The sequence below is a fragment of the Mus caroli genome, unplaced genomic scaffold (assembly GCF_978045245.1).
Source record: "Mus caroli unplaced genomic scaffold, Mus_caroli_1 scaffold_18, whole genome shotgun sequence".
NCBI lineage: Eukaryota > Metazoa > Chordata > Mammalia > Rodentia > Muridae > Mus > Mus caroli.
In genome coordinates this window covers 58,529,519-58,794,387 of record NW_028227273.1, presented here as the reverse complement: position 1 = coordinate 58,794,387, position 264,869 = coordinate 58,529,519, and the positions used below count along the sequence as shown (strand labels likewise).

General features: G+C 51.0%; 28 protein-coding genes, 1 long non-coding RNA gene and 4 other non-coding genes across 71 annotated transcripts; 19 read left to right on the top strand and 14 right to left on the bottom strand.

The window, feature by feature from the left end:
• Positions 1-4,847: 4,847 nt before the first annotated feature.
• Vars1 (valyl-tRNA synthetase 1) lies at positions 4,848-18,945 on the top strand. 2 transcript variants are annotated; one of them, XM_021185839.3, is made up of 30 exons: positions 4,848-4,980; positions 5,160-5,578; positions 7,925-8,059; positions 8,154-8,292; positions 8,488-8,609; positions 8,693-8,777; positions 8,969-9,069; positions 9,194-9,321; positions 13,205-13,369; positions 13,537-13,618; positions 13,910-14,029; positions 14,112-14,220; positions 14,305-14,399; positions 14,520-14,610; positions 14,800-14,924; positions 15,007-15,110; positions 15,200-15,358; positions 15,437-15,527; positions 15,637-15,742; positions 15,828-15,898; positions 15,974-16,099; positions 16,339-16,443; positions 16,523-16,591; positions 16,721-16,799; positions 16,929-17,056; positions 17,317-17,472; positions 17,632-17,838; positions 17,970-18,081; positions 18,198-18,523; positions 18,805-18,945. In XM_021185839.3, exons 2-30 carry the CDS (start codon positions 5,192-5,194, stop codon positions 18,871-18,873), a joined length of 3,792 nt encoding a protein of 1,263 aa, XP_021041498.1. In that variant the 5' UTR covers positions 4,848-4,980; positions 5,160-5,191; the 3' UTR covers positions 18,874-18,945. The 2 variants fall into 2 exon arrangements, with proteins under 2 accessions (XP_021041498.1, XP_021041497.1); XM_021185838.2 differs by lacking the exon at positions 4,848-4,980 and having other exon boundaries at positions 5,051-5,578.
• A 180-nt stretch (positions 18,946-19,125) lies between these two features.
• Positions 19,126-29,374, top strand: Vwa7 (von Willebrand factor A domain containing 7). Its single transcript, XM_021149560.3, has 17 exons — positions 19,126-19,397; positions 19,688-19,936; positions 20,324-20,605; positions 21,016-21,112; positions 21,663-21,773; positions 22,290-22,485; positions 22,599-22,768; positions 23,784-23,896; positions 24,172-24,288; positions 25,322-25,507; positions 26,010-26,142; positions 26,257-26,409; positions 26,496-26,588; positions 26,819-27,120; positions 27,192-27,331; positions 27,504-27,678; positions 27,769-29,374. Exons 2-17 carry the CDS (start codon positions 19,703-19,705, stop codon positions 27,940-27,942), a joined length of 2,676 nt encoding a protein of 891 aa, XP_021005219.1. The 5' UTR covers positions 19,126-19,397; positions 19,688-19,702; the 3' UTR covers positions 27,943-29,374.
• Positions 28,978-30,560, bottom strand: Sapcd1 (suppressor APC domain containing 1). Its single transcript, XM_021149564.2, has 4 exons — positions 30,447-30,560; positions 30,069-30,209; positions 29,312-29,404; positions 28,978-29,070 (listed from the first exon to the last, which is right to left on the bottom strand). Exons 1-4 carry the CDS (start codon positions 30,558-30,560, stop codon positions 28,978-28,980), a joined length of 441 nt encoding a protein of 146 aa, XP_021005223.1.
• A 795-nt stretch (positions 30,561-31,355) lies between these two features.
• On the bottom strand, positions 31,356-49,335 carry Msh5 (mutS homolog 5). The gene is made up of 25 exons (XM_029471594.2): positions 49,305-49,335; positions 48,830-48,998; positions 48,529-48,652; positions 47,894-47,974; positions 47,714-47,776; positions 46,555-46,676; positions 46,263-46,372; positions 45,955-45,990; positions 44,542-44,624; positions 43,918-43,963; positions 41,609-41,747; positions 40,825-40,887; positions 36,477-36,605; positions 36,136-36,208; positions 35,667-35,776; positions 35,248-35,328; positions 34,540-34,627; positions 34,215-34,404; positions 34,009-34,135; positions 33,455-33,604; positions 33,047-33,121; positions 32,724-32,867; positions 32,500-32,637; positions 32,042-32,115; positions 31,356-31,523 (listed from the first exon to the last, which is right to left on the bottom strand). The coding sequence occupies exons 2-25, from the start codon at positions 48,983-48,985 to the stop codon at positions 31,412-31,414; spliced, it is 2,514 nt and encodes an 837-aa protein (XP_029327454.1). The 5' UTR covers positions 48,986-48,998; positions 49,305-49,335; the 3' UTR covers positions 31,356-31,411.
• Positions 49,336-51,846: 2,511 nt separating this feature from the next.
• LOC115029823 (U6 spliceosomal RNA) lies at positions 51,847-51,950 on the top strand. The gene has a single exon (XR_003835380.1). It is a non-coding gene; the product is annotated as a U6 spliceosomal RNA (small nuclear RNA).
• An 875-nt stretch (positions 51,951-52,825) lies between these two features.
• On the top strand, positions 52,826-61,653 carry Clic1 (CLIC family member 1). The gene is made up of 6 exons (XM_021185689.2): positions 52,826-53,096; positions 55,007-55,116; positions 55,362-55,487; positions 55,617-55,723; positions 57,918-58,099; positions 61,247-61,653. Exons 1-6 carry the CDS (start codon positions 53,058-53,060, stop codon positions 61,406-61,408), a joined length of 726 nt encoding a protein of 241 aa, XP_021041348.1. The 5' UTR covers positions 52,826-53,057; the 3' UTR covers positions 61,409-61,653.
• A 104-nt stretch (positions 61,654-61,757) lies between these two features.
• Ddah2 (DDAH family member 2, ADMA-independent) lies at positions 61,758-65,247 on the top strand. 3 transcript variants are annotated; one of them, XM_029470900.2, is made up of 7 exons: positions 61,758-62,198; positions 63,029-63,387; positions 63,529-63,628; positions 63,759-63,832; positions 63,931-64,050; positions 64,459-64,559; positions 64,728-65,247. In XM_029470900.2, the coding sequence occupies exons 2-7, from the start codon at positions 63,091-63,093 to the stop codon at positions 64,888-64,890; spliced, it is 855 nt and encodes a 284-aa protein (XP_029326760.1). In that variant the 5' UTR covers positions 61,758-62,198; positions 63,029-63,090; the 3' UTR covers positions 64,891-65,247. The 3 variants fall into 3 exon arrangements, with proteins under 3 accessions (XP_029326760.1, XP_021005066.1, XP_029326759.1); XM_021149407.2 differs by having other exon boundaries at positions 64,410-64,559; positions 64,728-65,221; XM_029470899.2 differs by lacking the exon at positions 61,758-62,198 and adding an exon at positions 62,272-62,890 and having other exon boundaries at positions 64,410-64,559; positions 64,728-65,223.
• A 1,562-nt stretch (positions 65,248-66,809) lies between these two features.
• On the bottom strand, positions 66,810-68,888 carry Mpig6b (megakaryocyte and platelet inhibitory receptor G6b). Of its 2 annotated transcripts, XM_021149540.2 has the most exons (6): positions 68,828-68,888; positions 68,304-68,648; positions 68,061-68,151; positions 67,636-67,688; positions 67,412-67,494; positions 66,810-67,164 (listed from the first exon to the last, which is right to left on the bottom strand). In XM_021149540.2, exons 1-6 carry the CDS (start codon positions 68,886-68,888, stop codon positions 67,060-67,062), a joined length of 738 nt encoding a protein of 245 aa, XP_021005199.1. In that variant the 3' UTR covers positions 66,810-67,059. The 2 variants fall into 2 exon arrangements, with proteins under 2 accessions (XP_021005199.1, XP_021005202.1); XM_021149543.2 differs by lacking the exons at positions 67,412-67,494; positions 67,636-67,688.
• Positions 68,889-69,663: 775 nt separating this feature from the next.
• Ly6g6c (lymphocyte antigen 6 family member G6C) lies at positions 69,664-72,723 on the top strand. Its single transcript, XM_021149545.2, has 3 exons — positions 69,664-70,182; positions 71,627-71,737; positions 72,079-72,723. The coding sequence occupies exons 1-3, from the start codon at positions 70,128-70,130 to the stop codon at positions 72,291-72,293; spliced, it is 381 nt and encodes a 126-aa protein (XP_021005204.1). The 5' UTR covers positions 69,664-70,127; the 3' UTR covers positions 72,294-72,723.
• A 4,933-nt stretch (positions 72,724-77,656) lies between these two features.
• On the bottom strand, positions 77,657-88,958 carry Ly6g6f (lymphocyte antigen 6 family member G6F). Of its 2 annotated transcripts, XM_021149571.3 has the most exons (7): positions 88,898-88,958; positions 86,641-86,970; positions 86,294-86,557; positions 84,545-84,706; positions 84,332-84,398; positions 83,961-84,190; positions 77,737-77,794 (listed from the first exon to the last, which is right to left on the bottom strand). In XM_021149571.3, exons 1-6 carry the CDS (start codon positions 88,956-88,958, stop codon positions 84,166-84,168), a joined length of 909 nt encoding a protein of 302 aa, XP_021005230.1. In that variant the 3' UTR covers positions 77,737-77,794; positions 83,961-84,165. The 2 variants fall into 2 exon arrangements, 1 of the variants encoding a protein (XP_021005230.1); XR_015045824.1 differs by lacking the exons at positions 83,961-84,190; positions 84,332-84,398; positions 84,545-84,706; ... (1 more) ...; positions 86,641-86,970; positions 88,898-88,958 and adding an exon at positions 81,553-81,610 and having other exon boundaries at positions 77,657-77,794.
• Positions 80,437-82,315, top strand: LOC110284009 (lymphocyte antigen 6G6e). Of its 3 annotated transcripts, XM_085832639.1 has the most exons (4): positions 80,477-80,552; positions 80,678-80,765; positions 81,384-81,509; positions 81,615-82,315. In XM_085832639.1, the coding sequence occupies exons 2-4, from the start codon at positions 80,714-80,716 to the stop codon at positions 81,839-81,841; spliced, it is 405 nt and encodes a 134-aa protein (XP_085688765.1). In that variant the 5' UTR covers positions 80,477-80,552; positions 80,678-80,713; the 3' UTR covers positions 81,842-82,315. The 3 variants fall into 3 exon arrangements, with proteins under 3 accessions (XP_085688766.1, XP_085688765.1, XP_021005232.1); XM_085832640.1 differs by having other exon boundaries at positions 80,437-80,765; positions 81,384-81,481; XM_021149573.3 differs by lacking the exon at positions 80,477-80,552 and having other exon boundaries at positions 80,699-80,765; positions 81,384-82,315.
• A 3,314-nt stretch (positions 88,959-92,272) lies between the features above and the next one.
• Positions 92,273-106,454, top strand: Abhd16a (abhydrolase domain containing 16A, phospholipase). Of its 2 annotated transcripts, none has more exons than XM_021186016.1 (20): positions 92,273-92,474; positions 93,401-93,457; positions 94,054-94,120; positions 94,593-94,679; positions 97,129-97,214; positions 99,604-99,677; positions 99,782-99,904; positions 101,989-102,103; positions 102,194-102,295; positions 103,799-103,862; positions 104,095-104,144; positions 104,418-104,541; positions 104,698-104,802; positions 104,998-105,061; positions 105,284-105,340; positions 105,426-105,488; positions 105,602-105,678; positions 105,754-105,852; positions 105,938-105,984; positions 106,137-106,454. In XM_021186016.1, exons 1-20 carry the CDS (start codon positions 92,343-92,345, stop codon positions 106,218-106,220), a joined length of 1,677 nt encoding a protein of 558 aa, XP_021041675.1. In that variant the 5' UTR covers positions 92,273-92,342; the 3' UTR covers positions 106,221-106,454. The 2 variants fall into 2 exon arrangements, with proteins under 2 accessions (XP_021041675.1, XP_085689485.1); XM_085833359.1 differs by having other exon boundaries at positions 105,938-106,001.
• A 5,608-nt stretch (positions 106,455-112,062) lies between these two features.
• Ly6g5c (lymphocyte antigen 6 family member G5C) lies at positions 112,063-115,758 on the top strand. Its single transcript, XM_021150108.2, has 3 exons — positions 112,063-112,183; positions 114,491-114,655; positions 115,595-115,758. The coding sequence occupies exons 1-3, from the start codon at positions 112,063-112,065 to the stop codon at positions 115,756-115,758; spliced, it is 450 nt and encodes a 149-aa protein (XP_021005767.1).
• A 2,470-nt stretch (positions 115,759-118,228) lies between these two features.
• Positions 118,229-119,294, bottom strand: Ly6g5b (lymphocyte antigen 6 family member G5B). Its single transcript, XM_021150120.3, has 3 exons — positions 119,156-119,294; positions 118,931-119,059; positions 118,229-118,626 (listed from the first exon to the last, which is right to left on the bottom strand). Exons 1-3 carry the CDS (start codon positions 119,211-119,213, stop codon positions 118,229-118,231), a joined length of 585 nt encoding a protein of 194 aa, XP_021005779.1. The 5' UTR covers positions 119,214-119,294.
• Positions 119,295-120,241: 947 nt separating this feature from the next.
• Csnk2b (casein kinase 2 beta) lies at positions 120,242-126,034 on the bottom strand. 3 transcript variants are annotated; one of them, XM_021150116.3, is made up of 7 exons: positions 125,835-126,034; positions 124,490-124,572; positions 123,626-123,728; positions 122,318-122,433; positions 121,854-121,929; positions 121,523-121,712; positions 120,242-120,472 (listed from the first exon to the last, which is right to left on the bottom strand). In XM_021150116.3, exons 1-7 carry the CDS (start codon positions 125,884-125,886, stop codon positions 120,382-120,384), a joined length of 711 nt encoding a protein of 236 aa, XP_021005775.1. In that variant the 5' UTR covers positions 125,887-126,034; the 3' UTR covers positions 120,242-120,381. The 3 variants fall into 3 exon arrangements, with proteins under 3 accessions (XP_021005775.1, XP_021005778.1, XP_021005777.1); XM_021150119.3 differs by lacking the exon at positions 125,835-126,034 and adding an exon at positions 125,354-125,430; XM_021150118.3 differs by lacking the exon at positions 125,835-126,034 and adding an exon at positions 125,165-125,325.
• Gpank1 (G-patch domain and ankyrin repeats 1) lies at positions 125,543-129,000 on the top strand. Of its 2 annotated transcripts, none has more exons than XM_021150113.3 (4): positions 125,543-125,839; positions 126,270-126,491; positions 127,013-127,619; positions 128,395-129,000. In XM_021150113.3, exons 3-4 carry the CDS (start codon positions 127,015-127,017, stop codon positions 128,837-128,839), a joined length of 1,050 nt encoding a protein of 349 aa, XP_021005772.1. In that variant the 5' UTR covers positions 125,543-125,839; positions 126,270-126,491; positions 127,013-127,014; the 3' UTR covers positions 128,840-129,000. The 2 variants fall into 2 exon arrangements, with proteins under 2 accessions (XP_021005772.1, XP_029327374.1); XM_029471514.2 differs by lacking the exon at positions 125,543-125,839 and adding an exon at positions 126,742-126,842 and having other exon boundaries at positions 126,304-126,491.
• Positions 129,001-131,058: 2,058 nt separating this feature from the next.
• CUNH6orf47 (chromosome unknown C6orf47 homolog) lies at positions 131,059-133,258 on the top strand. Its single transcript, XM_029471517.2, has 2 exons — positions 131,059-131,193; positions 131,330-133,258. Exon 2 carries the CDS (start codon positions 131,523-131,525, stop codon positions 132,402-132,404), a length of 882 nt encoding a protein of 293 aa, XP_029327377.1. The 5' UTR covers positions 131,059-131,193; positions 131,330-131,522; the 3' UTR covers positions 132,405-133,258.
• A 136-nt stretch (positions 133,259-133,394) lies between these two features.
• Apom (apolipoprotein M) lies at positions 133,395-136,381 on the bottom strand. Its single transcript, XM_021150121.2, has 6 exons — positions 136,152-136,381; positions 135,738-135,892; positions 135,380-135,459; positions 134,950-135,048; positions 134,622-134,720; positions 133,395-133,537 (listed from the first exon to the last, which is right to left on the bottom strand). Exons 1-6 carry the CDS (start codon positions 136,263-136,265, stop codon positions 133,512-133,514), a joined length of 573 nt encoding a protein of 190 aa, XP_021005780.1. The 5' UTR covers positions 136,266-136,381; the 3' UTR covers positions 133,395-133,511.
• A 3,155-nt stretch (positions 136,382-139,536) lies between these two features.
• Bag6 (BAG cochaperone 6) lies at positions 139,537-152,065 on the top strand. Of its 19 annotated transcripts, none has more exons than XM_021185880.3 (26): positions 139,537-139,804; positions 140,451-140,571; positions 143,053-143,170; positions 143,269-143,465; positions 143,706-143,759; positions 143,918-143,992; positions 144,908-145,164; positions 145,508-145,637; positions 146,154-146,351; positions 146,556-146,808; positions 147,029-147,106; positions 147,220-147,327; positions 147,449-147,561; positions 147,645-147,732; positions 148,071-148,432; positions 148,904-149,195; positions 149,354-149,523; positions 149,701-149,754; positions 149,883-149,985; positions 150,075-150,199; positions 150,348-150,494; positions 150,604-150,663; positions 150,768-150,911; positions 150,988-151,095; positions 151,513-151,659; positions 151,899-152,065. In XM_021185880.3, exons 2-26 carry the CDS (start codon positions 140,464-140,466, stop codon positions 151,992-151,994), a joined length of 3,585 nt encoding a protein of 1,194 aa, XP_021041539.1. In that variant the 5' UTR covers positions 139,537-139,804; positions 140,451-140,463; the 3' UTR covers positions 151,995-152,065. The 19 variants fall into 19 exon arrangements, with proteins under 19 accessions (XP_021041539.1, XP_021041534.1, XP_021041533.1 ...); XM_021185875.2 differs by lacking the exon at positions 139,537-139,804 and adding an exon at positions 139,812-139,961 and having other exon boundaries at positions 147,648-147,732; XM_021185874.2 differs by lacking the exon at positions 139,537-139,804 and adding an exon at positions 139,812-139,961.
• A 1,801-nt stretch (positions 152,066-153,866) lies between these two features.
• Positions 153,867-169,768, bottom strand: Prrc2a (proline rich coiled-coil 2A). Of its 3 annotated transcripts, none has more exons than XM_021186348.3 (31): positions 169,601-169,768; positions 167,782-167,926; positions 167,096-167,273; positions 166,678-166,777; positions 166,519-166,591; positions 166,210-166,353; positions 165,904-166,055; positions 165,628-165,707; positions 165,322-165,464; positions 164,960-165,050; positions 164,643-164,853; positions 163,794-164,271; positions 163,258-163,448; positions 162,747-163,047; positions 162,232-162,442; positions 160,270-162,111; positions 159,696-159,964; positions 159,370-159,500; positions 159,018-159,147; positions 158,850-158,935; positions 158,435-158,668; positions 158,148-158,288; positions 157,975-158,046; positions 157,523-157,690; positions 155,641-155,729; positions 155,300-155,510; positions 155,027-155,125; positions 154,710-154,922; positions 154,500-154,594; positions 154,310-154,400; positions 153,867-154,199 (listed from the first exon to the last, which is right to left on the bottom strand). In XM_021186348.3, the coding sequence occupies exons 2-31, from the start codon at positions 167,861-167,863 to the stop codon at positions 154,059-154,061; spliced, it is 6,447 nt and encodes a 2,148-aa protein (XP_021042007.1). In that variant the 5' UTR covers positions 167,864-167,926; positions 169,601-169,768; the 3' UTR covers positions 153,867-154,058. The 3 variants fall into 3 exon arrangements, with proteins under 3 accessions (XP_021042007.1, XP_021042004.1, XP_021042006.1); XM_021186345.3 differs by having other exon boundaries at positions 153,868-154,199; positions 167,752-167,926; XM_021186347.3 differs by having other exon boundaries at positions 153,868-154,199; positions 155,641-155,726; positions 167,752-167,926.
• Positions 167,443-167,576, bottom strand: LOC115029777 (small nucleolar RNA SNORA38). Its single transcript, XR_003835343.1, has one exon. It is a non-coding gene; the product is annotated as a small nucleolar RNA SNORA38 (small nucleolar RNA).
• A 201-nt stretch (positions 169,769-169,969) lies between the features above and the next one.
• On the top strand, positions 169,970-182,646 carry LOC115029755 (uncharacterized). 3 transcript variants are annotated; one of them, XR_015045815.1, is made up of 5 exons: positions 169,970-170,250; positions 176,319-176,886; positions 177,140-177,241; positions 179,374-179,795; positions 181,230-182,646. It is a non-coding gene; the product is annotated as an uncharacterized LOC115029755 (long non-coding RNA). The 3 variants fall into 3 exon arrangements; XR_015045814.1 differs by lacking the exon at positions 181,230-182,646 and having other exon boundaries at positions 176,319-177,241; positions 179,374-180,243; XR_015045816.1 differs by lacking the exons at positions 177,140-177,241; positions 179,374-179,795 and having other exon boundaries at positions 169,979-170,250.
• On the bottom strand, positions 176,357-181,310 carry Aif1 (allograft inflammatory factor 1). Of its 3 annotated transcripts, XM_085832573.1 has the most exons (8): positions 181,256-181,310; positions 178,454-178,588; positions 177,838-178,012; positions 177,608-177,669; positions 177,454-177,520; positions 177,118-177,159; positions 176,777-176,939; positions 176,357-176,559 (listed from the first exon to the last, which is right to left on the bottom strand). In XM_085832573.1, exons 3-8 carry the CDS (start codon positions 177,860-177,862, stop codon positions 176,475-176,477), a joined length of 444 nt encoding a protein of 147 aa, XP_085688699.1. In that variant the 5' UTR covers positions 177,863-178,012; positions 178,454-178,588; positions 181,256-181,310; the 3' UTR covers positions 176,357-176,474. The 3 variants fall into 3 exon arrangements, with proteins under 3 accessions (XP_085688699.1, XP_021042010.1, XP_085688700.1); XM_021186351.3 differs by lacking the exon at positions 177,838-178,012; XM_085832574.1 differs by lacking the exons at positions 178,454-178,588; positions 181,256-181,310 and having other exon boundaries at positions 177,838-178,126.
• Positions 182,647-186,091: 3,445 nt separating the features above from the next.
• On the top strand, positions 186,092-190,669 carry Ncr3 (natural cytotoxicity triggering receptor 3). The gene is given in 4 exon segments (XM_085832665.1): positions 186,092-186,146; positions 189,852-190,196; positions 190,309-190,539; positions 190,542-190,669. Coding segments are annotated over 4 exon segments (747 nt in total). The 5' UTR covers positions 186,092-186,103.
• A 262-nt stretch (positions 190,670-190,931) lies between these two features.
• Lst1 (leukocyte specific transcript 1) lies at positions 190,932-194,349 on the bottom strand. The gene is made up of 4 exons (XM_021149963.3): positions 194,265-194,349; positions 192,708-192,809; positions 192,344-192,363; positions 190,932-191,150 (listed from the first exon to the last, which is right to left on the bottom strand). The coding sequence occupies exons 1-4, from the start codon at positions 194,296-194,298 to the stop codon at positions 191,019-191,021; spliced, it is 288 nt and encodes a 95-aa protein (XP_021005622.1). The 5' UTR covers positions 194,299-194,349; the 3' UTR covers positions 190,932-191,018.
• A 3,758-nt stretch (positions 194,350-198,107) lies between these two features.
• On the top strand, positions 198,108-199,877 carry Ltb (lymphotoxin beta). The gene is made up of 3 exons (XM_021149885.2): positions 198,108-198,307; positions 198,676-198,991; positions 199,331-199,877. The coding sequence occupies exons 1-3, from the start codon at positions 198,146-198,148 to the stop codon at positions 199,771-199,773; spliced, it is 921 nt and encodes a 306-aa protein (XP_021005544.1). The 5' UTR covers positions 198,108-198,145; the 3' UTR covers positions 199,774-199,877.
• Positions 199,878-202,954: 3,077 nt separating this feature from the next.
• Positions 202,955-205,557, bottom strand: Tnf (tumor necrosis factor). Its single transcript, XM_021149735.2, has 4 exons — positions 205,230-205,557; positions 204,657-204,711; positions 204,424-204,471; positions 202,955-204,132 (listed from the first exon to the last, which is right to left on the bottom strand). Exons 1-4 carry the CDS (start codon positions 205,413-205,415, stop codon positions 203,714-203,716), a joined length of 708 nt encoding a protein of 235 aa, XP_021005394.1. The 5' UTR covers positions 205,416-205,557; the 3' UTR covers positions 202,955-203,713.
• Positions 205,558-207,242: 1,685 nt separating this feature from the next.
• Lta (lymphotoxin alpha) lies at positions 207,243-208,205 on the bottom strand. Its single transcript, XM_021150032.2, has 3 exons — positions 208,095-208,205; positions 207,912-208,011; positions 207,243-207,686 (listed from the first exon to the last, which is right to left on the bottom strand). Exons 1-3 carry the CDS (start codon positions 208,188-208,190, stop codon positions 207,274-207,276), a joined length of 609 nt encoding a protein of 202 aa, XP_021005691.1. The 5' UTR covers positions 208,191-208,205; the 3' UTR covers positions 207,243-207,273.
• Positions 208,206-223,628: 15,423 nt separating this feature from the next.
• Nfkbil1 (NFKB inhibitor like 1) lies at positions 223,629-239,959 on the bottom strand. Its single transcript, XM_021186374.3, has 4 exons — positions 239,789-239,959; positions 239,098-239,377; positions 224,846-225,067; positions 223,629-224,690 (listed from the first exon to the last, which is right to left on the bottom strand). The coding sequence occupies exons 1-4, from the start codon at positions 239,843-239,845 to the stop codon at positions 224,104-224,106; spliced, it is 1,146 nt and encodes a 381-aa protein (XP_021042033.1). The 5' UTR covers positions 239,846-239,959; the 3' UTR covers positions 223,629-224,103.
• Positions 239,270-242,917, top strand: Atp6v1g2 (ATPase H+ transporting V1 subunit G2). 3 transcript variants are annotated; one of them, XM_085833269.1, is made up of 3 exons: positions 239,270-239,404; positions 241,259-241,359; positions 241,777-242,917. In XM_085833269.1, exons 2-3 carry the CDS (start codon positions 241,300-241,302, stop codon positions 241,948-241,950), a joined length of 234 nt encoding a protein of 77 aa, XP_085689395.1. In that variant the 5' UTR covers positions 239,270-239,404; positions 241,259-241,299; the 3' UTR covers positions 241,951-242,917. The 3 variants fall into 3 exon arrangements, with proteins under 3 accessions (XP_085689395.1, XP_021042034.1, XP_085689394.1); XM_021186375.3 differs by lacking the exon at positions 239,270-239,404 and adding an exon at positions 240,718-240,991; XM_085833268.1 differs by lacking the exon at positions 239,270-239,404 and adding an exon at positions 240,719-240,763.
• A 2,758-nt stretch (positions 242,918-245,675) lies between these two features.
• Ddx39b (DExD-box helicase 39B) lies at positions 245,676-257,703 on the top strand. Of its 2 annotated transcripts, none has more exons than XM_085833251.1 (11): positions 245,676-245,990; positions 247,265-247,601; positions 248,292-248,419; positions 248,614-248,706; positions 251,169-251,352; positions 253,178-253,296; positions 255,471-255,602; positions 256,786-256,895; positions 257,012-257,156; positions 257,254-257,401; positions 257,494-257,703. In XM_085833251.1, the coding sequence occupies exons 2-11, from the start codon at positions 247,391-247,393 to the stop codon at positions 257,508-257,510; spliced, it is 1,287 nt and encodes a 428-aa protein (XP_085689377.1). In that variant the 5' UTR covers positions 245,676-245,990; positions 247,265-247,390; the 3' UTR covers positions 257,511-257,703. The 2 variants fall into 2 exon arrangements, with proteins under 2 accessions (XP_085689377.1, XP_085689378.1); XM_085833252.1 differs by having other exon boundaries at positions 245,917-245,990; positions 247,398-247,601.
• On the top strand, positions 246,829-246,905 carry LOC115029839 (small nucleolar RNA SNORD83). Its single transcript, XR_003835395.1, has one exon. It is a non-coding gene; the product is annotated as a small nucleolar RNA SNORD83 (small nucleolar RNA).
• On the top strand, positions 251,407-251,482 carry LOC115029840 (small nucleolar RNA SNORD83). Its single transcript, XR_003835396.1, has one exon. It is a non-coding gene; the product is annotated as a small nucleolar RNA SNORD83 (small nucleolar RNA).
• Positions 257,704-264,869: the final 7,166 nt, after the last annotated feature.

Below are 264,869 nucleotides of genomic sequence, written 5' to 3'. Positions count from 1 at the left end.
TCCCAACAACCACATGGTGGCTCAAAATCATCCTAATGAGATTTGACACCCTCTTTTGGTGTGTCTTTAGACAGCTACAGTGCACTCACATAAAATATATAATTAAAAAAAAAGATTTATGCACCCTTTCCACCATGAATAGTCTAGACAAGCAAAGGCTGTCTCCTTCCTTAAAGATGGTCATGGGGGAAGTCCTTGGTCATACAGAATTGTACCCAAGTCTCCCGTAGAAGGCCTTTCCACGCTTCTAGAGCTAAGCCAGCCTCCCACCACCCTCCAGGGCTCATCTCAGGCCCTCCACTCCAGTTTTCAACTCTTCGCAGTTCCCAGCAGCATCTTTGCACCCAGGGGTCTGAGAGCCACAGGCTAGGGCCCATATCTTAGGCTGTGTGAGTTCTGTGTCAGAGGCATCACATGAACCTGGCATCCCATTGTGGGGAGAGAGATGCAGCCTGGTGCCCCTGCGTTTCACCTCCCCAAGCAGCAGTCCAACCCCCCAGCAGAGAAACCAAATGCAGAGCCACAGGGGTTTCTACCCTACCTTTGACCATTTACTTCCCTGATAAAAGAAACAGACAACCTCTTTATTTATAACAAGCCTTAGTCAGCACAAGAGCTGGGCAGATATCTATCCTCTACACTAGTATGCCTACTCCCCAGCCAGTAAGCCATTATCTAATTCCTCATGTTTCCGTCTGGGTTGCTCTTAACTCCAATTAGCCAACTCACATGGCCATCATTTCACAACTCACCCAATCCACGCCCGCTTCCTCCTCCCTTCACCTTCCCGCCCTCCTGGTGCTTCTCTTACAACCCCAAGCTCAGGAACCCTAAACCCCACCCTGGTCTCTCCTGCCCAGCTATTGACTGCAGGCATCTTTATTCACCAACCAGAAGTAACTTAGGGTCAAGGTCACATAACATCACTTGGGTCTCTGCGGCAACCAGGGCTTGCACTAAGCATAACAAAGCATAACAGAGCAGGGCTTGCACTAAGCATTACAAAGCATAACAGACCAAAGCTCAATAGTTGATCATCTATATAAAATGGCAACCACAAAGAGACTGCAGGCTCTCTTTTCCTTTTAAAGCCAGTTAGATTTCTAACTGTAGTTATTAATTTACACCAGGATTGTTTGTGTTCATAGTGAGGGGTGTCTGTACATTTCGATTTGGTCTATACCTTGAAGGAAAAAGTGCCCTTTCATAAGGGCTTTCTTCAAATTGGCTTTAGCTACTGTGGCCTCCCTTCCCCCAGCCTGGAACCTGCCTGCTCAAGGGTGGAGCTACCGGCTCATTCGTCCTGCCACGCCCACTGCTGGAACCTGCCTTTGCTGCCTGGAGGCACACACGTGTTCGTCCTGCTACTGGACCCTGAGTTACTTGGCGGGAAGTTGGGTTCCCTCCCCCTTCCTTTATAAACTGAGTGTCTGGAATTAGTAAAATTGAGCCTTGATCAGAACGTTTGTTGTCTTGGCTCCATTCTTTTCTTCCGCCCCGTCTAGATTCCTCTCTTTTCAGCCTGAACTGCCATTCTCAGTTGAACCGTTCGTGTTGTGGACTGCGGGCAGGCCGCAACAAGCTACCCCACCCCCAGTTGTCAGGGTGGCTGTGGATGGCAGCCCATTCTTTTGTTTGTTTTTTGAGACAGGGTTTCTCTGTGTAGCCTTGGCTGTCCTGGAACTCGCTTTGTAGACCAGGCTGGCCTCAAACTCAGAAATCCGTCTGCCTCTGCCTCCTGAGTGCTGGGATTAAACGCGTGCGCCACCGCACCTGGCTTGGCTGCCCATTCTTTATGGCTTTTCTGAGACTAAACTGAAACTTAAGGCCTGACATGGCAGCCTGTCTTAAAATGGAGTAAATTAGGATCACTCTCTCTCACCTTAAGAGTCCATCTCAAACCCTTGAGCAGAATCCAAGGGTTAGCATGTTAATACGTGTCGGACGGTGGAGACCCGGTCCTTGATGAATCCATCAGGGGGTTAACAACATAGAGCTTGCATATCACAATGAGTATGACCAGGCCCAAGAATCCAGACAGAGTTGCAATAACTGTAATCCAAACAGGCTGACCCTGTTCCCTTTCCCTTTCCCTGTCTTCTAGACGTTTCCTCACCTTAGCCAATGACTCCCTCACATGCTTTAACTTATCGACAAAGGTGCAGCACCTTTCCCCCAGAGGTTTACACAGTCCATCCTGTTGCAGAGATTGGAAGTCTTGTTCCCGCTGATTTCGAAGGGCGGCCTCCCTTTGAGAAGTTAATGAGGTTTTGGACTTGGATAAGGATTTCCCTAGTTCCATTAAATCTGCATCTATGGCAGAGCTCAACACTTTATAATAATTCTCACCCTGGAAGTCGAAGGCTGAGGCACCCAGGATCTCGGCAAAGGTAGCCCTCTTCGCTCGAGCGGCTGGGAATGGGGATAGTCTGGTTCCTATCTCATCAGAGTAATGAAGAATTCTAGGGGCAAGCTGGACCAGTACACAAAATCCATTTGTGAGGTTAAGAGCCTGGGTGTGGATGCAAGATGTCAGCCCAGTAGTACATGCCCACCATGTATTGATGGGGGGTATAATGTAAGCATCCCTGTCTGGGGCTTCCTGGATGCTATTACATAAATGTCTATGGCTGTGGGGTATTGTCCCAAAGCAGAGTCCTTTTCCCTGAATTAGCTCTAAGGTTAGTCTCCCTTTACCTGGATACTGCCAACGACAGTCCTTGTTGTCAGTAGAGGTGGTATAGTTTCCGGGAACGGCTATTCCTTCATAATAGGGTGGCTGGGCATCCAAGCAGAGCCAACATTTACTTGTAAGCTCTGGCTTAGAATTATTCAATACCAGGTAAGCGGCCTTAAGCAAGTCCCATGGTCCAGACCTGGGTCTAAGTTCCTGAGAAATGGGGACTGTGAGTTGTGATTGAGTCACCGTGAGTCCAACAGGGGGCAGGGCTGGATTAGGGCCTAAAGGCATCCCCTGTCTGGCAGAGAGTTGGATCGTAAACATTACTCCATAGTCATATCCAGACACATACAGTCTTAGTCCCCATGTCTTTCCCATTTCCCATCCCACGCTTTCTTTTCCCTTGGGGGTGAACTGAACTGTAATGGGGTTACAGTTGGAGGAACATGGCCCACCAAGATCATTTGCATCCAGCTTGGACTGCAATCCATACCCCCATCCTTGGGATTCCGATCCAGGGCTCCTTTGGACCTTGATGAGGTCATCTTTTATCGGTGGCGTCCAGGAGATGGAACCAGTCGACTCACAACCCCAATCTGCACAGAAGTATGACTCTGGCCCTCCACAGGTAGCCGCCTGCTGTGGAGACCTCCCCGCTCCAGGGCAGACATAGAAGGGCGCTCTCCGAAGCTCACTGTGTTGAGCTGGATGTTGACACCCCCATACGAGGCCCAGGGGATCCCAGGTCCCATCCGCTAGTGCACACAAATCAAAAACAAGATCAGGAAACCAAGTTCCAATGGGGGCGAGGTGGGAGGTCGAGTTAATTACAGTCCCCGTAGCAGTGTTGGTTATAACCCACGTGAGGTTACGGGGTTCACGGGGCATAGGACTACTTTGGACCACACCTATAGAAATCAGCAGAGTCAAGATCTGCAGTGTCTTAGCTTTAGGGAATCTTATGGATGTCATTGGAGTCTTGATCCCGTCTGGGGCACTTGGCAGCATCTCCCTTCCAGTGATCCAGACTTCATCACCTGGTTGGAAGCAATGGTGGTTAGGTGTTGCATAGATCTGCCATGTCTGGCCCAATCCATTTCTGTACCTTGTAAAGGGCCTGTAAGCACTCTATGAATTGTCTACAGCTGGCATGAAGTTTTTCTGCCTGATTTCTCTCTCCGTGTACTTTTGAATAATATAAAGACAACTTTACACAGTACACAAGAGATTATCCCAACAGCCCCCCCCCCCTTTCTTTTCTTCTTTTTTTTTCCTTGGTTTTTCGAGACAGGGTTTCTCTGTGTAGCTCTGGCTGTCCTAGAACTCATTCTGTAGACCAGGCTGTCCTCGAACTCAAGAAATCCACCTGCCTCTGCCTCACACTCATAAGTGCTGGGATTAAAGGCATGCGCCACCACTGCCAGGCTAGCAGTGGCCTCTCACAAGCACTGCGAACTTAAGTTTTCCCTCTAAGTTTGAGCTTTAGTAGACCAGCTGGAGTGCTTCTGCCTTTGGGTCCCCTGCCCTTCCTTCACGTGGCTCCATCTCAGGCAGTGAGCGCTCAGCACCTAGAGCCCCTTTCCTGTTTTACTTGGGTTAGATCCGAGGATCTCCCGCGAACTGGCGGTGCACTCCGTTACCAAAAGCCTGACATGGCCTTGAGCACACCCCATCAGTACGCTTTCAAAAAGCAGAAGATAAATACAAGCAAGAGACGCGGAACGCACGGTGCATTTACCAACGCCGGGGAATTACCAACCTTTCATTCCCTACAGCAGCAGCTCCCAGCAGCCAGGCACTGCTTGGAGCAGCCCAAGATTCTGCAGCTCGCCCTGCAAAAGGCCGAAACCTGGGACCAAGCACGCACTCCAGACACTAGGGCTTTCGTTTTCCCGCGCTCTAGACACGAAGACCCCGGGCTGCCCGCGGCGGCGCCTGACCCAAGGGTTACAGGCTGCCCGCGGCGGCGCCTGACCCAGACCCAGGCTCGTCCCGACACGCGCGTTCCCGTCCCCCTGCTGCGCGAGCCACTCTGGCCCCTGCTTGACCCGTCCGGCAGCGGTGGGCCGCGCACGGACCCTCGGGATCGCGCACGCACAGGCGGGGCCCGGCAGCCCCGCGAGGACCCGAGTCCGGAAACGTGCGCTGTCACAAAGGGGGGGGGGGGGGGGACACGTGGGTGCCGCTGGCCGGGCCGCGCTCTCCCGCAGCTGGAGAGCTGCCTCCGCTGCCCGCCACCTCCACCCCGGCCGCCCTGTGGGGCGGCGGCCGTAGCCGGCCGAGCGTGATCGCCGCCTTCAGTACGTACACGCGGCGCGGCCTCCCCTCTCCAACCCGAGGGGGCGGGCGATCGGGGTCCCGCCTCCTCCTCTAGGCGCTGCTGGCGGCTGCTCGGCCAGGCCTATGGTCCTGCCGGGCGCCTGCGTACCTTGCAGCACGTGCTCAGGTCCCCTCCTCAATCTGCCTGGTCTCTCCTCAGGTCACTGCACTGCTTTCCGACCCTGCACAGCCATGTCCATCCTCTACGTCTCTCCTCACCCCGACGCCTTCCCCAGCCTCCGAGCCCTCATCGCTGCCCGATACGGGGAAGCTGGTGACGGTCCCGGGTGGGGAGGCCCTCACCCCCGCATCTGCTTGCAGCCTCCCCCGAGCAGCCGGACTCCATTCCCTCCGCCTCGCCTGCCCGCCCTGGAGCAGGGGCCTGGCGGCCTGTGGGTGTGGGGGGCCCCGGCTGTAGCTCAGCTGTTGTGGCCAGCAGGCCTGGGGGGACCCGGGGGCAGCCGGGCAGCTGTCCTGGTCCAGCAGTGGGTCAGTTATGCTGACACGGAGCTCATACCCGCTGCCTGCGGGGCGACCCTGCCTGCCCTGGGACTTCGAGGTCCTGGTCAGGATCCCCAGGTGAGAGGGAAGAAAAAGGGAGCAATTCTGACTACACAAACAGGATTGGGAAGAATCCCACGGAAAAAGTCGGTTGTCAGGCGGTCGCATCTCTGCCTGCCACCTGGTATAGTAACTTTGGGAACACTTTAACTTCTCGAGCCTTGGTCTTCTATGTCTGAGAATGCAAGATGATGAAATCTCTTCCTTCCTCCGGGGGTGTGATACATGATCGCCCGGGAGTGGAGCGTGGTTTTGCTGTTTTCACTACGTTTGGAGTGTGTGTGTGTGTCTTTAAATTAGGTCTCGCTCTAACGAATGGCTCGGAACGAACGCACTGGTGTGCCAAGCATTCCCAAGTCTGTCTTTGGGTTTCTGTTGCCATGTTTAAAACAACATGACCAAAAGCGCCTTGGGAAAGAACGGAATTGTTTCAGGTTACAGCTCTCCATCACTGAAGGAAGTCAGACCAGTGACTGGAAGCAGAAACAAACCGAGGCCATGCAGGACTGATACTTTCTGGCTCGCTTTCCACAGCTTGTTCAGCCTGCTCTTTTATACCGTCCAGGGCTGCTTTGCCAGGGGTGGTATCCCCTACAATGGACTGGCCCTCTACATAATCATTAGTTAAGAAAATGTCCCCACACGCTTACCCACAGGCCAGTTTGGTGGGGACATTTTCCCAATTGAGTTTCCCACTTCTCATGGGCCCACTGGCTCAGGTGAGGTTGACAAGGCCCTGGTTGGCTAGTGTGACAGGGATGCAGGATGTGAGCGGTTTTATGTTGAACTGTAGGGAAGACTGGGGAGAGAAGACAGTTGCTGGGAGGAGTTGGGAGGCTTGAAGTTGAAGGAGAGGCAGGGAGAGGCCAGATGACACACCAGATTGTTTCTGTGAGTCCTTCCAGGGTAGACCTGTGCCTGCCTTAACTGAAAGCTCGCCCCTGCAGGGTAGGGAGTGCATGGTGGCTGCCTAGTGTCACTTCAGAGGGGGAATGAAGGAACAGTGCAGACGGTGACTGGCTTCTTCATATCTGGATGGACTAACAGAGAGCCTCATTCCTGCGGGGTAGTACTTCAGACCTGCGCTCATTTGTGGTTTTTCTGGGTGAAATCTATTTATTGATGCCCAGACCTGGCAGTCTTGTTTCATATAATCCTTTAACTTTAGAGCCTGATATATTTCCTTGGACTCATAAACTTAAGTGTTTAGTGATACCTTGTTGGATAAATCACACACACAAAATACTTGTATGTATTCGATTTTTATTTTATGTGTGTAAGTGTTTTGCTTGTGTTTGTGTATGTGTACACTTGTGTGCCTAGTGGCCAAGGAGTCTGGGGACACGTAACGAGGTGCTGTCATAACTTGGTTTACGGACTGTTGTGCACCACCATGTGGGCTCCTGGAACCAAACTCTCTAAGAGCAGCCAGTGTTACAAAGGCTGATCTGTGTCATTCACCTCTCCAGTCCTATAATGTATATAATCCGGGGGCCTCCTGCGTGCTATGCTAAGTACTCTTCCTTGAACGTTCAGCCAGACTAGAGTTGTGTTGTTGCTTTGAGACAGGGTCTTAACTATGTAGCCTTACCTGAAGTGGGACTGGTTGTGAAGACTAGCAAGCTTTAAAGGCAGAGCCCCCTCCCTGCCTTGCCTTCTGAGACCTCAGGTTAAGGGCATGGTACCACACCCAGGAGAGCTATTTATAGTGACCTTGTGAATGAGGAAGGAAGGAGCCTGAGACCTGGTGGTCAGTGGCTTGAGTCTGGGAAGGTCATGGACAGGTGGAGCTGTGGCTCTTAACCTTGCCCGGGTCAGGACCCTTCTGATGGGGTGGAAATGACCCTTTCACAGGGGTCACCAAGAAAAACATTGAAAGACAGATATTAAGATTCATTACCATAGCAATGCCACAGTTATGAAGTAGCAACAAACGTAATGGGGGTCATGACCCTTTCACAGGGGTCGCCTAAGAAAAACATTAGAAGACAGCTATTGGGCTGGAGATATGGCTCAGCCGGTAAGAGCATTGACTGCTCTTCCAGAGGTCCTGAGTTCAATTCCCAGCAACCACATGGTGGCTCACAACCATCTGTAATGGGATCTGACACCCTCTTCTGGAGTGTCTGAAGACAGCTACAGTGTACTTACATATAATAAATAAATCTTTTAAAAAACCAGACAGATATTATATTACAACTCATTACCACAGCAATGCTACAGTTATGAAGTAGCAACAAAAGTAATTTTATGGTGGTGGTGGGGTCACCACAACATGGGGAGCTGTATTAAAGGGTCTCCGCATTGGGAAGGACCACTGAGATAAGGGTGTAAGCCTGTCATAACCCTTTCCTTTCCTGTTAGGCTGCCCTTGGGGCCCTGGGCAAGGCCTTGAACCCCTTGGAGGACTGGCTGCGGCTGCACACCTACCTGGCTGGAGATACCCCCACTCTGGCTGACTTAGCTGCTGTGACAGCCTTACTGCTGCCCTTCCGATACGTGAGTCACTGAGCTTGGGGAGGGACAAGTGCGTGCCCGTTAGACCTCACACGGTGACTACGATAATTTTTTGGTTCGGTTTGGTTTCTCGCAGGTTCTGGACCCTTCTGCCCGCCGGATCTGGGGCAATGTGACTCGCTGGTTTAACACTTGTGTCCGGCAACCGGAATTCCGGGCTGTGCTGGGAGAAGTGGCCCTGTACTCGGGGGCCAGGTCTGTCACTCAACAGCCAGGTGAGGAGGATGGGAGACAGCAGAGGGCACAAGGGCCCCTTTTATCTTGAAATCCTGGGGCCATCATCAGGTGTGGAGGCTATGTAGGGTGAGGGTCAGAGATGATCATCAATTTGAGGCAAGAGCTTTAGACTCAGCACTCTTCACAGAGGGTCCCCAGCAACCTTGAGTCTGAATTTCTGTGCCTCTTTCCAGGCTCCGAGGTCACGGCACCCCAAAAAACACCGGCGCAACTCAAAAAAGAGGCAAAGAAACGGGAGAAACTAGAGAAATTCCAGCAGAAGCAGAAGACCCAGCAGCAGCCCCCGCACGGAGAGGTAGGGGGGCCAAAGGCTGAGCGGGAGTGGGTGGAGCCTTGTAGGGGAGGCTCATGTTTGGGTCTGTGTCTCCTTCTGAACAGAAGAAACCAAAACCAGAGAAGAAGGAGAAACGGGACCCTGGGGTCATTACCTATGACCTCCCTACCCCACCGGGGGAGAAGAAAGGTACTGGCTGGGGAAGGGCCCAGCTCTGGCCGCTGCTGTCTCTGCTCCTCTCTGCTGTGTGTGTCCTGGCTTCCACCCTGCTTAGTGAGGGATGGCTAGCCTCAGGCTGGCCTGTGGGGAGAATGGCAGACGGCCTGTTCCTTCTGGACTAACTCAGAGTCTTTACTGAGCCCTCTTCTCCTTCCTCCCAGATGTAAGTGGCGCCATGCCCGACTCCTACAGCCCTCAGTATGTGGAGGCTGCCTGGTATCCTTGGTGGGAGCGGCAGGGCTTCTTCAAGCCAGAGTACGGGGTGAGTGGTTACTGCTGCCCGGACCCAGAGGGGGCTGGAGGTGGAGAAGGGCGGGACTTTAGGAGCCGTGCCTGGGGAGGGTTGCCATAGGCTTTAGCATCCTCCCCTCCTTCTCCACCACCAGCGTCCTAGTGTGTCAGCACCCAATCCCCGAGGCATCTTCATGATGTGCATCCCGCCCCCCAACGTGACGGGCTCCCTGCACCTGGGCCACGCGCTCACCAACGCCATCCAGGACTCCCTGACTCGATGGTGAGCTCCTGTTTGCGCCTCCAGCCGGTGCTCTCTGCCCTGTGTGGCTCTGTTCTCTCTGCTGGCTAAGCACCCTCTGCCACCGTGGCCTTGTCTGGCCCTCGGGTGGCTTTCCTTCTTGCTCCCCTCTGAGTTTTCAGCAGTCTTTCCTATTCAGGTAATCTGTCAGCGTGACTGACTTTCACAGGTTCCGTCTGTCTCCTGAGAAGGACGTTATAGCCCCACTGTCGCAGCACTGGGGACAGGGCCTGTGGCCTGTAGACACCAAGCGCGAAGTCTACCTTAGACCCGCATCATTGGTCTGTAGCAACGTTCCTTTGGATTTTAACGGCATGAGCAGACTCTTGTTGAAGCGTACATCTCCTTGACCTTCCTACCCAGACCTCCTGCCTTCCACATAGAAGTATCATTCAGTGTTCTGTCCAGGATACACTGGTCCTTAGATGCTGAGGGGGAAGTAGTAGTTTTTGTTGTTTTCTTTCTTTTTTTAAACGATTTATTTATTTTGTGTATGTGAGCACACTATAGCTGTACAGATGGTTGTGAGTCTTCATGTGGTTGTTGGAAATTGAATTTTTAGGACCTCTGCTCGCTCCGGTCAACTCCGCTCACTCAGTCCCTGCTTGCTTCAGCCCAAAGATTTATTTATTATTATATATAAGTACACTGTAGCTGTCTTCAGACACACCAGAAGAGGGCATCAGATCACATTACAGATGGTTGTGAGCCAACCTGTAGTTACCGGGATTTGAACTCAGGACCTTCAGAAGAGCAGTCAGTGCTCTTACCCACTGAGCCATCTCACCAGCCCTTTTGTTTTTTTCAAGACATGGTCTTACTATGTAGGTTTATCTGTGCTGTCCTGGAAATGACTCTGTAGACCAGGCTGACTTTGAACTCACAGAGATCTGTCTTCCTTGGCTTCCCAGGTACTGGAGGGAAGGTAGTTGTTATTCTAGACCTCCCTTTCTCTTGTACTTTCAAAGTTTGACTTAAGTTATATGTGTTTATGTGGGTCTGTGCACATGAGAGCAGATGCTGGCAGCAGCCAAGGGTGTTGGATGCTCCTGGAGTTAGGGGTGATTGTGAGCCACCGATGTGGCACTGGAAATTGCACTCTGGTCCTTTGGAAGAGCAACACATGTTCTTGATAATCACTGAGCCGTCTCCCCAACCCCTCTTCCTTCCTTCCTTCCTTCCTTCCTTCCTTCCTTCCCTTCCCTTCCCTTTCCTTTCTTTTAGTAGAAAAGATTTAAATCTAACCAGCAAAAGTTGTAAGTCCGAGTTGGAGAAGTGGTTGAGCAGGAGGTTTGGTTCCTAAAACACCAATATGGTGACTTGTCAAGCATCCTTAACCCCATTTCCGGATTTAAATCCTCTGCAGGCACATACATATTTGTGTAGGCAAAACACCCATTTATAAAGTTAAAAAAAGTTGTATAGCCAGGTATAATGGCAATGCTGGCAGGAGTGTGGCCAGGTCAAGGCTAGCCTGGGCTGTGCAGTGCGACCATAGCTCAAAAGCAACCACACAGAGAGTTGTTCCTTAGCTTTTCCAATGTTCAATGGTTTCTCTTGGGTGTGTTCACTTGTTCTTGGATACAGGCTGACTTCATTTTTATTCTTTTTTTAATTTAAAAATCATCTTAAATGAATTAAGGGGCTGGTGAGATGGCTCAGTGGGTAAGAGCACCCGACTGCTCTTCCGAAGGTCTGGAGTTCAAATCCCAGCAACCACATGGTGGCTCACAACCATCCGTAACGAGATCTGACTCCCTCTTCTGGTGTGTCTGAAGACAGCTACGGTGTACTTACATATAATAAATAAATAAATAAATAAATCTTTAAAACAATCTGCATTCCATCAAACTGAAAAAAAATCTAAAAGAATGGATGGATTTCTGTTAAAAAAAAAAAAAAAAAAGAATTAATTTTACGTATATGAGTACACTGTTGCTGTCTTCAGACTCACCAGAAGAGGGCATCTGATCTCATTACAGATGGTTGTGAGCCACCATGTGGATGCTGGGAGTTGAACTCAGAACCTCTGGAAGAGCAGTCAGTGCTCTTACCCACTGAGCCATCTCTCCAGCCCCTAATTTAAATTTTTATTAAAGGTGTGAATAGTATTTTACTATATAGTGTACCACATGAGTGCTTTGTGCCTGCAGAGGCCAGAGAGGAAGTTGGATCTCTTGGAACTACAGTTAGAGACATTTGTGAGTCACTATGTGGGTGCTGGGCTTTGAACCTAGGTCCTCTGGACAGGCAGCCAGTGCTCTCTTTACTGTTCCTTGAGTTGAGGTCTCGTGTGGGCTAGGCTAGCCTGCAGCTCCTGGTGACCTGTTGATCTCAGTAGCTGCGACTACGGGTACATGCTCTGGAGTCCAGCTCCTGATTTATTTATCTGTGCATTCTGTTTTCTGTTCTTTGTGTACTAGTGTTTTGCCTGCGTTTATGTCTGGGTGCCTTTTGTGTACAGTCCCAGCGATCCCTTGGGACTGGAGTTAGGTAGTTGTGAGCAGCTGTGTGAAGCTGGGAGAGAGCCTGAGTTCTTGAGAGCCTCAGCCCATGCTCCTGACCGCTGCACCTGTGCTCCTGTAAATGAGCAAACCTTCCCCAGGCCACCCTACCCCCATTTTGGTTTTTGTTTTGTTTTGTGGCTTTTAAATTTCCTGTCTTAGGGGTTAGTAGCCCAGAATGGCATCAGGCTAAGTGAGTTAGGTAACCAAGGCAGGCCTTGAACTCCCGACAATCCTGCCTCCCCTAACAAATATAGGGAGTGCACGCATGAGCTGTTCTACCCACATTCTTTGGTTTGGTTTGGTTTGGTTTTTGGGTTTTCGAGACAGGGTTTCTCTGTGTAGCCCTGCCTGTCCTGGAACTCACTCTGTAAACCAGGCTGGCCTCGAACTCAGAAATCCGCCTGCCTCTGCCTCCCAAGTGCTGGGATTAAAGGCATGCGCCACCACTGCCCGGCCTCACCTAACACTTTCTTGCCAGCGTCTGACATAATCTATCATTTGCCCTCCCTTACCATCTGTGTGCCTCATCCTCCTGCTGATCTCCTGTTTGTTGTTGTGAACCAGTGAACCGAGTGAAGGCTTGCTCATTTACAGGGGCACAGGCATCATGCCGACTCCACTGAAGAACATTTGTCTTTCCTCCCTCTGCAGTCACTGCCTGGGGATCCACAGAGTCATGTACCCCTCCCTGTTCTGTCTTCTCTGTCGGGCACTTTGATGTGTGACAGCTCTTAGGACATGGGGGTTAGAGCAAGCCCTCTTGTGTAATCTGCCTGGGTCCTTGTGGATAAAGTTTGCATCTTTCTGTGGCTTTGCTCCTAGGACCACCTTCTGCTTGGCTCTCTGGCTGGGTGAGACCTCCTGTTCCTTTTACAGATTGTTCTGCTGGGCTTCCAACTCTTTTCTCACTGCCTGACTTTAGAATGAGAAGGTTTCAACCCATCCCTTTCTTTCTTTTTCTTTTTTTTTTTTTTTGAAGGTTTATTTATTTTATGTATGTGAGTACAGTATAGCTGTACAGATAGATGGGTTGGGAGCCTTCATGTGGTTGTTAGGAATTGAATTTTTGGGACCTCTATTCGCTCTGGTCAACCCCTCCCACTCCAGCCCAAAGATTTATTATAATCTTCAGACACACCAGAAGAGGGCATCAGATCGCATTATGGGTGGTTATAAGCCACCATGTGGTTGCTGGGATTTGAACCCGGGACCTTCGGAAGAGCAGTCAGTGCTCTTACCCACTGAGCCATCTCACCAGCCCCAACCCATCCCTTTCTTAAGCATCCGTGAACCCCTCTGGCAGAAACCTGAGACCGCTGCCAGCCTGGCTTACCCTCTGGTTTTCATGCCTCCCACAGGCACCGCATGCGTGGGGAGACCACCCTATGGAACCCAGGCTGTGACCATGCAGGCATTGCCACCCAGGTGGTGGTGGAAAAGAAGCTCTGGAAAGAGCGGGGTCTGAACCGACACCAGCTGGGCCGTGAGGCCTTTCTTGAGGAGGTCTGGAAGTGGAAAGCCGAGTGAGTACAGTAACCCCATGGATGCTGCAACCCTGGCCGCAGGCTCAGGCGTCCCACGGGGCTGGCCAAAGGGAGAAACTTGTCACCTTCAGAGGGACAAGTAAGTCCCTCACTACCCACCAGCCACCAGTGGCAGAAGGCTTATCCTGGACTCTGTCCACTTCCAGGAAGGGTGACAGGATTTACCACCAATTAAAGAAACTTGGCAGCTCCTTGGACTGGGATCGAGCCTGCTTCACCATGGATCCTGTATGCAGGCAGAACCTTGGGGCAGGGCAGGGGTGCTCTATGGGTGGGCTCCCCTCTACCAGGAGGTCAGAACATAGCCAAGGACTCAGCCACCAGCACCCAGCCCAGATCCTAGCTTCAAGTTCCCTGCTGACCCAGCATCACCAGGCTCATGGCCTGCCCTGGGCGTTCTGTGCTGGGTGCAGGACTCTAGGATAGGCCTGGTAGACTCCCTCGCCTCCTGCTGCCTTGGGTATCTTCCTTGGCCTCCAGGGATCAAGATGTCTCTAACTTCCATTATCTTTACCCTAGAAATTGTCAGCAACTGTGACAGAGGCTTTTGTTAGGCTCCACGAAGAAGGGGTCATCTACCGTAGCACCCGCCTGGTCAACTGGTCCTGCACCCTCAACTCAGCCATTTCTGACATTGAGGTGTGCCTCTGCCCACAGCCCGTCTCCCTCTAGTCTTCCCCAGCCTAGGCCTGGCCCACTTCTCTAAACACCCATCTCACAGGTGGATAAGAAGGAGCTGACAGGCCGCACCCTGCTTCCTGTGCCTGGCTACAAGGAGAAGGTGGAGTTTGGGGTCCTCGTGTCTTTTGCCTACAAGGTTCAAGGCTCAGGTGGGAGCTGAGGATACCAGGATGCGGGCTGGGAGAGGTGGGGAGGAGGAGAGAGCTCAGACACCGAGTCTTCTGTCACCTCAGACAGTGACGAGGAGGTGGTGGTGGCAACAACCCGGATTGAGACCATGCTGGGAGACGTGGCTGTAGCTGTGCACCCCAAGGATCCCAGATACCAGGTAGGACGGGAACATTCGTGCCTGTGTCCTGGGATGGCTGCTGGCTCAGGATAGGCTCTCCCTGGGTGAGGGGTGAGGGCCCAGCCCTGTGTCAACCCCTCTGTTTCCCTCCCTGTTAAGCACTTAAAGGGAAAGTATGTCGTCCACCCATTCTTGTCCCGGAGCCTTCCCATCGTCTTCGATGACTTTGTGGACATGGAGTTTGGCACAGGTGAGCAACGGCCGTGACTTGTTGGGAGAAAAGACTGAAAAATTGTCTTCAGTCCCGTAGGCAGGACTGGGGCTGGATATAAGAACTGTTCGGACAGCAGAGTGGTCTGGGAGCCGGATCCTTCGGCACAAGAGGTGTGAAGGGAACCCCAGCATGCAGTAGAACCCTGGAACGCCCCGTGTCCCCCAGGTGCCGTGAAGATCACCCCGGCACATGACCAGAATGACTATGAGGTTGGGCAGCGACACAGGCTCGAGGCCATTAGCATCATGGACTCGAAAGGGGCCCTCATCAATGTGCCTCCACCTTTCCTGGTGAGGTGTCGGGACTGTGGGGACCTGCGTGTGAGGTGGAGAGTTACGTGGGCATTGCCATGATGAGGCCTTTTCCATCCAGGGCCTGCCCAGGTTTGAGGCCAGGAAGGCTGTGCTGGCGGCACTGAAGGAGCGGGGCCTGTTCCGTGGCGTCAAGGACAACCCCATGGTGGTGCCACTTTGCAAGTGAGACTGGGGCAGGCGCACATGGGGAAGGGTAGGGTTCCTCTGTGTGCTCAGCACATAATCTCTCCATAACCGTCTTCCTACTACAGCCGCTCCAAGGATGTGGTGGAGCCTCTATTAAGGCCACAGTGGTACGTGCGCTGTGGGGAGATGGCTCAGGCTGCCAGTGCTGCTGTGACCCGGGGTGACCTCCGTATACTGCCTGAGGCCCATCAACGGACGTGGCATTCTTGGATGGACAACATCAGGTGTGTATGGCCGCTGGGTGGGGAGGATGGCCAGCTGAGGGGCCCAGACTGAGCACCGACTGACCCTTGCTGTTGTAGAGACTGGTGCATCTCTCGGCAGCTGTGGTGGGGCCACCGAATCCCTGCCTACTTTATCACCGTCCATGACCCGGCAGTACCCCCTGGGGAGGTGAGAAAGGCTATAGCTGGCTGTTTCCTGGCTGTGGTTTGTTGGGCCCTTGTTTGGCAGAGGGGCTGGGCAAAGTAAAGGAAGCCTTTTTGATAACCCTCTCTGTTAGGACCCTGATGGGCGGTACTGGGTAAGCGGACGCACTGAAGCAGAGGCCCGAGAGAAGGCAGCACAGGAGTTTGGAGTGTCCCCTGACAAGATCAGCCTTCAGCAAGGCAGGGATGGGCACGGAGGATGGGGACAGTCGGGATTCTTTTTTTCTGTTCCTGTCCCTCTAATCTCTGACCCTGGCTTCCCCAGATGAGGATGTGTTGGATACCTGGTTCTCCTCCGGTCTCTTCCCCTTCTCCATCTTTGGCTGGCCCAATCAGGTATGCGCCTAGAGTGAGGGGAGGGGCACTGAAGGGGAATGCTTGGCTCATCTGCATGCCCTCATCCTCCCGCAGTCAGAAGACCTCAGTGTGTTCTACCCTGGGACCCTGTTGGAGACAGGCCATGATATCCTCTTCTTCTGGGTGGCCCGGATGGTCATGCTCGGCCTGAAGCTCACTGGGAAGCTACCCTTCAGAGAGGTGTGAAGACGGCTAAGCCCCGCCTCTGCCCCGTGTCTCCTTACCTGTCTTCTTGGGTGGCTGTTGGTTAAGATTAGCTTGGTGGGTCTGGCCCAGGGCTTCCTCTTCCCAGAGGAGGGGGCACTTGTCAGATCCAGTAGGGCCACTAGGAACCCATGATTCCAAGTGGGCAGACTGGGGAGGGCCTTCAAGACCAGGAGGAGCATGGCCTCACAGTTCATCACACCTCATGCCCTCAGGTCTATCTCCATGCAATCGTGCGTGATGCTCATGGCAGGAAGATGAGCAAGTCTCTTGGCAATGTCATCGATCCCCTGGATGTCATCCATGGAGTTTCCTTGCAGGTGGGGTACTCAGTGGGTCAGCTAGAAACAACTTTGCAGCTGTGGCTGGAACGATCTGACACTCCCATCTCCTCCCTAGGGCCTCCATGACCAACTACTGAACAGCAACCTAGATCCCAGTGAGGTGGAGAAAGCCAAAGAAGGACAGGTAAGGGATGTGCCCCGGGAGTGGGCTGCAGCAGGTGGGCAGGAGTGGGTGTGCCCCAGGGGTGGGCTGCAGCAGGGGGGCAACCTGACCACCCTGCTCGACCCCCCTGTTCCTCTGCATCCTCTGTAGAAGGCCGACTTTCCTGCAGGGATTCCCGAGTGTGGCACTGATGCCCTACGCTTTGGACTCTGTGCCTACACATCCCAAGGTATGGTCTCCCGACCTCCCTCAGTTGCCTGTTTTCTTCCCTGCAACCCGTGATCTCCTCTACCTTGGGCCTTCAGAGGACCTCTCTGAGAGGGCAACTGGGGTGGAGTCACAGACATCCCTCCTCTAGGTCGAGACATCAACCTGGATGTGAACAGGATCCTGGGGTACCGTCACTTCTGCAACAAACTCTGGAATGCCACCAAGTTTGCCCTGCGCGGCCTTGGGAAGGGCTTTGTGCCCTCAGCAACCTCCAAGGTGAGGATCTGGTCGGTGGCCATCGGTGACAGTGCCCGTGCCCACACAGTCTGTGCCTCCCTCCACTCAAGTGTCAAGACTAAAGCTGCTGTCCCCTGACATCCTCCTTTTAGTCAGGGACAGACAGGTGGAAGTTGATGATTGATGGGGAAGTCTCTGCAGCTTGGGGCCCATGAGGAATGCAGATTCTCCTGTGTCCCACTCTACTCCCTGCCCTGGTAGTGTGATGGCCTACTGCCTGACATTTCTCTTCCCCCAAGCCTGGAGGGCACGAGAGCCTGGTGGACCGCTGGATCCGCAGCCGCCTGACTGAGGCCGTGAGGCTCAGCAATGAAGGCTTCCAGGCTTACGATTTCCCGGCCATCACCACCGCCCAGTACAGCTTTTGGCTCTATGAGCTCTGTGATGTCTACTTGGTGAGCAGCTGGGGCGGGGCCTGGGCACGTGTAGCTCTGACCTCAGCTTGGCCCTGAAACTTGAGGTCACCTTTTGGTTTTTCCAGTTCTAATGGGGGTGGCAGGGGAGGGGGCTCCAGGTGGGACCTGGCCCTGAGCCTTCTGCCTCCCCATCTCTAGGAGTGTCTAAAACCTGTGCTGAATGGAGTGGACCAGGTGGCGGCAGAGTGTGCTCGGCAGACCCTCTACACCTGCCTGGATGTTGGCCTGCGACTGCTCTCGCCCTTCATGCCCTTTGTCACAGAGGAGCTATTTCAGAGACTGCCCCGGCGGACACCAAAAGCGCCTGCTAGCCTCTGTGTCACCCCGTACCCAGAGCCCTCAGAGGTATGAGGTGTGGCTTGGAGGGCATGCTGCTGCCCTCCCAAGCAGTCCTTTTCCCCCACTCTGCCCCATAGTGCTCCCCTTTTCCACCAGTCTGACTCACAGTGCTCCCCCTTCCCCACTTTGCCCCACAGTGCTCCTGGAAGGACCCTGAAGCCGAAGCTGCTCTTGAACTAGCTCTGAGCATCACTCGAGCTGTGCGCTCCCTGCGTGCTGACTACAACCTGACCCGCACCAGGCCCGACTGTAAGCCTCACGCCCCCGTGTCCACCTATCCCCTGTCCTCCACGGCCCCTTGGGGAGCCCAGGGTCTGGCTGTACCTCAGCATCCCTTTCCTCTTTTCCCCCTTTTCACTCTACAGGTTTCTTGGAAGTAGCCGATGAGGCCACAGGTGCCTTGGCCTCGGCAGTGTCGGGCTACGTGCAGGCTCTGGCCAGTGCGGGCGTGGTGGCTGTCCTCGCCCTGGGTGCCCCTGCACCGCAGGGCTGCGCTGTAGCTGTGGCCTCTGACCGCTGCTCCATCCACCTGCAGCTGCAGGGGCTAGTGGACCCAGCCCGGGAGTTGGGCAAGCTGCAGGCCAAGCGAAGTGAGGCACAGCGGCAGGCTCAACGTCTGCAGGAGCGCCGTGCTGCCTCCAGCTACTCAGCAAAGGTGCCCCTTGAGGTCCAGGAGGCAGATGAAGCGAAGGTGTGTAGAGGGGATGGGGTATGTCAGTGAGTCGTATGTGGCCAGGCAGCCTGTGGGCTCCTGCACAGGTCGGATCCTGGGTGGGGTAGTGTGTGTGCTCTGGGGCCCTTTGTCACTGTACACTCAAGAAAAGAAGCGCTCCAGAGAAAGAGAGACTTGGAAGCCTGCTGCCCTGACTTCCTGGTCATCCTCACCCATCTCATCAACCTGGGCTCCTCTGCTCTCTGGGTGTTTGGGCTCCTTGAGCATGGGGTCACCACATACCTCTTTTGCACCCCCAGTTGCAACAGACAGAGGCGGAGCTCAGGAAGGTGGATGAGGCCATCGCCCTGTTCCAGAAGATGCTGTGACCCCCCAATTCCAACCCTCAGCTCCCAGTGTTCCACCAACAGGGATGGCAGCAATAAAATATTTTCCCAACATTCGCTCTTGTCTGTGTGGTGTGGGCAGGGTGTGGGCAGGGGGCGTGCAGAGGCCTGACCTAGGGCTTCCCAGGAGCAGCAGGAGAACTGCCGGCTTCTGCCCGGCCCTGGTCCTGGTGGGCAGCAGGATGCGTCTGCCTGGGTCTGTCTCTGGCACAGTGCCAGGCCTGAGTCACGGTGCTCTGCTGCCAGCTCCCTGCCTCCCCAGTTCACCTCACTGTACTGCACTGCGTTGTGCCTGCGGAGGCCTGCCCTGGGCCCGCCCCGGCTTTCGCTACATCTTGTGGCCCTGGGTTGGCACGAATGGAAGACGGCCAGGGGCTGCCTGTCCTCAATCCCCTTGCTAAGAGCCTCCCTCTCACTCTACTGAGGCCCAGTTAATTATAACTCTGACCTAAGTGCCCTGTGACGCCACACCCAGGCCAGCGCTGCCCAGGAGACCCAGCTTCCAGGTAGGAGAGGCCTGAGGAGACTTCCTATCCGTGGGGCAGGGCCAGGGCTCAGTCTGGTGTAGGAAGAGAATCTTGAGAGGGTCCTCCCGGGCCTCTGATGGCAGCTGTGGGCTCCACTGGCCTGACAGGCCCTTAGATTGTATGGGTTGCAGGCACAGGGTGGGGAGCCAGGCTGGAGTATATGGGGCACCTGAAGCAAAGCAGGAAGTGGGCAGTAGGTGCCATGGCGACAGCAGGCCTGCCCTGCAATTGGTAGCTTCCTTTTCCCTTGAGGTGCTTCTGTTCCCTAGGTCCATGCTTCAGCCATGCTCCCTGTGGAGGTATCCCTGTCCCACCTGGGCCCCCCAATACTGCTTCTGCTTCAGCTGCTGTTACCCCCAACATCTGCCTTCTTTCCCAACATCTGGAGCCTTCTGGCTGCCCCTGGCTCTGTCACTCACCAAGACCTGACTGAGGAGGCTGCACTCAATGTCACCCTTGTGCTCTTTCTGGAGCAGCCACACCCAGGCCGACCACGCCTCCATGTAGAGGACTACAGGGTGAGCACCTTAGATTCACCTGGGGTTTCTCAGAGGATCCTTGTCACAAGGAGGCTCCACCTTTGACCTGCTCACTTCCACACTTGTCCCTCCTCAATTCTGGTCCTGAAATCCTGAGTCGCCAGTATTGGGAAGGTCTGTACCAAAAGAGATGTGATGGCACACACCTGTAATCCCAGCATTTAAGGAGAATTGAAGTTAAAGGCCAGCATGGGCTGCATAGTGAGCACCAGGCTAGCGGGGTCAGCCAGTCCAAATCTGCTGCTCTCCTGTGGGTCTCTTAGCTCTCCATTCTATTCAGCCTTGAGTGCCAGTTGCTAGGGTACCTCAGGCAGTGGTAGCATCCAAACGACTTCTGGAGTTTCTTTCCCTAACCACTCTTCCTAGGGCCGGACCCTCCTCGCCGATGACATCTTTGCTGCCTACTTTGGACCTGGGTTTTCTTCCCGGCGGTTCAGGGCAGCTTTAGGAGAGGTGTCTCGTGCCAATGCAGCCCAAGACTTCCTGCCAGCTTCCAAGAGCAACCCCGACCTGCACTTCGATGCTGAACGGCTGGTCCAGGGGCGCACTCGCCTGGTGGGGGCCCTTCGGGAAACCCTGGTGGCTGCCAGAGCCCTCGAATATACATTGGCCCGCCAGCGCCTAGGGGCTGCACTTCATGCCCTGCAGGTGACTCTAGGGCTTTTAACCTGCCTCCCCTTGCTTTGGGAGGAGGGTGCACACCCCTCCTGAGCTGGCAGCACTTCCTCTGTCTGGCCAGGAGTAGCTACAAAGAAGGGAAGGGGAGAGGAAGACCTGAAGGTGGGGGTGTTAGTTTATCCTAGAAAGCCTGTGGCTTAGACTCCAAGAAGGGCTGGGGTGTGTCCATTTGGGCAAAGCTCTTTCCTGGGCAATGAGAACAGAAGAAACGGGTACAGAAACAGGAGCAGCAGGGTGGAATACTTTGTTTGGTGGGAACACCAAGTCAGGGCATATGGGCTGCACGACTGGGTGTTGGGCTCTGGGTGGCATATCAAGGTGTTGACCCTGACTAGATCAAATCAGTGCCTGTTGCCCCTTCCTTCTCTCCTGGGGACCAGGATTTCTATAGCCACAGCAACTGGGTGGAGCTGGGGGAGCGGCAGCCACACCCTCACCTCCTCTGGCCAAGGCAGGAGCTCTGGAGCCTGGCACAAGGTATGGCCATGATGCAGTCTGGAGGTAGGAAGGGACTCAGGGAGCTTCCTATCCCCCGTGTCACCTTCTGCAGTCCCAGGATGGGACGGTGCTTTATCCCTGCAGGGACTCTGAGGTCCTTCAGTAGAGCTACAAGAGTTCAGTGGCTTTCTCAGCCTTACACAGGGAAAGCATCCAGGATCAGCTCAGACCTCACGCCAGTCTTGCCCGTGGCTTGTTCTATTCACCTGTAACAACCCTGTGGCCTTCTCTTGAAGCCCCCCTCATGTTCCCAACTCACTGGGAGCTACGTCGTCCCACAGCAACTCACTATGGGATGGTAGCCTGCCTGTGGTTCACAGAGAGGCAGAATCCCCAAAGAATTGGTATCCACACTTGTGGATCGTGCACATCAGACATCCAAATGGTGACCCTGAGGTTTAGTGCAGAAAGCCTGGCCAAGGTGTCTGTGGCCTTTCCTATCTTTCCAGCTGAGAGGAGGATGTTAGGTAACCAGGGATAAACCCAGCAGGCTGAGGCTTTGATTCCAGCCCCTGCCCTCTGTTCCCAGAGGGGGATCCTACGTGCTCTGACTGTGAGGGGCTGAGCTGCCCTGGGAATATGCTGGACTCGACACTGCTCACCTCTGGCTACTTCGGAATGAATCCCCCCAAACCTCCAGGTACCAGATGCGAAGGCTCCCAGAAGGGACAGGAGAAAGTCACTTTCTTTGACTTTTTTTTTTTTAAAGATTTATTTTATTTATATGAGTACACTGTAGATGTCTTCAGACACACCAGAAGAGGGCATCAGATCCCATTACAGATGGTTGTGAACCACCATGTGGTTGCTGGGAATTGAACTCAGGACCTCTGGAAGAGCATCTCTCCAGCCCCACTTTCTTTGACTTTAACACAAGCTCCTGGTTGCATCTCCTTAGGAGAGGGTGGTGGAATAGAACCGGAATGGGTGGATGAAGGCTGAAGAGACATAGTCATTCTCTGTTGCCTGGGCAGTGTTGGGGACTGGATACAGAGGGAGACTCTGATGACTCTAGATGCACACAGAATGTTACTAAGTGCTGATGCTCTCGTGCTGAGGGGTGGAAAAGTCACACCAGGTCAGAAAAGGTCCCCACAGTCTTTAGTAGGCACGAAGCCTTTGACTCTTACGTGCCAGATCTCTTCCCTTAATCTAGGGAAATGTAGCCATGGGGGCCATTTTGACCAGAGCAGCTCCCAGCCACCCCGGGGAGGCATCAACAAGGACAGCACATCCCCAAGTTTCTCCCCGCACCATAAGCTCCACCTCCAGGCTGCAGAAGTGGCACTCCTGGCCTCCATCGAGGCCTTCAGCCTCCTGCGAAGCCGCCTGGGAGACAGGGCTTTCTCCAGGTGGGTGGCCTCATGGAGTCAGGTTCCCTGATGGGTCAGTGCTCCTGCCTGCGGGAACTGAGGCACTGGGGACAAGTGCAGAACCTTCACTGCGTCTCTGACTTGAACCACAGGCTGCTGGACATCACCCCAGCTTCCAGCCTGAGCTTTGTCCTGGACACCACAGGCAGTATGGGCGAGGAAATCAACGCAGCAAAGATCCAGGCTCGCCGCATTGTGGAGCAGCGGCAAGGCAGCCCCATGGAGCCTGTTTTCTATATCCTAGTGCCCTTCCACGACCCAGGTAGCGGTGGTCTACAGGGATGATGGCGGGAAGGAGGGCCCAGGACAGAGGCTGGAGACCTCCCTCTGGTGAGGAGGTGGGCCTCAGGGCCATTCTACCTGTTGTCCTGAGTGAGCCTCTACTGGGTACCTGTGTCCATGTAGGAAATAAGTAGCTGCTTCTACTATCTCTAAAACGGTAGGGGGCGGTTTCACAAGTCCAGTGCCTGCTTAGGCACCTGCCTCTGGCTTCCTTAGACTTCTATGCTAATAGAATATGCCTTTTGGGTTCATTTGGTTTAAAACCATGGGTGGCTTTTTCACTTTCATGTTGGTGTGAGCATGCACACATATGAAGGACAGAAAAGGGTGTCAGATCCCCAGGAACCGGAGTTGGTGGTCCCAAGTTGCCCAATATGGAGTGAAACTCGGGTCCTTGCCCCAGGGCAGCAACACTCTTACCTGCTGAGCCGGCTCCCCAGGCTGCTGCTGAGGTCAGAGATAAGATGAAGGTGGGCCTGTTGTGTGGGGAGGTTAGAGAACCACTCCTACATCTTCAGCTTACCTGGCCTGGCCCTACTGGTCTTACTGCACCCTTGGGCTGGCCATCTAATCCTTCTGTGCTATAGCATCTATAAAATGGCCAGTGTGTGCCTGCCTGGTTTAATCCTCCTGGATGGAGAACTCCTGCAGGTGGTAGTGTCTGATATTAAGTAGGGACTTAGTGCGTGCTTGTGGACACATGCGTCAATAACCTGTTAGCGCCGTGTCCGGGCGTTCTTCTATGGTTTACAAATGCAGGGCTCCCTCATTCAGTTCTCCCAAGGAGCCTCTCAGGTGAGTACTATCCTTTCCTCTCATTACATTTTAAAGGTGAGGACTGGAGAAATGGTTCAGCAGCTAAGAGTACTTGCTACTCATGCAGAGGACCTGGGTTTTGGGATTCCATATTGATATCCACCTTGGGATAGAGGCTCACAGCTCCCTCATGGGCTCTGTCCTCCTCACCCACCTGACCTTCCTTTCCTCCCGCCCAGAGTTTGGCCCCGTCTTTAAAACCAGCGACCCGGACAGCTTCTGGCAGAAACTCAACGAGATCCATGCCTTGGGGGGTGGAGATGAGCCGGAGATGTGCCTGTCTGCCCTGGAGGTCTTGAAGCTCCCTCCCTCTCCACCTCTCCCTTTCCCTCTTATCCTGCCCTTCCAGGCCCAGCCACCAGGGGGAGCCAAGAGCTAGCACAGGCTCCCTTCTCCCCCCCCCCCCCCCCCCAGGCTATACAGAGAAACCCTGTCTCATCACCCCCAGCCCCCAATCCTCAGTTCCATCAGCTTCCTTCCAGGGTCATGCTCCCTTGCGCTCTGCCCTCCCTGGCTCTACCCTGCTGCCCACCATTTTAAACATGAGCCTTTTTTTCTCCTGGCCAGCTAGCCCTGCTGCACACCCCTCCCCTCTCTGACATCTTTGTCTTCACTGATGCCTCACCCAAGGATGCTCTTCTCACCAACCGGGTGGAATCCTTGACTCGGGAGAGGCGCTGCAGGGTGAGCACAGTGCTAGCAACCTGAGTATGGGAAAGAGAGTGGCCTCATAGGAGGTCATCCCCCCCCCCCCCATCTTTAACAGACTCAGGAGTGGGAGGCCGTGCCCTTATTAAACAGATCCAATAAGCCATTCAGAGAACCTGTTGTAAGGGTCTCTGTAGACACCAGGGTGGACAGAAACAAGTGAAGCAAGAAGGTTCAACATCTAGAATCTGACCCTGGGCGGTTTATTTTAGGCATATGTAAATATTCAGTGCAACTCTGGGGAAAGGTTTCCTGGTAACACTTGTCACAGTAAAGCTTTGCAAAGGACATGTGACTTCCTACTTAAGACTGGGAAAGAATGCTCAAGATATAAGGAAGGCCTAGGGAGGAAGAGTCTGAGATAAACCCAGCAGTCTGGGAGACTCGGGTGAGGCCTGGCCCTACAGATAGCACAGAGCACAAGGTCTTAACTCCCACTTCCCCAGAGGATAGACATCTCTTCCGTTGAGGAGACAACCATTCTCGTATCTGCAGAGCTTATCTGTGAGCACAAGGACCTTTTCCCTCTGCATCGGGCAAACAAGGGCGGGCCTAGCTGTGGTGTCTAAATCTGATGCCCTGGGTCTAATCCTTAGTACAATACACAAGAAGTAAATGCCAGTATGTATAAAGACAGAATTAAAACAAAGCCAGGAAATGAATCTCTGGGGAACTCCTTCTGAGACGTGGTTAGAGCTCTCCCAAGGGCTGTTTCACTGGGAGGTCCCACCCACCACATCAGTATCAGCCAGGGGCAGACAGCTCTAGAAAAGGTGGGGCAGAAGGACCTTCATTAACAATGCAGGCTGATTGGGAGGCAGAGGCAGGCAGATTTCTGAGTTCGAGGCCAGCCTGATCTACAGAGTGAGTTCCAGGACAACCAGGGCTATACAGAGAAACCCTGTCTCGAAAAACAAAAACAAAACAAAACAAAACAAACAACAAAAAAAAAACAATGCAGGCTAAGCTTCCTGGATACACCAAGCATTGGGTTGTCATCTGGCCACAGGTGACATTCCTAGTAACTGAAGACCCATCGAGGACTGGGGGTCGACGACGGCGAGAGGCCTTGTCTCCTCTGCGTTTTGAACCCTATGAAGCAATAGCCCGGGCATCAGGGGGAGAGGTGATCTTCACCAAAGACCAGTACATCCAGGATGTGGCTGCCATTGTTGGGGAGAGCATGGCTGGTCTGGTGAGTGAGGGGAAGCTAGAGGGGGCCGTGCCCTTAGCCAGAGCTGAGGTCTGAGGTGCTGTGTGCTTCCTCTCAAAGGAGGCGTTCAAACAGAAGTCAGGAAGGGACTCTTCTCTTCCCAGACATCCCTGGCTTCTTACCTTCCACCCTCCTTTCATGTCAATAACTGCACCCTGGCCTCTAGGGCTGCCATAGGAAATCGGTTGTTTGTTTGGTTGGTTTTTTAGTTTTGTTTTTGAGGCAGGGTCTCACTATGTAGTCCTGGCTAGCTTGGAATTCACTGTGTAGACCAGGCTGGCCTTGAGCTCACAGAGATCTATCCATTCATCATCTTTGGAGGGGGAACAAGAAATGATGACTTCATTCTAAACCCCTCATCTCCAAGCACAGTCCCTGGTCCATCCAGGGCCCGCTGACATCCCTTCTCTCTGTGGGAGACAGTCTTCCCACCTCCCTCCATGCTTTCCCTCTTTCTCTCCTTTGGTCCTCATCGTATCTCCAGGTCACTCTTCCCCTGGAGCCCCCTGTCTTCACCCCTGGGGAGCCGTGTGTGTTTGCTGTGGACAGTCTGCTCTGGCAGGTCACAGTCCGGATGCACGGGGACATCAGTAGCTTCTGGATCAAGAGCCCTGCAGGTATTCTAATGTGGGGCTCAAGGCAGACAGAAGATTCAAGAGTGGAGAACAGGAGAGGGACTGTGCAGAGAGAAAAGAATTACTTCATGTGACAGTGTCTTGTTCCCATCCAAGGGGTGTCCCAGGGCCCAGAGGAGGGCATAGGTCCTCTGGGTCACACTCGTCGCTTTGGGCAATTCTGGACGGTGACCATGACTGACCCTCCTCAGACAGGGACTTGGGAGATCCAGGTAGCAGCTGCGGGAACCCCCCGGGTGAGAGTACAAGGTAAGGAGAAGGGGTTCCTAGGCACAGCAGTGGTGAGCCGTGGTGGCCGTGGTCCTCACAAAGTCTAAGACTGCTTCCCCTCCCAGCGCAGACCTCTCTGGACTTCCTCTTTCATTTTGGTATCTCTGTGGAGGATGGACCCCACCCTGGCCTCTACCCCCTGACTCAGCCAGTTGCAGGTAGTACTATTCCCTGACCTCTGCCCCCTTGGTCTGCTGCAGCGTAACTGTGTGTAAATGAACACATGTGTGCCTTGTTTGATGAGTAAAGCACGCTAGGGAGATTCCAGCTTCATGGGCTTCCCGTGGTGCACTCCTATGACCCTGCCCAGCTGAGACCAGACATTCCTTTTTCCCTGCACCTCATGCAACAGTTTCATGCAGACCAACTCCTTTCCCTCTCACCTCAGGTCTCCAGACCCAGCTGCTGGTAGAAGTGACAGGGCTCACCTCTAGACAGAAGCTTTTGGGTGGCCAGCCACAGTTTTCCCATGTTGTCCTTCGAAGGGTCCCAGAGGGCACTCAGCTGGGCCGGGTGTCCTTGGAGCCCGTGGGACCCCCCGTTCGAGGCCTCCTTGCTGCCTCTCTACCACCTACACTGCTGTCAGTCTCTGCACCCTTCTCCCTGGAGCTGGTTGGCCAGGATGGAGGGGGAGAGAGCCTGCGGAGGACTGCGCCCCAGCCTTGCAGTGTGGCCCCCGTGCTTCTGGAGGTGAGGAGAAGTGTGGCCAGGGCTGGGGAGGTTAGAACCAGCTCTTCTGACCCGCCCTTCCTTCCCTGCAGCTGAGTGGCCCTCCAGATTTCTTGACTCCGGGCAGCAAGGCCCCTCTCAGCCTCCACATCGTCAGCTTCTCTGGCCCCCAGGATCTTGATCTTAGGACATCGGTGAACCCTAGCTTCTCCCTCACCTCCAACCTCTCCAGGTGAGTCTTCTGTGAACCTCTGCTTGGGTTCTGGCTCCACCCAGTCAGTTCTACAGGGGCTGGGGCTCAAGGACTTGACCCTCAGCCCTCAATCCTGCCCTATGATTGGCTTCACCCCTTGGTTGGGACCTACCAGGGACCTCTGTCTGATCTGAGGCTGTCCACTCTTCAGGGCTCGCCTGGGACTGAATGAGTCTGCCTGGGGACGCCTGTTGCTAGAGGTCCCAGATTCAGCAGCCCCTGACAGTGTGGTGACGGTGACTGTGACTGCAGCAGGTCAGGGAGCCAGTCAGGTGCCCCCAACCCATGCCTTCCTCCGGCTGCTGGTGCTGGCCCAGTCCTCGAAGGTAAGGTGCTTCCTCACCCCCTCAGCAGCCAGAGCAGGGGGGCGGGGAGTGGAGGCTTAGCACTCTTCACTTTCTCCCTCCTCTCCGCAGGACCAGCTGGACGCCCCTGCCCACTCTGCTGCCCCTGTGCTGCCCCCGGTCAGCCCTGCCTTGCTCCCTTCCACTTTGGTGACTCAGGGCAGAGCTGGGGGAGGGATGGCAGGCAAAGCCTGGTGGGGAACAGTCGGGGGCGTGCTGTTCCTGCTAGGCTGCACTTCCTGGTAACACAGCAACAGGACATCAGGCCCCATTTTCAGTCTGCTCTATGGGTGGGATGGTCACATGGATTCAGGACCCTGACCTGCCTACCTGGTTTTGGGATTTTTCTTCCATCACATTTGTCCCTTCCTCTCTCTCTCTCTCTCTCTCTCTCTCTCTCTCTCTTTCTAGATTTATTTATTTATTATATATGAGTGGTGCACTGTGGCTGTCTTCAGACACACCAGAAGAGGGCATCAGATCCCATTACAGATGGTTATGAGCAACCATGTGGTTGCTGGACATTGAACTCAGGACCTCTGGAAGAGCAGTTCAGGTTCCCTCATCTTTCTTTAGATCAGGCTGGCCTCACAGAGATCTACTTGCCTCTGTGTGTCTTCCTACTGCTGGGATCAAAGGCATGCACCACCACTGCCCTGCTCCCTTATCTTTCTAAAATGAGTAGATTGGCATAACCAGGTGGTACCTACCTGTCGCCCCTGTAACAGGGAGGACTGCTGCTGTGAGTTCAAGGCCAGCCTGAGCTATGAGACCCTAGCTCAAAATTCACATCAACCAAAAACAGAAGATTGGGGTGGAGGGTGATGGGTTCCCCTTGGGTGCTTTTCCTAACCCCAACAGGAGCCAAACCAAAGGCTTTTTTTTTTTTTTTAAATAAGGAAGCTGCAGTTTATTCCAGAAGCAGAGCAGGACACAGGGTACAGAGCAGCACACAGGGCACCAGATGGTGCAGTTTTCACTCTAAGTTCCAGGGCAGCTGCTTTAGCTTAGTTTTGCTTCAGCTGAAAGCGAGTCTCAATGATCACACCTTCTCACCGGATACACTGGGGAAAGACGGTTGTTGTGCACGATGAAGGGGAGAGCGAGGGCAAGGGGCACGGAGAAGGAGCTGTGGACACTTTATAGCAAGCTGTCTGAATTTCTCAGCCTGGAGCCCCCTGGCTGCTGAGTTAAAATGAAATCGGGGTGGGGAGGGGCAGGAGTATTCTGACTCCAATCCCACCCCTTACTCACCAGTGCAGGGAGGGGAGCGTCTCCGGTCTACACAAGGGTAGGCCCCTTTGGCCCTGGGGGAGCCTGGTTGACCACCTCTCCCGTGGACTGGGTGACTCCCTTTCGCTGCTTTGACAACTCCTAAAAGAGAGAGAATCCACCCTGCCCTGCACCGTCCCCCACCCTGTGGGTTTGTCAGCCAGGGCTCAACCCCTGTCAGTTCACCCATTGCCGCCAGATGTTCTCTTGCCCTGACATTCCCTCCTGGTCCTGGACTGTGTGGGAGTCGGCCTTGCCAGTGCATATGGGCAAGGCTAAATCAGTACGACTCCGAAAGCCCCGTCCGTCCCCGAAGTCTAGAAATTAAAACTAATAAACTCACCTTGTGAATCAGACTGTGCAGACAAGCATTCACCTTTTGAATCTGGGTTAGCTGAGGGGCGTCAGCCTCTGAATGCAAGTCCATCAGAAAGTCCTAGGCGGGGTTGGAGGGTGACCGAGTGCTGGAGACAGGTCCTCCTGCCACTTCCTACCAAGGGCCACTCTTCTCATCAGATTCCCTTCTTCCAGAACCCTTCCAGACAGATGGAAAGGCCAGCCCTCTCTCTCCACCTCCATCTTTTTCTTTTTTCTTTTTTTTTTCCCTTTTTTTTTTTTTTTTGTGGATTTTCGAGACAGGGTTTCTCTGTAGCCCTGGCTGTCCTGGAACTCACTCTGTAGACCAGGCTGGCCTCAAACTCAGAAATCTGCCTGCCTCTGCCTCCCAAGTGCTGGGATCAAAGGCGTGCGCTACCACTCCACCTCCATCTCTTAAAATTGCAGTCAGTTCTTTTCAAACTGCCTGGAACCCTACCCCCACTCCTGTTCCTTATGGGTCCTCTCTGACCTTCCCCTGCCCAGTGAGAGACACCCAAGCCACTCTCCAACTCTCTGTGGGGTGTTCAGATGAAGTCCCTCTGAATGGAATGCAGACCAGCCTCTTCCAGCACAATGAACACTGGTGACCATCCTGTCATTTCCAATGCTATTCCAGTTCATGTGCCCTGCCCGTTAACCCTCCCCTTCCCAGAGCAGCCTTCGAGGTCCATGTGCTCCCTGCTTCTCCCTCCCCAGCCCATGCACAGATGGCTGCCCCCTACCTCGCCAAGGGCTCCCAGCTGCAGCTGCCGTTGCTGGGTCTCCCTCAGCCGGTCTGCGAACCAGGCCTGGCCATGCTCCAGCAGCTCCAGGCCCTGCCACAGAGCATCTTGTTCCCTCTCCAGAGCCTGCATCATCTGCAGCTGGCTTAGACGAGATACAGGCCAAAACGACTCACTCCCAGCAGGATGATATGGTATAGCGATCTCCTTTAAAGGGCTCACTATCTGATCACTAAGTGTGAGCTCCCACTCTCCATTGAGGATTTGAATGGCAAAGGAATACAGAGGGAAAGCCTGTGGGTCCTCAGTTGAGAGGAAATATATGCAGGGTACATTAGGGGAGGGGATGTCCCAAGACTGAGTTGGTCTCACACTCACCCATAGGAAGAAGTTCTGGGCTCCTGGGTCTTGGCGGCTTGTCCCCAGAGGTAGCAGCAGAACAGTGTAGGGCGCTTGCACCAGGGGTGGCCCACCAGGACCTGGGCTCTCCATGGCTCTAAAGTAGGAAGGGCGGAGCCGGGGCTGGTCCCTCCCCAACCCATCTTCTACCCATCCTGCCTTGTCTTTCAGCCTGTGAGGCCAGGATAGTTCTTAAGGCAACAGATAGCTTCCCTTAAACTGTGTGTCAACCTTCATTTTTGTTTTTGTGTTTTTGGTTTTTTTTTTTTTTTTGTTTTTTTTGTACAGTCTGTTGGAAGTAGCTTGTCCTCATTGAGTCCCAAGGACAGAATCTGAATTTATTTAAAGTTTTATTTATTTATTTAGAATCAGGGTCTCCCTGTGTAGCCTAGCTAGCCTGGAACTCACTATATAGACCAGGCTGGCCTCAAACTCATAGCTCCACCTGCCTCTGTCTTCCCAGTGGTAGAATTAAAGGTCTGCACCATCATACCTGCATTTATTTATACCACCATTCCTGACTAAATGTAATTATCTATTTGTTAGTTTATGTGTATGTGTGTGTCCATGAGTTTATGTGTATTCCATGTGTCCCAGAGCCCCTGAGACTAGAAGAGGGTATAAGATCCCTTGGAACTGGAGTGACACACAGATGTGACCCACCATGTGGTTCTTGGAACCAAAGCCACTTTCTCTGCAAGAGCAGTCAGTGCCTCTAATCACTGAGCATCCGCCCATCCCAACTGTCACTGTATTTGAGTGACTGCCCCCTGTCCCAGCTGCTGTCCTGTTGGGTGACCTAAGGAAACACCTTGATCCAAAATAAGCTTTATTCCTAACACAAGATACAATGTGCAAACTGAGAACTCTGCAGTAAGGGGAAAAAAAAAGAAAAGGCATGGTAGGCCCCGGGGCTCAGGCAGCTGGGAGGCGAGGGAGGACTCTCAGAGGATGGTGGGAACAGCAGGCAGCACTTCCTGACTAATGAAAATGTCCAGGTCCAGGGTGGGATCCTCCAAGTCCAGTTTTAGAAACTTATCCACCAGTGCCTGGCAGCTGCAGGAGAAACAGAACAGTGTGACTGCTGGGTCGCCAACTCCCTATGCAGACAGAGGAGAGGGTCTGTGCGGGGAAACTGCAGCCTTGGAGAGCCAAGGGTTTCAAAAGCAGCCATGGATACCGAGTTGGTTTTGTTTGTTGGTTTTTTTTTTTGTTTTTTTTTTTTTTTTTTTTTGGTTTTTGGAGACAGGGTTTCTCTGTGTAGCCCTGGCTGTCCTGGCACTCACTTTGTAGACCAGGCTGGCCTCGAACTCAGAAATCCGCCTGCCTCTGCCTCCCGATTGCTGGGATTAAAGGCGTGCGCCACCACGCCCGGCTTGTTTGTCGTTTTTTGACAAGGTCTTGCTATGTAGCTCAGGCTGGCCTTGAACACCAGGCTTACAGGCATGTGCCACACCTGACTTGGTGAGGAGAAGGACAAGGAGGAGGAGGAGGGCACAGGGCTGCAGGAAGGTGGCTGGGGCCAGGTGAGGGAGGACACAGGAGCTGTGGGGAGCATGGTAGGCCCCACTCACTTTTCCATTTGGTTCCTCCTCAGAAGCTCATTCGTGGCCTTGATGGGTTTCCCACTGTGGATCAAGTCTGAGACCTAGCACAGAAGCACAGGAAGGATGGGGTGAGGACGTTAGGGAAGAGGGGAAATGAGGGTCAGAAGTCCTGTGGGCCTACAAGTCCAGAGTTTCAAGAGGAACAGGAAAGAGGGTACAGAGATGGCTCAGCAGCTAAGAGCACTAACTGCTCTCTCAGAGGACCTGGGTTCAATTCCCAGCACCCACGTGGCAGCTCACAAACCATCTGTAACTCCAGTGTCCTGAGATTGATGTCATTTTCTGACCTCCACAGACACCAGGCACATGTGGTATATTTATATAAATTCAAGGAAAACACTCATATGCATAAGATAAGTCAATCTTAAACTTAGCAAGAGGAGCAGTGTACTTGAGGGGGCCCGAGGTGGGGTGGTGCTCATTACCTCTTTGCCACGAGCAATGAGTGGGTCAGGAAGCCCAGCCTGGGCCGCTGTGTGGGAGGCGTGGCTGGCACTGGCGACACCTTGGCAAAGCTGGTAGAAGAAGACAAGGTCTTCCCCATCCTCACAAGTCTCCATGGTCTGCAAAGAGAACAAACAAGGACCCTGCGCCTTCAGTGCCCTGGGACTGAGAAGAGGGAAAGGCCATGGTCAGAGTGACTCCTCACCAAATACTGCACCAGGGGTCCTTGCGGCAGCAGCTGCAGCTGAACAAGGCTCAGGAAGTTGGTGGCCACAAAGACGTGGGGGCAGCTGGGTCCCAGTGCTAGCCAGTGACGGAGCACAGCAGCTAGAAGTGCCAGGCCATCCACCTGTCAAAGGGCAGAGGTGAGAGGGCAGAGCCAGGATGGCTGTGTCCTTCTGTAGCTGCCCTGGCTTCTCCTCCCCTCTGTGCACGCATCCCCCTTCCTTCCCTGAGGTCAGTCTCCTGCTCCCATCCCTCATCTTCCTCCATCCCCCATCCTTAGCATCTCTTCATTTTCCTCCGCACCGAGTTGGTCCCCTTCCCGAATTCATCGATCAGGACCAGCGAGTGCTCTGTGGCATTGTTCACTGCTTTCGCCACCTGTTGGGCATGAAGGGGACAAGGGAGCTTTCTTGGTGGTTAGGGCTGTGATGTGTCATCATGAATAAACTCCTTACATGTGTCTACCCCTAAACTGCAACCTTTTTAATAGCGATGCTCTTATTTGCCGGGCCTTCCCCTGCCAGCTGAGAGGTCACACAAAGGAGCCTCAGGAACTGTGGATGGTGTTGCGGCCTCCAGACTCCGACCTCGGTGCTCCCTGGCCCCAGTGCAGATGGCATGCATTGGAGGAAATGTGTTCCTGTCCAAGACTTCCAGGGGCACAGTTCCTACCCGGTCACCCTTCCCCCAGCCCCTGCTGCTCCCTTTAACCTGGTTGAGATCAATCATGAAGGTGGAGAGGCCGAGGGAGATGGATTCGCAGCTGTGAATTCGGGTGAAGATGGCGTCGATTACCCCAATCTCAGCCTCCTCTGCAGGCACGAAACTGCCCACCAGGGCCATGAAAGTGATCAAGCCTACCTGGGCCAGGGCAGGGGAGACAGAACATGGGCCTGTTGCCGTAATATGGGCAAAGTAAAAATGGGTCTCAACTAAAGACATGAGCGACAGATTAAAGAGAGGACGCAGTGTAACAGAAGAACAGAGCCCTGGAACACAGTTTCCCGGGTCCTGACTTCACAATTAACTCCAGAGAATCAGGGTTGTGGGTAAAGGCATTCTAGGGAACGGCATGGATCTATCTGGAGGTTGGTCCAGGGACTTGTGGCCACGGAAAGGTCTAGCCTAAAGAAGAGACTGTCCCTCAGAGGACAAGGGCATGTGCTGCGTGGGGGTGGGGGTGGGTGTGGGGGAACAGAGGATCCGGCCTGGCGGCCAGAGGAAATGGAGATGTGGGCCGCCCGCCCGGGTTGGCAGCCCCTCACCTGCTTGAGATAAATGCTTTTCCCTGAGGAGTTGGGTCCAGTGATGACTTTGACCCTGCCCTGGTCCCCACCACAGTCCGTGGAGTTGGGCACGAAGGTTCGTGCGCACAGTTCCATTAGAGGATGCCTGTGGTGGGTAGAGAGACACTGCATGGTTTGTGGACGCAGGGAGGAACCCCACAGCGGGACATGGGGCCCCTTCTCACCTGCCATTCCTGATTCGCACTCCATGGATACAGGGAGAGTAATGCGGTCTCGAATAGCCGTAGTCCCGGGCAGCACTGGCAAGAGCCAACAGGACGTCCAGGCGGGAGGCAAGGTCCAATACCCGAGTTAAGACTGAAGCCCGTGCCAGCACCTGGCACTGCAGCTGGTACATCAACAGGGTCTCCTGGTCTGGAGAAGGAGAGAGAGAGGTGCCTGGAAAGATCTGGAAGCAGGCACACAGATGCTGTGCGACCATGCAGAGGGGCCAGCATGAGAGCAGGGTCTGTTAGAGCAGCCTGCCCCCTCCCCCCACGGGCTCCTCACCCCGGATCTCGCAGTGCAGATCTCCCAGCAGCGTGTCCAGCTCCTTGGTCCGGGCGCTACGATAGTGCAGCTTGTCCTCTGAGAGAAACTGGGTGCAAGGAGTCCAGACTCTGGGCTTGTTGTCTCTTGTTTCGTTTTGTTTTGATTTGATTTGTTTTGTTTTGTTTTGGGACAGGATTTCATTCTATAGCCCTGGCTGGCTTGCAACTCACAGAGACCCACCTGCCTCTGTCTCCAGAGTGCTGGGATTAAAGTTGTGATCACAAGCCAGGCAGCAGTAGTGCATACCTTCAATCCCCAGCACTTGGGAGTCATAGGCAGGTGGACTCTGTGAGTCTGAGGCCAGCCTGGTCTACAGAGTGAGTTCCCGAAAAGCCAGGGATACACCTCCATGCCCCACACCACCATGTCCACATCACCATGCCCCACACCACCATGCCCACACCACCATGTCCACATCACCATGCCCCACACCACCATGCCCACACCACCATGCCCAGTGGCTTTTCATCCCTTAGGTCTTCTCTCCTCTCCACCTGCCTGGACCTCCTCCAGCCCCTCACCCCCAACTCCTCTTCTGACTCAGGACTGGAAAAGCTTCTTAAACTACAAAAATGATCCCACATCATGTTCAGTGCTGATGGGCTGAGACCCTTCTTCCAGCTTCTTATCACACTCCTCCCACCACCGAGAAGTCGAGACACTTACCATGAAGTCCAGCCCCTCAATCTCAAAGTCACTAGCTTCTACCATGAAAGGCAAGCGGGGAATGGAAAGAAGGAAGCCAATCTGGGGAGAGAATGGAGTCAGAGTGGGCAGGAACTTACTGAACACCCTCTGGTCCAAGAGGGAGCCCAGACACCACTGGGATCCTCCATTCCTCTGTCAGAGACTGAAGTCACCAAAGGTATTCATGCCCCTGGGTTTAAGGACAGTGGGTGCCTGTCACCCATTGACTGCCAGGGTTAATTTAGCTCATCTGGCTGGGTGTCACTTCCTCCCGGACCACTCCACATGAGACCTATGGATGCATCCATGAGCCGCTGTCCTGCCCTCCAGTGTTGAAGGGCTTTCATGCATCACCATGAAACTCCTGGGGACTTCACTGCTCTCCTGCACTCGCTCACCAGAGGGATGTAGATGACACTGCATGAGGGGATGCGAGAGTCCAGGTTCTCCAGCTCCTTCTGAGCAACTTCAGTGAGGAAGCTCGGAAGCCCCATCAGCCTTCGCTTCTCTAGGTGTGTAGAAAATTACATGCATATAAAAATGAGGTCTGGGAGGATTAGGGGTTCAAGGCCAACTCTGGCCACATGAAACTAATTTTTTTAAGAATCCCTGATTATCCAGGCATGGTGATCGGTGCATGCCTGCAATCCAAGCCCTCCAGAGTGGGAGCAGGAGGATCAGGAGTTTGAGGCTGTCCTTGGTTATATACTGAGTTTGAGGCTAGCCCATGCTACTGGAGACTCTAAAGGAAGAGCTTTCTTCTGGCTGCAAGCTGATTCCCATGTATGTGTCTAGCCGCGCATGGATCATGGATCGAACGACTGCCCCAGGACCCCCAGGCCTAGGACCCACACGCCCAGCACTCACTGGCATCTATGTCAGGGTCTATGTTAGGGAGGACTGTGAAGCGATTTTCAGCAAAACTTTCCTCAAAGTCCACCTGAGGAGACAGATTAGACGTCCAGTTTCTTAGCACCCAGCACCCTCTCTCTGTTCTGTCCCCCGGTTCTCCTTGGGCCCCAGATCCCCCTTTAATCCTCATCTTCAGACACTTCCTCTCAGCATGTTGTTTTGTCACCAGGTGATGCCACATCTCCTATGTGCCCCCACCTCCCACACCACATTCTCCAGACCCCAGACCCTTTCTACTCCTCCATCCTGCCCCACTCCTCCTCCTCCTCCTCCTCCGGTGTCTGGCTTCTGCTCACCACCTTCCCGATGAGGCTGGCAATGTGATGCAGGTCGTCAGAGAACTCCTGGGCAATGTCCTGAAAAAGCTGGATGGACTGTGGCAGAGAACGGCAGGCATCCCTCAGGCCGAGAGCACTGTACACAGTCTGTGGGAGAGATGACTGAGAAGGTGACCCCACCCAGGTGACATGGACAGAACGAGAAACACAAGGACCAATGGTGAACACTGAGAGGTTACCAAAGGCAAGAACACACCCACAGACACAGATAAAAAACATAGAAAGTGGGGCATGATGGTGCATGCCTACAATTTCAGCACTTGAGTGACAGAGGCAGGTGGATCTCTGTGAGTTTGAGGCCAGCCTGGTCTACAGAGTGAGTTCCAGGACAGCCAGGGCTACACAGGAGATCCTGTCTCAAAAAACAAGCAAAGAGAAAGAAAGAAAGAAAGAAAGAAAGAAAGAAAGAAAGAAAGAAAGAAAGAGAGAAAGAGAGAAAGAAAGAGGGCTGGAGAGATGGCTCAGTGGTTGAGAGCACTGCTCTTCCAAAGGTCCTGAGTTCAAATTCCAGCAACCACATGGTGACGCACAACCATCTGCAATGAGAGCTGATGCCCTCTTCTGGTGTGTCTGAGACAGCTACAGTGTACTCATATAAATAAAAATCTTAAAAAAAAAAAAAAAAAAGGAAGAGAAAGGAAGAAAGGAAAAACCGATGGAGAGAACAGATTATTATTAAATTAAACTTCTGCAAGAGGAGGACAAGAAAACAATCAGGCTGGGCATGGTGGTACACACCTTTAATCCCAGCACTTGGGAGGCAGAGACAGGTGGATCTCTGTGAGTTCAAGGCCAGCCTGGTCTACAGAGTGAGCTCCAGGACAGCCAGAGCTATACAGAGAAACCCTGTCTCGAAAAACCAAAACCAAAACAAAAACAGAAAAAAGGGTTTTAGAAGTCAGGGAGGAAGTGTGCTAGAAGAAGCAGAGAGGGGCCAGCGTCCCTGAGAACTCATTCTCCAGGGCAAGGTCAGTGACCGGGAGGGAGCTGATGTGACCACAGGTTAAGCTATGGACAGAGCATAGCACCAGAGGGAGTGTCCTTCTGCAGAAGAGCTGTATAAACCGCACAAGTCAAGGGCTGGGACGAGCAGCAGATTCAGTAGCCCCGATAAAGCAGACAGAGTTGAACAACTGACAAAGTCCAAGAATTTCAAACAAATCTGGAGAGGCCTGAGGCTATTTGGGAAGCCTTTTCACAGAAAAGGAAAGGAGGTGAGCCTTAAATAAAAACTCCAAAGTCAGCTGAGAACCGAGACAGAGCAAATGAACACAGGAGGGAGATGCAGTGACCCGCACTGATGTGCCAGGCCACGTTTTAGATTTCCTTGTGAGTCAGAGCCCTGTGGGGTGGGCACTACCTCCACCTTCAGCTCACAGATGAGCAGTCTGAAGCACAAGAGGCAATGGCAGCCTCAACTCTCACAGCAAATGAATGGACTGGGGCTTGAACCAAGCGTGTAGCTCCCTTGTTCTCATTGTCACCATGCACCACTGCTAAGCTGCAACCCAACTGTTTACTCTGAGATAAGATCACACTAAGTTACCCACACAGCTCTCTAACTCACTCTGTAGTCCAGGCTAGGCTTGTGCTTCTTTTGCTTTGGGGGCACAAGGTCTCAATTGGGTGTGATGTCGAAAGTCTGTAATCCCAGCACTCTGGAAACTGAGGCAGATGGATCGCAAATTCAAGATCAACTGGGATGACATAGTGCATTTAAGGCTAGCCTGTGCTATATTTTGAGATCCTGTCTCTAAGCAACCAAACAAGCAAATGTCAGTGCTTATAAGGCAGAGACAAAAGGGTTGCTACAAGTTTGAGGCTAGCCTAGTCTACACAGCAAGTTCAGGAAGTACATTGCTACACAGTGAGACCCTGTCTCAAACTAGATAATAAAAAAAAATATTTTTTTTTTGTTTTTGTTTTTTCGAGACAGGGTTTCTCTGTAGCCCTGGCTGTCCTGGAACTCACTTTGTAGACCAGGCTGGCCTCGAACTCAGAAATCCACCTGCCTCTGCCTCCCAAGTGCTGGGATTAAAGACATGTGCCACCACCGCCCAGCGTCTCTATGAATGTTAAGCCATTAGGGTTTACATAAAGAGTTCTATTCCAGACAGGACTACATAATGAAACCCTATCTCAAAACAAACAAACAAATACAAAGTTAGTAAATAAATGTGGTGGTTTGAATGAAAATGGTCTCCATAGGCCCACAGGGAGTCGTCTTGTTGGTAGAAGTGTGTCACTGGGGGTGGGCTTTGAGGTTTCAGATGCTCAAGCCAGGCCCAGTGTCACTCTCTCTCCCTGTTCTGTTGAGAGCTTTTGCTGCCACTTCTAGGAATTTGGCATTTGTCACTGGGCTCAGACAATATTAGAAACAGTGATTGTACTGGCTGGTTTTGTGTGTCAACTTGACACAGGCTGGAGTTATCAGAGAAGGGAGCTTCAGTTGGGGAAGTGCCTCCATGAGATCCAGCTGTGGGGCATTTTCTTAGTGATCAAGGACGGAGGGCCCATGGTGGATGGTGCTATCCCTGGGCTGGTAGCCCCGGGTTCTATAAGACAGCAAGCTAAGCAAGCCAGGGGAGGCAAGCCAGTAAAGAACATCCCTCCATGGCCTCTGCATCAGCTCCTGCTTTCTGACCTGCTTGAGTTCCAGTCCTGACTTCCTTAGGTGATGAACAGCAGTGTGGAAGTGTGAGCTGAATAAACCCTTTCCTCCCCAACTTGATTCTTGGTCATGATGTTTGTGCAGGAATAGAAACCCTGACTAAGACAGTGACCATGGGGCTTTGTTCACTCCTTTGCTTACTGATCTCCTTGTGTGATCTCCTTGTTTACTACTTCTCTCCATTACTTTGAGCTCTAAGAACTGCCCATGTGTTTTGGATGTACCTAGAATGATAGCAAAGCAGGCTGGAGAGACATAAACCCGCTTCAGCCTCAGTGCAGGCTGGAGTCTTGTAATTTTGTCTGTTTTTCATTTTTCTTTTTTCAATCCTCACTCCCTCCCTTTTGAGACCTTGTTGACTGACTGAGCTGGCTTGGTCACTGCTGTCTGAGGACTGGGATGTGGAGTTCTAAGTTACATGTCTGACTGGATGCCGCCATGCTCCTACCCCAATAATGGACAGAACCTCTGAACTGTAAGCCAGGCCCATTTAAATGTTTTTCTTTTAAAAGTTGCTGTGGTCGTGGTGTCTCCTCACAGCAATAGAACAGTGTCTAAAACATAAAATGAAAAATTTAACTTTGCTTTATAATTATGTAAAAAACATTTGCAATCATATCAACCCAGAGAAGTTAAACATGGACACGTTGCACAAACAGAGGCAAACACTCCTATATATCAAATAAAGCTTTACAAATTAAAAAGAAGCCAGGTTGAGCTGGGTGTGGTTGCACATGCCTTTGGTCCCAGCATGTAGGAGGCAGACAGATCTCTGTGAGGTCTGTGAAGTCAAGGACACAGGCTAGCCTACAAATAGAGTCCAGGATAGCCAGAGCTACACAGAGAAACATTTTCTCAAAAAAAAAAAAAAAAAAAAAACTAGATAGGTGGATGGATGGGTGTATGGTAGGTGGATAGATAGGTGGGTGGATGGATGGACAGATAGACAGACTGACTGATGGATAGATAGATAGATAGATAGATAGATAAAGTAAATAAGTAAATAAAAATAAATAAAAAGCTAGCCATGGTGGCTCACTCCTTTAATCCCAGTACTCGGGAGGCAGAGGCAGGCGGATTTCTGAGTTTGAGGCCAGCCTGGTCTACAGAGCGGGTTCCAAGATAGCTAGGACTACACAGAGAAACCTTGTCTCTAAAACCCCTAAAATAAATAAATAAAAAGCAAGCAGGCAAGGAAGACAGGTGAGTGGACCAACATGGGGTGGGGGCGGACCTCATGGTTCTGATATTGAGTCGCAGCATCAGTACCAATTCTGTGATGGTCACAATGAAGTGTTTATGGCTAGAGTAATCTAATGGCTGGAGATGAAGAGACTGTCATGAGCCAAAGGGTTGAAGCTGAATGTGTGACTAAAAGAGGAGTAATTGCACTATTTACCTGCAAATATTTTGGCTATTTCTGCAACACAGAGTTTAAAGGAACCATCAGTGAGTAAAGTGTGGCATGGTGTCCCAAGAGAAGAAGGTCTAGACACGGGCCACGAAGGCTTGACTTGAACTTCTGATCTAAAAAGGGAAGCCTGTAATCCCAGAACTCAGGCGTAGGGGCAGGGAGATACTAAGAGTGAGGCTCTCCTAGGCTATATCTTGATGCCAACAAAACAGCGGCCTTACCTTGTAGAGGACCTGCCAGTCACTGACCTTGGTGTGGGACAACTTCATGCGTTTCAGAATCAGCTATAAGCATACAAGAGACAGCTATGGTTTGTCATTTGACATCTGATGCCCCTCAAGGCATTATCCTCCAGGTGGGAGAGATGGTCTTTCAGAGGACCAAGGTTTGTTTCCCAGCACCCACAACAGGGGGTTCACAACCACCCATAACTCTAGCTTTAGATGATTCACCATCCTGTTCTGGACTCTAGTCACCCACACTCACATGGGTGTACTCCACACAGACACACCTAATTTCTGTTTTGTTTTGTTTGAGAAGGTTCCATTAGGTAGCCCTATATGAACTAGAACTCACTATATAGACAAGGCTGGCTTCAAACTCACAGGCCTGGCTATAGATGCATATAATTGAAAATAAAATAAATATTGGGCTGGGTGTGGTGGTGCATGCCTTTCATCTCAGCACTCCAGAGGCAGGTGGATCTCTGAGTTCAAGGCCAGCCTGGTCTATATAGCAAGTTCTAGAATAGCCAGAGCTACATAGTGAGACCCTGTCTCAAAACCAAACATCCAGGTGTGGTTGTACACAGCTTTACTCCCAGTACTCAGGAGGCAGAGGCAGGTAGAGCTCTGTGAGTTCTAGGCCATACATGGGTACATAGTGAGACCCTAACCCAAATCAAAAACAAAACCCAACCAAACAAAATTTTAATAAAACAAGCTGCCTAAGTTTTTCTATAAGCCATCACTCTTATTCCCGCCCTGATCTCTGCCCTGGGCTCACAGGCACATTCTTGATGTGGCTTAGGAGTCGGTGCAGCATCTGGGCCATGTCCAGGTTCTGAGGCATCAGGAAGAACTGAATGACATCCAGACGGGAATTGAGCTCCCTCAGCTCCCGGGTCGGACGTGTAAACCACAGCCTGGAGGGCAAGGGTTGGGATGGGAAGGTTACAAGTCACGTCTTCTCTCATCTTGACTTTGCTTGGGGAGCGTGGTACTGTATACCTGCAGCACACAATGGGAAAGAACTAACTGGCAAGTGCAGGCCCCGTGTATATGGGCTCGTTTATAAGTGCATTTTGAAAACTGCCGGAGTAGTCACCATGACTGTGTCTATACTGAGATTGTGTGCCGCTCCATGTGGAAATGTGGTGGAGCGTGTCAGTGTTTTAGAGGGGAACAGTGTGTTGTGGTATTTGTGTGCCAACACTGCAGCTCTCTGCAGCTGAGTGGGAGATGGTGAGTCAATATGAGTTTGCTATCTGTGTGTAGCCGCCACAGTATCTCAAGGAAACAGCATAGACAAAGTATCATCTTTCCATACTCTTTCTGCATAAATGCATGTAACTAATTTTCATCCTCACCTCCCCCCCAGACTCCTTCTATGCTTCCTTCTTTTGGCAAAGTTTAGGGCTGTGTCAAGGCTTACTCACTACCTAAGCAACAAACTACTGAGACACACCCCCAGCCTGCAATTTTTTTTTTTTTTTTTGAGACAGGGTTTCACATCGTTCAGACTGTTCTCAAAGTTGCCATATCAAGGCTGACCTAGAACTCCTGCTCCTCTAGCTTCCATTTCCTAGAATCTGCTCGAATTACAGGTGTTTGCCATAGGCCTCTTTCCAGCCTGCTGTTCTCTGTGTGTTGTATGTATTGTGCATATGTGGACACAGATGTCATGGCACTGGTGGAGATAACTCTGTGGAGTTGGTTCTGTCCGGCCTTTATGTGGGCTCAGGTTGCTAGGCCTGTGCAGAAAGCACTTTTACCTGTGGAGTTGGCCCATCAGCCCCTAGCCTACAATTCCTTCTTTTTCTTTTCTTAGTTCCTTAATTCTCTCTTGCTTTTTGTAAAGGTGTGCGTGTGTGTGTGTGTGCGTGTGTGTGTATGCGTGTATGCATGTGCCATATGCAGAAGATGGAGGACAACTTGTATGACTTGGTTTTCTTCTTCTTCCATCATGAGTTCTGGGACTCAAACTCAAGGTCATCAGGTTTAGTGGCATGTGCCTCTATTCACTGAGCTATCTCACTACACGCCAATCTACTCAGCTTACAATTCTATTCTGTTTTGGTTTTGGTTGTTTTGAGACAAGGTCTCACTATGTAGCCTTGGCTGACCTGGAACTCATAGAGATCTGCCTGCCTCTGACTCCGATGGGATTAAACACATGGTGGCCATGCCCAATTCATCTTACAACACTTTTTAAAAAAATAATTATTTATTTTATGTATATAAGTATATCGTAGTTGTATTCAGACACACCAGAGAGGGCAACAGATTCCATTACAGATGGTTGTGAGCCACTATGTGGTTGCTAGGAATTGAACTCAGGACCTCTGGAAGAACAGTCAGTGTTCCTAACCACTGAGCAATCTCTCTTACAACTCTTTTTGTTGTTGTTGTTGTTGTTTTGTTTTGTTTTTCAAGACAGGGTTTCTTTGTGTAGCCCTGGCTGTCCTGGAACTCACTCTGTAGACCAGGCTGGCCTCGAACTCAGAAATCCGCCTGCCTCTGCCTCCCAAGTGCTGGGATTAAAGGCATGCGCCACCAATCCAGGCTTCTCTTACAACTCTTAATAATGGTCATCCCTTAGTAGAGAAAGTTGATTTGACCCTCAAATATGAGACTAAATTTTGACAGGGGTGGTCAGAACACAGGGTCTATCTAGTAGAAAAGGACTTACAAGGAGTTTGAGGATGAGATTCTGAAAATTAAAACGGAGGTAGACAGAGGTGCCATGATCAGTTTAATTGTCAACTAGACAGTCTAGAACTACTCTGAGAATACTCTGAGGGATTATCTTAATCACATTCTTTGATGTGAGAGAACCCACCCACCATAAGCAACATCATTCCCTGAGCTTGAGAACCTAGACTGAATAAAAAGGAGAAAGCTCGTTATCCACAGGGGTGTTTGCAGCTGTGCTGACAACATAAAATGAAGACTATCCTAGCTACTCCACTAGGTTCTAGATGGGCAGTTGGTATTTCTAGCACTGCTAATTGAAAGAGTGTTTTGTAGACTGCTATGATAGGCCTCAATACTCAGTGTGTATTTGTTTATAAACCCATATCTGAGGCCACTCACCTGAGCAGCTTCTGTCCCCACTTACAGCGGCATCTGTTGAGGATTCCTGTGGGGTATGCATAGGGAGTGAACTGGTTACAAAGTAGGCTGGTCTGGAGGCCCAGATACAGAACGCAAAAGCAGCCAAATTAGTGCCTAGCTACAAATTGGATTATCATGTGAGGGTAGGAAAAGGGATGGACACTCAGTCAGGAAAATATATAAACGGGCATAGCCACAACTCACAAAAGCCCATCACAATATCTAAAACTAAAGCATAATCCAGTGAGAAGCTAGACACTTGGAGTCGCATCCCTAATATACTCTAAAGCCAGAAGAACCAGATAAAAACTATATGAAGCAGTTCTAAAACTCCTCAGTGGACACATTCATACAAAGCCAGGGACTGAACACAGTATTGTTAAGGTCACAGCTGACAAGCAAATTACACTATATGGCTAGAAGTCTATGACAAGCTTGAGTCAGGTGGGCACAGAGACTGAGATACCTGGGCTGGTGTGGAAAGGCCATCTGGCAATGTCAGTAAGCCAGAAGAGAGAGCGTGCGCCCCTGCACATGGCTATAGAGTCAATTGCTTTTCTAGCATGTTTTCAGAGTGTGGGGTGAGCAACAGGCCACACCTACCAAAAAGGCTGAGCCCCTCCTTCAGCCCGCTGGCTACTTTGTACACCGAGGGGTGAGACTCACTCTTGAAAATCTGTAGAACGCTGTCACAGAGAAATGGAGGAGCCTGAATTTCTATACATCCCACATGTGGTATATGCATGCATGTACATATTTGTTTTTGAAACAGGATCTCTCTAGGTAGCCCTGGCTATCCTGGAACTCACTATGTAGACGAGGCTGGTCTCAAATGCATAGAAATCCCACTGCCTCTGCCTCTCAGTGCTGGGATTAAAGGTGAGTCACCACACTTGCCCATGTGCACATATTTGTATGCAGGTGAACATGCTCCTGCACATATATGCAGAGGCTTTGTTCTCTCCGTCTTGTTCTCTTTTAAGACAAGGTCTCTCATTGAACCCGGAATTCCCCATTTTCTTTGGCTAAGCTGGCAGCCAGTAAAACCTAGCAGTCCTGTCTCCACCCATGCCAGCACCAAGACTGCAGGCGCACAAACCACAATGAGTGGCTTTTTATGCAAATGCTTAGAATACAAACTCAGATCCTCAAACTTGTGTAGCAAGAGCTTTTACTCACTGAACCATGTTCCCATATATACTGTAATGGATTTTTTTTTTATAATAAAGGGAGTTGAGAACTAAGAATAGAAATGTGATTTAAGTTAATAATAAGCTTTTTATTTCATGCCTAGCAACAATAATCTCGATGTGTGGTTTATTACTCACTTCTGTTTGCCTTAGCTTCTCCCCTTAGGAAAGGAAATAAAAGCCAGGTATGGTGGCTCACACCAGTAACCCAAACACTCAGAAAGCAGAGGCAGGCAGGGAGTTTGAGGCCAGTTGGTCTAGATAGTGGGTTCCAGAACAGCCAGGGTTACATGGAGAGACCCTGTCTCAAAAAAAAAAAAAAAAAAAGAGGAAAAAAGAAAAAGAAAAAGAAAGGAAGGAAGGAAGGAAAGAAAAGGGTGGGTTGAAGTTGTCAAGAGCAGGGTACTTGGGCTGGAGCGATGGCTCAATGGTTAAGAACACTGATTGATCTTTCAGAGGTCCTGAGTTCAATTCCCAGCAACCGCATGGTGGTTCACAACCATCTGTAATGAGATCTGGCGCCCTCTTCTGGTGTGTCTGAAGACAGTGATGGTGTACTCACATACATGAAATAAATAACTCTTTAAAAAAAAAATAGGGGGTGGGGTGCTTGTCTAGCAAGCACCAGTCCCTCAGTTAATTCAAAGTTGCAAAGAGGAAGGACGGTGATTCGTCTGTGCCCCTTCCTTTCCTTTACCCTCATCCACACAATCACCCTTTTCTTTCCTTCAAGCCCCAGGATTAAAGAAGCCAGAGCCTCAGTAGGATTATTAGAGCCTTAAACTTGTCCTTTGTTTCTGCAGGCAGCAGCTTGTCTCCACCTCACCTGTAAGTGTCTTGATCTATGCTCACCAGATGGGTCCTAAGAACAGAAAAAGCCTTAAGAACGGTGTCTGAGGCATGAGGAGTCACTACTAAACTACTCCCCTCTCCCAATACCTCTCCAAGCAATCCAATCTTTCTGGTTCTCCTGTGCCAGAGCACTCTTCAACCATTGCCCTTCATCTGTACACACACAGACACACACACTCACACAGAGAAATACACACACACACACACACACACACACACACCCTTTCTTCTTAGACCTCCCAGTCCTCTTTACTTTGGTTGAGGTTTGCATGAGTCACCTACAATACAAACTTCTTAAATCCCAGGATAGGGACACCAACATTATAATCTTCCAGTTCAACCCCAATTCTTCTTCGACTCAGGAACTTGAGCAGTCCTCCAAGTGCCCGGACCTGGGAGGGGATCAGCAGTGAAGCTGGATGAAGCCTAGTGTTCCAGAAGCTAGACAACACTAATGTCAGGAAAACCGTAATTTTTACAGGGCTGGGCAGTCCAGTCAGAATTCTGCCCTATGGCTGGGAGCTCACGCCTTTCCCCAGCTGCATCCTAGCCCTCACCCCATGACCCAGCTCACCGTGAGGACACAGTCAAAGGGAATAATGGAGGAGAGGAAAAGGATTTTCTCAGTAGCAGTCATGGAGTCTGAGATGAAGGAGTAGTTTCCGGAAAGGAGACGCTGTTTGCTTATCTCTGGACCTATTTGGGGAGTAAAAGGTCTCAGAGGTCCATTCTCTTGCCCCAGTTTAACAATAAGAACAAATCCGACCATATGGCTTGTCCAAGGCCATAAAGGTGGTTAAGGATAGCTAAAGCAAGAATCAAAACATAGCCGGGCGGTGGTGGCGCACGCCTTTAATCCCAGCACTTGGGAGGCAGAGGCAGGCGGATTTCTGAGTTCGAGGCCAGCCTGGTCTACAAAGTGAGTTCCAGGACAGCCAGGGCTATACAGAGAAACCCTGTCTCGAAAAACCAAAAAAAAAAAAAAAAAAAAAAAAAAAAAAAGAATCAAAACATACAGATGTAGTCTCATTCTTTCAGTTCTTTATGTAATGTAGATGTCTGGCTATAAGCACAACCTGAGAGAGACAAAGTGACTCAGGAGGCAAAACATCAAAACATCTGGGATTGTGGATCTTCTAGGTTTAATATATATATGGAACTAATACTAATACTACACATTTCCTGTATTTCCTGTCCTTTTTGCAAACCTGGAAGTTTGCAAAGTAGGGAGTGCCTTATGAACCATGGTTCCCAAAAACAGTGCCTTTTCCTTTTTAATGCAACAAAGGAATTTGGCTCCAACATTTAAAACTGTTTTAAGAGTGTCATCTCGCCGGGCGTGGTGGCTCATGCCTTTAATCCTTGCACTTGGGAGGCAGAGGCAGGCGGATTTCTGAGTTCGAGGCCAGCCTGGTCTACAAAGTGAGTTCCGGGACAGCCAGGGCTACACAGAGAAACCCTGTCTCGAAAAACCATATAAAAAAAAAAAAGTGTGTCATCTCTCCATTTTCTTCCACTCCCCCATTCCTCACATACTAACCCAGTGGTTTCTCAGTAAGTTGTACTAAAGACAGTGAGGTGCAGGAGAGGTCTCGGGGAGACTCGTGATGGGGTGTGGGAAGCAGCTTCCAGATAAGAGTACACGAGGCAAGGTTTCTGATAATAGGAGCTCCTTTCAGAGAAAGGACAGCGGCCCTGGGATGGGGGCTGGTAACATAAAAGGAAGGAGCTACCAAAATCCACGCTTGGCAGAAGTATGATTTCAGGTCCCTTTGGCTCTCTGTGCTCCTCGGAGGCTGTGGAGGCAAGAGTCCACAGTCTTGTACAGTTCAGGCCTGTCATTGTCCCATGCTCCCTCCCAGCCAAAGATTTAGTAGACTGTTTCAATTTCCCCTTCTCTATGCAATCCTTACCAAGCTTCCCTAGAAATCGAGTCATAGCCTCATCCTGTTTGGCACTTGTGACAACAGACTGGGGGTTGATTTCATCCAGAACTTAAAGAGAGAAGGAAGGTGCCAGATGAGTCGAAGGATCTCTCCACTGTGACTAAGAGGAAAGTGATGGCTCTCTTCCTGCCACTGTCTGTTCTCCTCAAGAATTTATCATTAGCCAGGCATGGTGACACATGCCTTTAATCCCAGCCCTTGGGAGGCAGGGGAATTTCCATGAAATCAAAATCTGCCTGGTCTACATAATGGGTTTCAGGATAACCAGAGCCACATAGTACATAGTTGAGACCCTGTCTCAAAAAAACCAAAACCAAACTAAAGTTATTTTATGTCTGTAAGGGACGGTCTGCACACTGGGAGCGCAGTAGAGAAGGAGATTTAGTAAAGGCACGGTGGAAAGGAACAAGAGTGTCCTGGAAACTATCACTAAAATCATGGTTTGCCAGGGACAAAATCTGTAGCATTTCACATACAGTAGGTACCTAATAAAGTTGTGTTGAATAAGTAATTCCTAAATCAGGTGACTATAAACTACATGAGGATGTATGAGTGAGCACACGTCCCACCCCAAAGGAGAGGAATGCTGGGCTCTGTCGCACCTCTCTGGAGAAGCTTTAGGCTCTCGTGGTCTGGGGCATCTGGCATGAAGTGGATAGTGGAGTCACTAGTGTCATAGTAAGCAATGCCCAGGTATCCGGAGCTCCACAGCACGCACAGATGGATCTGTCCCGCGAGGAAGGAAAGGGGATCGAGATCTGAATCCCTCGGAAGGGCATGGATTGGTCATCCCTTATTATTAATCATGTAACCAAATCTCGGAGATAGGCACTCATGGGGCGTTTAGTCAACGTGAAACAGGGTCGGCTCGGCCTCTCCCAGCCCTCCCAACTCCTCGGACACCTCGGCGGGCTCCTCCTCGTCCTCTTCCTCGATACCTCCAGGCCCCGCCATTGGGGGCTGGGGGCTGGGGAAGCTGGCTGAGGGGATCCCGGATCTGGGTCCGGGTCCCGGTCCGGGTTCCGGCGGCGTCCGGCCTGGGGTCGCTCTGAAAGCCATGGGCTCGGCGACTCTGAGGACATGGGAGGGGAAGGAGGTTCAAAAGCAGCATTCAGCAGGCGGCTGGTACGCGGGCTTTCAGGGGACAGGCGGGGGGCACTCGGAGGGCGACCCCTTTAGGTTGGGAGCAGCTCCGAGCTACTGTCCCACCCTCATTCCTGTCACTCGAAGCCTTGCTTTGGAAGCTCTGACGGAGCGCGCTGTCACGTCAAGTCTCTCCCGCCACCCACGCCCCTACAGCCGCAGCGCGCTCTCCTGACCCCCACCCCCACCCCACTGGAGCCGCCAATTCGTAGCACTTTCCCGCCTTTTCCGTCACCTCGGCCGCGACGATCCACCTCCCTGACCAACCGCCGCGAGCCTGTGTCAAGGACCAGCCAGCCTGTGGGCGTGGGCCGCGCGCGCTCGCCCCGCCCTCTTAGTCGCTATTGGCTGAAAGGGTCTGCTTAGCCATCCAACGGGAAGGCAGTGAGGACGCTAGATGGTGATTGGTCCTTTTGCATTGGGGGCGGTGCTAGAGTGTTCAAAATTCCCGCCCTCTGCCGTTGCTAAGCAGCCATGTCGCAGAGCTTTGATTGATGCTGGGCGGAGCCCACCCTAAACTAAGGTCCCCGCCTGGAAAAAGGGTCTGGGCGGTGGAGAAGGCCAGAGCCGGGAGGCCGACCTTAAAGGGCCAGAGGTAGTCTTCCTCCTTCCTGAAGAGTGGAGAGAAGCAACATTAATTCAACCTGTGCCAGCAGCAACAACTCTGTTAATATTTGTACCCACTAAGTTAATATTTATAGAGAACTCAGAACAGTGCCCAGCAAACAAAGTAAGCGCTACATGAGTGTTTTAAATAAATAAGTGGAAGTAAGAACTAACTCCTGTTTCAGACCTACTTTGCCTGTTTCCTGATTGCAGGAGATGACCACCAACCACAGGAGCAACACGGGGCTTTATTATTTTGGAACCCCTGAAGAGGAAGTATAAGTATCTGAAAGACACTAAATTCTGAAAGTAGACCTAATTAGAACACATACAACCATACTACAGCCCTCTCACCCCTAAGGACACAGGGTATCTCTGATTAATGATCCATTTGGATGGGAAAGGAGGAGAAGGAAGGAGTTTCTGAGGGAGAAAAAAAAAACCCATACTTTACAAAACAATAAACAAACAAACAAACAAAAACTTCAGTGCTGGCTCAGCAGGTAAAAGTACCTTCAATTTTGTACCCAGATTGTCCTCTGTCCTCCATACCTGTGCTGCTTGTACACACACACACACACACACATCACATAATTTTAAAAAATCATCCTAGGTACACTAAACTAAGATCCTGCCTGAGGTTCAGAGATGGTGTGAGGTGACCTGGCTCTGCTGATCAGCGACTGGAAAATCATCTCCAAAGGGGAGCAAGACTAAGGGCTGGGTTAATGGTTACCCCTTGGCAAATTATTGAGCAATGGAGTTATGGAAACCTGGAAAAGGTTATTGGTGACAGCTTTGGGGAGTGGCAGGGAGGGACACACCTTCCATTCTCGGGTATGAAGAGATTAGGGACTGGTTTACCAAGAAGAGGAAGGGATCAGACCCAGGAAGAGAAGGCAGCAGAAGAAAAGAAGAGCTGGAGAAAGAGAAGTGGGAGCTCAGAGATAAGATGGCAGTATACATTTTTTTTTTTTTAATGCAGTCCTGGCTTCAAATCCAGGAGCACTGCTGGGTGATCCCAGGACAGAGCAGTCTGGAAAATAAAGGCAAGATAACGCATTTGTGCGTGCGTAGCAATTCAGGCAGCCACAGTCAATAGTGATGATCAGAGCAGCTGCAGCCATAAAGACAGCCAAGAGAGGCAGCCAAACCTGTTTGAGTCTAAAGCTTCTCCCAGCGATCTCACTGTGAGCAGATTGCCCGATGGCCACTTGCTGACCAGAGGGAAAAAAGGAGGTGTCTGGGAAATAAGCCTTCATGGAAGCCATCTCTCTTATCAGTGGGAAGAGGCTCTGGTGCAGATCTCAAGGGTCAGCATAGAGAGAACATTCTTAGGACTCAGCTGGGGCTCACGCATGAGTCAGTCTACTGCTGTCTGCAACGCTGTAGTTCAAAAGCCCAAACACCAAGTGTATTCTGCGTTTCTGGGGAGGAGAGAGATAAGCCTCCCCCCCTGGGAGGAGAAAGCTCTCAGAAGAGGAAGCACAAGAGGAAACCACTAACTAACTGCTGTTCCAGCAAACATGCATCAATTCACCTCAGCCCTCCCTGCCTCTTTCAGTTTCCAGCCCAGTTTTTCCTCTCTGTCTTTCCAAGTCCAGCATATTTTCTTCAAATATGTCTGTGTGTGTGTGTGTGTGTGTGTGTGTGTGTGTGTGTGTGTTAGACCGAGAAAAAAAGAAAGCTAGTCGGCAGTAGAGTGTGGAGGTTAGATATTGACAGACATATTTTAGTTTTTTTGTTTTTGTTTTTTGTTTTTTGTTTGTTTGTTTGTTTGTTTTGGTTTTTTGAGACAGGGTTTCTCTGTATAGCCCTGGCTGTCCTGGAACTCACTCTGTAGACCAGGCTGGCCTCGAACTCAGAAATATGCCTGCCTCTGCCTCCTGAGTGCTGGGATTAAAGGCGTGCACCACTACACCTGGTTTTGTTTTTGGGTTTTTTTGTTGTTGTTGTTTTCTTTAAAAGGGTAGTAGTAGTAGGCAGGGCGTGGTGGCGCACGCCTGTAATCCCAGCACCTGGGAGGCAGAGGCAGGCGGATTTCTGAGTTTGAGGCCAGCCTGGTCTACAGAGTGAGTTCCAGGACAGCCTCAACCACACAGAGAAACCCTGTCTAGAAAAACCAAAACACACACACACACACACATACACACACACATATATGTGTAGTAGAGCTTTCTTCAGTAGCACACACACTAAAATTGGAAAGATACAGAGATTAGCATGGCCCCTGCAGAAGGATGTCACACAAATTTGTGAGGCATTCCATATTTTTATTTGCCTGTGCTTTATCTAAAATCATTTGTATAGATGGGTAATTAAAAGATACTGAAGTGAAAAAAAAATAGGTAGTAAAGTTCTATTTTTATTCTAAAGTTAGACCCTCCAGAATCAGGCCTCCAGGGAAAGTGACCCCCCCCCCCCGTCTTATTTACTTAGATGTCCCCCACGACTCTGCTCACACTGACCTGTCTGACCTTTCCTTTTTTTCTTCCCGTGATAGAACCAGTCGCTACCCCACCCAACCCAGGATGAGCCCCAGTGCTATCCTAGAACCAGGATAGGTCTCCAAGGCAACCTTCGCCATTGAGAGGGCCCGGGTTGGGGAAAGTCTAAGCTTGGCCAGGCTTCCAGAGGACCGCCCCCTGCCGTGAAGCCTGGGCTCAGCTTCCTGTTTCCCCTGCATTAGGCCTCCTGGCCTCTGGCGGCCTGTGCCTTGGAGTGCCCTTTGCCAATCTGTAGTCCTCAGCTCACTATCTCCTTCCCGATCCCCCTCCACACGCGCAGAGCACAGTCCCAGCAAACCAGAAGACTGACTGGATAACTGAAAACAAAACAAAACGCAGAACCCTTGCATCCTCAAACTCCCTTTCTGCACCTCCGTGGTCACTTCGCTAGTGTCAAGCTTCCCTGTTTGATAGTGGCCACCCTTCTCATTAACGAAGCGAGGAAACTGAGGCACGAAAATGCTGCTGTGTTTAGGAGAGGTCAGGGAATCGAGGAAGCCCCCGGACTTCCCTTCTAACACCTCATCCCTGGGATCCCCGAGACCTCTGACTTCCGTCCCGGACCCACTCCCACGATCCCCGTGTCCCCTCCCCTCGTGTCCCCTCCCCAGGTCCAGGGCGGGGCCGGCCGGTGAGTCAGCTGCTCCCTGAGCTAAACGGGAGGGACCGAGGTGGAGCAGCTGGGTGTGGGGTGCACTGGGCCTGTGGGGAAGCCGTGTTGGAGCAAACTAAAGGGTCTGATCGGACTTGGGTTGCGCCGAAGGGACAGCCCTGAGTCTGGAGGAGAGAATCCCCGACCGTGAGACCCGCCTTCCCTAGCCCCGGCCCCTCCCAGTTCCCCCAGCGACGGCTGCTTCCTGGTCCCCGACGCAACCATGGCTGAAGAACAACCTCAGGTCGAACTGTTCGTGAAGGTAAGAACACTTTCTCTTTCTTTGGCCACTCTCAGGATTTCTTCAAGTCAGTCCTCCCCTCTCCTGGGCTCCAGCTCAACCCCTTCCTAGTTGACCCCACTCCCAGCCCCGGTGCTGTTTTGCTGGGGGGGGGGGCGGACACGACTTGTGAGACGGTAATGGGAGTGCTAGACTCGCCCTGGGAAGTTTATAGAAGAGGTTTCCAGCAGCCTAAAGGAGAGAAAGGTAAAGTTTCAGGAGTGAGAGAGTGAATGGGGCTCGGTGCGGGATCCAGGGGGATCCAGACAAGAGAAGGACCGAGAAAGGGACAGTGGTGGGGTTCGAGAAGGTCAGAGGAGAGTTGGCTATGGTGTGGCCCTATGAAAGAAAAAGATGAAAGATGGGGCAGAGAAAAAGTGGGGAGAGAGCGAGAAAAAGGGAGGGAGAGAGGGAGAAAAAGAGGAGAGAGAGGGGAGAGAGAGGAGAGAGAGGGGAGAGGGGAGAGAGAGAGGAGAGAGAGAGAGAGAGAGAGAGAGAGAGAGAGAGAGAGAGAGAGAGAGAGAATGAATAAGAGTCTGGTAGGGTTGAAGGACGAGTGTGTCGCAGGGTGGAAGGAAAGAGCCTTCACGAAGAAGCAGCACAATCAGTGGCTGAGATGACTATCCCCCAGCCGAGGCAGGAAGGAGATTAAAGTTTAGCAGTAGTTACTTATGAAGAGAGGAGAGGAGAGCTCCAAATGGGACAGGAGACTCCTTGGGTTAGATGTAAATGCCGGGCTGATAGGTATGGAAGAAAAAGCCCCCTCCCCTTGAGCCCTCCCCCTTCACACTATCCTCTCTGTGGGTGTGGTCAAAGCGAGGTGGTGCTAGGCTTTTGGCTTTTGGGTTCGGAAACCACTGGCTGCCGCGCTCCTCCTCTGCTCAGGCCCGTCCCCTCCGGCACCACCCTTCCCCATAACCCCGGTGCACGTCCCTTCCTCTCCGGGCAGGTCCTCTCCCAGTGAGCACATTCGCACTCGTTTTTGCTTCTCGGCCTCCCTTGGCATTCCTTTCGTTCTTCTCGACTGTGTGTGGTGTTCTGTTTTTCTCTATCCTTTTTTTTTTTTTGTTTTCTGGGTTTTCTCTGGCTGCCTTTCCCAGTTTCTTGGCCCAGGGGAGTGAACTGGAGCCTGGGTCCGCCCCTTAGGTGTGGTCCCCACCTCACGCTCGCCTCCAGGGGCTATTTTTACCCTGGGCGAGGTGATGCTGTAGAGATCCTGGCCCTGTGTCCAGTGCCGAGGATCTTAGAGGACCAGAGGACATGAGTGAGGGTTTGGGGAACTGTAGGGGTGGCGGCAGCTGCCTAGGCCTCTGTGTGTATAGGTCCCTGCCCCCACTTCCTTGCCAGGAAGGAAGCTGCTGAGGCCTGAAGACACAGAAATGAATCACCCTCAGTCTAGGGGGAGGTGTCCCTTGGGGGATGAGGTCACCTGCATCCAATTAGAGAGTTGCCCCCTTTGTTAGGTCCTCCATATCTCTAAGTTGAGATTAGGTCCTCTGCCTGCCAGGCCCAGCTTCCAGAAACAGCTTAGATAGAATAGAGGCTTAGTGAATGGGGATCCTAGTTTCCAAACCCTGCCCAACCCCTCTGCTCCACTGAAGAAGATCTAGTATTCAATTCCAACCCCACCAAGTCCCCCATTCTTTGCCTTTTGAATCCTGATTCTCAAAGCTAGCCAAGACTTAATTGTTCCTCTGTCTCCTCCCAACTGTCAATCACTGGGATGCCACCAGCCTACCTTTGCTGATCCAGGACCAAAAGAGTAAATAATTCCGCTCTCGGGGTAGCTTAGAGATCGTGGCAGTGTATGTCAGAACTAGCAAGAGGTTCAGAGAGCAGCCTGGTAAGGATGGGGTGCTCCAGGCCTAATGCTGGGTGCGTTATTTTTTCAGGCTGGCAGTGATGGTGCCAAGATTGGGAACTGCCCCTTCTCCCAGAGACTGTTCATGGTGCTCTGGCTCAAGGGAGTCACCTTCAACGTTACCACTGTGGACACCAAGAGGTGGGCCCACTTCTGACCCTCTAAACATCCCTTGTGTGGATGCACGTGCACTGTATGCGCATGCGCACTCTCGTGAACCCGTCTTCCTTAAACTGGTTCTCTCTCGTCTGGGACAAATCTCTCCATTCTGATGTCCCTGTTTCTCTCTCTCTCTCTCTCTCTCTCTCTCTCTCTCTCTCTCTCACACACACACACACACACACACACATCCCTTTTCCTTTCTTGATGTGTGACCTCTTCTCCAGACGGACAGAGACTGTACAGAAGCTCTGCCCCGGTGGGCAGCTGCCGTTCTTGCTCTATGGCACCGAAGTGCACACAGACACCAACAAGATTGAGGAATTCCTGGAGGCCATGCTGTGCCCTCCCAGGTACAGGGATACTTGGAAAGAAAAGGGGAGCTGGGAGGCTTTTGCAGAACAAAGGTCGAAGAGGGGAGACAGGTAGTTGCAGGGCAGAGTACCCCAGAAAGGACTTCACTTTATCCCTCTGCCTTCCAGGTACCCAAAGCTGGCTGCCCTGAACCCTGAGTCCAACACCTCGGGGCTGGACATATTTGCCAAGTTTTCTGCCTACATCAAGAACTCAAACCCAGCCCTCAATGACAGTGAGTCTTATGGGTCAGGGCTTGGGTCCTACAGGGTTGGGGCATCTGTGAGCTCAGCTGTCAGGGAGATGGAGAGGATGTTTTCAGACCCCTGCTGAGCCTCCATTAACCTCCTGGCTGTCTCATTGCTAAGACTTTTGGAGTTTAGGGTTTGTTTTGGTTTTGTTTTTTTGTTTTTTGTTTTTTTTTTTTTGTTTTTTCGAGACAGGGTTTCTCTGTGTAGCCCTGGCTGTCCTGGCACTCACTCTGTAGACCAGGCTGGCCTCGAACTCAGAAATCCGCCTGCCTCTGCCTCCCGAGTGCTGGGATTAAAGGCGTGCGCCACCACGCCCGGCTTGGTTTTTTGTTTGTTTGTTTGTTTTTGAGATTTTATTTATTTCTTATATACATGAGAAGTATTTGTCTGTATATCTCTGCATCAAGAGCATGAAGTGCCTGAAGGCCAAGAGAGAGTGTTAGAGTCCCTGGGATTGGGGTTACAGATATTGGCTGGGAATCAAACTTCAGGTCCTCTGCAAGAACAGCCAATGTTCTCAACCACTGAACGGTCTCTGCAGTCCCAAGACCAGCTTTTTAATTGGGTACTGGCATCTGAAGCTGAATTCTTATGTTTATACATCACATGTTGTACCCACAAATCATCTCTCAACCTTCTAGAGTTCACTCTTTTGTTTTGGTTTGGTTGTTTTTTTTTTTCTTTTTTTTTTCTTTTGGCTTTTTGAGACAGGGTTTCTCTGTGTAGTCCAGGCTGTCCTGAAACTCACTCTGTAGACCAGGCTGGCCTCGAACTCAGAAATCCGCCTGCCTCTGCCTCCCAAGTGCTGGGATCAAAGGCGTGCGCCACCACATCCGGCTCCTACAATTCATTCTTAAAGTGCATCCTCACGTGTGCGGCCCACACCACCACATGTACTGCAGCATTGCCAGGCTCACAGACACGAGAGCTCTTTTACTATTTTCCATATATACTTTGCTTTTTGGTAGAACCGGGGAATGATCGATTCTGGGAAGGTCTCTGCATCTTTCTAATCTGCTTCCAGAGCTATAGAGTGGGGATAACTTCCATTTTCTCCATTTGCGTGAGACTTGTTTCTAGACTGACTGGGAGGCTGAGGGAGAGGATGTGACTCAGGGTACAGAGCTTGACTTGTATGCGAAATCCTAGGCTCCATTTCTAGCGCTTGTGGGGATAAATTAAAAGCTAGCGGCTGGGGAGATGGATGTCACCTGTGTGTTTGCCACTAAAGTCTGAGTACCGAGTACTTGCGTTTGGATGCTCTGTGGTCAAAATCTTTGAATGATGGGCACCTTCTGTAATCCCATTTCTGGGGAATCGGAGGTAGGAGGGCCCTGGGCTCAGGCGATCAGCTAATAGAGTCTAATTGATAAGCTCTAGGTTCAGGGAGAAACCTTGTCTCAAAAATAAAGTGGGGACTGGAAAGATGATTCACTGGTTAAAAGCTCCTGCCGAGGACTAGGTTTTGGTTTTCAGCATCCACCTGACAGCTCACACTACCTGTAACTCCAGTTTCTGGGGGTCTGAACCTGTTTCTGACCGCCGCCACCACCAGCACGCCTGCTAGGATCCTACATGTACAAGATGTGTGTATACTTCTATGGGCTCGCACACATACACATAAACAAAAATATATAAATAAACCTTTAAACCTTAGAGAGAGAGAGAGAGAGAGAGAGAGAGAGAGAGAGAGAAGGGCTAGAGAGATGGCTCAGCAGTTAAGAGCACTGACTGTTCTTCCAGAGGTCCTGAGTTCAATTCCCAGCAACTACATGGTGGCTCACAACCATCTGTAATGGGATCCGATGCCTTCTTCTGGTGTGTCTGAAGATAGCAACAGTGTACTCACATACATAAAATAAACAAATAAATCTTTAAAGAGGAAAGAAAGAAAGAGAGAGAGAGAGAAAGAAAGAAAGATGGAGAACCATTGAGGAAGACAATGAATATTGACCTCTGACCCCCCCCACACACACACATATGCAAACACCTGCACACATATGTCACACATTTAATAATAGCATACACAATGAAGTTGTTTGGTTTGTTTTTCTTAATCAAATCCAGGGTCTCACACATGCTAAGCAGGCTCTTTCTCTCTGAGCTATGCCCTCACTCCTTCTCAGCTCTTCTTGGGCAGGCTATTTAAAATTCTGATCAGCTTCTTCTCTTGCACAGACCTAGAGAAGGGACTCCTGAAAGCCCTGAAGGTTCTAGACAATTACCTGACATCCCCCCTCCCAGAAGAAGTGGATGAAACCAGCGCCGAAGATGAGGGCATCTCTCAGAGGAAGTTTCTGGACGGCAATGAGCTCACCCTGGCTGACTGCAACCTGCTGCCAAAGCTTCACATAGTACAGGTTGGTGGTCACCATGGGGGGAAACGGGATCAATCTCTAAGGTGATTTTTTTTTGGGGGGGTGGGTTTGAGACAGGGCTTCTCTGTGTAGTCCCGGCTGTCCTGGAACTCACTCTGTAGACCAGGCTGGCCTCGAACTCAGAAATCCGCCTGCCTCTGCCTCCCGAATGCTGGGATTAAAGGTGTGAGCCACCACGCCTGGCGGTGATTTTTTTTTTAATCACCTTTTATTTATTACAAAGGGCAAGACACAAATGGGGTTTGGAAGTCAGGAGAAAACTGGGGGGAGTCAGTTTTCTCCCCTCCACCATGTGGATCCCAAAGATTGAGCTTTGGTCACCTGACTTGGCTGCAGATGCCTTTACTCTGCTGAGCAGTCTTACCAGTCCAGTGTTGCTATCCATCACGCCTAGGCTTTTACATGGATGCTGAGCATCCTAACTCAGGCACGCATACTTGCACAGCAAGCATCCACTTTCTCCGAATGGTTTCCATAGATTGCTACCAGTGGTGGGCCCCTGCCCAGGGACCATAGCCCTTAGCAATTGTTGCCCAAGTAAGAGAATTACATCCCATGACACAAGCCATGCTTATACAGCATCCATTCAAGAGTGGCATTCAGTTTTACTGTATGTCTGTGTTTATCTGTGTACATGTGTGTCTGCATGTGCCTGTGTATCTGTGTGCATATGTTTGCCTGTGTGTATAGGTGTCTGTGTATCTGTGTGTGCCTGTGTCACTGTGTGTGTGTGTGCCTGTATGTATGTGTGTGCCTGTGTGTCTGTGTGTATGTGTGGGTCTGTGTGTATGTGTGTGCCTGAGGGCCTGTGTGTACATGTGTGCCTGCCTGTTTGTACCCAGGGTTGCTTCCAAGAAGGCTTTTCCTGCAACTGTATCCCTGCCAAATGTACAAATCAAACAAAGGATTCTCTCAGGTCTATGCTGTAACTCTTCACATAGTCCAGGCTTCCCAGGTTCTCTCAAGGAAGAGTCCTGAGTTGCTGTTTCCTTTCTGTCCTGGCCTTAAAGCTACAGTGTAATTTAGTAAAACACAGAGCCACTATCACTCCACCATCAACTGAGAGGCACCAGACGGTAAGAAAGCTGGGCAGAGGGTCTCGTCTCTGCCTGTAATCCTCAGTGTGCTGCAGGCTGAAGTAGTAAGTTCAGTGCAAGTTGGAGGCCAGCCTTAGCTACAGAATGAGAGCCTGGTTCAAACAACACCACCACCACTACCCCACACACACAAAGAAAAAGGAAAAAAAGAAAGCAGCCAGGCGGTGGTGGCGCACGCCTTTAGTCCCAGCTCTTGGGAGACAGAGGCAGGTGGATTTCTAAGTCTGAGGCCAGCCTGATCTACAAAGTGAGTTCTAGGACAGCCAGGGCTACACAGAGAAACCCTGTCTTGGAAAACCAAAAGAAAGAAAGAAAGAAAGAAAGAAAGAAAGAAAGAAAGAAAGAAAGAAAGAAAGAAAGAAAGAAAGAAAGAAAGAAAGAAAGCAATGAGAAAAGAAGCAAATGATGTTCATTTAGTTCTTGCCCACAAACAGTTGAGATTGAATTGAAGAGAAAGCATTCACATCAAGGGATGTGATGGCTTGCAGAGATGGCTCAGTGGTTAAAAGCACTGGCTGCTCCTTCCAGAGGATCTGGATTCAATTCCCAACACCCACATGGCAGCTCCCAACTGTCTATAACTCCAGTTCTAGAGAATCTGACATCCTCACTCAGGCATACATGCACTCAAACACCAATGCACATAAAATATAAAACAAACAAACAAATAAAAGAAACTCATCCACATCAAGGTACTAATAGATGACCTGAAAGAAGTCAAGTGAAAAGGAGACAAAGTTCTCTACAAAAATGTTACTCTTTACCAATTCTCTCTCTTTCTCTCTCTCTCTCTCTCTCTCTCTCTCTCTCTCTCTGTGTGTGTGTGTGTGTGTGTGTGTGTTTACTGATAATGGAACCCAGGACTGACCACAACCCCAGCCTGTGTTTGTCTCTGCCTCTGTATATATTCAGTTTTAATCACACATGAGTGCAGGTGCCTTTGGAGTGCAGAAGGCAGTGGTAGATCCCCTGGAACTGGAGCTGCCCACTGAGGGCGCTGGAAATCAAACATCTGCAGCAGGTGTTCGCCACTGAGCCATTTCTTAGCCTGTCTCTCTCTTTTTTTTTTTTTTGGGTTTTCGAGACAGGGTTTCTCTGTGTAGCCCTGGCTGTCCTGGCACTCACTTTGTAGACCAGGCTGGCCTCGAACTCAGAAATCCACCTGCCTCTGCCTCCCGAGTGCTGGGATTAAAGGCGTGCGCCACCACGCCCGGCCTGTCTCTCTCTTTATCTGTTTCTTGAGACAGGGTCTTTCTATTTAGTTTTAGTGAGCATGGACCTTGCTAGGTGAGTTCTAGGGCTGCCAGGTTTACACAGAGAAACCCCATCTTGGGATGTGTGTGTGGGGCGCAGTGAGGATGAGGATGGAAGGGAAAGAAGCGGTGAGAAGTCTCTAGAGGGGCTGGAGAGATGGCTCAGGGGTTAAGAGCACTGACTGCTCTTATTGAGGACCAGGTTCAGTTGCCAACACCCACATGGCACCTAACAGCATCTGTAACTCAGACCAGAGGATCTGATGCCCTAGTGCACAGTCATACAAATAAAACGCCCATCCTCATAAAATAAAAATAAATCTAGCCAGCATGGTGGCGCACGCCTTTAATCCCAGCCCTTAGGAGGTAGAGATGGGTGCATCCCAGAGTTTGAGGCCAGCCTGGTCTACAGAGCAAGTTCCAGGACAGCCAGGGCTACACAGAGAAAACCTGTCTTGATATAAATAACATCTAAAAGTACAATTTTTAAAGACTCTAGGCACAGGGTACAAGTCTGTAATACCATTCCAGAGATCATCCAGCCTGTGTGACACAGAGAGACCCTATCTCAAAAGAACGGCAGCAAAAAAGTTTGTAAGAATCGAAGTTGAATGGTCTGGCATCCTGGACAGGGCTCTGTTTTTTGTTTGTTTTGTTTTGTTTTTTTGTTTTTGTTTTTTACCTGGCAGACCCTAAAGGAAGAGAAAGTTCAACAGCTCCAAAGCAAAGCAAGCATGCCTTCCCTGGGGCTAACACACTGACCTCTCTCTAACTTTTAGGTGGTGTGCAAAAAGTACAGAGGCTTCACCATCCCAGAGGCATTCCGTGGAGTGCATCGGTACTTGAGCAACGCTTATGCCCGGGAAGAATTTGCCTCCACCTGTCCAGATGATGAAGAGATAGAACTAGCCTATGAGCAAGTGGCCAGGGCTCTCAAATGAGCACCTTTTAAATGGTCCTTCACCCACTCTGTGCTCTCCACAGAGGCTTCGGGGGGCTTCCACGTTGCTGCATAATGGACACACTCCAAAATAGCCAGTGGGCAGGAAATCCGGGGCACTTGTTGGGGGCCTGGGGTGGGGCTGTGGGATAAGGCAAAGGATAGTGGACAAGGGTAAGATTTTTATTTTGGGATGGGGTGGGTAGGACAACGCATTTCAGTAATAAAATACAGAATGGAAAAAAATCTAGTGTTGTTTTTACACAAAGACGGCTTAAAGTGTGGTGGGCTCCAAATGAAGAGAAGGGTCAGTGATCTTTTAAGCTCAGTGTAACTGCTGGGAATTTGGGAGGGGAGTGTTTGTACAGGGTCTGCCATGTTTTGTATCTGTCCATAAGAGGGCTGTTTCGCGGTCCACATCGCGATTGTAGCCCCGCAGCCAGGGCTAGCAGGATCAGGGTGGGCCTGGACACCGCTCTGGGGGCGGTGCCTGAGTTCAGGGAAGGGGGGCACTCAGCCCTGGAGGAATGGGCGCGGCCTAGCAGGGCGGAATGGGCGTGGTCTTAGAAGGTCCCGCCCCGTCCCGCTTAGACAATGCCCCGGAGCCGCCAGACCATCGCGCCCCCGCCCCATCGTCGTATGTGAGCTCGCCTACCCTGGGAACCCCTCAAAAGCCCGAGCTATCCGTCTCTCCAGCTTGAGGACTCAGACTCCCATCTTCATTAACTCTCTCCTCTGGGGGTGGGGCCAAGGCTGAAATCACAAGGCTGCAGGAGTGGAGGTGGCCGCTGGTGAGTCTGAAGAGGGGGCTGTCTCCGAAACGGTATGGGGAGGCTGGAGTTTGGGGGTGCTGCATACGTCCCTGCACCGGACGGAGTGTGCGAATAACCTGCACTTGGGCGAAGAGCTGGGCGGGGTAGACTTTAGAAGATGGGCAGGGGTACGGAGTTCTGAAGCCTGGAGTGGTTCCACGCCGCGCCCCTCCCCCGTTTCTCCGCCCTCCAGATTTCGTTTAAGACCTCTCCCAGTCCTCCGGGACTAAGTCTGGTTTGTACTGGGTCGCTCGAAGGGCAGCGTGACGACCCGGGGTGGAGAGAGAGGATGCTTAACTCCTTAGATTCTAGTTCCTCGGGTTTGCGCCTGTTCCCCTTTCTCCGTCGAGCATATGAGACTTCACACCCCAGGTCCTGATTCACCACCCAGTTTTCTTTTCCAGTCCTATAACCTCTGCGGGTCCCTGGCAGGACTTTGGGTCCCTCCTGCTGCGAGCAGCTGAGGGTTAAGGGGGCGGGGCCGCCGCATTTTTGGGGAGTGAGCGCATCCTAGCGGCTGCCAGGAGGGGCGCGGGGCAGGGACCTAGCGGAGCCCCGAGCAGGGGCAACAGGTGTTTGGGAGATTAAGGATCCAAGTCTTGTTCCCTTGGGCGCCTCTTAAAGCAGATCCCTGGTGAAAGGAGGCTGAGCGGGGTCCACAGAGCCAGAAGGTTTGGAGGGGGTGGGGCAGAGTGGGAGGGGCGCCTGGAGATGGCAGGAGGAAGACCTAGGAGCTTTTAACACTCACCCCTTCTCTTCTTTGCATGTCTTTCTCTTCTATCCCCGCCCCTTTCAATTTCTTCTCTTAGATCAGTGAAGTCAAGAGAAAAAACAAAACAGCTTGACTGGAAGGGGCTTCGGTGTGGATGTGATGGGGACGCCGGGGGAGGGGCTGGGTCGTTGTTCCCATGCCCTGATCCGGGGTGTCCCCGAGAGCTTGGCATCCGGAGAAGGTGCTGGCGCTGGTCTTCCGGCTCTGGACCTGGCTAAAGCTCAAAGGGAGCATGGAGTACTAGGAGGTAAACTGAGGCAACGACTAGGGCTGCAGCTGCTTGAGCTGCCTCCTGAGGAATCACTGCCGCTGGGACCACTGCTTGGTGACACGGCTGTGATCCAAGGAGACACGGCCCTAATCACAAGGCCCTGGAGCCCAGCACGTAGGCCTGAGGTGAGGACCAGGGTGCGGGTGTGTTGGAGAACAGGATTGCGCGGGGTGGGGTGGAAGAAGGTCGAGGGGAGGAGGCTGGATGTCTGGGGTTGGCAGAAAATAGGGAGTGAGGATGTCTCTGCCTGCTCTCTCTTCTCCAAGGTTGATGGAGTGCGGAAAGCCCTCCAGGACTTGGGACTCCGAATTGTGGAGATGGGGGATGAGAATGCGACGCTGGACGGCACCGACGTCCTCTTCACCGGTGAGGCAACGGATGGTCAGCACCTATGTGGGCTTGGCAAGGGAAGCAGAGTTTGGGAGACTAGGCGATCTCAGGTCTTGACTCCAAACTCACTCTGGCCTTCAAACCTTCGCATCCTCCCGGGATTCAGGCCGGGAGTTTTTCGTAGGCCTCTCCAAGTGGACCAATCATCGAGGAGCTGAGATCGTGGCAGACACGTTCCGGGTGAGGAACCAGAGAAGCTTGGGGAAGGAGTGCGGCCAATGTGCCAGAGGGCTTGACCTGTGCTCCTTACGCACCCCTAAATCCTCCTGATCTTCTAGGACTTCGCTGTCTCAACGGTACCGGTCTCAGGCTCCTCGCACCTGCGCGGCCTCTGTGGCATGGGGGGACCTCGCACCGTGGTGGCTGGAAGCAGCGAGGCTGCCCAAAAAGCAGTCAGGGTGAGGCGGGGCAGGGCTTGGTGAAGGCGTGGTCAACAAAGTGGGCGTGGTTTAGGGCAAGGGCAGCACAGAAGTTGCCTAGCTCTGGGAATTGCCCACAGTCCTTGTCTTCACTAAGATGTTCAGCTAATACAAAGGGACACCCTAGTAGTAATGGGGTACAGAAGAAACAAGAGTAGGGGAGGGGTTGCAAAAGGCAGCGGTAGCTAAAGTGCCTGAGACGACTGTGTCTGTCACAGCAGGCATTATATATTTGCTGTCATTATCTCACAAAAGTAACCCTTACCCCAAGCTCTTACTTTGTGGTAGGTCAGTCATACTCAGCTGTGGAGACCTCAATGCCCTCTTCCTCTCTCCAGGCAATGGCAACGCTGACTGATCACCCCTACGCCTCTCTGACCCTCCCAGATGATGCAGCTAGTGACTGTCTCTTTCTGCGCCCCGGGTTGCCTGGTGCCACACCTTTCCTCCTGCACCGCGGAGGTGGGGACCTGCCCAACAGCCAGGAGGTGAGGGAGGGGAAAACCGCCCCACCAACCAGAGAAAGCAGTCTGTCTTTCCCAGTGGGAGAAAGGAGGGGGCCCATCCCCAGAAGCCTGGATGGGACCCCCACTGGGAACTGGCTAGAGGGGGGTTGTGGCTCTGTTATCAAAACATCCTTGGGGTCCTCCCTGCAGGCTCTGCAGAAGCTCTCTGATGTCACCCTGGTACCTGTGTCCTGCTCAGAACTGGAGAAGGCTGGAGCTGGCCTCAGCTCCCTCTGCCTGGTGCTCAGCACACGCCCCCACTGCTGAGGGCCTGGATTTGGGGATCCCGCTGGTTAGGAATAGAGCTGTATAGTGGGTAGAATCAGCTAATAGAGGCTGGGTAGTCGAGAGGAGATGCCCCAGGATAGGGAAGGACTTAGTGTGGAAAAGAATAGAAACCATTGGGTGAGTCCTCTCTGTCAAAACCAATAAAATAAAATTGGCCTTTTAGATAAGGGCTGTGACTGGTTTCTCGATGGGACAAAGGGATAGGATGGGGCTGAAATCCAAAACTGGGGTCAGTGCTAGGGAGACAGATTCTTTAACTTTTGTTAAAGACAACGTTTGTGTAGCTCTGGCTGTCCTGGACCTCACTCTGTACACCAGGCTCGCCTCAAACTCAAATTCACCTGTCTCTGTCTTCTGAGTGCTAGGATTAAAAGCTTGGGTCACCACTGCCCAGCTGGACTCTTTCATTTTAAAAACCCTCTTTATGGGCTTCCTGACTCACCCCTACCCTGCCACAGGGCTCAGGTACAAAGATAGACAAGAGACAGTGTCTGTTGTGGGGAATATAGGCAGGGTGGAAAGGGAATTATGCTGTGTGCATGGGTGGGTCACTTTCTGAATTTACCTAAATGTCAGGTGACTCAGGCTCAGGATTCAAAGTCTGCCTTTATTTGATAAAGAAGAAAGGGATGTTTTCCAGGACACTCATTCATGTTCCAAAGCTGAACTCATACTTCCTGATATTTTCTTATAAACTGACAGATGTGTTGTAATGGGGTGATTTATTTGCTGGAGTCTGTTTCTATAAGGAAAAACCAGGGGGGTTCTAGAGCATCAAATTTTGTGCAGAAGTAGGCAAGCATTTGGGATGAGGCCATCTTAGAAAAAGCTACATTTGAATGAAATCCTGAGGGCAATTACCCGGGTGGGAAGGAAGGAAGAGGAAAAAGGAATCCAGAAGACAGGAGGGCATGTGCACACAGAAAATGATGGATAGGCCTAAAAAGGGGCCCAGTGCTGGAGCCTGAACACAGAACCCACGCTCACAGCCCTAGAGCTAAAGCCTTGGGAAAGAACCAGTGGTTGATCCTGGGAATCTTGCTGGCTTTGAGTAGGAAGAGCAGGGCACGAGGATCAGAGGGGTCTGTGGGTCAACCATGAAGCAAATGATGACAGTACATTCTGGTGGCAGTATCGGACATGGAGAAAGGTACAGAGGACAGTGACCTACTACAGACAAGGCCTTGTGTGGTGGTGCATGCTTGCAATCACTTTTATCCAAACACTGAAGGTAGAGGTAAGGAGAGCGAGATTTCAAAGTCAGCCTCAGCCATAAGAGAGCCTGTCTTTAAAAGGAGTAGAAGAGGCGGGTTGGGGTCCTGATAAGTCCTTGTGTGGGAGAGGAGATGGTGTACTCTGACCCCAGTTTCTGGCTTGGACAACTTGGGTTCTTCAAGAGGTTTCAGAGGAGAACGCAAGGGATGGCTTAAGAAATGACTGAGTCAGGTTTGACATGCCTTGGGCAAAATGCCTGAGGCCATCTGGACAGAGTGTACTAGGTCTGAGATCTGGCTTGGAAGGACTACTGGGTATCATTTGGGGGCTGAGGATTGATTGGCCAGCTTCCTAGAAGAAGAGTAAGGAGGAGAAACAAAGAGACCAGCAGAACAGCCGCTTCTACACAGACAATAGCAACAAAGTAAACCCTGGTTTAAAGAGGGGTGACTGTTATCGTGTGGTAGGACATCACTGGAAACCTTTCAGTGGATGAGCAGCAGCAGCAGCCAATGAGCAGAGGGAGTGCAGTCAGACCGGTAACGAGGCAGGTCTATGTCTAAAGTTTGAAATGCTTCATTGGGCCAGGCAGTGCCTTTAAACTCAGAAGTTGGGAGGCAGAGGCAGATGAATTCTCTGAGATCAAGGCCAGCTTGGTCTATGGTCTATGGAGTTCCAAGACAGCCAAGGCTATACAGAGAAATCCCAGTCTTTGAAAAAAAAAAAAAAAAAAAAAAAAAAAGCTTAACAGGCAGCTTGATCATCTTTAGAGAGGGCAGCAGTGGAGAAGGAAAGATGTTACAGAAGATGGAAGTGACTGAAAAAAGCTGACCATTGGCAGAGCGCAAGCCAGGTAGTCAGGCAAGCCAGGTAGTCAGTCGCCTCTATCAGTGCCTCTGTCCATGGTGCCTGCCCCTTCTAGCTGAGGTTATACAGGGAAGCCCCAGATAGGAAGGGTTGGCAGAACAAGGGCTTCCCTTTATACTACAACCGCATAGACAGTGGAGGCATCACCAGAAACCACTGTGGACATCCGGCGGTGCCTCCCGAGGACAGAGTGGTCCAGATCAGCATAGTGCAGGCTCTGGAGGAGGTAGAGAGAGGACGGTAGTATGGTCTCATCAATCCGACCCCTTAGCTTGGGATCAAAGCTTTTTTCTTTTCCCCACTGTGGGTAAAGGCGACTATGTAGCAAAGCCTGGCTTCCATCTTCCTGCTTAAACCTCCAGAGTGCTGGGATTACACGCTGCTCCACAACAACCTAGCTAGGCTGCTTTCTTGGACCTCTTTCCTCCGGGATTCTGGCCTTTTTCCCATCCCCAGGCCCTTACCGGTTCCTGGTCCAGGTAATCCAGGCCTGAGATCTTGGACTCCTGTTCTAAAGGCCTCTGTGGCTCAGCATTTATGACTGGAGCTATGTGGGAGGGAGGGACAGAACTGAAGGGTGAAGAGAAAATGACCAACTTTGTCTGCTCCTCGCAAGGACTCAGACTCAAGAACTCAGGGTTAGGGATTGTGCGGGTAGGAGAGGGAAATTGAGTGCAGTTAATCTCACCAAATGTGGGTAGTGGTCTAGGCGGGGGCGGGGGTGGGGGCGGAGGCGAGCGTCTGTAAGGAAGTCCTTGAAGAGTCACCAATCTCGTCCTACTGGTTCCTCGGCCGCAGGCGGCGCCAATAAGAACTGTGCAAACTGCAGTCTCCGACCAGCAAAACAACTTAGGCTCCTCCGGAACCAGGTTCCGCCCACTCTCTGGGCTTTCTGACCTTTCAGTTTGGTTTCTGCAGCCTCGGCTCCCTACTCCAGCCTGTAGCCTAGCACCCAAGGGCTGACCTCTCACATTCCTTTAACAAACGCCAGGCCTCCAGACACTTCTTGTTCTTTGCAAGGTTAGGGTTCTGTCCCACCTCTTCCCCCCCCCCCCCCCCCCGCCCTGACTGGTCACACCCTGTTTCAAGCCAGGCTCCGCCTCCAGTGCTCACCTGCGCCGCCGCCAGACCAAGCCCGCGACTCCCAGTCCCAACACAAGCCCAACGCCCAGGAGCGGAATCAGGATCTTGGGATACTCGGACCCTAGGGAGACCGCGAGGGAGGGAGAGATGCCGAGGTCAGGGGTACAGACGATAGGGTTCTACTAACTTTCCCGCTCTGTAAGATTCCGCCCCGCTTTTTGTTCCGCGTGTGTGTCCAAATTAAGTGCCCCTGTGCATCTGGCCTCGACCTACCGTGGGTAGATCCTGCAGGCCGGCAACCTGCCTTGTCCCCTAACACTTGAAGCACTGTGCGGCTCTCATTCTCGTGGCGTCCTTTGCAGAAAAAGGTTCCAGAATCCCCGGCGCTCAGCAGCAGCTCTAGCCGCTTGATACCATTGTCCAGGGAACGCAGGCGGCCAGAGAAGTGCTGGAGCACAGTTGGGGTCCCTCTCGTCGAGGCCCACAAGATGATAGGACGGCGCCGTTTGGACAAGCCCTTGCATGCTGGGAAACTAGGCGCCCAAGCCCAGCGGGTGGGGTCGGAGACCCCTATGCAGGAGAGATTCACCCGGTCCCCAGGGCTGCCCTCCAAAGAAACTAGGAAAGGTGGGGGAAGGAGATAGTTAGGGCTAGTTTATCAGGCGCGCTGTCTCTCTGTCTCTGTCTCACTCCCCCGCCCCCCCCCGCGTGAACACACACACACACACACACACACAGGGCGATCCTAGTTGTCTCAGTCTTTCTTTGCCCATCACAACTTCCCAGATATAGCCTACCCTCGGGATTCCCTTGGACCTTTGAGAGCAACAAAGGCAGCAGCGGCAGAACCAAGGCCATGGCTGGGATGTGGTGGTCAGAGGCAGGAGTGAATCAGCAGGGAGACCGGAGGGAAGCAGAGGGGCAGGGATGGGGATTCTGCCGGACTGGGGGCTCAGATAAGAGCGAGTGTGAGGCCACCAATTTCTGGATCCGTCTAGGAATCCTCAAGCCAATATGCAGTCTTCGAACTTTGAAATGATTTTAAATTTTGTGCTTGAAACCTTTTGCAAAGGTGCTATGCTTTTTTGTGAACAACTACCGTGGCCCCAAAGTACCACAAATACTGAAGCTCAGCTTCCTGAGTTCGAATCCTGAGTTCATCCAGCCACACAGTAGCTGGGTGATGTGAGCAAGCCACTTAATCCCTGCCTGTTCCCTCATCAGGAAAATGGAGATAAAAGCATGTGAGAACCAAATCAATACATTGAGAGTGTCTAAAGCAATAGATGACATATGGGAGTGCTCAGGGTATGACATGGTCATTATTATCAATATCTTAGTTCCTATCTCACCTCTGTGTACCCATGATGTTCCTCCCTACCCAAGGTGCTCCTCCCTACCCAAGGGGCTCCTCCCTACCCAATGGGCTCCTCCCTACCCAAGGGGCTCCTCCCAAACCCAAGCCCAAGTGGGGTGAGGGCTTCCTTGGCATGTTATACAGCCTCAGCCCCGCCTCTCTGACATCACAGAAACCCTCCATGATGCCACAAGCACTTCTTCATCTTGTGGCTGAGCATCAGTTGGAAGACAGGCTGGGGAATGGATCTACATTAATTCACCTGTTTCGTCAATTTCTGCCGGAATGTCTGATCAATGTCCTCCCATCCCTAGGCTCCCAAAGTTGCTGAAACAACTCAATTACTGTCCGTTTCCTGGGAACTAGCAGAAACTAGTGTTGTGGCTGTTTAAGTCACAGAGGCTTTTCTGATGCTCTCTCCAGGGCAGGGGGGCCCTCAGCTGGGGGTCCTGAATCCAAGATCCAAAATGGAGTTGCCCACTAGTGACACTTTCCCCCTCCTATCTCCCTCTCCTGTCTCCCCTTCCTACCCAGGCCCTCTTGGACCCTTTCCACCTCTAGTCTTTCTCTTTAGTCAGCTGGGAATAAATTGGGAGGGAGGTGCCCACAGAGGGCACAGGCCCGGAAAGGAGGAGCCATTGGGATTATAAATTCCGAAAAGACCGCTCAACTCTCAGAGCTGGAGACCTGGGAATCTGCTGTCAACTGCTGGGGCTGTGGACATTCTCAGGACCCTCACCATGAAACACCTCCTGCTGCTCACCCTGTCTGCCCTACTCTACTGCTGGGTCTCAGGTGAGTGCTGAGGGGCCCCAGGCCCCATCCCAACCCTATCCAATACATATTTCCTTCTACTCAGGATCCCAAGAAGTCTCAACCCTACTTGGCTTAGTCTCGCCAATGCCTCCAGGATCAGATATCTCTGAGCATGATGGGCTCCAGTTTTCTTTTCTTACTCCTCTCCTTCTTTTCCTCCCTCCCTCCATTTCTTGTATTCTTTTCTTTTTTTTTTTTTTGGTCAGAGTCTCCTGCTTTGAACTCCTGATCCTCCTGCCTCTACCTTCTAATGCTGGGATTACACATGTTTAGCACACCTAGGCTCTTTGGTCCATTATCAAGGACCCAGGTCTCCATTGTCATTTTCTCCTAGCCCTGTATTGGTCTAGCCTACTCTTTTTACCTGGCATTATGGCACTAGGTTTCTTACTCCCAGTCACCATACACCTTTCCTGCACTCTATAACACCCAGATGTCTGTCTAGCCAGTTCCAAATGCACTTCTCCAGGATTAGCATACCTGCCTTCGCTCACCTACTGCCCTGAGCTGAGGGTCCTCATAGAAAGGATTCCATGCCACTCCTCACAGAGGCTCAGCAATAGCCCTTCCTGGCTCGTTCCCTGCTCCTTCCTGAATCACACACCTACATCCCTACCAGGGATGCAAAGCCTTCTGGGTGGACCCAGTGACGGCTACAGCCTTCCCAAGAATCAGAAACTTTCCCTGAGCCTTCTACAGAGAAGATGCTGCAGCACTTACCCTAAAGTGAGATGCGTTTCCGGGAGGCTCTCTAGGCTCCTCTACCCCTGGGCTGACCATTCCTTCGCAGCACTTTGTGTGCTCACATCTGGAGTTAGCCAACCCAGGAATCCTGGCGTGTCATCCGCTGCACCCACCCTCTCCGTTTTTGTTAGATGCCAGTGATACGTCTACCAGGTGTTAGTTATCCTTTTTCCATAGAGCGAGCGCCAGAAGAGTAGACATGACTCAGTCAGTGATCTTCCCAATCTCTTGGCAGAGGTCCAGTCCACTTCTAAAGCTAGTCACCGGTGGCTTTCTTGCAGCCGTGGTTTCATGCCATCTCTGAAGGCTCTGTGGACTCCTTTAACTTCTTTCTTCCTATTTCGAGTCTCACCCTGGACCCCAACCTCTGCTCCATCCCTCTTTCCACACATCTCAGCCATCCTCAGCTCCGGGTTTTTGTTAGTACAATTCTTGACTCATCTCAGGCAGGCTGGGGTGGAGGAAGGTATTTAAGTTTCCACATAGAACAAACACCTCCGCCCAGTGCCCACACCACTTTGCACTTTCGCCGTATTGCTCACCTGTTCTGTCTCTGAACAGAGCAGGTGTGAGGCACTGCCTGCGCAATGCGGCAGTTCTCCATCCTAACCCCTAACTCAACTCATCCTCGGGTGACTCAGATGTCCCATTACCTCAACCCAACTTGTTGCCTCCCCAGCTGATACTCGATGTCACTCCTGCTACAAAGTCCCTGTGCTGGGCTGTGTGGATCGCCAATCCTGCCGCCTGGAGCCAGGCCACAAATGCCTGACGACAAACGTGTACCTTGGTAACACCCTCCTTCTCTGGGAAGGGAGGGCCGGGTGGAAGATGCTCTCTGGGACTGAAGCCCATCCAGGGATAGGACAGAGAGTTACAACAGTGATGTCGTGTGGCCAAAGATGATTATGTGCCAGGCACTGACCTGTGTCTCTACTGTGTTAGTGGATGCTTGTGTTGACCCCAGGAAGTGGTCTTAGGAGAAGGGGCAAGGCTCATGCTCGGGAAGGATGATGAGACTTTGAGAAGAGAAGGGAGAAACCAAGCAGTTTGGGGAAGGGAGAGTAGCCAATGGACACAGGCAAGCCAGTGCCCACTGCTGATCCTTTCTCCGTTGGCTCCTGCCTCTAGGGAAGATGTGGGTTTTCTCTAACCTGCGCTGCGGCACACCAGAAGAGCCTTGTCGGGAGGTCTTCAATGAAACCAACCATAAGCTGGGCCTGAACTACAACACCACCTGCTGTGACAAGGATAACTGTAACAGCCCAGCTCCACGGCCCACACCCGCACTGGCCCTCATCTCCCTCACCTCCTTGGCTGGCCTCGGCCTCTGGTTATTGCATTGAGACTAGCTCCATGGCTACAATCTTATCACCTGCTATAGCCTGAGCCTTTCTCCCTGTGTCCTCAGAGCTCTAGCTTTCCAGAATCTTCTCTCCTCCCACCCCCTGCTTCTGAAGATCATGCCCCTAGTCCTATACCATTTATTTCATGGGACTGTACCTGGAGTGGCCTTTCTAGCCACCGCTCCTCTCCCTCACTTGTCATCTTCCACTCCATTACACACACACACACACACACACACACCCAGTCCTTTCCCATTTCCTTCTAGAACACTCTACCTCCTCCATTGGCCACTGAAAGGCTCCCTCCTTGGACGCACACTGCTGTGCCTCTGGGATCTAAGTCTGGAAGAACTCCTGTCTTGTCTCCAGGGAGTGATTCCAAAAGGCGCTGACCTCATTGCATGGGCCTGGTTTACCAGACCCTCTGCTTGTCCCCTTCTATCTTGAGAAATAAACATCAGTGTCTAATAAAGGTTGTGTTTATTGTTAGAAGAGATAAGTGCTAATCTGGGTACGGTGGCTTTCCTCTCTAACCTCAACAGCTGGGGGCAGAGGCAGCAGTAGTTCAAGACCATCCTTGACTCCATAGCAAATTCAAGGCCAGCATGAACCACATAAGATCCTGTCTCAGAAAGAAAGAGGCTGGTACTGCCAGGCAGCGCAAGTCTTTAATTCCAGCACTGGGGAGGCAAAGGCAAACAGATCTCTGAGTTCCAGGCCATCCTGGTCTACAGAGGGAGTTTCAGGACAGCCAAGCTATATAGAGAAACTTTGTTTAAAAAAAAAAAAGGAAAGAAAGAAAAGAAAAGGAAAGAAAGAAAGAGAAGGAAGGAAGAAAGGAAGGAAAGAAGGAAGAGGCGGGCATGGCTCTATGCCCCTTTAATCCTAGCACTTGGGAGACAGATAGGTGGTAGGGGAGGAGGATGGGGAGGGGAGGAGCAGGAGGTAGGGGAGGGACTCTCTCCATGGAAATCTCACTCCCTGCACCTCACCCTTTGCTTGCCTAAGAAGCCTCCTCCCCCGGGGGAGTTTCACTGACCAAATGGAAGAGCAGGTTTTGCAAACCTTTCTCCTTCCCACACCTGAGGGTGGCACACTGGCACCAGTGTTTGGAGAAACAACCCTTATCCTAAATTTAGACGACACCCGCCAAGAAGCAGGTGCAGCCTAGCTAGAGGGTGCCCCAGAAAGGAAAGGTGTGTACAGACAGAGCTGGCTCTTGTTTCCACCTCTGAGGTGCCTTTCTAACTGGGTTATTCAAGCAACTTTCCTTTCTCAGTTCGAAATACTCCTTCCTATTGAGGGCCAAGTTATGAAATACAGAAGGGAAACCATGGAATCTGGGTAACCCTCCACCCAGCCTTCCCCGCAGTGACCCTCACTGTGAAGGAAGAGTCTGCCTAGCAGCAGGTCCCAGGAGCCACTGAGGACAGAGTCACCATTGTTTTGAGGAGTGTCCTTGGATCAGGTCCGCTGATGGACTGTTGTTAACTGAACTAGAAGCCAGATAAGCGCGTTATCCCTTCAGTCTTCTCAACAGAAGGCACTCAGAAGCTAGGAGCAATGACACATGCCTTTTGGAGCTGGAGGCAGAGGCAGGTGGATCTCTGAGTTCAAGGCCAGCCTGGTCTACAGAGTGACTTCCAGGATGGTCAGGGCTACCTAGAGAAACCTTGTCTCAAAAAAAAACAAACGAACATCTCGATAGTGGTGGCTCACACCTTTAATCCCAGCACCTTGCCTCAAAGAATGAAAAAACAAATATTTTTACAGTCATCTCCAGAAGAGTTCATCAATTTTAACGGCACACAAGGGAGTGCTTGTCTTCTTACCTTAGATGTCCAGCTCCTCACTCCCTTGGTCACTCAGTCCTTACCCTGCCCTCAGTCCCACCCTCCAGCTCTACAGTCTTGGCAAGAGCCAGGCCAGGGTGGTAACAGCTGCAGCCAAGATGCACAACGGGGTCACGGAGCTTGCCACGGCGCTGTTGCACAGATCTCCGAAACAGCAGTTTTTCTGGGTTGTGAAAGTCACGTCTCCCACTGACTCTATGGCCACTTGATTGCAATGATGCGTAGCCACGCAGGCTGGGTAGTGATGGCTCAAGGTCGCGGAGGCTGGGAGAAAGAAGGCACTGGGGTGTTAAACTCCTGACTGCAGGACTTGCCTTCCCTGAGAGAGAGCAGTTACAAAGTCTAGGGGCTCAGAAAGGATACTCTGCCCTCTCAAAACAAACAAACAAAACCCACCTCTCTGAAACCAAGGGACCAGGGCCAACAGGCTGACCTAAACAGGGATGCTAGGATGTTCCAGGAGCCCTGGACCATTCATGTCTCAGCCTCAACACGGGGAAATCGCAGCTAAATACAAAAGGGACAGTTTGTAAGATAGCCCAGCACTGTTACCTAAATGAAACCAAAGATGGGCACCCTGGTGCATGATGCCTGTAACAGCTATTCAGGAGGCTGTAACAGCAATCCTCAGGATTGCCAGGAGTTCAAGGTCAGTCCGACCAACCCATTGAGTTAAAGGCGACCCTGGGCTATAAAACGAGACCCTGTCTCAACGCAACAGTGGATAGAGCTGGGAGTGAAACTCACTTAGTAAAATGCTTGCCTAGTGTGCACAAGTCCTGGATTCAACCCATACCACCAAAACACACCAAAATAAACAGGACATGGGGAGCTGGAGAGATGGCTCAGCGGTTAAGAGCACTGACTGCTCTTCCAGAGGTCCTGGGTTCAATTCCCAGTCACCACATGGTGGCTCACAACCATCTGCAATGGGGACCTGAAGCCCTCTTCTGGTGTGTTTGAAGACAGCCACAGTGTGCACATACATGAAATAAATAAATCCGGGCTGGAGCCGGGCATGGTGGCAACGCCTTTAATCCCAGCACTCGGGAGGCAGAGGCAGGTGGATTTCTGAGTTCGAGGCCAGCCTGGTCTACAAAGTGAGTTCCAGGACAGCCAGGGTTACACAGAGAAACCCTGTCTCGAAAAACCCAAAATAAATAAATAAATAAATAAATAAATAAATAAATAAATAAATCCGGGCTGGAGAGATGGCTCAGTGGTTAAGAGCTCCGACTACTCTTCTAAAGGTGGTGAGTTCAAATCCCAGCAACCACATGATGGCTCACATTATTAATGAGATCTGATGCTCTCTTCTGGGGTGTCTGAAGACAGCTTAAACAAACAAACAGGGCGTGGCAACACATGCCATGGGAGAAAAGGAGAATCCCAAGGTCTAGGTCATCCTTGGATTTCTAGCAAGTTAGAGGCAGGCCTGGGAGATGTGAGATATGAGACCCTGTCTTAAAAATAAGTAAACAATATAGAGCTGAAGAGAAGCTCAGTGGTTAAGAGTGCTTCCTGCTCTTCCAGGGACCTGAGTTCTCGCAGCAGGTTCACAGCCGTCTGTAACTCCAGCTCCAGAGGATCTGATACACTCATGCATGCAGCATACACTCAGACACGCATACACTCAGACAGACATACACTCAGACAGACATACACTCAGACAGACATACATACGTACATACTCATATGTAAAAATAAATCTTTCAAAAATAATAGTAAAGCCAGGTGGTGGTGGCGCACACCTTTAATCCCAGCACTCGGGAGGCAGAGGCAGGTGGATTTCTGAGTTCGAGGCCAGCCTGGTCTACAGAGCCAGGGCTACACAGAGAAACCCTGTATCGAAAAACCAAAAATAAATAAATAAATAAATAAATAAATAAATAAATAAATAAATAAAAATAATAATAATAATAATAGTAAATTGGGGCTGGGGAGACAGCTCAGTGGTGCAGAGCACCCAATGCTCTCCCAGAGGATGTGGTTCAGCTCCCAGCATCCACTCAGTGGCTTAATCGCCCATAATTCCAGTTCCGAGGGCTTTGATCCTCTCTCCTGACCTCCTCAGGCAGCAGGTAGGCCTGTGGTACACAAACCTACACACAGGAGAATGTTCATGCACATAAAATATTTTTTAAAATGTAAACAAATAAAAGTATTTTAAGCCAGGCATGGTGGCTCATACCTGCCTTTAATCTTAGCATTCAGAAAGTAGAAGTGAGCAGATCTTTGTGAGTTCAAGTCCAGCCTGGTCTATGTAGTGAGTTCCAGGCCAGCCAAGAATATATAATAAGCCAGGCAGTAGTGGCGCATGCCTTTAATCCCAGCACTTGGGAGGCAGAGGCAGGCAGATTTCTGAGTTTGAGGCCAGCCTGGACTACAGAGTGAGTTCCAGAACAGCCAGGGCTACACAGAGAAACCCTGTCTGGAGGTGGGGGGGGAAGCATAATGATGTCCTGTTTCCAACCAACCAACCAAGCAACCAAATCAACCAAAAATACAAGCCAAATAAACAAAATAATTACTACAAATAAATACATAGTCAGTGGGGTGTCTGCTTTGGGCTTAGGCCAGAAAAAAAAGATGTGTGTTCCATGGAATCTAAGTCGAGGTTAACTAGTATGGGACTTTCATTTTCTTTCTTTTTTTTTTTTTTTTTTAAATATTTTTATTACATATTTTCCTCAATTACATTTCCAATGCTATCCCACAAGTCCCCCATAGCGCCCCCCACTTCCCTACCCACCCATTCCCAATCTTTTGGCCCTGGCATTCCCCTATATTGGGGCATATAAAGTTTGCAAGTCCAATGGGCCTCTCTTTCCATTGATGGCTGACTAGGCCATCTTTCGATACATATGCAGCTAGAGACAAGAGCTCCGGGGTTCTAGTTAGTACATCATGTTGTTCCAACAATAGGGTTGCAGATCCCTTTAGCTCCTTGGGTACTTACTCTAGCTTCTCCATTGGGAGCCCTGTGATACATCCAATAGCTGACTGTGAACATCCACTCCTGTGTTTGCTAGGCCCCAGACTTTCATTTTCTGATCTTGGTAATGACATGGGAATGTTACAACCTCGAAGCTGGGCACAAATGGGAACTCTGTACATTCTTTTTGTAATTTTCCTGTCAAACCAAATCATTTCAAATAAAAATATTACACACACACACACACACACACACACACACACACACACACAGCATACCCTTTCCAGACCTTAGTCAGTCCCTGACAGTTGAAGTTTGGAGTTTGGCTTAACATTTTGCCTCTGATCTTAGGAGACAGCTTCTTCCTTAGCAAAGGAGAGCAAAGACAGAGAGCAAAGACAGGGGGATTCGAGAGCCTGAGGAGCCTTAGGCTTCTCAAGGTACAGCGCCAGGAGCCAATGCCCTGCTTCAACAGTGGTGCCATCTGCCTAGAGCCAGATTGAACTGGGAAGGGGGGAAACCCGCAGGCTGGTTGGAAGCAGTGGGAAGGGGCAGGTGGGCGACCAAGGACTCACGTTGCTTGGCTTGCTCCGAGCTGGGTTGAGGTTTGCGGTCCAGGAAGCCGCAGCGCTCGCCCTCACCACAAGTGATCACTGTCTGCTTGCAGGAGTTGCTGGGGCCTCCACCGCAGTCATAGCACCGCGTGCGGTGTCCTGGCAGGAAAGAAGAGGTACTGGATTTGGCCCTTGGAGGAGTCCTGGCAGAGGGAAGGACAGGCCTGTGCCAGAGGCAATCTAGCTTCCTCCTTACCCAGGGAAACCCCTAGCAGGGCGCTGAGCAGGATCCCGACCAACTGGGAGTTCATCGCGTTCGTTTATGCCTGTAGTGCCTCTCCCTCCCGCCCACCCCCCTCTCAGGCTCTACTCCACCAGCCTTATATCTCCCTTGCCTTGAGCTTTATGGGGCAATAAAAAGCGAGGAAAGAGTCTCCCCCAACAAGCACCAGGGCCCCAATGGGGATAGGGAGGGGCCCCCATGGGTGGCTCTGAGCATCCTCTGAAGCCCTAAGCCCCAAACTACCCCTTCGCAGCAGTAGTTCCAGAATGGTGGCCCAAGACCCCCAGGGGGCCCTAAACCCCTCCAGAAACCCAAAGGGTCTTCCTTTTTCAGTTCTCCATCTGAGGGTTGTTCTTGCTCATCCACATTCCAGATGGAATGCAGAAGTAGGTTATGAAAACCCAGCCACCTTTGATTATAACCAACATTAAACGGATTCTCAGAAATGTCAAACAATGCCATTCTCCCGTCTGGGTCATTGAGGGTAATTATTATTTTTCACTAAGCTATGTCTTCCTAACATAAATATTATTTTTTATTTGTTAAATGAATGTAACCATACTTAATTATTTATTTAGCTAGCTGATTGTTGTTGGTTTTGAGATGAGGCTGGCTTTGAACTCCAGATCCGCCTGCCTCAGAGTCTCAAGTGATGGGATTACATGCATGAATCACCACCATGCCTGGCTTCGATACCAAGTTTAAATGTCCTGTTTATTTTATTTTATTGTTTTAATATATATATATATATATATATATATATATATATATATAGTGTGTGTGTGTGTGTATGCTTGTTTGTTGAGGCATAGCCTAGGCTAGCCTGCTGCTTAGCATGAACTCAGGCTAGCCTCAAATTTCTGACAATCCTCCTGTCTCAGTCTCCTGTGTGCTAGGATTATAGGGCATGTGCCATCACACCTGGCTTCTTATTTTAATTTTTTTCTTAAAAAGATTTATTAAATGTGAATGAACGTTTTGCCTACATGTAATGTACCCCATGTGTGTTCCTGGTGCCAGTGGAAGCCAGAAGCAGCAGCACCCAATGCCCACCCAATGCCCTGGGACTGGAGTTAACAGTTGGTTGTAAACCAACATGTAGGTGCTGGGAATCAAACTAGGGTCCTATGCAAGAACAACAAGTGCTCTAAACTGTTGAGCCATCTCTCCAGCCCCCTTACTCTCTTTTACAATAGAACTTACTTAGGGCTGAAGAGATAGATATCTCAGTGGACAAGAATACTTGCTGCTTTTTTGGAAGAACAGCTTCCCTTCCTAATATCCATGTTGAACAGTAGTTACCATGGCTCCAGAGGATCCAATCACACACACACACACACACACACACACACACACATTAGAGAGAGAGAATTAAAAATAAAAAGTCTTTTAAAATAGCCCTGTCCGGAGGCAGGTGGATCTTTGTGAATTCAAGGCCAACCTGGTTGACATAGTGAGTTCCCAGCCAGTCAAGAAGGCCCAAAAAATAAGTTGATAAAAATGTATTATTTAGCCGGGCGTGGTGGCGCACGCCTTTAATCCCAGCACTCGGGAGGCAGAGGCAGGCGGATTTCTGAGTTCGAGGCCAGCCTGGTCTACAAAGTGAGTTCCAGGACAGCCAGAGCTATACAGAGAAACCCTGTCTCGAAAAAAAAAAAAAATGTATTATTTGTTTCCTTGCGAGTGCAGGTGAATGCATGCATGCTGTCGCGCACTTGTGGGGACCAGAGGATGGCTCTGTGCAGATGACTCTCTCTTCCACCTTTATGTGGGTCCCAGGGCTCAAACTCGGGCCCTCAGCTTATACCACAGGCACCTTTACCTACTGTACTATCTCAGGAGCAGGCTTTAATTGCTGATATGGTAAATGTTGATAGAATTCATACAAAGGAAAGCTCTGTGGGGCCTCCAGTCATTTTCAGGGTACAGGGTGCTCAGATGCCCACTACCCTCTTCCTTGCTGTGACCCTCTCGGTGAAATGTTTCTTTTGTTGGTACTGGGACTGGAACCCAGGGCTACCCAGGAGTTGGATAAACCCTCTAAAACTCCCTGTCCCCACCCAGTCTCTTAATCCCTAACCTCCTTTACAGCCACAGTCCCATCCTGGAAACCAATTCCTTCTTAGAGGAAGGACATACATCCTTTCAGCCCAGCTCCTGATTAATTCTTTCCTGCAAGGTAGTAAAGCCAGGAGGGATAATTATGGGGTAGCATTGTTGAAGCGTGGAGTTAGGGGAGTGAATCAAAGGCATGTGAGCCAGGCAGCGGGGTAGGGCCCCCCAACAGCTGGGCTTGGTGGGTGGGGTGGGGTGTGGGAATGGGTGGGTGGGCTTTGTTGATACCACACTCAAACAGGACTCTGACATCTAGGGCAGGGGAGGGTTCAGAGTGACCTTGAGAGGCATACGGGCTCTGACAGGAACAAACAAAACAAAACAAGAAAAGAAAAAGAAGAAAACAAAAACAAAAACCCCATCTAGAACTGGGAACAGCTTGAGAGGGAGGGAGGGAGGAGGCAGGAGGGAAGGCGGCAGACACAACTCTAGAGAGGCAGACAGCTGGGCTGAGTTAACAAACAGGGAGAAAACAGAAGACCCTCAAGGCGAGCATGGGCAGGAGTGAGAGCGCCTCAGGTGTGGGAACATAGGGCTGTTGCATGAGGCAGGCCAATCTCTCCACACCCCAGATTCTCTCCCTCTGTCTGTTTGTTTGCTGGTTCCTCCCTGTCTTGGGCAGGTGTGTCTGACTCGGGGTACAGGTTTGTGCTCTCGCAGACTGCTGAGCTGTACCTGCCATGGGCCCGTCCAGCGCCTTCCTTGGCGTCCTGTTCCTCTCAGGGACACTGGGTAAGGGTAGACTGGGGAATCCACAGGGAGTGGGGGTGGGGAGGCGGGAAGGGCTGGGACGAGGGCTTGTGCAAGGGCTGAGACAGAGAATGGAAAGGGAGCTGACAGAGGTGAAGAGAAATGGGGAGATTTGAGGACATTGGGAGTCTGAGGCAGGAGGATCTGGACTCCCAGGCTAGTCTGGGCTATGTAGAGCTATGTCTCAGAAGGCCAGAGGGAGGGGTAGCATTTGAGAAGAGCTCTCTGTTCCCACCACTTGTCTCTCACATCCAGCTCTGTGCTCAGTGCCTCGGTCAATGCCAACCCCTGTTTCCTCCTGTCTTTGGCACCATCTACTTCACTTTTGGGGTTCCCCCCATCCTGCTCATGCGGCTTTTTGCTGACTTGTTTCTCTTGGCACTTTCTGTTCCTGTCTGTCTGTCCTGGTCACTGTGTCCCTCTTGTTTCTGTCCCCCTGCATCATCTTTCCTTTCTTGGCTATTTTATATTCCTGTCTGCTCTTTCTGTTTTATGGCTCTCTCCCTCCTTTGTGTGTCAGCCCTCAGTGAGTCCCAGAGGTCTGGGCTTTGCCTCTTTACCTTCTTTTCCTTCCTGCCTTGATCTCTGCTGACCCAACAGGTCTCACCACTTCCCCAGCCAGAGGACGGCTCCACTGTTACACCTGCAGCTTTGCCAAGCCCTGGGACCCTGTTCCCAGGGAGTGTCGAGAGGACGAGGTGTGTGGTGTCAGTGTTGGCACCTCAGGTAGGACTCTGGTGCGATGGCCCTTCTCGGGGTGGCTCCTTACCCTCTCTTTCCTGCCCACGGCTGCCGCCGCCGCAACCTCAGCATTCCTCTTTTGTCCCACAGAGCAAAAGGAGGAGGAGGTCATTGAGCGGAAAGGCTGCCTCCCCAGAGCCCAGTGCCCTCTGCTGGGCCATGCGACCTACTGGTCACGGTCCTACTCTCTCCGGCACCAGTGCTGTGAGCAGGACCTATGCAATGCTGCCGCCTCACAGCCACCCCCCAACCTTCCCCTCATGACTCTGCTACCCCTTGCAGCCATGATCGGCTGGGGAGTACATGACTTCCTCTAGCCCATGCGTACACGGCTGTCAACCCAGGATTCCAGTGTCACCGTGGACATGAAAACACCTGCACAGATGCTGTTGAGACACGCTCAGGAGCGTGACTTTGTATAAAAACCTCAGCCACCGATACCAGTACCTCTACAGACCCGGTTCCTACAGCCAGAGTTCTGCTCCCTGCATGCAAGTGTCCGCAACCTCACCTCATAAGAGACCCCCATCTTTAAACCTAGATGTCCCAGGTCAGCTACCCTGCATGAGCTGTGGGGTCCCAGGCAAAGGGACAGAAATGTCACTGGGGCTGGTGAGAAATAGAGTTCTGCTAGGGGGCATGTAGCTTGGTACCTGAGGGTCTCAAGAACAGAGGGCTACCTTGGGGAACCATAAAGAGTGTATTTAATAAAAGGGCTATTGGGTAGAGATATAGCTCAATGATAGAGTGCTTGCCTACCATACATAAGGCAATCCCCTACACCATAAATAAATAAATAAATAAATAAGCTGTAAAAGCAGATAAGATAGCTGTCTGTAAGCCTGGTAACAGCGCATGTGGTGTTGGTGGTGAAACATACAAGGGTGCACTTTAAGAATGAACTACAGCGGGCGGGCAGAACAGGTGTCTCCCCGAGCCCCAGTATATACTGTCTATGCACAAGAGCCTTGTTTCGGATGTAGGCACCCATTTTAAGAGCTCGGTGATTAAGAGCACTGGTTGTTCCTGCAGAGGCCCTGAGGTTCAGTTCCCAGCACCCACATGGTTCACACAGATCTGCAATTCCAGTCCCAGAAAATCCCAGGCCCTTTCTGGCCTCCTCAGGCACTGAACACAGTGTAGTCCACAGATGTACATGGGAGCAAAACACCAGTACACATAAAAATTTAAAAAAAATAAAAATAAAAAGCCAGGTATAGCCACACACCAGTGCTTGTAACTCTAGGGCCAAATGAGGGGCAGAGACCATGGATTTGTGGGGATTTCTGGCCACCAGGGTAGTTCCATGTTTAGTGACCCTGTCTCAAAGGAATAAGGACATCTGATATCTTCTGTATGTGCACTGGTATGTACATGGGTGCACTTGTATGTATACTACACACACATATGCATACATACACACATGTACACATGCACACACACAGACACACACACACAAATGGACTATAGCTGCTTGGCTGGTTGCGCTGCTGCCACACTTGACCCTTATGGTGCTTCCCAACACCAGGTTCCACTTGTGTGGCTGTCATCCTCTTCCCTGTCAACACCTGGGCTTCAGCTGCTGCAGTTTGAAGGCTGCAGGCAAGATCCAAGAAGCCTGCTCTCTCCTTTGAGAGCCAAGCTTGAAGGAAGAGTCAAAAGGGGCACCTGGCCGAGCGGCTTTTGACGGTGTGTGTGTGTGTGTGTGTGTGTGTGTGTGTGTGTGTGGTGTGAGGGGGTATGGTCTGAATCCCGGCTGGGTTTCTTTCTGGAGGCTAGAGATTGGCTTTGTTGGGAGCATCATCGACACCCTCTTTCACTTCCTCTGTTCGGACAGCCTGGAGGTACTCACTCCACTTGGGATGTATCTGCCAACCCTTGGGTATGCTTCCGCTACCCAGGGAGATAGCAAGAGACTGGTTGGTTCGAGGGTCAGAGCTCACAGTGAGTCAGAAATGATAAGCTGCTCTGGCTGATAGAGAACCACAGAGGATTGTGTCAGAGGAGCATGTGTGCTGGATAAGGACAGCGTCCCAGTGGGGCTGAGGACAGGCATTCCTATTTGGGCTTGGTTTCTGCCTTTCCATATGAGGAAGAAGACTGGGGCCTGACTAAAGAGGTCTTGTTCCCTCTCAGCTTCTCTTTGTGTGAAGAACATGGGGAGGGGACGTCAGATTTACTCGTAAGCCTGTTAAGTCTTCTGTTTTCTCTGTCTCCCACATCTGCCATTTAGGGCTGCTTTTTTCCAAACTCTGCATCTGGGTCTGTCGACATCTCTCTCCCTCATTCCACCCCACACACGTATGACAGATGCCCCACCACTTCTCATGTCTCTGGGCTCTCCTGTCCCTCCTGCCAACAGACCCAGACCCCTTAATCCTCCCTCCTCACTCGGAGTCACTGATGTGCTGGCTGCTTTGAGACAGGAGACCACACCTTTTTTTTGTAGGTGACATCACAGAATGATGTTACTGCTTTCCTTATGTTGTCCCTGGCCCCTCCAGCTTGGTGGCTCTTGGAAGCCCAGTAGGAGTCACACCCTCAGCCACCCCTTGGCCAAAGTTCCAGGGAATCCTTCAGGTGCCAGTGGCTAGAGACACAGGACTGTGGGTCAGGCTTTTCCACGCAGATATCTCCAGGATCACCTGGTCTTGTGGGTAGGTGGGCTATAGAGTTTGCAAAAGCAAAAGGCTGTGTTAAAGCTCCTGGACTTTCTCAGGAACCAGGATCCCCATCTGCAATCCAACCCCAGGTTCCAGGCAGCAGATCTCCCATGCTCAGCCCCTCTGGGATTTAAGGCTACTTACCTAAGGCGGGCCAAGTGGATGTTCTCATAGACCTGGACTTCAGGCTTGAAATGAGGAACTGAGGGCTCTAGGGAAAGGGAGCCATGTGATGTGAAGTCACCAGATAATTCAGGGGTCTATTCCCTGCCTCCCCTCCCCTAGAGCAGACAGGGTCTAGATATGAGCCTAATCCTTTACCCCACACCCAAGTTACCTCTCTGGGAAAAGACTCACCTCTGTCCCGAGACCCCTGGGCCCTCCGCCGCCTCCAGAGCGCTATGCTGAGGGCTATGATGGTGACCCCTTGGCCTGCTGTGAACAATAGCACCAGTATCCAGGGCAAGTCCCAGCTCGGGAGAGTGGCACAAACAGTAGGGGAGGGTTCCGCGGAAGCTGCTGTAACAGCAGAAGAAGAATGACAGGCAGTGCCCCCACACATGCAAATATGCATGCACACATGCAAATCACACACATGGAAAATGAGTTTGCATTTCTCCAGTTCCTTATGCATTCGTCATCCCCTAGGCCTTGCGGAGACCTTTCTGTCTAGAACAATGGCCATTTGCTCCTCTCTCTGACTGATAAATGGGTTATTCTCCATCTGGTAGCGTTCATTCTCAATATAATGGCCTTTTATTTTGTCTAACAATTATAAGCTTTCTGCTTCAACCTTCCCTATCAATAGGCCATTATACCGCAGGATATGTGACCCCTTCTTTGGAAGTCAGCACCCCAGAAATCCCTATGTATTTCCTCTCTGCCATAGAAAAGTCCACATAGAATAGATCTGTCTGTGTCTTTCCTCCATTTGTTCTTGAGACAGGGTCTCGTGGAGTCCAGACTGGCCTTGAACTTCTGTGTCAGCCTTCCAAGTTCTGGGACTGAAGGTGTGTACCACTATGCTTGGCTCATATTCTGGTCTATTTCTTGTCTCTTTTTGGTGGAGGTAGGGAGAGTGAGGTGACTAGGCCTCTCTATATATCCCTGGTTGGCCTAAAATTGGCTATGTAGACCAGGCTGGCCTTGAACTCACACTATTGGCTGCCTCTGTTTCCTGAGAGCTAGGATTATAGGCACAGGCCTATTTCTTTTATTTTGGTGATTTTACTTATTTTTAGAGAAGCAGGGTCACATGTAATACAGGCTGGCTTTGAACGCACTATATAGCCAAGGCTGTCCTCAAACTTTTTATCCTCCTTCTAATCCCCATGTGCTAACAGGGATGTGCCACCGTGCCCAGCTTAAATCAGCCTATTTCTTTCTTGTGTGTGTGCGCGCATGTGCCTGTGTGTGTGTGTGTGTGTGTGTGTGTGTTCACGTGAATGTGGTGGCTAGCAGACAACTGCCAATGTTTTTCCTCAGGTATCCACCTTATTTTTGGAGGTAGATACTGGCCTGGAGTTCATAAAGCAGGCCAGGCTGGCTGGCTCGAGAGCCCTGGGGCCCATCTGCCTTGACTCTCTAGTGTTGGGACTATAAGTCTGCATCATCATGACTGATGCTTTGTGTGTGTGTGTGTGTGTGTGTGTGTGTGTCTGTGTCTCCTGAGTTCAAACTCAGATTCTCATGTTTGTATTATAAGCATTTTTACTTGGTTGAACTCTCTCTTCACCCCTAGATTAACCCCTTTCTTTTTTTTTTTTTTTTTTTTTTGGCTTTCAGAAACAGGGTTTCTCTGTATAGCCCTGGCTGTCCAGGAACTCACTCTGTAGACCAGGCTGGCCTGGAACTCAGAAATCTACCTGCCTCTGCCTCCCAACTACTGGGATTAAAGGCATGCGCCACCACACCTTTCTGGTCTGGAAAACTAGGAAGTTGGTTTAATCAACTATTCTTTGTGATAGATGTGGTCAATGAGGGAGTTGGGGAAGCCTTCCCCTCTAGGAAAGTTACCCCCTAGTTACTGGTGTGATTTGTCCTCTTTCCCAACTTTGAGAGAGGGGTTGGAGAGAATGCCCTTCCCCATTCCCTCCCTGATTTTACCTGCCAGGCTAAAGCTGAATCTTTTGTTCTGAGGCAAAAGGCAGCGGATATTCCTTGGCCTACGGCCCCTGGTCTCAGGAAGCCCCTCTGTGGGACACACCAAGAGCAGGGCAGCCCCTTCTCCCCAGAAGTACTGAGCATGTCCTCTCACAGTATTCCTTCCCTCTAGCCAGGTCACAGAGTCCAGACGCCTGGCAGGGACCACAGAGCACAGGAGGGCAGAGCAAGAGGGGCCATCTGGAGACTTCACAGAGAACTGGGATCCTGGCAGGAGAGAGGGGTTCCTCAGTTTCTTGTGTGGTTTTCCTGATCTCCAGTGTCCAGAGAGGTCTTCAGACCCACCTCACCTTTAAGCACGGAGACGTCATACACCCTCCAGTTCTGGTACTTGTGGTTCTGATCCATCACAGTACACCAGTACCGTCCAGCGTCTTCATCCCTGGACCCCTCCAGCCATAAGGAATAATTTCCAAAGAGTTTGAACCTGGAATCAGGTTCGGGTTTCCGAAGGTCTGAGACTGGCTTGTCTACTTGGACCTGGGCCACCAAGATGGTGGAGGAGCCTGCTACAGGGCTTCGGAACCAGGTTAAAAGCTGGCCCCCAAGTAGGGAGGGAGGTGAGGGACACGGCATCTCCACTGACTCCCCAGAGGCTACGTAGATGGTCTGGATGCTGTCTGTGGGGAAGGAGCAGTGTCAGAGCAGAGCTGTTCAGGCCTTCAGCAAGCCCCTACTTTAGTTCCAACTCCTGCCTTCCTTTCCTTCTGGGGTCTTTGTTTGTTTGTTTGTTTTTGTTTTTTGTTTTTGAGATAGTGTTTCTCTGTGTAGCCCTGGCTGTCCTGGAACTCCCTTCTGGGGTCTTCAAGCACTGGTGAGCACACATTTCTCAAGCGACTGTTATGAAGAAAGGGAGGTGGGCTGAGAATGTAGCTCAGTCGGTAAAGTGCTTGCTGGAGGCTTTGGGTAGCTGGCAGAGCGCTTGCCTTTTGGGCATGGCTTGGGTCCCCAGCTTGGCTTAAACCCATAAACTGAATGTGGGGGTACAGACCTGTGATCCTGGCACCCAGAGACAGGAAGATCAGAAGTTTGGCGTCATCCCTCGCCTGCTCAAGGAGACCCTGGGATACACGACTCCCAGAAAGAGTTGGGGAGGGGAGGCCAAGAGTGGAAAGGCTTTCTGTCTTTCCTTGCCAGTGAGAGGCTCTGTCTTGGTCAGGCTGCAATTGTTGGTGACATCCCTTATCTCATCCCACATTTCCTCATCTGTTTTTATTTCCTAAGGGGAACGAAGCCAGGTAGCACACAAGTGATACGAGCACTTGGGAAGCTGAGGAGGAGGGGTTGCATCACATAATAAACATATTACATATCTCTATAATAAAATATATAACAGCCAAGGCTGCTATAAAGCAATACCCTGTCTCAAAACAAACAAATAAAAATAAAATAAGGGAAGCTGGAAGCTGGGTGTGGTTGTACACCTGCAGTCACAGAGTTCAAAGGCAGATGGAGGAAGGAATACTTGACCTGAGAGTTCAAGACCAGCTGGGCTACTGTGACTTTTCTCATTGATTTGACAAAAAAGCCAGGCTAAAGCAACTTAAGAGAGTTAGATGAGTATCATCTCTATCACCATCACTACCATCACCACCATCACCACCATTACCACCATCACCAGCATCACCACTATCACCATCATCACCAGCATCACCACCACCATCACCATCACCATCACCATCACCATCACCATCACCATCACCATCATCTCTCTGTGCAGCACTGGCCATCCTGGAACTCACTCCTTATGTAGACCAGGCTGTCCTTGAACTAAAAGATCCGCCTGCCTCTGCCTCCTGAATGCTGGGATCAAAGGTCTGCATCACCACTGCCCTGCTGGAAGTAAGATCTCTTTTGGCACATGGTTTAAGGCCATCATAGCAGGAAATTTATGGTGGTTGAAACAGGCTTTGCATTTGGATGGACTTCCAAGCAGAGAAAGGGAAATGCCTATACCTGATTGACTTTGCCTTTTCCCTGTTTGTATTGAGCTTACTACCCCAGCCCACTGGGTGGTGCCACCCACACTCAAGGTTGCTTTTCCCTCCTCAGTGAAAACTCTGGAGATGCCCTCACAGACATGCCTAAAGCTATGTGCACTAGAAGCTATGCGTATGACACCCTCATAGCCTCATAGCAGGACCCTCATCTTGTGTCCTCAAATTGACCACGTAGTTGAGGATCACCTGGACCGCCTGCCTGATCCTGGGGCTATCTCCTCCGAGGTGCTGGGGTTACAGGCATGGCACGCCATGGTCACAAGGATCAAACTCTTGCATGGAGATGAGCTGAGAACTGTACACGTGCTGGGCAAGCACTCTGAGCTAGAACCCAGACTCGATGTTTATCTCTTTTAAAAGGACAGGAAACTGTATATAATCTAGGCTCCTGGTACCTCTGGGTCTCCCTAGGACTAAAGGCAGAGAGGGTTCAAGCAAGGTCAGTCTGTCTTCTTGAGTCACGTGCATTTTGAGAAGCACTCAGAGAAGCAGCTTCGGTTCCTCCCAACCTAAGAAACTGCAGAATCCCCCACCTCCTGCCCCTTACCTGCAGCAGCCTGGGGGTGCCCACACAAGAACAGGAGGAGGAATACTACGACAACTGCCATGGAAGAGCCTGCCAAGTTCCCCTGCTCCAAAGACCTGGTGTTTCCAGAGAGGAAGAAGAACACAGATAAAGGCCCACAGTTCCTGGGCTGGACCACTTGGCCTCTGGAAGCATGAGACTGCAGAGAGATAAAACTCAGTTGCATGTCGTCTGGAGGAAGGGGACCTTCCATCTTTCTGTTCTTGGAGTCAGGTCCCAGCACAGGCTGCTCTCGTGTAGAAGGAATCCTAGATGTCTTCCTCTTCTTCACGGAGAAGCCTCCTGTAGCTTGTCATCTATCCCTGAGACATCAGCCAAGAGCCAAATGACTCTGCCTGATTCTTGGCACCCGGCACAAAACTGTACATCCAGGCCATAAGTGATCTCAAACGACTGTTGCTGTGGTTACCTGACATATCAAAGGCTGTTCCAGAGCCCCCAGGAGCGTCTTTAGCTATTACTCAAGGAGAAGCACAGCAGGGACCTGGATTATTCATGGGTGCCTGGGCTCAGAAGCAAATTTTTATACACTTCTTCTGATTGTTTATAATGTGTTATTTAGATAGTTAGTAGCTTTTTGGCTTTTTTTTTTTTTTTTTTGAGACAGGTTTTCAAGTTGAGGTTTCAAATTGTCCAGGTCAGCTTCAAACCCACTGTATAGCTAGAGATGACCTTGAATTCTTGATCATCTGCCTCCCAAGGTATGAGATGACAGGTGTGCATCATTATGAACAGATAGCTACTTATTTTAAACATAAAGCAAGTTATTTGCCACGGAGGGAGTTATATTCCCAGCCATTAAACTATTTTCTTTTGGGCTGGTGAGATGGCTCCAAGGGTTTTTGCCTTTGCCAACAAGCTTAGCAACCAGAGCTCAATCCTCAGGATCCATGTGGTGGGAAGAAAGAACTGGCTCCCCAAACTGTCCTCTGACCTCCACATATGAGGTACTGGCTAGTTTTCAATGTTAACTTTACACAGAAAGACACCGGGGGAAGAGCAAATCTTAATCCAGAAAATGCCTCCGTAGGATCAGCCTGCGGCAAGTCTGCAGGGAATTTTCTTGGTTGGTGATGCAGGAGGGTTCGGCTCACTGTGGATGGTGGCACCCCTGGGCTCATCGTCCTGAATGGTATAAGAAAGCACAGAGTGCTTACTCAAGCCCCTAAGCAGCACTCCTCCATGGTCTCTGCATCAGCTCCTGCCTCCAGGATCCTGCCTTACCTGCGCTCCTGCCTTGACTCCCTTCAGTGACAGACTGTGACGTGGAGGTGGAAGATGAAGTTAAGCTTTTCCTCGAGTTGCTTCACATCATGGTGTTTCATCACGGCAATAGAAATTCTCACTAAGGCAGGTGAGGTGCTTGCACCTTTAATCCCAGCCCTCGAGAGGCACAGGCAGGCAGACCTCTATGAGTTTGAGGCCAGCCTGGTCTACATAGTGAGTTCCAGGACAGCCGGGGCTACAAAGTGAGATTCCATCTTGGAAAACAAACAAACAAAAACCAAGAGCCCTAATAAAGTGTCTAAGTTCGGGTTAATGTTGCTTTGATGAAACACCATGACCAAAGCAACTTGGGGAGGAAATAGTTTATTGGGCTTACACTTCCATATCATAGATCACCAGTAAACACAAGATGGGAGCTCACACAGATCAGGAACCTGGAGGCAGAAGCTGCTACAGAGGCCATGGAAGGGTGCTGCTTACTGGCTTGCCCCTTTTCACTGTAGGTCTGCATAAGAGTGACCACTGACAAGCACACGACAGAATCAATACGAGGCTGTCTTAAAATCTCCTCTGCCAATGGCATTAATCCAAAACTCTCAGACATGCAGGCTGTGTACATATATGGATACACACACAAATGTAATTTTACAAAAGGGGGAGGGATTTGGTGTGGTAGTGATGCATGCCTTTACTCCTAGCACTTTAAGATTTATTTCTACTTATATATTTACTCCATCTGCTTGTATATCTGTATGCCAGAAGAGGGGATCAGATCGTAAGCCACCATGTGGTTGCTGAGAATTGTATGTAGGACATCTCGAAAAGTAGCCAGAGCCCTTGACCACTGAGCCATCTTTCCGGCCACCAATCCTAGCACTTTGAACAAGGTTTTTTCTCTATATAGCCCTGAGTGGCCTGGAACTCACTACATACGTAGACTAGGGTGGCCTGGAACTCAAGAGACGCATCTGTCAACACACCCATCTCTCTCTGCCTCTCAAGTGCTGGGATTAAAAGCATGTGCCACTACACCGGGCAGATTACTTCTTTCAAAAACTTAAAAAAAAAAAAAAAGACTCTTGGGCTAGAGAGATGGCTCAGTGGTTAAGAGCACTGACTGCTCTTCCAGAGGTCCTAAGTTCAAGTCCCAGCAGCAACCACATGGTAGCTCACAACCAACTGTAATGAGATCGGACGCCCTCTTCTGGTGTGTCTGAAAACAGCTACAATGTGTTCATATACATAAAATAACTTTTTTTAAAAAAATAGAATTCTTCAGAAGAATCCTGATATTTCTTCTAATGGGTACATCTCTCTCTCTCTCTCTCCTCTCTCTCTCTCTCTGTGTGTGTGTGTGTGTGTGTGTGTGTGTGTGTGTAACCCAGGGCTTTCAGCATGTTAAGCAAAGTTTTCTATCCTTGAGCTACATATCCAGCCACTAGCCTCTTTTCTTGAAGTTCTTGTCAAATGCTCCTACTCTCACCCAGTGATCCTTCCAGAACATGCTGACATTAAGGGATAGGGTTGTTTTTGTTTTTTTTTTTTTTTTTTTTAAAGTGAAGCCGGGAGTGGTGGCGCACACCTTTGATCCCAGCACTGGGGAGGCAGAGACAGGCAGATTTCTGAGTTCGAGGCCAGCCTGATCTACAGAGTGAGTTCCAGGACAGCCAGGGTTACACAGAGAAACCCTGTCTCGAAAAAAAAGCCAAAAAAAAAAAAAAAAAAAAAAAAGTGGGGGCTGGAGAAATGCTCAGCGGTTAAGAGCATTGACTGCGCTTCTTAAGATCATGAGTTCAAATCCCAGGAACCACATGGTGGTTCACAACCATCTGTAATGAGATCTGATGCCCTCTTCTGGTGTGTCTCTAGACAGTAACAGTGTACTCACATAATAAATAAAGAAATCTTAAAAAACTAAAAATGTAACCACCCCGGGGCATTCATTTTCTTAAGTTTCTCCATTCAGAACAGCTCTAACTGTAGACCGTCGCGGAGCGTAGCTCCCACTCCGCGGAACACTCCTCTCGCGGCGAGAACGTCAGGCTGGACCCTGCCAAGGGGCAGAGCGGGTACGTGCTGACGTCACGCACGCACACAGGCACGCACGCCAGCGCCTAGGAGACTACGGGCGGGGCCGGCGGGGACCTGAGGCCGAGGGACAGCGGCCCGAGCCGGGGCTATGGCGAAGCTCCTGAGCTGCGTCCTCGGCCCCCGGCTCTACAAGATCTACCGGGAGAGGGACACGGACCGGGCCGCGTCCAGCGTCCCCGAGACTCCCACTGCCGTCCCCGCCGCCTCGTCCAGCTCCTGGGTGAGTCGGGTTCCCCCCGGCGGAGAGCATGGTACGGTCCAGACCGCGCTGCGCTGCGCTCGCCCGGCGCGCCCACTGTGGGAAACGGGGGAGCCCGCTTGTCAAGCGGCGGTCGCGCACGCAGTCCGCCTGCGGGCGCTTCCCGGCCCCCTCCCAGTCACGCAGGGCCCAGCCGCCGCCTCTCTTTACGGCTTTGGAGGAACTCTTCCTCACGCCCACCACCACACTTGCTTTTTTTCCCCCCTCCGTGCGTGTCCCCCGCATGGCTGGTCCCAGTTGAGTCTGGAGTCCCCTGAGCGCACTGACGGCTTTTGCCCACCTACTCCCAATTTTTCCTAGGATCTGTTGACTTTCTCTTTAACCTGACTTTTCAGTTTCAAAAATGACTTCAACATGTCATGTATTTACTTGTGCGCCTTGTGCCCCCAAACCTAGCCTGAAAACCAGGGTCTTGCATTCAGGGTGGTAGTTTGTTTGCTCTCCAAATTGTTTTTGTTTTTATTGGTTGCAAATTATGTTTAGGAGGCTTTCCGAAGTGCCCACACTTAGCGACATTTTTCCCGGAATCAACTTACATCAAATGCTATTCCTTCCCTCTTAGAATTGTCATGGAGTCTCTCATTTTCAATTTTACTCCTCTCCCCATAGTGACATAATCATATCTGTAAGGGGTTTCAGGGGAAAAAAGGATCGGTTTTCCAAATGCTGCTTTCACTTTTGCTTCCAAGCCTAGCACCCCGTGATTGCTTTCAGGGTGAGGGGTGAAATGTCAGGCAGGGAGGAGAGTTGAAGCTTCCGCAGAAGCAGGAGTATCCCAGGAGAAATGGCCACAGAGGCTAGAACCAGGTGGCACAGGTTAGGGCTTCTGGAAGGGAGGAAGGGCCTGTCAGCTGGCAAGGTCCTTAACAGGCCATCTGTTTTGGCAGGATACGTATTATCAGCCTCGGGCCCTGGAGAAACATGCAGACAGCATCCTGGCACTGGTAAGTCAGCCCCAGCATCTGCCAGTCAAACCCAGCCCTGGAGAAGGCAACACCCCAGGAGGTGAGGGGTGCTCTGGGCCCTGTACAGCAGAGCTTGCACAGAGGACCAGCATATCCCAAGTGCCTATCGTTGGCATTCTCCCTTAGGAAGTCCCCTTTGTGTACCATAAGCTTTTTCCAGAGCAGTTTGAGCCCTAAGGATAACACGTTTACCCTTGGGATCGGCGGCAGGTCTCTGAGTCCTGCAGTCCCTAGTGACCTATCCTCCCTGGCAGCTAACCTCTGTGGCTGCAGAGACAGCTGTTCTCCCTGGCCGAGTTCCTATGGTGATGTTCTCACATCTCTTGGGGACAAAACCTGGGACTCTCTTGAGTGGGGCCAACTGGGAAGGCTTGCTTAACTCGAGTAGACAGAGAGGCTGGTGTTTTCAACGCGATGAAACTGTGTCAGCCTCCGTTACTGTACTCTTGACACACTACGAGGCAACAAATATTTGGGTCCCAACTGTGTGCACGGTGTTAGAGCCCAGGCCCGGAAAGAGCAGAACAGCGTGTGTGCACAGGCGTATTGATCGCCTGTCTCTGTCTCTGCTGCAGGCTTCAGTCTTCTGGTCCATCTCTTATTACTCCTCTCCCTTCGCCTTCTTCTACTTATACAGGAAAGGTCAGTGTGGTTTCCAAGGTGGTGGGGCGTGTGGGTGGGGATGAACCGGGCAGGTCACTGGCCAGTGAATCTACTCCCTGAAGAGAAAGGGGTGGTCCTGTGAGAACGGCATGTTTGACCTCCTTCTTCTACCAGGAGTCTTGCCCTCTAAGCTCGTGGTTCTCAACCTTCCCGTGCTGCGACCCTTTAACACAGTTCCACATGTCGTGGTGACACCACCCCCCCAACCATAACATCATGTCGTTGCTACTGGATACCTGTGATTTTGCTACTGTTATGGTTCGTGATGTAAATACTTTTTGGAGATAGAGGTTTGCCAAAGGGTTCCCAATGCACAGGTTGAGAATTGCACAGCTGGTCTGATAGAATGGCACACCCAAAGACAGAGTGTGGGTAGAGGTTGTGGGCAAGCTGGGAGAACCACTCAGAGGTCCTGTGAGCGCGTCTCATAACTGTCCCTCTTCCCTCCCAGGTTACTTGAGTTTGTCCAAAGTGGTGCCATTTTCTCACTATGCCGGGACGTTGCTGCTACTACTGGCAGGGGTGGCCTGCCTCCGAGGTAGGTAGAGAGGAGCCTAGTTTGTATCTGTGACTGGATAAACGTTAAGCACTTTTTACAGACATAGTTTGGGGCTGGGCCCTGTTAGAAGTAACTGAGAACAGACCAAGGTGTGAGCTCTTCCTCAGGTGTCTTACATCCTACATTGCATGTGTGCATCAGCAGTGTACAGGAACAAGAAGAATACAGCACACACCGCCTGAGTCTCAGCTGGAGACAGCAGCAGACTTTAACATGCACAAAGACCTCACACAGTGTAACCACACAGTGGGCCCTGCACCGGAGTACAGATCAGAGGTGCACTGTTAGTGGAAGACATTCGAGCATGTGCCCTCTATCCCAGCACTTGGGTAAGAAGGAGGTAGAAAGTCACGTGTTCCAGGCCAACCTGGGCCACATAGTGGGACTCTGTCTCAATCAGTGAATAAGTGTGTAAGTGAAGGTCAGAACAGAGGTGTGTGTGTATTTGTGTGTGTGTGTGTGTGTGTGTGTGTGGTGAGACCCAGAAGACAGAGGGGTGTGGTTCCTGACCGCACTTTCCCTCCCTCTTCTCCTCCCAGTATTTTCCTCTCCCCTCCCCTCCCCATCCCCGTCCACTCCTCCTCTGTTTCCCATGGATATCAACCAGCCTTGGCATATCAAGTTGCAGTAAGACTAGGCGCATCCTCCTGTACTGAGGCTAGACAGGGCAGCCCAGTTAGGGGAGAGGGATCCCAAGGGGGACAGTGTAGTCAGAGACAGCCCCTGCTCACACTTCAGGAGTCTCACATGAAGACCAAGCTGCACAACTGTAACATATGTGCAGAGGGCCCAGGCCCACCCCAGGGGGGGTCCCTGAATTTGCTTATGTGTATCACGTGTGCAGATTGCCTCAGAGGCCGGTGGACATCATAGCCTGGAAGCTGAGTTGTCGGCCAACAGGTATAGACACTAGGAACTGAACCTGTGTCCTCCACAAGAGCCATCTGCCCAGCTCCTTGTTTGTGTTTCTAACTGTATGTCGTCTGTGGACAGCAAGACTGTAGGTGTACCCACCACACCCTGCTGCATTTACATTGTGCCATAGATGTGAGCACCCACGTGAAACACTCTCAGCTCGCTCGCTTCCTTCTCTCAGTATTGCGTTTATGCTCTGGAGGTTCCAATTGTTTCCCTGGTAGCCCTTACCCTCATCTCCTGTTTGCTGGTTTGTGAGGGGAGTGACAAGAAGAGAGGCGTCAGTCCTGATGCCAGAGTTGGCACCAGAGCCAGAGGTTAGGAGCCTGCAGAAAGCCAGCTTGGGAACAGGAAGGAAGGCCACTGTTAGCAGGGGAGTGGTAAGGTTGCAGACTGTTTTAACATGGGGGAAGATGATCTGCAAGATAAGAGACTTGCTGGTTCACAAAAAAGAAATTGCCAGGCCACCCAGCCCTTGGGAGGCTGAAGCCAGGAGAATTGCTGAGACTTCTGGGCCATCCTAGCCTGTATAATAAACTGCAGGCCAGCCTAGGGCACAGAGTAAATGTTTAAAGACTAAACAAACGCCGGGCGTGGTGGCGCACGCCTATAATCCCAGCACTTGGGAGGCAGAGGCAGGCAGATTTCTAAGTTTGAGGCCAACCTGGTCTACAGAGTGAGTTCCAGGACAGCTAGGGCTACACAGAGAAACCCTGTCTCGGGAAAACAAAACAAAAACAAAGACTAAACAAATAATTGAAGTGGTGTTGGGTGCGGTGTGGTGGTGCATGCCTGGAATCTACCACGTGGGAGATTAAAGCAGGTGACTCTGGGACCAGATTTAGGACTTAATGAGCTCCAGGCTAGCCAGAGTTACATAGCGAGACCAAGTTTCAGACAACAACAGCAGCAGCACAGCAAACCCAAGCAAAAGGAAAGGGCTGGTGACATGGCTGAGCAGGTGAACGCAATTGTTGCACAAACCTGGTGACTGAGTTCCGTCCCTCCAAGATCCCACAGGCAGAATAGAGAGCTGACTCTTGAAGTTGTCCCCGATCTCCACATTCCCGCTGTGGCACTTGTCTGCCCCCCCCCCTCCCTCTCTCTCTCTCACACACACACAGACACACACACAATGTAATAACAACAATAATGCTAGTTAAAACAATAAAGCTGGGCAGTGGTGGCGCACGCCTTTAATCCCACCCAGCACTTGGGAGGCAGAGACAGGCAGATTTCTGAGTTCGAGGCCAGCCTGGTCTACAGAGTGAGTCTACAGAGAAGCCCTGTCTCAAAAAAACAAAAATAAATAAAAATAAAAACAAAAACAATAAGCCTGAGACTCAGAGGAAGACTCAGCAGCCAGTTGCTCTGTGCAGGAAAGAAAAGTTCTATTTCCCACCTAAAAGGCCCTGCCGCCACTGCCTCCTCCTCCCCCTCCCAGGGCCTCCTACTCTCCTCTTACTTCCTAGGCATCTGGCTCCCCAGCTTACCCGATAGTTTCTCTCCCCAGGCATTGGCCGCTGGACCAACCCCCAGTACCGACAGTTCATCACCATCTTGGAAGCCACACATAGGAACCAGTCTGCAGAAAACAAGGTGAGAGGTTCTAGAGAGGGCGGGCGCCTGTGCAAGCCCTGCTGCCCAGAGCTCCAGGTACCGGCTTCTGTGTGTGTGTGCTGTGCACTGCCATGGCCTCTCGAAGTGAACTGTCCTTCCTGCTTCTAGTGGATACTTGGCAGGACATTGCTCTCCTTCCCCACTGCCATGCTCAAGAGTTACACAGGCACGGAAGCATCTGCAGCCTTGAGAAGTGTCTGTCCTCGCTTCTTTGCATGCTTCCAACACCGCACTGGCTTTGTTTGGGGATGGAACAAAACGGGCAGGTGCAGCCCCTCCTGTGCCTGGCAGCAGAGGGTGCCAGCAGGGCACAGTGTCCTTTAAGCTGGGCCAGGGCTGCTGTTACTGGAGAGTGGTTATCTCTGTAATGGGGCCATGAGGGGTTGAAACAGACGTGGTCACCATGGCCACACTGTGGTCATGCTGCACAGCCGACCATTTACAGCTTTGTTATCACATCTACAGGGCACTGTGTGGCTACACTGTGTGGGCTGCACACCCTCTCCAGCCCCTCACTACCACGTGAGGTGGCACAGTGACCACCGATTTTACATCTGTGGAAAGAGGAAAAGGGAGGCTAAGTGGCCTGCCTCAGAGTGAGGAAGTGACCAAGGACAGACCTGGGCCCAGGCTTGAGGCAAGCCTGGCTTTCGTTTTCTCATTTACATTTCTAGGGGTTTTTTTTCTTTCTTTTTTTTTTTTTTTTTTTTCTGTTGCTCTTTCTTAGGCAAGTTATTTTTGAAAATGTCAAAAGCATTTCTCTGGAAAAAATAAAAAATAATGCTCAAAATAGAGACTTTGGAGCTCTGGGTGTGGGGGAGGACAGTGGATTATGAAGACGCAGCCCTACTGCCTGCAGCATATGCCCAGTGCGGTGTGGAGTCTGATGGTTTACAGGGTAGCCCTGGGCCTGGGTGTCATGATGAGGGGAGGGAGGTGGCTATGCACACGGGGCTGTAAGAGAGGAAAAGAACCTACTGTGGGCATGAATGCCTGCTTCTCGGTTATGGGACCATCACTTGGTCTGCTGCAGGGATCCCTCTCATTATTTTTTTCCCCGAAGACATGGTTTCTCTGTATAGCCCTGTCTGTCCTGAAACTCTCTCTGTAGACCAGGTGTGGAGGATAATATAACCAGCCAGCAGCCCACTCTCTGCCCCCATCTTTACACAGAAGCACCGCCCCGTGGGGTGGGTCAGCCTTAGATGTTTCTGTGTTTTGGGTTTTGGGGGTTTTTCCTTTTGTTTTCTTTGTTGTTTTCCAAGACAGGGTCATGCTGTGCAGCCCAAGCTTGCCTGGTATTTCTGGTGATCTGCTTGCCTCCTGGGTGAGGTCACAGTATTCGCTACCACGACCTGTCCTGGAAATAGGACCTTACTCCACGACCCAGGCCAGCCTTAAATTTCACTGTGTATCCCAGGCTGGCCCCACTGTAGTCCTTAAATTTCACTGTGTATCCCAGGCTGGCCCCACTGTAGTCCTTAAATTTCACTGTGTACCCCAGGCTGGCCCCACTGTAGTCCTTACATTTCACTGTGTACCCCAGGCTGGCCCCACTGTAGTCCTTACATTTCACTGTGTACCCCAGGCTGGCCCCACTGTAGTCCTTACATTTCACTGTGTATCCCAGGCTGGCCCCACTGTAGTCCTTACATTTCACTGTGTATCCCAGGCTGGCCCCACTGTAGTCCTGCCTCTGCTGCTGAGTGGTGGGATTGGTAGGCATGTGCTGCTAGGCCCGACTTTTTTTTTTGGTTTTTTTTTTTTTTTTTTTTTTGGTTTTTCGATACAGGGTTTCTCTGTGTAGCCTTGACTGTCCTGGAACTCACTCTGTAGACCAGGCTGGCCTCGAACTCAGAAATCCGCCTGCCTCTGCCTCCCGAGTGCTGGGATTAAAGGCGAGCGCCACCACTCCCGGCTAGGCCCGACTTTTTAACACTTTCTTGGTGGCATTGGGAATTGAAGCCAGGGCACTGTGCGTACAGGACAAGCAGGACGACAGGTTTAAGAGTTCTGGACATGCCGGGCGTGGTGGCGCACGCCTTTAATCCCAGCACTTGGGAGGCAGAGGCAGGCGGATTTCTGAGTACGAGGCCAGCCTGGTCTACAAAGTGAGTGCCAGGACAGCCAGGGCTACACAGAGAAACCCTGTATCGAAAAACCAAAAAAAAAAAAAAAAAAAAAAGAGTTCTGGACATGGGTCAATGAGCTAGTGGTGGAGGCGGCTGCCTTGTCCTGTGTCGTGGTCATAGTAGACCTTTCCATTCAGAGGAGAGGGTGCTGACCTCCCCTTGGTCTCCCTGTGACGTGGATGGCTGGGCCTCCCCTCAGCTCTCCGTCCTCCCTACCTTTGTCTCTCTGTCCACAGAGGCAGCTGGCCAACTATAACTTCGACTTCAGGAGCTGGCCAGTCGACTTCCACTGGGAGGAGCCCAGCAGCCGGTGAGGTCCCAGCTGCTTAGCTCTTCCCCTTCCTTGCCATCGTCTTACCCCTTCGAGTGGAGTCCCAGGCCTACTGCTCCTGACTCTGTTTCCCTTCCCCTCAGGAAGGGGTCCCGAGGTGGCCCTTCCCGAAGGGGTGTGGCCCTGCTTCGTCCAGAGCCTCTGCACCGGGGAACAGCAGACACGTTTCTCAACAGGGTCAAGAAGCTGCCCTGTCAGATCACCAGGTAGGTTCGAAACGGGGGTGTGGGAGGCCAGCTGGGGTGAGGGGACACAGACCAGGGCCTCTGGACTGTCAACTTCAATGCAGAGTAGCTGTCGCTTGTAGGGCCTAGTGCTGTTTGTGTGTCTCCTGTGGGGACGGCTTTGCGAGGCCCAGGTCTCAGGAGTGCTTGGAGAGGCAGAACGCCAGTGGGCCTGCTGCTGCCAGCATCTTTCGCTCGGCCTCTAACAGGAGCAGAGGTGCCGCAGCGGGGAGAAGGCCGTGGCTGCCACTGCGCAGGTTCTAGTCCTGTGCTCACGGCCATGTGGAATTGTCCTGGTCCCTCTGCTCCTTGATATCCCACTCGGCCCCCACCGTGCCTCAGTTCCTCCATCTGATTAGCCTGCCTCACTGGGATTGTTGAGATGAACTGGCAGCACTGGGGATGGCTGTGTCTTAGGGTTTCATTGCTGTGAAGAGACGCCGTGACTACAGCAGCAGCTCGGACCCAGGACAACAGGTTCAGAGGCTCTCAGGTTCAGAGCTTTAGTCCAATGGCGGGAAGCATGGCAGCAGCATGCAGGCAGGCATGGTGCTGGAGAAGGAGCCGAGAGCTCTGCATCTCAATCCACAGGCAGCAGGAGGCGACCGAGAGCCACACTGGGCACAGCTTGAGCATAGGAGACCTAAAGCCACCCCCACAGTGATGCACTTCCTCCTACAAGGCCACACTTCCTAATAGTGCCATTCCCTGAGTGGCTCATTCCTACTCAAGCAACCACAGCTGCCATTTACCAGCCTGCCAGCAAACTCAGTCGTGGGTGCTGATGGTGTCAGGCCGGCCTTAGACTCACAGACACCACCCACCCTGCTGAGCGCTCGCCTGTGTGTCACAGCCCATGCTGTGACCGAGCACCAGGGAAGGGGTCTGACTTAGCTTTGGCTGCTGATGTCCTGAATCGGTCCAGGGGAAAGCAGACCAGGTTTTTGCGGCCGTGCTGGCAGGGGGTGCAGGGTGGTGCAGGAACACAGCCTAGTGGCCAAGCTGTTGTCCATAGCAATGCCTACCTCACCTAACCTATCTGTGTGAGTTACACTTAGTATCTGTTGAGCTCCTTGGATAGCTCTTATGTGGTAGGCATTATCACCGTGAACATGACAGCCAGGTCTCTGCCCTGACAAGAGTGTCACCCAGTTTGGTATCTCTCAGACTACAGATCTTTATAGAAGTATTTTTGTGGGTGGGTTTTTGTTTTTGGCCCACTCTTTTCCTGTATTGGTCCTGAATAGAAGACACAGAAACCTGGCATTTTTATATCGACTGGGCAGGTTCTGAGCTATTATAACCTGGCTAGGCTATTAATGAGCGCATAAATGCCCCATTCCTTGCCAAGTGAGTCTCGCCCGCTTGTTCTGTTCCATATGTGTCCTGAGGACCAGCTTCTCTTGGCCATGTGCTCATAGCCCAACCTGCCTGGAAGCAAATGCCCTTACCCAACAAGTCATCTTGTTGACCCTTGAAAACTTTTTATAAGTTGTATTTTTATGCATTAACAGAATGACATTTAATAGCTGTATTTATCTATTGTACCTAGAAATCATCTCATAAAACTCTCAGAATTATATCCAAGCAGTCCCTAATTTGCTATAGCTCGAGTTTTGGATTCTTTGCCTAGCCTAGAGAGGGCCAGTGTGCTCCATGGTGCCAGGCAGGGGTTGTGAACCACGGCCCCCACCAGCAGGAGGGCTCTCGTCCCTTAGGTTATGGGGTCAAGTGCACTTGCAGCCTGTCATTTCTACCTTCTGATGTTATTTTGGGACACGACCCTTTGTAAGTCCGGGAGGATCTTAATTGTATTGCACAGTAGAAAATGGTTTGGGTTGGTTTTTACAATGCTGGGGCTCAAAATGAGGGGCTCACACGTGCCAGGTAAACACGCTGCCACTCAGCTGTGACCCCATCCCTAAAGTGGACATTTTCCAGTCATAGTTATGGAAAAGCTTAGGAGATGCCAGGCTCGCCTTGCTCACTGAGCTCTGAATGCAAGGGCCAAGATGAATCCCTGGGCCCTGCTGGGGTTGGGGTTCACCAACCCATGTTCCTTACAGCTATCTGGTGGCACACACCTTGGGGCGCCGGATGCTGTACCCAGGCTCCGTGTACCTGCTCCAGAAGGCCCTCATGCCTGTGCTGCTACAGGGCCAGGCCCGACTGGTGGAAGAGGTGAGGCCCCCTACCTGCTGCTGGCCCTGTCTTCTGAGGGATGTGGCCCCCTGCCCCTTGTGACCAGGTCTTTGTATCTCTCTTGCTTAGTGTAATGGGCGCCGCGCAAAACTGCTCGCCTGTGATGGTAATGAGATAGACACCATGTTTGTGGACCGACGGGGGACAGCTGAGCCCCAGGGGCAGAAGCTGGTGAGAGGGGCCAGGGAGCCGAAGGGGTGGTAGGTGGCAGTAGAGACTCTGAGATCCCCAGTGCTACAGAACCTTTCCTGTGGCACCACAGTTAAAAATGTCATTTTCCAGCTCCACCCAAGGACCTCTTCATCAGAAAGCTCTGAGAGGGAAGTAGGTGGGAGGATGTAGCTCAGGTCGTGCACGAAGCCCTGGGTTCATCTCCTGCCCCATATACACTGAGAATTGGATTGTGTACCTGTAATCCCAGCACCCAGGAGTGGAGAGAAGAGGATCAGAAGGTCAAGGTCAAGGCCAGGGCCAGGGAGATGGTTCAGCGGGTGCAGTATTGGCCATGCAAGTGAGAGGACCTGAGTTCTGATCTTGAGAACCTGTGTAGAGCCTGGCATGGTGACCAGCTGTAGTCCTAGCTCTCCTGTGGGAGGGAGGCGGGAGATGCCTTGGGCACCCCCTGCCAGCTGGCGTATGCAGCACAGCCACAGGCAACAAAGACCCCGCCTTGAAGTCGGAGGCAAGGGGACACAGGGGAGGAGTCCTTCTCACTGCTACACATGTGCTGTGGATCACGCATACGCGCGCGTGTGCACACACACACACAGTGTAGCGCATTCACACACACTCAGAGTTTAAGGTCAAGCCGGGCGTGGTGGCGCACGCCTTTGATCCCAGCACTTGGGAGGCAGAGGCAGGCGGATTTCTGAGTTCGAGGCCAGCCTGGTCTACAAAGTGAGTTCCAGGACAGCCAGGGCTATAGAGAGAAACCCTGTCTCGAAAAACAAAATAAAGCAAAACAAAACAACAACAACAAAAAACAGAGTTTAAGGTCTTGGCTACAGGGTTAGTTTACAGTTTAAAGATGAGACTATCATAGCCGACTGGGGATGTCACTGTAGCTAGCGTATGCAGCCTGACGGCAGTTCATCACCAAAGTAAAGTCAGGTATAGAGAGTTGCCTAGTGTTCGGGAAGCTCACCTAAAGCCAGGCATGGTGCACTCTGTCATCCCTGGGCTGAGTTCAAGGCCTGACCAGGATAAACAGGACCCTGTCCTACAACAACAAATAGTAGATGGGATGGTGATGAAGGAGGCCGAGGCAAGATTCTGAGTTCCAGCCCACCCTGAACTACCTAGTGAGACCCTGCCTCAAGGAAACAGAAATAGCATTGACACATGCAGGACCAGCCTGTGGGTTATCTCAGGGTGGCCATTGTCGGTGCTCTCACAGCTGAGAGGAGCCGTGCTGCAGCCTAAGCTGAGGAGCCCAGCCCTTAAGGCGGCACTGGCCTGGGAAAGCACTGCACAGGTGGTGAGGAGAAAAGTGTCTGCACACCTAGGAGAGTCCTAAACCCATCCTATCAGAGCTCTCCTGGTGGCATCTCAGGGAAAGTGGCCTCTGTGCTGGTGACTTGGACTCAGCCTCCATAGTCTCCTGAGGCCCTGTGCATAGCACCTGCAGTTCCTTTGTCCCAGCATTCTCCCACCCCTCCTCTCTCTGCTCCCCAGGTGATCTGCTGTGAGGGGAATGCGGGATTCTATGAGGTGGGCTGTGTCTCCACACCCCTAGAAGGTAGGCTCCTGGTTCACACCTCTTATCTCTATCCTTTGGACTGGAATGTGTCTCCTCCCATGCTGACCTCCCATTCATCAGGGTGAGGTCCAGGTCTCTCCCTTGCGAGGGAATGTCCACTCCCGCCCTGTTAACCTTGCATTCCTTCCCGGGCTGCTTGTCCTGCCCCAACGCACGGTTGCATGACCCCCCTCCCTCCTCCCTGACTCCCTCCCTCCTCCCTGTGTTACAGCTGGCTATTCTGTCCTGGGCTGGAATCATCCAGGCTTTGCCGGAAGCACGGTGAGACCCTCTCTGAAGACCTGTCCCTTTCCAGAATCCTGTGCATCTTCCTCTGCTCAGCCATGGGAAGAAGGAACCTAGTGCCCATTTCTGCAGGGCCTTCCACATGCCTGTGACCTGGGTGCTGGGGAGCTGCAGCCCCTCCTCCCATGGCAGTCAGGGACACAATGGGTCACATGATCTCTGTGTGTTACAGGGTGGCTGCAAGAAGGGTCCACACTAGGTGAGCTGTCTTCTGGCTGACCCCTCCTGCTTCTGCCCGTCTCCCTGCAGGGGGTACCATTCCCACAGAACGAGGCCAATGCCATGGATGTGGTAGTTCAGTTTGCCATCCACCGCCTGGGCTTCCAGCCCCAGGACATTGTCATCTACGCCTGGTCCATTGGAGGCTTCACTGGTATCTGCCTCCCCTGCTCGTCCCTGCGCAGTAGAGATGGGCACAGGCACGGGTGGCTCGCAAGGAGGGGGTGGATGGAGGCTTTTAGAGAGAGAGGTTGGAAGTTGATAAGACCTACATGAAGGGACCCAATCCTATTTCTTGTTCTGCTTCTAGCCACGTGGGCAGCCATGTCCTACCCAGACATCAGTGCTGTTATCCTAGACGCCTCCTTCGATGACTTGGTGCCCCTGGCCTTGAAGGTCATGCCGGACAGCTGGCGTGAGTGCAGCTCCCTTGCCGGTCCTTCCCGGGAGGGTGGCAGCACGGGTCTCTTCTGACTGGGTGCTGTCACTGTGTGGGTGGAGATAGGCCACCCCATTGCCGAGAAACAGGGCTTCCCTGCCCAGTGGACAGTGGGACCTTTAGGTTAGGCAAGCTCTTCATCTCTGCATCCTTCACGGTGTCCCACTCTAGGAGCCCTGGTCACCAGGACAGTGAGGCAGCATCTCAACCTCAACAACTCGGAGCAGCTGTGCAGGTGAGGATGGCCACCGTGCCCGTCAGCAAGCGGCCACTACCCGAGCTGGTCCAACCCTTCCCGGGGCTAGGAGACCCTGAATTGGCCCACTCATGATGTGGCAGTGAAGGGTTAAGCCTGGCTCCCAGGGCCAGACTGAGCCCGTGCCCTTAAATCTGTTACTCCTGCCTCAGCTGTGGCCTGGCTCTCTGAGCTCTCCCTCCCTGCTGCTCTGTTCTGAAGGTTCCAGGGCCCCGTGCTGCTGGTCCGGAGAACCAAGGACGAGATCATCACCACCACGTGAGTGCCTGGGCTCTGCCTTCTCTCCCACCTTTGTCACCATGGACACAGCTTCCCAACCAGGGTTAACTCTTGTCGCCCCCAGGGTCCCTGAGGACATCATGTCCAACAGAGGCAATGACCTCCTGCTGAAGCTCCTGCAGTTCCGGTGAGCTCTGTGGGAAGACACACCTCAATGCTCACACCAGTGAGGGGGAAGGATGAGGTGGGGGCTGAGGCGTGAACTGGTTCCATTCTGTCCCGCCCTGTGCTCCTCCCAAGGTACCCTCGAGTGATGGTGGAGGAGGGGCTGAGAGCTGTGAGGCAGTGGCTGGAGGCCTCCTCCCAGCTAGAGGAAGGTGAGGTCTCTAGAGGCTGGTGGGCAGGGGCCTGGCAAGGAGAGCTTGCTGAGGACACTCCTCTGTTCCCACCAGCCTCCATTTACAGTCGCGGGGAGGTGGAGGAGGACTGGTGTGTGTCTGTGCTTCGCTCCTACCAGGCAGAGCATGGGCCTGATTTCCCCTGGAGTGTGGGTAAGGATGGGCTGAGCGTGGAGGGCTGGGAGGAGGGGAAGGACGTCCCAGGCAGGGATTTGAGGGCCTCTTCTCCCGTGTGCAGGGGAGGACATGAGTGCAGATGGACGGAGGCAGCTGGCACTGTTCCTGGTGAGCTCAGGAGCTGGGTGAGGGGCAGGGCAGGGGCAGGGGCTGCCTGCACAGCGGGGCTCATACAGAGCTCAGGCAGGGATCCTAGAGTGGGTGGATGCATGGCTTCTGAGAGGAAGCTGCCCTGCTCTGACCTGCCCTGCCTTTCTCAGGCCCGGAAGCATCTACACAACTTTGAGGCCACACACTGCACTCCACTCCCAGCCCAGCACTTCCAGATGCCCTGGCACCTCTAGGACCACATGTAGACTCTTCTGGAAGGACAAGATAGGAGGAGACACGAGGGGATACTTTTGTGACTCTCTTCATGTTGCTGTTTATAGTCTGGCTAGTGGGGACATCCCCTCTGGCCAACAGTCCTCCTGCACGTTTCCCTCATCTACGTGGAAGCACTTAGCTCCCCTCATACACACCTGCATTAAATGAATGATTTATTCCTAATAATTAATAAAAAGGTATTTTTTCTACAATCTGGCTGCTTGTGAGATGTTCCAGATGTCCAGACAGCTAGTGGCTTGGGCGGGGAAAGCAGAAGCCCTGGAGGGTGAGCTTGGGAGACCCTACTCAGGCCAGCTTAACTTCCCTGTCTCAGCTATCATGCATTGAGCCCACAGTCCAGACCCTTCGTGTGCTGTGCCCAGTGTTCACACAGCCACCATGGCTCTCACTACCTGCCTGGGCCTTCCTGCGGGCGGCTGCCTGGGTGGTGGTCGGAATGCCCCTCCTTTATAACTGTACTTTGTGGTGTATGGTTCTGCCTCCTCAGCTTCTCTCCTGAAGGTGCTTCCCCACCCCCACCCCCATTTTCCTTGCTCAGCTCTGCTTATCTCCACAGCAAACCAACCCCATGCCTGTCCTTGGCATGACACCAAGTCTGTCCATATACCATGTTTGCAAGTCAGCACACAGCCAGTGGGGACCAAGGGCCAGGCCCCAAGCCCTCCTGTCCTCCCAGCTCGGAGCCTGAGGAAATGGGATCCTCACACCTCTTATTCTGATCTTTGGACCCGTGGGATGGAATGACAGGCTGGCCTCCTTCCCTCGGAAACTTGTGTCAGGTGAAATCACCCCAGCTCTGCCTCCTGGGCCACTGCCCCGACCACGGTGCTGAACAAAGACATCAGTGCTTTCTGCTGGCTACAGCCCCTGGTTTCTGTGTGCCCTGTGACCCCCCATGTGTGACCCTCTAACCGTGGGGCTGTGTGTCTGTCAGCTCAGCAGCTTGGTGACAGTGTGCTGAATCTTAAAGAGGAGGAGGGCCAAGACAGGTGATATGACTAAGGTGTGGGGTTAGAAGAGGGGAGACAGCCATAGTTTCTGAATGTTCTGCCTTTGGCAAACAGCAGGCAGAGAGCTAGCCACCCAGGAGGCAGACAGGGTGGGATGTGTATAGGAAGAACCTACTCGGGGTAGAGCATGGTAGCAGCATACAGTCAGGCAGAGGCAGTTCTGAGTTCAAAGCCAGTCTGTTCTACATAGCAAGTTCCAGGTCAGACAGGGCTACATAGTGAGACCCTGTCCCCAAAGCCAACATGAGCGTGCTCACGGACCTTACCCTACCATCCCAGGACAGATTCCTGGAACTGTCTGTTCAGGCCAGGGACCCTCTAATCTTATCTCCCATACCTTGGAACACAAGATCGCCCCCTTCTTGGACAGCCATCAGGGAATGTCACCTAGCCACCTTCTAGGAGAGATCAGATGGAGTCCTTAGGTATCTTAAGCGGAAGTGAGAGGTAGTTGCTCACCATGTGCCTTGTGGACTCCCTCACCGGGGCTGTAGTCTACTACAGATCGCTCTCCGTATCCCGTAACCTCAGGGTGGGGACTGGCTGTCTGCCCCTTTCTCCCTAAGGCTCAGCAAGCTGAGGCAAAGTCAGCTGATGTGCCCCCACCGCAGCTACTAGGGCTCTGGGCCCTGCTGCTCTAGACACCAGGTTGGGCCTCCCTGATACCCAGGCACCTGGGAAGCTAGGCCAATGGAGGGAAGGTCTCTAGAAAGATAAGCTGTTTAAAAAAAAAATCTTAACAAAAGGGGTGGTCTCTAAACCCTGGACAAGAACACACCTTATCTTACTGTCGCTGACCAGCATCTAGGCCTGCACTGTTCCCGGGGTAGGTTGAAGATTTACTCCAAGCCCCATGAAGAGAAAATGTTTCCTCCAAAGCTGTCAAAACTGAGCAAGGGGCCTGGGATGAAGGGCCCTGAGGGTGGGGGCCCAGCTATTTCAGAAAGCCGGGTCTCCACTTGTCTGACTATCCATCCATCTATCCATCCATCCATCCATCCACCCTACCTCCTTATTACCATTGTCATTAACATTCAGCTAAAGGCTCTGTTTCTCTGAGTGACTTCTCTCACAGAAGCTGGCTCTCCAAGGCCGTCACCACAGCCTGCCCCTCGTGTGTGTTATCTCTTGTTATCTGTGATGGCGCACATTCTGCCCTCAGATCCTGCCTATTTCATCGCTTGGCTGTTCACCTTCTGATATGCCTTGTCACAAGGCTGGGCACTCAGCATGGATGTGGTCATCTGCTACTGTCCTGTGATGACTGTTGCAGCAAAGCTGTTGTCCTAGAAACAATGGGTCTGGGCCCTGGGTCCTCACTAGTCGTCTCCAACAGCTGACAGAAAAGAAACAAGGGGCTGGGGTGGTCAGGAGATGACTCGGTGCCTCTAGCCCACCTGGAGTTGGAGTCTCAGCACTCTCATGGTGGCTCACAACTGTCTGTAACCCCACACCATCTTCTGTCTTCCCCCCCCCCTCACCCCTAGACAGGGTTTCTCTGTATAGCCCTGGCTGTCCTGGAACTCACTTTGTAGACCAGGCTGGCCTTGAACTCAGAAATCCACCTGCCTCTGCCTCCTGAGTGCTGGGATTGAAGGCGTGCGCCACCACACCTGGCTCCATCTTCTGTCTTTTACAGGCTCAGTGTACACTGTGTACAGACACATCCATGTGTGTAAACTTTTTTAAAACATTACTAGAAAAAGAAACGAGGGCTCTAGACACACTACAAAGAAAGGCCCACTGTCCCCTGAGACACTTCAGGGCTGTGACCATCCCTGGCTCGTCTCATGGCCCTGAGCTCCAGCGTGACTCCTTTTCTCCCTTTGCAACAGGGACTGAACCTTTGCCGCTTCAGAGTGTGTCCTGTGCACTGTTGGAGTCTCCTGATCTCTGTCACTATGTGCTCATTCACTCAACAGACATTTGCATCTTGTATCAGAGGGTACCAGATATCGCCCCAGTCCTCCAACATTTTAGGTTTCATTCCGGCCGGGCAGTGGTGACCGCACCCTCAGAAACATAAACCCCAGCTCCTCCCCTTCCCACCGCTCCCCCACTCCCCATCCATCTTTCAGGGCTTCGGTTTGTCCTCCATTGGTTTCCCCCTTAGTCCTGAAATGTGGTGCTTCATGGAAAGTTCTTACAAGTATGGGGATGGGGGAGGGGGGCACTAGAGCAGGAAGTGTCTCCTGTAACACAATGTGGCTTAAAGAAAAAACAAACAAGGGCTGGTGAGATGCTCAGTGGGTAAGAGCACCCGACTGCTCTTCCGAAGGTCCAGAGTTCAAATCCCAGCAACCACATGGTGGCTCACAACCATCCGTAACGAGATCTGGCGCCCTCTTCTGGAATGTCTGAAGACAGCTACAGTGTACTTACATATAATAAATAAATAAATCTTTAAAAAAAAAAAAAAAGAAAAGAAAAAACAAACAAGTCTCAAGCCTACAACCTACCTGGGGAGAAGGAAAGAAGCAAGCAAGCCATCCAGCCCTGGGTCCCGGGGCCTAGAGAAGGACGTGTTTGCAGCGCCACCTTCTGTGGACGCAGCACCAATCGCTGAGCGCCCACTGGTGCGCTGGCTCCAAACATGGGTGTCCATGCCCGCCAATCACCTACCCTGCTGCGTTTGCAGGGGGCCAGCCATGCATCCTCCCCAGAGCAGATGCGCCGTCAGCCGTGGAGTGGGGACTCTGAGCACTGAGTCTGGGGGCGTGGAGACTGGATGCACTGACCTGCAGCCCAGCTGCGCTGCACACAAAGAAAGGTCCTGGTCACTTCTTTGTGCAAGTCTGCTCCACCTCTTTCATCCCACGTTCTGGTTCTGCCTGACACCAAACCTGTCCATCAGTTTTAACCCTGAATCTACTGTAAAGCTCAGGGTTATGGTTCCTGTCATCCCAGTGTAAGGAGACTATGGCAGGAGGGTCAGTCCAAGGGGAGCCTGGGTTACTCAGGCCACGTCTGTTACAGAGTCAGATCTTGTCTACAAGTTTTAAAAAACAAAACAAACAAACAAAAAAAAAACACAATATTTACCTCTATCCATTCATAACAACTCCGACATCACCTCGCTTCCAAAAACCTATGTCACCATCTTATGACTACACTTGGGAATTGCACTCTGGTCTGGTTTCACACCCTATACTATGGATTTAACCTACGTCCGTGATGTATGCTAGGCTAGGCAAACAACACAACTAACCAGGCTGGCCTCAGATTCACAGTGATGACAGAATTAAAGGTGTGTCCCGTCACACCCAGCTTATTTTACTTTTATTTTGAGACAAGTTTACACGAGATTATCCAGGCTCCTTTTGAACTTGTAGCTCAGTCAAGTCCTCTTTTCTTTCCTTTCCTTTCCTTTCCTTTCCTTTCCTTTCCTTTCCTTTCCTTTCCTTTCCTTTCCTTTCCTTTCCTTTCCTTTCCTTTCCTTCTTTTTTTTTTTTTTTTTTTTTTGAGACAGGGTTTCTCTGTGTAGCCCTGGCTGTCCTGGAACTCACTTTGTAGACCAGGCTGGCCTCAAACTCAAAAATCCACCTGCCTCTGCCTCCCAAGGGCTGGGATTAAAGGTGTGCACCACCATCGCCCAGCGCTCAGTCAAGTCTTAAAACCTGCAGTCCTCCTGAGCATCTGAGTAGCTGGAAAGACAGGCCAGTGCCAGTAGGCAGATTGGCTTCTACTCTTAACCCCTTCATTATCCAGTATGCAACAAAGGCAGAACTTTACAAAACATCTGGCCACATTACCTCTCTGTTTTAACCTTATGGGATTCATAGCCACTATGTCTCAAGATCTCCATGCCAGGATCCAGGTCAGAAACTTGTCTCTCCCAGCCTCCAGATTAGGATCACATGTGAGCCTTCCAATTCTGGATTGTAGTTCATTCCAGATATAGTCAAGTTGACAACCAGGAATAGCTACTACAACATGTATGTGCATACAGACAGACAGACACACAAACACACCAACTGGAAGGGGTCAGAGAGAGTGAGACCCAGCATGACCACTCACTGTCCTCGACTCTGGTTGCCATATGGCTGGTTCTCGAAAGTGTCTGTGGCTGTAACTTCCCTGCCAGGATGGACTGTGACCTGGAATAACAAGCTAAAATAAAATAGCCTCCTTTGTCGATCATGGTGGCACACGCCTTTAATCCCAGTACTCAGGAAACAGAAGCAGGTGGATCTCTGAGTTTGAGGCCAGCCTGGTCCATGGAGTAAGTTCTAGGACAGCCAGGTCTACACAGAGAAACCTTGTCTCAAAAAGTAATAATAATAACAATAATAACAACAATAATAATAATAAACTGGGCGTGGTGGCACATGCCTTTAATCCCAGCACTCGGGAGGCAGAGGCAGGCAGATTTCTGAGTTCGAGGCCAGCCTGGTCTCCAGAGTGAGTTCCAGGACAGCCAAGGGCCAAGGCTACACAGAGAAACCCTGTCTCGAAAAACCAATAAATAAATAAATAAATAAATAAATAAATAATGATGATGACAATGATATTAACATCAAAACATATAAATAAAAATAAACACTCCCCCTTCCCCTGGTTGCTTTTGTCAGGGTATTTTACGGAGCACCAGGAAGGGAAACAGACAGGACAAGTCCTTCTGCGTTCCTGCCTCCAGCCAGGATATTAGGCCCAGGGAGCTGTGGGTTGAGGACACTCTGCACTGCCTGTTCTGGTGCCGTTCTCCACCTCAGACTGGTGCCCCACTCCCTCCTCTTGGTCAGCCTCTCTCCAACCAATATAAGCCCAGGCTGGAGGCTGGAGAGAAGCCATGCTTTTTATGGCAGGCCCTGCAGCTAGCTGGTCCCTGAGGCCCCTGGGACTCCATGGCGTCCCCCAAGCCTTGTGTGCTGTCCTCTTAACAGTGCTGGTCATGAAGACCTTGGTTCTCGGTAAGTGGCTCCAGAGCAGTGGTTCCACCTTCTTTTTTTCTTTTCTTTTGGTTTTTCGGGACAGTGTTTTTTCTGTGTAGCCTTGGCTGTCCTGGAACTCACTCTGTAGACCAGGCTGGCCTCAAACTCAGAAATCCACCTGCCTCTGCCTCCCGAGTGCTGGGATTAAAGGCGTGCACCACCACACCTGGCGGGGTTCTACCTTCTTGATGATGCGACCCTTTAATACAGTTCCTCATGTTGCAGTGACCCCCAACCATAACATAACATTTTTTTTTGCTACTTCATAACTGTAATTTTGCTACTGTTATGAATTGTAAGGTAAATATCTGATATGGGGCTCTTGTGAAAAGGTCATCTGACCTCCAAAGGGGTCGTGTCCCACAGGTTGAGAGACACTGCTCCAAAGAGTCAGAAGGGTCACCAGGCCAGCTAGGTGGAGAAACTCTGGTTTCTCCAAGGGTCTGGACACTTCTGTCCATGATATACAAGTGAAACCAGCGGTAGGCATGATACCATGGGCAGATGTGTGGGGAATGTCCAGGAACTGTGATGGCCTGATAGTCAGTCACCGCAAAGGAGAGTTCTCGGGACAGCCTTGTTGCTGTTGCAACAACAGTGTTCTGGAGATACTGAAGGGATCATTTCCAGCTCTAAGGGCAACACAGACTAGGGAGGACTGGAGTTGTATTCACAAGGCAGAAAGAAGCCTTTGCACTACACTAAGCTATCCGTTCGTCCTGGGCTCTTAACATGTGGACTGGACCAAGGGCCAGGGAAGAGGGGGCTGCATATGCAGGCAGTTCATTGGGAGACAGAACAGGGCCTTTGGTAGCTAACCTCCAACATGAGCCTGTCCAGGGACCAGACAGCAGAGTAAGGCAGGTAGCATGGGGCTATTGAGGTCTCCTGTCTACAGGACACAGACTCTCTCTGTCTTCTCACAGACCTTGTTCTCACCTCTGAAGACCACATTGTAAAAAAGCATGTTGGAACTGGACAGGGGTGGCAAGTGCCCAGGAGGTAGAGGCAGGAGGATCTCTAAGTTCAGCGCTATCCTGGCGTATAGAGTGAATTCCAGGACAGCCAGTGCTACACAGATAAACTCTTGAAAAACTAAATTAAAAAGGGAAAAGAAAAGAAAGCGTGCCCACCGGTGGCAATTCTAGTACTCAGCCAAGAAGGTTGAAAGCCAGGTGTGTGTGTGTGTGTGTGTGTGTCTGTGTGTGTGATGTTTAAAAGAAAATACAGAAGGCTGAGGACCTGAGTTCAATTCCCACCAACCACAACCACATGGTGGCTCCCAACCATCTATAAAAGGATCTGTTCTCTCTTCTGGCATTTAGGTATACATGCAGATAGAGCACTCAGACACACACACACACACACACACACACACACACACACACACAGAGAGAGAGAGAGAGAGAGAGAACAAACTACTACATTTCTTCAATTCTAACCCATGACTTCAATCCTAGCATAGCACTTAGATCAGATGAGATACCAAACGACTAAGTCATAGAGGAAAGGCTGTTCTAACAGGGCTGGATGGACAGCTTCAGCTTCTTCCCCTGTAAATGTAAATTAGGCTTATGGAATGCTGGGTATAGGTTAGCCCTTCAAATATATGCCAAATGGATACATTTCTTTGGGGGTATAACATAGAATGTAGGTCTGTTTTGTTGTTGTTGTTTTGATAGCTTTTTTTTTTTTTTTTTTTTTTTTTTTTTTTTTGAGACAGGGTTTCTCTGTGTAGCCCTGGCTGTCCTGGAACTCACTCAGTAGACCAGGCTGGCCTCGAACTCAGAAATCCGCCTGCCTCTGCCTCCCAAGTGCTGGGACTAAAGGCGTGCACCACCACGCCCAGCTTTGATAGCTTTTTTTGAGACATATCTCACACTATGGAGCCCTGGCTGTGGCCTGCTACTTTGTAAACCAGGGTGGCCTCCAACTCAGAGATCTGCCCAACCATGCCCTTGAGTATGGGGTTTAAAGAGGAGGAAGCACCGGCCAAACAGGCAAGGGTGGTGACTTTTTTTTTTTTTTTTTTGAGACAGGGTTTCTCTGTGTAGCCCTGACTGCCATCGAACTCACTTTGTAGACCAGGCTGGCCTCAAGCTCAGAAATCCGCCTGCCTCTGCCTCCCAAGTGCTCAGATTAAAGCCCAGGCAGGGCAGTGACGTCTAACAAGAGGTCTGTTAAGGCAGACGGCTTTCAAGAAGCAGAGGTTTTATAGTTGTAGAGCCACAGTTCCGTTGGAATGGGGCAGGGACATCTGAGTCATGGAATTCCTCTTTGTTCTAGGCGATACCAAGCTTGAGGACCTTCACCCTCAGTCCCTTCCACTGAACAAGTACCTGCATTGCTACCGATGTCTGCTGGAGACAGAAGAGCTGGGGTGCCTCCTGGGGTCTGACACCTGCCTGACACCTCTGGGCAGCAGCTGTGTCACCCTGAACATAAAGAACAGTAAGGGGACCCCTCCTCCCACCTTGGGCCAGCTCCCCACCAGGCCTCCTCCCAGTGTCCTTTGCGATACATCAAGTCTTGTTTCCACCACCCTTAGACGTTCCAGCACTTTTTCCTTCTCAGCTCAGAGCCACGACCTCCCACTTTCCTACGCTGTCCAGCCTTGAAGGGCCCTCGCTCTCCAGAGGCACTGGGCTGTCCTAAGTGGTCAGCATCCCCTGCTGTCAGAGACTCTCTTCTGGCCTTGCAGACACTTTGGGGCTCATGCTCAGGCAGCTTGGTCCTTTGTTCTGACATACATCACAGAGGTCCCTGTCTGCTTCCCTGGCTTTAACTAGCAGTCTCAGACTTCTTCCTAGCTTAGAAGGCTTCTTCTCATCCCCTGATCCCCACTCAGGTGTCTCCATCATTTCCTGCTTGGAGGACTAACAGCATCCTCCCCCCCACCCCCCCGTTCTCTTCTTTTACCCACCCCCTACCTTTACTAAATTAATAGCTGCTCAGTGTGGACAACGTGGAGGTGCACCTGAGCTCTGTAAGAGCATTAAGCACTCCTGACCACTGAGCCATTTCCCCAGTCTCTTTCGCCTGTGATGCTAGAACTCAAACTCGGGACTTGTGCCTGCATTCTACCACTGAGCTGCACGGCCCCATTCTATCCTCTTCTGCTGAAGAAAACCACACCCTGTCTGCAGCCCACCCTTCAGTATACCTCCATGTCTTCCTCCTCATGGTCCATGACGCTTGGTCTCCTTGCATGGTCACAACTTCAAATCCCTCAAGCTTCCCACGCAAAGCTTCCATTGCCCAGGCTCACTGGCCATCCCGTTCGGTTCTCTATGGCTTTCTCTCGGTTCAGGGAAGGATGTAAGGGTGGTAGTGGTATCTGTGTGGACTGAGGGTGAGTTTGGGGGCTCTGTGCCTGTGCTCCCTCCCTAGGCAGCGGTTTTAATGTCATGGTGAGTGACTGCTACAGCAAGGAGCAGATGGTTCATTGTTCATATACCCGTGCTTCCCCGGTGTTTGGCTTTTGGATATTCTATCAGTGTTGCTTCCTGGATTTCTGCAACAATCCGGACAACAGAAAGAATAGCATGCACTAGGACAGCAGGAACCCGCCACGTCCGGCCAGCTGACCTCCGGACTAGATTTCCATCTGAACCCATCGGGACAACTCCAAAGCCCTCACTCACTACATCGTTGACCCCAGGCTGGCCTCCCCTCTCCATCCATACCCACAATGCTCTCCTACCTCCATTTTGTTCAGCCCCCTCTTTGGTCCAAAATTCCCAGGTGTTCCCCCCAAATAAAATAGTATGCAAAGTGTTTGTTGTCTCCTCTGATGGAGGTGAAGCTAGCCTGTCATGGAGCTCCTCTACTGCCCAGACCTAGATATATAAAATTGAAGAGGAACTGGATGCCCTTCTATGGTGAAGGTTGGGTTGGTTAGATTAATAGGTATCCTGAGAGGCACTGTCAGACCAGAGCTGAGAGGGGGTGAACTGAGAGGGCTCAGAGGCTATATTGGCAAGATACAGAATATGAGCAATAAGGTAGACCCAGGGAGGAGGGGTGCTCAAGGAAGACACTGGGGAGGGGACAGTAGCCTCAAGAAAACCAAGGAACCTTGCTCTCTGACTCCCAAGTTTAGTGTTCCTTCCTAAACCTGGCTCCCAGTTTGACCAATTAAATCTGACCAGAGTCCATCTGGGGAGGGAGTGTGGATTTTACTGTATACCCCTTACTGGCCTCCAACTCCAGATTGTCCCTCCTCAATTTCCCGAGTGTTAACATTACAGCCTGTACCACACAAGCTGCTGTGAGCAGCGTCTACCTGAGTTAGGTGTGCTCAGGAAGGGCATGAGGGCACACTGGGTGCTGGCCAAGGCGTCTGCTGACTGAATAGCTTCCTCTGGTGTGTTTGTGACAAGCTTGTGCTCTGCTGGGAAGGTTTACAAAACAGGCTGCCGTTCCTGGAGGCTCGTGCACCTGATCTATGCTCCTGGAGGCTCACACATCTGATCTATTCAGAATGCTGAGGCAGGACAGCCTGGAGATCAAGGCCAGCCTGCATCAGCGTGAGACCAAATCGCAAAAGGCCAAAACAAGCCCCAAAGCTCTATGTATGTATGTGTCCCTAAGCACACATACCTGCGCATGCATGATCTGGACATCCGTGACCTCAGGCGCAGGTGACCACTTCAAACTACAGGACTGACTTACTCAGGCATTGGAGCAAAGGGGAGTGGGACCTCTTGCTGCAGAGTGGCTCTAGCACTGGGCTGAGAGGGGGGTGAGCTTGATCACACTCACCTGGAAGTGCTGGTGACCCCTGGATGACATTAGTGTCCTCTGTTGAATAATAAAACAGAGTAATGCAAAGCATCCATGAGTGCTTTCTCCGTGCTTGAAAATTTTCAGTTTATTATTTGAGATGAATTTGTAGCTTTGACTGTCCTGGAATTCACTATATAGATGAGGCTAGCCTCAAACTCAAGAGATCCACTTGCTTTGTTTCCCAAGCACAGGGATCAAAGGCGTACACCACCATGCCTGATCAGGAACTTTCAGTATTTAGGGTATGGTAGCATACACCTGTAATTCTAGCTCTTGAGAGGTAGGGGCAGGAGGATCAAGAGTTCAAGGCCAGCTGAGGATACTTGAGACCTTGTCTCAAAAAAATCCCCTAAATACTAGAACAAAGATTCAACAGCTGCAGCCTCTAGCATCTGAGATATACTGCAAGGTGCCAGGACCCTTGAAGGGATCCAGGTTGCTCACTACACAAGGACATGAACTTGAGTTTATTCTTAGGTGAAAACCTGGCACAGGACGTGAGTTTAATGTTCCAGGCTTTGAAGGTTATAGTTGAAGTGGGGCATCTATCTTCAAACTTTGGTCTTTAGCTAAGCAGAGGGGAAGGATGTGGCCTTTTTGGGTAATTTGAGAGGAAGCCATAAAGACCAAATTGAGTGGGCGGGGTTTGGTAATCCTGTTTGAATCCCACACTTAACTCTTTGACCTGGCTACACCTGCCCACATCTGAACCTGAAAAACACACACACACACACACACACACTGCCAAAAAATGTGACATAGATTTTGCCAAGTTTTGATTTATTACAGAGGAGACATGGGAGCCACTGCAACCCCTTACAAGGCAGGCAGTCAGGTGAAATGATGAGGCCAAGGACAGCGGACCAGGATGGTGGAGATAGTGAGATAGGTCGCTGTGCCAGATGTAAAGGTATGCAAGTCCACCCTTTGGCCTTGCTGCTGAGGCTCAGATATGGCATATGACCAGACTGAGGGTACACGAAGACAGTGACACTCAAAATGGGAATCATTGTCAAGTCAGCCTTGGTGAAAACCATCCTTAAGCTTCCTGAATAGGAGGAAGACAAACCAGCCCCCAGATCCAGGTGCCATACAGAAGCTGGCCATGTAGAGCAGAAAGCTTAAGAGATCAGAGGGCACCAGAGGATCTGAGTGTTCACAGACCGCAGAGCAGGATGCTGGGCCCCTCAAAGGAAGAGTCTCTCGGACAGAGCGGAATCTAGGAAGGGGAACACATCAGGGTCTATCCCAGGGAAGGACCAGAAGTCCTGAACTATTGAGGAACAAGTATATTTGGCGCAGGTCAGCAATGGACAAGCCCAGCTCCAGGGGCAGAATGAGAGACTCCAGACCCTCAGACACCTTATGAGCATGGAAGCCAGGCTGAGGCAGAGAGAGGTTCAGGACCTGGTAAAACTGTTTTATCTGAGACGCTGACAGGGGCATGCCCAGCTGGCTTCCTGGGGACCCATACAGGGTGCTCTGGTGCTGAGCACTGGACCAGGAGTTGCAGTAATCGTACTGGCAGCAATCGGCCTTATACAAGTACTCTGATTGGTAGATCATATGCCTTTCTTGACATCGGTAGGAATGATGCTGTCCACAGCCCCGTACGTGGAAGCGAACAGTAGTATCTAGAGGAGAGGGGACAGTTATAACCCTGGTTAATGGCTTCCCACTGTTCCCGAACCTCTATCTTCCCGGCATTCACGCAGACCTGACTTTAGTCCATAGATTCTCAGAAGACAAATTAAAAAAACAAAAACAAAAACACAAAGGGGGGGGGCAGAAAAAATAAATCAATTCATTTGTCTGCATACCCCGCCTCCCCTTCAGAGATGCCACTCTCTTCCTCGTGTGGCCCAACAACCCTCATGCTAAAGAGACCAAGCTACACTGCTCTACCACCCATCAGTCCTTGCCTAGAACTTGGCTCACTTTTATAGATGGTGATCACCATACACGGCGATGGAAGGCTGATGGTGCACTTTTCTGAGCCAGAAATGCAGCCTAGTGAAGGGTCTTCTAAGAGGCACAGGTGGCAGGTACGGACTCTGGCAACTGGAGCTTGGCACAGAGGACAAAGGAGATGGAGCCAAGAGCTCTTTCAAGCACACCCAGGACCAGCTGTCCCCACTCCTCCCAGACCCTGGTCTTACTTACCCTTCCCCAACGCAAAGCCCACCATGGTCAGCATACCTACAAGCTCGCGGGCCCTCATTATGGAATTTGGGGGGAGAGGAGCAACTCCCACAAAGTACCCCCAAGCCCCACCTTTCTTGATCTTCAGAGGCAGAATGAGTTTGACAGGCAGTCTGAGCAGAAACTGCTGTGGGTGCAGAGGTGCATTCCTGCCTGAGGCAGGATCCGGACCAGAGGAGGAAGTCATCTATTGGCAGGAAGAAGGCCTGTCCTCACCCACATTGTCTGGTTCCTGTGTAGGCCACAGAAGAGCACCAGCTGGGGGCTGGTGAGATGGCTCAGTGGGTAAGAGCACCCGACTGCTCTTCCGAAGGTCCAGAGTTCAAATCCCAGCAACCACATGGTGGCTCACAACCATCCGTAACGAGATCTGGCGCCCTCTTCTGGAGTGTCTGAAGACAGCTACAGTGTACTTACATATAATAAATAAATAAATCTTTAAAAAAAAAAAAAAAAAAAAAAAAGAAGAGCACCAGCTGGCTCTTTATCAGGTGTCTTCATCCTAGACATGCCTTGAAAGGCCTGTACCCCCACTTCAGGGACCTGTCTCTGCCACTACCTGCTGTCCACCCATACAGTAGGCTTGGCCCCCATTATGCTGGGAGAGGTTGGCCAGAGACAAGCCTTCCCACCTTTTCCAGATGGCTGGCTCAGGTCTCCCTGCAGGGGGCACAGACACCACTGAGCAACAGTTGGGGCTCTCTGGCTCCTCTCCAGTTTTATTTACTGTAGGGTTATATTCCCTTTAACAGCAAGACTGAGGGAGGGGACTTCCCATAAAGTCCCTACAGCAGCCACAACCCCAGCCCCAAGAGAGCAGGTGTTCTCCAACCTCTGAAACCTTTCCCTTCAATCGTGCACTTGCGCTCACCCAACCTAGAGTGCTGCTCTGACACACTATCTGTACATGGTACAGATTCATGAAGCCGCAATCTGGGCTGCTTCCAACCTAGGGAGGATGGGCTAGAGCAAGAGGGTTCCCGGAGTGCAGTAGCCCACCCCTTCTTGCCCCCAGCCTGTCCCCAGCAACACACAGTAGGAGACAGCTCATGGCCTTTTCTTCCTTTATTTCATATTCCCACCACAGTAACAATTCCTTTAATTTAAACTAAAAACCATAGACTTCCTGAAAGGGTGGCAGCAGAGGAATGGTGGTGTCACAGACAGAGGGAGAGGTGGGTAGGCAATCAGCGAATAGTCTTGACTGGGCTCTTGAAGTTGCTGGCGGCTTGGAGCTGCAGCTGGTAAGCCATTGGATGGATCTTGAAACCATAGAGCCTGGGTGAAGGAGGTCAGAGAGGCAGCACGGTAAGCTCTTTGCTGGCCCTGCCAGTGGCGGTCACTCCCACCCCAGCCTCCTCACATCGACTCCACAGGACCCCAATCTCCCTGCACATGAATACATGAAACATGTCTCTCTCTTATTTGGGGAGGGGCTAGTTTTTCAAGACAGGGTTTCTGTGTCTAACAGAGCCTTGGCCTCAAAATAAAGAGATCTGCTTGCCTCTGCCTCCCCTTGTGCAACCATCCCCAGCTTAAGAATGTACCATAAACATTCACTAAAATTAAAATTCCAGGCCAGGTAATGGCCTGCCTCATTTATAGTCTTATTTATAGCTTGAGATCAACTTAGCCAACAACGACCCTGTCAAACATTCCCTGTGCCCCTCACAACACCCGTGCCAAACCAACCAACCAAAAACACACAGTGAAAGTATAGCTCAGAGAGAGAGGACGGTTCGGCAGGCATGAGGCCAGGGGAAACCCCCAACCCATACAGGAAATTTCAAATTTAATAAGATTTAGTACTGCCGGGCATGGTGGCACATGCCTTTAATCCCAGCACTCAGGAGGCAGAGGCAGGCGGATTTCTGAGTTCCAGGCCAGCCTGGTCTACAAAGTGAGTTCCAGGACAACCAGGGCTACACAGAGAAACCCTGTCTCGAAAAAAAAAAGAAGATTTAGTACCTGTTCAAAATGGAATCTTTCTCCCCTGGTATACAGTAAAAAAAAAAAAAAAAAAAAAAAAACCAGGATGATAAGTCTCGCTAAATCACAAAGCTGAGCATCCAAAATGGGAACAGCAACAGTCACTGTTTAAATAGTCAAGTGCCACCCATTTAAAACTGTTGCTAGGCAGGTACTATTGGCATCCCTGCTTCATAGATAAGAAAATGGACTGACAAGCAAGTAACTTCTCCAGCCGCTCAGCAGGAAAAAACCCTGACTTTGGGATAGGCAGGCCTCAAGAAAGGGCTATGCTTGTCCTCAATTCTCTCCAGTCCTTGGGCAGCTCTTTGATCCTTTGTGACTGTCTTTGCTCCCCACCTGGGTACAAACTGGTTGGCAGGTCGCTTGGGCCGGTACTCTGGATGCACCATGAAGAGCATGTGAGGGAAACCAGTGCCGAAGTATGCGCCGTCCGTGTGGTGGTGTCTGGAGGACTTGGGTGTGTACACGTCCATGCACTTGGGGCAGTAGAGTTTTACCATGGCCTCGCCTGGGATGTCTGAAAGGCCTGGGAGATAGACAGCCAGACTGCAGACCAGGTATCCCCAGCGCTCCCCAACCTCCCAAAGGACTCAGGCACTGAGTACAGTAAGGCAGCTTCTGGGAGGACTGCCAGCCAGTGCCCTCCTCTCCCACTTTCAACACTCACCGATAGGAAGCATTGGCTGGTTCTCACAGTATACGCGAGGACAGTAGCCGAAGTCTCCCTGCTGGTACTTTTCCAACTAAGGTGTGTAAAACAGAAGGGACTGGTGGGTGAGCATGAAGAGGCAATCTCAACTCATTTCATGGTCCCCCCCATGTCTCCCACTTCTGACTAGAAGCCTCCTCTCTGTTGAGATAGGTCCTCAAACTCAAGTGCCTTTCCTTTGTGGGGCAGTCTGCAGAGCCCAGGGGCCATTTGCTATTTGTTCCCTGCAAACTCCTTCGTTTTCCGGTTTCATCTCCCGTCCTTAAAACACCTTCAATGGGACCCTGAGTGAGGATTCACTCCTCAGCCCGCTCTGGGTCTCTCCCTCTCTCCTCTGCCACGCTCCTTGCCAGGTAGGAACCAGGCCTCGGACCCATGCACCTGTTTCCCTCCCTGCAGAAGGAGCAGGAGCAGAGCCTCACCATTTGTGCGATGCCTCGGTTGGTGAGGATGTAGCGGGCGTGGATCAACCCATAAAGCATCTCAGCAGCCTGCTCGATCAAGTCACTCTGGTTGGGGTTGTCTTCCAGCTCTTCATCTGAAATGTGGGTGGGGTGGCGCTTGTTTAGCTTTCCTGGGTAACCCCACCTTACCTGCAAGGTGGCGCCTCCAGTTTCTCTAGTACCTGTTTCTGAGCCTTGCCCTACCCATCATCCATGCATCTGACCCAGAAACCTGGGCTTTTGACTCTTCTACAAAGCAAGACTGCTCGGCAGGGCCTTCTCTGTGTTCCTCTTTAGTCTCTGCCTGCCTCTCTTTTCACAGTAAGTAAATGTAAACACACGAACGCAGAGGAGGCAGAGGGAAAGAGGCAGCAGCACACCAAACCCGAGAGGAAACTATCGTTACGAACCAGAACTGAGCTACTTTCAGAGAGCATGGAGACAAAGCAAGAGTCATAAGGAATCAAAACAGTGAAGAAGCCAAGCACTGCTGTGTGTGCCACGACTCAGCCATCGAAAGCAGGGCAGAAAGAACAAGGGGTAAAGTCCAGTTTGGGTTATGAATGCATAGGGCTTGAGGTGGGGGAGAAAAGACAGGAGCAAGGGATCTGGGGATAGGAGAGAGAGCTGGATTATTAAAAGGAAATTTAGAAATTCAAGAAGCAAGCCAGTCTGTGATCCAGTACTCAGGAGGCAGAGGCAGGCAGATCTCTGTGAGTTCAAGGACAGCCTGGTCTACAGAATGAGTTTTAGACCAGACAAGGCTACCCAAGAAAACCTGTCTCGGGCTAGAGAGATGGCTCAGCGGTTAAGAGCACTGACTGCTCTTCCTAAGGTCCTGAGTTCAAATCCCAGGAACCACCTGGTGGCTCACAACCATCTGTAATGGGATCTGATGCCCTCTTCTGGTGTGTCTGAAGACAGTTACAGTGTATTTACTTATAATAATAAATATAATAATAAATAAATCTTTGGGCCAGAGTGAGCAGGGACTGAGTGAGCAGGGTTGACTCAAGAGCAGAGGTCCTAAATTCAATTCCCAGCAACCACATGAAGGCTCACAACCACCTGTACAGCTTTAGTGTGCTCATATACATAATATATATATATATCTTTAAAAAAGAAAACCCTGTTTCCACCTCCCACCCCCCACCAACAACAACCCAACAGCAACCTCAAGAAGCGAGTGAGCAGAGACCAGAAGAAAATGAAAACCAAGCATCTATGGAGGGGAGTGCACACTTATCACCAACCCCACAGTCAGCAACAACCCTAGGGGCACATTACCAGGTTCCAGGTCTAAGATCATGTCCAGAGCTTGTCGATAGTGAGGCACCTGCTCATTGAGTCCAGTAAGATTAAATTTGTCCTGGATGTAGTCTTCATCCACCTACGGGCACAGGGAAGCCAAGAGGTTGAAAATAATATAGGAAGGCCCATCTTCCACCTGGGCCCAAGGGATGTCTTATCCTCAGCCAAGTCACCTCTCTTGTGTCCTATTCCCAATTCTGCAGAGGTACTCAAGTCTCACAAAAACTGCAGCCCAGGCCGGGCGTGGTGGCGCACGCCTTTAATCCCAGCACTCGGGAGGCAGAGGCAGGCGGATTTCTGAGTTCGAGGCCAGCCTGGTCTACAAAGTGAGTGCCAGGACAGCCAGGGCTACACAGAGAAACCCTGTCTCGAAAAACCAAAAAAAAAAAAAAAAAAAAAAAAAAAACCTGCAGCCCCTTTCTTTAAGGCTAACCATCTCCAGCAGACAAAGACATTATTCAGCTTCGACACAAGCTTATTTTAGAAACCGCACTTGCCATCTTGGGAATAACAAACTCTCTGAGTTGAAGACTTGGGAATCATGAAGGCTAAACAGTTTAATTTCTGAAAGGCATTTATAATTTTCTACTGAACCCACTGGGCTTTGCACGTTACCCAACTTTAACATGAAATATTTTAATTATCCTAATGGTCACCCAGAGGTACCTCTGTTAGCCATGCATATTGACAAAACCTTGCAACCCTAGCACTCAGGAGACTGAGGAAGTAGGACTGCCAGGAGTTCAAGGCCAGTCTAGGCTGCATAGTGAGTTCCATCGAAATCTGCTCTCAATAAAATAAAACATCGAGTGCATGTGAAGTTGGCCGACCTAAACTCACCTCACAGAAGAATTCATTACCACGGAGCCCACAGAACCAGGAAATCCAGGACACCTCCTCAGAGCTACTCATCTTTATGTCCGCTGAGAAAGAAGAGCGTTAAGTAAGTGGAGACCAAGCTGTTTCTTGTCTCTTCCCTCCTCCCACACGTTCTCCACAACGACGGAAGAATGAGTCCAGCCAGGCTTGAAGGATCCCGGCCTCTGAAGCATCTCCAAGCTTCTCTCCTTAACCTCAGCCCCCTTGCAGTGTGCTAGCAATGAGTTTCGTTACTTTCCAGAAAATGACAGGTCCTGATCTGTTAGTGTGACCCTCGTCCCTGGCACTCCTCACGGCCAGGCCCCTCTCCCCTCCATGTCAGCCGCGACAGGGCCCTCGGCTCCGGCTCCCCACCACCGCAGGTGCCTGCATGTTCCTGGCGCCTGTCCCAAGGCTTCCGAAGTTCATTTTCCCCAACAGAGCCGGCCTCTCCTGCACTCGCAGGGTTGGCGAAGGCACCACACTTCCGTGGGACTCACGAGCGTCCCCACAAGCCGCCTCCTCTCCCCCAGGGCCCCCGACCTCCTTCGGTTACCGACCCGGTCACTTCCTTCGTCGCCCCCACATCGAGGAGGACCGACCAGAGTGCCGCGCCCAGGGACGGGCGACTCGACGCAGGGACAACCCCACACTCACCGGCCGGACGGGGACTGGGACTGGGGCGGGGAAGGGGAGCTGTGCTTCCAAGGAACGGCAAAGACCACTACAGCGCAAAAAGCCGACCCGGCCGCAGCAGACGAAGTAGGGAGGGGGGGGGACACTGGAAACTGGTGAGGGTTTGGGTGAGAAGAGGGCAACGCGCAGGCGCCAAGAACCGCCCCCTACCTCCGTGGACGCCGGGAGATGTAGTCCCGTTGGCAGAGAGAAACTGACGAAATGAGGGGAAGATAAACTACCAATCCCAAGAGGCCCCGCGCATGACTCTCTAAGGGCCGCGAGGCCCTAGAGGAAGCCGTCTGGGGGCGGGGCGAACCGAGGCGCCACCGGAAGCGGAAGCCGAGCAGGGGTCTTCCCGACCAGGAAGCCTGGGAAATATAGTCTTGTTAGGCTCGCTAAGCTGCCGGGTAGGTCCTCGGGCAGATCATCATCCCTGCGGTGCTCCCTCAGCGTTCCGCTTTGCTTTTTTTCTCCCTCCTCCCTGTGCCAGGCCAACCCACGGGATCCTGGTTCTCCCGCCAGGCCCGCGACAGAGTGCGCTCGGGCTCCGGCATGCGCAGAGTCGTGGTGAGGGACTTAGGTCGGGTGTGCTTGGGATGCGCTGAGCTGTGCACGCGGCGTGAGAACCTGGACTGCCCTGCGAGCTAACCTGAGGTGGGGCCAGCCATTCTGCCGCCGCTTGTCCCTTTGTACTTCTCCATCTCCTCAGAGCTGGGGTGCAGCGTTGTGCTGATGACCCTGACTGTTCTTCAAACCCTGCTCAGAGTAGTGGTGAGGGGTAACCGTGATGTTACTTCATCTCACAGCTCCTCGGCATCCCACAGGTCTACCCCCTGTGTCCTCAGAGTCTTTCTGAACGCGGAGGGTGGCGAAGGGCATTGTGGGGGCGTTATGTAAAAGCAGGACCCCAACCGACAGGCTCCCCCTTGGGTCCTCGCGCTACTGGGCACGCGATGCTTTACTACGAGGATGCTTGAAAAGGTTCCAGCGCGGGAAACTTGAACCTTGTGGATGTTTTGTTGTTGTTGCTGCTGCGCATGCGTCGTTCCGCCCTGAGGCTATGTGATTGTATCCACTCTTACAGATCACAAGAGCGACATTTTGCGGTACGGAAGTGACAATGCAGCTTCCCCGGAAACCTCCCGGAGTAACGTCATGCCTGTTTTTAATCTGGGAAAAGGAGACCCCTAGATAAAATCGAGCAAGATTTAAAAGGTCGACCTGTGCCGGCCAGTGGTGGCGCACGCCTTTAATCCCAGGCAGAAGCAGGCGGATTTCTGAGATCGAGGCCAGCCTGGTCTACAAAGTGAGTTCCAGAACAGCCAGGACTATACAGAGAAACCCTGTCTCGAAAAACCAAAAAAAAAAAAAAAAAAAAAAGCGGGGTGGGGGGTCGACCTTATATTTCCTAACTGTGTGTGTTAGTGGGATGTTTTCAGAGAGAGCCTGGCATTTTTGTTTGTAGGAAGATGGGAGTTGAATACAGAATCCGTTAACAACTGTCTTGTAGAATATTTTTATCCTGTTATCCTTTTTCTTTTCTGTGTTACTGATAGAATCTAGAATTCTCAAATTTGAAGCAAGCATTCTACACAGATTCATATCTACTATGCCCTCATGAAATTTTATTAACATCGTGACATCCACAGAATCCTAGGTATGAAGTCAGTTTTGGGATGGGAGGCCCATTTTAGTTCTAGGCTGCTTCCCCATCTCAGCGGGCCTCCAAAGGTGGTGCTGGTCATCTTCACAATAGCTACCTGAAAGGTTGGATCGCTTGTCACATCCTTGCCTTGCCCAGTCTTCATTTTCTTGTTTCTCTCACAGGCATGTCTAGGCCATCCCTCATCGCATTTACCCCAGCGGCTGACTCCAGTGACCTCTGGAAGGATGGGCAGCAGCAACCACAGCAGGAGAAAGCAGAGCCCGTCCTGGACGGGGCGGCTGCCCGGGCTTTCTATGAGGCTCTAATCGCAGATGACAGTAGTTCTTCTAAGCCCCAGAGAGCTGAACCTACCAGGGAGAGGAAGAGGAAGAGAAGAAGAGTGACGAGGGAGCCTGCAGCAGCAGGAGTCCCCAGACAAGGAGGAGCACTTGAGGATGAAGACAGGATGGCCCAGTGGATCCTGCTGGCAGCCCAGAATGGGGATCTGACAGAACTCCGGAGGCTGCTAGAACCCCAAGAGGCAGGGGGAGCTGGAGGGAATATCAATGCTCGTGATGCCTTCTGGTGGACTCCCTTGATGTGTGCTGCCCGAGCAGGCCAGGGAGCCGCTGTGCGCTATCTCCTGGGCCGAGGGGCTGCCTGGGTCGGAGTCTGTGACCTGGGAGGCAGAGATGCTGCCCAGCTGGCTGAAGAAGCAGGCTTCCCTGAGGTAGCCCGTATGGTCAGAGAGAGTCATGGAGAGACAAGGAGCCCCGAGAACCAGAACCGGTGAGGAGGGAGCTTTCTCTTACACCCATCTTTATTGTGTTCTTCCTTTCCTGGGCACCTCATACCAAGGGCCCCACAGCAGCTATTTATCCTCCGGTGTCTTCAGTCATAGAGTAGCAATGGGCGTGGTCTTTGTGCATTTGAATCTTGGTTCCATTTATTTGCAGTGCCAGCCTAATGTCTGCAAATCTCAGTCCTTGTCTGAGAATTGGGGCTAAGACTTTTTCTCAAAGGGGTGTTAAGATACAGTAGGTTGCCGGGCATTGGTGGCGCACGCCTTTGATCCCAGCACTTGGGAGGCAGAGGCAGGCGGATTTCTGAGTTCGAGGCCAGCCTGGTCTACAGAGTGAGTTCCAGGACAGCCAGAGATACACAGAGAAACCCTGTCTCGAAAAAACAAAAACAAAAAAAAGGTTAATGTGGAAAGGGCTGGGGTAGGATGGCATGGTGCTTGTCACACAGTTTGCACTTTATAAATGCCAGCACTACTCATTATTCCTGAGAGCTTGAGGCCTACCTGACAGGATTCTAAATATTCCCTTCAGGACAAATGGAGAGGGGCCAGCATAGCTTGGTTAGAGCACCTGCCTAACATTGGGAAGACCCTGGGGCCCCTCTCCAAGACAAGATGAAATGCAACCAAAAGATGCTGCTGACATTGGGAGAAAGGCAAAAAGTACTTTGCTCAGCTCTGCCTGGTGCCTGAACAACTTGAGGCTCTGTTCGTCTTTTTTTTTTTTTTTTTCTCCTCTATAACATATTTCTTTTTCTGCAGATCTACCCCCTCCTCGTCCCAGTTCTGTGAGGACTGTGGTGCCCACTTTGAAGACTCCAACCACCGCACATCTACTGCTCACCTGCTGTCACTGTCCAGGAAACCCCAGCCCTCCAACCTTCCCCTTGGGGTGCCCACTTCCAGTCCTGGCTTCAGGCTACTGCTAAGAGGTGGCTGGGAACCAGGAATGGGCCTAGGACCCCGGGGTGAAGGCCGTGCCAACCCTATCCCCACTATCCTCAAGAGGGACCAGGAAGGATTGGGTTATAGATCCCCACCCCAACCCCGAGTCACACACTTTGCAGCTCGGGATACTCGGGCTGTGTCTGGGAGAGAGAGAGTCCCTCGAGTTGCCACACTAAGTCAGAGGGAGAACAGAAGGCGAGAAGAGAAAGGCAGAGCCTGGGAGCGTGATCTAAGACTGTACATGAACCTCGAGTTCTGACTGATAACGGACTGGCCCTGGTCTGTCACTCGCTGGACTTGGGCCTCTGACTTGGACACTTGGACTTCCGAACCCTTAGGCCTGGGCTGTTGGGCTCTGATTTTAAAGAGAAGGGCAGAGAGTTGGGAGATAAATAAACTTCCTTCCTTGTGGTTTGTTTACTTTCTTGAATGATATAGTAGGGAATTGAAACAAATCTAAGTCACATGGAAGTCTCACTTGAGCCAAAAGGACAAGCTCTCCAGGTGACAAAAGAGAGTCCCTAGTCCTGCTGGCTGCATTCTACCTTCTCCTTGAACCACTCCCCCCCCACACACACACACATATACACACTAGGAATTGCCCCACTTTGTAAAACACCCCTCTGAGTATGTGTCTAGGCCAGTCAAGTCAGTGACAAGTATCATAAACCAAGTGTGCTATGTGCTGGAGAGGGGCCGGCATAGCTTGGTTAGAGCACCTGCCTAACACTGGGAAGACCCTGGGGCTCCTCTCCAAGACAAGATGCAACCAAAAGATGCTGCTGACATTGGGAGAAAGGCAAAAGGTACTTTGCTTTGCTCTGCCCGACACAAACCTTGAACTCCTTGAGGAAGCCAGCTGTGATGAAGTGTAATACCTTGTGGTAGGGAATTTAAAAGTCCCCAGAGAGGAAGTAGAGTCCTGCAGGATTGGCCAGTGAAACTAATGTCATCCAACCTGTGTGACATTCTAGCTGTGACCAGAGCTCTGACCTCCCAGATAAAAAGTTCAAGAGGATTTTTTTTCTTTTTTTTTTTTTTTAAAGATTTATTTATTTAATATATGTAAGTACACTGTAGCTGTCCTCAGACATCTCAGAAGAGGGTATCAGATCTCACTACGGATGGTTGTGAGCCATCATGTGGTTGCTGGGATTTGAACTCATGACCTTCGGAAAAGCAGTTGGTGTTCTTAACTGCTAAGCCATCTCTCCAGCCCTTGTTTGTTTTTTGAGACACAGTCTCTCACTATGTGTAGACCAGGCTGGCATCAAACTCAGCTAAAACTGGTTCTGGAGTGCTACATGGGGCTTTACAGCATGGGGGATTAACCTAGGGCTTCATACCTGCTTACTGAGTTAGGATTCCAAGGCTTAAGGCAGTCCTAAGACAACATTTCACTCCCTGAAAACCAGGCAATATGCTTTTCTACACTTCTCTTCCGTACTTGCCACCCCCAACCCCTTGGGATGCTTATACAGAGTGCTAGGAACGTGAAAGCTTTCAAACCCCAGTCTGAAATGCCAAAGGGCGGCTGCTTAAATCACGTGGCTCCTGTTATTTACCTTTCTGGACCAGCATTACAAGATATCACAGGTGAGAAATGGAGGAATGGCGGGGGGTTGTGAGAAAGAACCACAGAGCAGCTGGAATCGCCACACAGGGAAGCAGTGGCAAGAGGATCGACTCAAAGGAAGTCTGGGCTACATATGTCCAAGCCTTTCCTGAGCTATATACATAGGGATCTAAGCTACATATATAGGGGACCTGTCCTTAAAAACAAAGCTGGGCAGTGGTGCAGCGTGCCTTTAATCAAGGAGACAAGAGGCGGGCAGATCTCTCTTGAGTTCAAGGCCAGTCTGGTCTACAGAGCTAATTCAAGGTAGCTAAAGTTACATTGAAAAACAAAACAATAATAAATCTTAAAAAAAAAAAAAAAAAAAAGAAAAACAAAACAAAAAATCCCAAACTAAGGGCTAGAATACCTAACCAGTGTCAGGGGCGGGAAGGTCTGGGAGGTGAGCAGCAGAACCCGGGTTCGTGCTCAGGGTCGGGCCTTAGGTGGTCCTCTCTCTACGCCTGCGCTAGTGAATCGCGGGGGCTTCGGAGGAGGTCGCTTTGTCGAGTCCGCCTCACGGGTTGCGGAGCTCCGCCCACGCTGGTCCCTCCCGACCCGGTACAGCTGCTTCCGGGCTCGCACGGCTCCCGGAGGCCGCTCCCCGGACGCTGGGCCCCACAGCTACTCACTGCGCGAGCACCCAGACGCCTGGGTCCCCAGGTAGGCCTGCACTGTGTCTTGCGTCTGCGATCTCCAAGGACATCTCTGTTCTGACCTTGCGGAGGCCGCGTCTCAGCTGCGCCCTCGCGGGACAGTAGGGCCACTTTTTGGAACGATAGCTTCCTAAGTTAAGGGATGCACTTAACTGACTGGAGTTCGCTGGACACTTCCATCCTGTCTTCCTCTCAACAGAGACTTCCTGTTCCTTGAGCTCCCTTGGGCAGCGATTTTAAGGTTCCTCAGTTTCAGGACCGAAGGACCCTGGGCCACCACCTTCTCTCCTTCAATGGAACACCACCTCTCCCCTTTCTGGGGCACCTTGGGATGTGGTCTTGGTGAGTGAAACTTGGGGTGCTGACTGCTGGGAAGGAAATCTGAAAGCACAGAACATTGTGGGGGTGACCCTGGCCTTATCGGGCCCTAGAAGTCTTGTTAGTGTGTGGGGTGGCAAATGGATTTCTTTTCCCCTAGACTGACACGGAAGCAGACCATTTACCACACTTGGGGCTGTGTGAGTCCTTTCTGAATTCAGAGTAGGACGACATCACCAAGCAGACACCTCTTCTGAACCGGAACTGCTTCTGGCTTCAGAGGAGATCCTGAGAGTCTTAAGCAGAGCCAGGAAGTGGTCACAGATTTGGGAAGCGCATTGCACAGCTCAGTCATGTTCCTTCGACGGCTTGGTGGCTGGCTACCTCGACCTTGGGGTCGAAAGAAATCAACAAAGGCTGATTTGCCTGCCCCAGAACCCAGATGGGTGGACAGCTCCCCAGAGAATTCGGGGAGTGACTGGGACAGTGCTCCAGAGACCATGGGAGATGTGGGGCCCCTTAAGACCAAGGATTCAGGAACACGGAGGCTCCCCGGGGCTGCTCCAGAGTCTAGCAGGGACCTCAAAGTGGATCAACTGGGGAGCAAAAGAATGGATTCCCTCAAGCGGGACAAGACTGCCTCTACCATTCAAGAGCCTGCAAGACTGGAGTCTGGAGGAACCATTCCCAAACTTGCCTGGGATCCTGTGGATTCAGGTGGCGTGAAGAACCTTGGAGTGTCCGCTCAAGGGAGACTAGGCACCACTGGGCCAGAAGCCCTGTTGGAGAAACCTGGTCGCCGTCAGAAGCTGCTGCGTTGGTTACGGGGGGAACCAGGGGCTCCTTCACATTACCTGCAGGACCCAGAGGAGTACCTGCAGATCTCTACCAACTTGACCCTGCACCTGCTGGAGCTGCTTGCCACAGCCCTGCTGGCTCTGTGCTCCAGGCCACTCCGAGCCATCTTGGATGCTTTGGGCCTTCGAGGACCTGTGGGCCTCTGGCTACACGGGCTGCTATGTTTCCTGGCCGCCCTACATGGGCTCCACGCTGTGCTGAGCTTACTTACTGCCCACCCCCTGCATTTTGCCTGCCTCTTTGGCCTGTTGCAGGCCCTGGTGCTGGCTGTCAGCCTCCGGGAACCTGTTGAAGATGAGGAGACCGCTGATTGGGAGAGTGAGGGGCAGGAGAGGGAGGCCAAGGAGCAGAGGGAAGGTCCCGGAAGGGTGTTGTGACTGGGAGAGGGTGGGAGCAAAGGGTAAAGATAGTGGGGTGGCCTTTAGGAGGAAGGTGGGGAAACCCAGATTGTAAGCACAGAGACCTCAGGGATGGGGAGGAAACTCAGGCACAGGCGCTCCTGTCACACTTGACAGACAGGGCTGGTTAGGGTGGCCAGTAATGGACAATGGGACATCACCATTGAAGTCACCAGCCTTTTTTTTTTTTTTTGGTTTTTGAGACAGGGTTTCTCTGTATAGCCCTGGCTGTCCTGGAACTCACTCTGTAGACCAGGCTAGCCTGGAACTCAGAAATCCGCCTGCCTCTGCCTCCCAAGTGCTGGGATTAAAGGCGTGTGCCACCATGCCCGGCAAAGTCACCAGCTTTTGTTATTTCTTGCTTTTACATTTACCCACTTTTTTTTTTTTTAATTTCCACCTCCACTTTTTAAAAGCAAAATAGAATAAAAGCAACTGTGGAGAATGGACACTACAGGGCCCTTTCTAAGCGCAGGGGTGGATGGGGCCAGAGGCAGGACAGAGATCTCTGCATTAAGAGTTGATGGGGAGACCCGAAGTGTCCCTTGGATCCTAGGACTAGAACAGTCTAGAGGAGAGTGAGGCTTTGAGGGAGAAGAAGGGGCTTCAGGTGCCGCAGTACCTGCAGGGAGGGTCTGCAGGTTGGTGGGAGCCAGACGAAACAGAGCTGCTGTGGGCTGGATTGGCATGAGGAGCAGCACAGAAGAGCTGGCAGCTCTGAAGGGCAGTGGGGGAAGGAAGCACCGTGCCTGCCTCTCCACACAGTCATTGCTCACTCAGCAATAAATGTGCCACACTACATCCTAAATACACCAGTCCAATGTGAAAGGTTCCACTCAGTGTCCTTCCTGATGCCTGAGAGCCGGGGGTTTGAGGTAGTGGAGGTGTCCCCGTCAGGGGGTGAGGTGGAAGGGGAAGGTCAAAGTGGAGAAATGATATCTTTGATGTCTGCAGACAAAACCCAGGAGATGAGGACTGACAAATCATCTTTATTATCCACGAGGGGGGGTGGGAGTCGCTGGCTTCTCCACTCGAAGCTGGGCTCCTATCTCGTCTGTCTAGGACACGGGTGAAGTCACTGGTCACTTACTTGCTGGACAGCGGGCAGGCCTCTGTGGGGGGAGGAGGGAGAGAGTAAGAGGGTGGTCGTCCAGGGGAGGAGTGCCATTGGCACTGGAGTAAGGTAGGAGACTCTATATCTGGCCCTCTCCTCCCTTTATCTAAAGCAGTGGTTCTCCAGCTGTGGGTCATGACCCCTTTGGGGGGGGAACAAACCACCCTTTCACAGGGGTTTCGTACAGATACCCTGCATATCAGATACTTAAATGATTCATAAAAGTAGCAAAAGAGCAACAAAATAGTTTTACGGTTGGGGGGTGGGGTGTCACCACAACGTGAGGAACCGTGTTAAAGGGTGTTTGGAAGGTTGAAGACCACTGCTCTAAATACTAGGAAACCTATCTTTCACCTCTTTTTTTTTTTAAGATTTATTTATTATATGTAAGTACACTTCAGATATTTTTTTTCTTCTCTCTCTGGCCCCGCCCGTCTGGCCCCGCTCTCTCCTGCCCAAAGATTTCTTTATTTATGTAAGTACACTAGCTGTCTTCAGACACCCCAGAAGAGGGCATCAGATCTCATTACAGATGGTTGAGCCAGCATGTGGTGGCTGGGATTTGAATTCAGGACCGTTGGAAGAGCACTCAGTGCTATCTCTCCAGCCCCTCGTTTTTATTTATTTTTTATTTTTTGGTTTTTCGAGACAGGGTTTCTCTGTGTAGCCCTGGCTGTCCTGGCACTCACTTTGTAGACCAGGCTGGCCTCGAACTCAGAAATCCGCCTGCCTCTGCCTCCCGAGTGCTGGGATTAAAGGTGTGCGCCACCACGCCCGGCTCGTTTTTATTTTTGAGAGACAGCCTCACTATATATATAGTCCTGGCTGTCCTGAAACTCACTTGTATACCAGACTGGCTTTAAATCTGTGGCAATTCTTCTGCCTCTGCCAGCTGTGTGGCAGAGGTTACAGTGTGTGTCACTATTCTGACTGCACATGACTCCTTCTGGTACCATTCTAGCCCATGAGAATTAGAGGGGTCAGTGTACCCACTCTGATAATGTCTGCCTTTGACCACGGCCCCTGCTGACATTGCACAGAGCTCTTTACCCACAGGAGACTTGGTGACTTCAACCCCTCACCTTGATTCCTGGGAGTCACTAAGAAGGCTTTGAAGTCCAAGCAAGAGGTCAGAGACTGGAATTCCTCCACACACTTCTCTGGAGGGTGTGGTGACCGATCTGGAAGGACGGGGAAAATTCAGGCCAGTCAGTGTTCCTGCTTCTCAGCCCTGGCTTCCCAGCTCCCTAAAGACCTGCTGAAGTGCCCACCTGTTCTGAAAGGATGTTAAAGGGCCCCAACTAGGGAGGCTTTTTGGCCCCAACTAGATGGACTTTTTAGCCCCAACTAGGGGGGCTCTTTAGCCTTTCAGTTTCCCTCAGACATTTGCTGCCTTGTATCCCCACTCACTGTAGAGGAGAAAGCGCTGGTAGCCCTGGCCCGTCTCTTTCAGCATGATCCCTCCTGGGCACGAGCTGGAGAACAGGTCTGTTTTCATGTCTGGGCGCCCTGTTGGGATCAGGAGAGGATAGGAGGACAGGTGCAGACTTACTGAATCAGGCATACTATTGAGGACCATGATTCCAGCTGCCCAGGAAGCTGAGGCAGGAGGGTTTCACATTCAAGGCCTGTCCATGTTCAACACCCTGTGCTACAGGGTGACCTCAGCAACCATCAGGGCAACTTAGTGAAACCGTCTCAAACTAGAAAGGGTCTAGGGCTATGGCCTAGTGATAGTGTGCCTGCCTCCTTAGCATGCAGGAGGTCCTAGGTCCAAGCCTCAATCTGGAGGGGAAACGGCTAAGGGAGACGAGACAAGGGAGGGCTGGTGGGAACCAACCTTCAGTTCTGAGTTCCGTGTTTCCTTTCCCTTCAGTCAATCGGTATGTCCACTTCCGGGGCACACAGACCCCACTTTTCCTGCAAAGGTGGCAGTGTTAAGATGGGAAGATGGAGTGTCATTTCTACCACACAGTAGCATCCTTTATTCCACCGTTCTCTTCCCCACACCCTAGCTTTTTGGGTTTCGAGCCACCAAGAGATAGTGAGGCCCCACTCTGTCTCCAGAAAGTGACTTGTAATGCTGTGGAATTCAGTGGGCAGAGAGTGGTGGAGCCTGATGCTGGGTGTGGTGACTGTTCACAGTCGGGGCAGAGAACACACCCAGTGGTGTCTCTGCCTCCTTGCTCGACACTCACGTGCGGATGGTAGCACGAAGCTGGAGCTGCCTTGGGGCAGAGCCGGCAGCCATGTTGAAGACAATATTGTCCACCGGATCAAAAGTTGCCAACTCTTCCGTGGTGGGGGCTGCTCCCGCAATAAAGTACCACAGGCCCAGGTGGGGCTCTGGGGTCTGGAGAGGCAATGAAGGGAGCAAAAGGATGAGTTGCTGGGTGCATCACAAAATCCACCCAACATCCCCATCTGTCAGCAGAGCAAGACTTGGGGCTTGCGATTCTGGTGGCCTTCAATGTTTGCAACAAGGAGCCACCAGTGCCTCCCACACACCCTCTTCCTCCCTTCCTTTTTCAACATGCTTTCTGGCCATCTTGAGCGACCCACCTATCCAAGACTTTCAGCTTCTACTACATAGGCGTTCCCTCAGTACATACCTCTGTGTCGTCCATCCCCAGCGCAGTTAGTTGACTGTGCTCAGGGCACTGATTCATGGAGTTAAAGAGAAGGCCATAGAGAGAGAGCAGAGCCGCCCAAACTTGGTGGAACATCTCGGGACGAGAGTTGGTGCTCTGCAGTTGAGGGGACCTCCGCCTTAACTGTTCTCTGATGGCCGCTCGGTCCACTATGCCTCCAGCCCCCTCGCCTCGACCCTTGACCCTTTAACCTGCTAATAAGTAACTTCAACCTTGTTTTCCAACCCAAGCCTAGATTGACTATGGCATCGGGGCCTTCCTCCCCCTCTTCCGGATGCAACCACTCTACAATATACCCGGGCATGACCCAGTGACTCTGAGGCCTTAGGAGGAAAGCTGAGCCCTACAGTAGAAACCCAGAGTCTTCCATGCTGCATCTGATGGGAGCCCTGCTGCATTGTGAAGTGGCTGGATTAGGTCTTTCATTCATTCATTCACTGGGCAAGTCTGGAATTTCAGTTGTTTGCCAGGAACTAGCTAATCCTGGAGGACATTTTTTTTTTTTTTAAAGCGGAAAACAGCTTTGCTTTGCAAACAGTCCATTGCAATGTAAGCTGATAAATGTTAAAACAGGCACCAGCCAGTCGCTAGGGCATGGTGGACTCTCCCCCCCACCTTCTCTCTCTCTCTCTCTCTCTCTTATGATACTCTCTTATGATAGGGTTTCACTATGTCACTTTGGTTGTCCAGGGATTCACTACGTAAGCCAGCTGGACTCATAGAGATCATCTGCCTGCCTTTGTCTCCCAAGTGATTAAAGGCTTGTGCCACTTTGCCCAGCTTGTATTTCTCCTGTGAGCGTATAGTAGGGGAACTGATAAGAACACATGAAGGAAAAGCTCACTGACAAATGGGCTCACGTTTATTCAGATTTTGGTGGTAGCAAAGACATTCTATTAGACACAAGTGTAACACTAGTATTAAGAATGGGTCTCCAGCACTCGGGAGGCAGAGGCAGGCGGATTTCTGAGTTCGAGGCTAGCCTGGTCTACAAAGTGAGTTCCAGGACAGCCAGGGCTATACAGAGAAACCCTGTCTCGAAAAACCAAAAAAAAAAAAAAAAAAAAAAAAAAAAAGAATGGGTCTGCTGGGTGTGGTGGCACATGCCTTTAATCCCAGCACTCGGGAGGCAGAGACAGGCAGATTTTTCTGAGTTCGAGGCCAGCCTGGTCTACAAAGTGAGTTCCAGGACAGCCAGAGAGCTATACAGAAAAACCCTGTCTCAAAAAACCAAAAAAAAAAAAAACCAAGAGTGGGTCTAACCCCTGACTTGACTGTTAGTTATGCATACCAAGCAGACTCAGAGGTAAAAACGATCCAGCCTCCTGGGGCAATTGTACTAATTTCTATCTCTGTTTTCCCCATCTCTGGAATGGGCAACCCATTAGTCTCAGGATTAAATGGGACCATGCATACATCAAGTCTGAAGGAAATATCCATTATCATCAGTTACTGCAAAGCACCCACGGCAATTGCTGGTAGTGATTTTTAAAGATTTATTAACTTATTTTATTCATGAGTACACTGCTGCTGTGCTTCAGACACACCAGAAGAGGGCATTAGATCCCATTACAGATGGTTGTGAGCCACTATATGGTTGCTGGGAATTGAACTCAGGACTTCTCTCTAGCCCATGAAATTTTTATTTATTTATTTATTTATTTATTTAGGTTTTTTTGAGACAGAGTTTCTCTGTGTAGCCCTGGCTGTCCTGGCACTCACTCTGTAGACTAGGCTGGCCTAGAACTCAGAAATCCGCCTGCCTCTGCCTCCCACGTGCTGGGATTAAAGGCGTGTGCCACCACCGCCCGGCAGAAATTTTTATAATAAAATACTAAATGTGGGTCTGGGGAAGTGGCTCAGCAGTGAGGGTGCTTGGCAGATGGCAACCCAAGCCGAAGGACCTGACTTTGATCCCCTGGTCCCCACACAGTGAGAGGACACTACATTTCCCTCGATCTCCACATTTGCACTGTGCTGTTGCAGACGCAGGCCATGCACCCCTCCCCCACCCTTGAAAAGTATTTTTTAAAAAATATTTAACTTCTTTTATCCCAGCATCTGGGATGCAGAGGGAGGTGGGTTTCTGTGAGTTACAGGACATCCAGACCTACATAGTGAAATCCTATCTCGGAGGGAAAAAAAATTCAAAATGTAAATATATTCTGTTAAGAGTGACAAACGACCCTGCACTGGGTGGTGGTGTGGGGAACATTGTCCTTATGAGTTCCAGGCAATTCAGGGTAACAGTGTGACAGCATGTAAAAGGCTCATCATACAATGCTTACTGAAAGTCTCATCAGTACTGGCATCTAAGAATAAGTAGGGAAGAATGCAGAGAGAGAAACTTAACCGTTCAACTCCCTTGGAGGTGGGCCTTTCAATCCCCTTTCTTTTTCTCTTTTTTTGTTTTGTTTGTTTTTGTTTTTTCGAGACAGGGTTTCTCTGTGTAGCCCTGGCTGTCCTGGAACTTACTTTGTAGACCAGGCTGGCCTTGAACTCAGAAATCCGCCTGCCTCTGCCTCCCAAGTGCTGGGATTAAAGGCACGCCACCACGCCCGGTTTTTCTTTTCTTTTTAAAAAGATTTATTTATTTTATGTATGTGAGTACACTGTCGCTGTCTTCAGACACACCAGAAGAGGGCGTCAGATCTCATTACGGATGGTTGTGAGCCACCTTGTAGTTGCTGGGAATTGAACTCAGGATCTTTGGAAGAGCAGACAGTGCTCTTAACTTCCCTCTGAGCCATCTCTCCAGTCCCTCGGTTCCCCTTTCTTAAAGTCTTGTCCTTTAATCTGATCCGCAAGGCACCCGTTCTCTTTTCTTTCTTTTTTCTACAAAGCTCTTAAAAAGCAGTAGAAATGTCTCAAAACCAAAAAATGCAATAGAATTTTTTTTTATCCTTAAACATGGCACTCCCTCGGAGATCTCAATAAATAGGATGCTCAAAGTCTGCAAATGGCTCAACCGGCCTAATCCCGCCAGGAACTAGAGTCGGGCACAAGCAAACACAGCCCGCGGAACGCCAGCAGCCGTCCACGAAAAAGAGTGGCTTCCGGAAGAACAGAAATGATGGGAGGACCAGAGGTCTTGAAGAGTTTTAGGTAGTTAGAATTGTGCCTGTAAACGTCTCTGACCATCAAGATGGGACGTTGATTAACGAGGTGCAATCCACACAAGTCTCACAATTTTTCTCGAGGAAATTGCAGCATCTCACCCAGTCATTTTTCTTCAGGCGTTTCCAGTAGCCACCCCGGTCCGGTTGCGCTCTGGCGCGCGCAGGGAAGAAACGCACATAGCCGGTGGGGGGCGGGGAAGTACTTAGAGTTTGCGCACGCGTGGCGCCGCTCACGCAGGCGCAGTGCGGTCCCCCGGGCGACGACGGCGGCGGCGGCTCCTCCGGGTGGTCGGCTCCCTCCCATCTCGGCCGGCCCGGGCCCGTCTCGCCCCCCAGAAACTCACTGTTCGGGGCTGTGGACTTTCTCATCGTGCCCCACGAAAGTAAATCGGGGGAGACTGGGGGAGCCGGAAGTACCGCCTCGAGATCCCCCAAATACGATCGGGGAAACGGAAGTGGCCCTTGGTGCCAGGTTGGGGGAGACCGGAAGTGACGGTACTGTGGGGACGTCGGGGGCGGAGCCACAGGGTGGTGGGCTGTGTATGTGTGTTTGTATGTGTTTGGTCGCGTGTTTGTTAAGTCGTGTTGCTGGAATACCGAGGAAAGACGGAGGCGGAAGGCGGGGGCGGTCAGCGAGCCCGTCCAGCCTCCCGTGAGTGTCCGCGGTCTTGGGTCGGTGGTGATTTAGGCGGGTTCGATTGTGGTGCTGCGCGTGCGCGAAGCCACTTTTCTCTGCCGAGTCTAGCGCGACCCTCCCCCCACCCCTCGCGTTGTCCTAGGATTTCCCGATCTCTCGGGCGCTTGCTCGGTCGCGACCGGTGATGACACTGGCTTCTGGTCGGTCTCGTGCTTGCTTCCCTGATTCCTAGCCCAACTGGCTCTCCCTATTGTGATTGGCATGGTGGAGCCCCTCCCACCTCTCGTCCTTCATCTCCCTATGCCGTCGATCTCCTACCCTTTGTGTTTCTGTTCCTGTGCCCCCGAATCAAAAAGGGGGGATGAGGAGGATGATGAATATATCTGCTTGTGTATGAGAAACTTTGAAGGGATTGGGGCGGAGATTGGGTCCAGAGAGGCTTCCGGGTGTATAAAATACAGTGCGACCGACAGCGAACCCACCCCCCCTCCCGTTCTTCTTTAGAGAGCTGTCGGCCATGGAGCCGAGTGATAGTGCCAGTACCGCTATGGAGGAGCCTGACAGCCTGGAGGTACTGGTGAAGACCCTGGACTCTCAGACTCGGACTTTTATTGTGGGGGCCCAGGTGAGACACCAGTACTTTGTAGAAGGATGCGCCTGATTTTCTTGTCATTGACTCTTTTGTCCCTTACTGGATAGGACATCTGATGTTCCTATTGAGTGAGGGGATGTGGTTACTGTTGAGTGAGGCCGATTTGGAGCCTGTCTTCACCTTGACAGAACTCAGTGAAGAGGAAAGTAGAGAGGAGCAGATCTGTTCTGGGCAGATCCCAGCCCAAAGGGACAGACATGGCTCTGGCCTTTGGGACCAGACACAACACAGGGGGCACCTTGGACAAGTATGGTGTGTCACAGGGACCTCAGACAAGTTTGGTATGGGTGTTCTTTTTTAAACAGATTGTTCACAGCTTGGTACTATTTTTATAAGATCAAGGAAACCTGCTTTCATCCACTGTGAAGTAGACTTGCCAATAGCTGAGGCATGGTTTGAGCCTCCTGACCTTAGTGCACTGTGGCCACTGCATAATTCTTTGAGACACCACCATGAGCAGGTCATTTTCGTGGTTTTCTAAAGCAGATATTTAAAAAGCCACATAGACTTTTGTTTGTAGGTACCTGTGATAGTTAATTTGGCCCTACCAAGAATTACTTACTTGTCTTTCCGGGAGGTGGGTACAGCATCTCCTATAGCCCAGGCTGACTATCCAGGAGGTGGGCACAGGATAGCCCAGGCTGACTTTCTGGGAGGTGAGAACAGGATCTCCTATAGTCCAGGCTGACTTGCCAGGAGGTGGGCACAGGATCTCCTATAGCCCAGGCTGACTTTGGCCTCTGACCATTGTGCCTTCGTCGTCTATGTGCTAGGATTATATGCACTATAACAGAGGATTATAGGGTTGTAGATGTACCACATCTGACTTGGTTTGGTCCTTTTTTTCTTACATAGTGAAATGTCTTAGAACTGATGGTCTTGTGCTCATGATCCTCCTGTCTCTGCTTTCCAAGCTTGGGGTTTCAGTTGTATGCCATTGCTATTTTTGGTTTGTTTGTTCTTTTTTTCCACCTTCCCTTATATTTGTTTATTCATTTATTTATTTATTGCATGTATGTGGTTCTGATGGGCACTGAACCTTGGACTGCTCTAGCACAGAGCACTTACTACTGAACCGTATATTGTGTGTTCCTTTCTGACCTTTGTTAGCTATCTTTCCAGACCCTGGCTCCCAACCCCGTATTACTTACCATGGTGGTGATGGTTGTTTTGGGTTGTGTGTATTGTCGATTTCTTTTAGAAGATTGTATTTGTTTTTATTTTATATGTGAGTGCTTTCTCTGGAAATACATATGTGCACCTTGTGTGCACTTGGTGCCTGAGAAGGTCACATTCTGCAACCTGTGGCCTTTTCCTCATGTGGAAGTTAGGAAAACATAGCCCCTACTTTGTTACAGATGGTTGCTAACTATTATGTGGGTGCTAGGAATTGATGTCTGGTACTGTGTGAAAGCAACACTGAGCCATCTCTCCAGCCCCTCATTTTGTGTGGGTTTTTGTTTTTGTTTCGATCATTTTGTGTGTGTGGTTTTTTTGTTTTTTTGGTTTTCTTGTTATTGTTTTTTCGAGACAGGGTTTCTCTGTATAGCCCTGGCTGTCCTGGAACTCACTTTGTAGATCAGGCTGGCCTCGAACTCAGAAATCCGCCTGCCTCTTGCCTCCCAAGTGCTGGGATTAAAGGCGTATGTCACCACGCCCTGCTTCATTTTGTGTTCTAAGTCAGGGTTTCACTTTGCAGTCATGGCTGTCCTGGTAGTCAGATCCACCTAGCTTAGCTCTGCATCCTTGAGATTAGTGGCTGTGCCAGTGCCTCTCTATCTGCATTCAGCTTTGAGATTATGGCCATGAATACTTGCTATTGTTTTAGTTTAGAAAAGGATCACTAGTATTTCTACATACTAGATAGCAAAGAAGGAGAAAGGGAGAGCTATTTGGCTTCTTTCTTACAGTTTTATTTATTTACTGTTGTTGTGATTTGGATTTTTTTTTTAATTTAATTTAATCTCTGTACATTGGTCTATTTTAGAATTCACTACGTAAATCAGGCAGGCCTCAAACTCACAAGAGATCCACCTGCTTCTGCCTCTCAAATGCTGGAGGCATACACCACCACATCCCACTTATTTTTAATTATGTATTGGTATGTGCCTCTGCCTCTGGGTACAAACGCTCATAGAAACCAGAGACACTGAGTCTCCTAAAGCTGTGTTTACCAGTAGTTGTGAGCTGCTGCCCAATGTGGATGTTGGAAATTGAACTGAGGTCCTCTGCAAGACCAATATGAGCTCTTAACCACCGAGCCATTTCTCCAGCCTCACTCTTTAATTAATTAATTAATTTATTTATTTATTTTTGGACATAATAAATATCGGCTTGTTGATATAGTTGGCTAGTGAGACTGTCTGATTTTGATGTTGGCATCTGAAGTCAGGTGTCCCTCCCTCTTCATTCTTTCTCTCACTTTCTGATATCAGTGCATGGCTCTCCTTTCAGATGAATGTAAAGGAGTTTAAGGAACACATAGCTGCCTCTGTCAGCATCCCTTCCGAGAAGCAGCGGCTCATCTACCAGGGCCGGGTCCTACAAGACGATAAGAAGCTCCAGGAGTACAGTAAGGGGCTCGGGGCTGCTGAGCTTAAGGCTGCTGGCTGGAGGGAGGCATCCGTTTTATGGACTTAAAAGGTTTGCTGTGTATCTCTCTTTCTGCAGACGTTGGGGGAAAGGTTATTCACCTGGTGGAACGGGCTCCTCCTCAGACTCAGCTTCCTTCTGGAGCATCTTCTGGGACAGGCTCTGCCTCATCAACTCATGGTGGGACACCTCTGCCTGGCACTCGGGGCCCTGGGGCTTCTGTTCATGACCGGAATGCCAACAGCTATGTCATGGTTGGAACCTTCAATCTTCCTGTGAGCCTGTGTTTCTTACGTGGGAGGGTTTTGTTGGGAAGAGTAGCTTTGGTTATGGCAGCTGCAGGGAGCTTGGAAGATAAGTGTCTTGAAAGATTGCATTTGGCTTGGAAAGCACTCTGATTGGTACTGGCCTCAGTTTTTGAAGAAAGGAGGGTAGGGGCTCTAGGAAGGAATTGGTAGTGTGAAGGTTTTAGTATGTGGCTTCTCCCAGAGCAACTTCCCTTGCCCTTTCCCCAGAGTGACGGCTCTGCTGTGGATGTTCACATCAACATGGAACAGGCCCCAATTCAGGTATTGAGGGGCCTGGGAGGGTCAGGGAAGGGGATCTGGGAGAAGGAGGCCATGAGGTGGGGGAGGACCTGGCTGAGGAGATGCCTGGGAACTGGTTTAGTATGTTGTAGAGCTCATGAATTTCTCTCAGACCTGCTGTGAACATCCTTGTCTTATAGAGTGAGCCCCGGGTCCGGCTGGTGATGGCTCAGCACATGATTAGGGATATACAGACCTTACTGTCCCGGATGGAGGTGAGTGGGCAAGTCTGGTAGGCTAGAGTTGATTTTGTGTTCTTCCTGGCAAGGTTCACATGGGCTGCGGGAGGCTGCCTCCCTAGTCTGGGGTTTCCTCTGTAGTTCTCTTAGGCAGAGATAGTGTCTTTGTGAGGCTGTGTCACTACTGCCAGTCTGCATGCTTCAGCTTCTCAAGTGAGACTCACAGGCCTGTGCCACTGCTGTGTGCGGCTGCCAAGCCTTCCGACCCCTGCTGTGTGAAGAGTTCATGTCAGACTTGCCAGATGATGCCATAGACATCCTTCCCTTAAAGAAGTAGCCATTACCACCCCCCTTCTTTTACTCACACTGTCTTGGGCTGCCCTTGAACTGAGAGTACCTTCTAGCTCCTCTTCTCAAAGTGCTCTGAGTATAGGTTTGAGAGAACATGCATGGCTGCATGCTGCAGTTTTTAAGTTTCCTTCCTTTTTTTGCTTTTTGTTTGTTTGTTGGTTGGTTGGTTTGGTTTTGAAACAGGGTTTCTCTTTGCAGCCCTGGCTGTCCGGGAACTCACTCTGTAGATGAGGCTGCCCTTGACCACACAAAGATTTGCTTGCCTCTGCCTCCTGAGTGCTGGGAATAAAGTTGTGTGCCACCTCCACCAGGCACTTCTTAACTATCTTAACTGTCTTGTTCAGTTTAGGGGTAGCTAATTGTGTTCAGTTTAGGGGTATCCTACCTTTGTCAGTGTGTTATAGTTGCAGCCTGGGACCATTTCCTCTCTTTGTGGAAATGAGAGCTTTTCCTCTCTGTAAACACTGTAGATACTGTGGTCACGGGAATGCATAGCCCTGCTTTTGGGGGCGCCATCTCCACTCTTGTTTGGTCTGCAGAAACCTCAACAGCAGTAATATTTTTCTGCCTTTGGTGTCCTGACTCTTCTTCCGCCCTCAGTGTCGAGGGGGAACCCAAGCACAGGCCAGTCAGCCACCCCCACAGACACCGCAGAATGTGGCCTCAGAGACGGTAGCCTTGAACTCACAGACATCAGAACCAGTCGAAAGTGAAGCTCCTCCTCGAGAGCCCATGGAGTCAGAAGAAATGGAGGAACGTCCCCCAACCCAGACTCCAGAGCTTGCGCCCTCAGGCCCAGCTCCAGCAGGCCCAGCTCCCACAGGCCCTGCTCCTGCGCCAGAGACAAATGCACCCAAGTGAGAGATGCAGGAAACCTTTGGGGACTTGGACTGGGAAGGCTGTGAGGAGAGGGAAGTGGTTGCTAGGGGTGGGTCTTTCAGTCGTAGTATAGCAGGGTCAGAGGTCAGCTCATGTAGATAGAGGTTGGTAGGCCTGGCAGCCTTGCAGAAGGCAGGATGATCTTGGATGCCCCTGGAGCCGTGGTTTGCAGAGGCCTTGTCTGGGTTTTGCTCCTTTGCCTCCTTTGCACAGCACAGCCAGGGGTGGAGCACTTTGCCTTCTCCTCTTGGCTGAGAGAGTTCCTGGGGAATGGTAGGGCTCTGAGGACAGCCCTCACTCACTGCCCTGCTGTGTCCACAGCCACCCTTCCCCTGCAGAGCACGTGGAGGTGCTCCAGGAGCTTCAGCGCTTGCAGCGCCGACTTCAGCCTTTCCTACAGCGCTACTGTGAGGTCCTGGGTGCTGCTGCCACTACAGACTACAACAACAACGTGAGCCTTTCAATGGCCTTCCCTTTCTGGTACCTCAGAGCAACAGGTTGAGACACACATAGTCCTTCACTGTCCTCAGGATTAGCACAGAATCCTCAGTAGGAGAGCATCCTGTTATGGGGGTGGTGGCCAGTACTATGTGGGAAGGGCTCAGTCAGTATGTCCTGACTGTCCCATTGTTTAGGGAACGTACAGAATAAAAAGAATTTCAGGTGGTTGCTTAATATTTGCCATGTTTTATAGAAAATTCCATATGTGTATTGGATAGAATTTATTTGAGTTTTGCTTTTTTTTTTTTTTTTGGACACTTTGGTTCATGCAGAAGCTTCCAGAAACAGGGCATGGCATAGTTTCAGAGGCAGTCATCCCTGTTTTTGTTCTTTTTTCTTTTTTTTTCCTTTTTCTTTTATTTATTTTTAATTCATTTTTTACACTCCATATTCCACTCCCCTCCCCCCCATCCACCCCCATCCCTGTTCTTAATTTCATGCTATTCTGGGTTTGTCCTGGGTACAGCATGAGGGCCGTGAGGAGGACCAGAGGTTGATCAACTTGGTTGGGGAGAGCCTGCGGCTACTGGGCAACACTTTTGTGGCATTGTCTGATCTGCGCTGCAATCTAGCCTGTGCACCCCCACGGCACCTGCACGTGGTTCGGCCTATGTCTCACTACACGACTCCCATGGTGCTCCAGCAGGCAGCCATTCCTATTCAGGTGAGTGCGAGGAGCCTGGCTGGCGGGAGAGCAGGGAGCATGGTCCAGGAGGAAGACTCCTGGCTTCTGGGAGGCTGGAAAGCAAGAAGCCTGGGGAGGCTGTGCTGGTGAAGCTATAGTCTTTCGAGGTGACTCTCCTGGCACTCTGGATTAGACTCTTGTGTTTCTCATACCTATCTGTCTGCATGTCCATCTCTCTTCCAGATCAATGTGGGGACTACTGTGACCATGACAGGCAATGGGGCTCGGCCTCCACCAGCTCCTGGTGCGGAGGCAGCAACCCCAGGTTCTGCCCAGGCCACATCCCTGCCTCCCTCTTCCACCACTGTTGATTCATCAACTGAAGGAGCTCCCCCACCAGGGCCAGCACCGCCACCAGCCACCAGCCACCCACGGGTCATCCGGATTTCCCACCAGAGTGTGGAGCCCGTGGTCATGATGCACATGAACATTCAAGGTGAGTTAGGACAATTACTGGTAGAAGAGAGCCGTGGGAGCAGGGAGGGAAGGCCAGTGCTATGTGGGAAGGGCTCAAGGGAGGTGCTTTGGCCTTGGATTTGTGTGAAGGGAACCCAGCCTTCCTGTTGCCATGGGGACAGGGCAGGGTTTTGAAGGCATGATGGGTGGATGGCTTTGGCCCCACATTCTGACAGTTTTCTGTCTGTCTGCTTGCTCAGATTCTGGAGCACAGCCTGGTGGTGTGCCGAGTGCTCCCACTGGTCCACTGGGACCTCCTGGTCATGGACAGACCCTGGGTAAGAATAAGATGATCAGTGTAGGCTGAGAGCTCTGGGTAGAAAAAGGGGTAGGGCTGAGTGGGTGGGCTGAAGGGGTCCAGGTTCAAGGTTACATCAGACCCACCCCCCAGGCTCCACCCTCATCCAGCTGCCCTCCCTGCCCCCTGAGTTCATGCACGCCGTCGCCCACCAGATCACTCATCAGGCCATGGTGGCAGCTGTTGCCTCCGCGGCCGCAGGTAATGACCTGGAAGGGGAGGACTGGGCGGTGGGGCGTAGTTCATGGTGGTGGGCATTGTCTGCTGGCAGGCAAGGACTGAACCCTCAGCTCTCTTTGATGTCTCTTTTTGCTACACACAGGACAGCAGGTGCCCGGCTTCCCAACAGCACCAACTCGGGTGGTGATTGCCCGGCCCACTCCTCCACAGGCTCGGCCTTCCCATCCTGGGGGACCTCCAGTCTCTGGAGCTCTGGTGAGCAAGGGTTGGGGGAAGTACCAGTGGGGAAATCATGGTGGATTGTTGGAAGGACAAGACTGAATCCTCCTGTTCCCTAGCAGGGCGCTGGGCTGGGTACAAACACTTCATTGGCCCAGATGGTGAGCGGCCTTGTGGGGCAACTTCTTATGCAGCCGGTTCTTGTGGGTGAGTCCTGTTCTCTCCTAGCTCAAACTTTAGACATTTCCAGCTGCCACTGGGTATGACAGTGCCTGGGAGGCTGGGACTGGAGGATAACAGTTCAAGGACATCGTGGACTCTAGACTTAACTTGTAAGTTAGCCTGAGCTAATGAGATTGATTTGGGGGCCAATGAGCGTCATGCAGCAGTGCCTGATGACCTTCCCTGTCCTGCTCGCTGGTTACACCTAGCCCCTGTGGAGTGGACACACTTAGTTTTTGTTTTCCTGCTGGAAAGATGAGATGGGAATGAGGCAGCTAGAATATGGCTCTTGTTCACATTGTACTCTCCTTGGTTCCTGACAGCTCAGGGGACTCCAGGAATGGCTCAGGCTCAGGCTCAAGCCCAAGCCCAGGCTCAGGCTCAGGCCCAGGCTCAGGCCCAGGCCCCAGCTCCGGCTCCAACTCCAGCTCCAGCTCCTGCCACTGCTTCAGCTAGTGCTGGCACTACCAACACAGCTACCACAGCTGGCCCTGCTCCTGGGGGTCCTGCCCAGCCTCCACCTCCTCAGCCCTCTGCGGCTGATCTTCAGTTCTCTCAGCTCCTGGGAAATCTGCTGGGGCCTGCAGGGCCAGGAGCTGGGGGGCCAGGCATGGCTTCTCCCACCATCACTGTGGCAATGCCTGGTGTCCCTGCTTTTCTCCAGGGCATGACTGATTTTTTGCAGGTGAGTGGCCGGCTGTACTGCCCTTTTTACCCCCAGGCTCATAGAGCAATGGTATTCTGTTGTGGTTCTCTAGCTGCTGAGTGACAGCTCTGGTGTGGCTTATCCATTCAGTGTCCTAAGATGCTGACGTCAGAGCTGGTTCTTGTTCTCGCAGAGGACCTGGGATTGATTCTTAGCACCCACATGGTGGCTCACAGCCATCTGGAACTCCAGTTCCAGGGAATTCAACACCCTCTTCTGGTCTCCATGGGAAATAGATACACATATTTCTCAGACATACAGGAAGGCAGAATGCCCGTACATAATAAAAACAGTGATAAAATAGGTTTGTTTGTTTTGTTTTGTTTTGTTTTTAAAGTCAAGATCAGAATCTAGCTCTCTCACCTCTTACAGGCCTTGTTGTGTCAGCAGTGCAATTTTATATTCTTGACCTTGTGGTCTTTATCTTCTATTCTTAATTTCTTCTTCTAGGCATCACAGACGGCCCCTCCACCCCCTCCACCTCCTCCACCCCCACCCCCTGCCCCAGAGCAGCAGACCACACCCCCACCAGGGTCCCCTTCTGGTGGAACAGCAAGTCCTGGAGGTTTAGGTCCTGAGAGCCTGCCACCAGAGTTTTTCACCTCAGTGGTGCAGGGCGTGTTGAGCTCCCTCCTGGGCTCCTTGGGGGCTCGCGCTGGCAGCAGTGAGAGTATTGCTGCCTTCATCCAACGCCTCAGTGGATCCAGCAACATCTTTGAGCCTGGGGCTGATGGCGCCCTTGGTAAGCAAAATGTGGGTGTTACAGTTTGGGGAAATAGCAGCCAGGGGAGGTAGTGGCCCTCCTTTACTAGTAAGATGGGATTAGCTGATGGTCTATGGGGCTAGGCAAGCAAGTGAAGGTAGTCGCTCACTTCCGTCCCTCCCTCCCTTTTTCCCTAGGATTCTTCGGAGCTCTGCTCTCTCTTCTGTGCCAGAATTTCTCCATGGTGGATGTGGTGATGCTTCTCCATGGCCATTTCCAGCCACTGCAGCGGCTCCAGCCACAGCTGCGATCTTTCTTCCACCAGCACTACCTGGGTGGCCAGGAGCCCACGCCTAGCAACATTCGGGTAAGTGAGAGCCCAGATCGCAGAGGTTTTCTTCTTCCCGGCCCTCTTTTTTAATCCTGACTGCCTGCCTGTTAGACAGTGAAAGCTGTGCTTCAGCCCAAGCCCTGGAGTTGTAGGGGGTAGGAGTAAGGTTTTTGAAGGCTGTGGGCAAAACCTGACCTGTGGTGTTTCCTACAGATGGCGACCCACACACTGATCACTGGGCTGGAAGAGTATGTAAGGGAGAGTTTTGTAAGTGTCCTTTGTCTATTTCCTTCCAGTCAGGTCAGGGTTTGGGTTGGGGGTGTGGGGGTGTGTGTCTGCTTCCTCTTCTAGATCTTAAAGTACTGATTCGGAGTTCTTGGCGTGTCTTGTCTCAGTCTTTGGTACAGGTCCAGCCAGGTGTGGATATCATCCGGACAAATTTAGAATTTCTCCAAGAGCAGTTTAACAGCATTGCTGCTCATGTGCTGCACTGTACAGGTCAGGCTGGGGGCCAGCCAATCACAGGTAGTGTGTCCTGTCCACGCAGGACTGCTAGAATCATGTGCTCTCTCACATCCTCCCCGCAGACAGTGGATTTGGAGCCCGGTTGCTGGAGCTGTGCAACCAGGGCCTTTTTGAATGTTTGGCCCTGAACCTCCACTGCTTGGGGGGACAGCAAATGGAGCTTGCTGCTGTCATCAATGGCCGAATTGTAAGTACCACCCAATTCTAGGTCTCCGGCTTTTTTGTTATGTCCTGTGAGTTTTTTCTTTTCCAAACACTCTACCTGTTGCCCTGGATGTAATAGATTGCAAAAGTAGCTTGAGAGTTATATGGTCAATCTGTTTTCTGGCCCTCAGCGCCGCATGTCTCGCGGGGTGAATCCATCCTTGGTGAGCTGGCTGACAACCATGATGGGACTGAGGCTTCAGGTGGTCTTGGAGCACATGCCTGTGGGGCCCGACGCTATCCTCAGATATGTTCGTAGGGTTGGTGATCCTCCTCAGGTAAGCGGTCCAATAGGGGGTGGTGTCAGGATGTAAAGACACTGAAGAGATGGACTGGACTGGCCCCTCCCACCACATCCCCTTTATATTTCTTTGACCAATTTCACAGACACTTCCTGAAGAGCCGATGGAAGTTCAGGGAGCAGAAAGAACTTCCCCTGAACCTCAGGTACTGTTTGAAAAGCCAAATAATATGGAGTAGATGGCTGCGAGAAAAGGGGCTTGGGAGCAAAGAGTTCTGAAGTCTGGACCTTCCTGTTACATGCTTTATAGAGAGAGAATGCTTCCCCAGCCCCTGGAACAACAGCAGAAGAAGCCATGTCCCGAGGCCCACCCCCTGCTCCTGAAGGAGGTTCCCGAGATGAACAAGATGGAGCTTCAGCTGATGCAGAACCCTGGGCAGCTGCAGTCCCCCCTGTAAGTGGCAGGAGGTGACCCAGTGGGTTAAAGAGCTGTAAGTTGTGGGAATTATGGCAAATCCTTTCCTCCCCAGGAATGGGTCCCTATTATCCAGCAGGACATTCAGAGCCAGCGGAAGGTGAAACCTCAGCCGCCCCTGAGTGATGCCTACCTCAGTGGCATGCCTGCCAAGAGACGAAAGGTTGGTCTCTTTGCTGCGGCTGTGTCTCTGTCCAGTACCCTTGTTGAGCTAGAGGCTTTTGCTTGCTAGTTCAGTCTCTTCATCTAGTTAGGAAGCCTGTTTGTGAGTCAGACTTGTTCATGTTTGGTACATTGGTATATGGGCCTTCAACCTTACTGTTTTCTGGCAGTTCTGGTTCCTCAGCTGTGTCACCTCCCAAGTGATTAGGTTTGTAAGGTGGGCTTTGCCTTGAAGAATAGCTAGCTCCAAATCCTAGGTGATTTGACCTGCTGGTGCCTTCTTTGCTGTCAGAACCATGTGCAGGGTGTTCCCTGCCCTATACTAGTATAGACACTGGTTATCTAATGGAAAGGGTGAACTGGGTGGTGGCACTGGGTCTGATATTGATCCCCTTTTCCCTCTCAACCTGTCCCCCAGACAATGCAGGGTGAGGGCCCCCAGCTGCTACTCTCAGAGGCAGTGAGCCGGGCAGCTAAGGCAGCCGGAGCTCGGCCCCTGACAAGCCCCGAGAGCCTGAGCCGGGACCTGGAGGCACCAGAGGTTCAGGAGAGCTACAGGCAGCAGGTGCCCCCACTTTGCAGCAGAATAGGGATGGTCTGTTGGGAGGGGTTGGGCCAGGTTCCTGCTTCCCTTGATGGTCAGGGTTTTCCTTGTGGCATTTGGGAAGGCTTAGCAATCTCATATTGGGCTTGCCAGCATGGCTGGTGGGGAACATATTTCCTAAGGGTTGGTCTTTGTGCTTTCTGGGATCATAGGTCTGAAACCAGGGCTGCTCCTGACCTGCTTGTGTTTTCTCTTTCTAGCTCCGGTCTGATATCCAAAAACGACTGCAGGAAGATCCCAACTACAGCCCCCAGCGCTTCCCTAATGCCCATCGGGCATTTGCTGATGACCCCTAGCTTTCTCACCAGGGGACCACTTCCCCCCTTCCTTCACAGTATTTAAGAAATAAAAGTCGGATTTTCCTGGCTCCTTTGCCTAGTAGTGTCGAGTACCTTTTCTTTACAGGTTTCTTCAAATGTTCCATAGAAACCTAGCTACACACACACATCACATCATACTCCCCTTATGGGGTGTCATCAGTTGAGGCTTAAATAGCGTTCTGTGAAACCCATTCTCCTCTACCAGCCCTAAGAGCCCTCGCTTTAACCTTCACCTGATCTCTGGAACATGAAAGGCCTGGTGGCTGAGCTCCAATGCCAGAGGAAACCTGGAACCTGGGAGGCCGAATGGTTCTGTGGTGGTTTAAATGGAAATGGCCCCACAGCAGGTGGCAGTAAGTTTTACTGGGGCTTTGAGGTTGCAGAAGCTCAATTTTTGTTGCCTGCTGATCCACATGTACAAAGCTTGGAGTACCATGCTGATAAAGGACTAAGCCTCTCAACTTGTAAGCTAACCCTAATTAAATGTTTTTATGAGTAGCTGCCCTCTTCATAGCAATAGAAACCCTAACTAGGTCAGAAGTAGGGACCAGTTTCCCCAAGATAGACCCGATTGGTTTTAGAAAAGCAATTGAATGCATTGTGGTTTAATGGGCCATGCTAGGAGCATGTTAGACAGTGGTTCTGAGGGTCGTTTAAAATGTGGGGGTCTGGTTTTATGTGATACTGTACCAAAAAATGTGGCTTCCTGCCCTTGTTCAAAAACCAAAAAAAAAATTCTGAGACTAAACTGAAGACTCACCTTAGCTTTGAGAGGCAATTTTCAGATAGCCTAGTATTGACTCTTGCTTGGTTATTAGTGCCCACACTTAATGCAGATATGAGAATAAGCAAGCTGAGAAAGGAAAATACAAACTGTTTAGGACCTGAGAAAGTGTCGAGAATGATAGTTTGATGCCAAGTGGAATAAAGGGAGTGGTGGCCTCTGAGCAAGACCCTTCCCAGCTAAGCTCCCCAAAACGCAGGCAGTTTTCAAGGACAGCCAAGCTTAGGCAGCAAGGGAAACAGCAAGGTTCTGTGATTTAGAAAGGTGTCCTAGCCCCAGCAAACAGCAGAACCTGGCAGCTTTGGTTCTGGCTTATCCGATCTCCTCCTGGGGATTGGGAGGGGGTGTCTGCATGGAGGCCTAAAGAAGCCTTGTGAAGCTGTGGAAATAGATTGCCTTGGGAAATGCCAAGATCTTGGTGGTGCCAGAGTGGAGGGATGGAGAAAGCTACTAAGAGGGAGTAGAAGCAGCCAGGAGTGTGTTGCTGCCAATAAGCTAAATGGAGTTGGGAAGATCTGAAAAGCTTTGACATCAGACATGGGAGATTTTGGAGTTTGACCAGCTGATTTTTGTTCTAACGTTGGCCCACTATTCCCTCGCTATGCACTCTTTCAGAATGGTAATGTGTATTCTATGCCACTGTATGTTGAAAACATATGATTTGCCTTTTTACAGGGGTTACAGTGAAGAGATTACAAAGAATGTCAGAAGAGACTTTGGACTTGTAAACACAGTTCAGACTGATGACTACAGGCCTCTCAAAGTTGGACTGAATGCATTTTTACATATGGCTACAAGGTTATGGTGGCCAGGGAGTGGAATGTGGTGGTTTGAATGAAAATGGTGCCCATTCGCTCATATGGAGTCACATTAGGAGGTGTGGCCTTGCTGGAGGAAGTATCACTGCAGTGGGATTTGTTGATTAGTAATAGAAACCCTAAGACAGGCACCCACTGACCTCACTCAACTCTATTAATTCTAGAACCCTGAAGTAATTAACAGGTAACTTCTTGAACCCACTACGTAGTGTAAAACATTACAGTTAATCCCCCACCCATGACTTTCCCTTCTTTTTTTTTTTTTAAAATTCTTTTATTATTCTTTTTTAACAAACGGCCCCAGGGATAGGGGACTAGGGGAGGAGAAGAGGGGAAGTGAGACTCCAGACCCACAACCCCTCCCCACCCACCCCTTTCCCCCTTATATATTTATAATCTATATACAAGCCCCGGGGATGGGGGTCAAGGGGAACTCCCTCAGCGGGGTGGGGGCAATCCAGGCTCCTTCTCCCCCCGGGACCCAGGCTCCTCTGCTCTTCGGGGAGGGCCTTCTCGAGAAGGTGGCCCTGCCCGTTCCCAAGGCTTCGGCATCCAGCGCAGGGCATCTGGTGGGGAAGCCTGAGGATAGGTATATATGGAAGAGTAAGTCAGCAATCCTTCAGGAGCTCAGAAGGGGATCTGAACTTAGGCTGGCGGGGGGTGGGGGGGTTACTGGTCCTCTCCTTCACCTGCTGGTAGAGGTCAATGCGCTGAGTTCGGAATACTCCACTGTAGGTGGAAGGTGGGGCCTTGAGACGGGAATTGAGACCAGAGAAGGGCCTAAGGGAGGAAAGGTGACGGTCAGGGTAAACCCAAGGCCTGCCCATGTTTCAAAAGAAGTCCCTGGGGATGCAGAGCCGATATCCCACTCCTGTTTACCTTCCAGATGGCGGAGTCCGTGACGACCCAGGACCCCCAAGGTTGCCGCTCAGCTTTCGGTAATCCTGGAAAGGCTTTAGTTCTACTGGGTGCAGCTGGAAAGAGAAACAATTTACCCTATGAACTTGCTGTCTGAACCATTTACCCTTTTTCCCTTTTGGATACCTTGCCATCCTTCAAAAACTTGAAATACTGATCTTTACACCTTACCTCTGCTCGCCCCAAGCTAGGGGCGAAGGGCCTAGCTGGTGAAGGTAAGACCCGAGCAGCAGGAGCAGGTGGGGGCCGCACAGCTAGGTTGGGGGGCTGGAGAGCAGGACCCACAGGTAACAGAGAAAGGGGGGGTGGAGCAGGGGGTGGCGCTGGTGGCAGGGAGCCAAAGTTCACCACTGGCAGCTGTGAGTCTACCACAGGTAGAAGCATCTGCAAGAAACCCCCAGTGAGCCCATTAGAACAGGAAGGCCATGTAGAAAATCCAAACTAAGCCAGAGGCAGAAAATGAAGGGAAGTAGGAAGATCAAAGATACCTGCTGAGCAGGGGCTCCCGAAGGAAGGAAGCCACTCTGGCCACCAGGCTGCAGAGGAGTAGAGTAAAAATCTGAAGGGGATGGCAGATCCTGGCGTACCTGTTGGGAAATGGGGAAAAGGCCAATTCTCAGGTGGGTGTGATGGCTCAAGATTTATAATCTGAACTACATGATGTTTTCCAGGCTCTCCTGGGAAACAGAGTGAGAAACCAGAACAGGTCGAGTCCCCCAAAAACATCCTCTCTGCTGCCCTAGCAGCTGCCCACCTCATACCTGAAGCAAGGGTGGGTCAGGCAAAGGGCTGGGGCAGAAAGCTGCAGAGTAGAGGAAGGATGGTGGAGGGTAGAGAACTCCCCCAGCAGGCAACTTCCCCAGCTCTGTGGCTTGCAGTGCTGAGAAATCCAGAAACTGGCCCTTGAGAGCTACCCCAGAAAGCAGTGCCGAGGGAGGGGCTGGACCTGGGGGCAGGTACAGAGGCTGTGACCTGAAAAGAATTGGGGGGAGGAGGAGAGGTGTTACTCTTTAGCTTGAGTGATACCTTAATCCACTATTCTTTGGTATCCTCTCCCCTGCAATCTATCTCCATTCCAAGTCTGTAGATAATCTAGTTTTACCTGTACTGGTGCAATGAGGGTGTCCCAGGACGGAAGCCTCCACTGTTGGGATGTAACTGAGAGTCGATGGGTGCACCCCCAGAGACCTGCTGGAGAAAATCGAGATAAGAGCAGTTCCAGTGTCTTTGTTAAGAAAAGCTAACTTGGGCTGGATATCTACAGCACAGTGGTAGAGGGCTTCAGTGACATGTGAGTCCCAAGTCTGGTCTCTAATGCAGTGTGATGGGTAATCAACTGGATGAGAAACACACAGGTGACAATAGAGCACCCTTCTGTGTTTGGATGTTTTAGAAGAGGAGAGAGTTGCCGGGCATGGTGATGCACGCCTTTAATCCCAGCACTCGGGAGGCAGAGGCAGGCGGATTTCGGTGTTCGAGGCCAGCCTGGTCTACAAACTGAGTTCCAGGACAGCCAGGGCTACACAGAGAAACCCTGTCTCAAAAAACCAAAACAAGAAGAAAAAAAAAAAAAAAAAGCCGGGTGTGGTGGCGCACGCCTTTAATCCTAGCACTCGGGAGGCAGAGGCAGATGGATTTTTGAGTTCGAGGCCAGCCTGGTCTACAAAGTAAGTTCCAGGACAGCCAGGGCTACACAGAGAAACCCTGTCTCTAAAAACCAAAAACAAACAAAAAGAGGAGAGAGTTAACCAAAGGAAGAACACCCACCCCAAAGTGGGCAGCACCATCCCACTGGCCAAAGGCCTGGACACAATACAAGTGAAAAAGGAACCCGGTGGAACCTCAGTTCCTAGGAAGACAGATGTCAAAGGTGGCAACCATCAAGTTCAAGGCCAATCTATACTACAGAGTAAGCTCAATGCCAATTTGATTAACTTGGCAAAACCCTGTCTCAAAATAAAATCTTAAGAACAGGGCATGGATGGGCTGGAGGCTCAGCAGTTAAGGATAGGCATAGTCTCTCCAGGCCTACAGCCATCTATAACTCCAGGGAGACTAGACACCTCTGGCCTCCATAAGCATCTGCAATCACTGAATATACATAATTAAAAATAAATCTATAAAAATAAAAGTAAAAATAGAGCCGGGCATGGTGATGCACGCCTTTAATCCCAGCACTCGGAAGGCAGAGGCAGGCGAATTTCTGAGTTCGAGGCCAGCCTGATCTACAGAGTGAGTTCCAGGACAGCCAGGGCTACACAGAGAAACCCTGTCTCGAAAAACCAAAAAAAAAAAAAAATTAAAAAAAAATAAAAAAATAAAAATAGAGAAATCTCCCGGTGGTTAATTAGGTACACTGGTTGTTCTCCCAGAAGACCCCATCTATCTTTACCATCCACAAGGTGGCCTATGGCCTATAACCACCTCTAACTCTAGTTCCAAGGGCACTGTACACACATGGTGCAGACACATGCAGGCAACACACCCATGCACATGAAATAAAAACTTCTTGGGGGTAGGGAGAAGGAATAAACCACCCGTCCTACTCATTGGAGGAAAAGGAAAAATGGAACACAATGGAATGTTTTCTAAGTTAACCAACTTCGGGGCAGGTGAGAGATCACAGGGCAAAAGGCACTGCTACTGCCATCTGGTAACCTGTCACCCATCCATGTAGGGTGGAGAGGACTGCAGAGTTGTCCTCTGAACTCTGCTCCAAGTGTAACACATGCACCGGGGCACGCACACAAAAACATTTTAAAAAATAATAAAACAACAACAACAAAAGAAACCATTATCCAGCTGAGCAAGTTGGTGGGGTACATCTTTAATCCCAGCACTTAGAAGGAAGAGGCAGGTGAATCTGAGTTTGAAGCCAGCTTGCTCTACATACTAAGTTCCAGGTCCTGTCTCAAAAACAAAACAAAACAAAACAAAACAAAAGGCAGAAAAGGAGGGGACTTATGATTAATAATGGAGCTTACCTGGGAATTAGGAGGTCCAGGGCTGCCATAGAAGACCTCAGGGTACGGACGCTGACCTGAAGGGCTGGGCTCTGGAACACACTGCCCAGAACCCAGGCTCTTGGGCTGTGGCTCAGCTGAAGCAGAAGCACTAGGGAGCAGCTCCCAGTCTCTGGATATGGGAACGGCCTGAGCAAAAAAAAAAAAAAAAGCCTTGTCAAAGTGGAATGCCTACAGTCTGCCCCAGCGGTTCTCCATGCATGAGCCAACCGTTTCACAGGGGTCCCAATCAGATATTTAAACTACATTTCATAACAGCAGCAGAATGAGTTATCACGCTGCAATTAGATAACTTCAGTGCTGGGTTAGCCAGCATGAGGAGCTGTACTAATATGGCAGTGCTGCGAAGGTGAGGAGGCCCTGCCCTAGATGCTCATTCCTCTTACTGGCATCAAAGCTCCCTTCCCACCTACCTCTGTGGCTGATGCCACCAACTCCTTTTCTCCTTTTAAAGTGTCTCCGACCACCAGGCACAAGTCTGAGTCCTGTAATGTGTGGGAAGATTGTAGTGGAATTCAGACTCCCATCTCACTTGTCATCATCTCATACCCAAACGAGGACATGTCCAAGTGGAGCCCATTCAGACCTTGTTGGTAGTGCCAAACTCAACTTGAGAGCCCGGTCGGTGGGCTGGTCGGAGAGGGCCTGCCTCTGGGCCTCGATCTGTGCGCTGTGACCGTTCTGTGCCTATGGGACCAGGGGGCAGAGGCTGCTCCCGGGGCAGTTCCTAGATTGGGAAACAAAGTGTATTTGGGTGACAGAGAAACAAACCCAAGAAAAAGCAAAGCACACTGGCTATAAGAGGACAATCAGTCAAACCCAGGAGGGAGGAAGGGCCCTGCGGACATTCTTCATCCATTCTTCGACTTTTACCTTTCTTTCCCCTTCATGGGAAGTGGGTGGCCGTCTCCTAGGAGGTTCAGAGGGTTCAGAGCCAGATGCATTCTCACCAGGAACAGCATTCAGGGGTGAGGGTCCTCCAGGCCGCTTGGGGGGTCCCTCTGCTGACCCCTTAAGTCCTCCATCAGGGGAACTTCGCTGACTGCAGGGACCTGATGACACCTGAGAATCTCCACTCAGGTCCACTCCACTGTCAGACTGACTCATCTGCGAGGTGGAGAAGGAGCTAGGTAAAACACCCGACACCTGAGAAGTGTCACATATCAACCAAGGAAAGGAGACAATTCCAAGAGAACGGCCTCAAGGGCTATGTCTATTCAGAACGGGTGAAGAAACATGATCAACACTCAGTAACCTCTCTGCCACTCCGGTCCCAGGGTCTCCTCACCTCTGTGCCTGCCACATCCTCAAAGGGACTCAGGGGCTCCATCCAGGGCTCGATGGAGCCAGGCTGGTAACTCTTTCGGCTTGTGGCTAGAGGAGAACACCAACCTTGAGGCAGGCAGTGAGAAACTAAGACCCACTCCAATCTTTACCCCCCACCAGCTTCACTCACCAGTATGTAAACGATTCCAGATATGGGGAGTTAGGGCCTCTGTGCCTGAATCTCTGGATTCTTCCTGAGGGCCTGGGACCTCAGGCTTAGAGCCCAAGAATCCAGAGCTATGAGAAGCTGGCACAGTTTCCTAAAGAAAACCAAGAAGGGCAAAATACAAATAAGCTGGGGCAGAATGAGAAGCAGCAGCAGCAACGGGGAGACAGAGACATGGGAGACAAGTGGTGATCGCTAATGAAGAGTCTGGGGTGAGAGTGAGCGGAACAGAATGTAAAAAGCATACAGAAAGCATAACCAAGAACCTTCAAAGGTGGGAGTGCAATGAGGCCCAGTCTCCAGCCCCATCCCTCACCTCCTGCAGCAGCTCCGGTTTTCGGGGAGGCCGCTCCCGCCGTTTCGGGGGGAAGGGATTAACCCCGGCAGAGTCCCGGGGAGTCCCGCCCACCCCCCTCACCATCGGCCCTGGCTCCTCGAAGTGGGGGTCTGGGGAAAAGGGGAAAACTGTCAGCATCTACCTCATTCTACCACTGACCCTAGCCTGCTCTCCCGACTCCACCTCCCAGTCCTTCCAGCTCTGCAGAACCCAACAGCAGGGGCCCCATGACAAATTCCTGCTCCCCACTCCAGCACTTGACCTTTGGGGATGGAGTCATTCCCACCCGCTTGCCTCCAGCTTACCAGAACTGATAGCGCTGCTGGCCCTTGGGGGGTCATAACGGGTTGGGGGCCGAGGGGAGGAGCCCTGAGGGGCTTGGGGAGGCCCAGGCTTAGGCCTTGGGTGCCCCCCTGGTGCAGTTACATTTCCTTGGCGGCTGCTAAGTTGGGCCAGAGCCTGTTGGATTCCAGCAGGGTTGCTATGGATAACTTGGTCCAGGCGGAAGACAGCAGAACTGCTGGGGGGTGGCGGAGGCAGAGGAAGTCCCGGAGGTCGCTCCTCAGGAGGACGGCTGGAGAAAGCAGAGCATCAGTTCCAGGGCTCACTAAATTCTGTAAGTCAAGCATCTACTGTCTAGCTTCTCTACTAGCATCCTATCCTCTCCCGATAAAACCCTTTCCAAGCTTCCTGTTCACAAGTGTGTTGAGAAAACCGGAACAAAACACGCATGAGGACTGCTAACTCTTTAGCTAACTGCCAAGATGGAAAATATATAGTGCCTTTCTGATGCCTGACTTACTCAAAAAACTCCAACTCCCTGGCACCCACCCTCAACCCAGCAACCACACTACTACTTAGCCATGTACTCTTACCCACCTTCGGTTCTTGGGAGAGGGCCAGCTCCTCTTATCCCCTCGTCCTGGGCCGGTCCGTCCCCCAGGGCCTGCACCACCACCTCCACTACTGCCACCACCACTGCCAGTCTTGCCCCCAGTGCCTGGGCGCCGGTTTTGACGATCCATGCCTGGCCGCTGACTTGAGAAGCTCCGCTTGCTCAAATCCTTGGCTCGTTGGCTCAGGTCTCCACGAGACATGGCTGAAATGCCTGGTCCAGCCCCACCTGCATTGCCCCCAGGAGTCCCCACAGCTTTAGAGGTCATAAGTGCTGCTGGGGGAGTTTCCTTGTCACCCCGGCGCTCACTGGCAAAGTCGCTGCTCTCTGATGCAGTCTCCCATTCCTCATTGGCTTGGTCTGAGTTCTGGTTTGACAGATCAGGAGACTTAGCAGCTGTGCGGCGAGGGGGTGGGGGAACTGTGGTTGCTGTTAGTGTCTCCTCAGGTCCAGGGGTAGAGGCTGCAAGGACTAGGGAAGGGGGCTTGCCATCAGCTCCTCTGGCAGCGTTTTCACGTTCTTGTTTCAGCCTTCGGAAACGAGGTGGTTTGTCCTGCTGTTGAGCCCTGCCATGTCGCCTCCGTCGGGGTCGCTCCCCATCTTCCATGCCTACACCCATGTTGCCAGCTCGGGACATGGGGGACAGAGGCCCTGAGATCAGCTTCTCTTTCAAAGGTTCCTTACTTGGAGGCAAAGGACCTGTTGGAGGTTTCTTTGGAACCAGAGACTTGGCAGGAGGGCTCCAGCCAGAGCAAACAGGAGGGGGCCGCCCCCCACCTCGGCCACGGCGTGATGGTACTCCTCTTGGAGTGAAGACTCGACCACCTCGGGCAGTGGAGAATCGGGCTGGGGCTGGTGATGGGGGAGCTCCTGGTTGTGGGGGGGCAAGAGGGACCTGAGTGAGCAGTCCCTCTTTGGGCGGAGGGGCTTCCTTGTCAGAGGGGGCCAGGTCACTCTCATGAGTCTCACTGCCTGTTTCAGAGCCACGCTGGCGGCGTCTCTTGGGGATTTCTTCATACTCTGAACCCTCACTTCGTGTCTCACTGGCAGTGCGGCCTCGGGGAGCAGAAGAGTGGTTTGTTCCGCCTGAACCACCCCCACGCCCATCGTCTCCTCGGAACTCTCGGTAACTTCGGAATTCACGGCTCCGGGCTCCCCGACCACGGCCCCCATAGGTCCCCCTAAAACCCCTTCCTCTGGCAAAATACTCGCCTCTGCCCCGACCACGGCAAGATGTAGGACCTACTCTTTCATAGGAATAGTCCCGCCGAAGCCTAGGTGCAGGAGACAGGTTTCCACCTGGTGGGGTTTCTTTGGGGCCCACCTTGCCCTTAGCTGACTTGAGTGCATCTGGCTTTGGGACCTTGGGGGTCTCATCCCCCTGTTCTAGGGACTTAGGAGGCAGCTCCTCTACTTTCACAGGTGGTGGTGGCTTCTTTATAGGCCCAGCTCTTCGAGGAGGGACACCTGGCTCCTCTGGAGGGATTCCACGGCGACAACTGCCTGGTCGGGGGCCCCAGCGAGTCTCAGTACGATTCTCTCTCCGTGGTGGCGGTGGGCCTTGGCCTCCACGGGCAGGCTTTCTGCCTGCTTCTGGCCCGGACAGCTGTGGTGGTTCCTCCTTCGGGGGTTCCTTCTTGGGCGGTGGAGCCTGCATCTTGGCAGCTTCATCATTGCCTGGAGGCCAGGGTAGTGGGCGGGGTCCTGGGGGAGCAGATTCCTCCAGAGGGAATCTCGAGATTGGGGGCCCAGGAGTTCCATTCTCTGGAAAACCTGGATAATTAGCCAGATAAGGTGGAGGCGGGGGTACCGGAGGAGTCTCGCTCCTGAAGAGAAACAGAAGAGAGGTTTGTTATGAGAAGGACTAGGATCTAGACACTCCTTCCACGGGCACCCTATCACTTCAGACAGCCCACACTACTCACAGGCCCTCCCTAGCAACTCACCTCATACTCTTCTCCTCCTCATCTGCTGCCTGGCGCAGTGGTGAGGTAAGAGGACGAGGATCAGTGGGTGTCGTGGTAAAGACATCTCCAACCCAGGCCAACTTGGGGTCCACTGGTGGGGTGCCCCTTTCCCGCAACAGAGGGGGTGCATGGCGTTCAAATGGCTCTGAGCTTGAGCCCCCACTGTCTGAGCGTTCCCGGGGAACCAGGCCTAAGAAAACAAAGAAATCACCTTACATAGGCCTTCGATGCTAAAAGCAACTGTGTGAGAACCTGTGTGCAGCACCTGCAGCTCCTGTTCTGTGAGGCTTTGCCTTTCTCATGGAAACAAGTCAATCACTCAGCTGTGAAGTAATCAAGCCCCACAAATAAACTGTGTCCAATGAAGGGTCACTACCTCTTCCCCAAGCCCCCTAGAAGTGCTAAGCAGATATAACACCATGCTCCCTAGCTGTCACACAGACAGTATTCCCTCCTGGGACTAAGGAGATCACCGGCACTCTCAAGACCCGTACCAGAGGGATGCACACCAGGAGGGTAGAAGTCCAGAGGGGGCCGGCCCTGGAGAAGCCGAGGGTCCACGTAAGGAGGAATCATCATCCAGCGGGGGTCAAAGTTCATTGGAGGCATTGGTGGGGGCCGGCCCAGAGCACCTGGGTACAGGGCTTTGGGTGGTGGGGGCGGTGCTTGTGGGGCAGGTACAGCTCCCAGAGTCACAGGTTGTGGTGGTGATGGGGGCACTGGGGCAGGAGGGGCAGTGCCTTGTTGCTGCTGCTGCCACTGCTGTTGCTGCTGCTGCTGCTTCAGGAGCTGCTCCTGCAAGTAATGAGACAAGATGAAAAGGTTACCATAGCCTACACTCAAGGCCATCAGTACAAAGAAAGTTAAGGCAGTGACATGACAAAGATAGGGCGCGGGGGAACTGCGCTACAACAGAAAGACGAACCCAGGTCTGAAGGCAACACATGGAAGGATGCTGAAGAGACAAAAATAGCCCCAAAGTGGAAAGGAAGAACTTGGCCTCACCTGTTGCTGCCGCTGGAAGCGAGGAGGCAATGACTTCTGATATTTGGGGTAGCCCAAGCCCTGACTGGGGGGCTGGCGAGTAGAACCAACCCCATCACCTTTGGGTTCCATCTTTGGGGCTGGGGGTGTGGTAGGTGGAGGAACCTCTTCTGGTGGTTCAGGACCCTCTTTTGAAGGCAGTTGGGGTTCCACTGCATTGAAGAACAGGGTGACTTGGTCCATTACAACAGTCAAACATCCCAGAAATTCCACCCCCAGTTAAGTATTTAACAAAATACGAACTGAATAAGTGGTCATCCTGTTTAAAAGCCATAGAAATACTTTAAAGTGTCAAGTATTCCTGTGATACCACCAGAAAACACAAAACCAGAAGTTCTGTTCTACAAAATGCTTAGATTCTCCTCCCACATACCCAGCCACTGTGGTTCAATAGTGTAACCTAGCACGCTCTCCCACTGACACCCATCTTTACTACCCACTATCCCCTTAAGCCTAGCAGACTTGACACCCAGTAAGCCCCATCCCTTTCTCCATACCTGGGCTGGCTTCGAAGCTGCCACTGCTGGTGCTGCTGGCAGTGCAACCACCCCCACTCACCAGAGTGGGGACTGGAGCCACCCCTGGACTGGGGGCGGCCTGCACAGGAGGGGCTTGTGCCGGCTCTTCAGGTTCTTTCTCTGGTGTTGGGGTAGGTGTTGGTGGCAGAGCTGGAGGTGCAGGGATTTCTTTGGGGACTACAGGTGGTAGAGCTGGGGCAGCAGGGGTAACAGGTGGGGCTGCAGGCTCTGCCTTGAGCCGCTTGTCAGGTGCCCCAAACTTTTCATCAAGACGCTTAAGTTTCTCAGCACAGGCTGCCCGGCGCTCCTCCTGCATGCGTCGCTCTTCCTCTTCTCTGCGCCTTCGGGCCCGTTCCACTGCCAGGGAGATCTCTGAAGAAGACTGCTTCCGACGCTGCCGCCACGCCTCATCCTCATCCTCAGGTGCTGGGGGTTTGCAGGGAGGACCCCCTCGATCCTGGCAATGGGCAGACCCAGCAGGCCAGGCATGTCAGTCACTCTACCTTCTACCACCTCTTTCAAAGATCAAACAACTGTCTACAGCTACAGGATAAAAGAACCAGGCCTGGGAATTAATGGTCTCTGTCTGGGTGGAGACAAATTCTTCACCCTTACCTCTGTTCCTTTTTTACTTTGGAGACCCAATCACGCACGCAGGCCTTCCCTTCCCAGTATCCCAGCTCATCTCAACTCCCCGAGAACCAAGGGCTCCCCAAACTTTTCTCAGATACAACCCTAGTCCTGCCCTAGCTTCTTGTCATTACTGTCAATTATTCAGCTGATGCCCCCCACAACTGACCCTCTCGACCCGAAATTGTAGATACTCACTGGGTAGTCCCCAGGGGGCCCCCAGTTCCCGACTGGCCCCCGGTGAGGTGGAGGTGGGGGAGGCTTTGGGGTAGGAGGAGCTGGCTCTGTCTCTGAAGGCCGAGCATTCTCTGTCCAGGCTGTCTTGGGAGGGGGCAATTCGCTGCCAGGGGAGGTGCCCTTTTTGCCATCTGTCTCAGGTTCCTCAGCAGCAGCTGACTGGGAATCCTTGCTGTGGGCAGATCACAGTGTAACTAAGCTCTGCTCTAAGCAACCCTTCTATGAGGCTAGCACACCACAAGAAAAACAGTGCCTCCCTCCCCTGGGCCCTAACTCACTGGCCCTCAGTTCCCTCCTCATCAGAGTCTCGTCCATCTTCCTCATCGCTGAATTTGAGCTTTTCAGTATAGTCAACCTCTTCATGGGCCCCTGAGGTAAAAAAAATGAACATTTAAGTAAACTATGTAGTGTGCTCTCTCAGATAGCTTCACAGAATGCAGCAAATAGTCTGGAACTACAACAGCAGATACAGTCAATGCTAACAGTCCCCACCACATGTCCTGACGTCCTCACTCCTCAGTACTTGGCAGTACTAAGCTTTCTATCATTCCCTCTTACCCTTTCCATCTGCCTTCCTCTCACACGACCCACCATTTCTTCATCACATTTCACATTTGAGAACCCAAACAGTCATAGTCACCTGCCCAACCATCATCATTTTCCTGGTCCAGTTGGTCAAACTCTTTGAGATTATCCTCTTTAAGAATAGAAGGCCGACCCACAGGCTCTACAAGGCGCATTGGTGGCCCTGAGCCCCGGGGGCCCGCCACACGGGGAAAACGGCTGCATATTGGAAAAAAAATTTGGAGGGGGGGGGATGTTAAATATAGCATGTAGCAGAATCACATACAAAAACTGAACCCCCTAGGTAGAAAAACCACATCTCTCCAAGTAGCCTTACCCTGTTCCCCTCCCCCAACAACAAACCCAGAATCTGATTACTTACCTGGGCCCATCAGGAGTCGGGTATCTGTAAGGCCCCTGGGGTCCATAGGGCGGAGGGAATGGGAGATATGGGGGATACATCTGCAAAACGACCCAACAATAGCTGCTTAGAGGGGGGGGATATGTAGTCTATCAGCCCTTTAAATGTATCCTCCTACCCCTCATCCTCCCACCCCCATCTCACTGGGGTCTACTTTCTGTGTCTTCCAAAGACTAAGTCCTAATCCTTAACATCTGGCTCTCAGTGCACCACTTCAAGCAACACAGGCAAACTCACAAAGGGCGGCATCATCCCGCGGTAGGGAGGGAACTGGGGTGGGCCTGAAGGCTGCAGCCCACCCCGGGGATCATGGCCATGATGAAGTTTGGAGTCCGGGCCCTCCAGGTCATCAGGGCCACGCCCACCTCCGTCCCTCCAAGTTGTAGAATCTGTAGTTTAGAAATGCAAAGAGGGAGGAAAAGATAAGTTACCACTGGTCTGGGCCAAGTGGATGTATCAGAAAGACAGGGAAGGAAGTGAGTAGCCCAGCACGCAGCCCTTCCACAGAGCAGGCAGGACCCTGGTCTGAGGGCAGCTACTCACTTTGGGGGCGGAGGCTTGGTCCGGGCCCAGACGACTGTTCGGCAGACTCCCTTTCCTTGGCAGCCTTGTCCTGGTCTCCAGCCGCCTGCAGGGTCGGAAATTCCTCTCGAGAGAATCGCGACAGTAGGTTTGATGCCCTTCCACCTGTTGAAATGAGGGTATACACAAGATGGGGTCACTTCCTGAGCATGTACATAAAAAGTGGGAGGCTCTAGATCCTGGGTGATTTGGACACAAGACGAAGGATCTCTCCTCAAAGATGCATGGCCCCTGCCTCCCTCCCTTAGGCTCCAACCCTCTTGCACTCACCATCTCCATGGGCTCCATGGGTGACACTGGCTTGTGCCCAGGACTTTACCCCGCTTGGAACCGAAGGAGTGTTCTGGGGGAGCAAAGGGACAAATGGTCACAGGGAGAGCAGAGTAAAGGTCATTCTTCCTCGTCCAACCCCTCGAGTTCTCCAGGTACCTCGGGGACTGTTGGGGGTCGTTTCGGCTGGTTGGAGGCAGGCGTCTGTGAAGCCGGCAGTGGCTGCGATTCCGGCGGCTGAGCGGTTGAGGCATCGGAACTGGGAGAGCAGGATGGAAAGGTCATGCAGAGTGAGAGATACCACTTCCTTAGTTCTCTAAGTGGTACAAAGCTGGGGCTGACCCAAGCCTAGCTACCACCTACAAACACTAGGACAAAGTAACTGGTACACAGGCCTCGCCTGTTTCTTCCTGTTTTCTCTCCATCAAAGTTTAAGGTTTCAATTCTCAGTCATCTAACAAACTAGGTGCAGAAGGCGCTTCTCTCGGTCTCTTCTCGGTCTCTGGCTGACAGACCATGCCTTAACACACTCCCCAGCTCAAAGCTATGAGCCTCAGGAGGTCCCACAGCTGTCTACCTCTTGGGGTCGGACTGCTCCTGTTTGCTTGCCCATCCTGTTCCGTCTTTCGGCACTAGTGAGACATTGGGGTCATTGCCTTTGTTCTCGGCTTTCAGGCTTGGAAGGTTGGCTGGGGGTGGCATACGCCGGGCAATGGCAACTTTTCCGAGACTCTGCAGGCCATGTCGAGGGGCAACTGAAGAAATGGCGGAGAGAAAAAGGGTCAAAAAGACCTAACAGTGTCCCATCAACAGATCCCATTTAGACAACCCTACTACCTTTTCACTATAGGCTTCTCTCAGAAACCATTCCATTACTCAATAATCTCTAAGCTCTCCTGGGAAAGGGTGAGATACAGCATAATCATCTGTGGGATGGTTGATCCTGAGCCTGCGGGGGGCAAGCTGGTCCAAGACCTTTCTAAATCCACCACATTACTTTGCCTCCGATTCTTACGTGTCCAAGGACAGGGAACCAAAAACACGCCTTTGTAGGAGGATGAACTGTGTTTTACCCAGAGCCCGGCACCCCCTTCAGCACTGAAGATGAAACTGAGAGGTCTCCAGTATTCATCTGGTCTGTTAGTTGCCTTTGTTGGAGAGCTCTAAAGCCTATACCCCACACATGCTCAGCCTGCAAATAACAGGAACGTCTTTACAGGACAGGACCCTCACCAGCGGGTTTCTGGATCTCTAAGGACTTGCCCTTATACGTATCAAACAGGTTGAGCGAGGAATACTTCTTTCCATCCTTCCCCTTGGCAGTCGGCCCCGAGCGATCGGACATTGCGCTGGAAGCTCATTGAGTACGTTGGGTCCTGCAGGCACCTCCCCCAAAACGAGCCGGTGCCTGTGGGCCAGACAGTAGGCAGCTCAGGTTCTGCCCCTTTCAGACAAAAGCCTAGAAGCTCTCTGCATTCTCTTTAGGGCCCAGATACTTGGTTCTCTGGCTTGTGTAAACCACTACAGTCTCTTAAGCAACCACCATCCACTCGGCTTCCACAGCCCCTTCCCCCTGACATATCCCAACAAAGAAAACCAAGTAACAACCTAGTATCTTCCCCATCTATCCTTTGTGCCACTTTAGAAATGGCAGCTAATCTTTCACTCCTCCAAAATAATTTCAGAGACATACGATAAAATTGAACAACCAAGTCAAAGCCCCAGAGAAAACCAGAATGAGGTACACAACTCTATCGAGCAAGTACAAGAACTTCAGATTGCCAACCTATTAGACACCAGCTCCCTAATCACGCCCCAGGGCCCTGTGTCCCAGGTTTCATTCCCAGCAGCCTTAAGTCCCATCTGGGGAGGTTTGAAGGAAGGTATGCTGGGAGCTTAAGGATTTTTATGAGCTTGCTCTCAGACCAGGAGCTGGTGCCAGACTAAGCCTTACTAAACAACAGGGGCTCCACAGAACCCCTGGACGCAAAATATTCCATCTATTCCTTACGTAGCCCCCACCCAGGCTCTTGGAAACAATTCTGCTGGCAGGAAAAAAAAATACTAGTGGACCCCATGTAAAACTGAGGAAAACCACAGCATGACGGAGCTACCTCGACAACACCCTGTAACCATGGGCCAGACAGCAGAGGCCAAACCCAGAACCAACTACCATTTTTATCCTCCCAGTGTCTTCATAAGCAGTCATTTGTTCCCCTAACAGCCCTTACTCCTCAGGCAGGAAAACCTCTACATCTGAATCCATCCTCGAGTGACCGGGCATTCATTTGTGGGTGGGAACAGTGTGAAAAAGAGATGGAAGATAGCAAGAAAGCATGCAGGCCTAGGATGAAAGCCAAAATCGGGGAGAGAACTAACTTTACCACAAGCCAGAGAAAAGATGACAGGGGTTGCTCTCTAGGCACTTAAGGAAGCCAATCTGAAATCTGCCATGAAAGGGGGAGAAAGCAGAAAAACCGTAGAGCAGACAGATTTCAACTGCTAAAAGAGAATCAAGCAGAAAGCAGGGAGGGAAGCAGGAACGGCTGAGGAAGGCTGACGAGGGGCAGTGTCAGGGGAGCTCAGAAGAAAAGAGGGAAGAGGAGGAGACAGGGCCATGGGGGGAAAGGGAACGCAGAGGCTTGGGGGACGCAGAAAGGCGAAGATGCTGGCCGAAAACGGGGCTCCAGAACCAGAGTGACTCGACGCAAAGACCAAGAAAGACCGGGAGCCATAGCGCCGGGTGGCAGCAAGGGCTCCAGCCAACACCAAGAGCCCCTCAAAGGGAAGGTCTACAGGCGGCGGAGGGGCCCCGGGCGGGCCGAGGGGCCGAGGGCGCGACACGGCCAGGAACCGCGGCCTGGAGCGCGGTTGTGCCCTGAGGAGCAGGCTGCTGGGCCGCGGCCGGCCCCCGGCCCTCCACAGCGGCCTGGGAGCGGCCGGCGCAGGCCGAGGGGGAGGGGCAGACCGGCGGCAGGAGGACAAGATGGCGGCGGCTGATGGCAGCTTCTCCCCCGGCCCGCCGCCGCTGCCGCCGCCCCGCGCCGGAAAGGGCGTCAGCACCCAGCTCGCCCAGACTCACCTAGCCGGGTGCGTGGGGGTCCGGGACCCGGGCTCAAAGGCTTCCCGGGGCGGATGGCGGCGGGGCGGGGGCGGATGGCGGCGGATGGCGCCGCGCTCGGCTCCTCCCGTCTCCCTCGCTCACTCCGCGGCTGGGCTCCGACTAACGGCCCATCCGGGCAACCGCCGCCCCCGGGAACACCCCCCACCTCCCGCCTCCCTCCGCGGCTGGGCACGCCCCCTGATTTGCATAGGGGGCGGAGCCCCTTTCTCTCCGACCCCTCCGCTCTTCAGGGCTGTCCCTACTTTAAAAAAATAAAGGCAGTGTGCGGAGGATATTTGCATAAAGGGGAGGGACTTACAGACGCTAGGACGCCGGTTGGCTAGGAAGACGCCTTGGCGTCGGCAGTTGAGACGCGTAGGCCGGGCGGAATGCGAGGCCGTTGGGGCGCAGAATTTACACGACGGATGGTGGGAGAAAAAGGATGCGCATGCGTAGTTGGTCCGCGGACGGCTGGGAGCCGAGACACACGCAGGGAAGGGATGCTAGGCCCGGGTCACTCTCAGCGGAGAAGACGGAAAGAACTGCGACGAATGGAAGGGATTAGCTTGTCGAGGGCGGAGTTACATAGACCGTGGAAGAATTTCAGGTCTGGTGTCCATTCGTGAGAGGTAAACGCGTCAGGGAGGCGGGGCTTTCCAGTTATCAAATCACGTCATGCAAATGAAGTGGATAGGCAAAAGCCAATCAAAGGGTCCAGAGGAGTGTATCATTGACTTTCTTTGAGTAGGCGTTCTTCGAGTGGTTCTGGGTATTTGCATAATATATGCAAACAATTTGAACAAAGACAAGGAATGACCTACTCTTCCAAATTTTAGCAGCAACTAACTACGGCGGATATTTGACATTTTTTATGCTCAATAGTTTAAAAAACTGTTTTATAATTAATGTTCTTTCAACAATGAGTTTCAGCTTTAAAGGTCGTATGTACTACTTCCCCTCTTTGTTAGTACTTGACTGTAGAAACCTTTGCCTCTCACCACACTTACTACACCTACTCAACATTTTCGTGTGAATTTTTATGTATATTGGTGGGTGTGTACTGGCCTTTACAAACCAGAGGTTGACATACAGAGGGCTCCCGCAAACACTTCATTTTTTGGGACAAATTCTTTTCATCTTTCAGTGAATCTTGATACTTGGATGGCTGAGCTCAGATTCCATATGGACTGACCAATGAGCTTGAGATCTTTCTATCTCTGCATCCCGGTGCTGAAGTTACAGACACAAGTGATCTGCCCAGCCTGGACCTGAGTACAGGAGGTCCAAACTTAGGTCCTCATGCTTGTAGAGCAAGCATTTCATCCACTGAGCCATTTCCCCAACTCTAGAAACATTTATTTGTTTTTATTTTATGTGTATGCATATCTACATATATGCATATGTACCAAGTGGGTTCCTGGTGCCAAAGAGGAGTTCAGAACATGATGTTGGATCTCTTTGCACTGGAATTACTGGTGATTGTGAGTTCCCAGATGTAGGTGTTGGGGATTGAATCCAGATCCTCTGAAAGAACAGCAAGTGCTGAGCCATCTCTCCAGTGTCCATCAGTAACAGTACCAGAGACAGGAATGGGATATTGTAGAGGCAGAGGAATAACCTGACTGCCCTGGTGGGAGCAGGTTAAAAGATATATGGGGAGAGAGAGTAGGTGGGAGGGAGAAAGAAGCACTTGGCGTCTGCAGTAGTTCCAGTGCTGTAGAGGCAAGAGACTGGTGAATCCCCTAGGACTCACTGGCCTGCTGCCATACTCTCATAGGTAGGTCAAGGCCCATGAGAGAACGCATCTCAAAACCACACACACAAAACCAAGGTGGGCATGATCTGGGAAATGGCAGCCAAGGTTGCTCTCTGGCCTCCATATGTACACCCCCCCCACACACACACACAGAGCAATTTTAGTCCATTTTGAGACACATTCAAACTGAAATGCTGACGGGTGTCAAGGTCTGAAGGATGCTAGGCACACCTGGAAGCTGCAATTCCAGTTGCTGCCAAGGGTTGAAGTATCTCGATCCTATCCCTACCTACACAAGAGTTACATGAGTTTTACACTAGAGGGCGCCATTGCTGCAAAATATAGCTCAGGTACTGGAGAGAGCAGAGGCAAACGTTTGCAGGCCTGTGCCTAGCTGATGTAGGTAAATCAAAGAATCACTTGTCCAATAGGGGCAATGAAGATGAAAAGTGAACAGGACACAGTTAAGAGTTAGCATGTGGGGCTCAGAGGTTAAGAGCACTGTCTGCTCTCCCAGAGGTCCTGAGTTCAATTCCCAACAACCACATGGTGGCTCACACCCACCTCTAATGGGATCCAATACCCTCTTCTGGCCTGTAGACATACATGCAGGCAGAACACTGTATACATAATTCAATAAATCTTTAAAAAAATATTAAAAGAATTTGCATGTGCTTATAAATATTGAACCACCCCACTTGGGGCACTGGGTACTCAGCACTGTTAAAATCTCTCCAAACTGTTAAGTAATAAGTTCTTTAAGGTAAGGACTCTTCTGACCGCTTTCCTGTGAGCCAAAGACACTGGAGCATGGGACAGTTTGACTCAGTCATTGGTGCCTTGTTGGACTCTCCCTACCTACCTACACTGGCTTAAGAGGAGGGGCAGTCAGTCAAAAGCTAGCCAGACTATACTCTTTACTAATATAACCCTTCCCCCCCTTTTTTTTTTAGTGTTTTGGTTTTTTTGAGACAGGGTTTCTCTGTGTAGCCCTGGCTGTCCTGGAACTCACTCTGTAGACCAGGCTGGCCTTGAACTCAGAGATCCACCTGCCTCTGCCTCCCCAGTGCTGGGACCTAGGATTAAAGGTGTGCGTCACTGCCGACCAGCTCAATATACACTCTTTAGAACACTCTATAATATTGGAGAAACAATTTTAGCTCGTTGTCCTCAGCCAGGGCTACTCAGTTTGTACTCATCCTTTTTGCTATCACAGACATCCATGTGTGACCTTCACCACTCTGTGTGACCTCCTGCCATTCCCACACGGTGGGCTAGTAGCGATGCTGCTGTCACTGGTGCTGAAGGGACAATTGTATGAGTTTTACAATTCAGAGCATTTGCAGGAGAGATTTGCTGTGACTGGCGCTACCCCTTCCTGGGGTATATAAGCCAAGATGTCTGGCTCACTTGGAAGTTGCCTGGGCAGCACTCCTATGCTGGCTCCCTTGGACCCATTAAACACTCTTTTTTGATGATCCTCTCTTGCCTGCGTTCAGTAGTGTAGGCTGAGCTGGCAGTGGAGAAAGTGGCAGAGGATGGCGGAGGCAGACTGCCTGACAGCTGAAGAGGCGGCAGCCCATCCGTTTGAGAGCATGCAGACAGGAACAAGGTGAAGAACAGGGGTAGAAAGGGTGGAGAACCGAGGCTGAAGAGTAGGAAACTTTAATAAACCAGAGAGGAGCTGGTAGTGCACCCATGAGTCCCAACAGTCAGGAAGCAGAGGCAGGCAGATCTTTGAGTTCCTGTCAAGCCTGGTCTACATAGTGAGACAATGCCTGGGGGTTGGGTGGGGGTGGGGATAACTGGTGGGATAGCTCAGAGGTTAAGACACTCGCCACACACTTATAGCTGACCAGGGTTCAATTTCCAGCACTCACATGATGGCTCACAACAGTGTGTAATTCCAGTCCCAGGGATCTGATGCCCTCTTTTGGCCTACACAGGCACCAGATACACATCACATGCGGTCCATAGACTTACAGGAAGACAAAAAAATCATATCTGTAAAGTAATAATTAAAAATAAAGATCCAGAGAGAAGAAACTGCAGCCTCGGTCATTGTTAGGAGATACAGAGAGCTGTCAAGTTTTCTGGACAGGTTCTGGATACCCCTGGCCAACAGCTGTAATGCTGCCAGGTGTCAAGGGCTGAGGATGCTAGGCTCACCTGCCAGGAAGCTGCCATTCCAGTTGCTGCCAAGGACTGAAGCATCCTGATTCCTCTCCCTACCTACACAAGAGCTACATGAGAGGCTAGAGAGATGGCTAGGCAGTTAAGAGCACTGACTGCTCTTCCAGAGGTCCTGAGTTCAATTCCCAGCAACCACATGGTGGCTCACAACCATCTGTAGTGAGATCCGATGTCCTCTTCTGGTGTGGCTGAAGACAGCTACGGTGTACTTATATACATGAAATTAAAAAAAAAAAAAAAAAGAGCTACATGAGAGTTTACGCTAGAGGGCGCTAGTACTGCAGAACCAACCAAGACCTTTACTTATAGAGCTTGGTTGCTGGGTAGAACACTAAAAAGACTAAAGCAGGATTGTGAGTTTGAGGCCAGCTTATGCTACGTAACAAGTGAACCTTGGAGAGGTAGAGAGAAGAGAGGGATGGAAAGGAGAGAGGAGGGGGAAGAAAGGAAAGAAGAGAGGAGGGAGGGATGGAACACTGAAGACGACCTCTTGATGAATAGTGGATATGACTGATTTTGCAGAGGACCAGAGTTTAGTTGCCAACATTCATATCAGGTGGCTCCTGTAACTCCAGCTCCAGGGGGATTCTGTGCCTCTGGGGTCCTAGGGCACCTGTGCTCATGTGCAACATGCTGGCATGCGTTCACACAATCAAAAATAGGTTTTAAAAAACTGCAGCCTAGCCGGGCAGTGGTGGCGCACGCCTTTAATCCCAGCACTTGGGAGGCAGAGGCAGGCGGATTTCTGAGTTCGAGGCCAGCCTGGTCTACAGAGTGAGTTCCAGGACAGCCAGGGCTACACAGAGAAACCCTGTCTCAAAAAAACAAAACAAAACAAACAAACAAACCCAAAAAACAAAGTGAGCTCCAGGACAGCCAGGGCTACACAGAGAAATCCGGTCTCAAACAAAACAAAACAAACAAACAAAAAAGCTGCAGCCTTAGTTAGGAGCATAGCTTAGTGATGAAGAATGCACTGGAGTCCCTTAATTCCCAGCACCAGATAAAACCTGTGTATGTGTGGTATATTTATGTCCAAGCCACTATGTAGTCCTGGCTGGCCTGGAACTTACAATATATACCAGGCTGGCCTCAAAGTCACAGAAACCTACCTGCCCGTGCCTCCTGAGTGTTGGGATTAAAGCTGTGCACCCCCATGCCTGGCTTAACCTTTTTAATTGTGTGCATATGTGTATTAGGGAGGGTGTCTGTGAGAGCTTTACCCACGGACAACAGCAGAGGGGGTCAGAACCTCTGGAACTGAATTGGGTTCTTAGGAACCAAACTTAATCAATCTCTCTCTCTCTCTCTCTTTTTGGTCTAGGGACTAAAGTGAAAGACCCATATATGCTAGGCAGGCACACTGCTCTGAACTCAAGAGCATTGTATACGCTTACCTGATGACCCCTTCAAGCCCCCACTTCCCCTGGAGCTTTCTATGGGAATTACCAAGAGGACCTCTCCCTTGCTTCGAAGCCTGGAAGCTGGGGCTGCTGTATATGAAACTCATTGAGTAAAGAAAGCTGGGCCGGGAGTGGTGGTGCACGCCTTTAATCCCAGCACTTGGGAGGCAGAGGAAGGCTGATTTCTGAGTTTGAGGCCAGCCTGGTAAAAAAAAAAAAAAAAAAGAAAGCTGGACTGTGGGGGGGGGGGGTCATATTTTCCGAGAGTGCCTGCTCGGTATGTGGGAAACCATGGGTTCAGTTGTGCATTGGAGGAAGGAAAGGACAGTGAGTGGATCTAAATTCTGTAGCCAGAGACAACTCACCTGGATTCCTCGGAGAGAGAAAGGCCTGGCCTTGGGTCCTTAGGTCCCTTGCTTTTCCTGGTTTGTGGGCTGTTCCACAGTTTCTATCATTTAGAGATGCCTCTGGTAACTTCCTGATATACCCCCTCTTCCCTTCATTAGTAGCCGGAGGAGGGGGGTGGCTTTTGTCTTGGCAGTACTGGGAATTGAACCTAGGGCTAGGCAAGCATTCTACCACTGAGCGTTAGCTCTGGCTCCAGACTGGACTTGGTGGTTTTTCTGCATAAGAAGCCCAACGTCTTGTTTAACTTTCTAGTATCATGAGGCCTTCACCCCATCTGTTCACTCAGGTTTCAAACATTGCTGAGAACTTCTGATAGGCCAAGCACAAAAGCTTCGCTCCTAGCTGGGCAGTGGTGGCGTACACCTTTAGTCTCAGTACTCGGGACACAGGTGGATGGCTGAATTTGAGGCCAGCATGGTCTACAGTATGAGTTCCAGGACAGCCGGGGCTACACAGAGAAACGTCTCAAAACAAACAAACATCTTAGCTGTCATTCCTATTTCCAAAGTAAAGCTAGAGAGACTGTGTGATGGTCAGGGTTACAGGCAGGAAGATGAAGACTCTGTCAAGGTCACCCTTCACCCCTATGAAGCTCCTGTGAGCCTGGACAGATAAAAAGATATCACACCTATATTCTCTCTTGGTTTGGTTTGTTTTTTCAAGACAAGAGTTTCTCTTTATAGCCCTGGCTGTGCTCACTTTGTAGACCAGGCTGGCCATGAACTCGGACTTGCAGAGTTCTATCCCTCCCTCCAAGTGCTGGGACTAAGGGCTGCACCCAGCAGGCACACACCTATAATCTTTGCGGTCAATGCTGTCTTGAAACTCTGGAATCTCCCCACAGAACAAAGAGTTATCAGCCATAGCAACCCCATCCAATAGTAAGGCTGGAAAATCCTGACTACCCTTCCCTCAAAGATGCTTCCTTCTCCCCCAGGTCCAGGACGCGTGTTCCCAGTAACTGCAGAGCTGATGTGACCCACGAGGAGCGTCATTTATTTAGTCTGACTCTGGCTCACGACTGTTTCTTTTTTCCATGCTGCTGTCATCAGAAGCTCCTCACTCAGCCCCACCGGGTGACATCCACCTCCAATCAGGGCAGCTCGGAGATAGCTTTCTTGGCTGGGGGACCAGTTGGCCTCTTGTGTTCTTTGTTTTTCTCCTCATACATCAGAATCCTGGAAGAGACACAGGCATCAGGGACAAGTCTCTCAAGGGAGTAAATCTCAGGTTGCTCTAAGAGTGCAGAAGGGGGGAAGAGGAAGGGCCAGAGCTGTGGATGGGTGTGTGAAGGGTCTTGGAAGAGTTCCTCTGAGGAGAAAAGGTGGCTGCTGGGACAAGGCTGGGGCTATGGAGAAGATGGGTCAGTCCTGGGAGGTTGGAACTAGATCTCACATTCTCAAGATGGCAGATCTCTTGCCCAGCATCATTCTGAGAAAGTCAGAGTAGCTGAACGTCTCCTCGGAGCCACTGGACACCTCTCTAATTAATCTCTTCAGCTCTAGGTGGGTCTTGGGAACCCCAAGTTTCTCCAGCATTCGCTTCAAGGACATAATATCTGAAGGTGGAAAAGGAGGGTCCTCTCTCTCTGCCATCTTGTACCTCCACGTACCCCCCCCCCGCCCATGTATTATTGGTTGTGGCTAGACCTTTTGCTGTCTACAGGGGACAGAATTAGGGGACAAGGCCTCTATTTCCCTAGGTCTGCACACTAACCCCAATCACCCTTTTCTCACCGATATCTCCATTTCCATTCAGATCAAACTCCATGTACTTCACTGGATGAGAAAGAGAGCAGAGAGAGTAATTGCTGTTGTGGGAGTTTGAGGAATTGGTGGCTGAGCAATGCCAGGGTAGAAGGTATGGAAGGAGGGTGTGGGGATAGGGGCTCCTGAGGGAGCCTGTGGGGGCGCTACGATGGGTAGAACAGGGAAAAGGAGCCCAAATGGGAAGGAGGAGCTTGAAGGCAGCCTCCCTCCTCCACAACAGTCAGCTGGCCTTGATCTCTCAGCCCCAACCCCCAGCTGCCCTCCTCACCCCCAGCCCCTTGCCCCACCCCCAGCCCCTCTCACCCTTGAAGGCTTCAAGTTTGGACGGCAGATCCTCATCGTTGCTGTATTTGGGATCATCGAGGAATTGCTGTTGAGGGCACATGGAAGCTGGGTGTCATCCTGGTCAGCCCGAGGAGCTCCAGACCCCCACGCTCCCCTTGGCTCCAGCTTTTACCTTGTTGATCCCCTCCAGCCTCTCTTCCTGCTGGGCCTTCAGCAGTCCAAAAGCTTTTCCTCCTGAGGGGTACAGAGGTTAACCACCCCTCCTTTCCTCCCCTCTTCCCCGTGCCCAGCCCAGGTGTTACCCAAGTGCTGCCCTCTGAGATCCTCCAGCTGCCCCCCTGGCTCCCCAAGCCAGGCCTGACTCACACTGGCTCATGACACTATGGGGTCCACCTTCCCTACCCTGCAAATCCCTGCTTTGGCTCATGGCTCCTCAGACGCTGGTGGCCTTAGGCTGGCAGTCTGTCCGCTGGGTCCTCTCTCCACCAGCTCCCCAGTCTCTTCTGGGACCGTTCTCACACTTCCCCTTTCCACTCATTCCCTTGCTAACTCCCAGGCATCACTTCCACATCAGCTTCTGCTGACACCAGCACCCCAGGAGAAGGCAGAACGGGTTGAGAGAGGAGATGAAGAAGTAATGTGCTGAAAAGTTACTTTGGGGGTGGGGTGGGGGCAGGGTCTCCTATCCAGGCTCTTGAGAATTGAAGCAGCCATCCTGCCTCAGCCTCCCAAATGGCTGGAACTGCAGCCCTGTAACACACCTAGCTCCACACAGTTCCTCCAAAGAAGCAGGCTGTACATGGGAGAAATACTTAGATCAACTCCCGGAGGTGTGGAAAGGCACCAGGATCTGAGGGACCGAGCGTGATACCCTAGGCCTGCAATCTAGCACCTAAGAGAGGTTGAGGCTGGGAGTTGGAACCCAGCCAGGCCAACACAGTAAGAACCTGTCTCAAACCAAGGATGCAGTAGACAGTGGCTTTCCCCAGATCCTGAGGTGGGGCTTGGGAGGGTTTACTTGAAATCTCCTCAGGCTTCATGATGCAGGTTAAGACAGGCAGCTGAGGAGGACTGGCTGACTTTCCCCGGGATGGAAGAGAGAGGATGAAGTCTGCAGGCTGCTCCAGGAATGGGGTGAGCTGAGCCTAGGGCCCTGGAAAGGAAAGAAACCTCTCTCAGGGCTACAGAGCAGCACTGGGGACATATGGAGACATGTCCCAGAAGGACGTGAGTTTGTGTTCCTCAGGCTCTTGAGTGCCAGCCTCCTGCCTCACCTGCTTTGAGATCTTAGGCTGAATCTACAAAGTCATTTGAGAGTTTGAAGAGACACTTTGGAGGAACAGAAAGTGAGACTGAAAGAGACAGTAGACAGAGCTACTTCCTGTCCCCACCATGGGCTGACAAGGGTCTAACTCATGCAAATGCCCTCCCCTCATACCAGGGATAGCCTTGGTCCCCTCAGTCACAGGGTCACCAGGGGAGGGAGGGCTGTGACTCCAATGCACTCAGGCCCCTTCCCTTGTGCCCCCCACCCCAGGCTATGTCCCCTTGTATGGCAGGCAGTGTCTGTCCACTCTGCAGAAGACCGCAGCCTCTCGCCTGCCTTTGAGGCAGCCACCCTCTGGCCCTGTGAGAGGCTCTCAGTGTCTGGTGGGGACAGTTCTCTAGCCACGTTCATGCGATAAATGATGAGCGAAGGCTTCCTGTTTGCAGGGTACACTGCTAGGCCCAGGGAGCCAATAGATGAAAAGTCTGCTCTCGTGGTCTCCATTCAGAGCTCTGTGCTTAGAGGGTGGGTTTGAATAGCATGATTATGGAAGATGGCCGAGAAATTGCTCTCAGGGATGCAAGAGATACGTGGGTAGAAAGGAGAAAGTATGCTGTTTTTGTTTTAATTTTCATTTAATTTCTACTGTTTTATTTGTACTATGTGTGCAGGTGTTCACAGCTTGGCATGTGTATGGAAATTAAAGGAGAGCTTGTAGGAGCTGGATCCAACCAGTTCCCCAGTTAACAGCTCTTCATGGGAGATTTCCTCCAGCAGCAACCTCAGTTCCTGGTGGAAACTGATCACGATGCATCCTAGAGTAGAATTCAGCTCTGACACTGCAGACGGCCAATCCTCTGTGTGGAGGGGCTCTGTCCTTACAAGATGGCTCTAGGTTAAGATCTGGTCTCAAGTCCAGACCTCTTGTACTTCTGGACAGCCAGCCCTATAAGTCAAGAATGCTACAAGCCCCTCTTCAGAGCTGTTAATTTGCCAGGCTGGTTCACAGGACTCAAGCCAAGCACCTGCCCACATCTGTGCTTCATTATAACGCATCCAACACAGTGGCAGCCAGATGCAACAGTGAGACGAGGTACCAAGGAGAGGGGTCTGGAGCCTCTGTGCCCTTCTGTACTAACAGTCCCTGGCAGCCCTCTGACACACGTCTTCTCTGGTGTTTAAGGAAGTACCACCAGGCTGGGATCTGGGATAGTCCGTTAAATCATTAGCTATTTAAATAATCAGCTATTGGCTACTGACCAGTTGAGTTGAAAGTTATAGCTCTCTTCCTCATTCCTGCCCTTGGCAACAAGATTCCTATCTTTAGGGACTTTCCAAAAGTCACCCTATTAACATAAACCCCGTTAAAAGAGTCTTGCTCAGCCAGGGCTATACAGAGAAACCCTGTCTCAAAAAGAGTCTTGCTATAATAGAAGATTCTGTATTAAACCTTTATCAGTTAGCAAACTGCAGGAGTGTGACAAGCTTTGCTCAGGAAGTGAGTGAGGTTGTATATCTTTTTTTTTTTTTTTTTTTTTTTTGGTTTTTCGAGACAGGGTTTCTTGTGTAGTCCTGGCTGTCTGGAACTCACTTTGTAGACCAGTCTGGCTTTGAACTCAGAAATCCACCTGCCTCTGCCTCCCAAGTGCTGGGATTAAAGGAATGCACCACCACTGCCGGGCTAGAGATTGTATATCTTAGTGTGAAGGTGTGTGTGTGTGTGTGTGTGTGTAAGAGCAACAGTCACCCAAAAGCCTGGGGGCCACCTTTAATCCCAGCACTCAGGAGGCAGAGGCAGAGGCAGGCAGATTTCTGAGTTCGAGGCCAGCCTGGTCTACAAAGTGAGTTCCAGACAGCCAGGGCTACACAGAGAAACCCTGTCTCGGGAAAAAAAAGGGGGGGGGGATTTTAAAAAGTCAGCCAGGAAGATGCAAGACTGTGTTTCCCAGCACTGTGGAGGCTGAGTCAGGACTGCCAAAGGTTTGAGGCAAGCAGTCTTGTGGAGTTCTAGGTGAGCCTGAGACAGGTCTAAAAAGAAAAGCCAGGGCTGGGGTTAGGATGGGGCTCTGTGAGTGAGGTGCTGCCACCATGAAGACCTGAGTGGGAACCGAGAACCCACGTGGTAGACAGGCAGGAAAGAACAGATTTCCACAAGCCGACCTCTAACCAGTCCAGTCATGCCCTTGCACACAGACAGACAGAGAATAAAAATAAATTTAAGAGAAAAACCAAAACCCCCAAACAAAATGTAGCAGAAGAGGCCTGGGGATGGAGTCAGGGAAGGAGCTGTCAGAACACTGAGATTAGAGGCCTCCTGCTACGAGCCTCTGCCGTGGTTCTGTGCTCTTCACAGGGGTGACTAGAGGGCTAAGGCCTGTGAACTGACTGCTGCCTGGAAAAGGATGCACTGTCCAGAAAGTGAGGGAGAGAGAGCGAGTGTGTGTGTGTGCGTGTGCATGTGTGTGAGTGTGTGTGTACACACGTGTGTGTGCCCTGAGAGCCTTCTATTTACCCTCCATTCTTCCAGCCCTGCTCTTTGCCTAGGAGACTGACCTGTGCAGACCACATCAGAGGGTTCGTCTGGCTCCAGTTAGTTTGGGCCTTGGAGGAGCCTGACAGGGAAACAATAGGATGGAGGAACTGGGTGCCTATCACCACGGCTACCTTTCTGCGAGGTCACAGTGGCCCAGCCTTTCCTGAGGCCAGCAGTCCTCTTGAGGTACCTGTACTGCCAAGATTTCTTTCAAGTGTCAGCAGCCCACAGGCTACTTGTTTTTTCTTTTCTTTTTTTAAAAAGATTTATTTATTATTATATATAAGTACACTGTAGCTGTCCTCAGACACACCAGAAGAGGGTGTCAGATCTCATTATAGATGGTTATGAGCCACCATGTGGTTGCTGGGATTTGAACTCAGGACCTTTAGAAGAACAGTCAGTGCTCTTAACCACTGAGCCATCTCTCCAGCCCATGATCTCTTGTTTTTATCTTGTTGAAACAGAATCTCATATAGCCCAGGCTGCCCTGGGACTCACTACATAGCTGAAGATGAGCAACTGACTTCAGCCTTCCAACTGCTGTGATTTGAAGTCAGTGACACTTTTAATAAAGACATACAGGACAAAATACCATTGCTTGGTTTGAATAATAACTTTAAAAAAAAAATGTAGCCGGGCGTGGTGGCGCACGCCTTTAATCCCAGCACTCGGGAGGCAGAGGCAGGCAGATTTCTGAGTTCGAGGCCAGCCTGGTCTACAAAGTGAGTGCCAGGACAGCCAGGGCTACACAGAGAAACCCTGTCTCGAAAAACCAAAAAAAAAAAAAAAAAAAAAAATGTGTGTTGGGGGAACGGGGGTCTTTTGCCTACATGTTTGTCTGTATACCAGTTCTGTGCCAGAGGCCAATTGAGGGTGTCGGATACTCTGAAGCAGGAGTTATGAGAGAATGTGTGCTGCCACGGACCCCCAGGTCCATTGGAAGAGCAGCCAGAACACTATTTGGCTGAGCTATTTATTTAACCCTAAGAACTAATTTTTTAAAAAGATTTATTTATTATTATACACTGTACACTGTAGCCGTCTTTAGATGCACCAGAAGAGGGCATCAAATCTCATTACCGGTAGTTGAGCCATCATGTGGTTGCTAGGAATTGAACTCAAGACCTTTGGAGGAGCAGTCAGTGTTCTTACCCTCTGAGCCATCTCTCCAGCCCAAGAACTAATTTTTTAACTCAAGGAGTTACTGAACATTTGAGGCTAACCTGATATACATACTCAACGTTCAAGTATCCTGGGTTACAGAGTAGGATGTGTCTTAAGTTAATTAAAATATAAGTTGATTGCCAGGCGTGGTGGTGCACACCTTTGATTCCAGCACTCGGGAGGCAGAGGCAAGCGGATTTCTGAGTTTGAGGCCAGCCTGGTCTACAGAGTGAGTTCCAGGACAGCCAGGGCTATACAGAGAAACCCTGTCTCGAAAAGCCAAAAATAAATTAAAAAAAATATATATATATATGTATATGTGTATATATATATGTGTGTGTGTGTGTGTATATATATACACACATATATATTTTTGAAGGCTGGGTGTGTTGGTGCACACCTTTAATCCTAGTACACAAGCGGCAGAAGCAGGTGAATCTCTTGAGTTCAGGGCTAGTCTGGTCTACACATAGAGTTCCAAGGCCAGCCAAGAACTACGTAATTGAGATCCTGTCAAAAACAAAAAAATGAAACAAAACAAGAAAACAATAACAACTTGGGAGGCAGAGGCAGGCGGATTTCTGAGTTCGAGGCCAGCCTGGGCTACAGAGTGAGTTCCAGGACAGCCACGACTACACAGAGAAACCCTGTCTCAAAAAAACCAAAAAAAAAAAAAAAAAAAGAAAACAATAACAAAACTATTAGCGTCCCTAGAAAGTCTGAGATAATGAAAATTGTTCTTGAATACACATATGCCATGACTTACTCTAGATGGACTGCCCTGGAGAGTTTTGTCAACTTGCTTCAAGCAGAATCATCTGAAAGAGGGAGCGTCAACTGAGAAAATGCCGGCAGGCAATCGGTCTGATTGAAGGAGGGCCCAGCCCACTGTAGGTGGGGCCATCCTGGGCTGGTGATCCTGGGTTCTGTAGAAAGCAGGCTGAGCAGCCATGAGGAGCAAGCCAGTATGAAGCATACCTCCATGGCCTCTTCATCAGCTCCTGCCTGCCAGGTTCCTGCCTGTTTGAGGTCCTGCTTTGGCTTCCCTCAGTGGACAGTGTAACTCAGGACCTGTAAGCCCAAAAAGTCCTTCCTAAGTTTCTTTTGGTCATGATATTTCATCACAGTAATATTAACCTGACTAAGACATGGACTGATCTCAGAAGCATTCATGCAGTGTCTGAGAACCCATAGCTATGGTTAGATGGTTGGAAGTCTTTTGTACCTGGGAGAAAGGGAAGAGGAGCAGAGTCCCCTTACGTTGAGGCCCGGCCATCTCCTGGATCACCCCAGCCCAAGGGTAGGAGGAGAGACTTATATACACTAAGTAGCTAGTAGCTGGACAGTCATAGTTGCAGTTCCCGATGTACACATGTGCACACAGGTAGTGAACACGGAGTCTAGTTCAGAACGATGACATGCAAACCATTATTTCCTGGGCTACAGAATACTGCCCTGTGTCAGAGTGTGCATCGTGAAAACATAGGTTGGGGGCTTGAGAGACAGCTCAGCATACCTAAGAATGCCTGCTGCTCTTCCAGAGGACCCAGGTTTGATTCCCAACACCCCTATGGCAGCTTACAACCGCCTCTAACTCTAGTCCCAGGACAGCCTATGCCCTCTTGTCTCTATAGACACCAGGCACACAGGTGACCTGACATCCATTTGGACAAAACACCCATACACATAAAACAAGAGACAAGACAAGAAAATACACTATTCATCTCAAACCAGAAGGCCATTGTACCTCCCTTCCCAAACCGTGTTCTCCTCACCTACTCTGCATGGGAACTAAGATCTTGGGAAGGGGAATTGAGGCCCTGTGGAGAAGCCAAAATGCTTCAGGTTCCCAGCAGGGGGCAGCACGAACCTGCCCATAGCACCCCGGACCCACACCCTCCACTTAGCTTCCTTAAGGAGAAGGCCTCGCCACAGCTCACTGGTGGCCAGATGCAGATGACCCAGTGAGGCCTTCCCAGGTGGTGTGGTTATCCTGGTGGCTGAGAGAGTAGCTTGGGAGGGAGCTAGCGCCGGAAGTGCTCCAAGCCAGCCTTCTTAACAATGAGACATTGCTTCTCCAACAGTCATGTGTCACTTCACAGTGGGAAGCAACTAGACAGTGTATCAACCTGTTACAGAACAGAGCCCCTCACAGACACAAGGAGGGAGAAAAATGCATTAGTTTCAAAGATGGGGTCAAGGGCTAGAAAAGATGGCTCAGCGGTTAAGAGCACGTGTTGCTCTTGCAGAGGATGGCTTCCATTTCCAGCACCTACAGTGTGGTTCACAGCCGTCTGGAACTCAAGTTCTGGAGGAAGATCTGATGCCCTTTTGTGACTTCCATGGGCACCAGGCATACACAGGGTGCACATGTAAACAGGCAGGCAAAACATTTCTTATTTAAAAAAATAAATCGAAAAAGAAAAAAAAAAAAAAAAACCCTAAACCTAAGAAAGATTGTGGTAGCGAGATTGCTCAGTGGATAAAGGCCCTTGCCACCAAAACCGATCGATGACCTGGCTTCTGTTCTTGGGACCCATATGGTAGAAAGAGGACCCACTCCCACAGGTTCTCTTCTGACTCCACACACATGCTCTGACATGCATGCCTGGGTAGACATTTGTACAAATAAGCGTACAAAAATCGGGAGAGAATAAAAGGATCCGGAGGATGGATGGTGAGGCTGAGCCCATGTCACGAATGGCATGCTACAATTTAGGCCTCTCTTCCAGGTGCTTTTTCATCTCCTGGGGTCTGTAAAGTACAAACTCTGGCATAAAGGCACCCATGTGACCCGCTGTTACACCACTTGTGCCCATGAACAACATTTCCTGTGACTCACACTTTGTAGATTCTCAATAAATGTGTTAAGTAGGCTGACTGTGGTGGCACACACCTTTGATCCCAGCATTCAGGAGGCAGAGACAGATGGATCTCTTTGAGTTCGAGGCCAGCCTGGTCTACAGAGTGAGTTCCGGGACAACCGGAGCTACAAAGAGAGACCCAGTCTCGAAAAACAAAACAAACAAACAAAAAGGCAGCTAAACAGCAGCTAAAATAACAAAGGAATGGATTGCTCATGAATAAGACTGTGAAGAAGGCACAGTAAAGTAGGTTCTGCTGGGAATGCTCCTTTCCAGGAGATAGGAAAATGAAAACTCAGACATATCCGTTGATAGCTCTAACTCCTCTGTCAACACTGCTGGGGGAAGAGGTCCAACCCGCACAGATGAAGCATCCAGACACTGTCCTTGGTAACATCATTACCACCACCAGCAGCTTGCTGCCCAGAGGGAAAGGCAGACTGGGGAGGCTCGGAGGTAATGGACCCGGGCATAGCTGGACAGGGGAAGGAGCCTAGTCTCTCAGCTGGAGGGTGTTAGAGGTTTGTTCTGGGTGAAGGTCTGGTCTTAAACCTCAGAAGTGAGAGAACCACATCCTGGTCTCACCTACCCCATCTTATAAAAAATCAGACATGAGGACATCCTGTCCTTCTATGCCACCTGTCCACTAGCTGCCTCCAGAGAGCCTCAGGCATGTCCATCGGTGCCATCTTTTCTCCTTAGCAGGACATGCCTATGATGCCCAAAATCCCACACAGCAGAGGTTCTTGGCAAGTCACATGTGAGTCCTACTTGCCGGTAGTCGTTCCTCTACTTAGACCTCACTGCTGAAGTCTGTTCGCCTCACCAACAGGAGACATGGCCAAGGTGCTTCTGGTCATCTTCATCATGGTTTATCCAGGTGACTGGGTGTTTGCTCAGGAACCAGGGCGTGGGGACAGGAGAAGGAGGAAAGGAAGACATGGGATTTAGATGCTCCAGTGGGTGTCTGGTGGGAACCCTGAGGGTGCAGAAAGCACTTCACAACACTGTCTCCTGTGGTCTCTTCCAGAAGCCAGACCTACTAGGTTGCCTGCAGCCCAGAAGGACATTTTTTTTAAAGATTTATTTATTTTAAGTATATGAGTACACTGTAGCTGTGCAGATGGTTGTGAGCCTTCATGTAGTTGTTGGGAGTTGAATTTAGGACCTCTGCTTGCTCTAGTCAACCCAGATCACTCCAACCCAAAGTTTTATTTATTATTATTATAGACACACCAGAAGAGGGCATTAGATCTCATTATAGGTGGTTATGAGCCACCATGTAGTTGCTGGGATTTGAACTCAGGACCTTCAGAAGAGCAGTCAGTGCTCTTACCCGCTGAGCCATCTCACCAGCCCTATTGGTGTTATTTTTGCTCGCTTGGTTTTGTTTTTGTTTTTTTTGGTTTTTGTTTGGTTTTTCAAGACAGGAGTTCTCTGTGTAGCCCTGGATGTCTTGGAACTCACTCTGTAGACCAGGTTGGCCTCGAACTTAGAAATCCCCCTGACTCTGCCTCCCAAGTGCTGGGATTAAAAGCGTGCGACACCACTGCCCGGCTGCTTGCTTGTTTTTGAGACAGGGTCTCGGTAGCTTAGGCTGATCTTAAACTCATATATAGGCAAGGATGACCTTGAACTGGTTCTCCCAAGCTCACCTTTCAAGAGCTAGGATACAGTGGTGCACCACTTTGCATGGTGCTGGGGATCAAAGCCAGGGCTTCCTGAATGCTACCAGGTGAGTTATATCCCGTAGCCCTGGCTGTGTAGCCCAGCTTGGCCCAGAACGTTCAATCCTCTTCCCCTAGCCTCCAGAGTGCTGAGAGATCAGGCTTGGACTAATACACTCAGCTGATTTTCTTTCTTTAACATTTTTAATTTTGGCTGGGCAGTGGTGGCGCATGCCTTTAATCCCGGCACTTGGGAGGCAGAGGCAAGCAGATTTCTGAGTTCAAGGCCAGCCTGGTCTACAGAGTGAGTTCCAGGACAGCCAGGGCTACACAGAGAAACCCTGTCTCATAAAAACAAAAACAGGGCTGGTGAGATGGCTCAGTGGGTAAGAGCACTGATTGCTCTCCCGAAGGTCCTGAGTTCAAATCCCAGCAACTACATGGTGGCTCACAACCACCCATAATGAGCTCTGATGCCTTCTTCTGGTGCGTCCGAAGACAACTACAGTGTACTTATGTATAATGATAAATAAATCTTTAAAAAAAGAAAGTTTAATTCACTGAGTAAGAGGTCTGTTAGATTATTGAGTTTATTAGGAGGATACAGGTACGTAATTATGAGTTGAGAGAAATAATATGGAAGTGTAAGCTGAATAAACCCTTTCCTCCCCAACTTGCTTTCCTCCCCAACTTGCTTCTTGGTCGTGATGTTTGTGCAGGAATAGAAACCCTGACTAAGACAACTCCCAACACCGGTATAGTGGCTAGCAACCATTTGTAACTCTAGTTCTCGGGGCGATCTGACACCCTCTTCTGCCCTCCACAGCCAATAGGCAGGCATATGATGCACAGACATACATGTAGGTAAAACACCCATACATATAAAAATATTTTCAATTAAAAAAAATCTCAAAAAAAAATAGACACTATGTAGCCTAGGGTGACCTTGAACTCCTGATCCTCCTGCCTCTATCTCCCGAGTGCTGGGATTATAGGTATAAGCCCCACACCTAGCTACTATAATTTTGAGGGGTTGATTTGAGACAGAGCCTCTCTATGCAGCCGTGGCTGTTCTGGAACTTGCTATGAAAAGTCCGAGAACAGGCTCAGGCTGGCCTCAAACTCACAGAGATCCTCCTGCTTCTGCCGGCCTGAGTGCTGGGACTGAAGGCATACACCATCATGCCTAGCCTGCTACTATTTTATTTTATGTGCATGAGAGTTTTGCTTGCGTTAATGTCTGTATATCACATGTATGCCTGGTGCCCTTGGAGATCAGACAGCAGAAGAGGGTTTTAGAGCCTTTGGAACTGGAGTTATAGATAATTGTGAGCCTCTTTGTCAGTACTAGGAACAGGACCTGGATCCTGTGGAAGGTCACCTTGGTCTCTCCAGTCCCTTCTATAAAGCCTTAACAAATGGTCCAGGATGGTGACCGTATTTCTAGCTACTTAAGTGACTGAGGCAGGAGAATGGGTTGGGTCCGGAGGTATTATAACAAGACTCTAGCTTTAAAAAAAAAGAAAGAAAGACAGACAGACAGACAGAAAGCAAGCAAGCAAGCAAGCAAGCAAGCAAAGCCAGCCAGGTGCTGGTGGTGCCCAACTCTAAGCCCAGAGGCATTACAGTTCCTGTGAGTCAACACTAGCTCATATAATGAGTCCCAGGCCTACATGGTGAGACCCTGTCTCACACAAACGGCTTTTCAGATCATTTCAATACACTTTCAAGTTTGAGAACCACTGCCTTTGAATGACCAGTAAATGTACCTAGTTTTTTTTTTTTTTAATGAATTGCAGACTCTAACAATTGGTTTACTTCATCAGCGTGGGCGTGTTAGAGCTCTCAGCCAACTACAGCCGTGTCTTCCCTCGGAAATTTATGCTGTTAAGGCTCTAATGAGAACCAGTATTGATACGAGAAGTTCCTGGCCAGCCTGTGCTACGTAGTGAAGGTCAGGGTTAAAAAGAGACTGGGCTGGGGGTGTGGCACAGTGGTAGGGTGTTTGCCCATCATGTAGAAAGCCCTGGGCTGAACCCCAGGCATTGCATCAGCCGGCCATGGTAACACATCCTGTAGCCGGGTACTCGGAAGACGCAGAAATTCAAGGTGATCCTCAGCTGTGTGATGATTTCAAGGCCAACCTTGGGCATACAAAACTCTATTTTTTAAAAAAAAAAGGAGGGGGAGTGCAGAGATGGCTCAGAAGTTAGGGACACTGGCTGCTCTCCTAGAGTGCCCAGGTTCAGTCCCCAGCACCCACATGGCGGCTCACAACCATCTGAACCCATTCCAGTTCCAGGGGACCCAGTACGCTCTGTAGATACAAACATACACGCAGCCAAAGCACCCATACACATGTAATAAAATACTTTCTTAACTGTGGGAAAGGCAACCAAAGTGTCTATAATAATTTATAGAATGTAGCCAAGATTTGAGCTTCAGGTGTGAACCTGAAGCTGGGGATGTGGTTCATTGGTAGAGGTAGTTGCTAATATTCATCAGGTCTGGACTAAAGCCCTAATACAGCCAAGGCCAAAATCAAAGCAAAACAAAACAACGCCCACCACAGTAATAATACTTAGAGCTGCGTGACAGTAATAATACCTAGAGCTGCGCGACCGGGAAGTTAACTCACGGAGGCAGCTACACTCATTCATGAGCGCTAAGTGTATTGCGGGGATCGAGTTGGCCAAAATGGGTCTGTAGAGAAGGTGGCTGTGTATGCGAGGGAGTCAGTGTGTAAAAGAATTTAAAAACTAAACAATTAGATTGGTGAAAAGCAAAGGTTGTTTAAACTCCTGGGTGTTGGTCCTGACAGCCCTTCCCCCATACCATGGGGAAGGAGAGCTATGGAGACCACTTTTCTTTTTGGAGTAACCGAGTAAGTGTTCTCTGGATATTTGCTTTCTTCCCAGGATCCTGTGCTCTCTGGGTGTCTCAGCCCCCTGAGACTCCTGTGCAGAAGGACACTACTGCCTCCCTGCCCTGCCCCTTCAATGCCATCCGAGGAAAACCGGCCACTGGCTCTGTCACATGGTACCAAGACAAAGTGACCCTGGGGATGGAGTTGAGCAACGTGACTCCGGGGTTCGGAGGCCGCTTGGTCTCCTTTTCTGTTTCTCAGTTCATTAGGGACCACAAGGCAGGGCTGCTCATACAGGACACCCAAAGCTATGATGCTGGAATCTATGTGTGCAGGGTGGAGGTGCTAGGCCTGGGCGTCAGAACGGGAGATGGGACTTGGCTGCTGGTGGAGAAAGGTGAGGTGGTGGGAGACCCCCCCAAGATGCAGTGTTCCTGGGAGTTAGGGATGGTCCCCTGCTCTGAGCTCCCAAACTCCTTCCTCTCCACCATTTCCATGTCCTGCTGTAGGGCCTCCTCAGCAAGCCTCCAACACAGAGCAAGAGGCTCACACAAGTATCCTCCTCCGGGCTGGATTCTATGCCCTCAGCTTTCTCTCTGTGGCCACGGGCAGTACCATCTATTACCAGGGCAAATGTGAGTTGCTGAGCAGGGGCAAGGGAGCAGAAATGGGAGGGGACAGATTACAAGAGGAGAGGAGAGCTTCAGGCCTGTAACTCTGAGCAGCCCCTGCTATTTCTCCTAGGTCCCTGTCACATGGAAAACATGGCCACTCCTCCGGCAGCCTCTGAGAAGTGATTCTAAATCTCAATGATCCAGCACTCTCAGGAGGCCAGCAATAAGTCCTTACCCGCTCCTCTCTCCTACTTAGGACTCTCATATTTTCTTCATTCTCCAGTCTCTCTCTCTCTCTCTCTCTCTCTCTCTCTCTCTCTCTCTCTCTCTTTCTCTCACACATATACACACACACACACACACACACCTCCACTTTAGCTCTCCCTTCCTACCCGGGGACCACAAGCTGTTTACTGGCTTTCAGAAGAGCCCTTGCTTGGTGACCACTGACCCCCTTCCCCCCGCCCCTGCCCGCAGGTGGGAGGGTGAGCCATGGGCTGGACACATATAGAGAAGCCTGATGCAGAAGTGGGGAACCAGACTTTACTAGATAAACATAGTGTGACTGAGCACGCACCCAGGGCGAGGAGAGCTTTTGGGGGCACTCAAGTGGGTGTGCTCCTGGCGATGCAGGCATAGTCAGTGCTGGGGTCTTCTTTCATGTCTGCGATAATACTACTGGACACTGGCAGCTGCTGGAGAGATGCATAGTGGGGCTCCTGCCCTGAGACCTGGGCCTGGCAGTACAGAGGATGATGTGAGAACCAGGGGTACCACCACACATCCTTCCCCAGCCTGGCCGCAGCTCCCACCTGTCTTTCTCCCTGTGTCTTCACTCTTTTTTTCTCAGTTTCTCCTCTTTATATCTCTTGAACCTGTTTTCGCTTACTTTCCCTCTTTCTTTGTTTCTATATAAGTGTGTCTGCCTGTGTTTTATAGGCCTTAAGTGGATGTTTGGACATCAACTTTCCAACTGTTTCTACACATTATTTCTATCTATCCATCTATATATTTTGAGACAAGGTCTCTCACTAAAACTGGAGTTTGTCATTTCCACTAGGCTGGTTGGCCAGAGAGCCCCTAGGGCTTGCCTATCTGTACCCCACAGTACTGGGGTTCCAGGCACAAGGTACCATGCCTGACTACAGCAAATACTTTCTCAGAACCTCCTCTCTCCTTCACCTGTAGCTGTCTTCAGACACTCCAGAAGAGGGCATCGGATCCCCTTACAGATGGTTGTGAGCCACCATGTGGTTGCTGGGAATTGAACTCAGGGCCTCTGCAAGCACAGTCAGTGCTCTTAACCGCTGAGCCATCTCTCCAAGCCCCAAACTCCCTCTTCTATTGAGACAGGGTCTCATGTAGCTCAGGGTGACCTTCAACTTAATATGTAGTGAAGGACAGACTCCCTGCCTCTATGTGGGATTTCAGTTACATGCCAGCGCTTTGGTTTTATGCTGCGCTGGGAAACAAACACAGTTCTACACCCGCTGGATAAGGACTGTTAACTAAACCACACTGCTAGTCACGCCCACGCCCCACCCACTTTGCCTTTTTTTTTGTTGTTGTTGTTGTTTTTTGTTTTTTTAATTTCCTCTCTCACCTCCTCCTCTCTACGTCCTTCTGGAGTGATTTATATTCTTATAAACACACCATTCCCTCCCTCTCTTCTGGTTGCCTCTTTTTCTGCCTCTTTCATTTTCTCGTTCCTGCTACTTCCTCTTCCTTTTTCTCTCGGCTCCACCCCTTCATCCCAGCCCCACTCCCTACGTGGGTTTCCCTCGTCCCCTCACCCCCTGCCCGCACACCCTCCCATCTCCAGCCCCCCTCCCTCGCCCACTTTGCCCCGAGCCGCCACTTCCTTCCCCCGCCCCTTCATCCGCTCCACCCCTCACCCTTCCCCCTTGTCTCCTCGTCCCCCTAGACTCACATTCCTTTCCAGTCTCTTCACTAGAAGAAAAAAAAAATGGTTCAGTAAGACCCCTTCCCTGACCCCCCCCGCCAGAATGGCACCCCACATTGGCTCATCCATCCTAGGACAGCACCTCACATTGGATCTGCTATCTCAGAATAGCACCTCGCCCCAGGCCCCCAACGCCAGAGCAGCAGGTCTCCACTCCAGAACTGCCTTCCACAACACACCTACTGGGCCCCCACCCCTCCTCGCTCGGGGTTGCCATAGGAACCACAGCCAAAACCTGGGTCTTTTGGACAACTCTGGCCTTTTCTACCCCCAAGCAGTAGGAAGGGTGTGGAGGGCAAGCTGTGGGTGACCGAGATGCTCTAGGGCTTACCTCTCTGACTGAACCGGCACAGGCAGGTGAACAGGATGATGACAAGCAGGAGGAGGAGCCCTCCCAGTCCCAGGCTCCCATAGAGCAGGTAATCGAATTTATCTGGAAGGAGTATCTCTGAGAGGGTTTTTTTGTTTGTTTTGTTTTGTTTTGTTTTTTGTTTTGTTTTGTTTTTTTGAAAGGAGAGAGCATCAGTTGAGAAAATGGCTCCATACAATTGGGCTGTAGGCAAGCTTATAGAAGAACATTTTCTTTCTTTCTTTTTAATTAGGTATTTTCCTCATTTACATTTCCAATGCTATCCCAAAAGTCCCCCCATACCCTCCCTCCCACTCCCCTACTCACCCACTCCCACTTCTTGGCCCTGGTGTTCCCCTGTACTGGGGCATATAAAGTTTGCAAGTCCAATGGGCCTCTCTTTCCAGTGATGGCCGACTAGGCCATCTGAGAGATTTTTTTTCCCACCAATTTCCCAACCCCCTGGTTAAATGTAAGTTTCCCGGCTTCCTATATTTTTCCTGAGTCCCCCTCCCCCCTTTTTATTTTATCCTGTCTTCCTCTCCCGGATCAATCCTGTTTTCTATTTTTTTGACCATTTCATACATATATAAAAAGTCTCTTGGTCATTTCTACCCCAAAGCCCTTTCTCCCTCTCCCAGCTCCCAACCCATGTCTCTCCCACCTTTCTGTCTCTTTATGTTGACAGTCTCATGTATCCTAGGAGGCCTCAGGATTCTCCTAGTAGCTTGAATTTCTGATCCTCACACCCCTGTGTCTTAAGTGCTAGCTTGGCAAGAGTGTACTACCATGGCTGTTTTATGTGGCTCTGGGGTCAAAGCCAGGACCCTGCTATCCTCTCACAGTTTAAAATACAGGAAAATATACTCTAGGAGATTGGGGGGGGGTGTTGTATTTTTGTATTAGTTTTTGTTTGCTTGTTTTATTTTGTTTTTAGAGACAGGGTTTCTCTGTGGAGCTCTGGCTGTCCTGGAACTCACTCTGTAGAACAGGCTGGTCTTGATCTCACACACGGAGATCCTCCCAACCCCTCCTGCCCTCTTGCTCCCTCACCCCCACCCCCCACTCTGGGATTAAAGGTGTGCACCACCACTGCCTGGCTTTTTTTTTTTTTTTTTTTTTTCTTTCTGCAGTATCTTCTATAGTTTAGGCTGCTTCCAAATTCCCTGAAGCCTCATACAGAGACAAGTCATGTCCTTGATTTCTGGTCCTTCGGACCACCCACCTCTCTGGTGCTGGGATTACAGGAGGCACTATAACCCAGGGTTTCGTGCCTACACATTCATTACCCAGACACAACTTAACCATTACCCAGACTTCAACTTCTCACTTCCTCTAGAGTTTCACCTACCAGGTTATCTCTCCTGACTCTATGCTCACTCCCTACTGTTTCCGGGTCTCAGGAGGCCCCTCTCCCACCTGTACTGCCTCGTTCTGAGGGCTTCTGACCACCTCTCCCAATCCTGAACCCTGCTTTTCTGCCCTCACTCTCCAGCCCTCACGTCCCTCCCCTTGCCGAACGGAGGGGTCCCTACTTACTGGTTTTGCAGTTGTCACCAGATCCCATTGTCATCAGACATAGTCCAGGGACTGAGAACAGGCCTGAAGGTCAAGAGTAAACTAATCCCTCTTCTGCTGGGCTTAATAGCTTGGGTTAGTCACGTGACCCCAAGTTCCCCATCTCTGAGGCAAGGGGTCCCTTTACAATCCTCATCCTCACTGGGCTGGGGATTTTATGTTTGTCTTTTTTTCTTTCTTTCTTTTTTCTGTCTTTCTTTCTTTTTTTTTTTTTTTTTTTTTTGGTTTTTTGGTTTTTTGGATTTTTTTCTAGACAGGGTTTCTCTGTGTAGCCCTGACTGTCCTGGAACTCACTCTGAGACCAGGCTGGTCTCAAACTCAGAAATCCACCTGCCTCTACCTCCTGAGTGCTGGGATTAAAGGCGTGTGCCACCACTGCCTGGCTTATGTTTGTCTTAACATATTGTGGTACCCATTTTCCAGGCCAGGAGCCCGAGATTTTAACAAGGAAAGCCCAACGCAGTCCTATTCGTAGGGATGGATCTCTGTGAGTTCAAGCACAGCCAGAGCTACACAGTGAGACCCTGTCTCAAGAAGCGAACAAAAACCGGGCGTGGTGGCGCACACCTTTAATCCCAGCACTCAGGAGGCAGAGGCAGGCGGATTTCTGAGTTCGAGGCCAGCCTGGTCTACAGAGTGAGTTCCAGGACAGTCAGGGCTATACAGAGAAACCCTGTCTTGAAAAAAACCAAAATAAATAAATAAATAAATAAAGCAATTAGACAAAACTCTAACAAGACTCCAGCCTGCACTGCGGCTGAAGCGGGTTTCTCTCCAGCCTGCTTTGATATTCTAGGTACATAAAAAAACAACAAACAAACAAACAAACAAAAAACAAAACAAAACAAAAAAACCATGGGCAGTTCTTAGAGCAAAGACAAAGTAATCAAACGAAGTAGTAAACAAGGAGATCACACAGGGTAATAATTAAGTAAAAAACTAAACAAAGCCCCATGGTCCCTGTTTCTAATATTCTTATCTGAGCCTACTTCCTTGTCCAAGCCCAGTGACAAGCCAAATTCCTAGAATCGGCACCAAAAGCTCTCAGAGCTCTCAATGTGTGTGTGTGTGTGTGTGTGTGGTGTGTATTATATAATTTGTTTTTATTTTAAATTATATTTGTGTCCATGTATGTATACAAACTTGAATGCAAATACCATCAGAAACCAGAAGAGGGCGTTGGATCCCCTTGAGCTGAAGCTATAGGTTACCTGACTAAGGTGCTGGAACCTGAACTCAGGCCCTCTGCATGAGCTGCAAGTGCTCTTAACTGCTGAACCATTTCTTCAGGCCCCATAAGCATAGTCTTAGCACCTAGATCATTGGTTCTCAACCCATGGGTCCCGACCCCACCACACCTCAGACATCCTGCATTTGAGGCATTGACACTATGATTTGTAACAGTTGCAAAACCACAGTTATGAAGTAGCAACAAGGTAACTTTATGGCTGGGGGGTCAGCACAACATGAGGGACTGTATTAAAGCTTTGCAGCAGCATCAGGAAGTTTGAGAACCACTGACCTAGATCTACAAGCAACACTTTGCTGAGTCACATGCCTCCCCCTCCTTTGTTTGTTCGGTTTTGTTTAAGATTTATTTATTATTATATCTAAGTACACTGTAGCTGTCCTCAGACACACTAGAAGAAGGTGTCAGATCTCATTACAGATGGTTGTGAGCCACCATGTGGTTGCTGGGATTTGAACTCAGGACCTTCAGAAGAACAGTCAGTGTTCTTAACCACTGAGCCATTTCTCCAGCCCCTTTGTTTGTTTGTTTGTTTGTTTTTTATTTATTTATTTATTTATTTATTTATTTATTTATTATATGTAAGTACACTGTAGCTGTCTTCAGACACTCCAGAAGAGAGAGTCAGATTTCGTTACAGATGGTTGTGAGTCACCATGTGGTTGCTGGGATTTGAACTCTGGACCTTCGGAAGAGCAGTCGGGTGCTCTTAACTGCCTAGCCATCTCTCCAGCCCTGGTTGGTTTTTGTTTGTTTGTTTGTTTTTGTTTTTTCAAGACAGGGTTTCTCTGTATAGTCCTGGCTGTCCTGGAACTCACTCTGTAGACCAGGCTGGCCTCGAACTCAGAAATCCACCTGCCTCTGCCTCCCAAGTGCTGGGATTAAAGGCGTGGGCCACCACTGCCCTTTGTTTGTTTTCAAGACCAGGTTTTTTTCTCTCTGTGTAGCCCTGGCTGTCCTGGAATGTGCTCTGTAGACCAGGCTGGCCTTGAACTCGGATCAGTCCGCCTTTGCCTCCTAAGTGAATGCATGTTGGTTCCTTCTTTCCTTCCTGAGACAGGTTCTTATGCATCCCAACCTGGCCTCACCCTTGCCAACTAGTGAAGGATGACCATGGATTTCCGACGGTTCTGCTGGGATTACAGCCCCGCAGCACCAGGCCTGCTGGATTTCGTGCTGGGGACAAAGCCAGGGCCCTGGGCATGCAGGGCCAGTGTTCTCCCATGAACCACAGCCCTGGGCTACTTCTCATATCTTTCCAGGTTGTGGCTATTACCTCATGTTACTGCGGAATTGCTCAAGTTAGTCTTTGTTTCCTCTTTTTTTTTTTTTTCCCCTTGCCTCAGGAAGACAAAATTTATATCTAGTAAAATGTATGAAGCTGGAATTAGTTCTGTTTTGCCTGTTACAGAATCAAACCTAGTAGCCAAGTGCCCTGTCAGGGAACTCTACTGCTATCCCAGCACTGCCTTTTCGTCTCTCTGGGCCTCAGCGTCTTCTTAGGGCTTTCCCATGGAGACGAAGCGGCTAGTGTAATAAAGACTGTAGTTTAGTGGCTAGCACATTCTTGGTGCCGTTGGTCGGCCAGCTGTATTCTACTAGTATTGGTGTTGGTAATGTTTTCCAAACGAGTTGTCTGGTCTGGGACATAGAGACTGCAAGGTCACCAGGAAGGGGACATGGCCTGAAACCTCTGTCCACCTTCCTCCGACCTGCTCTTCCCTATGCTCCAATCAGCTGCCCCTCGGGTGCCATTAATTCGGTTCCTGATGTTCATTGAAGTCAACAAATTGCTCATTCATTCATTCATACATTCATCTGCCCTGTCCCTCATTTATAAGTAGTTGATGCTTCCTAATGGAGGAGGCTCATTCTAGACGGACTCCCTTGAGGTGGAGTGTGCCTCTGCATTGCTTTATCAGGAGAGAGAGAGAGAGAGAGAGAGAGAGAGAGAGAGAGAGGCTGAGCCCCCTTCATAAAGCCATAACCACTGCGGACCCACTTAATTCCGCCTTTCCCATCTGGTTTTAGAGACTGAAACAGGAAGAAGTCAGCCAGTGTGGGGGGAGGGCCGTATCAGGGACGCAGACACACAGCAGACCCTTGTTGGCCTCCCACTCCATCTCCTCACCCCCGTGTGTGTGTGTGTGTGTGTGTGTGTGTGTGTGTGTGTGTGCATGCATGTGTGCAGGTGCGTGTGTCTTTGCAGCCCTCTCTCCAGCACTGTAAGTTCCAGAAGCATGAAGAACACACGAGATACCTGGAGTCCTACCTGGCCATTACAACCTTGTTTGTTGCCTGGCCTTCTGCAAGCTCCCTTCCTTCCCTGGGCTTCATCTTCCCTCCCTGCCAAGCCCCTCTTCATTTTTACCTTGAAAACCTCTCTCTACCCCATCTCCTTCCCCAGTTCAGAGAACCCAGGCATCCAGCCACCCAACCCCGGCCCCAGCGCTGGGTAAACAGGAAGCTGGGTGAGGGGAGGAAGGGTGTTCGGAAAGTCCCGGGCAGGGGGCAGGTGTGTGGGTCTGCGGGGGTGGGGGGGTCTACCCCTGAGGTATGAAAGCCCCTGCCCCGGTCCTAGTTCTGAGTCTGGATGGGGACACGGGGACTGCAGGGCCTGGGTGGGAGACCCCAGGGGAGGGGCTGCCTCTTGCTGGCTGTGGCAGGAGCTACTTCCCTGGTGACCCTGTTGTTGGCAGTGCCTATCACTGTCCTGGCTGTGCTGGCCTTGGTGCCGCAGGATCAGGGACGTCGGGTGAGTGGCTGCAACGGGCGCCAGAGGGCTGCCTCTTGTGACTGTTATTTACTTATGGCTGTGCTTCTGTCCACTGCGCTCAGCTGGCTGCTCTCCCCAAAGGGAATGTCTGGTCTGTCTTTGCCTACTCTCCAGGCAATCCTACCCTGAATTTTCAAGCCCCTTCCTGGTTGGCTTCTTTTCCAGGTAACACTGCGCTTGTGTCTCTCTGCCTGCTAACATCAGCTTTGTTTGTTCTTCTAGCAAGATGCAGTCTAGGGAGGACACTGCGGGCCTAGGCCTTGGGGCTGGGCTCTACGGTGGGAGGGGTGGAGTTGCCATTAGCCAAATCTGACCTCTGGGCACTCTAACCCTACCTACCCATCCAGGTTGAGAAGATCATTGGCTCAGGAGCACAGGCTCAGAAAAGACTGGATGACAGCAAACCGTTGTGCATCTTGCCCTCACCCTCTAGCCTCTCAGAGACTCCTGATCCCCGTCTGCATCCTCAGAGATCCTATGCTTCCAGGAATCTAGGCTCCACATCCCAGGGCCCTGTTGCGCAGTCCTCTCGGGAGGTATCTGCGTGGATGACCATCCTGTCTCCAGCTGCGGATTCTACACCAGATCCAGGGGTTCAACAGCTGCCAAAGGGGGAACCAGAAACTGACCTCAACCCTGAGCTCCCTGCTGCCCACCTCATAGGTAAGCAAGCATCTGGTAGACCCGTAGAGTGCTGGCTATGCACCCCCACAGTAAGCAAGAGTCCTTTGACTCTGCTATGACACTACTGGTACTTTCCCAACTCCTCCACCACCAACTTCTCCCTCAGTATGACTGCTCAGGAAACAGGTAAAAACCGGTAGGGATCTTGCCACTTTAGTCCCCTCGGGTGATAGATAGCACCGTTATTCCTGCCCCTCCCCGCTAAGTACCACAGAAGGAGGAAGACCCCGCCCCTCCGCTCCAGGTCCCTGCTCATCCTGCCCGGGTCTCCGACCTAGAGATCACGGCCCGAGCGCTCACGCGTGTCCCTTTCTGCAGGCGCTTGGATGAGTGGGCAAGGGCTCAGCTGGGAGGCGAGCCAAGAAGAAGCGTTTCTGAGGAGCGGCGCGCAGTTCTCCCCCACCCACGGGCTGGCGCTGCCACAGGACGGCGTCTATTACCTCTACTGCCACGTCGGGTACAGGGGCAGGACGCCCCCTGCCGGCCGAAGCCGTGCTCGCTCGCTCACGCTGCGCAGCGCCCTGTACCGCGCGGGGGGCGCCTACGGGCGAGGCTCCCCCGAGTTGCTGCTGGAGGGCGCGGAGACCGTCACCCCTGTTGTGGACCCCATCGGGTACGGGTCTTTATGGTACACGAGCGTGGGGTTCGGCGGCCTGGCACAGCTCCGGAGCGGCGAGAGGGTCTACGTCAACATCAGTCACCCCGACATGGTGGACTACAGGAGAGGGAAGACCTTCTTCGGGGCGGTGATGGTGGGGTGACAGCCATCTGCATTCATTCCTGGAGGATCGACTGACGGTGCGAATCGTGATGTCCGGGACCCGGACAGTCCCGAGCGGCCGGGGGCGTGGCGGGGGGGGGGACGACACACGGCGGAATGTAGGACATGAATTTTGAAAATAAAGAATGTAAACTATGCCAGCCCGTGCCAGTGTCTTCACGGAAATGCAGACGTGGTTTTTGATTCTGGGACACGTGCAGGTGTGGCTGACCCAGCTTTGAACTGTGGACACCTGTTGCACCCATGTCCTGACTCTAAGACCAGGGCTCCAAGAGGGCGGAAGAAGGGACAATTAAACCCTGAGACTTTTGCCAGCATCCTGATTGCCAGGATGCTGACAGTTTAGGGAGGTTGGTTGAGGTTTATTAGCAGCTGCGGGTCGGTCAAAGAAAAAACGAAAGGAAAGATATTAGACTCACGGATTTTCCTAATTCCTTTCTGTCCTCTATCCTTATTTCTCTCCTGTCTAGTGCTAGGGGGCGAAACCAGGGAGATAAAGGGTGGGAGAAAGAACCCACAAAGTAGCAAAGACCTGGTCCCCACAAGATCCCCTCACATACACCCTTGCTCCTGGCTTCTGCCTCTGTGAGGAGGAGCCGACAGGAGAAGGTAGGCAGGATTCATTCCCAGAGAGAAAAACTACAAAGACTGTGGAACAAAGCTCCGTGGGTTGGGCCCATCAGTTCATCACTGCTGGCTGCCTGATAGGTTATATGTATGTAGTATGTATGTAATGTATGTATGTATGTATGGATGGATGCTCTATCTATCATCTATCATTCTATCTATCTATCTATCTATCTATCATTCTATCTATCATTCTATCTATCTATCTATCATTCTATCTATCTATCTATAGTCCGGGTCTCATATATAGTCCTGGGTCACCTGGAACTCTCCAGGGCTGGGGCTAAAGGCGTGGACCACCACGGGTTCTGACAGCCCTTCTTTAAGGGGCAGCAGGTCAGTCGCAAGCACGTTAAGGGGCAGACTAATGAAGAAAGCAAAGGAGCTGAAAAATGGCAGGGGTGGGGTGGGGGAGGGGATTGTGTCCGAGGAGGAGGAGTTCCAGGAGGAAGCCGATGCCCTGGGGTCCTTTCTAGAAATGGAATGTCTTCACCTTTGGTTCACACAAAGTTGGGCAAGTGGGAGGTCCCTAAGATGAGTAACAGCAGGTCATCCCCCCTCCCCACGCCATGGCTGGAGGAGGCAGAGGGGAACCCAGGCACTATCTAGGTCACCCCAGTGGGTCACCCCCCTACCCCCCACCCCACCCCCGCAGCATACCATGTGGTTGGTTTTTCCCTCTCGGGTGCAGGAAGGCCCAACCAACAAAGAGCCCACTGGGGTTCCAGTTCCATTTTCTCTTCTCTTCTCTTCTCTTTTTTAAAAAGATTTATTGATTATATGCAAGTACACTGTAGCTGTCTTCAGACACTCCAGAAGAGTCAGATCTCGTTACGGATGGTTGTGAGCCACCATGTGGTTGCTGGGATTTGAACTCAGGACCTTTGGAAGAGCAGTTGGTGCTCTTAACCACTGAGCCATCTCTCCAGCCCTTTCTCTTCTCTTCTCTTCTCTTCTCTTCTCTTCTCTTCTCTTCTCTTCTCTTCTCTTCTCTTCTCTTCTCTTCTCTTCTCTTCTCTTCTCTTCTCTCCTCTCCTTTCCCTTCCCTTCCTTTCCTCTTCTTTTCTCTGTTCTTTTCTTTTTTCTTTCTTCCTTCTTTCCCTTTTTCTCCTCCTCCTCCCCCTCCTCTTCCTCCTCTTCTTCCTTCTCTTCATCTCTCTCCTCTTCCTTCTCCCACTGACCTTGAAGCCCTCAACAATTTACCTGCCCCTACCTCCTAAGCGTTGGGATTAAAGGCATGGCTACACACCCACTCCTTATGTGCTTTGGACCTTCTGCACAGAGCCTTCCAGTGGGGTGAGAGGGTGACCAATTTTGGCTAAAGTCTAGTCAGGCTTCAGAATCTTCTATACCTAGTCATTGCCTTCCTTGTAAAACCTAGTTTTCGTGAAAAGCCCCATTCAGTCGGTTTAGCAAGCTCCCTCTCCTAGACTGGATCACCCTCAGTCATCCCGTGCAGCCCCTGAGGTGATGTCTGCTCACCTGGCCTGTCTCAACAGGCGTCTTGTCTGATCTGTTTAGACAAAGTCCCCCTACCCCGGATTTTTCTTTCCTCTTAGTCATTTGCCATCCCCCTAACGCCCACCCTGCTGGGGCTCTTAAGACCCACTTGCTCTCATTGAACACTCTACAACAAGTCTCTGCACCAATAACTAATTCTGAATAAAGTCGGCCTTGCCTGCTTCAGCAAGTACTATTGAATAACAACAACAATAAATTATTATTATTATTATTATTATTATTGGTGTTGGGATCAAATCCAAGCCTGCATATGTGATTAAGTAATTTAAAAACCAACAACAACAACAAAGCATTTAAACATGGTGTTTTTCTCTTTTCAATCCACCCACCTCAATACATTCATCATTTGTCTGAAACACTGGAAAACCAGAGCCAGCAATGGCTCCTTCTTTGTTGTGTTGCTTTGGGTTTTGAATTCAGGGTATCCCATACACTGAGCATCCACCCTCACCCCAACATGCTCCACAGAGTCACATTTTCAGCCCTGTGTCTTTTTAAAAACTATTTCACTCATCTTCAGAGGTTTGGAAAAATAAAGGGGCTGGTGACCGAAAGGCAGAGCTGGCTGAGCCCAGCCCAGCATGGAGCAGGGATAGAGCTTAGGTCTCCTCTCCGTGGACCATGCCTGCTCTGTCTGTTCAGAGGCAGGTTGAATGGTGCAGGGTGCGCAGTTAGACACCTGAAGCTCTGTGGCTCTTCCTTGGCTGTGATTCAGGTGCCTGAGAATGTGGCTCCTCCCCAGCTCCATGGGAGCCACAACAGCCGGAAAGAACTGCAGTACTTTCCCAGCAGGTATTGGAATTCCCAGAGTGGGAAATTCCCATGCCCCAGGGCAAAGGTAATTAGGGTTAGGCTCCTGTTTCCGGGGGAGAGGTAGGGTTGTTGGCTGCCTTTTGTTCCACGGGGGTCTTGGGGGTCTTAATGGCCCAGGGGTATAAAGACTGAGATCTGGACCCAGAGACTTTAGGCCTCTGCAAGACAGAAATCACATTTCTTTTCCAAGCGATCTTTATTTCTCTCAATGACCCGTAGGGCGATTACAGTCACGGCTCCCGTGGGGAGCAGAGGTTCAGTGATGTAGCGACAGCCTGGTCACCAAATCAGCGTTATTAAGACAATTGGGTTAGATAAATATTTTGTTCTAAACATAAGCAAAAGAGGAGGCAACAAGGTAGAGAGGCCAGGTGGGGACAGCTCAGCTCCGTTTTCACAGAAAACATGTCTGTCTGAAGACAGCTTCCCACACTGGGTCCTCCAGGACACCCCGGCCTTCCAAATAAATACATTCATAAGCAAATAAATAAATAATAAATAAATAATAAATAATCATAAGTGCAAATATAAATAGAGGGGGGCTGGCTCTGTGAGGAAGGCTGTGCACTGCACCTCAGGGAAGAGTCTGGTAAGGTCTGAAGGTAGGAAGGCCTGAGATCTTATCCAGCCTCATTCTGAGACAGAGGCAACCTGACCCACTCTCCCTTTGCAGAACTCAGGAATGGACATTCGAGGCTCCAGTGAATTCGGAAAGCCCATTTGAGTCCTTGACGGTGGTGCATGAGAGGCCCACAGTCCAGGTCACTGTCCCAGCATCTTGTGTTTCTGAGTGTCGTAGTTGTTGAAAGCTCTGAGCACAGAGTTGGACCCTGAGCCATAATCCCCTTTCTAAGTTAGAAGGACACAGACTGGGGGCTCTGAGGAGTAGACAATAAAGGGGTCAGAGTAAAGGGGTCAGAGTGGGGGCTGGGTAGAGAATGGATGAACACCCATTCCCTTCACAGAGCAATGACTCCAAAGTAGACCTGCCCAGACTCGGCAAAGTCTAAGTACTCGGGCAGATTGACCTCAGCGCTGAGTTGGTCCCCCTTCTCCAGTTGGAAGACTCCTCCCAGGTATATGGGCTCATACCAGGGTTTGAGCTCAGCCCCCTCAGGGGTGTCCTTGGGGCAGGGGCTCTTGATGGCAGAGAGGAGGTTGACTTTCTCCTGGTATGCGATAGCAAATCGGCTGACGGTGTGGGTGAGGAGCACATAGTCGGGGCAGCCTTGTCCCGTGAAGAGAACCTGGGAGTAGACAAGGTACAACCCATCGGCTGGCACCACTAGTTGATTGTCTTTGAGATCCATGCCGTTGGCCAGGAGGGCGTTGGCGCGCTGGCTCAGCCACTCCAGCTGCTCCTTCACTTGGTGGTTTGCTGAGAGAGGGAGGATTGAGTCAGTGTCACCCTCTTAGTTCACACTCCACATCCTGAGCCTCAACAGCTACCCACACTTCACTTCCGGTTCCTGCACCCTCTGTCTTTCCACATCCCATTGGCTATGAGGTCCCGGGTGGCCCCCTGATGCCTTGCCTTTGAGTCACCGCTCTGACTCTCACGTGCTGTCACTAAGAGCTCTGTCTTTTCTCAGCCTGGCTCGACACCCCCCCAACCCGCCCCCCAAAATCATGCCCCTTCATTCTCAAGGCACATGTGAAGAAATCTTACCTACGACGTGGGCTACAGGCTTGTCACTCGAATTTTGAGAAGATGATCCTGGAGGGGAAGGGACAAAGGCAAGGATGAGACCTTTAGGCTTCCCAGCAAGCATCTAGGCACTTAGACTCCTATTCCCTTTCCTCCCAAACCAAAGCTTTAAGTTCTCCCCCCACCCCATCTCATCCCATGCCTAACTGCCCTTCCTCCATCTTAAATTAAGAGAGAGGTGCGGGAACACTTACTGAGTGTGAGGGTCTGGGCCATAGAACTGATGAGAGGGAGGCCATTTGGGAACTTCTGTGTAGGAGAAGAAGGGGGTTAGTTAAGACAGACTCACCCCAAAGGAGAAGCCTCCCCGCTGATTGCCCCGCTTACAGTTCCTCTTTGCCCCACCCCACCCCCAGCTTTGTGTTTTTCTTCTTCATTCATTCATCTGTCCAACCCACGGCTTCTTTCTGCGGTGCCCTCTGTGCTTGATCTCCCCTTATTTCCCCTTCATCTCCTTCCTTATCTCTCATGCCTCTCTCATTTCTGTCTCTGATTTTTATCTCTTGCTTATCCCCTCTTCCCCTGGCCACATCTTTCCAGATTTCTCCACATGTATACACACTTGTTTGTTCATTCATCTCTCTGTGCATCCGACGAAGGATGTTTAGTCAACTGGACGCATGGGTCCGAGGTCCTGACTCTGTCTCCTCCACACTCTCCTCCACCTTGCCCTGCCCATTAGCCCACTTCTTTCCCTCACCCTGTCCTTCTTACCCTCCTAATCCACTTTGCTTGTGAGCGAGAATAAGGGCTGCCCAGACACTCACCTCATCCCTTTGGGGACCGATCACCCCGAAGTTCAGTAGACAGAAGAGCGTGGTGGCCCCTGCCACAAGCAGGAATGAGAAGAGGCTGAGACACAGGCACCGCCTGGAGTTCTGGAAGCCCCCCATCTTTTTTGGGAGTGCCTCTTCTGCCAGTTCCACGTCTCGGATCATGCTTTCTGTGCTCATGGTGTCCTTTCTGGAGGGAGATGTGGCGCCTTGGGCCAGTGAGTGAAAGGGACAGAACCTGCCTGGTTGGCTGCTTGCTTTTCTGGGAGCTATTTCCAGGGTGTTCTGGAGTTTCTGTTCTCCCTCCTGGCTGGTCCCTTGCTGTCCTCGCTGAGGGAGCTTCTGCTGGCTGGCTGTGCAGACGGCTGCCTTTATAGCCCTTGGGGAAGAGGGCGGGGAAAGCTCTCATTCAACCCGCGGAAAACTTCCTTGGTGGAGAAAACCATGATCTCATGTGGAGGAAGCGGTAGTGGCCCTACACCTCTGTCTCGGTTTCTTCTCCATCGCGGGGGCAGAGGTTTGGAAAGTTGGGGACACCCAGGCATCAAGGAATCTCCTCCCCGTCGTCCCCACCAGGATTCTGTGGCAATCTGGGGCCAATCAGGAGTGTGTGTGTGTGTGTGTGTGTGTGTGTGTGTGTGTGTGTGTGTTGTATAGGACCCTGAGAACTGAAACCCATTTCTTCTCTGCCCTCCAGTGCTAATCATTGTCTGTTTCTCTGTAGAAAGACCATGCCTGTGTCTATTTCCTTTTGATTTCTAAATGGGACATCCATGAGGGAGAACTTAGCATTGGGGAGGTGCTTCTGAAAGCTGGGTGCATAAGGGGGGAGACATGATATTGAGGAGGGAAAGCCCCCTGTTTGAGTTCTTGGAGGAAGTGGCTTGAGAGTTGGGAAGTATGCATGGGCTTTGGGAGGGCCAGTGGGGGGTAATGGGATGAGTATGGGACAGCCCCAGAGGGAATGAACTCAGCCCTGGGAATTCACGGACCTCACAAGCCTTCTCCTTTCACTCTGATCATGAGCTCAGGCTGCTGCTTTCGGTCCCTGCTCCCAAGTGAGTTTTCCACGAAGCCTCTGCCATATCTTGACTGCGCTACATCTCAGACATTTAGGTCCCACAGCCCTGCTTCCAGGATTTCTCCCGGTCTTCCAAGGATTCCCCTCCCCCACCCTCCCAGTCCTAAACACTCTCCCACCCTCCGGTGGAGTCACTTCTCCCCAGAACCCTCATCTCTCCCCACCCTTGGATGGATCTCCCTAGCTCATCCTTTGGGTCTCCTCCGGCAGTTAAGCTGCCTCACTCCCATGAATCCACCATGTCTCTGGGAGCTGCCTGCTCCTCATGTCTCTTTGCTTTGCCCGGATCCCATGGACCAACTGAGGCCTCTGTCCCCTGCTCCACTCCTTAAAGAGACCAGGAAGTTTCTCCCCCAACGCAAGACAGACACAAGCAGACAGAATCTCAGAGAAAAGAGGTTTATTGGGCTTCACAGATGGTGCAGGGGGTCCCTGTGGTTGTCTAGCCAAGCAGTGGCTGGATTTTAGAGCTTCATGCTTTCTTCTAGAACCCCTTGGTCACCCACATCTAATTCTCTCGCCGTCTCTCTCTTAGATGGGTCCTGTCTGAGGTGAGACACCTTTGTGTCTGGGACCTAGTTGTCATCTGACGGCTTTCTATTTTTCCCCTCTTTCTATTCTCTATAAATAAATAACTTAATCTTTCTCTCCATAAATAGTCGACCTTCCCCTGTTTCCAGCCACCTCTCCCATGTCTGTCCCTCCTTCATGTCCAGGTCTCTGTCCAACCTAGACTCACAAAAACCCTGCTCTGTGCAGGAACTTCTAGGTAGGCTTGAGTCTTCCCCTGAGCATCTGGAGTGGCCCTGGGGGAGATGTAGTCCCCTGAAGTGCCTCAGACTCCCGTGAGAGCTTCAGGTTATTTTAGTGGGGAAGGCTGGAGACTGTGGGGATGTGATCCTTGAAACAACGGTCAGGATGGAGGCCTGGAATCCAATTCTTGGGTTTCTTTAGAATCTACAGTGCAAAGGCTCCAAAGAATACACTGCTGGGGCTGAAGTGTAGATGGGAGATGCCGTCGGTGTGGGTGGACAGCTGGTCCCCCTTACTGAGCAGGAACACAGCCCCCTGGTACATTGAGCGCACCCATGGTCCTTGAAGTCCCGGATACACGGACTTCTGCGCACTGAGGAGAGGCACATGGAAGGGGTATTGGGAGGAAAAGAGCTGGACCTCGTGTGCCAGGTAGATGGGAGTGGGAATGGCCCTAGGGGAGCAGCTTTCTCCAGAGAAAACCACTTGGGAGTAGACAAAGTAGAGGCCACTGGTGGGGATCAGGAGGGAGTTGTTGCTCAAAGAGAAGCCGTGTCGGAGAAAGGCACGATCCGTGCTTGCTCTCCAGAGCAGTGAGTTCTGCTTGCTGGGGTACCCTGGGAAGAGGCACAAGACATTGGGGGGTGATCAAGATCAGAGGTCCCCATCCCTGAGGGAGCAGGCACTGGACAACCGGGATGGTTGGTAGGGAGATGGGAGTGGGGTGCCTGCCCTTAGGAGTAAGAAAAGTTGGTGTGGGGAGATGGAAAGATCGCCTGGGCCCCTGGGCAAGTAGGACAAAAGGCAGGGACTGGACCTCTCCTCTGGAGGAAGAAGTTTACCAACAAGGTGAGCAGCAGGTTTCAGGATGCCATGGGTCAAGTGCTTCTGAGGGAGCGGATGGGCTGTCCTGGCAGCGGAGAAGCGAACACCAGAGAGTCCCTGGGACAGAAGAGAGTGGAGAGGACTCTAGGACTCTGAGTTATCTAGGCCACCCCAGCACCCCCAATCTCTTGCTGCCTCACCTGGGCCCCTAGAGGCAGGGCCAGCAGCAGCCCCAGGAGGAAGACAGGAGGGGTGCCAAGCACCCTCAAGAGGTGGAGACGGCCGTGCAGTGTCATGTGGAGAACCTGCTGAGAGAGAGAGAGAGAGAGAGAGAGAGAGAGAGAGAGAGAGAGAGAGAGAGTGAGAGTGAGTGTGTGTGTGTGTGTGTGTGTGTGTGTGTAGGGGAGGCGGGGCACACAGCGGAAGACAGACCTTACCTCCCAGCTGAGACAGCCACCCTGAGAGACAGGGCGACAGACAGAAAAGGGGACAGGCATGGGAACCCTGAAGTGAGCAGGGATAAGGAGAGACAGAGGGAAGAGGAAAACTCCACCATAGAACCAGACAATGGCTGACAGAGGCAGAGAGAGAGAGAGAGAGAGAGAGAGAGAGAGAGAGAGAGAGAGAGAGAGAGAGAGAGACTGATAAGGCCGCCACAGGAACAGACCAAAAATCAAAGCCATGACAGGAGGACCAGACCCATTAAGGCTGGGGATCCAGGCAGGTTGTATAGAAAAGGCTGTGGCTCAAGAAAGGAGGTAGGATCCTGAGGGATGCCTGATACCACGGTAAGCCCAAGGAGACAGGGTAGGAGAGGCTCACCTGCTGTGCGGGGTCCTGGGCGCTGGCGCTCGGGTCCCTTTATAGAGGAAGCGGCAGTGTGGCAGGCAGCGGGCGGGTTCTAGGTCGGGGCTGGGGCTTGGGGAAGCCCCCAGGGCTTAGAAGATGCTGTTGTTTCAGTCGAAGGCAGGAAAGGCTGGGGCCTAGGAGAGAACCGCAGGCTAAGGGCTTAGACTACTGCGTTCTGGGAAAGGGAGTCGGGTCCGGGGAACTGTGGGCCGCAGGGACTAGCAGGGAGCTGGGTCAGGCCCAGGAGTTCCAGTGAACGGCCCGGGCAATTCGTGGAGAGGGTACAGCTGGGCTGTGACTGGAAGCCTGGTTCCCTGAAGGGTGATGGTTTATAACACTTCTGCACCCTTGACTGCTCACAGGCTTCTCTGCACATTTCCCTCTCTGTCGATCATGGTCATGTCTGGAGGGCTCCGAAGCCACATGTGGTTAGCGGCACCTTTGTTTTTTTCAGGTTCGAACCCAGGGTTCTGGATGCTTGACATGCCTGCCGCCACTGACCCATACCCCTTCAGGTCTATTTCCTCTCTTGTCTTTAGGGGTTCAAGTCACAGTTATTCCAATATATCTGTATTTTCTGGTCATCTGCCAGTTTTTTTTTTTGTTTTTTTGTTTTGTTTTGTTTTGCTTTTTTTTTTTTGTTTTTTTTTTTTTTTTCGAGACAGGGTTTCTCTGTGTAGCCCTAGCTGTCCTGAAACTCACTCTGTAGACCAGGATGGCCTCGAACTCAGAAATCCGCCTGCCTCTGCCTCCCAAGTGCTGGGATTAAAGGCGTGTGCCATCACTGCCCAGCTTTTTTTTTTTTTTTTTTTCATCTGCCAGTTTCATGTCAAGAAGTTCCATTGCAGTGCCCTCTCCCCAAATCTGGGGCATCCTGGTGTGTAACAATCTTAACTGTGTCCCCTTACTCTCTGGAGCGGCAGTTCTCAACCTGTGGGCGAGGTCCCTTTGGTAAACCTCTATTTAAAACAAATGTTTACATTGTGATTCATAATAGCAGCAAAATTACAGTTATGAAATAGCAACGAAAATAATTGTATGGTTGGGGTCACCACAACATGAGGAACTGTGTTAAAGGGTCATGGAGTTAGGAAGGTTGAGAACCCTGTCCTAGAATGTGCCAGGTCTGGAAGATGATTTGGGGGTATTCTCTTAGAACCCCAAGATCATGTAACCCCAAATGTACACCCCAGGCTTCCAATGCTCTGTATAGAGGGAGCTTCAGAATTCTACACAGGTGAAGACAGTTTTTTGTTTGTTTGTTTGTTTTTCGAGACAGGGTTTCTCTGTGTAGCCCTGGCTGTCCTGGAACTCACTCTGTAGACCAGGCTGGCCCCAAACTCAGAAATCCGTCTGCCTCTGCCTCCCAAGTGTTGGGATTAAAGGTGTGTGCTACTACTGCCCAGCAAAGGACATCTGAGCAGCACTTCTCTATTGGAAGGCCTGGGATGCAGCTCAGGTAGCTGCTTGCAGGCATGTGTGAGCCCCTGAGTCCATTCCCACATTCCCAGCAGTCACATTGATGATTTCTGTCTTAAGACAAAATTTTAAAATATTATTTTGAGGATTGGAGAAATGGCTTAGGGTTCTGAGCACTGGATGTTCTTCCAGAGGACCAGTGTTAATTACCAGCATCCGCATGTTGGCTTATTACATCTGTCCCTGCAGTTTGTGGGGATGTGACATCCTCTTCTGGCCTTTGCAGGCACTATACTCAAGTGGTGCTGAGACATACATGCAGGCAAAAATCCCACACACACAGCAGAACATTTAAAAACATAGCTATTTATGTGAGTGCATACAAGTGCCACAGGCCACATGTGGAGGTCAGAGTACAGCTCTTTTTTTTTTCTTAATACATAATTCATTTTTATTTCACGTAAATTGGTGTTTTGCCTGCTTGTATGCCTGTATGAGGATGTCAGCTCTCCTGGAACAGGAGTTATAGACAGTTGTAAGCTGCTGTGTGGGTGCTGGGAATTGAACTCAGGATCTCTGGAGGAGCAGCCAGTGCTCTTAACCACTGAGCCATCTTGCCAGCTCCCAGACTACAGCTCTTAGGAGCTGGTTTTCTCAATCTACCATGTGGGTTCTGGGAACTGAACTCAGGCCATTAGGTAAAGCCAGTAAGCACCTTTGCTCACTGAGCCATCTTGCTGGCCCAACTTTCCTTCCTTCCTTCCTTCCTTCCTTCCTTCCTTCCTTCCTTCCTTCCTTCCTTCCTTCCTTCCTCCTCCTTCTTCTTCTTCTTCTCTCTCTCTCTTCCTTCCTTCCTTCCTTTCTTTCTTTTTGTTTTTCAAGACAGGGTTTCTCTGTGTAGCCCTGGCTCTCCTGGAACTCACTTTTTAGACCAGGCTGGCCTTGAACTCAGAAATCCGCCTGCCTCTGCCTCCTGAGTGCTGGGATTAAAGGCATGCACCACCACTGCCTGGCTCTTTTTCTTCTTATTATTATCAAAGTGTTTGATTTTTTTTCAAAATTTATTCTTTAAAGTTATTTTATTATTATATTTTATATATTACTTATACACACATATATACATATACATGTATACATACATATACATAGAGACAGGCTCTCACTACGTAGCTCTAGCTGCCCTGGAACTCAATATGTGCATCAGGATGGCCTTGAACTCACAGAAATCGCCTACTTCAACCTTCCAAGTGCTGGGCTTAATAGTGTGTGCACCAAATGTCATCCATCTATCAAGCTTTCTTATACAACCCAGGATCCCCTGTGCAGAGAACGGTGCCACCCATGGTGGTCTTGGGCCTCCTACATCAATTAACAGCCCCCCTCCCCGCCTCCCAAACACACACAGACATCCCCACAGCCTGGGCAGTCCCTCAGCTGAGACTCCTTTTCAGGTGACTCTAGACTGCCTTAAGCGGACAGCCAAAGTCACAAGGATACTCCTGATGGCTGTTTGTCTAGTTTCTGTCTGAGAAACACTGAGTAGTAAAATCCTGTTAGGAACCAGTTTTCTCTCAGCTTGTAAGTTACAGCTCTCAAAAAGCAAAGTTTTTGAAGATGATTTATTATTTTTTTTTGCTCATGTTTTTTTAAGATGGAGATAGATGACAACAGCTGGTCACCTCAGATGTCACCGCTGCTGCCACATGACATCAGTCAGACTATTGTAGCAGGCTGCAGCTGGCGATGGTGGCAGTCAGGCTGGCCACTGGGCACACTGCTGTTCTCAGGCCCAAACAATTGAGAAGGAAGAGAAGCAGGTCCTGTCTGCTCAGCTCTCATGACGCTCTGATTGGCAGTCCTTCCTCCTCCTCGGGATGGGGCAGGACCCTAACAGGATGAGGCCTCTGATTTAGGACTAGAAATTTTTGTTAGGACAAGTTCTTACACCAAAGGTGGGGGAAGGGCAATACTATTAGGTCATGGAAAAAAAGGAGGATTCTAGTCTCCAGGACCCTGGTTGGTAAAGAGGAATTCCAGTTTCGATGGTTTGCCTTGGGGGAAGATGTGGGTAGGACCGAAGGCTGGAAAGGCACAGAAGTGCTTCTTCTCACGTCTTAGGCTGTCACTCATTCCGAAGTGTCCAGCTACTCAGGCCCCATCCTTCCAGGACATGAGCTGTGAGCTCAGTAGTTCTCATCCAGTCTCTTCCTCTGCATCCCACAAACACTATGTGCACCTGGAACAAGGAATCAGGGAGACGCTCCAAGAGATAAATTCTTGACTTTGGGGATCTCAAGTTTAGTGGAGTGTGGTTGAGTTTCATGACCTTGGCAAGGCAGTCCACAGGAAATCCGTGGAACCTGGGGGCATTTATAGTGGAGATAAGAAATGTAGAGAGCTGGACATTGGTGGCGCTTGCCTTTAATCCCAGCACTCGGGAGGCAGAGGCAGGCGGATTTCTGAGTTCGAGGCCAGCTGGTTTACAGAGTGAGTTCCAGGACAGCCAGGGCTATACAGAGAAACCCTGTCTCGAAAAACCAAAAAAAAAAAAAAAAAAAAAAAAGAAAGAAAGAAAGAACGAATGAAAGAAAGAGAGGTAGGGAAGGACAATATGTACTGTCTGCCTGAGAGAGAGCCCTCCTGTCTGAGGTGTGCATCTGGGTACATATAGAATAAGCAGAAGAAAGACTGTGGTAAGCAGAGAACACACCCTGCAGGGTTTTGTTGTTGTTGTTGTTTGTTTGTTTTCTTTTAAGACAGGATTTCTTTGTGTAACAGCTCTGTCCTAGAACTCTCCTTGTAGACTAGGCTGGCCTCGAACTCACCTGCAGGATTTAAATCTCATTCTAATAAAGATAGAGAGCCACCAACAAAGTGTACGTAAAAGAAAGACCCACTTACACGTTAATGTTATAAAATGGAGTCTTTAAGCAAGATGAAGAATCAGAGGAAGGTCCTGAGGTCGCCATGGAGACCAGTGAAGAGCATTTTACAATGACCCAGCAAGAGCCCATGACAAGAGCCTGCATCCTGGGGAGAATGGGAAGGAGAGAGTGCTTCAAGTCAGAGCCTACAGCATTGGTGGCTGCCCAGATGTAATGGAGGAAGGAAACGCATAAACACCTCTTTCAGGGCTAGGGGATGTGGTTCAATTGGTACAGTGCCTTCCTAGCATGCAGAAAGTCTTGAGTTCTATCCCTGGCACCAGGTAAACTAGGTGTGGATGCATGCTATAACCCTAACATTGGGGAAGTAAAGTCAGAAAGATCAGGAGGTGTTCAAGGTCCTATTTAGCTACAGGGATTACATGAAACACTTTGTCAAAACAAACAAACAACGAAGTCCTGTAATTTCTTGTCTATATCTTGTCATAGTTCTTTTGGTCTTTGGCAGAACTGGCCATGGGACCCACAGCCTGAGCAGGCTAAGCAGGCTCTCTTCACTGAGTTCTCTCAGACAGAATTTAATTCTGTCATTGTGTCCATCTTTGGCTCCTTTTCTTTGTTCCTCTTTCTCTGGGAGTCTTTATGCTTCCTGTTGCTTTTGTCTCTTAACTGATGGTAGCCGAGACGCTGGCTAAGCTGTATTAAAATAAAAATTGGCAGAGAGAGAGGCAGAGAGACAGAGAGACAGAGAGAGAGACAGAGACAGAGAAAGACAGAGACAGAGAGAGACAGAAAGAGAGACAGAGAGAGAGGATTAGATTTGAGTCAGAGCAGAAGGCCAGGACCTGGAGGGGCAGAGGAAAGGAGAGGGTGCATGAGGAGATGATGGAGACAGACGAAGGAAGGGTAAGCCTTGGCTAAGCTGTGTCACGGGAGCTGGCAGCACGCTGGCGGATATGCCTTGCCATGGGCCAATTTTGGTTTCAATCTCAGTTTTAGAGGTTATGTGAAATTCAGTTTCTCTCTTGGGGAGGCCAACAGCTGTCTGGGACTTTCCCCGGGTGGGAGGGCTGATGACTGGGAGTCTTGTGCATCGTCTATAACCACTCTCAGGAAGGGCCACAGAAAGCTCCGGAGCCTGCAAACTAGGCTGAAGTGACAGTAGTCAAAGACTGTGAGTCTCTGTTTTTTTAGCCTCAGATTTTACCCAAGTTTAACCTTCACCCAAATCACAATTCAAACGCAACCTCAAATCTAAGCACATACCCCTCAAAGGACTCTCAAATAAACTCCTTCCTGTGAAACAGCTTACCCTGTCTCTGTCTACTGACCCCAAACAAAGCATGATACTAGATGGAACTTCTACCTGAGCCAGAAATTACAGCTGGACATTGTCCTACCTCACCGCACCCTCCAACAGCCTTTAATACGTGTTTACTGAGTACCAACCAGGAAGTTTGTTCAAGGCAGGAAGCATACTGTGGCACAAAGTTGAGCTAAAGAATCCTAAGAGTAAATCCTTAAAGCCAGGCCAGATGGAAGAGACACATCAAAGAGCAGGGATGTGTCTTAGAGATAGAGCACTTGCCTAGCGTGAGTGAGACCCAGGGACCATTCCCAGCATCGCCATAAAATAAAATGAATCTGTAAAACAGTCCTACAGGGAAAACAAGGAGAGTGGAAGAGAATACTCTTGGATACAGCACTCAGTAATGTGACTCTCAGCAAGGGTAGCACTGAAGAAAAGGCCCAGGTGACAGATAGGTAGGGAGGAGGGAGGAAGCCAGGGATGCTGATGGACAGCAAGAAACTGAACTTGACCACATCAGAGACACTTGAAGAGGTCAGATGCAGTGGGAGAGGAAGGCAGGGCCAGATCATGTGAGAAGACACAAAGTATCTCCATTTTATTCAACTGTGATCTTTTGGAAGACACAAAGTATCACATTTTATTCAACTGTGATCTTTCAGGTTCAAGTGGGACCTTTTGGAAGGTGTGAGTGTGTGTGATAGAACAGGGTGGAGGAGGGATGGTGGTGATTGGGAGGCAGGTGGATCTTTGTGAGTCTGAAGCCAGCCTGGTCTACAAGGTGGTTCCCTGGTCTATGCTGCCTTGCAGAAGAGCAAGAGGAGAAACAGGGGTCTGGGTGATGGAGCTGGATGGGAGCTAAGGTAGGGTCCTTAGGTAGGTGGGCAGGAAAAGCCAAATGTGCTGCTTTGGGTACATGAGATCTAAATCCACTCTCAAGAATTGTTAAGTCTGGGGCTGGAGAGATGGCTCAGCAGGAAAAAGCACCGACTGCTCTTCCGAAGGTACAGAGTTCAAATCCCAGCACCCACATAGTGGCTCACAACCATCCGTAATGAGATCTGACGCCCTCTTCTGGTGTGTCTAAAGACAGCTACACTGTACTTACATATAATATTAAATAAATCTTGAAGCCAGAGCAAGCGGGCCTGAGCGAGTGGGACCAAAGTGAGCAGAAGTCCTGAGTTCAATTCCCAGCAACCACATGATGGCTCACAACCATCTGTACAGCTACAGTGTACTCATATACATAAAATAAATAAATAAATCTTATTAAGAGAGAGAGAGAGAGAGAGAGAGAGAGAGAGAGAGAGAGAGAGAGAGAGAGAGAGACTTGTTAAGTCTGAAGCCATTCAGGTTCACAGGCAAGATGGGGTTAGAGGGAAACAAGGAGCTACCAGCATAATGGTGGCCTGGGATGTAAAAGCTCTGGACCACGGGCCTGTTAGTGTCCCACGCCTCCCCACAATAAATGCCGGGTGTTGATAGAATGCATAGTTTGTCATGGATTCCAAAAGCAAGCCTGTCAGGATGTCCTTCTCCTTGGTCCCCACTGTGGTCCTCACTGTGGTTCACTACCCAGCAAGGACTCTTCTGTGAATCTGGTTCACAGTGTCCTCTTGCTGTGGAATATCTATGCACATCCCCTGTTTCATCTTTGAAGATGTTTTCTTTAGGCACTAGACAACGCCTGTGCCCTCTCTGGAGAAGGTAGCTCTTCCTTTGACACCAGCATTAGGGAGAAGTGACACAGAGGAGTGCGGCCATGCTACCAACAGGATTCTCTTCTTTAGAGGCTCCCGACTCTGCACGAATCGTACTCTTCCTGTCTTCACAGCTGTATCTCCATCAACATCTGTACTGTATGCCTAACAACTTGGTCATCTGGTTCAGTTTCTCTTCATCTTTCATCACCTGGCACCATCTTCAAAACCACCCAGAGTGCACATGTCTGTCCTCGGCTGGCTCTGGGCTCAGCTCTCCAGCCTTAAGGTGGCCAGCTTCAGCTTCTCTCATTTGCCACTCTGGGAAAGGTCACACCTCCCACCTCAGCTTCCCCTGGAAGCAAGGCTGCCTTTCAAGAGCTTCAACCCTGGGAGCTGGAGAGACTTCTCACTGGTTAGGAGCATGTACTGCTCCTGCAGAGGACAGGAGGAATTCAGTTTCCAATACTCATGTCAGGTGCCGCACAACTCCAGCCCCAAGGGCTCTGATCCTTTTTTGGTCTCTGTGGGGACAACCACACAACACACAACTCTCACACACACAGATTAATGATAAAATCCTTCTTTTTTTTATTTTTTTAAGACTTTGATCTCTGAATTCTCCCTAGGTATAATAACCTGTTTCTTCCATCCTCTCTTCTCCACTGAGTTAATCTTTCACTTTGACTCAGATCTCTAGCTTCTCTTTCATTAAAAAAAAATTACATTTTAAAAATTATTTTGTGTATGCAGGGGTGAATACGTGCCCCAGTTTGTGTGTGGAGGTTAGAGAACAACTTACGGGAATCAATTCAGTTTCTCTTTCTACCTTGTGGGGTTCAAAGGTCAGTTTCACATCACTGGTGCCAGGTGTGGTGGTATACGCCATTAATCCCAGACCTGGGGAGGCAGAGACAGGTGGATCTCTATGAGTTTGAGAGAAACCTGGCCTACATGGGAAGCTCAGACCAGACATAGACAAGGCTACAGAGTAAGACCTATCTCAATGTTTTTTTCTATTCAAGATAGGGTGTCTCCGTGTTGCCCTGGCTGTTCTAAAATTCACTCTGTAGACCAGGCTGGCCTCAAACTTAGAGATCCACCTGCCTCTGCCTCCCATGTGCTGGGATTAAGCACATGTTCCACTGCATTCTGGCTGAAAAAAAATGTTTTTTCCTAAATTCAGGCAAGCACTTTTACCTTAATTTTTCTTTCCTTTTTGTCTTTCTTTTTTTCTTTCTTCCTTCCTTTCTTTCTTTCTTTTTTTGAGGTTTTATTTTACTTTTTATGTATATGAGTGTTCTACCTGTAGGTATGCCTACATGCCAGAAGAGGGTATCAGATTCCATTACAGATAGTTGTCAACCACCATGTGGTTGCTGGGAATTGAACTCAGGACCTCTGGAAGAGCAGTCAGTGCTCTTAACCTCTGAGCCAGCTCTCCAGCTCCCTCCCTCTTCCTTCCTTCCTTCCTTTAAATATTTATTTATTTTACATATATGACTACACTGTCACTGTCTTCAGACACACCAGAAGATGGTTGTGAGCCACCATGTGGTTGCTGGGATTTGAACTTAGGATCCTTGGAAGAAGAGTCAGTACTCTTAATGACTGAGCCATCTTTCCAACCCCCTGAATTCTTTCTTGGTGTTTATTTTTGGGGATGTGGGGCTTGAGACTGTCCAATAGCATAGGTTGGTCTTAGTTTTGACATATAGCTGAAGTTGACTTTGAACCCCCGGTCCTTTTGCCTTCACGTCTAAAGGCTGGGACTGCAGGCATAATCCACCACACCGGGCTACTTCTGATTTTAAAAAATCTTGTGTGTGCTTTCACACGTGTGTCTGGAGGTCAGTGGGCAGCCTCGGGAGGCTCGTGTTACCTTCTCCCTTGTTTGAGGCAGGTTCAGGTTTTGTGGCTGCACAGCCCAGGCTAGCCCACAAGTGCCTGGGGATTCTCCTTCCCTCCTCATGTTCTATCTCAAGGTAGGATTGCTGGGCTTGCTGCCCAAGTGCCCATGCTTATGTGGAAAACGCACCATCCCCCACCCCAGCCATCTCAGCCCCTCCCCAGCTCCCTCAGCCCAGCCTCAGCCCCAGTCCCATCCCCCAGCCCAGCCATTTCTCAGCCCAGCCAGCCCCCCAGCAATTCTTGCTGGTTTTATTTACCACAAACAAACAGGCTCAACAATTTCAGTTACACTCTCAGTTTTGAAAATTTTTCCCACCCGATGTTTAACCAAGAAGACCTTGAAGATCTCGGTTTGAGGAAATGAAAGGCATTTCCTGGGCTTTCCTCCTGAGCTGCAGAATCGGTCACGAGGGGCTGCTGGTGGGCCCCCAGGCTGCTCGCCCGGGTTTCAGTCTCCAAGGGATTCTCCAATGTTCTCCACAACCTTCGGCTTCCCCCACCCTCCACTGAGCTTAAGGCCCCTGAAGATGGCTTCCCTCCCTGCCTCCGTCTTTGCCCTTCTGTTAACTAAAGCTTCCTCTTTACAGCTTCCTTGAAGAACCTTTTCTTTTCAAGATTGATCCTTCAATCTATAATCCTTCCCCCTCCGCCCCATCCCCGTCCTTAGTGTCTTTTCCATCGTATGTTATTTAACGCACGGACGTATTTGGTGTCATTTCTTTTTTTTTTTTTTTTTTTTGGTTTTTCGAGACAGGGTTTCTCTGTATAGCTCTGGCTGTCCTGGAACTCACTTTGTAGACCAGGCTGGCCTCGTACTCAGAAATCCGCCTGCCTCTGCCTCCCGAGTGCTGGGATTAAAGGCGTGCGCCACCACGCCCGGCTTTGGTGTCATTTCTTGAAGATAAGTTTTAAATTCCCTCCCTGGAATCTGTCTCCCTCTCGCCTTCCCTCTGTGTGGTGTTTCCCAGTACAAGGCCCCTTGACTAACAGGAACTGGTAAGATTTTCCCCATCATCAAGACTCGTGGGTAGAGATGATGCCTGTCTTGTCTCCACCATCCTTTGTACCCACCGCCCCTCACTCAGCTCACCGCCCACTCATTCCTCAGTGTGAAAAGCAACTCTCCCTTCTAATAAAACGAAATTGTCTCTTAAAATTCGTAATCGTCTAGTTTGTGAACCTACGAGGTCCTTTCAATTCTCGCCCAGCAGATCTCTTTGAGGCCTAAGTCGTAGCTGCCCCATCACGACTTGACTTGAGGCTTCTTCTCTGGCTGACCTCACCCCCACCCCAGGCCTCTGCATTCTCCTACTTCTCTGGCTGCTTTACCTCTGAGGAGAAGCGATGCCCAAGCACCTAAGTTCCACACCCGATTGCAGGACGTTTCCCCTGAGGGTCATGGCTGCTCTGAGCCGAGCACTGTAGTACCTTGGGCAGGCTGCTTCTGAGTTCTCTGTAGATTTAGCTTGGGTATTTTTTTTTTTTTTTTTTTTTTGGCCTCTTTCCTAGGGTTCTGACAGTGGCCTCATGTTTACTCACTGTGCAGCAGTGTCTTTTCTGAATTCATGAAACTCTCTGAAATGGAACCCCTTGTCTTTCTCCTCAGCCATGAACCTTTCTGTTCTAGACCACATCCAACCCTTTAGGCAGCTGAAACGGGTGCTGATCCAAGAACTTTCCCAGCTCTACCAATAACCATGTGGCACATCTTCATGTCCCTTTGTATGAAGTTTATAGGATATTGTAGTTGTCATCTTGGTAGGTGTGTATATGCGGGTGTGTATATGCAGCTATGTATGTTCATCTGTGCAGGCTTACACCTGTCCGTGTGCATGTGTGTGTAGAAGCTAGAATCCAATCTTGGTTCTTTCTCAGGAACCATCCACTATTCCTCCAACTCCCCACCCACGAGACAGGGTTTCTCTGTGTAGCCCTGGCTGTCCTGGAACTCACTCTATAGACCAGGCTGGCCTCGAACTCAGAGATCCGCCTGCCTTTGCTTCAGAATGCTGGGATTAAAGGTGTGTGCCGCCACTTTCTGGCTAAAAAAGTTTAATTACACTTTTATTTGTGGTGTGCATGAGTGCCACAGGGCACTGTGGAGGTCAGAGGACAGTTTGTAGGAATCAGTTCTCTTCCCCCACTATGTGGGTAGAACTCAGGTTTTCAGGCTTGGTGGCCAACAACACAGCTTCCCCCTGCCCAGTCCTTCCTTCCTTCCTTCCTTCCTTCCTTCCTTCCTTCCTTCCTTCCTTCCTTCCTTCCTTCCTTCCTTTTATGGAGGGATAGGGTCTCTCACTGGGCACTGGGACCTGGGGCTTCTTGACTAGGTTAAGTTGGCTGGCCTGTGAACTCCCGTCTCCCCCACTCCCCCGGTGCCAGGACCACAAACATGCACCACCGGGCTGACTTTTTATGTGGGTGTTGAGGATCCAACTCCAGGCTTCGTGTTTGCAAGGCCAGTATTTTATGGACCGAGCTATGTCCCCACACCCGTTCCCCTCTCTGAATGAACAACACAGTTGCCACCGCAGTTGTGGGACTAGAGTAGGAAGTCCTGGAATGTTGGAGTACGAGGAGCTTAATGTTCCTGTCTCTACCTTTGAGTTGTGTGGCTACTCAGGGTACAGTTTTATAAAGCGGGGTGGGTGATGGTCCACACCCACGTTCTGGAGAGATGTTGACAATTTAGGGGCTGAAGGACAGGACTTCTCTTACCCCTCATAAGATGGGTAGCTCAGTAGGGCGGTGGTGGCGTACACCTTTAATCCCAGCACTTGGAAGGCAAAGGCAGGCGGATTTCTGAGTTCAAGGCCAGCCTGGTCTACATAGTGAGTTCCAGGACAGCCAGGGCTACACAGAGAAACCCTGTCTCGAAAAAACCGAAAAACAAACAAAAAAAACAACCCCCCCAAAAAAAAAGATGTGTAGCTCATACTGTTACAAAGACAAGTTAGTGGGCTGGAAAGATGGCTCAGTGGTTAAGAGCACCCTGCTCTGCCAGAGGTCCTGAGTTCAAATCTCAGCAACCACATGGTGGCTCACAACCATCTGTAATGGGATCTGATGCCCTCTTCTGTTATGTCTCAAGACAACAACAGTGTGCTCATATAAATAAAAAATAAATCTTAAAAAAGAAAAAAAAAGACAAGTTAACAAAACAAAAGCATACGGAAACCATTTTTTTTTGCAACAGGAGTCTTCGTGTCAAACCCGGCTGGGCGCCAGGTTTTAGGTTTAGATTTGACGCCTACGGAACAGCTGTGCAGAAAAGTGACTGGACAGAGGTGGTCTCCTAATAGATACAGAGTCAGGGAACTCAACTAGGCCCATCCATTGGCAAGACCTTTCTCCCGAGGCCTCTGTGGAGTTTATGACCTAGCGCCAGACAACAGGGTTGAAGGAATTCATCTAAGGACTAAGAACAGTTTTTACATGGGGAGACGGAATGGAGACGGTTTGTTAAGTTTTCTGGTTGGTTTTGCGAAGAGGGCTCCCAGCTTCTATGACCCAGATAGGCAAGCATTGTAGCCTGTGAGCGGCCCTGGGGCAGGGAGAAGAGCCGAGGTGAAGCCTGGGAGAAGTCAGGAGCAGCTCCTGGGTCTCTTAAGTTAGTTGCAAGCCCTTGTCGGGCCACTTTGTCCTGTCTTGGAACCCCCAGCAAGATCACAGTGGCTGAAAAGGTTGAGCTCATGTGGTAGAGTCAGGCTGGGCCCCGCAGAACGCTCCCATTCTTGATCCTCACAGGTGCCCCAGGCCGCCATTACAGTAAAACTCCCAATTCTCCGATCCCAGCCTTGCTTGCACAGGCTCTCACACACCTGTGCTTCTTTCTCTACCTGGAGATGCTCAGTGCACATTCCAGCTCACACCAGCTCACGCTACGTTTTGTGACTTCTCAGCCTCGGTCCAAGCTCTTTGGTCAGCCTCAGGGATTTTCACTGTCCCTGGCCTCCGGGGAGCCTCCTGCCTGGTTCCCATGGGCCCTACTGTGAAGGCAGCAATTCATGCCTTCAGTCACTGGGCTATAGGTATGTTCCCCAAAGCAGAGTTTGAATCCCTTGGTTCCATGATGCTCAGCTGACCTGTGCCAAACAGAAGCCCAGATCCCTTTCCTGATTTAACCTGAACCCACCCCCACTTCAGTCCCCAGGCAGCCGTCTAATCTCTAGTTTATTTCCTAACTTTGTTTTTCAAATTGAGCCCCAAATCACCCCACCCTAGAGATCCAACTCTTGGGCCCAGCTTGAGGGAAGGGACACATTTCCACAGCAACTGTTCCACAGTCGGATCGCCATTGAGTCAACTCTTGGCAATCCCGGATTTTCCTCCCTACCCCCACCATGGTGGACAGGATGCCTGCTGCCTGGTACCAGGGGGTCAGAGGAAGCCGGGGCCTCTGGGACTCAGTATTTTTATCGGCCTAGGAAATGAGAGATGCAGAGGCGGAAACCATGTGGTCAGAGAAAGTGAACAGCCTTTATCTCAGGGGAACCCCCACCAGGCCTGGGGGACACACACCAGAGAAGGCTAGGGAGGGAGGCTAGGGTGGGGTAGGCAGGGTATCCTAGCTTATCTTACCTCGGGTTTCATGTAATTCGTGTAGAAGAGGAAACCAGGTGCTCCAGAATGAAAGATCTGGGAGCAGTGGGTACAGCCACCCCCTTGACCCCTGCTCACAGGTCCCCCACCTCACCCTTGCTCACGGGTCCCTGACTCCAGTACGGGCTCTTTGCATGCCGCTTCCGAGATCCCCAGCCTGTGAGAGGAACCGGATGCCTGGGTTGCTTACAGTTCCAGGTCTCTTCTCCGAATCTGAATATCGGCAGCTTCCTCTCACAGAGCTGCCCCCTTCCCCTGCTCAGCATCTGCCTAGTCTTGGGGTCAGGGGCTTGGGCCTCTTCCTAGCCTCCAGATGATCCCTGAGGGTCTCTGGTACCACACCTCATCCTGTGCAACTCGGGGACATCTAGGGTAGGCCTGGGCTGTAGCCTGACCATTACCTTTTGGACCACACACAGCGCACACCTGCGCAATTCTTTCCTGTCTTGCATCAACTATTGAAAAAACAAACAAACTGAGGACGGGGTTGTGTCTCAGGTGTTGGCAGGGGGATTTGCGTAGTTTCTCCATTTCCAGAGAGCACCTGAATTTGAAAAGTGGTGTGGATGCTCTTCTCCATCTTCCACGTCTCAGAGCTTCTCTCTCCTACCCCTAAGACCTCCACTACAGGTTCTTCGGAAAATAGATATTTATGTATTAGGCCAAGCCTGGATTGCCCAGAGCTGAAGTCCAGGTTTTGGGTGTGGTAGGCAAACAGCAGATATCAGGACTGAGTCCCAGAGAAGATGAGACGAGGCTTAGAAGCCCGGATAGGCTCGGGTGTGGATCTCTAGTTGCCCAAGAACAGACAACCCAGCTTACATAATCTGGCCCTTTCCAGCCTCCTTCCTGCTTCTAATTTTAGAAATTGAAATTCCCTCCCCCACAGGGCTCTTCCTCCATCCCCTCTGGTTCTATCCTCTATCCTCCCAGGTCCTCGTGGTCCCCTAGCCCTGCTGCCCCCAACCCAGCTCATTCAGTGACTCAGCAGAGGGAAAGCCCTGAGCTGAGCAGGGGTGAGGATGTGGTTGGAGATGGAGGGAGGGGTTGTTCCTTTTTCTGTCTCTTGTTCACATTTTTCTTCAACTGCAACCTTGTCAGGACCCCGGCGTGGGTGGGGTGGGGAGCTGAGAGGGTCTGGAGGATGAACCAGGCCTTCTTAAGGAGGGCAGGCAGGGGCTTCTGGTCTCCATCGAGAGCGCACTGTGACTGTGCCGCAGGTGTGTGGGAGCTGTGGGTTTCAACAATTGGGCGGGAAAGGAGATGTCGTGGGTGATGAAAACCATAGCAATGGAAAAAACAGAGGAGAGTCTGGAGTGAGGTGTGGAACCAAGTCTTATTAGGAAATGGCAGTCCAGAGCAGTGGTAGAGCCTCCCCCACCCCACCCCCACAACCATTACGTTAGCCGTCCCATATCCTCTCCTCTCTGTGCCGCAGCTGCCTCTTCTTGTCCATCCCCATCCACGACCTTGCTTCCTTCCGTCTATTCTTGAGGCTACATCCCCACAGGTTCTTGCTTATTCCCTAGGGTCACTTGAGGGCTTCTGCGTGGCGGTTCAGGGCCTGAGAAAGGGCTGTCACAGCTCCCATCACTCGGCCCAGCTCCCAGGTCTCAATCTGGCTTCGGAATCGCTGCAGGAAGCGGTCAGGATGCCATCGGACCTGTTGGACTCTCAAGTACCTCTTCAGAGCCCCCTGTTCCTCCAGAGGGGGGCCCCTGGCCACCAAGGCTGCAGCCATGGCCTCTGGGTCCCCTCCACCAGGGCAGGGCCAGGGCACATCGCCAAAGCGCCAGAGGCTGCCCCTCCCTGCCCCTCGTGGGTGTTCTGCCCTGGGCCCAGCCCTGGGAGGCTCTGGCTCTTTGTCCCGTTGAGCCTCTTGAGCCCTCCTGGCTCGGCTCTCACACAGTTCCTTCTCCTTGGCCCGGGCTCGCTCTCGGAAAAGGCGCTGTTCCTCCTCGTGCTGTCGCCAGCTGTGACTGGAGCCCTCAGCCCTTGGAGGTCGGCAGGATCCCTCTGCCTCCAGCTGCTGCCGCTGCTTCTGGGCATGCTCCCGAGCCAGGCGCTCTGACCAGGCTGAGAAGGACTCGGGCTCCTGCGTGTCCCGGGAGGCATCATCTGTTCAGGAGGTGGGATGAGGTTGTCGGAGAGAGGCTGTGATTAGCGGACTTACAAAGAGTGAAATCAAGAGGCCACATGCATTGGGCCTGGAGTAGAGGACACAGGGCAGGGGCGGGAGGGAGGGCGGCTAGGGGTGGCAATGGGCTCCTCACCTTCAAACCTCCCGATGACCTCCTGCCACTCATCCTCCAGCTCGCCTTGTAGCTTCTGCCGCCATTCCCGCTCCTTGGAAACCTCCTCATCCTCTTCCTCTTCGGCAGAATCCCAGGGGGGTCCCCAGCCGAGAATCTGCCCAGGAGTCTCCCCATCCTTATTTTTTATCCCCATGGCAGATGGGCAACGACTCAGCAGCGGCAGGAAGAAGTCCGTGTAAGCTAGGGGCAGAGACAGTGAGCAGTCAGCTGGGGCTCCGCGAGGCTGCCATCTTGGATTCTCTTAACTCGACAGCCACTAACAATCACATAAGGCAGGAGTGTGGAGTTTAGAACGCTCCGACTTGTTCCCCACAGGCAATCTCAGTTTGCTCTAAGTGTTATAACCGCGTTTTCTTGCCCTTGGCACCTAGGACGACTTCAAATTCTTTTGACTATTTTTTAAAAAGATTTATTTATTTTATGTATGTGAGTACACTGTCGCTGTCTTCACGCACACCAGAAGAGGGCATCAGCTCCTGTTACAGATGGTTGTGAGCAACCATGTGGTTGGTGAGAATTGAACTCAGAACCTCAGGAAGGGCAATCCGTGCTCTTAACCACTGAGCCATCTCTCCAGCCCTCTTTTGATTATTTTTATTTTTTATTTTGAAGCTATTATCACTATATACATATTACAAACTATTGTTCTCATCTAAAATTACATATTAAGATTATCACATTAGGCATGGTGGCACACACCTTTAATTCCAGTGCTCAGGAGGTAGAGAGTTCAAGGCCAGCCTGGTCTACAGAGTGAGTTGCAGGTCAGCCAGGGCTACATGATTGATCCTGTCTCAAAAAGTCCAAATACAGTAAATTAATAATAATAAAGAATATCAAAACACCGTGTTCTGCACCACTACACACAAACATAGTAGTACATTTACTATTTCTACCCAATAAATCTGAGTAAAATAAAAGTTTTCAGGCGAATGTTCCAGCATTCCCCAGGGGAGGGAAGGGTGGCAGTGACGTACAGGTGCTGCCAGCGCAGAGTGAGTCTCTCCTAAATGATGGTGGCCAAGGGCAGGGAAGGACCAAGCACCTTGGGTGCCTGGTCCTGAGCCTGAGCACCAGGTAGACTGAGGGGAGCCAGATGCCATCGCTTCACCCTACCGAGGGAAGCCCAGCAGCTGGGACCACCACCTGCCTCCATCAGGAGCCAGAGGCAGGCAAGCGGCTGGGGCAGCATTCGGGCCGGGGACCTACTTCCTCTCCTAGAGTAGAAGGAAATGGGACACAGGCCTTGATGGTTCCAGGAAGTTAGTTCACTTACCAGGAGGCTGGCACAGAGGCAGGGCTGACCTGTAACTGCCAACAGGATGGAAGGGCCTACATAGCAGGCCAAGGTGCCAATCCACTCTGAAACCACATCAGGGCAAGGCAGGCTTCCTGCTGTGATCTGCCACAAACCCTCCCGAGTTGTCCCACTTAGCAGGACCTGCTTCTGGCTTCCGTCCTTCAACTTCTTCCCACTAGGGCTCACTGCAGGGTGTGACTGTGTATGGAGCGTGTGAGAGCACAGTGTGTGTTTATGTGAGTGTGAGCATGCATAGTGTTTATGTGTGTATGTGAGTGTGCAGTGTTTATGTGTGTGTGAGTGCTGAGTGTTTATGTGTATATAAGCATGCAGTATGTTTATGTTAACAAGTGTATGTGTTTATGTGAGTGCAGTGTTTGTGTGTGTGTGTGCACAGTGTGTGACAGTGCATAGTGTGTTTATGTGAGTGCAGTGTTTATGTGTGTGCACAGTGTATGGTTTTGTTTTTTTTTTTTTTTTTTTGAGACAGGGTTTCTCTGTGTAGCTCTGGCTGTCCTGGAACTCATTTTGTAGACCAGGCTGGCCTCGAACTCAGAAATTCGCCTGCCTCTACCTCCCGAGTGCTGGGATTAAAGGCATGCGCCACCACGCCCAGCTTGCACAGTGTATGTTTATGTGAGTGTGATAGTGCAGAGTTTGTGTGCGAGAGTGCACAATGTATGTTTATGCAAGTGCAATAGTACAGTGTGTGTTTATGAGTGTGTCAGTACATAGTGTGTATTTATGGGAGTGTGAGGCAGTGAGTTTATGTGTGAGAATGCAGTGTATTTATGTGAGAGTACAGAGTGTGTTTGAGTGTGTGAGTGCATAGTGTGTGCTTATGTGTGTGTTTATATGTTCTGAGTAGGCCCAGGTTCATATGGAAGGTTTAACTCTGTCTTTTTATTTTGTGTGTGTGTATGTGTGTATACCAACATATCCAGCTTAAGATCATAACTGCTAACAGTCTGCTGCAACCTCTAGTCCTGCCTTGCTCCATACAATTGTGCACATGGAAAGTTATTGGAGCTGTGGCCACACTATACCCATGTACTCAGAGGTATTTGCCCATCTTGGCAACTGGCTTCATTTTGTTTTTGTTTTCTTTTGAAATACCCGATTTATTTTATTGGTTATGGTATGTGTGTGTGTGTTTGTGAGTGTGTGTGTGTATGTGTGAGTGTGTGTGTGTGTTGTGAGAGGGTCTCACAGCCCAGGGTGTCCTAGAGCTCATTTTGTAACTGCAGACTAGGTCTCAACCTCGTGACTCTCCTATCTTGTTATGGGTCACCACATCCAACTGAAACTAACAGAATCCTTGGGGCATACACATCCCACACAGGCTGACAGCAGCAGCTAGCTGTTCATCTTGGTGTTTTTATGAGACAGGCTTCACCGTGGAGTCAGGCTGGGGTGAACTCACAGCTCTCCCTCCTCATGGCTTTTTGTCTTTTATTTTCCCCCAGGAACCTGCCATTTGTTTCACTCTTTGATGAGTGTAATGAGTGTTGCACTGTGAGCTGAGACACAGACCTCTCCTCACCCTGTCTGTCAGACTGTGTCTCCAAAGCCTTTAGCCTTAAACTTGCACGAGTGTGGACATGGATACATATCTGCCGAGGGTGGGTGTTCTAAGTCGGAACATGTGCAAGCCTGCTGGGCTTTACTGTGCATGCACGCATGACAACCCTTTTCATGGAGAGATGGCTCAGTGGTTAAGAGCACTGACTGCTCTTCTAGAGATCTTGAGTTCAAATCCCAGCAACCACCTGGTGGCTCACAACCATCTGTAATGAGATCCGACGCCCTCTTCTGGGGTGTCTGAAAACAGCTACAGTGTACTTGAATATAACAATAAATAAATCTTTGGGCCAGAGGGAACAGAGGTCCTGAGTTCAATTCCCAGCAACCACATGATGGCTTACAACCATCTGTACAGCTACAGTGTACTCATATACATAAAATAAATGATACATAAATAAATATATCTTTAAAAAATGGTTTTATTAGGGCAGACATAGTGGCACAGGCCTTTAATTCCAGTAATTGGTAGGAAGAGGCAGAGAGGCAGAGGCAGGCAGATCTCTGTAAGTTTCAGGACAGTCTGATCTACAGAGTGAGTTCCAGTCCCATCTCCCTGTCCCAGCCAGACTTTTCTGAACAGAGAGATGTGTGAGTAATAGAGCCGCTTTGGGAGTCTCATTTCCTCGTCTGGCCTCTGCTAGCACCTACCTTCCTAAAGCTGGAATGAAGTTACGAAATAAATTTTAAAGTACCCCCCCCCCCCCGCCCAAAGATGTATTTATTTACTTTATGTATGTGAGCACACTGTCACTGTCTTCAGACACACCAGAGGAGGGCGTCAGATCCCATTACAGATGGTTGTGAGCCACCATGTGGTTGCTGGGAATTGAACTCAGGACCTCTGGAAGAGCAGTCAAGTGCTCATAACTGTTGATCCATCCATCTCTCCAGCCCTAAGGATTAAATACTTTTTAAAAAGTATTTTCATATATGCACAAATATGAAAAAATTCCAAAGGAAAACAATGAAGACATGAACAGGTTACTCACAAAATAAATACTAGTAGCCAGAAAAATACAAGGGTCTCTACATACCCCTGTCTCTCCTGGTACTCTCTCACGGGGAGCAGGTACAGGCCGTTGCGAACTGCCCAACCTGGGTGCTGGGAACCGAACCTGAGTCCTCTGCAGAAGCATTGTGGTCTCTTGACCCCTGAGCTGCCTCTCCAGCCCCTAAATCAATGCGTTTAATGTTCACTAACATCTTCTCTTCCTGCCCACCTTCCTGTGAGGTTTGTGCCATCATGTTTGCCGGAGCGCCCTTTCACACAGGGAAGCGAATATGCAAAGTTCTGTGGAAGACATACTCGTTCCTTGATGACAAAAGTGTAAGTCTCTCCTCATCTTTAACAGCACAGCACTTCCACTCAGAGGGAGGAGGGACCACACGGAAAAAGGGACAGGTTTGGGGGCTGCAACCTCAGCACCATAGACAACCATACAAGAAACTCTACTCATCTCCCTCCTCCCAGCCAGACTTTCTGAATAAAGAGACCCGTGGGTAGTCCAAATTTCACTCTCAGGGGTAGTGAACCCTCTTTTCTGGCCAGCTATTTGTGTGTCTCTCTTTGAGGTCAGTCTGGCCTGACCAACTGGACTTCACCCCATGGATCAGGAGGTCTCTGTTCTCAGAGGATGCCCTGGTTCTGGGCAAACCTCAGTCAAGTCAGTACTGGAAAGAGGCCTGCTGCCCTCCGAGGCCTTCTGGGTGAGCGCACATCTCTGGTATGATGGGTTTCATGACCTCTGACTCACATTCTTTAAACTCAACCTCTCAAAAGACACAGCCAACAAGACCTTATTTTCCTTTGTAATGAAATCTGGCCAGACTAGGCTGGCCACAGAACAACACACCATTTCACTCCTGTCCTACAGTTGGATCTCTTTGGCATCATTTTAAGAAAAAAAAAAAAAAATCCCTCCTTTATGGTCTCAGCACGGGACAAGAACAGGTGCCTCCCATACCAGCCTCCCTTGAACTCAGCCTTAAGCGACAGACTTGATGGCCACGCCAGGTCCCACTCAACCACCAGCTTCTTTGAGACCAGCACCTATCCCTCCACCTGGCGACTGCACCCCACCTTCCCCTCTGACTCCTCCCTCCAACTGCACTCCCTCTCATCCACACACATTCAAAGACTTCAGGTAGGAAGCCCAGAGAACGACTATCACACCCTGATATCTGTGCCCTTGACAAGGCAGCTGACATAGGCCGAAACACTATCTGGGTCTATGTCTCCTCCCGCTGATGGACCTGCCCCAAACACAACTGCTCTAGATGAAGTCTGCCATCACTGGATCCAACAGAATCTCCAGCCCCCACTGAACAGCCTTCACCCCACCCCTTCTGCTCTACCCCTCTCTCTTTTTCTCCTCTCCCCCTGGTCCTCCAAGGAAACCCAACAACTTGCTATTTCTTTCTGGTTTTTTTTTTTTTTTTTTTGGGGGGGGGAGGTGAGGGGATGAGGGGCAGGAACAATTGCATCTGGAATCTAAAACTTGCAACTACAAGGTTAACACACAACATTGTTGCAACACCGTGGGCCGTCTTCTGTCTGGGGCTTAAACTGAGACAATTACCGCCCAAGGTCAATTGTTATCCTTGTCAGCTTCTACAGGAATGGAATACGCTGTAATTCTCTATCTCAACATTTTTCTTTAAGCATAAAAAGAGCTTTTTAAAAAAACCCAAGCAGTTATAAAGACTCCGGACAGACAAGCGCCCCCAGTCGGCTACCATGTCTGCAGTGATGCCGGGAGACCTTCTGTCCTGGATGCAGCTGAACAGACAAGGCTCTGGTCAGGAAGTAAAGAGGAAAAAGAGACAGTGTACAGGAGACGCAGAGGCATGGAGTGTGGAGAGGCGCTCTCGGTGAGGAAGGTGGAAAGGAAAAGGGTATTTTTAGTTAAGAAGAAGGTCTGCATGTGTAAATTAAGATTCTCCTAAGGTGAAATGACTGGACTTTTCCAAAACGGAAAAGCTAAGACGAAAGTAAAACTGACACGTGTGAGCGTGCGCAGGGCGGTGGAGTCAGCCACAAGGTCTGCAGCTTGGAGGTGAGGGTGAGCTGGTTGGGGCACTGAAACCCGGTGAAACCCGGTGCAGTGCAGCACGCGCACCCACGCTGAAGTCCAACCTCTGCCTCACACTAGCGTCTGGGAGATGCTGCCTGGAGCTTTGGCCAAAAGCTCCTTCAAGTGACAGAGATTTTGTCTTGGCCATGAAGATTGTTTTCTGCCAAGTTTGTCAGGCTTTTGGTTACTTTGAAACTGAGTTTTAACAAAACTAGGATTTTGCTCATTTGTTTTCAAGCCAGGTGTGGGAGCACAAATCTTTAATCCCAGCACTGGAGAGGAGGAGGTGAGAGGATCTGTTTATTCCAGGATAGTCTGGCCTGCATAATGAGTTCCAGAACAGCCAAGACTATGTAGGGACCTTGTCTCAGAAGACAGCAAGGAAAATAAGAGATGATGATGATGAAGGAGAAGATGATGATAAGTATTAGCATAAAACAAAATCAGCTACCTCCTCCCCGGGAGTCCCATCTTCCTCTTCTCAGGGAAGCCAGTGCTCCAGAGCCCCCAGGGCCACCATTCAGATGTCTGGCTGCAGCCATATCACGTATTAAGTACCAACAACTGTTGCCTTCAAGAAATGACTAAATGGGTTTGTTTACCTCTCCAAGACAAACTTTTTCAGAGCATGCTTAAGGAGAGATGCAAGGCAGCTGCCTTCGAACACCAGTTAATATGTCTGACCTTTTTCTTCAGAAGAGATCCCAGATGCTGGCATGAGGCAGTGAAATCCTGGGCCCAGGACGCTCCTGGTTTTGGAGAGGTCCAAGAGGAGTGGTCTCTATAAGGCTCACCCTCACCCTCACCCTGGCCCAGGACAAACCTTCCCAAAGCTGCCATAAAAATGTCCCCAAGATGCTGTCTCAGCATAGCTGGGCTGCCATACTCACCCTTGGGCTCAGCCCGCTCAGCCTGCACCGCCTGCTCTGTGCCCTGCCTTTGATACACATCCCTTGATTCCTTCCTCCTGGGTCTCAGGGCCCCTCCCTTCCAGAGTCTGCAGCGTAGGATCACGACAGGGAGAATAAGAAGCAGATGTTAACGCACATGCACCCTGCTCACCAAGTCTAGGAGATCCTGGGTGGCAAAAACAAACAACGTCCCAGGGTTCCACTGTCTCAGATCCGAGCCCTGGATCTGACACCCTGCTCCCTTCAGTCTGTCAGGGACCCGGTCCTCAGTCCCAGTGTCACTCAGAACAAGCAAGGCCTTCAGGATCCAGTGCCACCTCCTTGCTGCTCTGCCCTCCATCTTCTAGAAAGGGGGTGGGGACAAATCTAACAAGGAAGGGACCTCACCAGGCTGCACTCCAAACTCGGCCCTTCCAAGCCCTTCATGGTTGTGCTGTCCCTGTGCGCTATGCCACTGGGTGCCAGGGTGAGTACGGCTCCGAGTCTGACTGGGAGCACTTCACATTCACTTTACATTCACACAACCTGGGACCTGGATTAACCATAAAATCCTCTCTCCTGCCTTTAATCCCAGCACTCAGGAGGCAGAGGCAGGCAGATCTGAGTTCAAGGCCAGCCTGGTCTACAGAGTGAGTTCCAGGACAGCTATGGATACACAGAGAGACCCTGTCTCAAAAAACAACCAAACAGCCAAATAAACAAACAACCTGAAACCAACCCTCTCTCAGGACAAAAGCCTTCAGAGTTAAGTGGACGGGCAGGCCTGTCAGCTCCTTTCTTCTCAGACTGCAGCCATGCTGTAAGGCCTGTGTTCTGTGTCTGGAGGTAGGGTTGTTCTAGTCAAAGCTTAAGCAGCCTACTCCTGCACACTGCTTGGAGAGCCCTCTCTTCTTTTGGGGAGCACCAGGTGAATGCCATCCTTAAACACCTCCAGATCCTCGTGAGCAGCTGAGGTAATCTCTCTTCTTTTCTGAGCTCTAATGATAGGATTTTTGAAACTCATTTTAAAAAAAAAATGTGTTTTTAGATTTTATGTGTCTGAGTATTTTCCTAAGGTTTATGTATACACATGTGGGTACCTGATGCTTACAAAGGTCAGGAGAGAGGTCAGATCCCCTGGGTGCTGGGAACTGAACCTGGGTCTTCTGCCAGAGCGACAGTGCTGCACTGGGAAGCCCGCTGTCCAATTCAAGCTCTGCCTTCCTACCCCCCCCCCCCTCCAGGGGCACCGAGGGGCTCATTTCAAGGGATTCTTTCTGGCTTTCCCAAAGGAGACCTCTTAAAACGATCTGGGTAGTCCCACCTTTACCCCAACATTTCAGGCTCTCTAGACAGAGAGAGGGCTTTTTTCCATCCCAATGGCTGGTGCGGCACGCACACACAGACACAGATACACCCTAATGCCCTTCATTTCCCCACAGGCCCAGTGTGATGCTGGCCTTGGACGAGGGGACACTCACCATTATTTTGCTTGTGTTCTATTGTCTTAAGGTTGGGTCTGAGACTCTCAGAGCCTCCGGAGAAGGCCACGTGGCTATGACACACACAGTGACACACGGTCCTGTCCAGGGACAGCTCTTCCATGTTCACAGCTTTCCTGTTCTAACTTACAAATATTTGCAAGTTTCAGAACTGCATGATCTTAGTCTGTGCTGCCTCCCTGCAGTCCTCCCTGGTGTTCAGATGTTTCTCACCTCTTTATTCCAGTGAGAAACAAAGCAGCTGTTGCTTTGTCTAACTCGGAGGTCTCACCAGCCTCCGTGGGGCAGCTCCTAGAAGCTCTTTTAGGCGTCTGGACTCCCTCAGCTCTCAGGAACCTCTGTTTTAAGTCTGCTGTGTGTCTTTGGCCCTTGCTTACTCAACCTTGTGGTAAATCAATGTCTCCCTGATTTCAGGTCTCTCAGTTCCAGATGGTGCTGCCTCAGGGACAGCAGCCGCTGCGTAAACACGGATGCTGCCTCCCACCGCCCAGGAGCCCCTGCTCGGGTGTCACAGCCTGACCTCTGACCTCTGATCCCCTTCGACAGTAACTCCACCTCCTCTTTCCAACACAGTTGATGTCCTGTGGTCTCATGACTCTGACGTATCAGCACTGTGGCAAGGGCCGCACTCAGCCCTGACGCAACTGCACACGATGGCCTCCATCTTCTGTGAGCCTCATGCGTAGGGGTATGCGGGTGCTGTTCTGTGATGGCTGGTTGCCCAGGGCTGGGCTCAAGCAAGACTGCTGCTGTCTTTGAGCAGGACCAGAAAGAGTTAATTTTGGGTCTGGAAGAACACAATATTGGTAAAGCGCTTGCCACGGAAATTTGAGGACTCAGGTTCGCATCCCCAGCAATCACATCTGCAATCCCAGCCACAGCAGCACACATCTGCAATCCCAGCCACAGCAGCACACATCTGCAATCCCAGCCACAGCAGCACACATCTGCAATCCCAGCCACAGCAGCACACATCTGCAATCCCAGCCACAGCAGCACACATCTGCAATCCCAGCCACAGCAGCACACATCTGCAATCCCAGCCACAGCAGCACACATCTGCAACCCCAATACTCCCACCGCAAAATAAGAGGTGGAGCTGGGAGTCCATAGAGACTCATGGGCCAGCTAGCCTGGAAGACATGGTTGAAAAACAAAGATGGGCTGGAGAGATGGCTCAGCGGATAAGAGCATTGACTGCTCTTCCAGAGGTCCTGAGTTCAAATCCCAGCAACCACCTGGTGGCTCACAACCATTTGTAATGAGATCTGATGCCCTCTTCTGGTGTGTCTAAAGACAGCAACAGTGTACTTACATAAACAAAATAAATAAATTTAAAAAAAAAAATTCTGTCTCAAGTACAATGAGAGTTGAGGACCAACAACTGTATCCTTTGACCTCTACACACAGATAGAAAAACAAAACTAAATTTTAAGAGAAGAAGAACTAAGCTCAATGAGCCAGACTACAGTCGATCTCACAACAGCACTACAGAGAATTCTCTAACAAGCAGGCTCAGTCCATCAGGGTCTGACCCCTGGTAACTCATGACAACTTTGGACTCTAAGAAATAACTTACACTGTGACGAGTATCCCACAGTAGAGGAATATCCAACTGAGCATCTGTCATGAGCCCACACAAGTGTCCCTCCCTCGAGACCTAAACGACCAGGGCACCATGGTGTGAAAACATTTCCTGATGCCAAGTGCAGACAGCTCCTCTCTACTGTCTGCCTGCAGCAATAAATTCTCTACTGCAGCGCCTTCTATTTATTTCTGGCACCACAACCCCCTGGCAGGGTTTCTTGTAGCTCAGGATGGCCTTGTAGCCAAGGCTGGCCTTGAACTTGTTTTTTTTTTTTTTTTCCTGAAACAGGGTTTCTCTGTATAGCCCTGGCTGTCCTGGACCTCACTTTGTAGACCAGGCTGGCCTCGAACTCAGAAATCCGCCTGCCTCTGCCTCCCGAGTGCTGGGATTAAAGACGTGCGCCACCACGCCCGGCTTGTTTTTCTTTTTTCTTTTTGGCCTTGAATTTGTAATCTCCTTCTCTGCCTCCTGGGTGCTGGGATTGCAGGCCTATTCCACCATGCCTGGCTCTGGTAAACTCTTTCACAACCCACTTCCTGACAGGGTCAGGCTTGTGAAACCTGTGCTAGGGTCACTGAAGACAACTGCGGCTGAGGTGACAGGTCTGTGGGTGTGCAGAATTCGAGGCTGGAAGGACAGGTGGAACATAAACTGTGCCCAGTCATTCTGAAACAAGGCCGTCTCTGGCTCCGCTGTGCAGATCAGGGAGGCAGTGGATGCTGTCTACCGCCGTGCTGACAGATCAGCACTCAGTGAGTGCCTCATAACCCCAAAACAAGCCTGGAGGTGCAGGCCTGCGCCTTGGTCAGGAATATCACAGTCAAGAGCTGCTGGGGCTGCATGGTGGTGTCTCCACTAAAGAGAGAAAAAGGAAGGCTGGGGATGAGGTTCAGTGCGGGCTCACACCTGCAACCCTGGACTTAGGCACGGGGACCGGATCAGTCTCTGAGTTTGTGGATAGCCTGATCTACATACTGAGTTCCAGAAGAAGAGACAAGCCTACAGAAAGAATCTATGTAAAAACAAACAAACAAACAAACAAAAACAAAACAAACAACCCCCCCCAAAACAAAAAACCAAGCGAACCAGCAAGCCAAACCCTAAAGACGACGAAAGCAAACCTTAGACCCCAGACCCTAACATCAGAATGATGGCTTGTTTTTCCCTCCCCCCAAAACGGAGAGAACTATACTGCCTGCCAGTGTCCACTCATGCTTGCTCTGTGCAGAGTGGCCACTGTTTGACGCATGCTTTACTGATGGGTCCCTCTGACAGCTGAAACTGATCTTCCATGACATTCACACACACACACACACACAAAGCCTAAATTGTGAACCTCTTCTGGCCCCCTACTGTGTGTGGTACCCCCCTGCCCCCCAGTCATTTCAGTGGCCTAGGGCAGCCCTCTGACCTAACAGGAGAGTGGAGGGGAGACTCCTGCAGGTTCAATCGCTCAATCTGCTCAATGGATCAATCTCATTCAACTATCTTCCAAGCAGCAGGCAGCCACTGAATGAGATGAAATTGGGATTAGAGCGCCACCTCGTGGCAGGACTGGCAGGTGCCGTGAAAACGGTCTGAGAGGAGGCCAGGGATTGGGAGAAGTGTGGAGGGATGGTTTCCTCTTTGGACCATTGCAACCTCTCAACTGTGACATGCAGACAAGTTCCCGAAACTCCCCAGGGAGGCCTCACTTTCGCCACGGTGTGTTAAATGTTTCACACGTTTCTCAGAATTCAATATGACAGTGGCGGTGCCTATTCCACCATTAGGAGATCCTCAGCCAAGTTAACTGAACCACACGAACTTATCGTTATGTAGCAAAGCTGCAGCCAGTCCGTGGTTCATGTGTCATCACAACCTCCGTTTCGGAGGCGAACAAGCTCCCGAGGTAAGAGTGCAGGCCTCAGGATCAGGATCGGTAAGCGGCAACCCTAGGCACCACACTGTTACCACCCAGGGAGCTGCCTCTTAAACTGTAGCCGGCTGCTGAACTCTATCTAGGTACACATCTCCTGAAAGCATACCTAAGAATACTTTAAGTGCTATACAACCTTGGGTGAACTGAACGGCCATAAGCTCTTAGAGTAAACTGGTCTCTGGTCCAGCCATAAATTCCTGTACGGTGTGACTCTGAGCTGAAGGTTAACTGCCTGACCATCTAACTGCTACCTCTCTGCTTCTGTAAGCAAAGCTTGCTTGCTGCAGCTGTCCAGAGCTGCCTTTCTGTATACGCCACGATTGCATTTTTGCTCTTAAAACCTCAAACTGGAAGTGAGGCTGCTTCCGGCTTGCTACTCTGCTTGGAACAGTCCTACTGGTGGTATATAAGGATTCCACAGGACGTATTCAGGAGTCTGGGAACTACTTCTCTTCAGGTATCCCATAATAAACTCAGCCAGGCAGCTGCAGCCTTCCTCTCTTTAAGCATAAAGAAACTCAACTACACAGGCCCATCTTACTTGTGTTAGAGGATTTGGTTTTGGTTTTGGTTTTGATCAAGGAGAGGTCAATGGAGATGAGTGAGTGAGCAGGGTTGTTGATCTCCTGTGGGCAAAGGCCGTCTCTCGACGGACGGGACAGATGGGCCTCCCCTCCAGTTCTAGTCTGGAAGCTGCTCTCCAGGGAACTGCTTCTGCTGTCACTGCAAAGGCAACACCTACGCTGTTTCCAGAACTGTGGGATTTGGCAAAACTGATCTAGAAGTATGCCATCTGGGGCTAGGTCAAGAGGCTGGGGGAGCAGGGGCAGGAGAGTGCAGGGTTCTGGTAGAAAACCCCTGAGTGTTAACCTCAGCGGGATAAAACTAGTCACACCATGGCCGCCATGTAGGTTAGGTGAGATTTGCTTGATGGCTTTTTTTTCCTTCACTTTTTGAGACTCTTAGGCCCCGCCCAGACTGGCATTCAGGTGTTCCCAGGGCTGGGATTACAGGAGTGCTCGGTGAACTTCCTGTCTTTCTAGGTGGAGAGGCTGTTTCTGGGCTGGCTATCTGCCAGTAAGTAACACAAATGAACTAGAAAGAGGCTGTCTGCACTGTGGAGCCATTACAGATGCTGACTGGAGATGTTTTGTTGACGTCTCTCTACCATGGCTCCGGCTAGCCTGGAACTCACTATGTAGAGCAGACTGGCCTTGAGTTTGCATAGACCGGACTGCCTCCACCTCCGCCTCCAGACCGCACCACCAGCTTAAGTAGGATTTTTGTTACAGAATTTTGGTGAGAATGAAGAAAGCTGGTCTGTCGCCTGGTATGTGTCAAGGGACGTGAGTCCATCCCTAACACACAGCAGCAGATCTCCTTCTTCTGGGCGTCCCAGCTGATCATGTGACCGATGGCACGGATACTTTGTAAGGTGTTTGTGGCATTATTACAAGGTTACCACTGTTTTGATTATGCAAGGAGAGAAGCAAAACTAATGGGGGGTGGGGGTGAGTGGAGCTGGGATCTGACCCCAGCAGTCAACTGCAAGGTAAACAGCCATCAAAGAAACAAAGTAGTCACTGAGCTGAAAGCTAGGAAACGCCAATAAAGAGGAGCGAGCTATGCGGCTGGGTGTGGGAGACACATGCCTACAACCTCAGCACTTGGGATGCAGAGGCCAGCCTGAGAGACTCGGTAAGAAAAACAAAAACAATCCGGCTGGTGAGATGGCTCAGCGGGTAAGAGCACTGACTGCCCTTCTGAAGGTCCTGAATTCAAATCCCAGCAACCAGATGGTGGCTCACAACCATCTGTAGTGAGATCTGACGCCCACTTCTGGCACGTCTGGAGTCAGCTACAGTGTACTTATTTATAACAATAAATATGGGCAGGAGAGAGTACGGTTGCCCTAAAATTCAATTCCCAACAACCAGATGAAGACTCACAACTATCTGTACCGCTACAGTGTGTACTCATATACATAAATAAATCTTCAAACAAACAAACTATCACACCATGCTAACACACACCCCTTAGTTGTTTGGGCGATGTTAGGTTAAGCTTTTCTGTTACTAGAGAGGTATGGCCACATCCCAACCAGGGATCTTCAACAGTTCCCAAGGACCAAAGAACTAGCTTATTTCCCAACTATTTTTGTTGTGTGAGACAGGGTCTCTCTGTAGTCTTGGAGCTCACTTGTGTAGGCTACATACTTACAGAGATCCTCCTGCCTCTGCTTGCCCAGGGTCAAAAGACCTGCGCCACCACACCAGGCCTTTATTTCCCACGCATTCTTTCAGTTCAGATCTGGCCAGCTTCTCAAGACCAGTTCCCACGGACCCACTCACCATCAGGGCCCTGGCGGGCAGCAGCGTGCAGCGCCGTGTCGCCATGGCGGTCCTGGTGGGCAGGGTCAGCGCCGAGACGCAGCAGCAGGCACAGGGCAGGGGCATCGTGGCGGGCGCAGGCCCTGTGAAGAGGCGGGGGCTGCCCAGCGTCCACATCAAGGCCGGGATGTCGCTGGAGGAGAGCCTGGGCTCGCACCAGCCGTCCTGCAGACAAATACCGCCGGAAGCGTCGCTCTCGGCGGTGCCGGCGGGAAGCGGAGGCCATGGAACAACTCTGGGGCTGAGGAAGAAGTGGGAAATGGCAGCGGTGAGGTCCCAGCTCCGTTCTTCCCCGTTTCTCCCTTTACCTCCCATTTCCTCCCCCTCGCATTTCCAGCAAGAGATAAGGCCTATTCTAAACTCTCATCCCTTAGCAGATGGCAAGTTTGGGGCGGAGGGTGGGGATGGGGTTGGAGTTGGGGGTTGGGGGGCGGAAATCACAGAGTTAATTTTTGATGTAATTTTTGAGAAAATGATACATAGTTGTTTTAAGGTTCCAGAGCCCAAGAAAAAAGTTAATTCTGAACTTTGGAGGGAAACAACAACAACAACAAAAATCAAGTAAGGCCAGATGGGGGCAATTTTCATTAGCCACAAATCTGGAGAAAAGTCACAAATTCAAAGAGCGATCTAGAAATGGAATATAATGTACCCGACAGACAGACGTAGAGGCTTCTTCCTCTGGGGCCTGGGGGGAGGGGTTACTCATCAGACCTGCTCCCCGCCCCCCCAAGGACCCTCAGAGACGGAGGCCGGAGGCCTGGGCTTAAGACGCTCCGAGAAGGGAGGTGGGGAGGGAGGAGGCGCGCCAGGATGCAGGAAATGGCGCAAGCACACGCGCAAGTTTCGGGCGGAAATGAACTGTGTGTTCCATCCCGGAAATCGCACCGAACGCTCGGACTGGGTGACTTGTGATTAGGCCTCCGGAGGGGAATCAAGACAATTTGCGACATAGGGTCCTCCTGCAAGCGGAAGATGAGAGGCGAGCTTTCGAAGGGAGGCAGAGGCAGAGGCAGGCCTGGTCTAGGGCGAGCTTCAGCGACAGCCAGGACTACAGAGAGAACCCCTGTCTCGAAACACACACATACACACACACAATCACACACACACATAATCACACACACACACACCACACAACCACAATGAGGCCAAGTATATGGATAGATCAGAAAAGAAAAACACATGGGTAGACACTAACAAGGCAAACGTAGGACAGAGCAGGGAGATGTGTGCAGACGTTCGGATTTGTGGGGGAAAGTCTGAAGAGAAGATGGAGGCTGAAAAGAGGGGGGGAGGGCGGAGGGAGGCGTGGAGACACAGTTGGGAGTGTAAGTGAAACCCAGCGTACTGTGTCCAAGCACATCCTTACCTTCCCACACCATTCTCATCGCCTTTGTGTCTCCTTCGAGACCACCAATCAAGATCTCCTCCCACCCAAACACTCTGCCCTCCGCTTCCCCCAGACCCATCTCTGTGGACCCTGGTGACACGGAGAGGCCCTGCACCTGCTGCAGTAGTCAGCACAGGGCTGGTCTCTGCTGCCCTCGGGCGGCCGTTTCGGGTACTACCTCAGTGAGGTTCGAGAGGAGGACCAGTCATCAGTGTGAGGATGAGAGACACCCACCCGGTACAGGAGACTGAGTGAAAACGGGAGCGCTAAGACCCAGTGGGAGTGGAGGACCGCATCAAGGGCCCGGAGGAGTAGGCGCTGGAGGGTGGGAGCCGTCTGGTACCTCGGTCGCCTTCGGAACAGCATCCTCTCTAGTGATAAAAATGGCCAGTCAGACCCAGGGTATCCAGCAGCTCCTCCAGGCTGAGAAGCGGGCAGCGGAGAAGGTGGCCGATGCCAGGAAGAGTGAGCCCCCCTTTCCTCTCTTAGGAATCTGGAAGGAGAATTTCGGAATAGGGGATAGCGGGCATTTGAGTCCTTAGGAAAAAAAAGCCCAAGGACAATGAGGACAGATGGGGGACTGAGGCTATTAGGACAGAAGAAACGGGTGGGTTTTACAGTCTAGCATTTGGTTGGTTGACAGGAAACTGGATAACTTTCTAGAGGGCACTGATCCCACTAACGCACCTGGTTGTGTATGTGTGTGTACACTCACTGTCCTTCTGCCTCTAGGGAAGGCCCGGCGACTGAAGCAGGCGAAGGAGGAGGCTCAAATGGAGGTGGAGCAATACCGCAGGGAACGGGAGCAGGAGTTCCAGAGCAAGCAGCAGGCGGTGAGTTGAGGAGGACAGGGATGGCCCCACCCAGGTGCAAATCAGTGGGTGCCTCTTGCCAGGTGTATACAGGTGACTCACTAAGAAATTAGGGTGTCTGAGAGCTGAGGAGGCCCTGACAAGGACCACACATTGGTAAAGCTTTGACGGGATCTGTAAGGTCGGAGGGTTTTAAAGGGTACATGAGACTTGTGGGGCGGCCTTCACAGTCTGTGTGGAGTGTGGTAACCCTGATGGTGGGGACAGTTTTATGGTCAGTCTCAGAAGTAAGGATTGTGCTGACCTGCTTGGTATCTACATGTTTTTGTGGGGTGGGAATAGTTTCGAAAAGGCTTCCCAGGCCTTCCTCCTACATGCTGGGACCCTCCTTTCTCTGTGTCTGCTTTTTTCTTTCTCTCCTCCGCCCCCATCCCCCAGGCCATGGGCTCTCAGGGGAACCTGTCTGCTGAAGTGGAACAGGCCACAAGACGGCAGGTTCAGGGCATGCAGAGTTCCCAGCAGAGGAATCGGGAGCGCGTCCTGGCTCAGCTTCTCGGCATGGTCTGTGAAGTCAGGCCCCAGGTCCACCCCAACTATCGGGTTACTGTCTAGAACCATCGCTCAGGGACACATCCCTAGAGTGACTCCTCTGCCAGCTCCGTCCACAGAGAAATATCCCAACTCAAAACCACTTGTGTCGCATGCGCAGAGCCTTGGGTTCAATCCATAATACCATTCCCCCCACCGCCAAATCGCTTCCCATAATAACCTGTTGCCGGAGGGGAGGCTTCTACGTGACAGGATCCAATATTCCCCCCTGAGACTTACAAGTAGCCTGTTCAAACCCGTCAAACCCGAATCTCTTTGTTCCATGACACCCACTGGAAGTTTACTAATGAATGCCCATGTCATCCCCACTGGACCCCTCTGCGAAATATATGTCCTGGTGACAGTTATGAAAGCACCCTGACTTCAGAGCAGGGGAACCTCTGTTCCTCTCCCACCCCTGGTCCTTGCTGGTTGCACAACTGGGACAACTATTTAACTTGGAAGCCTCAGTGTCCTCATCTTTGTGACTGGGATGACAGCAACAACGCTCACTTTGTAAGGTGGCTGCTGTGAATTATCTGTGAGAATTCAGCATAGTTCCAGATGACGGAGTGCCTGTATCATGACCACACTCTGCGTGCCTGCCAGAATTCTAACCCCCTCTCCTGACTTTTTCATTCCTGGTGTTCCAGCTTTGTTCAGCCACTGTGACACTAGTAACCCTCTAAAGAATTTGTTTCTCTGGCTCTTCCTTGGCACATCATGCCCCCAAACAGTTAAATGATAATGTTATTTAGCCCCTCTGTCCGAGTCCCAAATATATATCGAATCTCTTAGCACCTCTCTGTTTCTCCTGAGCTGGTCTTTCTCATGGTTGGCCCCCCTCTTTCTCTGTTTTCCTAAATCTTGCTGCTTCCGGGAGCTGAAGAGATCTGTGACATTCCCGTGCATGCATTCCTTTGTGTGCCCTCAGCACCTTGCCTCCCTGTGTAACAGCGGAGTGTCAATAAAATTCTGGTGGATGAGTCAATTGTCGGTGAAAGCAGCCTCCTTTTTGCCTTGCTGTTGCTCACTTTGGTTCGCTGTCCTCAGAGTTATGCATTTATATAGTTTCCAAAACACTGCAAAGGGCTGTCCTGGAAGCTTTTTGGAGAAACAAAAGGACACAGTACTGTGTCCCCTCTTGAACAGAGAGTTGCATAGATAGTTGTAAGGGAGATGTTGGCAGAGCAACACTCTTTCCCTTTCCTGGTTTTACAGTGCTCATCAGCACCAGAGACAGAGACAGACAGACAGGCAGGCAGGCAGGCAGACAGACAGACAGACACACACGAGAAAGACAGAGAGACAGAGAGACAGAGACAGAGACTCACTATCTTACTACGTATCTCTGACTACCCTGGAATTGCTAGGCCAGGCTAGCTTTGAACTCACAAGAGATCCACATACCTCTGCCTCTTGAGTACTGGAATTAAAGACGTGCACCACCACATCTGGCTTGACATTGTATTTGGGTATTGGCTCTCATTATATATCTGATGATAAGGTCGTTGTATCCCCAAAGCCTAGATAGCACTTGGCACACACTTGGCAGTTGAGGAATACTTTGGGATAAAAAGCTGCTGGGGAGGGGGGAGGAAGTTGGGGTGGTGGTGGTAGGGGGTGGGGAGGGGACACTGCTGGTCTCTGACCCCTATTCCTTTATCAGTTCTCTTCACTGCTCATTTCACCCTGAACTTGAATCAATGAGGTAACCCATAGTCTTATCTTATATGACTTTTCTGTAGAGAGACATTTAAAAAAAATCTATAAACCAGGTGTGGTGGCACACGCCTTTAATCCCAGCACTTGGGAGGCAGAAGCAGGTGGATTTCTGAGTTCGAGGACAGCCTGGTCTACAGAGTGAGTTTCAGGACAGCTAGGGCTACACAGAGAAACCCTGTCTCGAAAAAACAAAACAAAACAAAACAAAACAAAACAAAACAAAACAAAAAAACTATGCCAAATAAGGGAGTCATGAAACACCAAAGATATCTCACCACCCAAGTCTTACCTGGCAGACCAAAGGGCTCGCTGGAGTTATTGGCAGTATGGTGGGTAATAGGTTACTTATAGGAGTGAGACTGGAGCAGCTTCCCATCAAAAAGTTGCCCACCAGCGTGGCTTGTATGAAGACCAAAGAGAGTCCTGCCACCAGGAGCTGTTTATTGGTGACATAATCTGGGAGAAGTGTTCCATGTTTTGCAACTTTTTTTCTGAATTTCATGAGCCTTCTCCACTCTCATCAGGAGGAAATGTTTCATTTCAGGGGAAATAGCTATACAAAAGCAAGGAGATTTTTGAAGAGGAGGGACACATGTGATAGGAAATTGGGGTGCTTACACCCTGGTGTTTCCCTGCTAGCTATATTGCTTTGGCCACCTTGTTTTATTTCTCTATTTTCATATGTTTACAGGAAGAGTGGAGCAGGGCATGGGTCTGCATTCAAATCCCCCAGCAGTTGAAGGCAGAGGCAGAAGAATTGAGAGCTTGGGGCCAGTCTAGGCTATATAACTGCTCAAACTCAGTAACAGAAAGGAAGAAAAAAAAAATGGCAAGACAGATGAGGGGCACTCACCTTGCTGTGGCCCCAATGGCTCAGGTTTTAAGCATTGTTAAAATCACAGCCAGCTGTTAAGACAATCCCTTCCTGCCCTGGCTACCTTAACCAGGACTGTCAGCATGGCCATTTTGAATTTTCTATAAAGACTTTGAGGAAACCACACAGCTAATGGCTCAGCCAGGATTGTTTCTGTCCTCTCTCTCCTCCCCCAGTGGAGGGTGGAACTTCCCATAGTCCAGTAGCAGGAAGATGTGTTATCACTGATGCCAAAGGGACAATATTATGATTGGTGCAAACACAAGTCTTCATTTGCACGAGTTTGCTGTTTGCTGTGTTTGGTGCAAACACCCTTTGCTGGCTGTAAAGCAGAAAGTTTGGCTCACTTGGGTCAGCTGGGACAAACCTTACTATGCTACCCTCCACAATGTCACCACATTAGGTCCAGTAACAGGAAGACAGTGGCTGAGAGCCCGCCAACTAGGTCACTAGGAGAGTTCCTGGAAACGCTTCAAAGCTAAAGGCCCAGGTACTGGGCCGAGGAATTCCCACTTCCTCTCTGATTTATACAAAACCCGCCGGCCTGCTGCTTAGGGCTGCCAAATGCGGAGGGATCAAAAGCTACCAAGCCCCAGCCCAGCGAGCTTATGCGTTGAGCAGGACACAGCCAGCTGGTTGGCAACACTGATACTGAGTGTTACTTTGTATTAATATTAAGTGTCCTTAATAGGGAAAGCCCGAGCTTGTGTTTATGTAGCAAGGCAACAGGACAGCACTTCTGATGTATGTAGCATCTCAAAGAAGGGAGTACCACGTTTGGGGGGGGGGGGTATCCAGGCTGAATAATGGAACTGAGATCATTCTGCTGCTCTAGTTAGCAAGAATTATGGAAAGGTGCATAACCTCAAACCCCACCATTTATTTAGCACCTAGACAGAATGTAAGCCTCCATCTCTCAATATAATTTTGGGTAAATCCTGCCTATTCTCTGCACGACTGGAATGGGCGTGGTCACGTGTCCCCCTCTCCTCCAGCAGAGGCCCGAGTTAGCCGCTCTCGGGTCACCTTGACTACGAGGCTAAGGACCCCGTGAGAAACGCTTCTCATTCGGCTCGCGGAGTCCTCCATGCCCACAGAGAGGTGCCCAGGAAGAAGCCTGGCGTGGCAAACAAAACTAAAGAAGAGCCGACCGTCGGAGGGTGTTGCAGAAGCGTAGAAGAACAAAATGGAGAGCTCTGCGGGGGAAGACGCGAGCTTCCTGTCGCGTTCTTGCTACTGGCGACCGGAGGAGGCGTCGTCAGAGGCTTCATTTCAAGTTGGCGTTCTGCAAAGCCAGCTGCGGAGCGCGCGCGCGCGCGCGCGGCGATAGCCGGCTTCCGGCTCCTTGCGCATGCGCCCTGGCGGCGGGGAAGGCGGGAGGCCGGGGCGAGCCTGGAACCGGAAGTGAAGGCAGCTTCCCGCCTCCGTCCCCGTTGCTGCCGCCATACACGCTCGCAGTGCTTAGGTAAGCTTTGGCCCTGTACACCATCCGCCGCCATCTGCTCCTCCCGCGGCTTGCCCCGCCGCGCGGGTCTCTGATACCCGGTGCCCGGCCGGCGCCGTGGCCGCCGGCGCGCAGGCGGGCGTCCAGTTCTGTTGTCTTCACCCTTTCTGAGAGCAGATCTTGGCGGGGAGCTGGGAGACAAGGGGGGAACGATCCAAAATGGTGGCCTCGGCCGCCATTGTGTCTCCGCGCTTCCTGGGTGTTCCAGTGGGTCCTCTGCCCACCCGGGGCCGCGGCGGCCGGAGGCGGCGCCAGGAGGAGGGCGGGGCCCCTCGCATCACCCCTCCGGGCCTTTTCTTGCTCGCCCAGGGATGGGAAGATCTCGCTCCGGGGCCCGTCCAGCCCTTTGACCCCGCTTTCGCTCCCTTATTTGGAGCTGTCTGTGAATGGCTGCCTCTGTGCGTGGCCGATGGTGTCGCGCACTTCTGGGGAAGCTTTTCCGAGAGCACTGCAAGGCGTTCCTTTCTAAGGCCACCCGGCTCACACTCTTAATCCTGCATCGTTCTCAGCTGTGACCTTAATTCCTTAGTGCGGCTTTTAAATTTAACTTTGGCAGCGCTGAACCGAACCTTGCGGCCTCTCGCGTTACTAAGCAAGCACTGCCATTGAACTGCACACACCCAGCCTTTTCAAAACAACAAAAAAAATTTTCTTGAAATGGAGCCATTCATACCCCACCCCACCCCACCCCCCGCCCCGCACCACCCTCCTTCCTGCTTCTGTTCCCCGGTCCAGGGAATCACGGTTGTGCGCCGCTGGGACGGCCACTCGGGGGTTTCTGAGCAGGAGAATAGCGTCAGCCACATGATGTTTGCATTTGGGAAGTGAGCGCTCTGCGCAGTGCTGACCCTTATCTATCACCCTTGACTGATGGCTGACATTGGGGATCACCACCGTGAGGTGGCAGGGGAAAGCGCAGTCTCTGTCTTCCCTTGTCCTTTGTGTTTCAACCCTCGTGTGAGTCGTTAGTCACGCTCATTTTACTGCGATCTCCGAGTTGGCTCCTGCCTGTCGAAGTGTGTGTTACAAAGTCTGGTTAGCGGTGGAGCCCACTCTGTCTCTCCCGTCTGGTGTTCCCGTTTCTTATGTCATGAGTCTCTTTGTTACTCTTCTTTCGGGACAAAGGTTTCACAGTTTAGGGAAGAATAGGACGGGTGTAGGGATGGAAGAGAAGTGACGAGTCCGTTCGTGACTGATGAGTTTTTCCGGTTTTTTTTTGTTGTCCCCTCTCCCAGCTCTTCTGTCGGAAACTGGTGTCTTTCCCCTTGCTGTTCTTCAACCCCTCTCTTTGGCCCTTGCTTCCTCACCTGCTCTGGGACACCTAACTCAGAGACCTTCCTTCTCCCCCTGCCGGCCCAATTATGGCAGAGAACGATGTGGACAATGAGCTCTTGGACTACGAAGACGACGAGGTGGAGACAGCCGCTGGGGCAGATGGGACCGAGGCTCCCGCCAAGAAAGACGTCAAGGGTTCCTACGTCTCCATCCACAGCTCCGGCTTCCGAGATTTTCTACTCAAGCCAGAGCTGCTCCGGGCCATCGTTGACTGTGGCTTTGAGCATCCATCAGAGGGTACATTTTATTGTTGGGTGTAGAGACCTTATTTAGCACCTCTGGTGCAAGAAAAGGGAGGTTCAAGTCTCGGGGCATAGGATTTGAATTTATTTGGGATAGGCCAAGCTCTGAGAATGTACCCAAGACGGCAGCTGTAGAAGAGGCTTTTGTTCTCCGTTAGGCCGAGGGCTGCCATTTGTTCTGTGCCTGGCTTTTTTGCTTGGTTTTGTCTTTCTGACTGTTCAGACTCCCAGAGAGGGCCTGGTTGGACCTTTTTCCCTTCTTTTGGGTCAGGCCAAGTGTGGTTTCCGGAAACCTTAACGATCAGGATGCTGGCTTCTGTGGCTTCTGGGTCAGGTACCAAGTCCTTCATTTTGTTCAAGGTTGCAGGGTTACATGACCCAAAAGCACAGCAACCTATGTAGGAGAAATGGCCTGTGGCAGTCGAATTCATAGATTGTTACGGTGTAAGAAAAGTAAGTTTAGCTAGGAACGGGGAAGGTGAGCTGTTGGTAGCTTCATGAGGGTTCTTACTTAGCGGGACTGGGGAGCTGGGGCACAGGTAGGAGGGTTTGATTTGAGTGTAAGTGATGAGGGTCAGAGAAAGGATGGGGTCTGAAAGGTGACAAGGTAAAATATGATGAGTCGGCTGGGGAGAAAGGGGTTTGTTTGGCATGGTGCAAAAATGTCTCTCCTTTCTCCTTCTAGTCCAGCATGAGTGCATCCCGCAGGCCATTCTGGGGATGGATGTCCTGTGCCAGGCCAAGTCAGGCATGGGAAAAACAGCAGTGTTTGTCCTGGCCACACTGCAGCAGCTGGAGCCTGTTACTGGGCAGGTATGTTGGGGGGCAGTGCTGGAGAGGGTGTGAAGATTGAATCACCAGGAGGCTGTTTCTGGCTCCATGTGCTCTCAGCTGGTGTCCTCCAGCAGATCAGGGGGAATGTTCTCCAACATCACTGACAAGTTGCCGGATGCTCTTGTGACGAAGGGCTGACTTTACTGTGTCTGTCTCCATTTGCTCCCTTAAAGGTGTCTGTGCTGGTGATGTGTCACACTAGGGAGCTGGCTTTTCAGATCAGCAAGGAATATGAGCGCTTCTCTAAGTACATGCCGAATGTCAAGGTAAGGGGGAAAGAAACCTGGGACAGGAGGCTGTGGGGAGGCAGGCACTTGGGAGCGAGGTTGGCTGTCCTCAGGCATTGAGTAGGGGCCCTGTGCTGTCAGTGGTGCGGTCACATGAGAGACTTCAGTTAGTGCCAGACCCTTCTGTGGCTGCCCTTCCAGGTTCCATACTGTGAATATACCTGTGTATTCTTGAGAGTTCGTAGCTTTAGGTGATACCACCGCAACACTTTGTGGTTAGTTAGTTGGTTTTGGTATTGTAGATTCCATTCCAGAGCCTTGAGCTACTAAGTGTGGCTCAAGACTGAGGTACCCCTGGGTCCTTTGTTTTTATGTTCAGGACTGTCTCTTAACCACCACATTGTCTTGGTAGGCCTTGAACTCACCTTAGTCTAGAGATAGGAGGCCTTGAACCTGAGGCTCCTGCCACAGGTTCCTGAGTAGATGGGGCAAGCCTTTGCCACCTGACTTGGCCAGAGCCTCTGTTCTGTTCTCCTGAACTGCTTGGTAGAGTTGGGTTGTATGTGGCAAGAGGAAACTAGATGCTCTTAAAACAGCCCTGGTGTAGACTTTAACTCTAGAGTGGTTAAAGCTTTCCGGGGGTCATAACAAGTGGCCTGTGTCCTCTGAAGGAACGTGGTGTGGCCTCATAGTTGGCATCCTTTGGAACTTTTGAGATTATGTATTTCCCTGCTTGGGTGTGTGACCTGCTGTGTTTGAAAGGCCTTGTAAGCTGGCCCTGTGAGTAGAGAGATGTGTGCAGACTTCCTATTCTGGTTAGGGTGGGGAAAGAGCAGCTTGAGTCAAATCTACCTTCCTCTGCCTCAACTGGGATTAAAGGCGTCCATCTCCACAACCGCCCAGCATGACAGATTTAAAAGGGGGAATTCTAGAAGAAGAAAAGGAAAGGCAGTATGTGCAAAATGCTAAAGGAGGCCAGAGATCTTGTGATCTCCGAGGTTTCCATTGCTCGGCATAACCAAGCATTAGACATTGTTTTCCTAATCTGTCTGTGTGCAAGCTTACTGGCCTCTGTGTAAAACATTTTAGCGTGTTTATATATCTTTCTCCTAGGATTTTGAAAATGGTTTGTGATCTGGAGGCGTTGTCTATGTCTGTGTGCCTGTGCCTCTGGTTGTATGTCATTATCATACCTTGCCAAGAAACTAATAGACTTTTCAGCTCCTTGGCTGAGCCGTCCTTTCTGGTGGATCTAATAGTTGGGAACTGAAGCTGGATCAGTGGCTCATTCCTGTATTCCCAAGGCCTGGGAGGTTGAGGTGGGCGTTTGCTGGAGTTGAAGGCTGCCCGGGGCTAAAGTCTCAAAACAAAGGGGGAGGGTGGCAAAGCTGCAGTCCTCTGCAGGACCCACAACACCCTTGTGATACTCAAAATGCTCTGAGGATTGGGATCAAGTCTGAGGCTGGGTTTGGTGTAGAAGCCTGCAGATTAGCTGGTTAGGTCCCCCCCCCCCACACACACACACAATCATAAAATCAGAATCATCTGTACTTCTCCTTGGCTGTGCAGCACAGTGTCCTCTAGGGGGCTGTCTAGTCCCTCCCTTAGTTTTAGCTCCCTTTTCCCTCAGTATTTGTAACTATGTCTGAAAGCTTAATTGATAACAGTAAAACATTGTGAACAGGAGTGGAGTGCTCCTGTACGCATGTGTTAGCCATTGGGATTCAGGATTGAGAAGGGGAAGAGGTTTGCTGTAGAGTAAGGTTCCTGGTTATTTCTTTCCTCTTGAAATTGGACAAGTCCACGTGTCACAGATCACACATCCAGCACTCACCTAGTGTCACAGCTCACACTCACCTGGTGTCTCAGCTCACACACTCACCTAGTGTCTCAGCTCACACTCACCTACTGTTACAGCTCACACTCACCTGGTGTCTCAGCTCACACACTCACCTAGTGGGTTGCACATGGTGTGACTTTTATCTCAGGCACCGAGGAAGCAAAGGCTCCAGGCCAGGGAGACTGTCTTGACAGTTCAGTTAGGAAAGCTTGCTTGTGGTTTGATTGTTGGGTGGCTCACACTTGCTGGTGGCTTCTTGCTTTCTTCATCTCTGTAAGGAAGCTATGACTTTGGAGTCACACGTGCCTCGTTGTGTAGATCAGCTAGGGCTGTGCAGAGCGATCCTGTCTTGGAGTTTGAGTGGAGGTGGAGAAGCTGAGTGCTCATCTCTTCCTCCATCCCCCTTGGCCCCCTGGTGCTGAGGAGGTCGCTTTGTTTCTTATGGGAGGCACAGGAGTCACTGCAGGCCTGAAAGCTAAGGGTTGGTTTACAGTCAACTACAGAATGGACACACTGGTATTGGCACTTGGGTACCAGACAGGCTGATCTACAAAGTGAGTTCTAGGTCAGCCAGGGCTATATAGTGAGGCCTTGTCTCAAACAAAAGGGATGGGGGAGAATTCTGGGAGACTGGAACATTGTCCTTTCTCATGGTTGACAGGTGGCAGTGTTTTTTGGCGGTCTGTCTATCAAGAAGGACGAAGAGGTGCTGAAGAAAAACTGCCCACACATCGTCGTGGGGACTCCTGGCCGAATTCTAGCCCTGGCTCGAAATAAGAGCCTGAACCTCAAACACATTAAACACTTTATTTTGGATGAGTGTGACAAGATGCTTGAACAGCTCGGTGAGTGGCGGTGCCCAGGCTGCAGCTCAGGTGGTTTGGGGAGCAGCCCTTTGAGCCAAATGATGTATGTTTGACATAGGAGCACTTGTGTGCAAGGACGACCCTTATCTATCACCCATGACTGATGGCTCTGGGCCTCCTTTTCCCCTGGTGCTGTACAGTGAGGCCGTGTGCTCAGCCCTATGCTCCTTTCTGTAGCAGGGAACGGAATGTGCTGACGCTACAAGTCCTCACCACCACCCTCTTCCTTAGGGATGGACCATGTACTGGGTGTTACACAAGAGCAGCGGGTGCCTGCCCTTATATCCCAGTATAGCATGCGTGATCAGGATACCTAGGTGTGCAGGTTTCTGGAGTTAAATTGTGCAGTTCATCTGGTAAATGTTCACAGGAGATGATGTCTTCTGGTGTTGTAGTGTTGCAAATGGGTTAAAAGAAAAATTTCATTAAGAGTTTCATTTGGGAGTGCTAGAGAAATGGCTCGTTAGTTAAGAGCAGTTGGCTGCTCTTGCAGAGGACCTAGTTTCATTCCCAGCATCCATATGAAAGCATATAACCGCTATATATAGCTCCGGTTTCCAGGGCTGCCTGAAACCCTCCTTTGGCTTTTTTGAGCACTAGGTGCATTCATGTTGCTTAGATGTACATGGGATGAATATAAATAATAACATAACGGAGCTCTGGGTGCTAGTTTTGTTTTGGCACATGCCTTTAATCCAAGCACTTCAAGAGTCTAAGGCAGGTGAGTCTCTGAGTTGGAGGCCCATCTGGTCTACAGAGTCAGTTCAAGGATATCCAGGACTAGACAGAGAAATTCTTGAAAAATCTTAAAAAAAAAAAAAAAAGGCTTAACCTGCCTTTAATCCCAAGAGCTACATATTGAGCCCTTATCTTTTAAAGAGGTGGGGGAGAGAATTGATTTTGTTTAGTTGGGAGAGTAGAAAAGAATGTAGCTCTAGAAAAAGTCTTTACAAATGGCCTTTGGCTGTCCCAAGACGGCACACTGGTGGCATTAGATCGGCTGTATCTATCTCATGGAACAGGGTATGTGAGGCTAGAGGTGAAGGTGGAAGGCACAGTGGACGGGTATAGAGATTAAGTTCTGAGACTGGCATAGGGAGAGCAGCGGGAAAGGGCCTTCAGCGGTGTTTTCTTGGAGACTGTATGTATTTATGTATGTATGTATGTATAGGTCTTCTTGTGTAGCACTAGTTGGACTGGAAATTATGTTAGAAACCAGGCTGGCCTCAAACTCAGAGATTTGCTTACCTCTACCTCCTGAGTTCTGGGATTACAGATGTAAGTTTATTATTTTTAAGTGTGTATGTGTGCATGCATGCTTGTGCTCATAGAGGACAGAGGCATGGAATCGCCCTGGAGCTAAGTTACAGGCAGTTGTGGGAGCTGGGAAGCTAATGTGGGTCTCTGTAAGAGCAGCAAGTGCCCGGGGCTGCTGGACCTTTGTCCAGCCTCATACTCCATATTTAAGGGCTGCTGTCCTCTGAGCCTCTCGTGAACTTTGTCCCCATTTTGTAAATTCCGTCATATTTCTTGTCTAAACAGAGGAGTGGAACTTGGCCCCAAGTCTTTTTCTAAGCGCATTCTTTATTCCATGCTGTTACTAGTATACACAGCTCCTGGTCCTCCAGCCCCTCCTAAGTGCTGGGATTACAGGCATGTGCCACGAAGCCTGGCTCATTCCTGAGATCATGGATCCGCCACATCTCTGCAGTGGCTCCCCTCAGAGTTTCATTGGCCTCACCAGACTTACATCACAGACTCACTTCTTCTGTGTGTGTGTGTGTGTGTGTTTCCTCCCCTGCAGACATGCGTCGGGATGTCCAGGAAATTTTTCGCATGACCCCCCATGAGAAGCAGGTCATGATGTTCAGTGCTACCTTGAGCAAAGAGATCCGCCCAGTCTGCCGCAAGTTCATGCAAGATGTAAATACCCTTCTACCTTCTCTCCCTCCACTCCCCGCCCGCTGCCTCCTCCCCCTCCTCGCCCTCTTCCTCCAGACTCCCTTGTCCTTCAAGCACCAAGAAGGGAGCTTGTGCCCGCCTGGGAGCGACAACTCCTTGAAGAAAAACACAGAGGCAGAGACAGTTAGCGATAGGGTCTGCGCGTGCCAGGGAAACTCCGGAAGACTTGGTCGGGTTAACGTGAGAGCGGGTAGTGTTTGACATTTTTTAATCACGACATTTTGAACCTCTTCTCCCTTTGGGGGTAGGGCAAAATTTTGTGCCCTACCACCCTCCCATCGTCTCCTACACACCCCCTTCAGCCACGCAGCCTCCGGGTGGCACGGAGCGTTCAGCTGGAGCCTCTGCTCACCGAAACTCTACATGTCAGTGGCAGGAGAGCGAGAGAGGGACAGTCAGGTGCAGGGCCTGTCCAGAAGAAGAACAAACAAACAGCACCATGAATCGGCCCTTCCCAACCTCCAGGAGCGGGGGCCTTTGGCACCTCAGCCCCCAGTCCCCTCCTCCTCCCCGCCCATACCTCCTTGCGCCCATCGGAGCCTTGGTTGATGTGAGCTGGCAGCAGAGAAGCACTGAGGCACGACGGCAGAAGGCAGACCTGCGAGCAGCGGATGGCAGCCGCGGAGGCCACGGGAGCCTGACCAGATGCTGAGGACCAATCCAGCCTCTTTTTCTGTTCCCGGTTTTTTCCTGAACCTAATGTGCTGTACCCCATTTTCCCCATACTTGTTGGGGGAGGAAGTGTCCTGAGTGGGGTGGTGGATTTTTTTTTTTCTCTCATTTTTTTTAAGTTGAGGGTTATGGGAACTGTCGAATGGGAAGCTGTACTGACAAGCGACCACATGGGTATCAGAGCCGAGACTGAGCAGTGGGTCCTTCCACCTCTCCTGGGCCCTTCCCTTGAGAAGATGATGGCTTTCTCTTGGGCTGGGCTTGGGGCAGAATTAGGCAGCTGTGGGACTTATTTGAGGAGCCTGTCTTCCAGAAGAGGTTTCTGTGACCCCACCTTGGTCCCTGGCTCTGTGTGGAGAGTGGGAAGTCCAGCCTGGGGTTAACTGTCGCAGTGTTTGCTCCTTCCTTCCCTTCAAGGGTTAGGGGTGGGGACGCTTATTTTTATCTTTTATGAAATGTAAGGCGGTTTCCTTTCCATTGCTTTTTCACCTTTGATGCTAAAAGATTGTTGTATTAGAACTGAAGAGAAAAACTGCAGCCAAGCTATAAATCTCACAGCAGCTGCCAGGAAGGAGATGGAGAGAGGAAGGGAAGCCATGCCCTTTAGTTAGGAGTTAGTTAGAAAGCAGGCAGGCTCAGTGATGGAGGTGTGAGGGCATCTGAGGGGTTGGGGACTCAGGGTCAGGTCAGGAGGAGCTGCTTAGGGTATTGCCTGGTACCAGGAGAGGTGAGGAGAGGGCAGGCTGTGCTGAGTTAGGGCTCAGAGAGGCGGCCTGGCCTGGCCTGCCTGACCGTGGCAGCTGTGGGTGAGGGAGGCTGCAGTCTTGTTGTCTGGGACCATTGTCCCTGACCCCACAAATGTAGATGGTTTTGACTGAATTCAGAGGCCATTCTCTTCTAAAGCTGATCTGGTGGCTCAGAGCAGGGTGTCTCTCACCTTGACTCGTGTTTGCTCCTCTTTGATGGCATTTTATAGAATGTACTACCTCAGCCACCTGGGAGCTGGGGTCAGTGAGCTGCTGATGCCTGGCTATTATAGTGTCCATTGCAACCTTCTGGTCTTGAGGACATTTGCTAAAGGACAGCTAAGTAGGGCAGTTGTCCCTGTCCTGTTCTGGTGACATTGCTGCCTCTCCTGGGTGTTCTGGCATGCTCTCCCCTTGAGCATCATGCCCTGTTATCTTTCCTCCATTTCCACCTGGCAACTGGCACCTTGCTCTGTGCAGAGCTCCCATCTCTAATCATTGTCAATTGGGCTTAAAAGTCAATTGATGTGGGTGCTACCAGATCTAGCTGGAAAGAGACCTCAGCACAGAGTCGTCTTTGTGGTGGGGAGGGGTTTTCAGTCTTCTCTCTCCTCCCCATCCTTCCATGGGGTGTATTGGAGATCAGCGTCCTCCACCCCCCCAGGTTTAACCCCCCCACTCTGCCCTCCTCCTGCCCCCACCCCTCCTCCCCCTCAGCCTATGGAGATCTTCGTGGATGACGAGACCAAGTTGACGCTGCACGGGTTGCAGCAATACTACGTGAAACTGAAGGACAACGAGAAGAACCGGAAGCTCTTTGATCTTCTCGATGTCCTCGAGTTCAACCAGGTCAGTATCGAGGGTCTGTGTAGGTGAGAGCACTGCAGCTGTGTCTCCAGCTGTGGCAGAAGCCTGTGTAGAAGTAGCCTGTGGTTGACGGGCCGTGTAGGTAAGGAGGTGAATCGGTGGATGGAGCAAGTCCCAAGTGGAAGATGAAGTTGGGTAAGAGCTGAGGTAGAGTACTTGATGACGTCAGTAAGTGGAGCAGAGCTCTGCAGGCACCTGGCACTTCCCTAAGAGCGTGGCAGCCTGTGCTAGGCCACTGTAGAGCTGTGGGGCTCTTGGTGTTGGAAGAGGATCGTTTGGTTCTCTAGACTGTAGTTCTCATTCTTAACATGTTGAGAGGTGGCCTCACCCTGTGTGCTGGTCTTATGGGTTTGAGGTCTTGTATCCATGCAGCTCAGAGGCCAGGATGTTCAGAAATTAAGGTCTAGGATGTACATGCAGTCAGGTTGAAGGGCAGAAAAAAAAAACATTTGTGAAGGGATATTTGGTCTCCTTTAGAAATTCTGCCAGGTCTGGGAGGTGGTAGCACATGCCTTTCAACCCAGCATTCAGGAGGCAGAGGCTGGCAGCTCTTAAGTCTACAGAGTGCGATGCAGGATGCCAGGACTACACGGAGAGGGGCTGCCTTGAAAAGCAAAAAAACCAAAGTTCTGCTAGATGTGTTAGCAGACATCTTTAATCCTGAGCAGTGGGCAGAGACTGGTGGATCTCTGTGAGTACAAGTGGGGTCAGCCTGGTCTCATGTTTCAGGACTAGGGCTAATAGAGAAACCCTGTCTCAAGCTCTCTGCTCTCCAGAGAATTCACATTGAGTTCATAGCACCTGTCCATGTAACTGGCCCCAGGTCATCAACAAACACTCCTGTAAGTGCACCTGGCAGACACCCACAAAACCACACACACAGAAATCTTCAAAACTCCAAAGGTCAGATTTCTGGGACTGGGGAAGTGGCTCAGAAGTTAAGAGAACTTTTGTTTTTCCAGCAGTTCCCAAGTTAATTTCTCAATACCTATGTCAGCTCCCAGTCATGTAGTTACAGTGGCGGAAGAAGATGGTCCAGTGTCCTCTGCTGGCCCTCCAGGCACCAGGCGCACATGCACAAGCGTGTGCAGGCAAAACCCACACACTTGAACTTAAAAATCAAGACTGGTAAGCTGGTGCATACATCACACCCGTGCTCCCTCAGGTGGTGATCTTTGTGAAGTCCGTGCAGCGCTGCATCGCCCTGGCCCAGCTTCTAGTGGAACAGAACTTCCCAGCCATTGCTATTCACCGTGGAATGCCCCAGGAGGAGAGGTGGGTTGGAGGCGCGCGTGTGTGTGTTGTGTGTGTGTCCATCTGGGTCCTGTCCTGTGGAGGAGGCAGTGTGGAGAGAAGAGAGTCTCAACCCTCTCATTTACTCTCTCACAAAGGCTCTCTCGGTATCAGCAGTTCAAGGATTTTCAGCGGAGGATTCTTGTGGCTACCAACCTGTTTGGCCGAGGCATGGACATTGAGCGTGTGAACATTGCTTTCAACTATGACATGCCAGAGGACTCGGACACCTACCTGCACAGGGTAAGCTGCCCGCTCACCCCACTTCCCGTGTGTGCTGAGCACCCCCCTCTCCACTGTCTTCCCTGGGAGGCTTGCAGTCTAACCCTTCTCCTTCCAGGTGGCCAGAGCGGGCCGGTTTGGCACCAAGGGCTTGGCCATCACATTTGTGTCAGACGAGAACGATGCCAAGATCCTGAATGACGTTCAGGACCGTTTCGAGGTCAACATCAGTGAGCTGCCCGATGAGATTGACATTTCCTCCTACAGTGAGTACCACCTATACATGTGTGTGCGTGTGTGTGTGTGCATGTGTGTGCGTTTCCCATTTTGTATCTTACTGTGACTGTTTTTTCTCCAGTTGAGCAGACACGGTAGAGGACTCACCTGTTCAGTCTGCTGTAGAAGAGGTCACGGGTCAGGAGGAGACACTACCGCCCCACCCGACACCGACACCTCTGCCCACCCTATCTATGCTTCTCTCTGTGTCACCACCACTCCTAAACCTAGTCCTGATTTATCAGAGTTGTTTGTTTGTTTTTGTTTTTTAACAAAACTAAGAACGAAACAACTGTGTCTGTGGTGTCTGTAAGTGCTCAGTTTATGGCTTGAACCAGGGTCATTCTGAGGGCTGTGAGCGGGTTGTGGGGCAGCGTCATTGTCTTCTTTCTAAGTTGGCTGTGGACAGGGAGGCTGGGACACTGCTGGGGCTGGGAGGTAACAAGCCCCACATCCTGGTACCTCAGCTCCTTCAGCTGAGTTTCTTGTACCTCCCGGGTATCTAAGCGGGGCCTGGCAGGCCCTGCCTGAGCATGTGTGCACACACACACACACCTGGCAGTTTAGCTGTGTAAAGAGCCTGGAGTCCCTAGCTGGGATTAAGTGTCAACCAGGGCAGGGGCTGGAAGCCTTGGGAAGCTGTGGAGAGGTCTGGCCTGCCTTCCCTTTCTGTTTTTGGTCTGAGGCTCAGAAGGTCATAGGTGAAGCCCAGGCAGCTTCTTTTTTTTTTTTTTTAAGATTTATTTATTATATGTAAGTACACTGTAGCTGTCTTCAGACACTCCAGAAGAGGGCGCCAGATCTCGTTGTGGATGGTTGTGAGCCACCATGTGGTTGCTGGGATTTGAACTCTGGACCTTCGGAAGAGCAGTCGGGTGCTCTTACCCACTGAGCCATCTCACCAGCCCCCAGGCAGCTTCTTACCTCAGATGTGCATCTGAGGTAGAGCGGGCCTGTTGCAGGATTATCTTGGGGTTCTTGGCAGTGGAGGGGCAGAGGTGGGAGTAACAGACCTGAGCTGCTGCTCCCTGGAACCGCAACCGCCTCTCTGGAGACCTTGATTGCACTTCTGGGTCAGGCATTGCTAAGGCACCCGGCCCATGGGCCCCCTGCCCGCTCTGACCTGAGAGAGGCTGGAACTTGTGTTGCTGGCTTGAGATCTCAGATCCACACAACTGTAGTTGCACCGCCAGCCTCAGCACAATTGGGTGTTGTGAGGGAGGCCATGTGGGTGGGCGTGCCTCAGAAGGGGTGGGTGGTATTACTCCAGGTCACTTGGGGGGATACCCATTTCTTCAGAAAGACATGCCCCAGAGCACAGGCTTCTCTGGGGAAGAGCAGCTGCCTCTGCTCTAAGGTATGATCAAAAGTCTCATTCATACCTTCTGTGCCCCTGCCTGTACCTCTCTATGCCTCCCTGGGTTAGCAAAGAGGAGGATGGTCTCTGCACTGAAGAGCTTCCCCACAGTCAGGGTCTCATCAGGCAGAACTATACATACAGCCAAATACATACAAATGCTTCAGTCTCCGTTTCGTTCTTTGTTTTTATTTTCAGAATAGTTTATTAAGTTTTGACAGTATCTATCTAAATGCACTAAGTGTGCATTGCCTATGGTGGCCAGCAGAGGGTGCTGGGTCCCGAGGAGCAGGTTAGCAGGAGCTGTGAGCCACCTGACTTGAGAGTAAGTGCTCCTGCCTCTTAGCCCTCTGCTCCTGAGATCCTCATTTCTGAAGAGATCTGGCCACCACATCCTGGTGGGAAGGGATGGATGTTCACAGAGAAAGCCAGAAGACTTGCTAGGTTTCCCTACTCAAGACAATTACCATTAGGGTTCCCTTTGCCCAGTCCCATGTGCTGGATGGTTTTATATGTCAACTTGACACAAACTATGTCCATCACAGGAGGGAGCCTTACTTAAGACAATTCCTCCATAGGACTGGGCTGCAGGCACACCTTTAATCCCAGCACTTGGGAGGCAGAGGCAGGTGGATCTCTGAGTTCAAAGCCAGCCTGGTCTGCCAGAGCTGTCAGACAGAGAAACTCAATCCTGTCTCACAGTGGTGGGGATTGGGGGAGCAGGCTGAACAAGCCAGTAAGCAGCGCTCTTCCATGGCCTTCACATCAGCTCCTGCCGCTAGGTTCCTTCTGTGTTTTGACTTCCTTCCATGAGGAACAGTGATGTGGGAGTATAAGCCAAATAAACTCTCTCGTCCCCAAGATTCCTTGGTCATGGTGTTTACCACAGCAACAGAAACCCTGTGACTTGTCACTGTGAGGTTGGTCCTCACACAGTACAGTCTCCTCTAGCAAGCAAGAGGCCGATGTCTAACAGGAGAGTCCAAGATTCAAATCCTATAATCGGTGCAACCCTTTAACTCTTCCAAAACACCAAAACAGCTGCTGCCCTCTTCCAACTATCTCTAGAAACGTTCTTGCAGGTGGCAGCTGCCGTAGGAGCTAATGAGCCCCCAGGTCTATCTAAAAAAGAACCAGATGGTGAGGCTGGAGAGGTTGCTCAGTGGTTAAGAGCACTGGCAGCTCTTGCAGAGGACATGAGTTTGGTTCATAGCACACACGTGGTAGCTCACAATCATCTGTAATTCCAGTTCCAGGGGAGGGATCTGTCACCTTGTTATGGCCTCCATGGGCACTCCACACACATGGTGCACAGACATATATACAGACAAAATGCTCATACATAAGGTGAGATTTAAAGTCTCAAAAAAAAAAAAAAAGATTCAGTGTTTTCTGTGGGTAATGTTGCTCCGAGGATACAGCATGCATATGGTGCACAGATGTGCATGCAAGCAAAACACATACGTAGAAATAAATCAGAGGTTGGAGATGGCTCAGTAGTTAAGAGCACTGGCTGATCTTCTAGAGGAGCCAGGTTCAATCCCCAGCACCCACATAGCAGCTTACAACTGTCGGCAACTCCAGTTCCAGAGACTCCCACACCCTCACACAGACACACATGTAGGCAAAACCTCAATGCACATGAAATAAAAATAATTATAAAACATACTTATTGAGTACCACGTAGTAGATTGAGGCATCTAAGAGGCTGCATGTCTCCCTGGAGGCAAGAGCTAACAGTGCCGATGGGCTTTTATTCTTTTCATTTACACTCTTTTATTACACACTGGAAGGTCGGACAGACCTGCTCACTTCAGCACCCTGCCAGTTAAACAGAAGCCCCTTCTGGCAGAAGCCTGGTCCAAGTCTGGTGAACGTTTAAAAGGAAAGCAGGCAGTCAGCAACTGAGCATTATTCACAAGCATTGACTCTCAGATACAAACTGACAGTCGCTTTATCCTGGGAGCCTCCCTGGGACCATCCAGTGACGTGTGTGTGTCTGTGTGTGTGTGATTGAGTGTGAGTGTGTGTGAGAGAGAAAAAGTGTGTGTGTGTGAGAGAGAAAAAGTGTGTGTGTGTGAGAGAGGGAGAGTGTGTGTGTGATTGAGTGTAAGTGTGTGTGAGAGAGAAAAAGTGTGTGTGAGTGTGTATGAGAGAGACAGAGTGTGAGAGAGTATGTGTGTGACTGAGTGTGAGTGTGTATGAGAGAGAAAGAGTGTGTGTGAGTGTGTGTACGTGCACACCAGCTCTTGTCTCTGCTCTTTGGAACAGTCCTGAGCTGTCTTGTGTTCACAATGACCTGGGAAACGTGCTCAGAACCCTGGGCCACTGAGAAGAATCTAAGCCATGTTATTTGACAGCAACTGAGATGCAAGCAAGCTTTGCAGTAGTTTGTTAGCATGGCAGCTGGGTTTTCAATGCTCTGCCACATTAATTAGTTAATTAATTAACACATCAGCTCCTGCTACTAGGTTTCTTCCGTGTTTTGACTTCCTTCAATGAGGAACAGTGATGTGGAAGTATAAGCCAAATAAACTCTCTCGTCCCCAAGATTCCTTGGTCATGGTGTTTACCACAGCAATAGAAACCCTGTGACATGTCACTTAATCTGAGTTCAAGTCTCAGCAACCACATGGTGGCTCACAACCATCTATAATGCAATTTGATGCCCTCTTGTGGTGTGTCTGAAGATAGCTACAGTGTATTCATATGCATAAAATAAGTAAATAAATTTAAAAAGATGTAGAACTCTCTTTCTGCTCCTCCAGTGCCACGCCTGCCTGGATACTGCCTTGATGATAATGGACTGAACCTCTGAACCTGAAAGCCAGCCCCAATTAAATGTTCTCATAAGAGTTTCCTTGGTCATAGTGTCTGTTCACAGCTGTAAAACCCTAAGTAAGACAGTTACTTACGGGAGTAGGGGGTAACTCAAAGGCAGCTGAAAAGCCAGCCCACGCAACCCAGGGACCCGGGAACTCTGAGAAACTCGTTTGGCCCGCTGGGCTGCTCAGAATCCTCCAGAGGTAACTCTGGGAGCCGACGCTTGTGGACCAGGCCAGTTTCACTTTCTCAGAAACCTGCTTGTTTACATCCTGAGTCCAGCCTTCTCCCTCACCTCCTGGGGGAGGTCTCAATTCTCCGATGTCCAAAAAGCTGCAAGCTCTGGGAAGATGGTGCTTTAGAGGCAAGCTGGCCGCGCTTCCGTGCTTCACGGCCATTGTTACCCTCAAAGCTTGAGGGCGGCTGCAATACCGATCAGGATATGTGGTTGCAGTTCCACAGATAGCCTGCAGGCGGCTCTCCTGGTCTATGAAACTATGAGTACACCCACGTGATTTGAACAAGACAAGGAAAACAGGAAACCACACTGTTGTCAAAAAGTGTGCCTCTTTCACAACACTTTCGAAATTGTTACAAGCCATCTGGGAAATTCTAGGACAGCGATGACAGTCTTTAAAGAATTTTTTAAAAAAGATTTATGTATTTGTTATACACTGTAGCTGTCTTCAGACACACCAGAAGAGGACATCAGATCTCATTACAGATGGTTGTGAGCCACCATGTGGTTGCTGGGATTTGAACTCAGGACCTCTGGAAAAGCAGTCAGTCCAGAACAACTGGAGCTACACAAAACCTTGAAAATAAATAAATGTGTGTGTGTGTATAAAACCATATTCAAAAATTTATCAGTATGTGTGTTTGCTTAACTCAGATCCTCTGGAAGAGCAGTCAGTGCCCTTAACCGCTGAGCCATCTCTCTACAACTCTCTACATCTTCATTTGAAGACCGATAGGGGAAGACCTAGTGTGGTTAGGAGGAGGCTCTCATTGCCCATCCCCACCGTGACACACTTCCTCCAACAAAGCCACGCCCACTCCAGCAAAGCCGCACTTCCTCATAGTGCCACATCCTGGGTCGGCCTTATTCAAACTATCGCAGTTCTCATTACTTGTACTTCTGGTAACCCAGCAAAATCTCACTGGCTCACCAAGGTGGACTTTGGTGCCACTGTTACTTTTGTCTGCCGTGGGTTCACATTTTGAGGCGAGAAGAGGGGTGTCAAGTCTACCATGACAATCCCATCACACGACACGGGTGCACAATCGAATTTAGCAAGTTGTAAGCAGGGAAAACAGCAGGAGGGGCTGGTGGGTTACAAGGGAGCTGTTCAGATCAGCCCTACCTTTATTGATAGTTACTCTGATGCGGAAACACTCTAAAGGAGGTGCCGGATGCTCAGGGACCCTTACCGTACCACACCGGTGCCAACAAGACTCACCCTGCATCTGTAGATGCACACAGAAATGCCCCTCCACTTACAAGGATTCAGAGAACACCCCAGAAACAGTAGCTGTACTACTTTAAATTAAGCCTGGTGATTAGTGCAACCCGACTTGTTGCCTGTAGACTGTGCCGACTGGACAGACTAGGATGAGTGAAGATGTCGGCCAGCATGAGGCAGACCCTCCGCATCCATTCATGAATATGCACTATTAATTGGCTTAGACATGGCTCCTTATATCAACCAGGCAATCACAGCCTCTGTTTGATTTACTTAAAGGTGGAAAGGATTCCTTCTATCTTCTCTCCCAGCAGCCAGAGAGATCCTTTGTTCTATTAAACACCATGTTACATACACCTGCCTCCCTATGATCCACAACACCCAATCCAGGTCTTTATATGCAAATCTTGCCCTCACGGGGACCCTAGAATGGCTCCATACACCAACAGGGGGAGTGCCTCAACTACTAACAGGGGTTGACACTTTATCCACTATAATTAGGACAGGAAGAAAGCGCACCTTAAAAACTATAGGTAAAGAACCTGGTGTAGCTGTTTTGCCCTTCCCTCTCCCAGACATCCAGTGTCTCCTGGGAAACCACACCCCTTTTGCTAATAGTCTCATCGGCTTCCTGGGACAGACAGACAACCATTATTCCAAAGATAAATTCCTGCAGCCACACCAGTCTTTAGGTGTCTCTCCCCCCCCCCCCTGTGTTTTTGGTCCGCTATCCCATGGCCCCCAGAGTTTTCATGGATGGAGAGCGACAGGGTGGGTGCTGTCTACATAGTATACCAAAGAGACACCAGGTCTTAGTCACATCCCCCCCCCCCCTCACAGATAAATCTCCCCAATTTAGAGAACTGTATTCCATCTTCCTGGTCTTAACAAACCTGAAAGAACCAGCTCATCTTTATCCAGACACCACTTATACAGTCAGCTTACTCCCATGGCCAGCCTGCTCCTAGGTCAGACTTGGTAGTGACCCTTTTCCCCAACTAATAAGATTTCAAAAATGCTTTAACCTAGAACATATCCCATTGTAATCATCCATGTGTAGTCACACTCAGCACAGCTCAGCAGACCCCTCTCTGATAGCAACACAACAGCCGGTAAGATTGCCACAGTGGGGCCTTTACTCTGTTACCCTCACTGCTAAAGAACTCCCCTCAGCTCACCCATATTAACCTGAAAGGCTACAGCTCAAATTCCCCAATAACCCCACTAAATACCTCAAACACATCCTCGGAACTTTCTCCTCCTGTGCCTCCCTAATTTGCACCCCTGATACACAACAATTGGGCACCAAGGCCAGAGACCCTAAGGCTAATGCCATCTTGCAAGAGTGATGTAGAGAGTTCTCCTTGCCTCCTGGGATTGAAGGCATGTTATACCTTGCCTGGACCTAAGCTTTTCACAGCCACTATGCCTCAAGATCTCCATGCCAAGATCCAGATCAGAAGCCCGAGTCTTCCATCCTCAAAATCTAGATCACAGACCAGAAGCCCCTGCTCCCTCTGTCTCCAGTTCTCCTTTGCCAACTCCAGAGGTCCAACTCCAGAGTGCAGAGGTCAGTAAGGAACCTGAGCCTGGGGAGAGATCAGATGACAAAGAGTCAGCAGCTCTCTTGGCCTCTGCACCCATGAGCCCCACCAAACGCCGAGTCCTGAACCATTACCTTACCCTCCGAAGCTCTGGATGGGTCCCAGATGGACGAGGTCGATGGATAAAGGATGAAAATGTTGAGTTTGACTCTGATGAGGAAGAGCCCCCCCATCTCCCCTTGGACTAACAATAATAACCCCTTTCCCCATT

Coding starts and splice junctions, on each gene's coding strand:
- Ddx39b (XM_085833251.1), top strand. CDS start 247,391: ATGGCAGAGAACGATGTGGACAATGAGCTCTTGGACTACGAAGACGAC. Junction 248,420..248,613: donor TGGAGCCTGTTACTGGGCAG/GTATGTTGGGGG, acceptor GCTCCCTTAAAG/GTGTCTGTGCTGGTGATGTG. Junction 255,603..256,785: donor ATGTCCTCGAGTTCAACCAG/GTCAGTATCGAG, acceptor GTGCTCCCTCAG/GTGGTGATCTTTGTGAAGTC.
- Vars1 (XM_021185838.2), top strand. CDS start 5,084: ATGGTCCTGCCGGGCGCCTGCGTACCTTGCAGCACGTGCTCAGGTCCC. Junction 17,473..17,631: donor AGCTCTGTGATGTCTACTTG/GTGAGCAGCTGG, acceptor CCCCATCTCTAG/GAGTGTCTAAAACCTGTGCT. Junction 18,082..18,197: donor GACCCGCACCAGGCCCGACT/GTAAGCCTCACG, acceptor TTCACTCTACAG/GTTTCTTGGAAGTAGCCGAT.
- CUNH6orf47 (XM_029471517.2), top strand. CDS start 131,523: ATGTTCCTTCGACGGCTTGGTGGCTGGCTACCTCGACCTTGGGGTCGA.
- Lta (XM_021150032.2), bottom strand. CDS start 208,190: ATGACACTGCACGGCCGTCTCCACCTCTTGAGGGTGCTTGGCACCCCT. Junction 208,012..208,094: donor CCCTGCCTCTAGGGGCCCAG/GTGAGGCAGCAA, acceptor CTTCTGTCCCAG/GGACTCTCTGGTGTTCGCTT. Junction 207,687..207,911: donor ACCTGCTGCTCACCTTGTTG/GTAAACTTCTTC, acceptor GCCTCTTCCCAG/GGTACCCCAGCAAGCAGAAC.
- Ly6g5c (XM_021150108.2), top strand. CDS start 112,063: ATGCTTTTTATGGCAGGCCCTGCAGCTAGCTGGTCCCTGAGGCCCCTG. Junction 112,184..114,490: donor CATGAAGACCTTGGTTCTCG/GTAAGTGGCTCC, acceptor TCTTTGTTCTAG/GCGATACCAAGCTTGAGGAC. Junction 114,656..115,594: donor CACCCTGAACATAAAGAACA/GTAAGGGGACCC, acceptor CTCCCTCCCTAG/GCAGCGGTTTTAATGTCATG.
- Abhd16a (XM_085833359.1), top strand. CDS start 92,343: ATGGCGAAGCTCCTGAGCTGCGTCCTCGGCCCCCGGCTCTACAAGATC. Junction 94,680..97,128: donor AGGGGTGGCCTGCCTCCGAG/GTAGGTAGAGAG, acceptor TTCTCTCCCCAG/GCATTGGCCGCTGGACCAAC. Junction 105,062..105,283: donor AACTCGGAGCAGCTGTGCAG/GTGAGGATGGCC, acceptor TCTGTTCTGAAG/GTTCCAGGGCCCCGTGCTGC.
- Bag6 (XM_021185874.2), top strand. CDS start 139,852: ATGTGTGTTTGTATGTGTTTGGTCGCGTGTTTGTTAAGTCGTGTTGCT. Junction 139,962..140,450: donor GCGAGCCCGTCCAGCCTCCC/GTGAGTGTCCGC, acceptor GTTCTTCTTTAG/AGAGCTGTCGGCCATGGAGC. Junction 150,664..150,767: donor GAACTTCCCCTGAACCTCAG/GTACTGTTTGAA, acceptor CATGCTTTATAG/AGAGAGAATGCTTCCCCAGC.
- Aif1 (XM_085832573.1), bottom strand. CDS start 177,862: ATGAGCCAAAGCAGGGATTTGCAGG. Junction 177,521..177,607: donor GGCTGGAGGGGATCAACAAG/GTAAAAGCTGGA, acceptor TGCCCTCAACAG/CAATTCCTCGATGATCCCAA. Junction 176,940..177,117: donor GAATGGAAATGGAGATATCG/GTGAGAAAAGGG, acceptor TTCCACCTTCAG/ATATTATGTCCTTGAAGCGA.
- Mpig6b (XM_021149540.2), bottom strand. CDS start 68,888: ATGGCCTTGGTTCTGCCGCTGCTGCCTTTGTTGCTCTCAAAGGTCCAA. Junction 68,152..68,303: donor GCCTGCAGGATCTACCCACG/GTAGGTCGAGGC, acceptor CGGTCTCCCTAG/GGTCCGAGTATCCCAAGATC. Junction 67,495..67,635: donor TAGACCACTACCCACATTTG/GTGAGATTAACT, acceptor CCTCCCACATAG/CTCCAGTCATAAATGCTGAG.
- Gpank1 (XM_021150113.3), top strand. CDS start 127,015: ATGTCTAGGCCATCCCTCATCGCATTTACCCCAGCGGCTGACTCCAGT. Junction 127,620..128,394: donor AGCCCCGAGAACCAGAACCG/GTGAGGAGGGAG, acceptor CTTTTTCTGCAG/ATCTACCCCCTCCTCGTCCC.
- Nfkbil1 (XM_021186374.3), bottom strand. CDS start 239,845: ATGAGTAACCCCTCCCCCCAGGCCCCAGAGGAAGAAGCCTCTACGTCT. Junction 239,378..239,788: donor CCTCTACGTCTGTCTGTCGG/GTACATTATATT, acceptor CTTCTTCCTCAG/CCCCAGAGTTGTTCCATGGC. Junction 224,691..224,845: donor GGTCATCGGGAGGTTTGAAG/GTGAGGAGCCCA, acceptor CCTCCTGAACAG/ATGATGCCTCCCGGGACACG.
- Vwa7 (XM_021149560.3), top strand. CDS start 19,703: ATGCTCCCTGTGGAGGTATCCCTGTCCCACCTGGGCCCCCCAATACTG. Junction 19,937..20,323: donor TCCATGTAGAGGACTACAGG/GTGAGCACCTTA, acceptor CACTCTTCCTAG/GGCCGGACCCTCCTCGCCGA. Junction 27,679..27,768: donor TGCTGGCCCAGTCCTCGAAG/GTAAGGTGCTTC, acceptor TCCTCTCCGCAG/GACCAGCTGGACGCCCCTGC.
- Ly6g6f (XM_021149571.3), bottom strand. CDS start 88,958: ATGGCAGTTGTCGTAGTATTCCTCCTCCTGTTCTTGTGTGGGCACCCC. Junction 86,558..86,640: donor TGACGTCTCCGTGCTTAAAG/GTGAGGTGGGTC, acceptor CTCTCCTGCCAG/GATCCCAGTTCTCTGTGAAG. Junction 84,399..84,544: donor CCAGGGGTCTCGGGACAGAG/GTGAGTCTTTTC, acceptor CCCTTTCCCTAG/AGCCCTCAGTTCCTCATTTC.
- Apom (XM_021150121.2), bottom strand. CDS start 136,265: ATGTTCCACCAAGTTTGGGCGGCTCTGCTCTCTCTCTATGGCCTTCTC. Junction 135,049..135,379: donor CACGGAACTCAGAACTGAAG/GTTGGTTCCCAC, acceptor TGATCCCAACAG/GGCGCCCAGACATGAAAACA. Junction 134,721..134,949: donor CCAGCGCTTTCTCCTCTACA/GTGAGTGGGGAT, acceptor CCGTCCTTCCAG/ATCGGTCACCACACCCTCCA.
- Msh5 (XM_029471594.2), bottom strand. CDS start 48,985: ATGGCTTTCAGAGCGACCCCAGGCCGGACGCCGCCGGAACCCGGACCG. Junction 47,975..48,528: donor CCTAAAGCTTCTCCAGAGAG/GTGCGACAGAGC, acceptor TCTCTCTTTAAG/TTCTGGATGAAATCAACCCC. Junction 36,606..40,824: donor ACTGGCAGGTCCTCTACAAG/GTAAGGCCGCTG, acceptor TCTCTCCCACAG/ACTGTGTACAGTGCTCTCGG.
- LOC110284009 (XM_021149573.3), top strand. CDS start 80,714: ATGGGCCCGTCCAGCGCCTTCCTTGGCGTCCTGTTCCTCTCAGGGACA. Junction 80,766..81,383: donor GTTCCTCTCAGGGACACTGG/GTAAGGGTAGAC, acceptor CTGACCCAACAG/GTCTCACCACTTCCCCAGCC.
- Tnf (XM_021149735.2), bottom strand. CDS start 205,415: ATGAGCACAGAAAGCATGATCCGAGACGTGGAACTGGCAGAAGAGGCA. Junction 204,472..204,656: donor GGCCCAGACCCTCACACTCA/GTAAGTGTTCCC, acceptor CTTCCCCTCCAG/GATCATCTTCTCAAAATTCG. Junction 204,133..204,423: donor GCCTGTAGCCCACGTCGTAG/GTAAGATTTCTT, acceptor TCCCTCTCTCAG/CAAACCACCAAGTGAAGGAG.
- Atp6v1g2 (XM_021186375.3), top strand. CDS start 240,910: ATGGCCAGTCAGACCCAGGGTATCCAGCAGCTCCTCCAGGCTGAGAAG. Junction 240,992..241,258: donor GGTGGCCGATGCCAGGAAGA/GTGAGCCCCCCT, acceptor TTCTGCCTCTAG/GGAAGGCCCGGCGACTGAAG. Junction 241,360..241,776: donor TCCAGAGCAAGCAGCAGGCG/GTGAGTTGAGGA, acceptor CCCATCCCCCAG/GCCATGGGCTCTCAGGGGAA.
- Clic1 (XM_021185689.2), top strand. CDS start 53,058: ATGGCTGAAGAACAACCTCAGGTCGAACTGTTCGTGAAG. Junction 55,488..55,616: donor GCCATGCTGTGCCCTCCCAG/GTACAGGGATAC, acceptor TCTGCCTTCCAG/GTACCCAAAGCTGGCTGCCC. Junction 55,724..57,917: donor AAACCCAGCCCTCAATGACA/GTGAGTCTTATG, acceptor TCTCTTGCACAG/ACCTAGAGAAGGGACTCCTG.
- Sapcd1 (XM_021149564.2), bottom strand. CDS start 30,560: ATGGAGAGCCCAGGTCCTGGTGGGCCACCCCTGGTGCAAGCGCCCTAC. Junction 29,405..30,068: donor AGCTGGGAGCCCTTGGCGAG/GTAGGGGGCAGC, acceptor AACCCCGCCTAG/GACTTTCTGATGGACTTGCA. Junction 29,071..29,311: donor TGCACAGTCTGATTCACAAG/GTGAGTTTATTA, acceptor TCTCTCTTTTAG/GAGTTGTCAAAGCAGCGAAA.
- Lst1 (XM_021149963.3), bottom strand. CDS start 194,298: ATGACAATGGGATCTGGTGACAACTGCAAAACCA. Junction 192,810..194,264: donor TGGTGACAACTGCAAAACCA/GTAAGTAGGGAC, acceptor TACTCCTTCCAG/ATAAATTCGATTACCTGCTC. Junction 192,364..192,707: donor GTGCCGGTTCAGTCAGAGAG/GTAAGCCCTAGA, acceptor TTTTTCTTCTAG/TGAAGAGACTGGAAAGGAAT.
- Ddah2 (XM_029470899.2), top strand. CDS start 63,091: ATGGGGACGCCGGGGGAGGGGCTGGGTCGTTGTTCCCATGCCCTGATC. Junction 63,833..63,930: donor TCGTGGCAGACACGTTCCGG/GTGAGGAACCAG, acceptor CTGATCTTCTAG/GACTTCGCTGTCTCAACGGT. Junction 64,560..64,727: donor ACCTGCCCAACAGCCAGGAG/GTGAGGGAGGGG, acceptor TCCTCCCTGCAG/GCTCTGCAGAAGCTCTCTGA.
- Prrc2a (XM_021186345.3), bottom strand. CDS start 167,863: ATGTCCGATCGCTCGGGGCCGACTGCCAAGGGGAAGGATGGAAAGAAG. Junction 166,056..166,209: donor ACCAAGCCTCCGCCCCCAAA/GTGAGTAGCTGC, acceptor TCTAAACTACAG/ATTCTACAACTTGGAGGGAC. Junction 162,112..162,231: donor GAGGAGGAGAAGAGTATGAG/GTGAGTTGCTAG, acceptor GTTTCTCTTCAG/GAGCGAGACTCCTCCGGTAC.
- Ly6g5b (XM_021150120.3), bottom strand. CDS start 119,213: ATGAGGGCCCGCGAGCTTGTAGGTATGCTGACCATGGTGGGCTTTGCG. Junction 119,060..119,155: donor GGGCTTTGCGTTGGGGAAGG/GTAAGTAAGACC, acceptor CTCTGTGCCAAG/CTCCAGTTGCCAGAGTCCGT. Junction 118,627..118,930: donor GGTGATCACCATCTATAAAA/GTGAGCCAAGTT, acceptor CCTCTCCTCTAG/ATACTACTGTTCGCTTCCAC.
- Ltb (XM_021149885.2), top strand. CDS start 198,146: ATGGGGACACGGGGACTGCAGGGCCTGGGTGGGAGACCCCAGGGGAGG. Junction 198,308..198,675: donor CGCAGGATCAGGGACGTCGG/GTGAGTGGCTGC, acceptor CTACCCATCCAG/GTTGAGAAGATCATTGGCTC. Junction 198,992..199,330: donor CCCTGCTGCCCACCTCATAG/GTAAGCAAGCAT, acceptor CCCTTTCTGCAG/GCGCTTGGATGAGTGGGCAA.
- Csnk2b (XM_021150116.3), bottom strand. CDS start 125,886: ATGGAGAAGTACAAAGGGACAAGCGGCGGCAGAATGGCTGGCCCCACC. Junction 121,930..122,317: donor ACCGAGGCATCGCACAAATG/GTGAGGCTCTGC, acceptor TACACACCTTAG/TTGGAAAAGTACCAGCAGGG. Junction 120,473..121,522: donor GCCAACCAGTTTGTACCCAG/GTGGGGAGCAAA, acceptor TCCTTCACCCAG/GCTCTATGGTTTCAAGATCC.
- Ly6g6c (XM_021149545.2), top strand. CDS start 70,128: ATGAAACACCTCCTGCTGCTCACCCTGTCTGCCCTACTCTACTGCTGG. Junction 70,183..71,626: donor ACTCTACTGCTGGGTCTCAG/GTGAGTGCTGAG, acceptor TTGCCTCCCCAG/CTGATACTCGATGTCACTCC. Junction 71,738..72,078: donor GACGACAAACGTGTACCTTG/GTAACACCCTCC, acceptor TCCTGCCTCTAG/GGAAGATGTGGGTTTTCTCT.